Source organism: Lithobates pipiens, unplaced genomic scaffold (assembly GCF_037356315.1).
Source record: "Lithobates pipiens isolate NorthernLeopardFrog02 unplaced genomic scaffold, aLitPip1_a1.2 Scaffold_23, whole genome shotgun sequence".
NCBI classification, from domain to species: domain Eukaryota; kingdom Metazoa; phylum Chordata; class Amphibia; order Anura; family Ranidae; genus Lithobates; species Lithobates pipiens.
This window is the reverse complement of record NW_027507785.1, coordinates 199,221,890-199,510,247: the sequence shown is the minus strand read 5'-3', so window position 1 is coordinate 199,510,247 and position 288,358 is coordinate 199,221,890. Positions and strand designations below refer to the sequence as shown.

At 43.3% G+C, this 288,358-nt stretch overlaps 1 protein-coding gene across 2 annotated transcripts; it reads left to right on the top strand.

Moving 5' to 3' along the window:
* The first annotated feature begins 92,393 nt into the window (after positions 1 to 92,393).
* On the top strand, positions 92,394 to 264,175 carry CRB1 (crumbs cell polarity complex component 1). 2 transcript variants are annotated; one of them, XM_077452760.1, is made up of 12 exons: positions 92,394 to 92,651; positions 142,358 to 142,888; positions 172,862 to 173,057; positions 173,157 to 173,293; positions 185,452 to 185,613; positions 199,021 to 199,959; positions 202,339 to 202,965; positions 208,463 to 209,360; positions 209,503 to 209,547; positions 220,949 to 221,077; positions 237,116 to 237,242; positions 257,547 to 264,175. In XM_077452760.1, the coding sequence occupies exons 1-12, from the start codon at positions 92,579 to 92,581 to the stop codon at positions 257,760 to 257,762; spliced, it is 4,080 nt and encodes a 1,359-aa protein (XP_077308886.1). In that variant the 5' UTR covers positions 92,394 to 92,578; the 3' UTR covers positions 257,763 to 264,175. The 2 variants fall into 2 exon arrangements, with proteins under 2 accessions (XP_077308886.1, XP_077308887.1); XM_077452761.1 differs by lacking the exon at positions 209,503 to 209,547.
* The last annotated feature ends 24,183 nt before the right edge of the window (positions 264,176 to 288,358 follow it).

Genomic DNA, 288,358 nt, shown 5'->3' with positions numbered 1-288,358 from the left:
CCTTCTGTACCACAGAGGTGCTGAGAGGGGGAATTTTAGGAGGTGGAGTCATTACATAAATCATAAAGCTCATCCTGATACCTAGGTTAGGAAAAAAAGCTATTAATAAGTGTTTTTTCTGCCTTCATTAGCCCCTGTTGCCCTACGACCTACTGGTACTTGGTTGCCCCCAGGTCTTCGTACACAGTGTTATATTTCCTTACCATACAACATCAGGCCTGGGCAAGGATACTAGGAAAGGGTACCTGTAGTCTTTGAGGTGGGCTGGGCCCACAGCACTGCTGCAGCCTGGAGAGCGTCCTTGTGATAGTCCAAGATCAGGGTATGCTGTAGGAAAGCATGATCCAGTAAACCAGTTCTGAGATCGGGGAAGTACAGCAGGCAAGCATAATCCAGAAGATGGTTTCTAGCTCAGGGTGGGCAGCAGATGAGAGTTGTCCAGTAAACAGATCAAGGGCACAATCAGGTGACAACCTGAAGAGTAGCCAGTCATTTATGTAGGGGGGGTCAGATAAAAGGAATCCAAGGCAGATAGACAGGCCAGGGAGCTAAAGAAACATCACATCATTGCTCAGGTCATGTAAGACAAGTCAATATTGAACAAAAGCATGTGGTAGCTTGTTTGGAGCCCATATATACTCTCGGCTTTGCAGCCCTCTTTAGATTGGGGCGATCTTTGTTTCTAAATCACAGCCTGGTACACCCTTCTTGTTGTTTTGTTGTTTAGGTCAGGTCAGGGAATAGCAGGGCTACAGGCAAGGAGACAGGAAGCATTAACGCCATAACAGGCCCAGAGCCCTGGGCTTGTTTTGCCTAAATAAAGCTCCAAAAAAATGCAGCCAATTGGGGCAGGGCTGCCAGAGGCAAGGTGTGTGTGTGTTCACTAGCCAATGCAAGTGAGAGGAAGGCTAGGCAGATAGAGGGATCCCTGCCTAGCAAGGAGGATGCCCATGTCAGCCCTGCCACCACTAGCCAATCAGTGAAAAGTTGGTGCTGTATTTTTTTGCTCCACAGTGAGGACGTGAGCAACGCTGAGAGCAGCAGTGATGGAGGTAGGAATGTGAGAGTGACTTACTGTATGCTCCTAACAACAATAATGTAGTATTTGAAAGTAAACGAAAGTAATTTGCAAAGGAGAAGCTGCAAAGCTCACAGGGAATCCAGAAAGTTGTGGAAAGAGATGGGCAGCAGGCAGGCAGTACTCACAACTTAAAAGATTTTTCAAGTAAGCTTATACTGGATTGTCAAATAAAATGTATTGTTTGTGTAGCTATTACAATGCTTCTGTTCTAAAATAAAACCCATACTAAGTACATCGCTGAAATTCATTGCAGTGCATATTTCCCGATGCCTTATCACTTTAAAAAAAAAAACAATGCCCCATACACACGGTCGGAAATTCCGAAGGAAAAAGTCCGATCGGATTATGTTGTCAGAAAATCTGATCGTGTGTGGGCTCTATCAGACTTTTTCTGTCAGAATTTCTGACGGAAAAAGGTTGAGAGCTGGATCTAAAATTTTCTGACAACAAAATCTGATCGGACATTTTCCAATCGTGTGTAGAAAATTCCGATGCACAATGTGCCATGCATGCTCAGAAAAAAATTGGAGTCAAAAGCTATTGGCTACTGGCCTCTACGTAGTCCCGTTGTACGATTTATACGTCACCTCAATCCGAACAATCGGATTTTCTACCAACTTTGTGCGACCGTGTGTGTATGCAAAACAAGGTTTGACCAAAATCCGTCGGAAAAAATCTGCCCCCAATGTGTGTCACCCTGGGCAGACCGCCCGCCGTATCCCCTTGGTAGGCCACTGAGTGCAGCTTTCCCACAGAAAAACTGCGGTAATACTGCGGTGCACTGTTGGTGAGGGAAAACTGCACTGCATTCTAAACTAAAAGCTTACTATTTATTACTACTGACCTCTGAACTCTATTAATTTCTACTGACCCTGGAACTCTTCTTCACTTACTGCTAACCTCTGAGTTACGTCTGAGCTGTGCATTACTTACTACAGTGTTCAGGAGTCCAGTGTTAATTGAGGCAGAGTTCAGGGTCAGTAGTAGTAGTAGAGAAGTAAGCCAATCTCCTTTCTGTGTCTCCCCTGCACCTGTGCTCATCATAGGCAGCTATAGAGGAAACGCTGTTTGTTTACTCAGGGGAGGGGACAGGCACTAAAGGACAGCACAGGGAGGAGGGGGCTGGGCTATGATTGACTGTGATTGTCTTATAGCCCTGCCCCCATTACCACACTGCCCTTTAGCTCCTGCCCCTTCCCATACTTTCCTGTGTCTTCCAGGTGGCCCTTTAACTAGGTCTTTATGCTGGGAGGAGGAAAGGACTGCTTGATCACGTTATCACTGTAATTGGCTGTCACGGTGGTCACATGATTGGAAGCCTATCCTGCTGGCTCCCAATCATAAACAGGGACCTGGAGCTGTCAGTGACAGCTTGGTCACTACGGGAGCATGCATTGAGCACACTCTCAACAAAGAAACCTTGGCTGCCATAGACACATATATGAGGTGTGCGAGCATTTAGGCCCATCTTCCTTGCTGCTGCGTATATGCGCTCTTTGGTTGGCAAGAGATAATAATCTGAGATTTTAGTTTGTGTCTAGAAATAAAATGTTAGATCTTTTAAATAAGGAGACTGTGTTTACACTACATATTTTCTTGATAATTCTTTATTTTAAATAACATATCTGCACAGAATATCAAAGTGTGAAGCATAAAGAGAAAACATTACATACAACTTATACTTTATAGGTAACGTTGATCCAGGGAATATGCAATAGCCTCTTGGGGGATCTGAAAGGATTTTCCTGACGTCAACATGGCAGCGATACAGCTACGTCCCTATGGCCATCCATGGGGCCTGTGGGTGGATATAAATCTATAATAGGAAAACTAGAGCAACCTCCCCCATTCTCCTTTTTGTCTTCATGGTCTACACCCGCCAGATGATGATGCTGCAGATGGCCCCTGATGATGTCATTGTGACTAAATCAGTAGGGCGGACCCGAATACAGGCTACTGAGCATGTGCAAAGGAACAGCGGCCATCTTTGATGCTGGAAGTCCATGTTGCTGTACCATGTGATATGCTGTGTTACTTCTGGAGATTTGTAAGTGCTTAGACTTAATAAATTCCTTTTTATGGGTGGTTTTACGCTATGTGGAGTGACTCTTTTTATCATATGTGCATTGGTCCTGCTGAGCTAATTCCCAGTGGTGCAGCAGTTCCCTGTTGTGGATGTCGTGTGATGTCACCAATCAGTGCATGCTGGGTCGATGATGTCACATGGGGGAGATCTCACCAGGTGAAGTCATAAGGAGGCCCCATATTTATGAACTGTTAACCACTTCAGCCCCAGAAGAATATACCCCCTTCCTGACCAGAGCACTTTTTGCGATTCGGCCCTGCGTCGCTTTGAACAGCCGAGCAGGCAGTCGCAATTAGCCTTTGTCGTGGGTGGAGCTTTTTTTCTTTTCTTTTTTTCTTTTTTTTTTCCAAGCCAGCGGTGCAGCAGGCATCGTGATTGATGATGGATCTACATCGGAGGACATTGTTTTTTATTTTTTAATAAAAGAATTGTCAAAAAGTGTGTGTGTGTTGTTATTTCTTTTTGACACTTTTTTTTGGTGAATGAGTAGGGGTACAATGTACTAACTTATGCTTGGTGCGAACTGCTTGCCCAACACTATGAGAGAGTACCCCTCACTTCCTCTCTGGCAAAAGGTTATCAGCAGTATGGGAAGTAAGGGCAAATCTCTATAACAGAGCCCCAGACAACATTAAAATACCTAGCATGACCTCTAATCTTTCCCCACGCTATCCAAACCTAATAAAAAAAGATTTGGAAATGTATGCACTTGAAATTGGTAGGTTTTAAAAACATTTTTATTTTCTTCATCACACACGATAAGGTGCTTTAATTAAAAATCCATGAGCCTGGTAAATGATAGCATAAATGTTCTTTTCTACAATTCTGGTAAAAAAAATCTCCAAATAAATTGTCTTTAAATGAAGTAAAAAACAGGGACTATTCTAATATACAGTAGTGTATATTCTGATTCTATAAATCAGTGAGGCCATATTCACTTCTGTGTTTTCCAGGTATAGGAAATCAGGTCTGCTCTAAACATCCATTTACCTTAAAAAGCTCTGCATGAATTTCTCACACGGTTGTTACGCCTATTACTGAAAGAACAAAGAATTCCCGAAAACATCATAGAGAAAGACCTTAAGATAATTCAGAATTCAAGTGGCATAAGCACTGTAACATAAAGAGGGACATCTCTATGGTTACACTGCAGAGTCAAATTTTAATCCATTAATTCAAGACAAATCAGAAAGATATTGTACAGGGTATTAATATGTTATTCTGGTATTTTACACTTCTCTTTGTCTGCATCTGCTGAACCACAGACAGAAAATGTTCATTATTACTGCTAGAAAATGTATTATTGTTAGGAATTAAAAAATTAAAAAATTATTTGTTGCAGAACAAGGTGACTTCTTATTCAGCATGGTGTTGGTGGCAATAGTGCCAGAAGTGTGTATATAGGATAGAAAGATAGATAGATAGATCGATAGATCGATAGATAGAGAGATAGAGAGATCGATAGATAGAGAGATAGATAGATAGATAGATAGATAGATAGATAGATAGATAGATAGATAGATAGATAGATAGATAGATAGATAGATAGATAGATAGATAGATAGATAGATCACTCAATTTCATCATCACACATATTACAGTTGCCAATATTTTCAGGCAACATTACACCACGCTTCTTCAGGTCAACAAAATAAAGCAATCTTTTCACGAGGGCAAGTCCCAGATCTATATACACTTAACATCAGAAATGACATTGAAGCTATTTACTCATTAACCTTTCATTACCATTACACGCGCAACATATTATCCTAATCATCTATTACAATTAATTATCCAATGGTGCGACTGGAGTATGTTATATCACGCATTCTGGGAGACTTCAGTGTTTATTTGCCAAACATAAAAACAAATTACAAAATATATGAAATGCCTCACAAATAAATACATTATAATTATAATAATATTAAAATAACAAAATTAGATTAATAATACATTTAAATGCAGGTCAAAATTGACATTTAGCTCCATTAGATGGGCAGTATTTTATTTATAATAGAACAACAGCCCTTTTAAATGTATAGTTTCAAAATATCCATCACAAACATATAGTGCACTACCACAAAATACATTTCAATTTTGTAAACACCAGTGCAAAAAGTGATATGTGCAAACATAAATATAACTTGCAACTAAACGGCCAGAGTCCAGCATCAGCTGATATTGTATATGGTGCAGTATCAAGAAATGTGGTAAATAGTGCAGCCGGTCAGGGCTGGTGCAAGGATTTTTGACACCCTAGGCGAAACCTCATTTTGCCGCCCCCATTGGCTCCACACCTGACTCCACCCACTTTACCCTGCCCATGTGACAGGAGGCGGCGCTATACAGGAAGGACTCCGCTTCCTCTAGTGCTGGCTCCAGTGCTGGGCTGCATCTCTAATTACACTACCAGAAAGACGGGGCAGCTGCCTGAGACTGAGTTAGTTACATGCTGCAGCCTGCAGACCATGCAGACGTGGAGGGAAGTCAGCGGGCAGGCACCCCTAGGCAGCAGTATGCCCTAGGCAGCTGCCTAGTTTGCCTAGTGGTAGCACCGGCCCTGCAGCCGGTGACACTAGCAGCTGCGGGGGCTTCCCCCTCTTCCTTTCCTCTCACACACACACAGACACACAGAACTGTTTACTTTGTAGCCTCCCTATTGGAACAGACTGAGAGACAATCATCAGGGAACAGCAGCAAAGAACTGTGGAATATGAAGTCCCAGCACAAGGCAGCCTGACTGTGTGAGGGGGCACGACATCAAATCCCAGGCTGCACTGCAGGGAGTCAAGAAGATTGTGAGAGAGACTATAAAAAGCACAGGGCGCACCAGGCTGAGAGGCCTTGTTTCCTGGATCCCATCGGGAGAGCAACCCTCTGTTGCTGTGTTGAGGGGATTGCGGCCTACCAAGGGACACAAGGCCGCAGCTCAAGCCCAGAGGAACAGAACCTGCATGCTTCCAGGAGGAAGCTCCACAGCAGTCTGGAATGTCACAGAATCAGCCAATGGGTCAGAGACTGAAAGCCATCGGGACACATCTCCAGCCAAGAGAATCGGTTGATCACTCTTTGGAGGACCGCTGAATGCCTACAGGATTGGTGAGGGGGCTTTGCCCAGGAATCTTATTGCCTTCCATAAAACACCACACCTGAATACTGTGCACAAACACCTATTATCCGAATCATGTAGAGGAGTGCTATATCACAAAACCAGCTATTTTACATTCCTTCTCATTACCCTGTTACATTGAGGGACCCTTGTACACAGAGGTCCTACATGCCGGTGAAGACAACAAACGCAAAGCTTTGCTCCTAGAACATTATTGTTGCTCTTAAAGGGGACATCCCACTGGTGTTTGTATTATTATTGTGTGTGTATTGGAGATACTATAGGCCAGCCTGGAGTTCCCCTTTAGCCATAGTATTCTACATTAATCAATAGCTTGTTTGGGGAGTCCAATCTGTGTATGTTGTTATTATTCTTTTATTGTTCCATAGTGTTATTGACTGTTTTGAGAACTGTTTCAACAGGACTTGGCTGATATTATTTTAAACTTTTCTCTGGTCCAAGTAAACTTGAGAGCAGAACTGAGTTTGTGTGTTATTCCATTAATCACATTGCTAGGTGTGCCAGAGGGGCTATTCTTTGGGTTTGAGAGGCAGAGTAACGGACTGAACAAAGAAACAAAGAAAAGCAGCTCCTTCGGGGGTATCGCTATACGTATAAGGTAACAAATTACATTGACTGGAAGGAAAATTGGGGGAAAGAAAGAGGGTTCCCAATTAAACCATCACAATCCCCAGAAAGGGGAGTGGCTTGCTTCCTAAATGGCCTTGTCCAGATGTTTGGAACTATCTTTGGTGTTGTTGGACTGTGTGTTCCTGATGATGTCAAAGGTCATGAAATATATCAGCCGGAGCAAGCAATCTGATGTCACAGCGCACACATGCTGGGCAGCGCATACGTAGTTCCATAATTTATGCTTATGAATGTCTTTATTTGTATTATTTTATAAATACATGGAGGAATTCTCTTACTGTATTACACTATGTGAGCCTTTTCTTTTATTATGGTCATGATATAATGACTTTGACAATTCCATCTGAGTCCCAGTGGAGCTACTTGACAAGGAAACTTGAAGATTGAATCCCAGTTGGTTCTGGTCTACAAGAATGCAGATGCAACTGGTGATGTCTACTAAAGAATTCTAACACTGGAGTCTCATTCTCAACTGAAAGGTCCTTTTCCCATGCAGTGATGTGAATTACCAGAGTTCTGCTTTAAAATGGTGCATATTTAACCCTTACACTCTCTCCCATGATGTGGTGAGTAATCGGCTCCCTTTTTGCTTCACCTAAAAGTGATAAAGCAAGTGCCAAACCAAGCATAATGTTTTGGCCTATATGCTGTTTTCCTGGGGGTGATTCTCTTATGCTTGGTTTGACACTTGCTTGCAATCTGCATTGAGCACTGATGGGATGTTTTTCCATTTGCTTGTTTAGATCCATACACTTTTTTATGCAGCTGCAGTGCTCACCCCTGCCATCTTTGGAATAGCAGACATATGCTACCTATATTAGGTATGTTGTTATATGGATTAGGGTTTTGCTTTCATAGCAGGAGAATGGATGTGATGTATGACTGGATAAGATGACCTTATAGGCATTCTATATTTCTCCTTTTTTAGCATCCTAGTTACACTTTGCAGTGGTGTTGGGGCTGCCTTCTCTCCTTCCCCGTTTGGGGAGCTGGTAGCCACTCGGTGAGATATCCTGATCCATTAACCTCCAGTGTCCTGGTTCGCTTGGTGCCTGGACACATGAAATGAGACTCTTTGTTGTCATAATCTATCTCTGTAAGTGAATACCGTATGTTCAATATATGTGGTGAATAATCGAACAGTGATGATGAACATTTTTTTGTGAATATATATTATGTAGGCATATCCTTTCTTCTTTTGTAGTAACCCATCACTGCACCCCTTCAAGCCCTTGAATAAACCGGCAAAGGGGAAAAGCGCTGGGATGAGATACTCCCTCCTTCTATGATATAAAATATATACATGAAGCTATCAAAAGTTTCATTACATTGTTTATGTACATAAGGAGGGGTCTCTGTCTTCTGGCTGCTTTGGGTTCTGATATGTCAATACTATGTTTTTACCATTGACAAGGGGTACATGTATACCCTTAGTGTCATAGATTTTAACTATGTTGTATAATAAAGATTTTCTTTTTATCCAATGAACTTGTTTTAATATTTATACTGAGAGGATGTCAACACATTTAAAGTCCCATTAGTTCTTTATTCTTTTTCCGGATGCTACACATGATATCCATTTAGCCACCCTACATGTAATCAGTAATTGTTGAATACCCTCCCCCCTTTCTTGGTATAGGAAGAAAAGCCATATATTCTAACTGAATATACCAAATCAGTGCAATTAAGATCTAAAGCTCTATATGACTCTTTAGAGGGATTTTGCAGGCTGAACACTAGGTGATTCCATAGCACCCAAATATTATATTATCAAATCTTGAAGTGCAGTTAAATAAATAATATAATTAGTAAATCACTAATAGAAAGTTCATAAAAAGTCCTCAGCCAAAGAAAATCATCCAGCGGAGATGAGGGCCAAACTGTGAGTCAGAGAAGTGTCCTAATATGCATCCAAGTGCAAAACGGTGTACACTCCCACCACCAGATACAATCATGGCTTCTCACCTTAAAAACATGACCCCTGAGCTAACAGGACAGTCATTGCACACATTCCCCTATGGGGAGTCACACTTCAGATGAGACCGGCACTAATCGGAAATGAAAGATCCTCTGAGGTATTTTGCAAATATATAAAATTAAGAACGAGTCAAATAGTGCTCTCAGTTAAATAGTTTACAAAAAAAAGATTACAATTGTACTTACAAATAATGGCACTTATCGTAATTGCACCATAGAGTGCTCGATAATACAAACAGTTGGGTAATGATGTCAGAAGCATAGCTCTTTCTCCCGTATGTGTTAAGTCCTGGACAGGACTTTTCAGTGGAAACTGACCTCAAATTTGCACATCCACAACCATGAGGTGTCACCAGAATTAGCATTTTGGGTTGCTTCTGCTTGGCGCATCTGGATATATAATTATCACCACATACCACGCACCCTGGTGTCTGGCAGTGTCTTATCCCTCTCTATGCAACTGCTCTCAGGCTCTCCTCTCTCCCTCTGCTTCCTTTTCGGGACATAATGCATATGGGGGTAGGAAGGTAGGAGCCACACTTCTGAGATTACCCACAACTATCTTACCCATTAGTTTGTATTATTGAGCAATCTATGGGGCACTTGCAATAAGTGCCATATTTTGTAAGTGTGATTTTCATCTTTTTTTTAGTAAAGTATTTGGCAGAGAGCACTTTATTTGTCCTTTTATAATTAAAAGTTTTCTCATAATACCTCTGAGGGGCTTTCATTTCGGATCAGTGTCTCATCTGAAGTGTGACTTCCCCAAAGGGGGATGTGTGAAATTACTATCCTCTTAACACAGGGGTCATGTTTTTAAGGTGAGCAGCCACGATTGCGCAGTATATGGTGGGAGAGTACACTGTTTTGTGCTTGTATTTTAGGACACTTCTCTGACTCACTATTTGGCCCGCATCTCTGCTGGATGTTTTTTTTGGGCTGAGGACTTTTTTTATGCACTTTTTATTAGTAATATACTGTATACTAAATTAGCCCTTCTGAACATTAATTCCTTCACTTTCATCATGACACTATTTTAGACCAGGGCATTAACCTCTTTACTGCCTCCTCCCACTTGTGTTTTACCTGTACATTAAAAATTCTAGTGCACTATTACCAAGCACTGTATTTAACCCCATCAGTACCAGAATGTTTCTTCATTTCCAAATAATTGTGGCAACAAAAATTAGATCACCTTGGGGTGTCTATTTTCCCAAAAACTTGTCACTTCAGGGGTTGTTGTACTATTCTGGCACTTTTATTTTAACAGAAAATAAGTGAAACTGTTTTTTTTTCTTACTTTTTTGTGTTTATAGTAAAAAATTCAAAACCCAGTGGTTTTAAATACCACCAAAAGAAAGATATATCTGTCTCAAAAATTGTATAACATTGATTTGGGTACAGTGTTGCATGATGAAGACATTGTCAGCCAAACCACAGCACTAAAAACTGAAAAATGGCCTGGTAATGAAGGATATTACAGGCTGGTATACAAGTTGTTAAGGAGTAAAGCTAAATTTTAATTTGGCAATAGTATGTCTACATTCCCAATGGTAGTTCAAATATTTGGTCTCTCTACATCTGATGAATACCTCTTGATTTGCCACCCTCCCTCCTCCTTCTTGGGTCAAGCATGAAATACTGTATATAGTCATATATTTTAATTGAGCAACAGTGTGGTCACATTCTACAGTGTGTCTACCCAATGGCAGTTCAATCTTTTGGTCTTTGATTGACTATTTGTGGTGTTCAATTTTTAACCTTTTTTTTTTTAACAAACAGAATTGATCTTTATTGATCACATGAATGATACATAGACATCAGGTATCCCGATGATAGAACATAGCAGATAAAAGGGGAGAAGAGGCAAGTCTTCCCTTCAATTAAAACATAGCAGTGCATTATAAAGCAGTACAAAAGGATCACAAACTTACAATTCTCAGCGGAAAAGGGAAAATCACTAGAAGATCTTCCCATTCAGGGACAGACATTAGCCCTTCAGCCATGGTTTCCAAATGTTTTCGTAATTCCTATTAAGTCCTACAGTGCCCTGAAAATGTATTCATACCCCTTTACATATTCCACATTTTGTCATATTACAACCAAAAACGTAAATGTATTGTATTAGGATTTCATATGATAGACCAACACAAGGTGGCACATAATTGTGAAATAGAAGGTAAATGATAATGGGTTTTCAAAATATTTTCCAATAAATATCTGCAAAATGTGGCATGCATTTGTATTCAGCCCCCTTTACTCTGATAACCCTAATTAAAATCTAGTGGAACTAACTGCCTTCAGAAGTTACGTAATTAGTAAATAGAGTCCACCTCTGTGTAATTTAATTTCAGTATACGTCCAGCTGTTCTGTGAAGCTCTCAGAGGTTTGTTAGAGAACCTTATAATATACAAGTAAAGGCGCAACTCTCAAGACAATAAACAAAAAGAAACCACGGAATAAAGTCAATTGATTATAGGGCATGAAGCCACTACAATATTCAAAGTCCAATGTGAAAATAGGTTTCTTGATCATACATCACGGGACACAGGAGCTCATTACATAGTGGGTTATATAGTCACCTCTGGTGATTGGACACTGGTTAACCCCAATTAAGGAGAATTCCTCTCCTATATAACCCCTCCCATATGGGAGGCACCTCAGTTTTTTCGCCAGTGTCTATGGTGGTTGGTCAGGTAAAACATGTGCTATGAAGAAAGCCCTGTGCAGGTCCCTGTGGGGGCCTAAGGGCTACAACAAACCGGATCCATATCTCGGGCCGATATTTGACTCCCAAGATGGTATGGTACCCGGGCCTCGTCAGCCGAATAAAAAGAGGTTTGGCCTGTAAGTCCTCTCCTGTTGGAAGACTGGGCACTGGGAAAACCAGACTTGGTGTACTGTTTACACACAGCGCACGAAAGTTTCTGGCAGAGTCTTTTACAAGGTCCAGGTAGGAGGCTCTGCTGAGAAAGAGCCCCAGATAAACCAGAAGGTTGGCTAACACTGCCCGCTGTGATGGGTGAAGGCTGGAATTTGTCTGTTTCAGCAATTCCTGCGGCGAGGACAGGTAAGGGAAGTTAATCCTATATATAATTATATGATGGATTTCTTCATTTTGAGTAGTTGTATGTCTTACCTGGTTTCCACCACTAGAGGGAGTAAGAGCAGCCTGATGCATACTTACATGCCTTTCAGTACACACGCTCAGTGAAGCCTGGTTCTCCAGAGGTCTCACGTCTCCACTGCAGTCCCTGCCACAACAAGGTAATACAGGGGTCCCTCGTAGTCTGGGGGTCCCACACAGCTCTGATGAGACTCATTTTCCCCCCCTGGATTCCGGCGGTCCTCGTGCACACGCGCGGGTGCGTGCACACGCGCCGAGCGCGCTCCCGGGCTAATGGAGGAGGGGGTAGTGTGGTTGTGAGCTGTGCACATTGGTGTGCATGGCGCTGTACGGCGCAGGCGCCAGGCGGCAGTTTTAAAAGCCCAGAGCGTCAGGGGACTGTAAGTGAGAGACACAGGAGCTGTGGGCAGTAAGCATCCCAGGGGATTGGATCCAGGCAAACCTTAGACACCTACTCAGCATCAGGTTGTGCAGTATTAAGCATATATATGTTATTGTAAGACTTTTAGCTAAACAGTGATTGCACTTTGTACTAGTACCTCTGCTTTGTAGCTTAGGACTATGTCTCCTCGTAAGAGGGTCTCAGGGGGAGGTAACAAAGGCACTGATAAATCACCGCCTAGGTCCAGGGGTTCTAAAAATGCATGTAAGTTACCATCCCCCCTGCAAGACTGGAGCCAGCCTCACAGGACGAGTCAGTGCCCCTGTCAGGTTTTGCAGCCTCTCCTAATGTCCCAGTCCCGGTATATGTCACTGAGGACTCCCTTAGGGCTACATTGGAGGGTTTTGAAGGGAGAATCATGGATTTTATTTCTGCTTCCCTGAAAGATAGCAGGAAAAGGGGTAGATCCCCTCCCTCTGCTGAGATTCCTCTCTCAGATGATTCTTCTGACAATGAGGAGAGATCCCTATCTTGGGACAGGGATCTTGAGCAGTCGGAGGAATCAGAGGAAGAGGAGAGAGTCCCCTCCTCCCAGATGCTCAGAAAACAGGTGCAGTATTATACTGAATTGGTGCGTACCACATTCAGAATGCCTGCTGCTGAAGTCGCTATGTCCTCTGTTTCTTCCCTAGGAGTCAGGAAAATCCCACAGACTGCTTTTTCCTTCCCAATTCATCCCTTAATGGATAAATTGATGAATGAGGATTGGGGACATCCCGATAAACTGTTTACTCCTCCTAAAAGGTTTTCTATGCTTTATCCTCTGGAGGAAAGTTTCACCAAGAAATGGGGGGTCCCATCTGTCGATGCGGCTGTTTCTTGTGTGAATAAAAACCTGACCTGTCCGTTGGATAATGCTCAGGTATTTAAAGATCCAACTGATAAGAGGTTGGAAACATTATTAAAAGCCTCCTTTTCCATGACTGGCGCTGTAGTGCAACCTACAGTCGCAGCCGTGGGGTTGTGTCAGTTCCTCAAGGAACAGGTTAAGCGGATGCTTGGCCTCCTTCCCAGTGAGGAAGTGGAGAATTATGCAGAAATACCTCAAATTCTGTGTTTCATGATTGATGCGATTTTGGATTCTGTCCAACAAGCGTCTCGTTTATCTCTCCTGTTGGTACACATGCGAAGGGCCCTATGGCAAAAAAATTGGGCAGCTGAGCTATCGTGCAAGAAGCATTTAATTGGGTTCCCGTTTAAAGGGGAACGTCTGTTTGGAGAATTAGACAAATTCATCCAAAAAATTTCAGGGGGTAAATCTACTCTCCTTCCAGTCAAAAAGAGCAAACGTCCGTCATTTAGGCGTTCTCTCTCTCCCGGAGCATTGTACTGCAGGCTGCAGTTTAGGTCCTCCGGCCCATGGCGGTCTATAATTATGATCTGTGTCTCCCTTCCCTCAATCTGAGCATTGCTTTGGGACATCCCACTATGTAATGAGCTCCTGTGTCCCGTGATGTATGATCAAGAAAATAGGATTTTTATATACAGCTTACCTGTAAAATCCTTTTCTTGAGAGTACATCACGGGACACAGAGCTCATGCCCCTCTTGGGTTTTACGTGGTTTCCTATTGCTTTGCTACAAAACTGAGGTGCCTCCCATATGGGAGAGGTTATATAGGGGAGGAATTCTCCTTAATTGGGGTTAACCAGTGTCCAATCACCAGAGGTGACTATATAACCCACTATGTAATGAGCTCCTGTGTCCCGTGATGTATGATCAAGAAAATAGGATTTTTATATACAGCTTACCTGTAAAATCCTTTTCTTGAGAGTACATCACGGGACACAGAGCTCATGCCCCTCTTGGGTTTTACGTGGTTTCCTATTGCTTTGCTACAAAACTGAGGTGCCTCCCATATGGGAGAGGTTATATAGGGGAGGAATTCTCCTTAATTGGGGTTAACCAGTGTCCAATCACCAGAGGTGACTATATAACCCACTATGTAATGAGCTCCCTGTCCCGTGATGTACTCTCAAAAGGATTTTACAGGTAAGCTGTATATAAAAATCCTATTTTTGGATGGATAGATGCCACAGACAAGGCAGCCTCCACAAAGGAACTGAAAATGAAAGTTCCAAATGTCTACAATAAAAACACAAGGAGAAGGGCGCCTCTGGTGTAGATATATAATGCAGTTTTTATTAATACATTCTCTAGGCAACTCAAGCCATGTGATGAAAGTACACTGCTAGTTGTAAATAGGCCGGCCTATTTACAACTAGCGGTGTACTTTCATCACGTGGCCAGGCGTTCCCTGCATGACAGATCTGATGACTCCCTGATGGATTTCAACTCTATGCTCTTAATCTGCTACAAAATGTGAGTTGCCCATATAGAGAATGTATTAATAAAAACAGCATTTTATATGTACACCAGAGGCGCCCCTCTCCTTGTGTTGTTTTGTTAGAGAACCTTAGTGAACAACAAGCATCATGAAGGCCAAGGAACACACCAGAAAAGTCAGGAATAAAGTTGTGAAAAAGTTTAAAGCAGGGTAAGGTTATAAAAAAATATCCCAAGCTTTGAACATCTCACAAATCACTGTTCAATCCATCATATGAAAATGGAAAAAGCATGGCACACCTGCAAACCTACCAAGGCATGGCCGTCCACCTAAACTGAAAGGTCAGGCAAGGAAAGCATTAATCAGAGAAGCAGCCAACAGGGCCATGGTAACTCTGGAGGAGCTGCAGAGATTCACAGCTTAGGTGGGAGAATCTGTCTACAGGACAACTATTAGCCCTTGTACACACGGTCGGAGAATCCATCGGAATGTGTCCTATCGGACCGTGTTGTCGGATAATCCGACTGTGTGGTATGCATTGGACTGATTCCGTCTGAATATCCGTCTGACCCAATTTTCCAACATGTTGGAAATATTTCCCGACCAACTGGTTCGATCGGACATACTCCGATCATGTGTAGAGAATTTTGATCGGACCAAGTGCCACGCATGCTCAGATCAAATTCCTACATCAAAGCTATTGGCTACTAGCCTGAACGTAGTCCCATCGTAACGAAATTACGTCATCACGTTCTGAATGATCAGATTTTTCGACAACTTAGTCCGACCGTGTGTATGCAACAGTTTCGGACAAGATCCGACAGACAAAATCCGACAGATTTGGTTGTCGAAAATCTCCGACCGTGTGTACAAGGGCTTAGTCGTGCACTCCAAAAATCTGGTCTTTATGGAAGAGTGACAAGAAGAAAGCCATTGTTGAAAGAAAACCATAAGAAGTCCCATTTGCAATTTGCAAGAAGCCGTGTGGGGGAAAACAGCAAACATGTGGAGTAAGGTGCTCTGGTCAGATGAGACCAAAATTGAACTTTGTGGCCTAAAAGTAAAACCTTATGTGTGGCAGAAAATTAACACTGCACACCATCCCCACCACAAAACATGGTGGTGGCAGCATCATGTTCTGAGGATCCATTTCTTCAGCAGGGACGGGGAAGCTGGTCAGAGTTGATGGGAAGATGGATGAAGTCAAATGCAGGGCAATCTTAGAAGAAAACCTGTAAGCCCTTGTACACATGGTCGGACATTCCGACGTAAAATGTCCGATCGGACTGTGCTGTCGGATAATCCGACCATGTGTGGGCTTCATCTGACTTTTTCCGTCGGAATGTCCAACCAACAAAGTTTGAGAGCTGGATATAAAAATTTTCCGACAACATGATCCAATCGGACTTTGTCCGATCGTTTGTAGAGAATTCCGATCGGACAAAGTGCCATGCATGCTCAGATCAAATTACTAGACCAAAGCTATTGGCTACTAGCCTGAACGTAGTCCCGTCGTAACTAAATATGTCATCACGTTACGAACGATCGGATTTTCCGACAACTTTGTCCGACCGTGTGTAGAGAGGTTTGTATGCAACACCAGTTTCGGACAAAATCCGTTGGACAAAATCCAATGGATTTTGTTGTCGGAATGTCCGACCGTGTGTACAAGGGCTTAGAGTCTGCAAAAGACTTTGGACTGGGGCGGAGGTTCCCCTTCCAGCAGGACAATGACCTTAAACCTACAACCAGAGCTACAATGGAACGGTTTAGATCAAAGCATATTCATGTGTTAGAATGGCCCATTTAAAGCCCAGACCTAAATCCAAATGAGAATCTGTGGAAAGACTTTAAATTTGCTGTTCACAGATGTTCTCCATCCAATCTGACAGAGCTTGAGTGATTTTGCAAAGAATGGACAAAAATTTCAATCTCTAAATGTGTAAAGCTGGTAGAGACATACCCAAAAAGACTTGCAGCTGTAATTTCAGCGAAAGATGGTTATACAAAGTATTGACTCAGGGGGCCTGAAAACAAATGCATGCCACACTTTTCAAATATTTATTACATTTATCATTTTCCTTCCACTTCACAATTATGTGCCACTTTGTGTTGGTCTATTACATAAAATCCCATTAAAATAACATTTACCATTTTTTTTGTAACATGACAAAATTAGAAAAATTTCAAGGGGTATGAATACTTTTTCAAAGCACTGTATATGTCAATTTATACATAGGCAATACACCATTTATTGTAGATTCCCATGAGGATAACGTGGGAGGTGAAGGGGAAGAGGAAGCCCACTTCCAAAGTATTTATTTTTTGGCATAATATAATAAGTAGCTTAGCATACCTAGGTCTCTGCTCATCATCCTGTATGCCCAAAGGGGCCCATTCTGGATTACAAGGGATAGACAATGATAAATGGGTGTTAATGAGATCAAAGACATCTGTCCAAAACTGCAAACCTTAGGGGAGGTCCAATACATGTCGAAATATGTACCATCAGCCGTAGAACATCTAGTGCCAGTCAGAGGACCGCTGTGGATAGATTCTGTGCAATCTCTGTGGCGTAAAGTATGCTCTATATAAAAACTTTGCTTGAATCAGTTTATCTTTGGAAGCTATTACCAGTTTGGAATTATCCTCAAAGCAATCCTCCTAGTCTGCCCTGTCCAGCGCAGGCATATCTGCATGGCACTGTTCCCACAACCGTTCCATATTTAGATACTCAACACTAAGGAGCACTACATACAGTATAACATGAATAGAGGCTTATATAGTTACACCTGGGCCAAAAGCTCCTCAATTGGATCAGTCTCAAACATGGGTGAATCAGGAAAATGCGAATGCACAGCATGCTGCAATTGATAGTATCTAAAGTACATCCAACGGAGCAGATCAAATCTGGCAAAACTTTCCCTAAAGGGCAGAAGTGTCCCAGCAGGCATGATATCCCACAACCTCTGGATTCCAAATCTGGCCCAAACCTGCAAGTCAGGAATCATCCTAATGTGGGGCAAAGATGAGTTGCCCCACAAGGGATGATATGGACAAACAATCAGGTTTCTTGAACTGTACCCTGGCAGTTATCCATACTTTAACTACGTCCTGCCCCCCTACTGTCAAATGATGGCAGAATGGTGTGGCTCTCGTTCTGGGACAACGACATATGATGGCGGACACTTACCCGCCCAGTGCGCCCGCGATGTCGGCACCCGAAGCCGATCTCTTGATCGGCTCTCAGGTGCTGCCGCCACCATCTTGAGTATGGGAATCAGGAAGTGAAGCCTTGCGGCTTCACTTCCCGGTTCCCTACTGCACATGCGCGAGTCATGCTGCGCAATAAGGATGGTCCCCGCTGTCTCTGGGATCCGTGTGTTTCCCAGCAGACAGCGGGGGACCCGCAGGAAGTGTTGTAAATACCCGCAGATTCTGTGGATATCTATGCCGGAAGTGGGTGCAAATACCTGTACTATGCAGGTATCTGCACCCCCTCCCCCCTGAAAGGTGCCAATTGTGGCACCAGAGGGGGGGAGGGTTCCAATGAGCGGAAGTTCCACTTTAGGGTGGAGCTCCGCTTTAAATACCACCAAAAGAAAGCTCTATTTGTGTGAAGAAAATTATAAAAAAATGTATTTGGGTACAGTGTTGCACGACCGCGCAATTGTCATTCAAAGTGTTACAGCACTGGAAGCTGAAAATTGGCCTGGGCAAGAAGGGGGTAAAGGTGCCCTGTATTGAAGTGGTTAAAGTAACCCTAGTTTTGAGTGGGAGAGATGGGTATGCTGCCAAAATTCTATATACCAGATTCCCAAACTCCGTGAGGGACCCCAGCAGGGCTGCTTCTAGGCAGACCACTGCATTCACTCTAGACGCCTTAAACCACCAGCGAACTGTAAGGAGTATGGCAACCCAATAATAAACCAAGTAATTTGGAAGACTCAGCCCACCACACCGAACCGGCAGCTGAAGAGTAGACCTTGCCAAAACGCGGGGCAGCACCCACCATAAAAATTAGCTCACACAGCGGTCAAGCTCTCTAAAGAAAAAGTCTTTCAGCCATATGGGACAGTTGCAGAATACATATAGAAATGTAGCGAGCAAAAACATTTGTGTATTGATGCGACCCAGGATATTCAAAGGCAAGTTTGCCCAGGAGGAACATCTCTCCCTCAGCTGCAGCAGCACAGAGTGTTCATTAAGGCTGTAGAACCTATTCAAATCCTTCAAGATCCGTATGCCTAAGTGTTTGAAGTCTTCATCCCAAAGGAGGGGGTGGGAGTGGCGGAATCCATTGGGAAAAGATCGACTTGGTCCAACTACCCATATACTAGAATAGTGCCCGAACTCATCAAGGATAGCCAAGGCGGCCCGCAGGGAGGAGTCTGTGTCAATTAAATAAAGCAGGGTGTCAGCTGCATATAACTTTTCTCCTCCAAGGGGCCAACCCGCCAACCACAAACAACCTGGGAGTCCCGCCCGAGAATAGTCAGAGGCTTGAGTGCCAAGGCAAATAGACTCGGGGACAAGTGGCACCCTTTTAGGGTACCTCTGCCCAAGGGAAACAACTCTGAAATCCTATAATTAGTGCAAAATTGCACCTTCTGAGTTTTGTATAGCATAGCCAACCATTGGAGAAATCTTGGTCTGAATGCAAACCTGCGTAGCACACCCCAGAGAAAAGTCCACTCGACAGAGCCTTCTCCACATCTAACGAGGCCAAGATTGAGGAAAAGGTGGCAAATATTTATATTGGTGTGCTTACCCGGCATGAAGCTAGTCTGATCCACATGTATTAGGTTCTTAATTACTGTAGCAAGTCGTAGCGCCAGAATTTTAGCTAGCAGTTTGGCATCTGCGTTGATTAGTGGGATAGGCCTATATGAGGCACAATCATCAGGATCCTTACCAGGCTTGGGCACTAATACAATAAGGGCCTCAGACATGGAGTCTGGTAGAGAGGCTAAAGAGATGAACTTGTCAAGAAGGGTCGTCAGTAGAGGTGCCAAATATTCCTGATAACAGGAGTAGAATTAGACGGGAATGCCATCTGGGCCAGATGCTTTACCAGGCTGTATGTATGCAAAGGCAATCTGAACCTCTTCCAGCATTATATTTCCATCTAATCTATCTCTATCTTTGTCTTCTAGGGCAGGGAACAGGATCCGGTCTAGGTAGCTATCCAGAGCGGAGGCTCCGTAGGTCACCTTGGATGTATACCGGGCCTAATAAAAAGCGTGAGTTAATGGAGTCTGGAGAAGTCAGCAACTCTCCGTCAGTAGTCTTAATTCTACCAATATGTGGAGCTGTATATTGTCCTCTAGCCAACCATGCTACAGTCTTCCGTTCTTGTCACCATGCTCAAATGCTCAAATGTTCATTGGGCTATAGTAAAGGCTTTTAGGTTCTATCAACCCGAAAGACCGATAGCTTGCGTAAGGCATGTTGCCATGCAGAATACCTATCACCATCAGGGTTTGCAACAGAGGCTGCCTCCTGTTGCCGGACATCACACTCTAATTGCTCCAGAGTATGCACAGAATCCCTTTAAATAACAGTAATATGTGTCATATATTCTCTTCTCAGCCATGCCTTAAAGGCATACCAAACAACCAGGGTATTAACAGAGTCGGCATTAGTAAGCCAGTACTGATATAATGCTTTTCGGGATTTCTTCCTGGATCTTAGGGTCCATGATCCAGAACCTGGACAGCCTCCGCATCCCCCTGCCTATTGATGCTGACAACTGAAGCATAACCAAAAGTGGGGTGTGGTCCAAGACACCTCTGGAAAGGATATCCATAGACAACACCCGCCCCAGGGCCTCCGACGAAACAAATACTAAGTCAATGCGTGAAAAGGATCTATATGTGGCGGAATGACAGGTGTATTTTTTATCTGACAGGTGGAAGTGGTGCCATATATCCATCAGCCCAAATGTCATCCACTAAGAAAGGCAAGGGGTCCACGTAGAGTAGGGGTGGAGTCTATCTAGGACTGGAGGCAAAACCAGGTTGCAGTCCCCCAAGAGCAATACATTAGAGATACCAAAGGAGGTAACCAAATGCATGATGCTATAAAGCAGAGCTGCATCACCTGGGGGTGGTAAATATAGACCAACAATTATAAATGGTAAACCAATAATAAATGCATGTATTAACACATACGGCTCCCCAGGGTCCCCAGGGATCTGTGTACAAGGATACTAACCTCCTTGGCATAGTTTGAGTATGTGGTGTGATAGTGAGCATTAACCCAGGCTTTTTTCAGACTCATTATATGGGAGCCTTGCAGAATACAGAGATGAGGTGACAATCTTTGTAAGACGTTAGACTAAGGAACATTTCACAGCAGAATTTACCCCACGAACATTCCAGGAAATTAATTATATTAATCTTGGGAAGAGTAGTCCCCGTCCAAGATACCTGCAGTGTACCTTAAATACAGTACCAAAGTAAAATGAGCATTTCATCAAATCCATAAAGAGCAATAACATAACAGAATTAAACATAAAAACAAGAGAACAGTGTAAACCGGAGAGGCAACTGCATGCCAATGTATCGTCACATATTGCAATCCATCACATTTGGCTACCCGCTGGAGTGCGCATACGTGATGCCGCCATATGCGTTCCAACATTTTTACGACAAAACAGCACACTAAATCCATCAGCTAGTGTGACGGAACTGACGTTGAACTGCGATTGTGCAGTTATTATGTGGCTCCGCCCCTTGAAGCCCCACCATCTAAGTAGACATAGAGCTAGAATATAATTATGCCGAGCGAAGCGAGCCCGGAGGGGCCCTGTTGCAAAGTGGTGTCTTACAATCAATAATTATACAGAAGAAGAGCTTGTCTGTAATGTCACTTCCATGACATTATCTGACGGTTTCACTGCTCCGTATTGTCGTAAAAACTTTTGGAACGCATATGGGTAAGTTACGCATGCGCAGTGCGTAATTTCTCAGTGGAACATCACTTCCATAGCAAAATGTGATGGGTAGCCGAATGTGATGTGACACCCCCTCTCCCACAACCCCATAACACCTAGATCTCTGAGCAGTGCATAAGTCCCCAAACTGTTGTACCCCAATGGAGTAGTCAACTTATAAGAGAGATATGTACCCAAGGACCGGGCACCACATAAGTATAAAATGTGGGAGATGTCAGAGAATGGTGTAGGACATCTCAGTAGGCATTTCCATTCATAGAGATGCTGTGGCAGGGGCACAAAATTTAACTTGTGGGCTTCCATACGGAATAGGAACACCATGGTGTCATCATAAGTCCAGCGTGCAGGCAGCCCATCCCTTCAACAAGGAGGCAGTTAAACAGGGCCAGTGTAACTGGTAGTAAGATGGAAGGGGTTCCAATGTAGAGTACAGAAACCATGTATGAAAATAACAGGCAGCCGTGAATAACAGTGTGAAGTAATTGAAGAAATCGGCAGCATTAGTTGCAGCAATCACCTGATCAAGGCCAGGGGTATAAACGTAATCACGTGAATTTCCATAAAGAACACATGTATAGTATTAACATCAAGGCATCCAATTTAGTTGTTTCCCCCTAACAATAAAGGAGGTAAAAAGGAGGGGATGGTGAAACAATTAACAAAATGGCTGAAGACTCGCTGCACGGCACTGCAGCTCTATAGGGCAGTGCCAGTTAACAACCATCAGTGTAGAAAATTATTCAAGCCACATGCAGGTAAAGCAACATCCTCCTCTCAGAGGTAGAGATTTTATTCAGGCCGAGGCATCCTTTGGAGTGGTGAAAAAAAACAGACCGTCTCTCTATCCATAACCTTGAGTTTAGCTGGGAAAAGGATACTGTAGGAGAGACCTTTGCCCCTCATGGCCACCTTAACAGAGTCGAAGGACCTGCACAGCTTTTGTGTTTCCTCAGTGTACTCAGGGAAAATTAGAAATTTAGAATTCTGATATGCTAAGGGACCCAGAGCTCTTGCCACCCGCAGATCTCATCCCAGTCACAGAAATGAAGTAGGTGCAATATGAGCGTGCGGGGAGGAGAGCCCTCCGGCCCCCACCTTGGGGGTAGCCGATGAGTCTGCTCAACAGTAAAGTATGGGGAGTATTGAGCCGTGGGCATCAGTGACCTAGTAACTCTTCCATGAACACCATTGGGTTCTTACCCTCTGCTCCCTCCACCAGGCCCATTATCCAGAGATTATTACATCTGCTTCGGTTCTCAGCATCTTTAGCTCTATATTCCAGCTTGCAAATCCTTGTTTGAAGAGTGCGGAGAGAGGTAGAATACTCGGTGATGGTGTCCTCCACGTGGCTGACCTGCTGCTTCGCCCAGGAGAGCCGACATTGGATCTTTTCAAGATCCTGACGAATCAGGCTGACATCCACCCGCATCGTTTACATTTTGGCAGTTTGGCACATGGTAATTGCAGCCATGACATCTCAAAATGCTGGGTCATGAAGGAGAGGGAGACCCTTCTGAGTCCATCTGGGAGGCCATGTTAGAGACTTGTGCTGGCGTCACAGACAAGAAGGGAGCAGGAAATAAGTCAGAGTTCTGAGCAGCGCTGGGGGGAAACCTTACAGGCTTAGTATTGATAGGAGGCACGCATCCGCTCAGTCCACCATCTTGGCTGCGTCCTACTTTTTAACCTTCTTACCCATGCAGCAGAGGAGATGAGAGCACTTGATAGGATAATATACACAATGCATGAACTCTGACATGAAAGTCGATGCTCAGTAGTTTTAGGATATCCCATGATCAGATAAATGGACTGGGATTTGGCCCAAGCAGAGATTGTATTTTTTTGTTCTTAATCAGGATTTATACTGATTATATAGACAAGTCATGGTACAGACTATATGGCACTAATTTTTTTTACATTTACTAGGAGAGATGGCTGTACTGCCTTATTGCTTCTTTCGTGGTTCCCCCTGTGATCCATTCATGTATCTGTGCCCCCACTCCCCTTCTGTCCAGGCCCCTTGTGTGCCCCCCCTGCAGTGCTGCCAGCTTCCCTCCTCTCACCCCAACAGCTGCTGTGGGCACACAGGGGGATTGGTTTCAGGATGGATATCAGGGGTAGGGGCCAGTAAATGGTAAACAAGTATATGTCCTATTTGCCAGCCCTTCCTTTCCTGAACGAACACAGTGAGCAATTACCAATTACTCCTGTGCCCATTCATTACTGAAGCATAGCAAACAGTTCAGCCTGTGGGCTGAACAAAAAAAATAATTTTTTCATTCACATTGATCGATGAAGAAAAGAAGTAAAAAAGGATATCCCGAAGCAGAGGAGCAACTGACTGACCACCCGAGGCCCCTCATGCTTGGGCATACATGTTTTTTTTTAAATAACTGCAGACGAGAAATCTCCTCCTGCAGTGCTGCAGGCACTGACATATGTATTCTCAGAGAAGCACCCTACTGCTGTCAGAATAATTAGATCAGTGCTGTAGCTGATTGGTGTTCCTGCAACAATGGCTAACAATAAAACGCAGTAATAATATAACATTAACTCAATAAAAAAACAACTATTTTTTTACTTTTTTATTTATTTTTTAACTTTTTTTAACTTGTCAGAACTGTAACCGTAAACTTTCCAGCCTTTGAGCTTAGGGTCTCCCATAATATAAAAAACGGTTTCCTGACTATATAACATCTTTTGAGACCCTTGTGTGTGAATTGTGTGCCTTAGCCCTTGTACACACGGTCGGAGATTCCGACGGAATGTGTCCTATCGGACCGTTTTGTCGGATATTCCAACTGTGTGTGGTCTCCATCAGACTGTTTCCATCAGAGTATCCGACGGACCAAGTTTTCCAACTTGCCGGTAAAATTTTCTGACAAAATGCTCCAATCGGACATACTCCGATCATGTGTAGCCTACTCCGACGGACAAGGTGCCACGCATGCTCACAATCAAATTCGGACACGGAAGCGCTCGCTCAGGTAAAACTACTGCTCATAATCGATATAGCACATTCATCACGCTGCAATGTTAAAAATTCTTTCATGAAGCGCATTCTCTTGTTCTTTACAATGCTGCAAGAATTAACTTCTTTTGATGCTCATAGTCACACACACACTTCTCCCGAATGTATTTTTTAGAGTCTTTTTTACTCATTTCAGCAATACAATATTTTAAATTGTCTACACAATTTTTTTTTTGGGGAATTTTGTGGTTGGTTTTTTCATCAACATCTCCTTTTTTGTCAGTTTGCTCATCTTTGCATTTTTTGGGGTGTGTTTTGGGTTTCAACTTACCACAACACCATTATTATCTTTTTTGTATTTTGTTTTTCTTTTTTAATCTACAGGAGGTTGTTTGGTGTTGGTGCCCCTTGTTATTCATTTCACTTTGTATGTTTGAAATGTACCTGCCTGCTCACAAATAAACTCTCCTTTTTGAAGTAAAACACATGCGCAAGTATTTCTTCAAACAAAAAAAACCTTTATTTAGGTGTCAAACAACTAAAAAGAGGGAGGCAGCGCCGGAGAAACCTGTCAATTTTGCAAAGCCTTTGGCCCCCAGGGCAGACATGAACTAATTAGAAAAAGAAAAATTGGTGGCCTGAGGAGTACATATCTCAGGGAGAGAAGTCTGGTCCAGAAGTCCTAGAGATCATGAAGAGCAGATGCCATCTATGTCCCCAAGATGTGGTTCTTCAAGAGGCTGCATCTTCTGTCAGACCAGACTGAACCCAGGCCATCACTCTCTCGTCTTCCTTAGGCACTTCCCGCCAGGCATCCTTTGAGGCTGTGGCTGGGCTCCTGTAGTTGTGGCAGGAGGAGGAGGAGGGCGATGGTCGACCTCCTGGCTGCCACTTGCCACAGCCTCCCCCCAGCTGAGGTCTTCCTGTGTATGAAAATGGGACATAGTTTTAGTTTTTTGCTCATAAATCACACAATTTGGTGCTCATGACTGTTGCAAATTGAATGTTACCAAATAGAACAGACTATCATTCTGAGCCCAGCATTTTTCATTCTCGTCCCAAACATTTTTGCTCACTACTGTCTATTGAGATGTAAACCACTTTGTAAAATCACAACTTAGGCCGCGTACACACGGGCGGATTGTCTGTCCAACTTAGTCCGCTGAACCGTGTTTCAGCGGACAATCCGCTCGTGTGTGGGCTTCAGCTGACTTTTTCAGCAGACTGTCTGACGAACAAAGTCTTACGGAACTTCCGTAATACAGTCTGTTCAAACTTGGTTTTGTCCGTCCAAACTTGGTTTCAGCGGACAGTCCGCTCGTGTGTAGGCAAGTTGGACGAACTAAGTATGGCGCATGCTCAGAAAGGACTTACACGGCCGAAGGTTGCATTGCAGTGTATAGGACGTCGTTTTTCTAGTCCCGTCGTACGTGCTGTACACGTCATCACGCACGCTTTCAGCGGACTGTCTGCTCATCGTGTGTGGTCAAGTCCATTCATTCAAAATTTGGACGGACTGTGTGTCGGATTGTCTGACGAACTTAGTTGGCCAGACAATCCACCCGTGTGTACGCGGCCTTACTGATCAATAATAAAATCTAGTTAACATCATTAAATGTATGACAAGAAATATGTTCAACAATGCAATACCTGTCTCAAGCTGGGCCCCTCCACATGTTGCTGCCTGGAAGGCCCAGGTTGGACATTGGAAGCCTCAGCTGGGGGTGAAGGAAGCCTTGAAGGAAGACGGTCGATTGGTGGCCTGGGTACCCCCTGGTCTACCAGAAAATGCAGCCTCTCGAAGTACACCATCCTGGGTTAATAAATGGCATCTGGATCTCCTGATCTCAGGGACTCCAGGTGCTTCTTTCTCTCCCTGAGATATGTACTCTTCGTGGCACCAATTTTCAACTTCACATAGGTCATGTCTGCCGTGGGGACCATGATCCGCACCAAAGCAAGAAGTTTCTCCAGCGCTGCCTTCCTCTTTCTTCGGTCATGATAAAATGGGTTGTTGATCTGCCACAGGCAGGGCAGCTCCCTGAACAGTTGAATGAATAGCCCCCTAAAATTGGCGTTTTCGAAGGGATCCATCTTGTCTGCAAGACACAACACAAGACAAACCCTAAAATACTAATAATGCCATGATAAACCCTCCTAATCTTGTCGTAACATAGGCCTAGATAGAAGCAGTGTAGTCTAGTGATGTACCAAGTTAAAATGTTACCTTCGTTTGCATGATCGTCGCGTCAGCTCCTCACTCTGTTGACAGATCGTACGTACGACACACGCGTGTTGCGTTTTATATACAGTGCGCATGCGTGAAACTTCTCCCTCCCCTGACGTTCTTTCTAGACTATTCTCCGCCCCTTCTCTTTCGGTGCAGTGGGGAGAGCAGATGGCGGAGAGAACGCAGGTGCGCAATCAGAGTTCCACTAACGAGGAAGAGGGCGAGGAAAGCCCGGAGCCTGAAACGTCCCGATCCTGGAAGAGAAGATTTAAGGCCTCAAATATGTCTTTTGTAGAGATGTTGGACATATTGAAGAGGACCGACTATTATGGGAAGGATGGACCTTACCCAAACCCAAATATCAGAAAGGCCAAGATCATGACTAAAGTTGTGAAGAGTCTTCAGAAGAATTTTGGGGTCAACTGAGAAAACGCTGGTCAGACCTGAAAATGAGGGAGCACGATCAGTACAGAAGGATCAAGCGTGTTTTTCAAAAAAGTAAGTAGTTGTCGTGTGTTCATATGATTATTCTTACTTGCATACTGCTCCATGTGCTTTGATTTCATGTTGTACAGTTTAAAATGGCCACTTTCAAGTTCATGGGTTCAATCGTTCGTAAGAAACATCATTCTGCAAGTAAGTATTCCAGCTTAACAAAGTGTCCACAATAATGTTCTCACCTTTGAACTCGGCCAAAAAGCACAATTGTACCACACTTCCAAGCAATGTTTCATATTCCTATTTCTGCCCTCTGTGTGCTAAGTATTCCTTTTTTACATTCTCATAGGGGAGAGAAGACTCGGGAAGTCTGAGGACACCAGGGACCCCACACCTCCAAGGTGAAATTCCAACACCAGAAGCAGAGGAGCAGAAGGAGGAGGAAGGAGAGATCGTTGAAGTTGGACATATTGTCACCACAACAGGTGAGTGTCGGAGACCACAGCTTCCGGTAAGCGAATCAATGTATGTCAGCATATTTATAATACATGGTGTGTTTTTTTGCTTTTTTTGTAGGTGATGTGGAAGAAGAATCACATTTTACCAGTGAAAGTGCCCAGATCCTGATTGGGGAGATAATGGGGTGCAATCGGGATTTAGAAAATGTACAGAAAAACAACAATGATATTCAAAATAAAATGAAGAACATCATTGATGTTTTGGGGAGCGTCTGAAACACCCCAAACTAGCTATGGTTTTATTTTTGTGTTTTGAAACAGCAACTTTTGTATTTTACGAAAATCCAAATTTGGAAGATGCACACAGTATGTCAACATGCCCTATCTCCCATCATGGGGGATCAATGTACGTGTTTTGTGGAAAGTGGCTGAGATGAAGGGGTTGCAGCCCCAAAACATGTACATTGTTCCCTAATGATGGGAGATAGCACATGTTGACACACTGTGTGCATCTTTCAAATTTGGCTTTTCCAGGGGTGACACCCCATGTGTTGAAGGCAATATCAGCCCAGTTTGTACATACTCATGTCCGATATTGTCTTCACTTTTCAAAGTTGAACTTTGTAAGTTCCTGTGTTCTGTATGTTACGCTTTGATACATGCCTGTTTACACAAAAACACCAAGTTACAAAAAATAACCTTAAATAATGTCTTTGATACACCCGATATGTTGGTTTGTTGTAAACCCTTTTCTGTTCTTTCACAAATGTGTGGCTTCCTTTTTCAATGCGCAAAAGCAGTATTTGGAGTAAAATTGTTGTTTTCGGTGACAATAGGTGTTATTTACTAAAGGCAACTCCACTTTGCACTCCAAGTGCAGTTTCAGGTGTACTTTTGCAGTGCACTTGTAGTGCATAGTGGATGTGCCTTTAGTAAATAACACCCACAGTGATGTGTTAATTTTCACAATCATGCCATTTTCCTGACCCCGCATATTTCTGCCATGGTGCTGAAAATGAGCAAGATTTTTGTCAGTAATGCACTACATACATTAGTTAACAAAAACAAGGTGTGTGTGTACCAGACCTACAACATAATAAGATTATCTGAAGAAGAGACTGTCACCTCATCTCGCTTAGAACTTGGGTTTGCACTGTTGTATAAAAAGGCACAACAACAAAAATCAAAAATTTACCTAGGAGACACCTAAAACCAAGCCAAGCAGTAAATGAAAACAAAGATTATTGTAGTTTCAAAGAAAAATGTATTACAAAAATGCCTCTCAGACATTGTCTGGCATATCAATGGCCCCCCTACCCACAAAGTACTCCATGTATTGGGTTCGAACCTCACGGGCGCTTTGGGGGGGGGGGGGGCAAGCCAGGACGAGCAGCTTCAAGGGCCGTGAGGTTATCATTTTCAGGCAAGTCTGCATCTTGGCCAACTGAGACCACATAGTTAGCTGAATGTCTTTTTAAGAAATTGTGCAGAACACAGCAGGCAAGCACTATGTGATTGATTTTATATTCAGCCATGTGGATAGGCCTTAAAGAAAGGCGGAACCGGCTGGCCTTTATTCCAAAAGTGTTCTCCACCACTCTTCTGGCTCTGGCCAGCCGGAAATTAAAGATACTCTGATCCGGGGTGAGGGTCCTCATTGGGAAAGGCCGCATCAGATGGTTTGCCAGGGCAAACGCCTCATCCGCGACGAAGACAAACGGGAGTCCTTCCTGATTCTCCTCTGAGGGTGGCAAGCCCAGACTGCCACTTTGGAGACGCCAGTAGAATTTCGTCCGTGAGAACACTCCACCATCCGACATCCGGCCATTTTTCCCCACATCCACATACAGGAAGTCATAGGTCACTGACACCACCACCAACATCACGATACTATTAAACCCCTTGTAATTATAATAGTACGACCCCAAGTTGGGGGGTGGGACGATGCGGACGTGTTTCCCATCAATTGCACCTCCACAATTGGGAAAGTCCCAACGACTGGCAAAGTGGGAGGCCACAGTCTGCCATTCCTGTGGCGTTGAAGGAAACTGTGGAGTGAAACAAGACAAAAAATTTGTAATTTTGCTAATCAACATTGCAAGCAGATTAGACACCAACATTTTTGGCCAAGATCAGTATAGTATTTTGGGAAATGAGTATTTAAAGCCTAAAGTATAAGGTCCCCTTATCAGAGTCATCACCCCCCCATCCCCCCCATCTGATGGGCCCTTTCAAAAAATGGGGGGGGGGGATGTTTTGGACAGGTAACCCTCTCCACTTGATTAATAGCTGAATGCCTAAATAATGTTTAATACTTTGGGAAGCCCCTCCTTACTTACACTATTGGCAGCCCACCGGACAGGTAAGAAGTGTCATAATACCAAAACTAAAACAAAATGGAAGCACATTTTGACATTCTGCTATTACCTATCAAGATAATAATAGGGTAAAAAAATAAAAAATATAGCATTTGAAAGTATTGAGGCAGGCCCTTGCACTACATGCTTTGGTGAATTCGTCCATAAATGTGACCATAAAAAAGGTAGGTAGAGTGTGTATATTCGGGAAGAACACACTGCTACAAAGAGCTGGGAGGGTGCTGCTCACCCCTATCAAATCGAAAAATGGAACAAGTTCCCCCACCAACGGGGTTTTTAGGCAGCAAAAAACGATGATGATAGCATGTCAAAATAATATGAAAAATATTTTAATGTATGGTAAAAACATGAGCTCCACCTGAACATTTAAAAAACAAGCTCTTATATACAGAATACAATAATATCAATGGGCATACACTGAACAGACTTAGCTATAAATACACTGTATGAAATAATAACAGTAAAAATATAGTTCTAATGCGTTTCAACCACTCAGGGTCTTCTTCAGAGATGGTCTGTTAATAAAAACAAAATTACACTAAATGAATCTATCAAGTATTATTTGTATTGGGATTATCTTATATTTGTTAATATGGTTTACCCAATAGTGTACTTCCAAAGGAATAACGTAAGTTGTAATGCTTAGTGGTGGAGTTCTCCCATAGGGTCATGTTTCAGTATCCTTCACATATCGGGAATGTTACTCGGTCCATACGTTCCGCCAAGATGCCAAGAAGAGGGAGTAGGATCGAAGACCCAAAGGCGTGGCTCGCGGGAAGTCACACGAATACCATACGCCCCATAAAAATAGGAAGTAGGTGCAGGTATAGGCGGCCGGCCCGTGTGGTAAGCTACATCTGTGATAGAAATCCCAACATGAATAGAATTAAACACATATATTTGATATATGGGCACAGGGTGTATATATGGTATGAAAATATTATCATACACATAATCTATATGTATAGAAAAAACATCCCCAAATGTCTCACTACATATCTGGGATGCTAGAAGGAAGAGAACAAAGGGAAAGACATCCTACCCGGATACGGTTTCTAGGAAAAAAAAAAAACCCCACACACAACAACACGAGAAAATGGTTAACAAAAATGGCAAATAATAAAGACAAAAAATGTGAAAGTTAAAAATGAATAGTAAGAACTACATGCTGAAAAGAAAAAAACATCAACAAGAAAGAGGAAACTATGAAAATGTGAGAAGTGTGTGTTGAATCAACATCAAAGTGTTGATAACTGGAATAAATAAATGAGGTACATACGTGTAAAGGTGAAAATTACATGTGGAGAGGTATGTGTGTATATATGCCTAAAAAGGTTAAGGTGTGAGTGCATAAATATAATAATAAAGTGCACGTGAGTGATTTGCAAAAATAATATAACGGAAGAGAAAAAGGGGGGGAGGGGGGGGGGGTAAACCGAACGGATATGCTAACCTGATTTCATGAACAATATTTGTGGTAAAAATAAAGGCTGTTACCTGAATTAGTGGGCTTGATAGAAAATTCCCCAAATGGGGAAGAGAGGGACTGCTACTGGAAACCTATCCCGGGAAAAGTACCAGACACGGTCACTGACTCATATTCTATGAGGTCACCCAATCTGAAATTAGGTAAAACAATCAGAAAGCTCCTTTACTGGTTTCAAGATATTACTTGGATACAATAAAGCCATGATTGCCAAACCAGTAGGGAATAGCCAAACTTACCATCCAGCAAGTGAAGGTTAACAGAGTCCTTGTTCATAAAGTAGAAGTAGCCTTCCTACAGGATATACTGTTTATATAGCACCCCTGGGTTTCATCACAGATGTAAGCCGCCCACCCATTGGCCGGTGTTCACCCATTACCGCATGGTCGCCTAATTAGGTCGACCGCGTGTGGCCGCCCCGGCGTCCCTTCCTTTGTTCACATTTTCATAGTTTCCTCTTTCTTGTTGATGTTTTTTTCTTTTCAGCATGTAGTTCTTACTATTCATTTTTAACTTTCACATTTTTTGTCTTTATTATTTGCCATTTTTGTTAACCATTTTCTCGTGTTGTTGTGTGTGGGTTTTTTTTTTTTTTTCCTAGAAACCGTATCCGGGTAGGATGTCTTTCCCTTTTTTCTCTTCCTTCTAGCATCCCAGATATGTAGTGAGACATTTGGGGATGTTTTTTCTATACATATAGATTATGTGTATGATAATATTTTCATACCATATATACACCCTGTGCCCATATATCAAATATATGTGTTTAATTCTATTCATGTTGGGATTTCTATCACAGATGTAGCTTACCACACGGGCCGGCCGCCTATACCTGCACCTACTTCCTATTTTTATGGGGCGTATGGTATTCGTGTGACTTCCCGCGAGCCACGCCTTTGGGTCTTCGATCCTACTCCCTCTTCTTGGCATCTTGGTGGAACGTATGGACCGAGTAACATTCCCGATATGTGAAGGATACTGAAACATGACCCTATGGGAGAACTCCACCACTAAGAATTACAACTTACGTTATTCCTTTGGAAGTACACTATTGGGTAAACCATATTAACAAATATAAGATAATCCCAATACAAATAATACTTGATAGATTCATTTAGTGTAATTTTGTTTTTATTAACAGACCATCTCTGAAGAAGACCCTGAGTGGTTGAAACGCGTTAGAACTATATTTTTACTGTTATTATTTCATACAGTGTATTTATAGCTAAGTCTGTTCAGTGTATGCCCATTGATATTATTGTATTCTGTATATAAGAGCTTGTTTTTTTAAATGTTCAGGTGGAGCTCATGTTTTTACCATACATTAAAATATTTTTCATATTATTTTGACATGCTATCATCATCGTTTTTTGCTGCCTAAAAACCCTGTTGGTGGGGGAACTTGTTCCATTTTTCGGTAGAGTGTGTATTGGGTTTGGTAAAGTCAGCAGATAGAGGATTGCTATCAGCTGACCTAGCAGTTGGGGGGAGGGGGGTTCCTAAGGAATTTGGCCCAACCAAAAAAAAATAAAAAAATTTCACTCTGCATGAATTGAAGCACACACATAACATTTGTAGACATTTTAGGGGGTATTTAGGGGAAAGCAATACTATGGAGCTGACAAAAGACATTGCTAAGTGACCAGACTATAGTTTTATGGGCCCAGAAGAGCATGGTGGGGAAGTTAGTGAAGGCAAATATGCATGAAGGACAAAAAAGGAACTTGAAAAGCTTCCAGCATGCATGAGGACAAAGGGGCACAGCATATCAATTAGAGCATATTGCAATCATGGTAATTAGGGAAGGAGGAAAGAAATCCAATACATTAGCAATCATTAAATACATAGAATGTGATGTTAAAGGAGAAAACTTACCTTCATATAGTCCTTCTGCAGGACCTGAATGATGGCAGAACAGGTCTCTGGAATAATGATCCCCAGAGCCTGGGGGGAGATGCCTGTGGAGAACTTGAGGTCCTGAAGGCTTCTCCCTGTCGCCAAGTAGCGCAACGTGGCGATGAGCCTCTGCTCCGGAGTGATGGCTTGCCACATGCAGGTATCCTGCCTGGTGATATAAGGGGACAGCAAAGCCAGCAGACGGTGAAAAACAGGGTCCGTCATCCAGGGATAATTCCTGAAATCATCAGGATTATTCTCCCGGATCTCACAGAGCAAAGGCATGTGCGAGAACTGGTCACGCTGGCGCAACCAATTCTTGGTCCACAAACGCCTCCTCGCCCTGTTCATGGACCGGGCTTGTGTGAAAGCTAAAAGCCCAACACCAAGCCCCTGCACAGCACAAACTCTACGACGAGTACGTACACAAAACATGGTTTGAAAACGGGCAGCTGGTCAGAACGGACAACAGAAAGCACCGATAAACAGCAATGCCTGAAAGAACGACCTGAAAAGCAGAAGCAAGCAGACAATAAGCAATGCAAATCAAAGCGTACTATACCAAGATATAGTCCACAATGAGAAACAAATGCTTACTGACTACATGCACTGATAATCAGATACGCAAAGACAAGCAGAAACTGAAGAGCAGTACCGAACTGAAGCACAAATCTGAAAAGAGCAAATTGTCTCTCACCAAACTTCTACTAACACGCGATAAACACGAGATGAAAAGAAGGAGCCCCAAGGGTGCCAGATGTGGTGCTGAACTTCCTTTTTCTAGTGCCGCTGTACGCGGCTTACGTCACGCGTTCTTGGCAACCGGAAATTCCGACAACTTAGTCCGGCCGTGTGTATGCAACATCACTTCCGGACCTCTTCCGGAATTAATCCGTCTGAATTTATCCGACGGATTTGGTTGTCGAGGAGGAGAACAGGGGGGGAGGGGTGGGACTTTATATGAAGTCAAAGGTAGCGATAGAGTTAATTGGTGAAAATATAGGAATTTAATTGGTTATGACAGTAATACATACATAAAATGCAGGTACAAAGATATAACATTGATATCAAAAGATCAATATTGTGCTTATTAATAACATCAATTTCTCATAATAAATTAGCAATCAAATTCCAAAGTTCACCAGAAGAAGGTTGAATAAAATGTTTAGCACGATAAAACCTGCAGGACCTATTGCCTCCCTGGGTCAATAAATGGAGATAATACAGTAGTAATTTGAGACTCAAATAAATGGTGGTAGAAACACGGCAGTTTGTAGCTCTACGCGTTTCGCGATATGAGAAAGAAGAGACAGGGGGAAACCCTGACTGTGTGTGAACCCTTGTGCAGAGAACCTCGAATGCCAGACACTGCTCAGGATAACACCTGCACGTGCGTCACCAGGGACAACCCACCAACGTCACGACGCATGGCAAGAGACAGGGAGGAGGGGTCAGCAGCCGGGCTAAGTATGTCACCGGCCGAATGGCTCCACACCCTCAATTTGCCCGCGAGTGTAGACTCCATGTGCAAGGACGCGGCGGCGGCAGACTGACGTTGCGCGTTCAGCGTGGGACCGTGACGTCGACACGTAATGGGGAACCTCCACCCCCCCAGGCATAAGATGACGCAGGGGGTGGGGGGAGGTCCGCAGAGCACGTCGCAACTCCCGGAAAAGAGGACAGAACCGGGCGGTGCGCCAGCCCGATCACACCATACACCAACGGTGTCAACTGACCAAGATTACATGTCTAAAAAGGACTTAACTGTGTAAAAAAGATTGTGTAAATTATAATGTAGATTATGCAAATTTAAAAGGTTACTTTAAATAAAATAATATAATTAAATAGAGGCAGGGAAGGCTAAACCGAAGGTCAATAGATTGCAAGAATATATTAGGAATGAGCAAATAAAGCGTAACCAAATACTTCCATCCCTAATTAATTTAGTGACAAAATTTAGGGTTTTTAGGGACTTTAACGAAGCCATGTTCTGGTAAGGTCATGTAATTCCATCCCTAGGGACTTTAAGTCCTTTTTAGACATGTAATCTTGGTCTTGGCCAATTATGAATTCCTATACCTGGACGTAGGGATAAATGGCCGTATGTCTGATGGAGGAGTGATCGCCCAGATGGAGTTTTACCAGCGTCTCCAAAATGGCACCTTGGGGTTGCCACCTCCAGAGGATAATGTGGGCCTCAAGTTCGTGTTTGTGGTAGATGAGGCCTTTGCTTTGGGGGAACATCTGATGAGGCCATTCCCCATGAGAACCCTGACCCCAGAGCAGAGGGTTTTTAATTACCAGCTGGCCTGTGCCAGAAGAGTGGTTGAGAATGCCAGTTCAGGCTTTTCCTTACAGCTATCAATATGGCTGAATACAGACTGAATCACATTGTCTTTGAGCTGCTGCATTCTGCACAATTACCTTCGCAAGAATGCAGCCAACTATCTGGCCTCAGCTGCGAATGAGGCCGACTTTTCAGCTGAACAAACATCATTGATGGCGTCAAAGTGCCCGCGAAGTCTGGCAAAACTATGTTGAGTACTTCGTGGGTAGGGGGGCAATTGATTTACAAGCAAATCTTGAAGCTGTCTAATAAATGTTTTTGGAAAAACAAAATTCATATGTAGCACTGACCCCCGAAGGAGTTGCTAATATTTGATTGGGCCTGAACTCTGCTATTACACCCCTTGTTAACTTGGCTCAATCCCCTTGACACAGCTGTGGTGCAGTGTTGGTGTGAAGCTAACAACAGAGGATGACCCCACAATGTACAATACAACAATAGTGTACCTTTACCTGGGTATCTGTTGCTCCACTCGTAGGAAAAAGAACAATACTGCACATCAAATGTAATTAACCAGAATGTGTTTTTACTGAAACTGGTATAAAACAATAATTACAATAACTACACCATCACACAAACGTAATGTGACAGTACAGTGGGTATTCAGAACCATTTTAACATGTAAAGAATTCTTAGATAACCCTTGCACGAGTGTCTCTAAGTGTGACCAATGCTCAGAGTAACAATGCCTTAACTCCGGGCACCTTCCCACTTCCAGCACGCTGTGATAAATACAGAAATGCAAAGCTATCAACACTATGCAATACAACTGCTAGGGAGCTCCCCTGCTTTATAATGCAGTCCTTTCCTATAGTAATCAAATGCAAGGCCTTGCAATAAAAGATGTAGTCTTTGGTCTTCTGTCTTCTGCTAGCTATTGTGTTGAAGTAATTGTAATCCACAGGGTTTAACCAACAAGAATAGTGTAGAATGAATATTGAAACTGTTCTTGTGATGTAGCACACTATAACTACCTCTGGTGTAGTTGTCTCCAAATTACACAGTGTCAGTTCTCAGTGGAGTACAGGCTTGAGGCCTGCTTTAACTCAGTCTAAGTGTTTTAGAGTCCGTTAAGAATTATGGGCGGCAGCCCTCTCACCAAACCAGGTCTGGAAGAATAGGAAACCTCCGCTCCGGATGTCTCAGTCCTGCTTCATGCCAGCTAGCGCCGTCACAATGCTCCGCTCTGCAAGATTACCGGGACTCTCAGATGGCTCCGTCAGGTGTCTCTGGATCCTTCTCCGATCTGGTCACACTGTCTCTCCAGCACACAGGTGTAGGGTAGAAGTGCTGGTTGTTCTGCTCCGTGATTGCAAGAGGCCGCGATCTCTGGAACACCTCCTCTGTGATTCGTGTAGGTAGGCCACACATCCAGAAGAGAAAGAAAATGGCTGTGCTGGCCCTTTTATATCCTACCCAGCATGCATTTTAGTACTGAGTGTTCATGGGTAGGTCTCTTGGCATTGTGGGTAGGTAGGTCACTTGTATAATGTAAACAAACAGTAACTTCCTGTTACATTTCTCCATTTTCTTGAAAAGGAAAATAAATGAAGTCCATTTCATGTTAAGGCCACTAGATGGTGCCCAATACCAATTTATAATACTGCCATAGATTAACATTAGCAGGCAAAAATACAAGCACTACACATATTTCATTTGAATTAGGCCGCGTACACACGCGGGGACTGTTCGCCCAACTTTGTCCGCTGAACAGTGTTTCGGCAAACAGTCCGCTCGTGTGTGGGCTTTCAGCGGACAGTTTCAGCGAACAGTCCGCTGAACAAGGTTTTTCGGAAATTCCGAAAAACTGTCCGCTGAAACTTTGTTTCAGCGAACAGTCCCCTCGTGTGTAGGCTTGTTCGTCAAACTAAGTTCCGCGCATGCTCAGAAAGGATTTACATGCCGAAAGTTATAATGCAGTGTATAGGACGTCGTATTTTTCGTCCCGTCGTACGTGCCGTTCACGTCATCGCGCACGGTTTCAGCAAACTGTTCGTCCGTCGTGTGTGGCCATGTCCGTCCATGCTAATTTTGAGCGGACTGTTTGCCGAAACTGTTTGACGGACAAAGTTGGGCGAACAGTCCCCGCGTGTGTACGCGGCCTTACTGTTTGTGTTTCTTATGCCGCGTACACACGGGCGGACTGTATGGCATACTTAGTTCGTCATACAATCCGACGGACAGTCCGTCGTACTTTCGAGTGAACGGACTTGACCACACTTGGATGCACAAACAGTCAGTCGAAAGCTTGCGCGATGACGTGTACAGCACGTACGACGGGACTAGAAATAGGAAGTCCAATACACAGCAAAGCACCCTTCCGCCGTGTAAATCCTTTCTGGGCATGCGCCATTCTTAGTCCATCGAACTAGCATACTGACGAGCGGATTGTCCGCTGAAACCAAAGTACGACGGACAGAATTTCGAAAAATCCGAAATTCTTAGTACGCCGGACTGCACGCTGAAAAAGTCAGCTGAAGCCCACACACGAGCGGACTGTCCGCTGAAATGTGTTTCGACGGACTAAGTACGCCATACAGTCCGCCCGTGTGTACGCGGCATTATCTGTCTCCTAGGTTATTTTTCTTCAATAGTGCAAACGTGACTTATTTGATACATGGGGTGACAATCTCTTTTTCAGCTAACTATTATGTTGTGCTGTGGGTCTGCTACACACACACATTGTGATTATTGTTAATGTATGTAATGCATTAATGATACAAATAATCATCCTTTTCAACTCTATTAACTAATTTCTTGGAGTCCCTAAAATTGCCTGATTTTGGCAAATTTTACAGCACAGTGGGGGTTATTTACTAAAGGCAAATCCACTTTGCACTACAAGTGAATTGCGAGTGCAATTGTAGTGAAAAGTGAATTTGCCTTTAGTAAATAACCCCCATTGTCACTGTAACTACACCAACTTAAAAAATAAACTGTTATTGAGCATTGAAATAAGAAGCCACACATTGTTGAGTATTAAAATGTTTACTCCAAGCACATTTACACGTGCGTTATAAATGGTTTTGTAACAAACCAACATCTTGGTGTATAACATGTGTGTAATTTGCCTTTTTTGGGGGCTAAACAGGCATGTTTAACCACCTCAGTACAGTGCAGTTACACCCCCTTCCTGACCAGACCAATTTTCAGCTTTCAGCACTCTCACAGTTTGAATGACAATTACTCGGTCATCCAACACTGTATCCATATGAAACTTGCGTCCTTTTTTCCACACAAATAGAGCTTTCTTTTAGTGGTATTTAATCACTAGTGGGTTTTTTATTTTTTGTGCTATAAATAAAATAAAACGTAAATTTTGTGAAAAAAATGCCCTTTTCTTTGTTTCTGTCATAAATTTTTGCTAATTAGTAATTTTTCTTCATAAATTTTGGCCAAAATTTATACTGCTACATATATTTGGTAAAAATAACCCACATTAGTGTATATTATTTGGTCTTTGTGAAAGTTATAGAGTCTACAATCTATGGTGCCAATCACTGAAAATTGATCACATCTGATCAGGCCTTCAGTACATCAGGTGTATCTCATTTCTTGAGACACTAACAAGTCAGGAAAGTACAAATACCCCCAAATGACCCCTTTTTACAAAGTAGACATTCCAAGGTATTAAGTAAGTAGCATGGTGAGTTTTTTTAAGTTGTAATTTTTTCCCACAATTCTTTGCAATATGAAGATTTTTTTTTTTTATAATTTTTTTTTTTTTTACAAAATTGTCATATTATCAGGTTATTTCTCACACACAGCATATGCATACAACAAATTACACCCCAAAATACATTCTGCTACTCTTCCCGAGTACGGCGATACCACATGTGTGAGACTTTTACACAGCCTGGCCACATACAGAGCACCAACATTGATGTAGTACCTTCAGACGTTCTACGAGCAAAAATGACGCATCTCATTTCTCAACCACCTATTACACTTTTGAAGGCCCTGGAGTACCAGGAAAATTGAATTTCCCATAAGATGACCCCATTTTGGAAAGCAAACACCCCAACGTATAATCTGTGAGGCATAATGAGTCTTTTGAATGGTTAATTTTTTTCCAGAAGTTTTTGGAATATGTGGAAAAAAATTAAAACGCATTTTTTTTTACACAAAATTGTCAATTTATAAGATATTTCTAACACATAGCATGTATATAGCAAAAATTACACCCCAAAATACATTCTGCTACTCCTCCCAAGTATGGCGATACCACATGTGTAGGACTTTTACACAACCTGGTCACATAGAGAGGCCGAACACTGAAGTAGTATGTTCAGGTGTTCTAGGAGCATAAATGACACATCTCATTTCATTCCTACCCATCACACTTTTGAAGGTCCTGGACCACCAGGACAGTGCAATTACCCACAAAATGACCCCATTTTGGAAAGCAAACACCCCAACGTATATTCTATGAGACATGGGCTGCAAATAGGTACTCTGGTACTCTGATGGCCTGGTGACAGGTACTGTGGTACTCTGATGGCCTGGTGACAGGTACTCGGGTACTCTGATGGCCTGGTGACAGGTACTCGGGTACTCTGATGGCCTGGTGACAGGTACTCGGGTACTCTGATGGCCTGGTGACAGGTACTCTGATGGCTTGGTGACTGGTATTTGGGTACTCTGAAGGGCGGTGACAGGTACTCATATGGACTGTGACAGGTACTCGGGTACTAAGATGAACTGTGACAGGTACTCGGGTACTCAGATGAACTGTGACAAGTACTCGGGTACTCAGATGGATTGGGACAGGTACTCGGGTACTCAGCTGGACTGGGACAGGTACTCGGGTACTCAGATGGGCTGTGACAGGTATTCGGGTACTCAGATGGGCTGTGACAGGTACTCGGGTACTCAGATGGGCTGTGACAGGTACTCGGGTACTCAGATGGGCTGTGACAGGTACTCGGGTACTTTGATGGGCTGTGACAGGTACTCGGGTACTCAGATGGGCTGTGACAGGTACTCGGGTACTCTGATGGACTGTGACAGGTACTCGGGTACTCTGATGGACTGTGACAGATACTCGGATACTCTGATGGACCGTGACAGATACTCGGATACTCTGATGGACCGTGACAGATACTCGGGTACCCTGATGGACTGTGACAGGTACTCGGTACCCTAATGGACTGTGACAGGTACTCGGGTACCCTGATGGACCGCGACAGGTACTCGGGTACCCTGATGGACCGTGACAGGGGGGCAATCAGTGTGTGTTGGTGTACACTGTAGGCGGTAACGAGATGTTACCGCAATCTCCTCCTCACACACGATCGGTGTGTGAGGAGGAGAACCCGGTAACATCTCGTTACCGTGGTTTGTTTACATTTTAGTGATCGGCTGTGAAAGGACCACAGCCGATCACGTGGGTAAACAGCCGGCCAATGGCTGTTTACCAGCGTCGGTGACGAGCAGTGTTCACGGGGAACACGCCGCCACCGACATGCACACGCAGCGCGCTCACGATCGCGCGCATGCACCGTGCACAGTGAGGGTGTGACCATCTGTGATCGGCCGTGACTTCATCACGGCCGATCACGTGGTAAACAGCCATAACCAATGGCAGTTCACCCCCTTCGGTGGCGAGCGGTGTCTCCGTGACACGCCGCCACCGAAGAAACAGGGATGCGCGCGCACGATCGCGCCCATTCCCTGTTTAAACGGGAGGCCGTCATATGACGGCCCCCCGCCGCGATAGGTGCGCCGTCTGGCCGTCATTTGACAGCCGGCGGTCAGCATCAAGTTAAAAACATAACATACACATCCCCAACTCAGGAACTTGCAAAGTTCAAATTTGCTAAAGTGAAGGCCATATGAGACATTAGTAAGTCAAAACTGTGTTGATCATCAGATGGGGTGATCTCACCCCTCTAAAAGACACATTTTGAAGATGCGCACAAATTGTGACTCAAAATTTGAATTTCCCTCATGATCCCATTCCTAAAATGTGTGTATTTTTCCTACATCTATTTTGCTAAAGCCACAAAACACACAGTGTATCAACATGTGCTATCTGCCATCATGAGATGTCAATGTAGCGTTTTGTGGGTGAAACCCCTTCCTCCAAACTAAAGTAGGTGAGAGGAAGGGGTTGCACCCCTGAAAAACATCCATTGATCCCTCATTATGGGAGCTAGCACATGTTGACACACTGGGGTTTATTTCAGAAAGGACAATCCACTTTGCCCTACAAGTGAACTTGCATTGCACTTGTAGTACAAAGTGGTTTTGCCTTTTTGAAATAAGCCCCAGTATGTCAACATGTGGTAGCTCCCATCATGGGGGTTCAATGGATATATTTTGGGGGTGCAAACTCTTCCTCTCACCTACTTTAGTTTGGAGGAAGGGGTTGCACCCACAAAATGCGTACTTTGACATCCCATGATGGCAAATAACACATGTTGACACACTGTGTGCATCTTCAAAATTTGGCCTTGCAATTAATCAAAAAAACACACCATGGATTATAAATATGCAGGCATCCATCTATTACCTGAAGCTGTGGTCTCAGACACTGACCCTTTGTCGACACCACTTCGACCACTTCACCTAGCACTTCCTGAACCTCTGCATCCGTATCCTCATGTTGTGTGGTGAGTTGCCTTTCTTCATTCAGTGTGGGGTTACTGGTGTCCTCAAATGTCCCTATTTTTTTCTCGCCTATGTGAATACAAAAAAGGTATAGTTAGCAGACAGATATGTTAGGCTAGAAATAGTAATATGAAACATTGCTTGGAAGTATTGTCCAATTGTCTGTTTTGGCAGAGTTCCAAGCTGAATGCATGTTTTTTTTCACATTCAAAAGCTAAAAACACTTACCTGTTTTGTGCAAGTTTCACACATGGTGAGGCCCCTAGTATCCACTGGAGCACCTGCGTGAGAAACCAGATGTCGAAACAGCTGCTGAGTGTCCTCTCCTTTCACTGAATCAAGTTGTCATTTCATTATAGTTTCAAACACATCTAGACAACAATGTAATAAACATATTTTAATCAAAATAGGCATGAACAAATGTAGTTGGGCTGCATCTGCCAAAAACGTATTAGTGGTCAAACAAACGATGTTTAATATGAACGATTCCTGTGTCCATGAACCTTAACCACTTGAGACCCGCACTATAGCCGAATGATGGCTACAGCGCGGATCTCCTTTGCCGGGACTATGTCTATTGACGTCGGCCCGTGCACGAGCGCCCTGCGCGCCCCCTGAGGGGCGCGCGCGGCGCGCTCTGTGATCGGCGAGTCTATGAGACTCGCCTGATCACCGATCCGAGCAAGGGATCGATCCCGACCCCTTATCACGTGATCAGCTGTCAGCCAATGACAGCTGATCATGTGATACAACGGAGCCGGTAATCAGCTATTATTCCTCCTCGCGCTGACAGCGCGAGGAAAAAAAAAAAGAGCCGATCACCGGCGGCCGTGATCGGGACATCAGTCCCGATCACGGCCAGCCCTGCCAGTGCCCACCTGCCCCCTGCCAGTGTCCACCTGCCCCCTGCCAGTGCCACATCAATAAAAAATGTGTCCCCCCCGTCAGTGCCACCCAGCAGTGCCCATAGTGCCACCCAGCAGTGCCCACAGTGCCACCCAGCAGTGCCTACAGTGCCACCCAGCAGTGCCCACAATCTGCCTCAACAAAGGTGCTGCACCCCAGTGCCACATATCTGTGCCCATCAGTGTCATCTACCAGTGCCCATCAGTGCCCAGCAGTGCCGCCCATCAGTGCCCAGCAGTGCCACCTATCAGAGCCACCTATCAGTGCCACCTATCAGTGCCCATCTATCAGTGGTACCTATCAGTGCCCCTTAGTGCCACCCATCCGTGCCACCCATCCGTGCCACCCATCTGCGCCACCCATCTGCGCCACCCATCCATGCCATCTTATCTGTGCCCATCTTTGCCCATCAGTGCCGCCTTATCTGTGCCCATCGGTGCCACCTTATCTGTGCCTATTAGTGCCGCCTTAACTATGCCTATCAGTGCAGCCTATCAGTGCCGCCTATCAGTGCCCACCAATGCAGCCTATCAGTGCCCACCAGTGCAGCCTATCAGTGCCGCCTCATCAGCGCACTTCAATGAAGGAGAAAAATGACCTGTTTGCAAAATTTTATAACAAACTATTAAACATGATTTTTTTTTGCATCTTTTTTTGTTTGTTTAGCAAAAAATAAAACTCCCAGCTGTAAGTAAATACCACCAAAAGAAAGCTCTATTTGTGGGAAAAAAATGATAAAAATTTCATTTGGGTACAGTGTTGTATGCCCGCGCAATTGTCATTCAAAGTGCATCAGCGCTGAAAGCTGAAAATTGGTCTGGGCATGAGGGGGGTTTAAGTGCCCAGTAAGCAAGTGGTTAAACTTGGCATTTTAAACTGTACAACAGTAAAGAAAAGCACATGGACCAGCACGAAAGTAATAATAAGAATAGGAACACACGACAAATACCTACTTTTTTGCAGCACTTCCCTGATCTTTCTATACTGATCTTGCTCCCTCAATTTCAGGTTGACCAGCATTTTCTCCATTGCTCCTTGGATCGTCGTACCCCAAAAGTCCTGTGCAGACCTGTCCAGAATCTCCATCCATCTCTTCAAAGGACATATTTGAGGCCTTATATCTCCTCCTGGATCTGGAACTGCCTTGCTCCAGGCTTTCTTCATTGCTGCTCTCAGTACACACCTGCTGTGCCTCCACCATGTGCTCTCCCACTGCCCCAAAAGAGAAGAGGCAGGGAATACACTAGAAAGAAGGAGAGGGACAGAGTTTCACGCATGCGCAGCGTATATAAAGCATAACATGCGGGCGACATACATACAGTCTGTGAGTGGAGGACGGAGGATCGTTAGCGCCAATCATTCAAACAAAGGTACAATTGTAACTTGGGGCATCAGTGGTTAGTGGCCTATATTGCTTATAGATTGAGGTCTATATTGGGACAAGATTAAGAGAGTTTAGCCTGACATTAGTGTTTGTCTTGTGTTGTGTCTTGCAGATAAAATGGTTGACAAATTCACAGCCCTTGATTTCCTACCCAACATTATTGACAAATACAGGGAGCTGCCATGTCTCTGTCTCTGGCAAGTCCAATGCAGGGACTATTCTAACAAGCTAAAGAGGAAGACAGCGCTGGAGAAACTGTTGGAATCAGTGAAGCCTGTGTATCCCACGGCAGACATCACCTATTTGAAGGCCAAAATTGGTAGACTGAGGAGCACATATAATAGGGAGAGCAAGAAGGTCCAGAATTCCCTGAGATCCGGAGCAGCAGCAGATAACATATATGTCTCCAGGCTATGGTACTACAACAGCCTGCGTTTTTTTTGTCTGACCAGATGGAACCCAGGCCAACACTATCAACACTTCCTTCCACATCAGCTGAGGCTCCTGAGGTCCAACCTGGACCTTCCACCCAGGAAGAAGATGTGGATGAGCCCAGCTTGACCCAGGTATAGCATTGTTGAAGATTTTTCTTGTCAAAAATGGAATAATGTTAACTAGATGTTATTGATCACAAATTTATTATTTAACAAAGTGATTTACATATCAATTGACAATAGTGGCCAAAAAAGATTGGGCAAGATTGGGGTTTTTTATGTGTTTTTTATGTGTTAACATTCAATTTGCAACAGTCAGGATCTTGTGTGTGATTGATGGCCAAAAACCTAAAACTATGTTCCAATTTCATACACAGGAAAGTCTCAGCCAGGGGGAGGCCATGGCAAGCAGCCTGACCGAATCACAGGTTCCTCCCCTCTGCCCTCCAACAAAAAGGACCAGGAAGGCAAGGAACCTGAAGGCGTCTGCGGCTGCTTTCCTAAAACATGCTACTGTGGCAATTAGCACGGCCCCTGGTGGCCATGAGGTGTTTGGATGCATCACTGCCAGTAAATTAGAACAGATGGAGGAGGCCCAACACACTATATGCACTATATGCGAAGAGATTATTCTGCAGGCCCTAAATAAGGGGACGAGGGGCAAACTCACACCTCAAGCACACCTCTGTGAGTTGGATCATATTCCTCCACCACCTCCACCTACACCACCAACATCACAGCCACCCCACCCACCACAGCAGCATGGAAGGAAGTGTTGAGAGTGATGGCCTTAGTTTGGTGTGGTCTGGCAAAAAACGCAGACTGTTGTAAGACCACAGACTCGGGACATATATGTCATCTGCTGCTGCTCCTGATCTCTTGGAATCCTGGACCATATTGTGCTCCCTATTAAATAGACTCCTCAGGTTACCAATTTTGACAGTCAAATAATTGATGTCTGCCCTGGGGTACAGAGGCTTCACCAATTCCAACTGTTTCTCCATCGTTGCCTTCCTCTTTATTTTGTTAGGGCCATGTGCTCCCTAGTAAATTATACATTTTGGTTTTGATAAATACAGTACTTAGCTATGTGTTTTACTTCAAAAAGGATAGTTTGTTTGTGAGTGGCAGGTACATTTCAAAAATACAATGTCAAATTAACTAGGGACACCAACATAGTTGTATCGTTAAAAAATACAAGATAATAATGGTGTTGTGGTAGCTTGACACACAAAACAAAAAAATAAATATTCTGGAGATCACTAGAAAAAAAACAAAATAAAGAAATATTATGTTGATCACTAGAAAAAAAAAAAATATATATATATATATATATATATATATATATATATATATATATATATATATATATATATATATATATATTATTCTGGAGATCGCTAGAAAAAAAACACAAAAAAAAATATTATGGAGATCACTAGAAAAAAAAAAATATTATTCTGGAGATCGCTAGAGATAATAAAAAATAAGTTTGTCAGAACTCTGTGAATATCAGCAGCAAAGCTACTTCATTATTATACCATTATAAAGAAGAAGAGAATGTGCTGCATTGAGAGATTTCATAATTTGCCACGTCATGAATGTGATATGTCCATTACGAACGCTAGTTTTTCAAGACCAAGTGCCACCGGCTCGTACTTGATTCCAAGCATGTGTGGACTTTTGTGCGACTGACTTGTGTATAAGCAATCAGAAAGTTTGAGAACCTGCTAGCCAACATTTGTTGGCGGAAAGTCCGACAACAAATGTCTGATGGAGCATACACATGGTCGGACTTACCGCCAACAACCTCACATCCAACATTTCCCATCAGAAAATCTGATCGTGTGTATGCGGCATAATGCTTGGATGCCAAGTGTATCATATTAAGTCATAGGTTTATCAAGCAGAAAATATCTGTCCATTGTCTTGGAGTGATTATTTGATTGAGATGCAACAAGTGGAGATAGAGAAGACATATTAAAGAATTTTACAAGTGCTGTGCTGTCACCTCAAAAGAGACTTCTTTCTGAAGAGAAAACATTAGAATGTACTACAGTGACACATTGAGAAAAATGCCAGTGTAATGTGTTTGGAAATATATCAATCTCTTGAGAAAGCAGGTTCTTAGAGAAAGCCTCAAGAATTTATTGCACAATAAATGGTTGCCAATAGTCAGAGTATAGGTAATGCAAACACCTAGAAAATCTTTAAAAATAAACAGTGGACCAGGCAGCATTAGCAATATTACCTCTTCTTGCTCTGCAGCAAAAAGCAAAAAATGACTGGGAAATAGCAGTGCCCATTTACACAGACCCTTTAATCATTTAGTATCGGGTAATGACAACCTTCAGGGGCATATGAATCCATAAGTTGCTGGGGCTCACTTATGGACAAACCAAATAGCGTCATGCTCTATTGTAATAAATAACTGTACTAAAGACAAATTGCCCATATTGAAGGTTACTATACAACTGGAGCAGGTTATTATGCTGTGGTTAGGGAGTTTTATTTAGGGATGAAGGTCAGATTTTCAACAAACTTGTGTTAATAGTGAATTATGCTGTTTAGAAATGTGTAGTCCTGGTGAGTTTTTGTCTAAATTGTCTGGAACTATTTTTTTTTTAAATCATAATGCTTTGCATTGCATTTGAACCATGGCTAGCAGGCTTAGATGGGTCAATAAGGGGTGCTCTGAGCACCCGTAGCAGTTGATTTACTAAAATTGGAGTGTGTAAAATCTGGTGAAGCTCTGCATAGAAACCAAGCTTCCAGATTTTTTGTCAAAGATTAATTTAACAAGCTGAAGTAAGAAGCTGATTGGCAACCATGTACATCTGCAACAGATTTTGCAGTCTCCAGTTTTAGTAAATGAATCGTGTCAGGGTATTGGAAGCTGCTGTAGGAATGGGATAGCGAGAGCTGACAAAATGCAAAGGGTGAGATTATGGTTAGTAAACTGTGCTTTACTGAATTGCAGTGGTGGGGTTTCATTTGTCTTCCATGTTCACAGTTCTTCATTTAACCCAACGGGTTCTTAGGGGGCTACTCTCTTTGTTAGAAACAGGTTTGATTTCTAGCTCTTTGGGAAATCACTCCCCTTTGCTGACTTTTTCTTTCTTTCTATTATTGGCAGCTTTTTGTTTTTAATTTTAGTTTGTGATTGATTTGAGCTAATGGGCAGTGAAAAAAGAACAGGCTTCTGGGAACCAGCCATACAGCACAGGAAGCCTGTGGGACAGTGGAATAGTAACTAAGTAAATCACTTTATTCATCATCCCCCCCATACAAAATCTGCATTTAACCCATGCAGTATTGGTGCATGCCCACTACATTGGTACATTTTACACTAGCCCAGAGTGGGGCTTTACATTCCTTTTCCCAGGTCTCTGCAATCATGTTTCCATTCTTATATCAGAATATAAGTGAGAGATATTCAAGCTTAAAAAGCATAGGGTCTATTAATGTATAATGGAGGGATATCAAAGGTGATAAAGCAATCTATTAAGTGGCATGAATTGAAGGTGGTTTAAGGTAGTGGAGACTGATGCTGCTCCTTGAGAGTGTCCTGTTTAATTTAAGTGTGGACTAATTATATACAATGAACAGAAACATACTGTATATGTATATATATGTCTGTGGAATATATTATAATGTTGGCTTGTATCTATTTAACATACAGTTACTTGCTTTTGAGGTGGTGGCAGTGTGTACATTAATTAACTCTTCCTAAGCACTTGCCCCTTCTTGCAGATATGACCAGTGATAGGTGCCAAGTACACCCCCATCCCCCTAGCTGAAGCTGATCCTGTTTGCAAGCCCACATATACAATAGCTGATCCAATGCAGCATGCAGAAATAACAGCCACTGTCTGTTGACCACAGGGGTTTTTCCTCATTCCATGGAAAATCAGATTAGAGGGGTGAGTTTTATGACTTTGTAAACTGGTGTGATTGGAGCTTGGTAAAACAGAGCTAGAAGGCGCATTTACGTGTGATTTTTCCCTTTATGATTGTCATGGTTATGCAGTGATCTTCCTCTGTTTGCTTACCTCCCCTCATGTCTTTTGACTAAGAGGCCAGCCACTTCCACCTGGTGGTTTTTATAACCTCTTCTCTAAGCATGGCTCCACCCCAGGCCCTATCAGGGAACCCTATATTAACCTGTGCACCGCAAGCCAGCGGTGCTGATCAACCATTGTGTATCATTGTGTGTTTGGCTTCCTGGTTTCTGCTTGCCGTGTGCTCTACGTTTGACCCTGTTACCGACCTTGGCGTGTTCTCAACGATTCCTGTCTGCTTGTGACCTTGACCTTTTGCATGTCCCTGTCCATCCCTGTCTGCCTGTGACCCTGAACCTTTGGCGTGTACTCTATTGATCCTGTCTGCTAGTTGCCATGACCTCTGCCATATCCCCTTACTATCCTTGTCGTTCCAGCCTGCTGCTTCCTTCTCCTGTAGTCTACTGTGAGCATGAGCTGTGAGACCCTAGGGGCCGTGACCTGGAGCCAGACTGCAGCGATGTCCATCCTCACCACTGGAGGCTCTGGCGAACACCAGCTGGCTCTTAGACTCCACGCCCTGGGGAATCTATGCTCCAGCTCCCATTGGGATCTGTGTTAGTGATCCTGTAGACCTGTGTCCTGAATCTCCCTGGGTACAATCCGCAGCAGTCAGTCTTAAGGTCCACTACCTAGCGGTGCACTTCCGACTCCTACGGAGTGCATCTGTCACCTAGTCTCAGGTGACCTGACAGTTTGATCAGCCATGGACCCAGCTGATGCGCCGCTATCCGCAGATGATCCATTGCAGAGCTTAGTTCGCAGACTTGAGACCCAAGAATCGCATCAGACCCAGGTGATGCGATTCCTTCAGGATTTGGCATCCCGTGTTGAACAGGTTCAGGCCTCATTAGGACCCCCGGTTCAACAACCTCAACCGCTATCTGCCGCTGCACCTATCGCATGAGTCGCAGCCACACATTCATTACAACTACCAGCTCCGGCCCATTTCTCTAGGGACTCCAAGGCTTGCAGGGGGTTCCTTAGCCAGTGCACAATTCATTTTGAACTTCAGCCCCAAAACTTCCTGTCCGATCGGGTGAAAGTAGCATATATTATATCCCTCCAGGCCAGCGAGGCGCTAGCTTGGGCTGCCCCTCTGTGGGTACTGAATAATCCAGTGTTTTCTAGCCTGTCTGATTTCTTGAGGTTTTTTCTGAATATCTTCGAGGAACCGGGTCGTGTCTCCTCAGCAGCTAGCGCTGTTTTACGTCTCCATCAAGAGTCTGCTTCTGTGGGACAGTATGCTCTTCAGTTCCGTATCCTCACAGCTGAATTGAGCTGGAATAATGAGGCCCTAGTTGCAACCTTTTTACATGGCCTCTCTGATAGAGTGAAGGATGAATTAGCAGGAAGATCCCTTCCTGCTGATCTGGACAGTGTCATCACCTTGTGTAACCAGATCGATATTTGCTTTCAGGAGAGGGCCCTGGAAAAAAAGACGCCAGCACTCCCCGTTCTTTAGGCAGCCTGAGCTCCCAGTCCCTTCTCTTCGATCCGAGGAGCACCCCCTGCCTGCTGAGGAACCTATGCAGTTGGGCTGGACAAAGTTATCTCCCGAAGAATGCGCTAGGTGCAAAACTCTGGGCCTATGCCTCTATTTTGGGGCCAAAGGTCATTTTCGTGACACTTGTTCTCTTCGTCCGGAAAAACGCTCAGGGCTAATACATCTGGAAGGTGGAGTAATAGACCCTGAAATATCACCTTCACCTTCTCGTCTTCTCCTTTCTGTGTTGCTTCATGTCGGTGCTTCCTCTCGTTCAGTCTCAGCACATCTGGATTCCGGAGCTGCTGCCAATTTCATGGATTAGGAAACTGCATCCTTTATGAGACTTACCCTTTTGCCCCTTACAACGCCATTGGTGGTCTTGGCAATTGATGGCACTGTTCTCCCAGGGGGCCCTAACCGCTTCCAGACCCTTCCTGTTAAGATGTCAGTAGGGACACTCCACCAGGAGTGGATATGCTTCCTTGTCTTACCTAAGGCTTTATCTCCTATCATATTAGGTCTTCCTTGGTTACGGCTCCATTCTCCACACGTTGACTGGTCTGCTGGACAGATCCTGGCTTGGGGTTCCTCCTGTTCCTCTTCTTGCCTACTCAAGGGCACCCCAAAAGAGAAACTTCCTGTTGCCACCATCCCAGTATCTTCTGCTCTTCCCGCTGTATATAGCGATCTCTGGGATGTGTCCTGCAATAGTCGGACTGGTACACTCTCTGGGTCATGAGGTACTCTGGATGAGGGGCCCACCTGTGAACCTGAGTCGATCATTCACTCCAGTTTGCATGGCCATTTACCTTTGCCTGTCCCTAATCTCCCTTGGACGCACAGCCAGGCTAACTTGTCTGCAAGTTCCAGAGTCGCTATGTGCTGTGATGTGATTGAGATGGTCACTACACCTGACAATACTATTCAGTCGGCCTCTGCACCAGTTATGCCAGTCCAGCCCATGCCCAATGAGTTTCCTGCTTCTTGTTCAGGACCTTCTGTAACCTGGCCTCACCCTACTGCTACTATGTCCGTTCAAACCCATTTAAGAGGCTCAATCCATCCTTTGGATAGACTGCCTCATTCGGCCAGGTGGGGTTTTCAATCTTTTTCTCAGGGCCCTCTGCATTCTGTTTGTGTTTTAGCTATCCAGCTTGACTCTTGTGACATGTCACCTTCTAACCAACCAGACTTCAGGGATCCACTGACCTCTGCCCAGTCCGGTGGTCCTGTGCTGGATGTCCAGCTCCTCTTTAAGGGTCTGGGAGACCCTGCTCAGACTCCTGATCTTCTCATGCCCTTACCCATTCCTAAAAAGCCTTTAGTCCTCAAGTCCTCTCGTCCTCTTGTCCTCTCCCTACCTCTCTGAGGATAATCTAAAATATGAGGTTAGTCAAGTTTTGGATTCCCGGCTCCGTAAAGGCATTCTTCAGTACCTCGTACATTGGAAAGGGTTTGGCCCTGAGGAGAGGTCTTGGATCACTGCATCTGAGGTCTTTGCTCCTCGTCTGTTGAGGAGGCTCCATCTGGAGTTTCCCTTTAAGCCTGGACCCAGGCGGGGGAGGGGGAGGCCTCGTAAAAGGGAGGGTACTGTCATGGTTATGCAGTGATCTTCCTCTGTTTGCTTACCTCCCCTCATGTGTTCTGACTAAGAGGCCAGCCACTTCCACCTGGTGGTTATTATAACCTCTCCTGTAAGCATGGCTCCACCCCAGGCCCTATCAGGGAACCCTAAAAATTTAAAGTAAAGTAAATTAATAACAAAATGTAGGCATTTTGTTTAAACGTGTCTATACTATTTATTGTGGTGCTAAAATGAAGAAACAAAATGGACAAAAAAGCTTATATAGGAACAGTAAAAAAACAGCAAAAAATACTGTTGATATTCATTTTTTAAAGGGTAATTTTTAAAATGTTATTTATTATAATTTTCTTAGCTATACAAACAGGCAAAGGCATAAATACACAGAATCATGTGCATGGTAAATGGAGAGATTAAGGCTTGGTTCAAGGCGATCAAGGAAGTCACATGATGAGTGACAAAACTCATTGGGGCAGAGTCAATGACATCCTCACGTCATACCGGAAGTGAGGTTGAGATGCATGATTAGAAGGTGATGCCAATTTTCTGATGCTTCTTAAGGGGGCAGCACACTGTGTACCTACAAGCCATACGTCCGTGTGCATAGCTTAAAGTGCACTGATCCATGTGAGTGTATTATTTGGGTTTTAATAAAAATTTAGTAAAGCGTGATGATGGCCCATCTTGGATTCTATTTGAGCTGTGAATGTCGGAAGATCCAATTCATTGGAGCAGAAGGAACTGGTGCATCTTTGGATTTCTCACACTAGTGGATTTAAACACCAGTTGGGGAAAGCATGCAGTGACCTAGTTTTAGGTCCAAAATAAAGGTGAGCTCATAATACTGCTGGGGATAGATATCACGTTGTGCAGTTGCTTTGGAATACATATTGTTTTTTACAAGCAACATACTATCAAGTGGATTGATTGACACGGACTTTCATTTATATATATTTTATGCACTGGACTCTATTATTAATATAAGGAGGTTTCCACCACGACTAACCATATGCACTTTATGTTTATGAGTTATTTGAATAGTGCTATTTTCATTTATCACGTTTCATTATTTTTCATTTTGTACTACTTTAGGGTTTAATGTCCATTTAAAAGGTATATATCACATAATACTTAATGGGACTGATTTACTAAAGGCAAATAGAATATGCACTTTGCAAACTGCTGTTGCACTCTGCAAGTGCAGTTACCCCAGAGCTTAGTAAAGATTCCCTTTGTGAAGAATACCCAATCATGTGCAAGGAAAATAAAAAAAAATTGCATTTTTGCTTGCACATGATTGGATGATGGAAGTCCGCTCATTTACCAAGCTCTGGAGCAAGTGCTCTTGCAGAGTGCAAAGTCTATTTGCCTTTAATAAATCAACTCCAATGAGTTTCACCATAACACTCAGTGGGGGTTATTTATGAAAGGCAAATCCACTTTGTACTGCAAGTGCACTTGCAAGTGCACTTTTGCACTTGCAAGTGCAGTCGCTCTAAATCTAAGGGGTAGATCTGAAATCAGGGGAAGCTCTGCTGATTGTATAATCCAATCATGTGCAAGCTAAAATGTTGTTTTTTATTTTCCTTGTATGCCCCCCTTGGATCTACAGCAACTTTACTTCCAAGTGCACTTGCAGTGCAAAGTTGATTTTCCTGTAGTAAATAACCCCCAGTTTATTCTGTGGTAATACTTGTCACTGTGGTATTTACATAGGAAGTTTCCACTATTATTCACATTTTGCATAGGAGGTTTTCACCACTACTACAATTTATGATTAAATAGTGGGCAGTGCTACACTTTTTAGTATTATAATTTGGTGTGGGAACACACATCAGTGTTTAGCAGCAGGCCCAATAATATTTAGTAAATTAGCACTTCTTTGGGTTTATATTATACTGCATTTGTTACTATTTTAGTTGTAGCAGTGTGGTGGTAAGGGATGGCCGAACTGTTCGCCTGGCGGTCGGTTCGCAGCAAATTTTGCGTGTTCGCGATTCGCCCGATCGGCGGACCATTGCCGCTGTTCGCCCGGTGGACATATGTGTTTACAGTGTGAAAGAACTTTGACCCATGATGACACATCCATCATGGGGTACAGGACAGTCAATTGAGACATTTCAGCACATGGACAATTGGACATTCCCCCTACCTTATAAATAGACCTGATCTGGAGGCCATTTTACATTCTGTCTTATGTCAGTTTAGGGACAGGATGCTGTGTGGAGCAGGGAGAGACTGTAGTGACACAAATCGCTAGCTATTAGCTCCACAAAAGTCCTTTTAAGGACTGGTATAGGTGTAGTACAGTATAAAGGGTTCAGTGCACTGCTGTGCTGGTGATTGCAGCAGCCTGTCTTTTGTCAGTGTAGGGAGGGACAGGACGCTGTGTGCAGCAGGGACAGTCAGTTTAATCACTAGCTAGCTATTACTATTAGGTCAACAAAGGTCCTTTTAAGGACTAGTATAGGTGTACAGTATATAGGGTTCTGGTGCACTGCTGTGCTGGTGATTGCTGAGTGCACTGCTGACTGATTCTGCAGCTGTCTTTTATCAGTGTAGAGACATGATGCTGTGTGGAGCAGGGACAGTCAGATTAATCACTAGCTATTACTATTAGGTCCACAAAGGTCATTTTAAGGACTGGTATAGGTGTACAGTATATAGGGTTGTATACGTATAATACACTTTCTTCCAAATATAGAAAGAATATTATACTTGACTGCTACCCGATTCTGCAGCTGTCTTTTATCAGTGTTGGGACTAGTCTGCAAATCACTACCTACTAAGTCCACAAAGGTCCTTGTAAGAACTGGTATAGGTGTACAATATATAGGGTGCTGGTGCAGGGCTGTGCTGCAGATTACTGCTGGTTTCTGCAGCAGTCTTTTATCAGTGTAGGGACTGAGGTACAGTCTGCAAATCACTAGCTACTAGGTCCACAAAGGTCCTTGTAAGGACTGGTATAGGTGTACAATATATAGGGTGCTGGTGCAGGGCTCTGCTGCAGATTACTGCCCTATTCTGCAGCAGTCCTTTATCAGTGTAGTGACTGAGTTACAGTCTGCAAATCCCTAGCTACTAGGTCAACAAAGGTCCTTGTAAGGACTGGTATAGGTGCACAATATATAGGGTTGTGGTGCACTGCTGCTAACTGCTGCCCTATTCTGCAGCAGTCTTTTATCAGTGTAGAGACTGAGGGACAGTCTGCAAATTACTAGCTACTAGGTCCACAAAGGTACTTGTAAGGACTGGTATATGTGTATAATATATATGGTTGTGGTGCACTGCTGTGCTGCAGATTACTGCTCGTTTCTGCAGCTGTCTTTTATCAGTGTAGGGACTGAGGGACAGTCTGCAAATCACTAGCTACTAGACATGTGCAGAGTAAAATATTTCGTTTCGGAATTTCGTTTTCGTCCGAAAACTTAATTTATTTAGTTACTCCCAAAATTCATTTTTATTTATTTCGTTTTTCGTTCAAAAATTGCATTCGTCCGAAAATCCACATGAATTACGGTCGAATCTGTCTTTGAAGGCTTATGGTGTCTGTCGAATGTATAAAGAAGATTCGACGGAGCTAGTATATAGCATACTTTAGAACCCTATTAAAGTCTATGGGACTCCAACGTTCAAAATCTAAAGTGCTAATTTTAAAGGCTAATTTGCAAGTTACTGTCCTAAAAAGTGTTTGGGGACCCGGGTCCTGCCCCAGGGTACATGTATCAAGGCAAAAAAAAGTTTTAAAAACGGCCGTTTTTTCAGGAGCAGTGATTTTAATAATGATTAAAGTGAAACAATAAAAGTGTAATATTCCTTTAAATTTCGTAGGGGGGGTTGTCTATAGTATGCCTGTGAAGGGGCTCATGTTTCTGGTGCTTAGAACTGTCCCTGCACAAAGTGTCATTTATGCAGGAAAAAAAGTCCTTTAAAATCACTCGCAGCTATTATGAATTGTCGGCTCCCATAATACAGAGAACACTCATTGAAAGTCATTGATAAAAAAATAAATAAATAAATAAATAAAAAAGCGTGGGGGTCCCCCAAATTCAATTACCAGGCCCTTCAGGTCTGGTATGGATATTAAGGGGAACCCTGCCTCAAATTTAAGAAAAAATTTGACGTGGGGTTCTCCCTAAATATCCATAACCAGACCCTTCAGGTCTGGTATGGATATTAAGGGGAACCCCGCGTCAAATTTAAAAAAAAATTGACGTGGGGTTCCCCCTAAAAATCCATACCAGACCCTTTATCTGAGCACACAACCTGGCAGGCCGCAGGAAAAGAGGGGGGGACGAGAGAGCGGCCCCCCCTCCCTCCTGAACCGTACCAGGCCACATGCCCTCAACATTGGGAAGATGCTTTGGGGGTCTGTGACCCCTCAAAGCACCTTGTCCCCATGTTGATGAGGACAAGGGCCTCATCCCCACAACTGTGGCCGGTGGTTGTGGAGGTCTGCGGGCGGGGGGCTTATCAGAATCTGGAAGCCCCCTTTAACAAGGGGACCCCCAGATCCCGGCCGCCCCCTGTTTGAAATGGTAAGGGAGTACAAAAGTACCCCTACCATTTCACAAAGAAAGTGTAAAAAATGGTTAAATAAAACAAACACACTTTTGAAAAATTCGGTTATTAAAAATAAAAAAATAAAAAAAAGATTCCAGCGGCGGCAATCCACTCTTGCTATCCAGCGACGGACGGTCATCTCTCCAGCGATGTCTCATCTCATCCAGCGCAGCGAATACATCCTTCTTCTGTCTCCGTGGTTGTGGGGATGAGGCCCTTGTCCTCATCAACATGGGGACAAGGTGCTTTGAGGGGTCTCAGACCCCCAAAGCATCCTCCCAATGTTGAGGGCATGTGGCCTGGTACGGTTCAGGAGGGAGGGGGGGCGCTCTCGTCCCCCCCTCTTTTCCTGCGGCCTGCCAGGATGCGTGCTCGGATAAAGGGTCTGGTATGGATTTTTAGGGGGAACCCCACGTCAATTTTTTTTCCATTTGACGCGGGGTTCCCCTTAATATCCATACCAGACCTGAAGGGTCTGGTTATGGATATTTAGGGGGAACCCCACGTCAAATTTTTTCTTAAATTTGAGGCAGGGTTCCCCTTAATATCCATACCAGACCTGAAGGGCCTGGTAATTGAATTTGGGGGACCCCCACGCTTTTTTATTTATTTATTTATCAATGACTTTCAATGAGTGTTCTCTGTATTACGGGAGCCGACAATTCATAATAGCTGCGAGTGATTTTAAAGGACTTTTTTTCCTGCATAAATGACACTTTGTGCAGGGACAGTACTAAGCACCAGAAACATGAGCCCCTTCACAGGCATACTATAGACAACCCCCCTACGAAATTTAAAGGGATATTACACTTTTATTGTTTCACTTTAATCATTATTAAAATCACTGCTCCCGAAAAAACGGCCGTTTTTAAAACTTTTTTTTGCATTGATACATGTCCCCTGGGGCAGGACCCGGGTCCCCAAACACTTTTTAGGACAGTAACTTGCAGAATCTTTTCTCTCTGTCAAATCTTTTTTCTCTGTCGAATATTTTCTCTATATAATCTTGGACTAATAGAGGTAAGGTTAGGCACATTCGACCACAGGTTCTATAGACAGATTGTTATTGTCAGAGTCATGTCGAATCTCCTATTCTATATCGAACTGTTGTAACAATGAAAACGAAAATAAAGCATTTATTTATGTCAGATCTTTCCTTTTTCGGATTTTGTGCTTTCGTTATCGTTTGTCAAAACGAAAACGAAAATAGCTGAAATTTGGACGAAAATGCATTCAGACGAAAACGAATGCACATGTCTACTAGCTACTAGGTTCACAAAGGTCCTTTTAAGGACTGGTATAGGTGTACAATATATAGGGTGCTTTTGCAGGGCTGTGCTGCAGATTACTGCTGGTTTCTGCAGCAGTCTTTTATCAGTGTAGGGACTGAGGTACAGTCTGCAAATCACTAGCTACTAGGTCCACAAAGGTCCTTGTAAGGACTGGTATAGGTGTACAATATATAGGCTTGTGGTGCACTGCTGCTGACTGCTGCCCTATTCTGCAGCAGTCTTTTATCAGTGTAGGGACTGAGGGACAGTCTGCAAATCACTAGCTACTAGGTCCACAAAGGTCCTTGTAAGCACTGGTATAGGTGTACAATATATAGGGTGCTGGTGCAGGGCTGTGCTGCAGATTACTGCACTATTCTGCAGCAGTCCTTTATCAGTGTAGTGACTGAGGGACAGTCTGCAAATCACTAGCTACTAGGTCCACAAAGGTCCTTGTAAGGACTGGTATAGATGTACAATATATAGGGTTGTGGTGCACTGCTGCTAACTGCTGCCCTATTCTGCAGCAGTCTTTTATCAGTGTAGGGACTTAGAGACAGTCTGCAAATCACTAGCTACTAGGTCCACAAAGGTCCTTGTAAGGACTGGTATAGGTGTACAATATATAGGGTGCTGGTGCAGGGCTGTGCTGCAGATTACTGCCCTATTATGCAGCAATCCTTTATCAGTGTAGTGACTGAGGGACAGTCTGCAAATCACTAGCTACTAGGTCCACAAAGGTCCTTTTAAGGACTGGTATAGGTGTATTATTTGGTGTGCAGTATATAGGTGTGTAATACACGTATAAAATACTTGCACATATAGAAAGCATAGTATAGTGCGTTTCCACAGTGCAGCATTGTGACTGCTGAGCGGTTCTGCTGCGATACTACAAAGAGTGACAAACGCAATAAAAAAAAGTATTATAACTGGTATGATAGACCAATGGCCCCCAAAAACGACAGATTTAAGTGGGGTGTTATATACCTTCTTACACATACATACTTCAGTTCTCTAGATACTTTTGTCACAGGGTCATTTAAAAAATGACAGGCAGAGGAAGAGGCAGGCCCTTCCGCAGGGGTGGTAGGGGTAGGGCAGGAGCAACAGGCTTGAGCCAAAGTGGCAATTTGCAGAAGGTGCGTGCGATTACGTCAAAGGACACACCAGACTTGGTTGAGTGGCTCACTCAGCCTTACTCTTCTGCACCCTCCTCATCCTCTCGATCTGCACCCTCTTCTTCACTCTCTGTTGTGTGCACCCCCAAAGACACTACCACCAACACCACCACCACCACCATATACCTTCCTCTTGAATCACAAGAATTATTTTCCGATCCATATCAAGACATTTCCAATGCGCAGCCACTCTTGGCATTGGATCAGGAAGAGGAGGTAGCAACAACCGCCGCTCAGCAGTCTGACGACAGTACCCAGATCAGCCCAAGGAGGAGGTTGGTCCCCGCTGTTGCTGCCTACTCCGAGATCTCTAATTATAGCGGTGGGGAAGGTGACGTCGATGATAATGTGTCTAGTGATGTCACGTGGTTGCCCACAAGAGAGGAAGAGGAGGGGATTTCAGAGGGAGATATGGACCAGCAGATAGGGAGGGGAAGCAGGAAGAACTTACATTGCACAGGAGGGACAAAGCAGACTGCGAATGTATCAGGAGCGAGGCATCAACCATGTACGGTCACATCTGGCGCTCCCAGGACGCCGGCACATGGCTTCGCAGTGTGGGCTTTTTTTAACGTGTCCGCTGCTGACAATAGTGTTGCCATCTGCAATCTTTGCAGTCAACGCATAAGTCACAGTAAACACAAAACTCACCTAGGGACGACCGCCTTAAGAAGGCACATGAGCTGCCATCACCGAGCCCAGTGGGAGCAACGGAACACACAAAGCCACACTCCAGGCTCTCACCGTCCAGCCTCGTCTTCTACTTCTCCTCTCTCCTCACAATTGTCCTCCACTCCACCTTCCATCACGCCATCCTCACGTTTTTCTGCAAAAAGGCAGGCTTCCATGGGCCAAGTGTTCGAGCGTAAAAAAATGATGACGCCGGATAACCCTCTTGCCCAACGGTTGACGGCTGGCTTGTCAGAACTGATAGCCTGCCAACTACTGCCATATAAACTGGTGGATTCGGAGGCCTTTAGAAAATTTGTGGCCATTGGAACACCACAATGGAAGGTCCCAGGAAGGAAGTATTTCTCATAGAAGGGCATCCCAGAGCTATATGGCCATGTTCAGCGGCAAGTGAATATATCTCTGGCACACAGTGCCGGTGCCAAGATACATCTGACCACAGACACGTGGTCTAGCAAACACAGGCAGGGAAGGTATACCACTTTTACTGCCCACTGGGTGAACCTTCTGACGGCCGTCAAGCATGTAACCTGTGGCACCCGTGTAGATTTGGTTTTACCGCCATGGATTGCATGCAGTCCTGGCTCTTCTTCTCCTCCTCCTACTCCATCCTCCTCCCTCTCCTCCTCGGCTGACTCCTCCTTTTCCGCTACTAGCGTCTCTTCCGCTGCACACTGGCCCTGCACTCCTTTCAGCTTTGCGTTCACAGGCAGATCAGTGGCTAACACTGCTTAATTTGACAGTTAGTAAAGTGGTGTGTGACAATGGTGCCAATCTGCTTAGCACATTGAAACAGGGCAAAATTACGTACGTACCATGCATGGCACACGTCTTAAACTTGGTCGTGCAGCGATTCGTTGTCAAATACCCTGGGGTCCAGGACATCTTGTGGCAGGCAAGGAAATCTCGGCCCATTTCAGAAGATCTTACATGGCCATGGCTCACCTTGCTGACATTCAGCGGCGACACAATCTGCCAGTCAGACGTCTTATTTGTGATTGCCTGGCGTGATGGAACTCAACCTTCTATATGCTTGATAGGCTGCTCCAGCAGAAACATGCAGTTAACGTCTACCTGTACGAACTCTGCGGCAGAACAGATTCTGGGGAACTGGGGTTTTTTTCTCCGCGCCAGTGGCTGCTCATGCGCGATGCATGCAGACTTCTGCGGCCATTTGATGAGATCACCAAACTGGTCAGTCGCAGCCATGGCGCCATCAGTGACATGGTACCTTATGCCTTCTATATGGAGTGTGCATTGCGTCGTGTCATTGATCAAGCCTTGGAGGAGCAGGAGCGGGAAGAGGAGGAAGTCGCAATGCTGGATGAATTCCCAGGGGGGCTACTCTATCTGAGACAAGTCAACAACAGGAGTCTGAAGAGGAGTCAGAGGAGGCTGGTGCCGGGGTGGATGAGGAGGAGCAAGAAGAGCATGCTTTAAACCTTTCTGAGATCCCTGTTGCTGTGCGTGGATGGGGAGAGGAGAACGAGGAGGACGACATTATCCTGGATGATGAGCAGGAGCCAGGCCACCACACTGCTTCCAGTTTAGTGCAAATGGGGGCCTTCATGTTCCAGTGTTTTAACAGGAACCCCCATATAAAAAGAATAAGGGTCAAGGACCAGTACTGGGTGGCAACGTACTTAGACCCCCGGTACAAACACAAAATGGCGGTAAAGTTACCACCGTCACAGAGGGCTGTCAGAATGGAGCACTTCCAGGCCTTGCTTTGAGAAATGCTGCATTCTGCTTTTGCGTGCGCTGGCAGAGGAGGAATTCCCACTCCCAGAGAAAGAGTTGCGGGTACCAATCCAACAGCGCCTGCAAGGAGAGGCCAGTTTGAAGATGTGTTGGTGACTTCTGATATGAGTTCATTCTTTCAGCCGACCCATCAACAGTGTCATCTGGATCCAGCATCAGGGAACGCCTAGACCGTCAAGTTCGCAAACTTTTGCCCGCGTTCGCAGTTCGCGTTCACGAAACGTCCCGTTGGAAGTTCGTCCATCTCTAGTGGCGGTATCTGCATATACCATCTTCAAGCATGGCAATCCAAACTACTCACATCACTGCATTGACCTAATTGCTGTAATGAGGTCATAAACATTTATATTCCCCCATGGGATAATGGTGTTGATTTACCCTCCTTCACACTTTTCCCGATGGCAGACATCTTATCTATGAGTCCTATCAACTCATGTGGTATATACAAAGAGAAAACCTTTCATGATGCTCACTGATGTTTTTTTTGTTAAAAACCAAGATTAAAAACATTAACATAAGGAAAATGCTTAGCACATGCTCAATAAAGAAGATACAAATGTACCAAACATCAGTACAGTTAAATATTCATAACTTACTAACAAAAAATCAAAAAAGATTATAAAGACTTACATATTATGTATAATACCAATTACACAAATATAAAAAAAATTGACCAGTAGTAAAATACATATTCTACACATCTATACAAAAGGTCAATCTTAAAAAATATATGTAAAATAAAATACAAACTAAGCATCACTAATAAAGCAATTGAGATCAAAGTCTACATTGAGACCCCTGTTTTTTTTGTGTATTTAAAATTAATTTGAAGCATAGACATGGACAAGCATTCAACATACCTTGCCTAACAGCACATTCAACACTCTCCTTTGAATTGGCTAGTATGGCTACTACTGAAGAGGTTACAAAACTTTTCTCAGATGCCCACCTAACCAATTGTCCCTTGGATCCTGTTCCCTCACAACTACTAAGGTCACTCTCTTATTCTATCCTATGCTCCCTCACTCACATCTTCAATCTCTTCCTCTCTAGTGGCAACTTAACCCCCCACAGCTTCCAAAACCACTTATACTGGACACGTGACCCTTGAAAAAGTCACGTGTCCAGTGAAGCAACTAGTCATGAGGAGGAGCCTGTGGCATTACCAGCAGTGTTTTGTGTGCACTGTCTGTGTATGAGGAGATCCCAGTGTTATGCTGTATGCAACTGATCATTTCATATGCGATCTATCCTGCAAGGAAGCGTGAGTGAGGTTCACCCTAACTAAATAGGGATCACTTTGTTATACTATCTGCGCAATGGTCTTCTTTGTTCTTTGTTTTTCTTGTTATGGAAACCTGCAGAAAGTTGGAAGTTCATCCATGGGAATTAGTAGTGAAATCTCTGAATGAACCGTCTGTTACTCAGAAGACTCATTAAGGCTTGATTATCTAGTCCCACATATGTGAATTTATTGGCAAAGACTTTGGTTTGTACACAGTGGAATGTGATATTCTTTTACCTGTGGTAAAAGTGTGCTCTATTGTTACCATTACATAGAAGGAATTTGATATATTTTATATATTTCTTATATTTTTTATGGTTCAGTATATGTTCATAATTATTCACTTAATTTGGTGGTACACTGTGCAATATTAGTAGGTTAATATTAGTGCAATTATTCATTTAAAACAATTTATTTTTTGTGTATCAGTTCACATATATAATTGCAGCTATATTATTTAGTTATCTTTTAATATTTATTTCTCACATATTTTAATATTTATTCACATCAGCACTTTAGTATATTTTTACACATCCTTTTTAAAATGCAGTTCTTGCTTTTCTTGTAAAGCCAATGTCAGATCAGGGTGTAAACGATCCAAACATGTTTTTAGACTATGGTTCATTAGAAGCTCTGCTAGGCTACAACCAGTGTTTGAGCATGGTGTCACATGTTGTTGCAGAAGGATGGCGGAACTCGAGAAGAAGTTTGCAAGTCTCTGATTCCAATCTCCTTGAACAATTCTCTTCAATGAGTCTTTGGTGGTCTGAACCTAACGTTCAGCTTGACCATTTGATGAAGGGTGGAATGGTGCAATCGTAACATGTCGAATAAGATTGCTTGCCATAAAGGTTTTGAATTCTGAGTAGGTAAATTGCGTTCCATTATCAGACATGATTGTATCTGGCAACCCATGTGTAGCAAACAGCCTCCTAAAAACTCATATGACAGTGGCTGAGGTGGGGGAAGTAACTGATACAACTTCCAGCCATTTTGAGAAGGAATCGACTACTAAAAAAAATCTGTCCTTGAAAAGGCCCTGCAAAATCTATATGCAACCGTGACCAAGGTGACTTAGTCACTTCCCAGAGATGTACTGAGGCTTTAGGTGGAGCATGACTGGTGGATTGGCATGGTACACAGTTCTGTACCCACTTTACAATAACTTCATACATTTTAGGCCACCAAACATAACTTCTGGCTAATGCTTTCATGTGGACTATTATAGGATGTCCTTTGTAGAGAGCATTCAGTACTTGAGCTTGTCCTGCCTTTGGAATTACCACTCTGTTTCCCCATAATAGGCAACATTTATAGTCAGACAGTCCATGTTGGGGTAATAAAAATGGTTTGAACTTCTCTTCAACTTTTGATTTGGGCCATTCTCTCTACACCTAGTTGAGCACATGGGCCAGCACAGGATGGACTCCAACATGAGAACCTCAGGCACAGGAGGGACAAGGAAATCAGGAGATAACAAAGGCAATCAGCTCAACCCATCAGCATGAGTGATATTCTTTCCAGGACGATATTCAAAATCAGTCATAGGAATTCAGCATGAGTGACCATCTGAGCATTCGCAAGGGAAAGAATTTGAGGAGTGGGGGTACTTCAGGTGACCAGACCCAGCAAAGGTTTATGGTCTGTTACAGTGGTAAACCTCCACCCATACAAATAGCCATGAAACTTTTTTTACCACTGACACAATAGCTAAAGCCTCCTTGTCAATTTTGAGCATAAGTCCTCTCAGTCATAGACAAGGTCAATAGGAGCAATAGAAAGCAATAGGAGCCTCAAACACACTTTCCAAAACATGACTCAAAACAGTTCCAATGCCATATGGAGAAGCATCACAGGTAAGAGTGAGTAGTTTTTGTAAATCATAGTGTACACTGTCAGAAGATAACAGCTTTTTTGCAGCATTGAAAGCTGTAGAATGAACGGCAGTCCACTTCCATGGAGCATCTTTATATAATAAACCATGCAGGGGTTTAGCAACAGTGGCTTTGCAAGGCAGAAAAGAATGGTAAAAATGAAGTAACCCTAGGAAAGTAAGCTCCATCACTGTACCCCCTGCTTTTCTGTCCTACCACTGAACCTCCTTCTCATCCTTCCCACCACTGTACCTCCTGCACATCTGCCCCACCACTGTAACCCCCCTGCTCATCTGCCCCATCAATGTACCCCCTTTTCTCATATGCCGCACCACTGTACCTCCCTGCACAATTGCTCCACCGCCATATCCCCTTGCTCATCTGCCCCACCACTGTAACTCGCTTTCTCATCTGCCCCACCAATCTACCTCCTTCTCATCTGTCCCACCAATACACCTCCTTTCATATCTACCCCACTGTTCTAGCCCCTGCTTTTCTGTCCCACCACTGAACCTCCTTCTCATCTGCCCCAACACTAAACCCCCCTGTTCATCTGGCCCAACACTGAACCCCCCTGCTCAACTGGCCCAACATGAGGCACATCTACCTGTCCTGGCACATTCATCCTGCTACCTCTCGCATCCAGCGGACGTGCCTGTATGTGATGTCACATACAAGCATCTGGAATGGATTCACAGTGATGAGCTCAGGTCAGGGGAATTTTCTGAAAGCAGTGGGCCTGTGTGCAGGATCATAAGTTGGGCCCCTGCAACTGAGGAAAAGTGGTTGGGTGTGAATTTCATTGCGCTGAATACTGGCTGTGGTTTAAAGGGATACAGAGTGCAGGGGTTCAGTAGTAAGTGACTCAAAGGTTCAGGAATAATTTAAACAAAGTTCCCAGAAGCGCAACAATTATTCCACAAATTGTCACCTGATTGTGGTTTTCGCTGTGAAATCCCTTCTTTTAGAGTTTGATAGTGGCAACCAAGCGGGTCATCTTCCTCCAGATGGTGGACAGGGCTGGCAGGACTGTGATTGGCTTTAGCAGTGGCCAATGACAGTCATCCTCTTCCTGGAAGTAGGGATCACCCCCCCCCCCCCCCATCAGAACTGCACCCAATCTCTTCGCCATCACAAAAGCTGATGATCACAGCTACAGCAAAATTAGAGAACCAAACAATGTTTCCCACCTTTTACAATGTGTGGGGGCACAGTACCTCCCACTCAGTGCAGGTTGCGGTGTGGGGAATTCTGAAATTGGAATGCATTATTGTCTCACTCACAATTCCCTGCACTGCTCTGCTGATGGGGAGGGAGTTAAGTGGCAGCAAAAGATGCTTTGTGTGGCGTAGGTTGCCTACCCCTGATGTAGAGTAACTGGAGATACATTATGAACTCCCGATAATAAAACTTCCAAGGGGTTCAAACCACTCTCTACCCAGCAAACTTGCTCTTTGCCCCTTAGTAATTATTAAGCTTAAGCATCCTCTGAAATTTCCATATTTCACTGGGACAAAGCAAGCACCCTTAACTTCCACAACTTGTTTGTTGTAGTCTACCAACTGGATATCACAGGGTGCTATTGGAGGAGCATTGTGGGGCCATGATGTGGTAAAGGTTTCCTCTGAAATCAAGGCATATGCACACTCTGAATCTTCTTTTTCTATTTTGCATGGAACATCTTGTAACACAATCTCGGTGTAAATCTTCTCTCATCTAAACACCTGTAAAAGTTTCATCATTCGGAACAACAATTGGCACATTAATGGAGTGTATATTGGACAAAGGTACTAGTGCGCACAAACCTAACCAGCTAGCTACTAATCACTCAAATGCAGGAAGCCGCCAACATAGACAAAGTAATCTCTACACCTTTAGGATGAATAGTAAAAAAAGGGGAGTAATGTGGCGCTACCTAAAGAAATATAAAGTCAATACTAAATATACCAAGAAAAAATATAGCAATCAAAATCAGCTATTAATAAATGAACCAATACATGTGCAACAAATTAATATAAATACAATAAATCTCCACAGAATCAATGTACAAATAGCAATAGTGCAAAGGATGAAAGTGCAAAAATGAGGTCAAATAAATACAATAACCATAAGATGACCTTAATAATAGCTAATAGTGCAATAATACAATAAAGTGCAAAGTGCAAAGAATATATCCATCTAAGGAATAATATAAATGATGTGCAATTGAGTCCCAAATTGAGTCCCAAAGTTCAAATAGTATCCATGCAGTGCAACACGAAATAAAATCAATTGACACTCCACCGATGATCACACTTCAGTGCTCCAAGTGCACCCCTTATTTCCCCCAGCCTCTCACCTCTATGATAGGTCATAAAGGACCATATGACACTATGTATACAATCAGCTGCAGTCTCACATCTCCTTCAGTCCATATGTTTCAAGCTGCCAGAATTGTATGCATCATCACATAAGATAGCCCATAAAGGAGAGGAAAGAAGAGGGGGGCTCCAATGTGTAGTATTCAATTAAAAACGATTTTATTAAAAATATCCACACTTACATTTAAATTACGAAAATCGCGGGTACATCAACCAATACTTCCGGTCTCGGCCGCAACCGGAAGTGACGATAGACACCTGGCTTCTCCCTGACGCGTTGCATCACATAACACGTGACTTTTTCAAAGGGTCAAAGAGTCAGGTGTCCACTGGTGCTTATATATAGTCCGTTCCGCCGTCGCAGTAATGACACAGCGACGGTACTCACATACCAAGTACAAGTATCTTTATGCAGACATCCATCTTCTACATCGGCATAATAATCAATATAAAAACAATTATACTAATAATGTATTATTTCAATTAATAATAATAATAATGATGATAATAATCTGTCCTTATTTAACTGATTCATTTACTACAGAGACCTCTAGTGGCTATACAGGTAATTAGTCCATTTTATATATATCTCCCACTATGTCTCACTATGAGTAATCACTCATTATGGCCATCTTGTGGACAAAAAACTGAATGACCGAACTAGCACTATATATGACTAAAATCCCAGCTAAAAGTGTATAAAATTGATTAGAGCCATCTAGTGGGCAATTACAATAGTGATCAAATAATTGATCTTATACACATTAAGATATCGCAATCAATGACTATACAACTCTTCTATACCTAAAATTAAAACATCAAAAATAATGTCTGTCCCTCATAAAATATACATATACTTAAAATAATAAAAAAAAAAAGTCAAATGTATTAAATAAGACCAACCATCAGAAAGACTACGAAAAATCTATAAAATAGAATTAAAATAAAAACCATCAGATACAATTAATAGAGCCTAATCGTTAGAAATAAAACAATTTAGGTCAAACTCCACATTATGTCCTGAAGGTGCTAAAGTACGTAATTCATGAATCCAACGAGATTCAGCTAGACTTATCCTAATAATTTTATTATCACCCTTCCAGTGTGGTTTATATTTCTGAACCCCACAAATCACTAATGAGGAGGGGTCTTTTTTATAGAGAACACGTCCAAAATACGTCCAAAATATTAAAAAAGGTTTTGACAAACATAGTTTGTCAAGACATTATGCAAAATTTCATAAAAAAGACCCCTCCTCATTAGAGATTTGTGGGATTCAGAAATTTAAACCACACTGGAGGGGTGATAATAAAATTATTAGGATAAGTCTGGCTGAATCTCGTTGGATTCATGAATTACAGTGCCTTGCGAAATTATTCGCCCCCCTTGAACTTTTCAAGCTTTTGCCACATTTCAGGTTTCAAACATAAAGATATAAAATTTAAATTTTTTTGTGAAGAATCACCAACAAGTGGGACACAATTTTGAAGTTAAACGAAATCTATTGGATATTTTAAACTTTTTTAGCAAATAAAAAACTGAAAAGTGGTGCATGCAAAATTATTCGGCCCCTTTACTTTCAGTGCAGCAAACTCACTCCAGAAGTTCAGCGAGGATCTCTGAATGATCCAATGTTGTCTTAAATGACTGATGGTGATAAATAGAATCCACCTGTGTGTAATCAAGTCTCTGTATAAATGCACCTGCTCTGTGATAGTCTCAGGGTTCTGTTGAAAGCGCAGAGAGCATCATGAAGACCAAGGAACACACCAGGCAGGTCCGTAATACTGTTGTGGAGAAGTTTAAAGCCGGATTTGGATACAAAAAGATTTCCCAAGCTTTAAACATCCCAAGGAGCACTGTGCAAGCGATCATTTTGAAATGGAAGGAGTATCAGACCACTGCAAATCTACCAAGACCTGGCCGTCCCTCTAAACTTTCAGCTCAGACAAGGAGAAGACTGATCAGAGATGCAGCCAAGAGGCCCATGATCACTCTGGATGAACCGCAGAGAACTACAGCTGAGGTGGGAGAGTCTGTCCATAGGACAACAATCAGTCATACACTGCACAAATCTGGCCTTTATGGAAGAGTGGCAAGAAGAAAGCCATTTCTCAAAGATATCCATAAAAAGTCTTGTCTAAAGTTTGCCACAAGCCACCTGGGAGACACACCAAACATGTGGAAGAAGGTGCTCTGGTCAGATGAAACCAAAATCGAACTTTTGGCCCACAATGCAAAACGATATGTTTGGCGTAAAAGCAACACAGCTCATCACCCTCAACACACCATCCCCACTGTCAAACATGGTGGTGGCAGCATCATGGTTTGGGCCTGCTTTTCTTCAGCAGAGACAGGGAAGATGGTTAAAATTAAGGGGAAGATGGATGCAGCCAAATACAGGACCATTCTGGATGAAAACCTGTTGGAGTCTGCAAAAGACCTGAAACTGGGTCGGAAGATTTATCTTCCAACAAGACAATGATCCCAAACATACAGCAAAATCTACAAAGGAATGGTACACAAATAAACGTATCCAGGTGTTAGAATGGCCAAGTCAAAGTCCAGACCTGAATCCAATCGAGAATCTGTGGAAAGAGCTGAAAACTGCTGTTCATGAACGCTCTCCATCCAACCTCACTGAGCTCGAGCTGTTTTGCAAGGAAGAATGGGCAAGAATTTCAGTCTCTCAATGTGCAAAACTGATAGAGACATACCCCAAGCGACTTGCAGCTGTAATCGCAGCAAAAGGTGGCTCTACAAAGTATTAACGTAAGGGGGCCGAATAATTTTGCACGCCCCACTTTTAATTTTTTTATTAGTTAAAAAAGTTTCAAAAATCCAATAGATTTCGTTCCACTTCACAATTGTGTCCCACTTGTTGGTGATTCTTCACAAAAAATAAAAATGTTATATCTTTATGTTTGAAGCCTGAAATGTGGCAAAAGGTTGAAAAGTTCAAGGGGGCCGAATCCATTCGCAAGGCACTGTACCTACTTTAGCACCTTCGGGACATAATGTGGAGTTTGACCTAAATTGTTTTATTTCTAACAATTAGGCTCTATTAATTGTATCTGATGGTTTTTATTTTAATTTTATTTTATAGATTTTTCTTAGTCTTTCTGATGGTTGGTCTTATTTAATACATTTGACTTTTTTTTTTTTTATTATTTTAAGTATATATATATTTTATGAGGGACAGACATTATTTTTGATGTTCTAATTTTAGGTATAGAAGAGTTGTATAGTCATTGATTGCAATATCTTAAAGCGGGGTTCCACCCTAAAGTGGAACTTCCGCTGATCGGAACTCTCCCCCCCTCCGGTGTCACAATTGGCACCTTTCAGGGGGGAGGGGGATGGAGATACCTGTCAAAGACAGGTATTTACACCCACTTCCGGGCATAGACTCCCGTGGGAGTCTATGCCATTTCCTGTCCTGCCGCGCTGTCTGCTGGGACACACACGGGTCTCAGAGACAGCGCGGACGATTCCTATTGCGCTGCGCGACTCGCGCATGCGCAGTAGGAAACCGGAAAGTGAAGCTGATTCGCTTCACTTCCTGATTCCCTCACCTAGAATGGTGGCGGCAGCAGCCGAGAGCCGAGCGATCGATCGGCCTCGGCTGCCGGCATCGCTGGAACCCGGGACAGGTGAGTGTCCATTTATTAAAAGTCAGCAGCTGTAGTATTTATAGCTGCTGGCTTTTAATATTTTTTTTGTAGGTGGAATCCCTCTTTAATGTGTATAAGATCAATTATTTGATCACTATTGTAATTGCCCACTAGATGGCTCTAATCAATTTTATACACTTTTAGCTGGGATTTTAGTCATATGTAATGCTAGTTCGGTCATTCTGTTTTTTGTCCACAAGATGGCCATAATAAGTGATTACTCATAGTGAGACATACAGTATGGTGTGAACAAGGCCTTAGACCAGGGGTCTCAAACTGGTGGCCCTCCAGTTGTTGTGAAACTACAAGTCCCATGAGGCATTGCAAGGCTGACAGTTACAAGCATGATTCCCACAGGCAGAGGCATGATGGGACTTGCAGTTTTGCAACAGCTGGAGGGCTGCCAGTTTGAAACCCCTGCCTTAGACTAAGGGAGACAAATGCTAAATGTTTTATATACTGTAGAGCACCCCCATAGGAGCTGCAAAATGATTGCACCCTCCAAGTATGATCTAGGGCCAAAACGCTCAATATATCCTGTGTTGGCCACTTAGACACACCACTGACAAGGAAATAACGACACCAATTTAAGTTAAGCTGTGATTTATGAAACAAAAGGCGCAGGTTTGAGGCAAATATGGACTTTCATGGTACGATAAAGACTCACATAGGCAGATATATAAAAAATGTAAATTTATTAAGACAAAAGCATGATTAAATTGTTCCTATAGAGAGAATATACAATACACATAAACTTGGATCTCTGAAAAAGAACTGAGTAAGTAGACATATATCCATCCGTGAGAGAGGGATCAAATAATTGTCCTTGGTCAGTTCAACCTCTACAGGTTTCGCTGTTAGACTGCCTCTTCTGGAGTATGCTACTGAGAGTATTGTGTGTAGATATCTCTATAGAGAATAAACATATATACATAATCAAGCTTCAAGACAATAAAGTTGAATATATACACAATAAGTAGTTGCATAAATTTGGACAAACATGGATCTCAACTCAGTCTGCCACAGAGGTGAGCCAATCCAAAATCAAGCAATCTAAATATGTAACATATAACATACAATTCAATCCCATAACTGTATCCCCAAATAGAGTGGACATATGGAGCTTACCAACGCAGGACTGACCCACATCAATAGGACATCTTGGGCCCCTAGGGGCAATTTCCTGGGCGAGTGTGGAAGCCAGGTCATGGTACAGAGAATAGAATACTGTTAAAGATAAAATTTAAAAGGTGTATAACTAATACAGCAAAGAAAGTATTGCTGATACAGTGTGCCTACAGATCACATAGTCACCATGCAAAGTAAGCCACGCTAAACTAGGATATATATAGTAATAATGTACATCTGTGCATAATGTACAATAATACACACCCATTAGATGCCTATTGTGAGATAAGATAAATGGCGACGAGGCCTGGGGGAGCAGAAATCTCAGAAGATGGAACTCAGGAGCTTGAAGCTGGGGACAGATGGCTATACAAAATATATAACAACAAATAATTATTCTAACAGCTGTGCATTCAATTAACCACTAGTCTACTGGGCACTTAAACACCCCTCCTGCCCAGACCAATTTTCAGCTTTCGGTGCTCTCACACTTTGAATGTCCTTTTTTTCCCACAAATAGAGCTTTCTTTTGGTGGTATTTGATCACCTCTGGGTTTTTTATGTTTTGCGCTATAAATGAAAAAAATAACGAAAATTTTGAAAAAAAAAAACGTATTTTTCTTTGTTTCTGTGATAAAATTTTGCAAATTATTAATTTTTCTTCATAAATTTTGGCCACAATTTATACTGCTACATATCTTTGGTAAAATAACCCAAATTAGTGGATATTATTTGGTCATTGTGAAAGTTATAGAGTCTACAAGCTGTGGTGCGAATCATAAAAAATTTATCACATCTGATGTACTGGTGGCCGATCTCATTTCTTGCGACTCGAACAAGCCAGGAAAGTACAAATACCCCCCCAAATGACCCCTTTTTGGAAAGTAGACATTCCAAGGTATTTAGTAAGAGGAATGGTGAGCTTTTTAATGTTGTCATTTTTTCCCACAATTCTTTGCAAAATGAAGATTTTTTTATTTTATTTTAATTTTTTCCACAAAATTGTCATTGTAATAGGTTATTTCTCTCATGTGGCATGTGTATACCACAAATAATGCCCCAAAATAAATACTGCTACTTTTCCTGAGTATTACGATACCACATGTGTGGGACTTTTCCACAGCCTGACCACTTAGAGAGGCTCAACACGCAGGGAGCACCATCAGGTGTTCTAGGAGCATAAATTACACATCTAACTTGTTGACTACCTATTACACTTTTGAAGGCCCTGGAGCACCAGGACAATGATACGTGACACCGAAGTGGCACTGATGATAGATGGCACTGATACGTAGCACTGATGACAGATGCCACTAATACGTGGCACTGATGACACGTGACACTGACAGATGGCACTAATATGTGGCACTGATGACAGATGGCACTTATACGTGGCACTGATGACACATGGTACTAATACGTGGCACTGATGACAGATGGCACTAATACGTGGCACTGATGACACGTGACACTGATGACAGATGGCACTGATACCTGGCATTTATGACACGTGACACTGATAACAGATGTCATGTGACACTGACAGGTGGCACTGATGACAGATGGCACTGATACGTGGCACTGATGACAGATGGCACTAATATGTTGCACTGATGACACGTGACACTGATATGGCACTGATGACAGATGGCACTATGTGGCACTGATGACACGTGGCACTGATGTGGCACTAATGTGGCACTGATGACAGATGGCACTATGTGGCACTGATGACACGTGGCATTGATGTGGCACTGATGACAGGTGGCACTGATGACAAATGCCACTTATACGTGGCACTGGGAACAGATGGCACTGGGGACAGGTGGCACTGATGACAGATGGCACTGATGACAGATGGCACTGGGGACAGATGGCACTGATGACAGGTGGCAGTGGGGGCAGATGGCAGTGGGGGCAGTGGGGACAGGTGACAGTGGGGACAGATGGGCACTTTATTTTCATTTTATTTATTTATTTTTTTACACTAACTGTAACGATATCACGTCCGGGACAAGAGATGTAACTAGTTGCCATTTTGTGTGGAACGCAGCCATGAAAGCTTGGCTACCTTGTAAACTTATAGAAGAATCTGAACTTACCCTTCCCTGTCTTAGGAATTCCAAAGCTTTTAAAATCTTCAAAAGGAAAGAAAGGTTATCTCAGCAAAGGAAGCAGAACCAGGCTAGGTCAATAAACAAGGCTCATGTCGCCTGGCAAGATATTCCGGCCTGTCGTAAAACTGTCACTTTCTCCATTCAGAGAACCAACAGATACCTGTCGTAAATTCCTCATACTACATAGACTGCAGACAGATTAGTAAAGTTTTGAAACTTCAACATTTTTTATAACTTTCAAAGCAATCATAGCACAGCCATAATATGGATATATTTGGTTTCCTCAGATAATTTCTAACATTTCAAGTCTAGACACCCCTATGTCAGGTCATATGGGAAGCCACTGGGACCCCTTACTCCTCCTAGGTAACCCTGAAATGGGAAACCTGTCATGTGTGGACTTGTTTTGAAGCAAATATCATACTGATCACTAAAATGGATATCTGCAGTCTATAAACAGTAGAGAGGCAGAGATATGAATATGTATCACAAAGTGTACCTGGGACAGGGTCATGAGTGTAGACACCTCCCAGCAACCAACCCCTAAACAAGATGACCAGACGATTGGTCACTGGTCGCTGTCAACACCCCCTTTGATTTGACAGAAAAGAGGAGAGGCCAAGGCAATGGTCAGTTCTCCTTTTACCATCCAAGCAGGAAGATCTGCCAAGTTTGAGAACCGATTACCTTTGCTCATCGATCGAACTCTGATCAACCCTCAGACATTAATTGCAAGTATTCTTCCTTCTCAATTCTACCTTATTTCTTTGTGGCTGTATATTGTCTTTATTTTTTGAAACATCCTTTTTCTGTAAATGTTTTATTCGCACCAACCTTGACCTTTTCATAATAAACCCTTATGTTGAAAAGTGTAAACCTTGTCTTTAAAGCTCTTGATGCAAACTATAAACGAACCTGTCTCTTAAAAGGGTGCTACTGTGGTAGAGTAAGGCACTGAGCAGACCTGTCTGTGGTGGCAGTGTGTTTTGCAGGCGCTTATTCTAAACTTATAATTGGTATTGCTAAAATTACGAGTCCCCCCGGCTCTGTCTTTTAAATGGGGGTGGTGGCAGTTAAAGGGTTAATTGTGTAATTAGCCCAGTAACAATCGCTCTCAGGCTGCCCGCACCTAGATTGTGGTCCCGCAAGCTGGAAAATCTTTGTGCTGGGTGCAGCTGAGTGTAGCATTGTTACGTAAGTGACAGCGGGGTGTGAGGTTGGCCGGTCCTTTGTCGCCAGATAGCGAGGAGGGCAGGGATCTGACACCCGCGTTCGTCACACTAACCACTGCATCTCTGCAGTGGTTCATCTCTCCCTCCTCACAAGCTGTCTGTGTGAGGTGGGAAAGCCGGCGATGAGAGATGATCTCATATGTTTACATGCGTCACGGGAAATGCCGTGTAAACAGCATTTCTCCATTCTGCCTAGCAACTAGTGACGCTGATCTCTGCTCCATGTGATTGGAGCAGAGATCAGTGTTCACTAAATGAAAGCCCAGCCCCCCCAAAGTTAGTAACACACCCCTAGGAACACTTAACCCCTACACTGCCACCCACTGGTTAACCCCTTCACTGCCAGTGTCATTTATACAGGAATCACTGCATTTATATAGCAATGATTACTGTATAAATGACAATGGTCCCAAAAATGTGTCAAAAATGTCCGATGTGTCCGCCATAATGTCACAGTCACAATAAAAATCGTTGATCGCCGCCATTACTAGTAAAAAAAAAAATAATAAAAAATTATTAATAAAAATGCTATAAAACTATCCCTATTTTGTAAACGCTATAACTTTTGTGCAAACCAATCAATAATCGCTTATTGTGATTTTTTTTACCAAAAATATGTAGAAGAATACGTATCGGCCTAAACTGAGGGAAAAAAATGTTTTTTATATATTTTTGGGGGATATTTATTATAACAAAAAGTAAAAAATAATGTGTTTTTTTCAAAATTGACGCTCTATTTTTGTTTATAGCGCAAAAAATAAAAACCGCAGGGGTGATCAAATACCACCAAAAGAAAGCTCTATTTGTGGGAAAAAAAGGACGTCAATTTTGTTTGGAAGCCACGTCGCACGACCACGCAATTGTCAGTTAAAGTGACGCAGTGCCGAATCGCAAAAAGTGGTCTGGTCTTTGACCAGCAAAATGGTCCGGTCTGTAAGTGGTTAAGGGTGTGGGGGACCCTGCTCAGACTCCTGATCTTCTCATCCCCTTACCCATTCCTAAAAAGCCTTTAGTCCTCAAGTCCTCTCGTCCTCTTCCTACCTCGGTTTCGGTCTCTGAGGATAATCTAAAATACGAGGTTAGTCAAGTTTTGGATTCTCGGCTCCGTAAAGGCATTCTTCAGTACCTCGTACTTTGGAAAGGGTTGGGTCCTGAGGAGAGGTCTTGGATCACTGCATCTGAGGTCTTTGCTCCTTGTCTGTTGAGGAGGTTCCATCTGGAGTTTCCCTTTAAGCCTGGACCCAGGGGAGGGGGAGGCCTCGTAAGAGGGAGGGCACTGTCATGGTTATGCAGTGATCTTCCTGTTTGCTTACCTCCCCTCATGTGTTCAGACTAAGAGGCCAGCCACTTCCACCTGGTGGTTTTTATAACCTCTCCTCTAAGCATGGCTCCACCCCAGGCCCTATCAGGGAACCTTATATTAACCTGTGCACTGCAAGCCAACAGGGCTGATCAACCTTTGTGTGTTAGCTTCCTGTTACCTGCTGTGTGCTCTTCTATTGTTTTCCGTTACAGACTTTGGCGTGTCCCCGACTTTTCCTGTCTGCTTGTGGCCCCGACCTTGGCTTTGTCCCTCACCATCCCTATCCTCCTGTTTGCCTACTGTGGGTGTGAGCTGGGGGACCCTGGGGGTCGCGACCTGGAGCCAGTTGCAGCCAAGTCCATCCTCACCACTCGAGGCTCTGGTGAACACCTGCTAGCTCTTAGACTCCGCGCCCCAGGGAATCTTACGCTCTAACCCACAACCTTGCGGTGCACTCTGATCCACTACGGTGTGCATCTGTCACCTCTGCTCAAGGTGACCTGACACGGCCGCTGTGGGGAAGTTAAAGGGAGGACGTCCAGGGATGGCCTCCCGGCAGATAGCGTCCGCGCTGCAGCCGTCTTTTGGCTATAGCGCGGGCGTGAAGTGGTTAAGTAGACACAACTGATACTCCCTTTATAAGCATAAAACCAGAGATGGTCAATGAAAAACCACTCACCCAGTTAACATGGTTAAGATGTAAATAGATATTTCATAATTTAAACCAGAAATCCGGTCAAGAACGGGTATGGTAGATTAAAACTCAAAAGCTGAACGATAGCCAAAGAGTCCCTACAAGTTGACAACAAGTAAGGGGTCAGATATAAAAATTCAAATGGTACATTGCCACTAATTGTCAATTATCCATACCTCTCATAAAGCTTAGCTCAAAGCCAGCTCCAGAGAGATTATACCGCTGCTGTCAGCACCTACATGCAGCCAAACAATGGGAGATAACTCCCATTATATAGGCCTGGCTTCTATCTGGATGTCGTCACAGCCCAGCAATGGCCGATGACATCACCGAATACGATCTTGGACTGCGCATAAGCAGTACCACGCAGACGGCACATAGACCCAGGGAGACATCTCTTCCTAGGCTTTCATTCACCTGTCCCAAAAATGGCTTGACGTCCAACACCGTAATACAGTCGTCCAGAATACAGGAGACACCCAGCGGCAGGAGACAGTACGGCAGGAAAAAAACACGTTCCAAACCATGAGGATACAACACAAAAAGAATGGAATAAACAAAACCAATAAATAGCTGTATAAACACATAGATTGTGATTGTGAATGATTTAAATTTAACTTTTTTTTTAGTAAACTAGTGCCAACAACTCTTTTTTTATTTTCTTATGGAAGCAAAAAAGCGTATAGTGATTATCCAATCACGGGAAGGATTACAAGCAACCAATCAACAGCCAGGAGAACATTCCATAGCAGCAGCAAACATAGTTTCAATATAGGGCAAAGACCAAGAAAAGCAAAGGACAAGATGAAATAGAACCCCAAGATAAAGGGTTTGTATGAATTAAGCTCATTAATTTCAGGATAGTGGGTAGCTGACAATCTCTCTATCTGAAGTGTTTTTGCTCTCAAAATCATGTTATCCCAATCACCTCCTCTGGGATTGGGAGAAATAACTTCATGTACAAAGAAAGAAACTAGGCTATTATTGAATCTATGATGCAAACTGATATGTCTTGAAACTGAAGCGACAATTTTGCCTGACCCTGAGCATTAAATATGATCTCTGATTCTCTGGCCAAATTCATGGATGGTCTTGCCAATATAAAAAGCATGGTATTTGCATGTCATTAAATAAATGACGCTTTAAGTAGAACAATCAGCATAGCATTGACATTGGTGCCATTGTCCATTGGGCAAATGGATGCCTCGGCCCTCCGCAACCCAAGGACAACGGCAACATTTACCGCATCTGTAAGTTCCCCTGATGGATCTAGGGGAACGATCTGAGGTATTTGAATAATGGCTAGATGTTAAAGTGTCTCGTAAAGAAGTTGCTCATCTAAACATCAGTTCAAGAATTGAACGTGCATATTTAGAGAGGGTTTGGTCTTCAGCAAAAAAAAAAGCCAAAAGATGCCAATGGTGAGAAATAGATGCCCGTAGGCATGACTCATGAGCAGAAAAACTTGTAACAAATTTAACCGTATGGACAGAAATCTTGGGGGAAGGTTTATACAAAAGATCAAGCCTAGATCTGTTAAACGCCTTCCTTAGGAGTGATCTAGAATAGCCCCTGGCCAATAGTCTGTTCCTTAGGTGATCAGCCTGATTAATGAATTCATCGTCTGTTGAATAATTTCTATGTAAGCGTAGGTATTGGGCATAGGGTATGCTACATCGGATGTGAACTAGAGGCATGTAAGGCTATATAGATCAGTTACTAAATCGCCCTTATCATTGATCATGATAGTAAGATCAAGGAAAGATATTTGACTTGAGCTAAAACTGTGGGGAAATTTCAAATTGAATTTGTTGATATTCAGAACATCCAAAAGGACAACAATTCATCCTTGGATCCTGTCCAAATAATAAGCAGGTCATCAATGTAACAAAACCAATAGAGTACCTTAGTTAACCACCAGTCAAATTGCTCGTCAGAAAAGATCCATCTCTCCCAACCTCCCAAATATAGATTTGTGCAAGATGGGGCACAGCAAGTGGCCATCACAACTCTTTGTTTTTGTAGATATATCCGATCCATAAAGGTAAAGTTATTACGTATTAGAATAAATCTAAGCAGATCCAAGACAAAGCGATTATGCGGCCAGGTGGTCCTGTCCTGCTTGATCATTCCCTATACGACAGTACCAGTCACTATTCCTGAGAATATTCAAGCACATCCTCTGATATTGAGGGTAGGACATGATGAAAATGTGCCCACCCATATCAGAGAGCTTGATTACAATATCATTGCGGGACCGAAGTGACTTCAAAGCCTCCAGTTTCTCAGGGGTCAAGTTCATGTCAGGTCTAGACCATTGTCGTGATTTGAGGTCCCTGATGGTAAGTTGAAGGCATGTCCAAACATTAGGGCACGTTAATAGGTCAGGAAAATGACGGGACTTTGGTTTAAAACAGGTATCGTAGCAATGCATGTCGCATCCTGGGTGGCAGTCTCAAGAGAGGGAACAGGGGCATCATCAGAGCTTTCTTCATATAGGAGCATGAGGTCCCTAAGCGCTCTGAATTCGTCCATGGGAAAGTGTTTAATTTGTTCCGTAAGGTCTTTATCAAGCTTTTCTGATTACGCTCTGAATCAAAAATAAATTTGTAGGTTAGTCAACGTGCAAATAAATATAGATCTTTAATAGTTTCAGATACACTAATAGACTGCGCAGGACAAAACCCCAATCCAAGCTGTAATACAGATATTTGTATAGAGCTAAATTTGTAAGTGGTTAAATTTACAATATTTAACTTGGAATGACTTGTGGAGTCTGAGGATTCCCTGGACGAAGGATAAAAGCACTCGGATTCCCCTGTTTGTTGGCCTCCAAGAGGGCCAAAGCTGGATCTAAAAAAATTCCACATGTACACCTGGTTGGTTAGAGCCCCCCGTATTAGAGGTGCCCTTGGAAAGGATAGTCTGTAATGCTGGTCTTAAATTACCAGTCATAGCCTGCTCCTTCAATTGAGAGGACGTTTTTTGTTTTTAGGGTCAGAGGGTGAGTACCCACCACCATGCCATGTGCACTTGACCAGACGTGATGCCTGTGCTCCCGAAGGGCGATTGTGCACCTGCGAAAGAGAAAACATAGATAATGATGAATCTGACTCAGTGGTTTAGTCCGTTTGAGGTTGTACATATGTGGTCTGTTTCCTCCCTTGGCCTCTTCCTCTACCCCTATTTAACCACTTATAGGCGTAGCCCTGTGAGAAGGCTAATTTATTCAAATGTAATTTCTTTTGTTTTTTGGTCACAATATCTTTGTTCATAACTTCCAAACTTTCCTTAATCTCTTTTCATTTGTTACTGAAACTAGATATTTCGAAAACATGTTGATACTGCTCATTCAAAGATTTGATTTGTTTGTCAAGGAGATTCATGAGTTTTTTAATACTGGTTGTCAAAACTTCCTCCCAAGATTTTTTGAAATATTTGGTAGGATTTTTAATGGTCGGAAAAGTGTGAAGGCGAAGCCCTTGAGGATTAAAGTGGTTGTAAACCCTTACAACACACTTTAACCTACAGGTAAGCCTAGATTAAGGCTTACCTGTAGGTCCAAGAAACCGTCATGGTTTAGGAGATATTTTCTGAAAGACAGGTACCACTGTCTACAGCGCATGCGCTGTAGACAGCGGCACGCAGGCGCACTGAGCGTGCCGCGGTCCACAGAGATATGCCGCGAGTGGTGGCTCCTGTGCGCATGCGCGGGAGTGACGTCATTGCGGCTTTGCCGAATGACAGCGTCGGAGCGGCGAGACCCACTGAGAAGATGGATGCGACGGACTACAGGGGACAGCGGTGACTTCGCTGGCTCCTGTGTCAGGTAAGTGACACATAATGGACTACTATGCTAGTCCATTATGCTTTACCTTTGCAGAGAATGAAAGAGGAAGTAAACCCATCATTAATATCTTCCGCACTATATTTCTGAAAAGAATCTATATGACAGTAAAGTAATAAAATAGGGGGTCTCTCGGTATATCCATAATAGGGGGTCTCAGTATATATCCAATAATAGGAGGTCTCTCACTCTCAGTATATCCCATAATAAGGTGTCTCTCAGAGGTATATACACATAGTATATAGATGGGGAGATGTGAGATGTAGAGTCTCCAGTGCAGTGTGTAGTCCCCAGTCACTAGTTGCAGACTCAGTAGTAGCAGGCAGTGCTCAGTAGGATGATGGTGTGGGGCTCCTCTCCTCTCCCCCTTTGCCTCTCTCCTCCTCTCTGTCTGTCTCACTGTCTCTCTCTCAGTGCCGCATGGTGTGCGGGATTCCCCAGGCAGAGAATCCCGCATATGCCCTGGTTTAGTCACTCAGCGGTTGCCACGATGATACAGATCTTCTTCAAATTCAGTGTGCAGGTGATGGTGGCTTCGGGGGCTGGTGGGGCCCCAGGAGTGGGGGAACCAATGGGAGCCATTCGTACAATGTGCCCGGGGTCAGCTCATACCAGCAGCAGTGAGTGCGGACTGTGTGCTGTGCATGCCATGCCATCCCTACATACATCTTCTATGGGGTGCAACTGCACTGGGGGAAGATTTCCACCCCCTGGTGCAGGGAGCAAATTAGGGAACTCAATAGGCGAGCCAGGTCGGTATTTCGGCCCACCCTAATGAGCTCCAATTAAACACAATGGGGGACTGGCAGGCAGCCAGTAAGCGTGGAGAAACTTAGTGTTCTAAATTACAGTTGTAAATGTTTTTTCAGACAAACGGTCTGTTGCTAGGCAGATTAGGGGGAAAAAAGTCTAATGATGATTAGAGGTTTTTTTCTAATCAACCTAACATCAGTGGATAGAGAAAAATAACAGTCAGGCAAGGAAACTGCAGGTGCAGGACTAGCAAAGGCACAGAACACATTTTGTTACACAGAGACATATTAGGGTGTAGGTTTACACAAAGTTAAAAACTGAACAAAAAAAATAATTATATCGTTTATTTTTATTTATTTATTTATTTATTTATTATTGCAACAAAAATTGGTGGGGCTCTGCCCCAGGAGCCCCTCTGGATGAGCCTCCACTGGTTATGGGGTGTTTCTCTGCAGCAGGGACAGGAGCACTTGTCAGGATAGAAGAAAAATGGATGGGGCAAAATACCATCATATTCTTGAGGAAAATCTGCTGCCGTCTCTCAGAAAGTTGTCAATGGGAAGAAGGTTTAGCTTCCAACATGACAATGACCCAAAGCACACAGCAAAAATCACCATATAGTGGTTGTAGAATAAAAAGGTGAATGTCCTTGCATGGCTTTAGTCAGAGCCCAAACTTAAACCCAATTGAAAATCTATGGAATGACTCGAAGCCTGCAGTCACAAACGGGTCACCATCAAATTTAACTGATTTTGAGCAGCTCTGCAAAGAAGAGTAGGAAATATTGCAAAGTCTTGATACGCAAAGTTATTAGAGACCACTCAACAGATTAAAGGCTATAATTAAAGCAAAATGCAGTCCGAGAAAATACTGACATAAGGGGGTGATCCTTTTTCAAACTCAGTGTTTCTGTTTTTTATTTTTTTCTGACATGGTGTTATATCTTTCACTTGAATGTTATAAGTTGCACTGGTAAATACAGCTGGATAAAACAAAAAGTGTGTCTGCCTTAAAGCGGGAGTCCACCGGGAGTTCCGCCGTTTTTTTTTTAAAAGCCAGCAGCTACAAATACTGCAGCTGCTGACTTTTAAAATAAGGACGCTTACCCGCCCAGCGCGCCCGCAATGTCGGCACCCGAAGCCAATCTCTCGATCGTCTCTCGGGTGCTGCCACCGCCATCTTGGGTATGGGAATCAGGAAGTGGAGCCTTTCAGCTTCATTTCCCGGTTCCCTACTGCGCATGCGCGAGTCGCGCTGAGAAATAAGGATGGACCCGCTGCCTCTGGTATCTGTGTGTTTCCCAGCAGGCAGCGGGGGACTTTCAGAAAGGGGCGTAATCTACGCCCCTTTCCGCAGAGAGCTATCCCGGAAGTGGGTGCAGATACCTGTACTGTACAGGTACCTGCACCCCCCTCCCCCCTGAAAGGTGCCAATTGTGGCGCCGGAGGGGGGGGAGGATTCCAATGAGTGGAAGGTCCACTTTAGGGTGGACCTCCGCTTTAAAGGGGTTGTAAAGATAAACATTTTTTCACCTTAATGCATTCTATGCATTAAGGTGAAAAAACATCTGACAGTGCCGCCCCCCCAGCCCCCCGTTTTACTTACCTGACCCCTCGAAAGTCCCGCGCTCGCCTCCGACATTCCCTTCGCTGCTCAGCCTGGCCGTTGATTGGCTAGAGTGGATGGATTGAAAGCAGCGCAGCCATTGGCTCACACTGATGTCAATCACATCCATTGACGCGCTATTGCCGGGGGGGGCGGGGCCGAGTGATACAGTGTGCGGCTATAGCCGCCGGCTGTATCACAGGAGCGTGCCCGCAAGCACTTCTCACCATGCGAGGGAGCTCGCGTGAGATGTACTTGTGGGGGGAAGCCGAGACACCCGCTGAGGGACCCCAGAAGACCAGGTTCAGGGCCACTCTGTGCAAAACGAGCTGCACAGTGGAGGTAAGTATAACATGTTTGTTATTTTTAAAAAAAAATCCCTTTACAATCCCTTTCATTTCAGGCTGCAAAGCAACAAAATTTGATTATTTGAAAGGGGGGTGAATGTTTTCTATACCCACTGTATATTTTCCTACTTATCATTCTGCAGTTCGGGTGCTATATATATAAAATATTGTGGTAGATGTACGGTATTACTATCACTGCTCTACAACAGGACTTTAAAAACTGTAGTTTTGTACCCTTGACTTACAGCACTAATAACAGTGACACTAAACTCTGTCTGAAAAACAATATATTCACATATGTTCTTAACTCGAAAAGGTGCCTTATATTGCTCTCAGCCTCCCTCAAATCCTCAAATCCCCAATTTTTTTTTTGGTGTTATCTGACTTCCTGTTAGAGGGTGGCTATGTTTGCTCTTCATGGCCCCACTGTATGTAGGAACGTAGCCAACCTCTCTTTATTGCTCCCAAGATAATCTTTGTAGTGGGCATAGGGCAGTGTACATGATTAAAACTAACATGCACTGCTAATTGCAAAGTGAGGTGAAAACAAGAGGTTCAGAAGCCCACAGAGGATGCTACAAGAAGGCAGAGAAACAAAGTAAGAAATTGTTTCATGAAAAATAGATTACAAGCTCATCAAATCGTGGATGGGTATGGCTTATTTTTGGAGAATAAGGATATTGTTTAGTGCCACTTTAAAGATATAGGCGGGTGGTCAGCAGTGCAAAGGTGATCCTGCTGCTCTCTTTTACCTTGTCCACATGACACTGCCGCAGACACAAATGTTCAGCTTGGCTAATGCCTAGTACGCATGATCAGAAAATCTGGTAAAAATACTGCTTTCAAATCGATCGTATCATAATCTGATGGTTGGTACACAGCTTTCGAGAGCTGATCACAACAGTTCATGTGAAATTATTCGAAGGGACGAACACAAAAATGTTTCTGGGATGATACAAGAATTAACAATTTTCATTTAATCAGTATAGTATTTGTCCGAAAGAAATCAGAAGACCAAACCCACGCATGCTTGGAAATTGAAGAATACATTACAATACAATAAATCACTTCTGAAGTTGTATTCTGTCATACAAGAATTTTCTTAAATTTAGTAACCTCCTCATTTTCCATATGAGACTAGCATGCACAAAAAAAAAAAAAAAAAAGCGAGAGAGCGATCATTCGTCCAATATTCTCATTGTGTGTACAAGGCTTAAAGTGTTAAACTAAACCCAGGACTAGGGATGAGCCAAACACCCCCCGGTTCGGTTCGCACCAGAACTTTCGAACGGACCCCAAATTTGTACGAACTTTAGAACCCCATTGAAGTCTATGGGACTCAAACGTTCGAAATTAAAAGTGCTAATTTTAACGGCTAATATGCAAGATGCTGTCCTAAAAAGGGTTTTGGGACCTGGCTCCTGTCCCAGGGGACATGGGTCAATGCCTAAAATGTTTTTAAAAATGGCCGTTTTGGCGGGAGCACTGATTTTAATGACGATTAAAGTGAAAAAAAAAAGTGAAATATTTCTTTAAATATCATGCCTGGGGGGTGTCTGTAGTATGCCTGTGAAGTGCCACGTGTTTCCCGTGTTTAGAACAGTCCCTGCACAAAATGACATTAAACGGAAATAACATCATTTAAAACTGCTTGCGGTTTTAATGTTATATCTGGTTCCTGCAATATGGTTGAAAATCATTGAGAAAAATGGCATGGGTAGCCCTCCCTGCCCATTACCAGCCCCTTTGGGTCTTGTACGCATATTAAGGGGAACCCCATACCCATATTAAAAAAAGGAAATGCGTGTGGCCCCCAGGCCCTATATACTCAGAACAGCAGTATACAGGCGGTGCAAACAAGACAGGGACTGTGTAGGTTTGTTATGTTAAGTTGAATCTGTTTGTAATTTTCAACTGGTACATTTTTAAAGTGTAGCTCCAGTCAAAAAAACTATTTTTAAGCTTTTTGGAAAACATAGGGAAGGGTTATCGCCCCTGTATAATTAGTTTTGTCGTGCATCTTTTTTCATCTCACTTGCTGTTGTCTCCTTTCGTTTGCAAGTAGGAGATGTTTGTAAGTTGGATGTTTGAAAGTAGGGGCCTGCCCTATATGCTCTGCAGAAATGGCGGAACAAGGTGTTGGTTTTGCCACAACATTGTAAGCCCTCAAAGTGACTCTTGGTGGGCGCTGGAGCGCCCTGCTGTGAACGATTATATCAAGAATTGTAATTACATGCCATTGTTGAACAGTGGTAGAAAAATTGACCTTTGGTGGTTGTGGTGCTGGTGCCACAACACCATAAGTCCTCACAGTTACTCTGGGTGGGCACAGGAACGGGCCCTCCTGTGAAATATTATATCAAGAATTGTAATTACATGTCCCTGTTAAACAGGGGCAGAAGAATTGGGCCTTAGGCACTGGTGCTGGTGCCACGACACTAGAACCTCTCCCATATACTCTAGTCTTATTGCAGGAATTAGCCCTGCTGCAAAGCATTGCATCAAAAATTGTAATTAAATGCCCCTGTTAAACAGGGGCAGAAAAATTGGGCCTTAGGCACCGGTGCTGGTGCCACGACACTGCAACCTCTCCCATATACTCTAGTTTTATTGCAGGAATTAGCCCTGCTGCAAAGCATTGCATCAAAAATTGTAATTAAACGCCCCTGGTAAACAGGGGCAGAAAAATTGGGCTGATGGCACTGGTGCTGGTGCCATCACACTGCAACCTCTCCCATATACTCTAGTTTTATTGCAGGAATTAGCCCTGCTGCAAAGCATTGCATCAAAAACTGTAATTAAATGCCCCTGTTAAACAGGGGCAGAAAAATTGGGCTGATGGCATCACCCAGAACCAGAAATGTTCTTCCAATATATCAGCGGAGGAGGAAGAGGATAGACAATCAACATAACAGGACAGTCACTCAGCATCAGCATAGGCAGTCTTGAAGGGATGTGATATTTAAAAAAAAAATATTCGGTTACATCAGTTTCAGGTGCTTGGTAGCTGTGGGTTATCCAAGACTGATTCATCTGGATGAAGGTCAGTCGATCAACTGATTCGGTGGACAGGCGCACCCTGTGATCGGTAACAAAGCCACCAGCAGCACTGAAGGTGCATTCCGAAAGAACACTGGATGCAGGACAGGCCAGTAGCTCAATTGCATACTGTGCAAGCTCTGGCCAGTGATCCATCCTCAAGACCCAGTAAGCCAGAGGATTTTCAGTGGGAAAGGTGTCCAAGTCTGACCTTGCCCCTAGGTATTCCTGCACCATGTAAATCAGACGCTGGCGATGGTTGCTGGAACCGATCATACCTTGGGGCTGCGGACTAAAAAATTGTCTGAAAGCGTCAGTCAGACGGCCACCTTCTCCACCGCTCCTTCTGACCGATGCCTCAGCAACACGTTGTCCAGGACCAGGAGTTTGTAACCTCCCAGTCTCTGGGAACACGTTGCACAGACCTTTCTGCAAGGCCTCCCGGAGATGTCTCATCCTCTGCTCCCTCTGCGATGGCAAGATAAGGTCGGCAACCTTACCCTTGTAACGTGGATCAAGGAGAGTGGCCAGCCAGTAATGGTCCCTCTCCTTGATCCGAAGAATACGAGGATCCTTCCACAGGCTTTGCAGGATCAGGGAGGCCATGCAGCGTAGGTTAGCTGAGGCATTCGGTCCGGAGTCCTCTGGGTCACTAAGGACAACATGATCCGCAGCTACCTCCTCCCAGCCACGTACACGTCCGCGGGTTTCTTGGGACTGTAAATCATCCCTACAAGACTGCTGCTGATGCTGAGTGCCAGCCTCCACCTCCATGCTGACACAATCATCCTCCTCCTCCTCCTCTTCCTCCTCCTCATCCTCTTCCTGTGATGGGTGGCACAGCAGGAACACTGTCTGGATAAAGGGGGCCTTGAGAGGCAAGGAAGTCCTCCTCTTCCTGCCTCTGTTCTGCCTCAAGTGCCCTGTCCATTATTCCATGCAGCGTATGCTCCAAGAGGTGGACAAGAGGTACCGTGTCACTGATGCATGCACTATCACTGCTCACCATCCTTGTGGCCTTCTCAAACGGTGACAGGACAGTGCATGCATCCCTGATCATGCCCCACTGGCGTGGTGAGAAAAAAACCAAGCTCCCCTGACCCTGTCCTGGTGCCGTAGTCGCACAGGTACTCATTGATGGCCCTCTGCTGCGTGTGCAGCCGCTGCAGCATGGCCAACGTTGAGTTCCACCTGGTGGGCATGTCACATATAAGGCGGTTCTTGGGCAGGTTCAACTCCTTTTGGAGCTCAGCCAGCCGAGCACAGGCATTAAATGATCGGCGGAAATGCACACAGACTTTCCTGGCCTGCTTCAGGACATCCTGTAAGCCCGGGTACCTGCCCAAGAACCGCTGCACCACCAGGTTAAGGACGTGAGCTACACAGGGCACATGGGTCAGTTGTCCCTGTTGGAGGGCGGAGGGGAGGTTGGTGCCATTGTCGCAAACCACCATTCCTGGCTTAAGCTGGCGTGGCGTCAACCACCTCTCGGCCTGCCCCTGCAGAGCTGACAAAACATCCGCCCCAGTGTGGCTCCTGTCCCCCAAACAAACCAGCGCAAGCACGGCATGGCATCGTTTTGCCTGCGTACTTGCGTAGCCCATGGAACGCCTACGGAGCACCGCTGGTTCTGAGGCCAGAGCACTGGAAGAGGCCATGGAGGAAGAAGAAGAGGAGGGGGTGGAGGAGAGAGGTGTGTCACAACCAATAGTAGCATTTTGGAGGCGTGGTGGTGGAACAACCTCCAACACTACTGCACCTTGTCCTGCATCCTTCCCAGCAGCCAGAAGAGTTACCCAATGGGCCGTGAAAGACAGGTAACGTCCCTGTCCATGCCTGCTGGACCATGAGTCAGCGGTAATATGCACCTTACCGCTGACCGCCCTGTCCAGCGAGGCAAGGACATTGCCTTCCACATGCCGGTAGAGAGCCGGAATCGCCTTCCGTGAGAAAAAGGGACCTGCCTTCCGTGGCGTTTGGGGACCTGCCACTGAGGAACCGCACATTGTACAAACTCACGGAAGGGGGCAGAGTCTACCAACTGAAAAGGCAGCAGTTGAAGTGCTAGCAATTTAGCCAAGCTAGCATTCAACCGCTGGGCATGTGGATGGCTGGGAGTGAACTTCTTTCGCCGGTCCAGCAACTGGGGCAGGGACATTTGCCTGCTATAATCGGACGTGGGTGTACTGCTAGCAGAGTGCCCGGAAGCACTTGGCTGTGACACACCTAATTCTACACCTTCCTTCCTCTCAGAGCAGGTTTCAGAGAGGACTGAAGGTCTAGTGGGGTTGGAGATGCCAGCTAATGAGGAGCAAGGAGAGGTCCGCTTTGTTCTTTGGTGTGGGTCTTTGAGGTACGCTTGCCAACGAGCTGCATGGCAGGTCAACATATGTCTGGTCAAGCATGTGGTGCCCAAGCGGCTGATGTTTTGGCCACGCGAGATACGCTTGAGACATATGTTGCAAATAGCAGCGGTGCGATCTGATGCACTCGTCTCAAAAAAGGCCCACACCAAAGAACTTTTAGAATAACGCGCAGAGGCAGCGCCCTGCACAGGCGGAGCTCTGCGGTGTGATTCAGTCGGTGTGCTGCCCCTAAGCTGGCCCCCGGAGGGCATCCTGCCTCGTTGGACATGTGCCTCCTCCTCCTCCTCCTCTCTCATACCAGGCACCCACATGGAGTCAGTGCCCTCATCATCCCCTCCCTCTTCATCACTGGAGCAAACCTGGCAGTATGCTGCAGCTTGTGGAACATGACTGCCAGATTGCTGTCCTTCTTGAGCATCCCCTCTCTCTGCATTCACGCTACTGCCTTCCTCTAGCTGAGTATCATCATCAGAGCCTACAAAACACTGGGCATCCTCCTGGAGCATGTACCCAACACTGTGCTCAAAGAGTTCAGGAGACTCCTCAGGAGGACGTGGTGGGTCTAGGGAAGGAGTCACTGATGATGACATTGAGAGGAGGGAAGACGATGCCTTGGCAGCTGCTTTGCTAGTACCCTGAGACTGGGTGAGAGAGGATGAGGAGGATAAAGAGGGCTTGGTCATCCACTCTACCAAGTCGTTGGCATGTTGCGGCTCAACGTGTCCAGCTGCCGAAAAGAAGGACAAGCGTGTCCCATGGCCACGTGCTGATGATGACGATGCACCGCGTCCACGACCAGCACTGTTGTCTCTAGACACAGAGCCGGCTTGCCCTCTCTTATCGGCTCGCGCCTGTCTGCCTCTCCTTGCTGGCCTTCCAGACATGGTAATGGCCTGAAGGGAGTTGGGTAAAACAGCAATTAGGTAGTGTATATTGTGCTGGAGGCACACAACACCCACTAACTCCTGCAGATGCCTTTATTATAGAACACCAGCAATAAAGGGTAGATAAAGGGGTATACTGTACTGGAGGCACACAACACCCACTAAGCCCTGCAGATGGCTCTATTAGAGAACAGCAATAAAGGGTAGATACAGGTGTATATTATGCTGGAGGCACACAACACCCACTAACTCCTGCAGATGCCTTTATTATAGAACACTAGCAATAAAGGGTAGATAAAGGGGTATACTGTACTGGAGGCACACAACACCCACTAAGCCCTGCAGATGGCTCTATTAGAGAACAGCAATAAAGGGTAGATACAGGTGTATATTGTGCTGGAGGCACACAACACCCACTAACTCCTGCATGCTTGGCCAATCATGAGCCAGCAATGCATTGCGCCATCACAGTGCATTGTGGGCCATGAGCGACACAAGAATTTGGCGCGAACGGCCCATAACGTTCGGAATTCGCCGAACGGGCGAACAGCCGATGTTCGAGTTGAACGTACGTTTGACTCGAACGCGAAGCTCATCCCTACCCAGGACACTGCATTCACTATATCTGGTCTCCCACAGTACACAGAACATGGAAATGCAATTATTTTGGTAAATATAAACTGCTAAATACCTTTTCTCATCAGCAGTTAAAGCAGTCTTGTGTCTTATATTAGTGTCTGGTTAAAGCTTGTAGGAGGAGTTTTCATTCACCACTGATTTCCCTTTGGGGTTGCAAAACCCTCTGTCTGGACAGTGCTGATTGGTCCTGTGCTGATCACTCGCTCTCTGCCAAGAAAAAAAAATCTCTAGCAATACACACCAAACTGAGCATGTGCAGCTTGCCCCCCAAGGCTCTGTTCTATCAGCAGATAGGTTGGGAACTGTGAAAGAAGAGGAGAATGAGGCCGCGTACACACGGGCGGACTGTTCGCCCAACTTTGTCCGCTGAACAGTGTTTCAGCGGACAGTCCGCTCGTGTGTGGGCTTCAGCGGACAGTTTCAGCGGACAGTCTGGCGAACAAAGTTTTTCGGAATTCCCGTAAGACAGTCCGCTGAAACTTGGTTTGAGCGGACAGTCCGCTCGTGTGTAGGCTTGTTCGACAAACTAAGTCTCGCGCATGCTCAGAAAGAATTTACACGGCGAAGGTTGCATTGCAGTGTATAGGACGTCGTTTTTCTAGTCCCGTCGTACGTGCCGTTCACGTCATCGCGCACGCTTTCAGCGGACTGTTCGTTCATCGTGTGTGGTCAAGTCCGTTCATGCAAATTTTGAGCGGACTGTTTGTCGTACTGTTTGACGAACAAAGTTGGGCGAACAGTCCGCCCGTGTGTACGCGGCCTCAGAGAAGACAGGATTAAACAGTTTTTTTACACAATGCAGAGGAATAAACCTTTCCACAGTGAATATAACAAGCATGCTTCACTGCATGTACAGGCTGATTTTACTGTTGTGTGTTTAGTAACACTTTAAGTGTTTATGCCAACACAGCGCAGAGAGGTGGGGGAAGTAAGAACATACTGCTAGCACCTTTTATTTTGGGGAAGGGGGGATTAGCAATTATAATGATTCATTTTTTAAACTATAAAGTGTAGGTTATTTTGCAAGATCAGTTTAAAGGTGACCATCTGTCTACACTTATCCTCATGAGATGAGAATTTGCCCTGTCTGGCCAAGAGAGGCTAGCTGGGGCACGGATTGAAATGTATGCAAAAGAAGATGCGCTGTTGTGTATACATTATGAGCCTTAAATAATTGCTTATTAAGGCAAGTGCTTCCTGTAATCATGAATCTTTTGTCAGGAATACTGCTCTGAATACCTGTTATAAATAGCAAGACCTAGAAGAGAAAAGAGGACCTCAAGGCAGATTACAGGCAGGATGGTCATGATTGTTAAGCATATTGTCTGTGATCTCACATCTTCCCTCCCTTTAATCCACTCCATGCATCTGCAATCATCTACACCAGATTTTGCACACTACCCAGACCACTTGTACCAGCATCCCAGCTGCTGTGTCAATGAGAGCAGGGTGCATGGTGTGTCTGTGCCGCTGTGTGCACGCTGAGGGACAGATGCTTTACCCATATGTACAAGGCATGGTTTGCTGTGTATATCATCTGCAAGGAATAATGTGGACACAACTATAGAGCAGCACTGGATGATGGAACAGCACAACATCCCTTTGATTTGCTGTCTCAATTTGGCTGTCTTGATGCTTCTTCAAGTCCCCTGTAAGTTGTATTGATTTCATAGATTTCTGACAAAATAGATCACTTTAATTGCTTAAATTGTAAACTTGCTATAGTGTTTTGGTTGTGTGCATGTCACATCAAACTTTATTGTAGAATAATATTCAACAGTCACTTTACTACTTTATCTGTTGTCAATTTTATTGTATATTTGCAAACCAGAAATGTTACTGTGCATAAGAAAAATGTTATTTCATTGTACGTTAAGCTCCATTAATAAGGTTCTGATAAAAATATAATTTACATCATTTCAAATAGAATTCTAGGAATTTGACAAAATCTACTTTTGCAGTAATCCTCCATCCTCTTTCTCCCCCTGCACTTCAAGAGTTAAATGCTCATTTAGGGTGCAGGGGATAAAGTGTAATACTTACCATACTTTATTCGTGGCTCATTCTCTCACCCTCCATCCATGCAACCAGTTCAGTAGGGATGAGCCAGATGTTCGAGTCAAACGTAAGTTAGATTCTAACATTGGGTGTTCGCCTGTTCGATGAACAGTGAACATTATGCGCCGTTTGTGGCAAATTAAAAAAGCCGCAGAGCATCATTAAAGTGGTTGTTAAGCCACTTGTATAAAATGCTCCCATCCCTTCTGTATTAGAACAATAAGTTCCCCTATGCCTGTCTGTACTGATAACACACCTTCTTTCTAAGATCATTTGCCTTTTCTCTCCTCTTCTCTGCCAGCTGAGAGTTCCAGGGTGGGGGGTGGGCAAGCACTGCCACTGATGTCGGCTGGGGGGGCCTACTTCAAAGAATAGCTTCAGGAGTATATAATGTACTGAGAGTGCAGTCATCAGGAGTATGTCCAGTGACACCCAGCCTTCAAAGTGCAGTAGTCAGGAATATAAAATGTATAACATAGTGTATATTGTACAGGGTATATTGTGCAGGGCTCAGAAGTGCATAATACACAAAGTCTAAGGATCAGGAGTGGTTGTCGCACAGTGCAGGGTCCAGGAGTGCGTAATGCACAGAGTGCAGGGTCCAGGAGTGCATAATGCACAGAGTGCAGGGTCCAGGAGTGCATAATGCACAGAGTGCAGGGTCCAGGAGTGCATAATGCACAGAGTGCAGGATCCAGGAGTGCGTAATGCAAATCACTCACCATCTGCAAATCTTTCACCGGTTCTTGCACATGCAAATTTCATCACAATTTTACATATTAATTAGCTGTGGTCACAGTTTAAAAGGGACGAGCCTTCGCAGAGAGCGGCCCTTGTACACAGGTCAGTGAGAGTAAAGTGGAAATGCAGGACACAATCAGTGACACAATCAGTGACTGTTGGGAGCTATGCCATATTATTAGACTGAATATGCAATCCCTATATCAGGCTGAAACTAAGAGAGAAATAAAGATAGAATTAACATGGCTAGCTATTATGGACTGTTTCATTTTCCACGGTGATCTTTGCCTAATAATGAAGTCCAGAGAGTTGCTCATTTAGGGAGGGTAAAAATTTTATGCATGGATGTTGTTAGGGCTCAATAAAGTCCCTGGGCATACCAAGGGTGAAAAGTTGCCTCGTCAGTGTACGGGGCTTGTATCCTTTTTTTGTTCTCCCTCTCTCGTCCGGTTTCCCTCTCTTAGGCTGCATTCACACCAATGTGTTTTTTCATGTTTTTTTTCTTTACAGGACATTATATTTAACATGGGTTTCTATGAAACGCATTCACATCAATGCATTTTGTGCCTCTGCATTTTTGGAAAGGGTCAGGGATTTTTTTTTAAATGAGAAGTGGTGCTTTTTTTGGTGCAGAAGAAGCTGCAAAAAAGCATATAGTCCTTTTTTACCACGACTTTCCTACAATTTGCGTTTTTTAATCTGCCCAACAACAAATTTGCAACAAAAAAAAGCATAAAAAACACAAATTGTGGCAAACACACTGTAAAATCACAGCAAAATCGTGGTAAAAAACCTTCAAACAGCACTGCAGAAACATTTAAAAGCAACATGCATAGGTGTGATTGGAGCCTTAGGCTCCTGCCCACAAATGCCCCTTGACTGTGTGTTCAGTTCCTCCATATGAAAGAAAAAAAAAGCCCTTGAAGATTCTCTTGGGATGTATAACTTGATTTTGGCCAAGGCCAGGAACCAGGAAGCAACTAAAGAAATAAAAAATAAATAAAATAAAGTGTACAATAAGTAAATACAATATTCTTTCCTATCTATTTACTAAGGCTAGTAGGGCATTTTGTTCCCCTATAAGTATTCATAATACCTGCAGTGATTGTTTGATAAATGTTACATCAACTTTTACAACTTTGGAAAACAGGAAAGGGAGCCTGTTCCTAAAAGTTGCCAGCACAAAACCTCTGTGGCACAATGGACTCACAGAAGTTGGTACTGCCCTTCTTAAAACAGCGACAAGAGGCAGTACAATAAGTAGAAGCATAGCAAAGGCTCACAGTTATGTGTGTAATCTCAGTTCTGGGCTCGGAGGGAGTATTAGAATTTGTTGTTTTGAGGATTATTCTTTGTTACTGCTGGATTATTATAAGTGATTGTGTCCTAGTAGGGATTAATATAGTCTATTGCTGCTTGGGTGGAGGATAATTTACTTCTACCTGTGTGTACATTTTTGTAATTGAATGCTACATTTAGGTGGGGAATTATATTTTAAAGCTGAAGTTTAATCACTTATATTATACCTTTACTGGTCCCCCCCCCCCCCCCATTCCATGAAGTGTTCTGCCTCTCCAGTGTAAGTACTGAAAGTGTATATAACTTATCAACTTGTGGTGAGATAGCAACAACTCGCAATCTCAGCAGTGTTAGCATACGGTGATTCGATCCATCTTGGAGACTGTAGAAAAGTTTAATACAAAACTTGTGCAGACCCTAACCACTTCAGCCCCGGAAGAATTGGCCCTTTAAAGTGATTGTAAAGGCTTGCTTTTTTTTAAACAACAAACATGTTATACTGACCTCCTCTGTGCAGTTGGTTTTGCACAGAGCAGCCCAGATCCTCCTCTTAGGTCCCTCTTTGCTGCTCCTGGCCCCTCCCTCCTTTGAGTGCCCCTCAGCCAGCAGCTTGCTACAGGTGGTCACCCAAGCCGAGTCAGAGCTCCGTATATCCATTCAGACATGGAGCCCCGACCTGGCCTCACCCCCTATCTTCCCTGATTGGCTGACTGACTTTGATTGACAGTCCCGCAAGCCAATAGCGCCGCTACTCTGTCTCAGCCAATCAGGAGGAGTGTACTAGATGGCTGAGGGGATCGTGGACATTGCTGAATAGAGAAGGAGCTCAAGTAGTTAATTGGGGGGTGCTGGGGAGGCTGCTACACACAGAAGGTTTTTTTTATCTTAATGCATAGAATGCATTAAGATAAAAAAACCTTCTGCCTTTACAACTCCTTTAATGACCAGAGCACTTTTTACAATTTGGTACTGCGCTACTTTAACTGATAATTGCGCGGTCATGCAACGCTGTACCCGAACAAAATTTGCATCCTTTTTTTCCCCACAAATAGAAATTTCTTTTGATGGTATTTGATTGCCTCTGCGATTTTTATTTTTTGTAATATAAACAGAAAAAGACCGAACATTTTGGAAAAAAAGGATATTTTCTCATTTTTGTTATATAAAAAATCCAATAAACTCAATTTTAGTCATACATTTAGGCCAAAATATATTCAGCCACATATCTTTGGTAAAAATGTCAATAAGCGTAAATGTATTGGTTTGCACAAAAGTTATAGCATCTACAAACTAGGGTACATTTTCTGGAATTTACGCAGCTTTTAGTTTATGACTGCCTATCTCATTTCTTGAGGTGCTTTGGCAGGGCAGTACAACCCTCTCCCCCCATGACCCCATTTTGGAAAGTAGACACCCCAATTGCTGAGAGGCATGTTGAGCCCATTGAATATTTTATCTTTTTGTCACAAGTGATTGAAAAATGACAAAAAAAATAATAAGTTGTCACTAAATGATATATTGCTCACACATGCCATGGTTATATGTGGAATTATACCTCAAATACCTTTTGCTGCATCTCCTGAGTATGGGGATACCACATGTGTGAGACTTTTTGGGAGCCTGGGGGCGTACAGGACCCTGAAAACCAAGCAACCCCTTCAGGATTTCTAAGAGCATACATTTTTAATTTCACTCCTCACTACCCATCACAGTTTCGGAGGCCCTGAAATGTCAAGATAGCAAAAAAATATATATAATTACCCCATTTTAGAAAGAAGACACTTCAAGCTATTTGCTGAGAGACATGTTGAGTCCATGAAATATTTTATATTTTGCCACAAGTTTCGGAAATATATATATTTTTTGTTTTACACAAAGTTGTAACTAAATTATATGTTGTTTAAACATGGCAGGGGTATATATGGAATTACACCCCAAAATACATTCTGCTGCTTCTCCTGAGTACGGGGATACCACATGTGTAGAACGTTTTGGCAGTCTAACTGTGTACAGGACCCCGAAAACCAATCCAAGGGGCTGAATTTTGGAGAGCCGATCAAATCCAGGGTCCCCCCGGGGTCGACAGAGTTCATTGTCATTGAAGTGCATAAAGATATAGAGAGACACTCACAAAGGTGATTCTCCAGGCACCCCTTTTCAGTGAAGACTGTTCCTCTGTAACATCTCTCCTGGTGAAGAGGAATAACGAATGACCTTGAAACGCGTTGATTATTACTCTGTCCATTTATACATGAGTGATGTAAAAGTGTTTTTTTTATCTCATTGTGAACAACATGTTATATCAACTGTAATTTTGTAAATGGTCAATACAGCAAAAGTTGTGGCTATTTTTAGATTTTGCATTATTACATTTTGAACTTTTTACCTACCTATTTTTGTATAAGTTTTTTCTGATGTCATTGCCCTTTAAAGTCCTGCCAGAGGGTTTTCTGTTGTTTTCTGTGTCTTATATTAGGGATGTGGGCAATGCCTCCTACACCCCACTAGAATTGAACTAATTTATCTACCTAGTGATTGGGGGAAATACAGGCGCTGCAGAAGTGGTGGGCTCCCAATTCGGATTGGCAAATGCAGTGGGAAGGGCACTATGGGCTCGACGGGCCTGTGTTTGTCTTCTTGGTGGATGTGGGACACTATTTGTACTAGCCACTGCACTTATGCGACTTGCCACACCACCAAGTGTTACTGCAGTGCTGGATGTATGACCAGGATGTACTAGACTTCTGGTGCTTGTCAGTTCATCAGAAGGATGAGCGATGCTACTACTGGCTCTCTGCTCCATATGAGAGCCCTGCGGTTCTTGCACCTCAACAACAGCAGAAGAACGGGGTTGGGTACGCCTGACCTTGGCAGGGACCACTACTCCGTCATCAGAGCTATCTGTCAGGGTGCTGCTGCTGTCTACCGGTTCGCATTCTGAGCCTGAATCTGACAGATGGATGACTTCCTCTTCACTCTCATCTGTCATGCTCAGGAACGTGTAGGCCTCTTCACTACTGTACCTTTGATTGGACATTGTGGTCTCTAAATTTACTGGTACAACTAGTGAAACTCACAGGAAAAAAGAGAACCTGATTGTCAACGACTGCTTCAAATGATACCATAAAAACTGTTAGTATTCGCTAACAGTTTTATTATTATTAAAATTTATATAGCGCCAACAGTTTATGCACCACTTTACAATGTAGAGGGGGGACAGCAAAATTACAGTACAGTTCAATACAGAAGGGACAGGAGGGCCCTGCTCATAGAGCTTACACTCTAAAGGGAGGAGAGAGTTAAGGAGAGAGTTGCAGTAGTCAAGGCGGGAAATAATCAAGGAATGAATAAGTCGAATTCTGGAGATGTTGCGGAGGTTAAGGTGGAAAGATTTAGCCAGCGATTTGATGTGGGGGCTGAAGAAGAGGTCAGAGTCAAGGATTACACCCAGCACCCTGGCCAGGCCTGGATCAGACCTTACTCTGCAAATGCTGCAGTTATTTGTATTGTCTTTTGTAAGTGACAGTGATTGATTGATTGATACTGCACTTGGGTGGGCTGGGCTGGGCTGGGCAGAGGGGCTAAATGCAGGTGCTAGCAGGTATCTGGGTGGATTCCGCTAACGCTGTGTTTTTGGGAACACTAAACTACTGGGGACGCTAATATAGTTCTGAAATATATTGATCCGTTCAGACACTATACTACTAAGGGAGGTGTATGGTGTGTGTGTCGGTGTTAGCGTTACTGGCAATAATCTGACACTGCCTGAGGCGACGTGGACCCTAATCACTACTACTGATGTCACCCGATGGGTGATCAGGGGGTTAAACCTTTATCCAGCAATATATGGCGGGTGCCCTAACACTATAAAAACCTGACGGTGACAGTAACTAGCTAACAGGCTAAGTACACACTGACAGGAGGTGATCAAGGGGTTAAACATTTATTGGGGGGTCCCTAGACCTATCTGGGCCTACTACTAAGTACCCTAATGCTGATTGTTTTCACAAATTACACCAGTACGGTGATCAAAGAAAAATATGAAAACTGCACTTGGTGACAGGGAGTGAAGGGGTTAACCGGGGGGGGGGGGGGGATGTGTGCCTATGTGTACTGTGTCAGTGCAGTGTTGGTGCAGGGAGATGACATCACTTCCCCTGCCTGTGTTTACACTTGCAGGCCGGGGACAGTTTCCCATTCGCCAAAACCAATCACAAAGTCCGGGCCAGAAATCATTGGCTTGGGCCTGAAGACTGATCGGTTCTGAAGCAAATTCGATCGCCGTGTGTGCGCCAAGAGGGCGCGCACCCCCTAGGTGGCCGCGCACCTGACGTACAGCTACGACACCTCGCCCAGGAGATCCAACCTCTGCGGCGGGTGGTCCGGAACCAGTTAAAGTAGAACTATAGGCAAAACTTTTTTTTTTTCATTTTGGATGGAGCAAGGGAGGGTCATAACCCCTGTCAGATGTTTTTTTACCATCTGTGCCTGACTTCCCAGTTCTGTGTAAAGGATGATTTTACACACAGAGCTGTCACAGATCTCACAGACTGCAGCCATCTCCACACATAGTACACCAAGCACCACTGTCCCTGTTCCATGAACATCTGTACCAGTGCACAAAACATCTGCAATAGTGCTCCATTGTGACGCTCAACATCTGTCATAAATTACAAGTGCACAATAACATCTGTCAGTGTACCAGTGTCCCACCAATAAATAAATGTAAAACAATTAAGTCCCCCCCCCGTGCTCGTGTGCAAAGACGAATGCACACGTTGGTCCCGTACGCATGTAAACCGCGATCACACCACACGTGAGGTATTGCCGTGAACGTCACAGCGAGAACAATAATTCTAGAACCAGACCTCCTGTGTAATGCCGCGTACACACGACCGGACTTTTCAACATCAAAAGTCAGCCAGAATGATTCCGGCAGACCATTCGATTGTGTGTGGGCTGCAGCGGACTTTTGATTTGCAAAAGTCTGACAGACTTTAGAAATGGAACATGTTTCAAATTTTTCCGACAGAACTCCGCCGGACCCAGTTCCTACCGAGAAATCCGCTCGTGTGTATGCTAGTCCGATGGACAAAAACCGACGCGAGGGCAGCTATTGGCTACTGGCTATGAACTTCCTTATTCTAGTCCAGTCGTACGTCATCACGTTGGAATTCGTCGGACTTTGGTGTGATTGTGTGTGGCTAGGTCCGTTCATTCGGAAAGTCCGTCAGAACTCTGTCAGAACTCCGTCGAAAGTCTGTCGGACCTAGTCCCTCGAAAAGTCCGGTCGTGTGTACGCGGCATTACTCTAAACTGGTAACCAATGAAGACTTATAAAGCATTGCCTATGGAGATTTTTAAATACCGAAGTTTGGTGCCATTTCACAAGCGTGCGCAATTTTAAACCATGATATGTTTGGTATCTATTTACCCAGTGCAACACCATATTTTATATTTTACCAAAAATGTTGGTATTATATTGTCTCTGTGTGCATTGAAATTCATTAAAATATATATATGTATTAGGCCGCGTACACACGCGGGGACTGTTCGCCCAACTTTGTCCGTCAAACAGTTTCAGCAAACAGTCCGCTCAAAATTAGCATGGACGGACATGGCCACACACGACGAACGAACAGTTTGCTAAAACCGTGCGCGATGACGTGAACGGCACGTACGACGGGACGAAAAATACGACGTCCTATACACTGCATTATAACTTTCGGCGTGTAAATCCTTTCTGAGCATGCGCGGAACTTAGTTTGACGAACAAGCCTACACACGAGGGGACTGTTCGCTGAAACAAAGTTTCAGCGGACAGTTTTTCGGAATTTCCGAAAAACCTTGTTCAGCGGACTGTTCGCTGAAACTGTCCGCTGAAAGCCCACACACGAGCGGACTGTCCGCCGAAACACTGTTCAGCGGACAAAGTTGGGCGAACAGTCCCCGCGTGTGTACGCGGCCTTAGTGTGTAAAATTGCATTAGAAAAACTGCTACACAAATACCATGTGACATAAAAATTAGCATTTTATTCTCCAGGGCCTCTGCTACAAAATGATATAATGTTTGGGGGTTCTATGTATTCACTAGCAAAAATGCAGATTTTTACTGTAAACAAAACGTGTCAGAATAAGGTCTGGTCTAAAAGTAGATAATAGCTGAAGGTGCTCCTTGGATGTTGCATTAAGGCTGTGAAAAAGTCTCACACATTGTATCACCATACTCAGGAAGAGTAGCATAATGTGTTTTGGGGTGTATTTACAAGTATGCCTATGTCGTATGTGAGAAATAACTTTGTGTGAAGAAAAAATTTATTTCTTAACCAGTTGCCGACCGCCGCACGACGATGTACGTCGACAGCATGGCACGGGCAGGCATATTGGCGTACATGTACGTCCCTTGCCTCCCGCGGGTCGGGGGCCCGATCGGGCCCCCGCCCGGTGCCTGCGGCGGTCGGTTTTCGTCCGGGAGCGATCCGGGACGAGGGGGCGGCCATTCATTCATGGCCACCCCCTCGCGATCGCTCCCGACGAATAGGAATCCCCCGTGACATCACTTCCTCTCCTGTAATGTAAACACAGGAGAGGAAGTGATGTATTCTCTCCTCCGTGTCGGTATTTTTCGTTCCGACACGGAGGAGAGCGGATCGGTGAGTTGCACCAACACTCTACACACACAGTAGAACATGCCAGGCACACTCACACCCCCCCTTTACCCCCCGATCACCCCCCCAATTACCCCTGCCCCCCAGTCACAGTGACACCAATGTCATTTTTTTTTTTTTTTTTTTTTTTTTTTGCATTGGTGTCATTTGTGACTGTAATAACTGTTAGGGCAGTTAGAGTTAGCCCCCTTTAGTTCTAATGTACCCCCCTAACCCCCCCAATAAAGGTTTAACCCCGTGATCACCCCCCGTCGCCAGTGTCACTAAGGCTGGGTTCACATTGCAGCGGTTTATGAGAACGAATGTGATTCGCACCGCACTGCAGTGCAAATCACATCCGATCTCTGTGCGATTCGAGTTCAGCCATTCGCCGCACCCGCCACACCCGCCGCACCCACCGCAAATTCGCACGGGACCCTTTTTTTGGCCCGCAGCAGAATCGGATCGCATGGGTGTTCACACCATGCGATCCGAGTTTGCAGATCGCACTGCGATATGCGAACTGATCTGGGGGTGTCAGTAACATTTCACTGACACTCCCAGCAGTTCGCATAGGGCAGTGTGAACTGCCGCCGGGAGGCATGCGATGCGGGAACCCGCCGCGGATTTGCGGCGTTTCCGCATCGCTCCAGTGTGAACCCAGCCTAATAAGCGATCATTTTTCTGATCGCCGTATTAGTGTCACAGGTGACGCTAGTTAGGCAGGTAGGTATTTAGGTTTGCCGCAGCTTTTTATAGCGCCAGGGACCCCCATATACTACCGCATAAAGCCCCCTGATTGCCCCCTAGTTAACCCTTTCACCAGTGATCACCATATAACTGTTACAGGTGACGCTGGTTGGTTAGTTATTTTTTATAGTTTCAGGGCACCCGCCATTTATTACCTAATAAAGGTTTAACCCCCTGATCACCCGGCGGGTGTCATTTGTGACTAATAACTGTTAGGGCAGTTAGGGTTAGCCCCCTTTAGTTCTAAGGTACCCCCCTAACCCCCCCAATAAAGGTTTAACCCCGTGATCACCCCCCGTCGCCAGTGTCACTAAGGCTGGGTTCACATTGCAGCGGTTTATGAGAACGGATGTGATTCGCACCGCACTGCAGTGCAAATCACATCCGATCTCTGTGCGATTCGAGTTCAGCCATTCGCCGCACCCGCCGCACCCGCCACACCCGCCGCACCCGCCGCAAATTCGCACGGGACCCTTTTTTTGGCCCACAGCAGAATCGGATCGCATGGGTGTTCACACCATGCGATCCGAGTTTGCAGATCGCACTGCGATATGCGAACTGATCTGGGGGTGTCAGTAACATTTCACTGACACTCCCAGCAGTTCGCATAGGGCAGTGTGAACTGCCGCCGGGAGGCATGCGATGCGGGAACCCGCCGCGCATTCGTGGCGTTCCCGCATCGCTCCAGTGTGAACCCAGCCTAATAAGCGATCGTTTTTCTGATCGCTGTATTAGTGTCACAGGTGACGCTAGTTAGGCAGGTAGGTATTTAGGTTCGCCGCAGCTTTTTATAGCGCCAGGGACCCCCATATACTACCGCATAAAGCCCCCTGATTGCCCCCTAGTTAACCCTTTCACCAGTGATCACCATATAACTGTTACAGGTGACGCTGGTTGGTTAGTTATTTTTTTATAGTTTCAGGGCACCCGCCATTTATTACCTAGTCTCACTAGTGTACCCCTAAATTTAGGGGTGTCTACTTTCCAAAATGGGGTCATTTGGGGGGGGTTTGTGCCATCTTGGCATTTTATGGCCTTCAAAACTGTAACGCCCTTAGAAAGCCTGAAGGCGGTGCTTGGTTTTCGGGGCCCCGTACGCGGCTAGGCTCCCAAAAAGTCCCACATATGTGGTATCCCCGTACTCAGGAGAAGCAGCAGAATTTATTTTGGGGTGTCATTTCACATATGCCCATGGCATGCGTGAGCAATATATCATTTAGTGACAACTTTGTGAAAAAAAAAAAAAAAAAAAGTTTGTAATTTTCCCGCAACTTGTGGCAAAATATAAAATATTCCATGGACTCAACATGCCTCTCAGCAAATAGCTTGGGGTGTCTACTTTCTAAAATGGGGTCATTTGTGGGGGTTTTGTGCCATCTTGGCATTTTATGGCCTTCAAAACTGTAATAGGTAGTGAGAAGTGAACTCAAAAATTTACGCCCTTAGAAAGCCTGAAGGCGGTGCTTGGTTTCGGGGCCCCGTACGCGGCTAGGCGCCCAAAAAGTCCCACATATGTGGTATCCCCGTACTCAGGAGAAGCAGCAGAATTTATTTTGGGGTGTCATTTCACATATGCCCATGGCATGCATGAGCAATATATCATTTAGTGACAACTTTGTGAAAAAAAAAAAAAAAAAAAAAGTTTGTAATTTTCCCGCAACTTGTGGCAAAATATAAAATATTCCATGAACTCAACATGCCTCTCAGCAAATAGCTTGGGGTGTCTACTTTCTAAAATGGGGTCATTTGTGGGGGTTTTGTGCCATCTTGGCATTTTATGGCCTTCAAAACTGTAATAGGTAGTGAGAAGTGAACTCAAAAATTTACACCCTTAGAAAGCCTGAAGGCGGTGCTTGGTTTTCGGGGCCCCGTACGCGGCTAGGCTCCCAAAAAGTCCCACATATGTGGTATCCCCGTACTCAGGAGAAGCAGCAGAATTTATTTTGGGGTGTTATTTCACATACGCCCATAGCATGTGTGAGCAATATATCATTTAGTGACAACTTTGTGTAAAAAAAAAAAAAAATTTTTTTTTTGTCATTATTCAATCGCTTGAGGCAAAAAAATAAAATATTCAATGGGCTCAACATGCCTCTTATCAATTTCCTTAGGGGGTCTACTTTCCAAAATGGGGTCATTTGGGGGGGTTTTGTACTGCCCTGCCATTTTAGCACCTCAAGAAATGAGATAGGCAGTCGTAAACTAAAAGCTGCGTAAATTGCAGAAAACGTACCTTAGTTTGTAGATGTGACAACTTTTGCGCAAACCAATAAATATACAATTATTGACTTTTTTTTTACCAAAGACATGTGGCTGAATACATTTTGGCCTAAATGTATGACTAAAATTGAGTTTATTGGATTTTTCTAATAACAAAAAGTAGAAAATATAATTTTTTTTCAAAATTTAGTTTATATCGCAAAAAATAAAAATCGCAGAGGCAATCAAATACCATCAAAAGAAAGCTCTATTTGTGGGAAGAAAAGGACGCAAATTTTGTTTGGGTACAACATTGCATGACCGCGCAATTACCAGTTAAAGCAGCGCAGTGCCAAAGTGTAAAAAGACCTCTGGTCATTTACCAGCAAAATGGTCCGGTCTGAAAGTGGTTAATTTTCAAAAGAATTGTGGGAAAAAAGTATCACTTAAAAAAACTTGCCATGCCTCTTACTAAATACCTTGGACTGTCTTCTTTCCAAAAAGGGGTCATATGGAGAATATATGCACTGTCTTGGCTTTTTAGGGCCTCAAGAAATGAGATAGGCCGTCAGTAAATCAGGTGTGATCAATTTTCAATGATTGGTACCATAGCTTGTACACTCTATAACTTTCACACAGACCAAATATTATACACTGATTTGGGCTATTTTTATCAAAAAAATGTAGCAGTATAAATTTTGGTCAAAATGTCTGAAGAAAAATTATTTATTTGCAAAATTTTATAACAGGAACTAAGAAAAATGCATTTTGTTTTTCAAAATTGTTAGTCTTTTTTCATTTATAGCACAAAAAATAAAAGAAACAGTGGTGATTAACCATTTCAGCTCTGGAAGGTTTTACCCACTTCCTGACCAGGCCATTTTTGTGAATAGCGTTTTTTGTCAACTGCACTGATTTAACTGACAATCGCATGGTCGTGCGATGCTGTACCCAAATTCTCATTCAAAGTGTGACAGCAATGAAAGCTGAAAATTGGCCTTGGCAGGAAGGGGTGAAAGTGCCCATTATCGAGGTGGTTACTGGGGGAACAGACAGCAATAAAAAACTTACAGGGGTTCTAATCCCTCTCCACTCTATCCCCAAAACTAAAAAAAAAAAAAAAGTTTTGCCTTTAGTTATACTTTAGCAGATGAACATCAGATAGGTCAAACAATCATAATATGACCAGCTCCAGCAGTACACATGAGATCAGGATGGAAACTAAAGCATGGTGAAGAAGGGTGAATCTAACTATACAGAGCACCCCTTTTCTATGGAGTGAGGTAGTGAGAAAATTATTTCAAGGCAAAGAAACACACAATGCATGTGTAACATGAAACTCCCCATTAAAATCTATGATTTCAAATATTAAACAAACTAGAACTTGAGTCCAAACATTTACAAATGAAGGCTTTCGCCCCTTCCTGCCCAGGACAATTTTCAGCTTTCAGCTTTCAGCTCTGTCGCACCTTGAATGACAATTGCGCGGTCATGCTACACTGTACCCAAACATCAAATATCATTTTGCTCCCATAAATAGAATTTTCTTTTGATGGTATTTGATCACCTCTGCGGTTTTTATTTTTTGCTAAGCATACTAAAAAAGAACAACATTTTTGATAAAAAATAGTTTTTCTTTGTTTCGGTTATAAAATTTTGTTTTCTCCTTCACTGACAGGCACTTATGAGGCGGCACTGATGGGCACTGAGTTGGCATTGATATATGGCACTGATGGGCACTGATATGTAGAATTGATGGGCACTGATATGCAGCAATGATGGGCACCAATAGGCGGCACAGATGGGCACTGATAGGCAGCACTGATGGGCACTGACTGGCAGCTGTGATGGGCACAGACAGGTTGCTGTGATGGGCACTGACAGGCGGCTGTGATGGGCACTGATAGGCAGCACTGATTGGCAGATAGGCGCTACTGATTGGCACTGACAGGTGGTATTGACAAGTTTTACTGCTGGGCACTGAGATGGGCACTGACTGGCACTGTGGTGGGCACTGATATGGGCACTGATTGGCACTTTGATGGGCACTGTGAGCTATGTTTTTATGGGGCACTGACTGACAGCTTATGGGCACATTTTAAAAGGTGTTGTGGCACATCTGAGGGGGCTGTGCCGATCGGCAGCTCTCCCTGTCAGCGCGAACCGAGAAATGCCATTTACCAGCACTTCCTGGTTCACGTGATTGTCAGCTGTGGTTGGTCACAGCTGATCATGTGGTAAGAAGCCTCTGACAGAGGCTTCTTATCACGATCGGAGATGCAAGGTGTCAGACTGACATGCTGCACTCGTGATAGCCTCTCTGATGTTTTGGAGAAGTTTAAAGCAGGGTTAGGTTATAAAGCATCGCATGGAGCACAGTTCAATCCATCATCCAAAAATGGCACAACTTCAAACCTACCAAGACATGGCCGTTCACATAAACTGACAGGCAGGGCAAGGAGAACATTAATCAGAGAGCAGCCAAGAGGCCATGGTAACGCTGGAGAAGCTGCAGAGATCCAGGTGGGGCATTGTGTCCATATTGAAGAGTTACAAAAAGAAAGCCATTGCTGAAATAAAGCTATAAGAAGTTCTTTTTGCAGTTTGTGAGAAGCCATGTGGGGGACACAGCAAACATGTGGAAGAAGGTTCTATGGTCAGATGAGACCAAAATTTAACACACATTCCCCACCATGAAACATGGTGGTGGCAGCATCATGTTGTGGGCATACTTTTCTTCAGCAGGGACAAGGAAGCTGGTCAGAGTTGATGGGAAAATGGATGGAGCCAAATACAGGGCAATCTAAGAAGAAAACCTATTAGAGTCTACAAAAGACTTGAGACTGGGGTGGAGGTTCATTATCCAACAGGACAACGAGCCTATACATACAGCCAGAGGTACAATGGAATGGTTTAGATCAAAGCATATTCTTGTGTTAGAATGGCCCAGTCAAAGTCCCGACCTAAATCCAGGAGTAATGCTGCAGCGGCTGCACAGACAGCAGAGGGCCATCAATGAGTATCTGTGCGAGTATGGCAACAGGACAGGGTCAGGGGAGCTTGGTTTCTTTTTGCCACACCAGTGGCTACTGATCAAGGATGCATGCACTGTCCTGTCACCATTCGAGGAGGCCACAAGGATGGTGAGCAGTGATAATGCATGCATCAGGGACACTGTCCCTCTAGTCTTCCTGTTGGAGCACATGCATCATGGAATCATGGACAGGGCACTTTAGGCAGAACAGCGGGAGGAAGAGGAGGACTTCCTTACTTCTCAAGGCCTCCTTTATCCAGATGACATTCCTGTGGGCCCACCAAACACACAGGAAGAAGAAGAGGAGGAGGAGGATTGTGTCAGCATGGATGTAGAGGATAACACTCAACAGCTGTCTTCAAGGAATGGTTTTCAGTCCCCAGAAACCCAAGAAGTTGTACGTGGCTGGGAGGAGGTGGTTACAGATCATGTGACCCTTAGTGACCCAGAAGACTCAGAATCGAATGCCTCTGCAAAGTTACACTGCATGGCCTCCCTAATTCTGCAAAGCCTGCGAAAGGCCCCTAGGATTTGTGGTATCAAGGAGAGGGATCATTACCGGCTGGCAACCCTTCTTGATCCATGTTACAAGAGTAAGGTTGCAGAACTCATCCTGCCCTCACAGAGGATGAAACATCTTCAGGAGGCCTTAAAGAAAGGCTTGTGCAATGCATTTCCAGACCCCAGGAGGTTACAATTTCCTGGTGCTGGACACGTGTTGCTGAGTCTTTGTTCAGAGGAAGAGCGGTGGAGAAGGTGGCCAACTGACCAATGCCTTTAAACAATTTCTCAGTCCTCAGCAAGAAGGTCTGATTGGTTCAAGCAACCATTGCCAGCGTCTGCATTACATGGTGCAAGAATACCTGGGGGCAAGAGCAGGCTTGGAGACCTTTCCAACAGAGCATCCACTGAGTTACTGGGTCTTGAGGATGGACCACTGGCCAGAGCTAGCTTAATATGCAATTGAGCTACTGAAAATGAATCAGTCTTGTATCAGCAGCTATCAAGCACCTGTTGCTGATGTAACTGATTGAATTTGCTATGGATGTGGGATCCTTTGAAGACTGCCTATGCTGACTATCCTATTCCTCCTCAGTCTTAATGATGCTAGCTTCCAACAATATTTTTGGTTTAGGGCACCACCACCACCACCACCCAAGGCCCAATTTTTCTTCCCTTGTTTAACAGGTTTAACAGATTTTTGATCTAATATTTTATAGCGGGGTCTGTTTCTGCACCCAACAAGAGTATCTGTGGGGGGTTACAGTGTTGTAGCACCACCACCAGCATCCAAGGCCCAATTTTTCTGCCCCTGTTTAACAAGGGCATGTAATTAAAATGTTGATCTAATATTTCACAGCAGGGCCCATTTCTGCACCCAACAAGAGTATCTGTGAGGGTTTACAGTGTCGTGGCACCACCACCACTAAAGGCCCAATTTTTCTGCCCCTGTTCAACAGGGGCATGTAATTACAATTCTTGATATAATATTTACAGCAGGGCCTTTCCTGCACCCACCCACGAGTAACTGTGAAGGCTTACAGTGTTCTGGTACCACTAACACCTAAAGCCCAATTTTCTGCAGCTTTTATAGTGCCTGAGGGCCTGGGGGACCCCTGCGCCATTTCTTTTTTAAAATTTGATTGAAATTTGAGTTCTCCTTAATATCCATACCAGACCCAAAGGGCCTAGTAATGGACTGGGGGGAACCCATGACATTTTTTCAATGATTTTCATCTATATTGCCAGGACTTGACAATATATTACAGCCGCGAGTAGTTTAAAATGACATCTTTTCCTTTTAGAAATGTAATTTTTCTGTGGTATTATTCTAAACACAGGAAAAATGTGCCACTTTACAGGCATACTAAGGACACCCCCCAGGTACCATATTTAAAGGACTATTTCATTTTTATTGTTCCACTTTAAGCATTATTAAAATCACTGCTCCGGAAATTTAAAAAAACAAAAAACTTTTTTTGCATTGATACATGTCCCCTGGGGGCAGGATCCGGGTCCCCAAACACTTTTTGTGGCAATAACTTCCATATAAGCCTTTAAAATTGCCACTTTTGATTTTTCACGTCCCATAGGCTTTAACAGTGTTTGCATGTTCAAACTGATTTTTTTGCCTGATCACATGTTCTGCTGCGACCCAAACCGGGGGTGTTCGTCTCATCCCTACTAGGAGAATCTGGGTGAATGAGAGATGAGATGACTAGGCAAGTTCAGGGGACTGACGGAATCTGAAAGTCTCAGATGTGTGAGAGAGCCTAGGAACTCAGGAAAACCCCTACAGAGAGACCAGGGAGTGGGCCCAGGCAACAGGGTGCTACAACTAAATTGGCTGGGATATCCAGCAGTGCTAAGAGAGCCAAGAAAGATGAGAGTGGGCTACAACTGAAAACACAAAGGTACTGTGTAATGAGGTCTAAGGAACCAGAAGCCAAGAGCCAAGATTAACACCTAAGCAGTTGCACTGCTGCAGTGAGAGCCAGATGACTTTTTCCGTTACCTGTTTCAATGGTGAAAATCCCATGTGTGGGCAACTGTGTGTTGAACTTTAATTGTGTTTAAAAAAAAAAGTGGTCTGGCAAGCCTTTAAAACCACAGTATATATATTATATACAGTGTGTGTGTGTGTGTGTGTGTATATATATATATATATATATATATATATATATAGTATCTCACAAAAAACTGAGTACACCCCTCACATTTTTGTAAATATTTTATCATATCTTTTTATGTGACAACACTGAAGAAATTACACTTTGCTACAATGTAGTGAGTGTACAGTTTGTATAATAGTGTAAATTTGCTGTCCCCTCAACACATAGCCAATCATGTCTAAACCGCTGACAACAAAAGCGAGTGCACCCCTAAGTGAAAATTGTCCAAATTGGGCCCAATTTATCAATTTTCCCTCCCTGGTGTCATGTAACTACAGTATTAGTATCAATTTGGTGTTATTGCTCTCACTCTCTCATACTGGCCACTAGAAGTTCAACATGGCACCTCATTGCAAAGGACTCTCTGAAGATATTAAAAAAAGAATTGTTGCTCTACATAAAGATGGCCTAGGCTATAAGAAGACTGCCAAGACTCTGAGCTGCAGCACGGTGACCAAGACCATTCAGCTATTTAACAGGGCATTCTCCACTCAGAACAGGCCTCGCTATGGTCGACCAAAAAAGTTGAGTGCACATGCTCAGCATCATAGCCAGAGGTTGTCTTTGGGAGATAGAGGTATAAGTGCTGCCAGCATTGCTGTCGAAGGTTGAAGGGGTGGGGGGTCAGCCTGTCAGTGCTCAGACCATACGCCGCACACTGCATAAAATTGGTCTGCATGGCTGTTGTCACAGAAGGAAGCCTCTTCTAAAGATGATGCACAAGAAAGCCCACAGTTTGCTGGAGATAAGCAGACTAAGGATATGGATTATTGGAACCATGTCCTGTGGTCTAATGAGACCAAGATAAAAGTATTTGGTTCAGATGGTGTCAAGCGTGCGTGGCAGCAACCAGGAGAGGAGTACAAAGACAAGTGTGTCTTGCCTACAGTCAAGTATGGTGGTTAGAGTGTCATGGTCTGGGGCTGCATGAGTGCTGCCGGCATTGGGGGGCTACAGTTCATATAGGAAACCATGAATGCCAACATGTACTGTGACATACTGAAGTAGAGCATGATCTTCTCCCTTTGGAGATTGGGCAACAGGGCAGTATTCCAACATAACAACCCCAAACACACCTCCAAGACGACCACTGCCTTTCTAAAGAAGCTGAGGGTAAATGTGATGGACTGGCCAAGCATGTCTCCAAACCTAAACCCTATTGAGCATCTGTGGGGCATCCTCAAACAGAAGGTGGAGGAGTGCAAGGTCTCTAACATCCACCAGCTTTGTGATGTAGTCATGATCATGGAGGAGTGGAAGAGGACTCCAGTGGCAACCTGTGAAGTTCTGATGTACTCCATACCCAAGAGGGTTAAGGCAGTGCTAGAAAATAATGGTGGCCACACAAAATATTGACACTTTGGGCCCAATTTGGACATTTTCACTTAGGGGTGTACTCTTTTTTGTTGCCAGCGGTTTAGACATTAATGACTGTGTGTTGAGTTATTTTGAGGGAACATCAAATTTACACTGTTATACAAGCTGTACACTCACTACTTTACATTGTAGCAAATTATCATTTCTTCAGTGTTGTCACATGAAAAGATATAATAAAATATTTACAAAAATATGAGGAGTGTACTCACTTTTGTGAGATACAGTATATATCTTTTTTTTTTGGCAGGAGGGAGAAGGAGCACCTATAAAAAAAAATAAGAAAAGGGGAGTGAAGGTCTGCTTTAAGCGCTTTTTTAAATGATGATGAAACGTATTATCTTTTGTTAGGTGTACTGATCTTCAATCATTAAATGCACATGTCATTTCTTTAAAAGGGTATTAAAAATAGACATGTGTTAATCTAACGGTCCAGATACAAAAGTCCAGGATCCACCTGTGTATATGTGATAACACGTTCTGTATTGAAGGAAAATACATGGATGCTCAGGCAGACAAAGGGTTAAGAACATAACAAAGAAGCACTGAAAGGGGCTCTGATAATCTAGGTCACCGTCTGTCAGTCTTTCAAAGCTACAGACTTAGATTTTATGAGAGGCCCAAATAATAGTGGAAGCAATTAATAAATATACAAAGGAGATGAGCTCTGAATAAATCTGTTATAACAATATTCAAATGTTATTATTATTTTATTACTGCATATTATAGATTAATCTATCTCATATATTTTAAAAACAAAGGTAACAAGCCTATGTCGCAAAAAAGTACTATGTAAAAGTGATAAGAAAGAGCTCAGACTCTGATCAACTTTATACAGCCTGAATACCAGGCTTAGTGGTGAACACTGCCATGAGTTCTGCCAAGTGCCCAGTATAAATCCTTGTTGTGTATGGATTGCGTGTAAAACAACAAAGAAAAAAGGAAGGGATAGTACAGTTACTGCAATCAACAGAAATTATGCATTAAAATATTAAATAAAAATTGAGGGCAGAGATCTGTTAAGAATTTCTGCAATACAAACAGCAACAATATAATACATATATTTTTTTTTCTACCAATACCCTCAGTGATAAATAGATTTCACAGGCTTTTCATCTTCAGAAAACTTTAATTTTTCTTTTAACCACCTCAGCTCCTAAAGATTTACCTCCCTCCCCTTCATGACCAGGCCATTTTTTGCGATACTGCACTGTTACTTTAACTGAATAAATTAAATGTATGCCCTTTTTTTTCCCCACAAATAGAGCTTTCTTTTGGTGGTATTTGCTTATCTCTGTGTTTTTTATTTTTGCGCTATAAACAAAAAAGACCTTACTGTCTGCTATAAAACATACCCGATAAAAAAAAATCGAATTTCTTCATCAATTTAGCACAATATGTAGTATGATACATATTTTTGGTAAGAAAAAAAAATCCTAATAAGCGAATATTGATTGGTCTGTGCAAAAGATATAGCGTCTACAAACTATGGGATATTTTTATTTATTTTGTTACATTTCTTTTTTTTTTACTAGTAATGGTGGGGATCAGCGACTTATAGCGGGACTGCACTATAGCAGCAGAAAAATCGGACACCTAACTGACACTTTTTGGGGACCAGTGACACTAATACAATGATCAGTGCTAAGAAAATGTGCACTGTCACTGCATGTCAATCTAATGACACTGGCTGGGAAGGGGTTAAACTCAGGGGCAATCAAAGGGTTAAATGTGTTCCTAGCCAGGCCTGGGTACCGTGGGGGAGGTGCTTGTACTAGGGGAAGGCATTGATCCCTGTCCCTGCTTTACAGGAACACAGGACCAATGCCTTCTCTACTGACAGAACGGTGACATGCCTTGTTTACAAAATCACAGTTCTGGCTCTGTGCTGAACAATCGGCTGATGCCAGCGGACATCGAGCCTGTGGTACCTACCGCTGGGCTCCCTCTGTGTGTGATCACAGTGGGAGCGGGTCTCCGTGGCATGTGTGCATGCCGCAGACCCAAATGTGTGAGATTGCATACTAGGTATGTGATCTGGCACAGAGTGGCCTCCCTGCTGCAGTATATGTACGATTAGTTCAATATCTCTAACTTAAACATGCAGTCTAAGAGATTTTATAGTTTATATGAACCCAATAAATAATATTCCATATAAAATTTTGTAAATTTTGAGTTTTCTTTTTCATAAATAATACCTGGTGATTGCACCATAAGACTGCTTTCACACAGGGGCGGCGGGTCCGTTAGTGGTAAAGCACCACTAGTTTTTTGTCTGCTAGCGGGATGCTTTTAACCCCCAAGAAGGTTTTAATAAGGGCTTAAAATCACCCATGTTGCGGCGCTTCCGAAACGCTTTTCAGGCGCTTCGGAATCGCTCACTATTCATTTCAATGCTCCTACACCACCCCAAAGATGCTGCTTGCAGGATTTTTTTTCCAGTCCCTCAAGCACACCACCCCATTGTAAAAGCAGTCGGGTTTTCACACTGGAGAGGCATGAGAGGCAGTTTTCGGGCGCTTTATATGCGCTATTTATAGCGTTAAATGCATAAAAAATGTCTCAGTGTGAAAGTAGCCTAAAGGTGCTTGTTCTGATTATGTAGTGATATTGCTCTGTCCCTCTCTGTTACATGTTTTCTGTTTTTTGTGGTTGAACTGGATGGACTTGTGTCTTTTTTCAACCTAACCATGTAACTATGTGGTTTCAGGGCTTTAACCAGTTGTTGTCACATTCCCAAACTGCAAATTCTCTTCCATCCTTGAAGATGGGGTGCAATTTCAAGCAATGGGTCCTAGTGGCAGCATTTTTGGGCTGCAGGTTGTCATTCTTGCCACTGGACCTTCTTCACTGGTTCTTCTTCGCTGGATGTTGTGACTGATGATGAATTTATATTGTGGGACTTCATTTACATTTTTTTCATGCTTTTATGAAAGAGCTTTGTCATGTGAGTGACTGTGCTTATAAACATTTAACTCTTTGTGGAGATGGGTAAGGAGTACTAATGTACCCATGTACTCATTTCCTTTGCGGAGTAGGGGTGCGAATATCTGAGGGTCCCCTTTTTATCCAGGCCACCCTTACAGCCCCTTAGTAAGCCCATCCTGCCTTGCTAGGCACATTGTCCCCCACCTACCGGAATAAGTATATTGGTACATATTTCCACAAAAAAAGTTAAATGTAAATGCAAACATACATGTGACAAAGCCCCTAAAAAATGCACGGAAAAAAAAAATGTCCCTTGATGTAAATTCAGCATCAATTACAATGACCCACCACCTTACAATGCTTATCTGCCGACACAATGCCCCACTGCCAATAATGCTGTCCCTTCACACTCCCATAACAAAATGATAAATCTCTAATGTCTGTAATTAAGCAGGCTGAAGATCCTGGGTGATGATGACAATGACCAAATATGATCACGATCATATCTGGTCAATGACGTCACCCAGGAACCCTAAATGGTTGGTTTACAAACACCAGCTGGCTGGGAATCTGTCATTTTGCAAAGGTAGCATGGTGAGGTGACTTCGCCAGGCAGCAGGTCATTGTGGCAATACTTTGGGACACCTTAGCAGTGGATTAGAGCATCACGGAGTGTACAAAGGGCAAGAAACTGCTGCAAATATTCTGTCCTGTAAAGACAATTGTTATTTTCAAATCATGAGAAATGTACAGCTTTGAACAGCTAAAGATGGAAAACATCAGGTTAAAGTTTTGGCTCAAGTTTAAAGAGTTCCCCAACCTGAAACAGTTCAATCTAGTAGCCACTGGAGGGCCAGATTCCACGCTGAGTTCTTCTATCTCTCAGGAACTCCAGAAGTATAATATGTGCAAAAAAGGGAGAAAGACTGGTGCCATGGAAGTTGGTTAAAACATTGTTTTATTAATGCAGGTGAACAATTGTCAAAAAAACAACGCATTTCATCCATGAGGCCTTAATCATGGCTGAGCTGATGTTTTAGCCAACTTCCATGGCACCAGCCTCCCTTTTTTTTTGCACAGATTGAACATGGGGGTTTGCGGAGTGCTGTGTTCTTGAGGCTGACCAGGCATTACACAGGAGGTAGTAGCTCGGATGCACCTGTTCCAGAAGTCCAATATGCAGTACAGTTCCCAACTCTACCTCCATCCGAAATGGAGTCTCACTTGTATCAACCACCTCATACTGGCCATAGTTTACCTGGGAACTCAAGCACAGAGACCTGAGGTCAGTGTCCCTAAGGGATAAAAAATACAGTTGTTACTGATTTAGACCATTGGAATTTACAAAAGTCAGTTTTAGGGTGTACCAACCCAGTTAATTCAAACATACTGTATATTGAAGAAGGGCTCAAGTCATAACCAAATAAGTCATTCTAAGTGGAGTAATCTACCTCATTAGAAATGTAGTTTAGAATTTATCTGCATTTGTTTTGTAGTTCGTTATTTATTTATTGGAAACATTTTAACAAGCTGTGGGCACCGGGCATGCTACAATGCCCATTAAACTTCACTGAATACACAGGGAATGTGTAGTACGTTTTCTGCTCCTTCCCCCCCATATTTGCTAGAAGTTCCCAAATGTCAAAATGACAGCCGGAAGTTACTATATAAATAAATATAACTGTAGAAGCTGCTGCCATCAAAATATATTTATAATGATATCAGTTAATGCAACCTACAGCATTTTTTAAATTAAATGTGTTCTTACGTAACCCCTTATTAACTTTTAGTTTACCCTAATCAGTTCTAATAAACGCCTCATTAACTATAATTCTAACTATAATTTAACTTATAATTTTTGTTGATGATTTTTTTTTTTGTTTACTTATATATTTATTAACCATCTTTTTGTTCCCTTTAATTTTGCTTGTTAAAGAAGGCTTCATTTGGTTTGTAAATAACTTTGCAACGCTTTACTCCAAAATCATAATCTTAGTGTATTTTTAAACAGAAACAAATATAAAATAAAATGCATAGTTACCTGAAACATATTTTGTTTAGCTTATCAAAGTAAGAAAGAACAAAAATTCTCTGTTCCATGGGGATGTACAGGTGTGAGAGTTGTTGTACTGGTTAAGTAATATTGGGGGAGAGTTACTAAAACTGGAGAGTGCAAAATCTGGTGCAGCTGTGCACAGAAAACAAATCAGCTTCCAGGTTTTATTTTAAAGCTTAATGCCGGCAATACACGGTTCGAATTTTGAAATCATTTTTTTTCTAAAATCGTATCTAAGAATTTTTGTTTGAATTTCGCACCATTTTTTGAAAAACAAACTATTTTCTAATCAATGATGGGAGAATCGTGCGAGAAATGTAATAAGAAAAGAAAATTTATGGAGAGAAAAGAAGATTCCCTGGCCACAAAATGTATTTTCTGTAGCAACATGAGGTGAATCTGAATGCTTGGTCAGCAGATTTTCGAAAATCAATGGTGGCATCATCGGATCACAAAAAAAAAAACTTTCTGATTTTGAAAAGAAAATTTGTTCTAAATTCGACCATCTATGGCCTGCATAACAGAACAAGCTGAAGTTAGAAGCTGATTGGCTACCATGCACACCTGTACCAGATTCAGATTTTGCAGTCTCCAGTTTTAGTAAATCTCCACCAAAATGTCTTAACTAGTTCAGCTCTCAGCTCTACATGCCCATAGACCAGATATTTTTTTTTCTTCCTTACTTTGATCAGTTATTTAAAAAAAATGTTTTTTAATCAGGTAAATAATGAGTTCTTGATCTACTTTATATGTTTAGAGGCAAAAATTGTTTGATGAAAACAGCCCTTTGCTCACAGAGAACTATACCCTGTTTCCCCTAAAATAAGACCTAGTGTGATTGTCGGTGATAGCTGCAATAAAAGCCCGACCCCCCCAAATAAGCCCTAGTTAAAGTCCCTGTAGGTCTTCTTTTCAGGGTAGGGCTTATTTTTGAGGAAACAGAGTAGGGCTTTTTTGGGTGGTATGGCTTATATTGCAGCCAACACCGACAATCACGCTAGGTCTTATTTTAGGGGAAACAGGGTAGCTCAAGTTACAATTAACATACAACAATAATGGTTCATCACAGTGACCCTGATTGGAGGGCTCCCATTGAAGGTTCGATGGGACAAATTGTCCCTTTGGGCAGCCAGCTAATGCTGTGCTGTCTCTTCCATCCAGCTAATCCATAGTACTCTGTCTTATGGGACCTTTCACATTTTTGCGTTGCATTCACATTTTATCCTATATTACGGCAATTTACATAACTTGCATACTGTGATGTTTTGTGGTGCAATTTGTTTTCAACACACCCGCACTGCAGTGCACCACACCGGACGTACCATGTGTTGTGGTGTGCTGTGTTAGAGTCAAGATAAGTCATGTGCCATTTTGTCTGCATTGTGATGCATTGGTAGCCCTTTCAAAATAACTGATTGTAGCAATAAAGTGTGAATAGACCCTAAATGGAAGCTCCAATAGGTACAGAAGTTTAGAACTCTGGCATCTCTAGCTGTTATAATAATTACCACTATTGCATCTGGGCACATATATTTTTGTACAGATCACGCAGTCTGTATACAGTGGTGTGAAAAAGTGTTTGCCCCCTTCCTCATTTCCTGTTCCTTTGCATGTTTGTCACACTTAAGTGTTTCGGAACATCAAACCAATTTAAACAATAGTCAAGGACAACACAAGTAAACACAAAATGCAATTTGTAAATGAAGGTGTTTATTATTAAAGGTGAAAAAAAATCCAAACCATCATGGCCCTGTGTGAAAAAGTGATTGCCCCCCTTGTTAAAACATACTATAACTGTGGTTGTCCACACCTGAGTTCAATTTCTCTAGCCACACCCAGGCCTGATTATTGCCACACCTGTTCACAATCAAGGCATCACTTAAATAGGAGCTGCTTGAGACAGTAAGGTCCACCAGAAGATCCTTAAAAGCTACACATCATGCCGAGACCCAAAGAAATTCAGGAACAATTGAGAAAGCAAGTAATTGAGATCTATCAGTCTGGAAAGGGTTATAAAGCCATTTCCAAAGCTTTGGGAATCCAGCGAACCACAGTGAGAGCCATTATCCACAAATGGCGAAGACATGGAACAGTGGTGAACCTTCCCAGGAGTGGCCGGCCGCCCAAAATTACCCCAAGAGCGCAGCGACGACTCATCCAAGAGGTCACAAAAGACCCCACAACAACGTCCAAGGAACTGCAGGCCTCACTTGCCTCAGTTAAGGTCAGCGTTCATGCCTCCACCATCAGGAAAAGACAAGGGCAAAAATGGCCTGCATGGCAGAGTTCCAAGGAGAAAACCACTGCTGAGCAAAAAGAACATCAAAGCTCATCTCAATTTCTCCACAACACATCTTGATGATCCCCAAGACTTTTGGGACAACATTCTGTGGACCGATGAGACAAAAGTGGAACTCTTTGGAAGGTGTGTGTCCAAGTACATCTGGCGTAGAAGGAACACTGCATTTCATAAAAAGAACATTATACCAACAGTAAAATATGGTGGTGGTAGTGTGATGGTCTGGGGCTGTTTTGCTGCTTCAGGACCTGGAAGACTTGCCGTGATAAAAGGAACTATGAATTCTGCTGTCTACCAAGAGATCCTGAAGGAGAATGTCCGACCATCTGTTCGTGTACTCAAGCTGAAACGAACTTGGGTTCTGCAGCAGGACAATGATCCTAAACACACCAGCAAGTCCACCACCGAATGGCTGAAGAAAAACAAAATGAAGACTTTGGAGTGGCCTAGCCAAAGTCCTGACCTGAATCCTATTGAGATGTTGTGGTATGACCTTAAAAAGGCCGTTCATGCTCGAAAACCCTCTAATGTAACTGAATTAGGACAATTCTGCAAAGAGGAGTGGGCCAAAATTCCTCCAGGACGCTGTAAAAGCCTCATTGCACGTTATCGCAAACGCTTGGTTGCAGTTGTTGCTGCTAAGGGTGGCCCAACCAGTTATTAGGTTTAGGGGGCAATCACTTTTTCACACAAGGCCATGATGGTTTGGATTTTTTTTCACCTTTAATAATAAACACCTTCATTTACAAATTGCATTTTGTGTTTACTTGTGTTGTCCTTGACTATTGTTTAAATTGGTTTGATGTTCCGAAACACTTAAGTGTGACAAACATGCAAAGGAACAGGAAATGAGGAAGGGGGCAAACACTTTTTCCCACCACTGTATACTGCATATATATATATATATATATATATATATATATATATATATATATATATATATATATATATATATATATATATATATATATATATATGCTGCTATTTATGCATTGTCACTGTCTGAGCACATTGATATTGCATTATTATTTTTTTGCAGTATTCACCATTTTATCATATTATCACTGTTTGAGTACATTGATATATTGTTTGCAATAATTAGCGCTACAGTTTTTTTTGCTCCTGATATAATATTGACTAATAAGTCTTTATATATTTAAAGGGTAACTCCACTTTCGTGGGAAAAAAAATAGAAAGAAAAAATATATATAGCATACTGTATTAGCAATTTCGACTCCAGTCATATTGTAATTGAATGTTATATATAAAAAAAATTCTTTCCTTTTCAATCTGCAGCTCTGTAATGTTGGGTAAAATGCAATGCACTATGGCTATCTGGAGATGTTCTGTATACAGAATGTGTACTGACTACCCCCAGAAACATAATTTCCTGCTTGTGCGATTGGCTCTCTAATTTTCCCAGATGTCTGCACAAGATACAAGTCAGATTTCAGGCATCCCCTGCAACAAAAATCTCTTTTTGGTGAGATACTCCCAACAGGAAACCACATCAAAAGGGATGCAGCCTCTTGAATTTACCTCATTAGAGCCCTGCAAGTGCAGCAGCTGATTGATAATTATGAAATCACTCCCAAACAGATTCACTTACCACATGGACACAGACAAACATACAGGGATTTCTTCAGAATAACAAAAGGTAGGAATCTGCTACAAAGTTTGTTAAAATCCTAAGACAGGAAGTGAGAAGAAAATCTGCAAATTAAGTGTGCCCCTTGGAGCTTACTTACATGTTCAACGATAATGGTAAACAGGGCAAATAGAGAGGGTCATGAGATTGTAGGACACACCTCCCCCAAAACCCACAACCTTAGAATACCTTAACTAAATAAAAGAACAAGACTATCTTTTAATTTTGGCAAAACTTGGCCGCGGCACCTTTATTGGTTTTCAACAGTGTATTTATCATTACCATTTATTAAATCACGTAACCATAAATTCAACCAAACAGAATTCTATCTGCTCAGTTCTCAGAACTCGAGCATTAGCACAATTTTAAATATAAATAACAGCCCCCCCCAGAATCCGGGGTGACCCTACCACATATAGGTGCTCGCGACTGGGGCGGGAGGGAGGGAGCTCCAATCTTCTTGGTGGTCCACAGGTAAAGAGGAAAACCCCTTTACCTGTTAACCTTATATAGCCTCAAAAAAGCTTCCAGCAAATTCCCTTAAACCTGATTGGTCCTTCCCTAATCTCTTGCTTTCACCTTCTTAAAGGGGCCTCACCCAGATATCCTAATCTTTGCTGCCCTGCTAGCTGCACTAATCTATAATAGCTGACGGGGGGGGGGGGGGGGGTTGGGGAGTCCACAATCTCAAGAAAGTGGACCCATAATGTGTCCCCTTTTTTCAATCTCTGTAACGGTGGCATGGACAGCAAAACCCGACGGGGGTTCTAACTCTTTTCGCACTCTATCCAAAGCTAAAAATGTTTTTAGACTTTAGGCAAAAGTATTTGCTTTATTACAAAAATTCAATAATGGTAATGCAGTGTGTAAACAGAAGTTGTTTAACTACATGTATGCTTGATGACTTCAATTAAAGACTTCATTTACTTTAATTTCTGCTAATTTGTTTTGCTTCTTAAATTCTGCTTGAGCAACTGAATTTTCTGCCATGTCAATTCACATTGTGATTGCTTGTCTGTAAGGTCTGGCATCTCCTGCTGTGTGGTAGAAATTCACAGGATGCCAAAAATTAATCCCTAAACTTGTTCTTTCCATGTCACGGCTCTGGAACATTAGTGATCAAACAGTGCCAATTTATCCTTGTTATCGAAATACAGTACCTGTCCTTGTATTATCACAAAACACTTCTAAATATACATTATACCGATTGTATTATTGACACAAATAGATGGGATTACATCTTCATAATACATATAATTATTTATATTACCACTAAACCCTTCACTGAATGTCATTAACAAAGCAATTCCAAATCATTAATCCATGTAAGACACCAGCTTTTGGTGTGTTCATCTTGCAGGACATAGAAAATTGGTACCCTATAATAAGATTCATCTTTTGTTTCTCTAGTTACCATGGCAATGCTTTTGATGGGTATCAACTGGTTTCCATAGCGACTAATTGAATAGCTGCTAACAACATTGCTGTCCTGATGCAGAGTAAGACAGATTTGCCGTTTATATGCAAGTCTGAAGGTGTATGTAAAACTGGTTTGTGTCGGTTAATAATTTAAATCTCATAGCTATTCTATTCATACATATATTATATTTTTAGTTTTCATTTTTCTATAGTTTACCATCCAGAGAAAGAACGGAATTATCTCCAGAATTTCCGAACTTTTTCCGTTGGAAAAATAGAGAACCTGCTCTCAATCTTTTGCTGGTGGAAACTCTGAAGGAGCATACACACGGTCTGAATTTACGACCAAAAGCTCTCATCGAACTTTTGCTGGCGGGATTTCCGATTGTGTGTACGGGGCTTCAGATGCAATGGTTTAATTTGTTTTCTTTTTGTAGACTTTTTTGTCCCCTTTATTTTCACCTGGTGATCTAGCCAGCAAATTTGTTACCTTTCACCTCCCCTAAACAGACCAAGCTGTCTAGCAGAAGTAGCAGTTAGAGTAACGGTTGTTATGCTTTTTTGAGTCACGGACCCCTTTAAGAATCTAATTAAAGCTGTGAACCCCCTCCCCAAAAATATTCACACAAGCAAAACTTTGAATATAATACATATACTGTATGTACTTTATTTTATTGAAATGTGATTGGCTCCTGCATATGTGACATATACAAAATTTGAATAAAGTAAACAATCTTAACCCGCATGCCGACCAGCCGCCGCAGTTGTAAACATGGCTCGGCTGCGCAAATCGCCGATATGCTACATCGGTAGCATAAACGGCCACTTGGGGGCCCGGCTCGATTCCCCAAGCAGATGCGAGTGCCCGGCGGTCGCGATCGCTGCCGGGTTCCCGCGATCACTCGGGGCACACGGAGAACCAGCAGATGTGTGTGTAAACACGCAGTTTCCGCTTCTCTGAGCAGGAAACTGACAGATCGTCTGTCCATACGGAGTATGGACAGCAATCTGTTAGTTTCCCTGCCCAGTCCCATCCCCCCTTCAGTTAGAACACAAAATAGGATGCATATTATCCCCTCCCCTGCCCCCTAGTGTTAACCCCTTCACTGCCAGTGACATTTTTACAGTAATCAATGCAATTTTAATTGCACTGATCGCTCTATTAATGCCAATGGTCCCAAAAATGTGTCAAAATTGTCCGACGTGTCTGCCATAATGTCGCAGTCATAATAAAAATCGCTGATCGCCGCCATTGCTAGTACATAAAAAAAAATAATAAAAATGCCATAAAACTATCCCCTATTTTGTAGATGCTATAACTTTTGCGCAAACCAATCAATATACGCTTATTGCAATTTATTTTTTTTTTTTTTAAATCAGTTTTTATTAGAAAAGGAGGTACATACAATACATACATCAAAAACATATGGATAAGCAATTTCCAGTACACAATAATTACACAGCTGGGCTCGCACATCAATTGCTATTGCAACAGGAGTGCGAATGCCAACAATTCCAAAATTGCGTAAGAAATGCATGTCCCCCTTCCAGTTTTTCAACAGGTGGTATAAAGAAAAGAGCAAAGAAGCAGAAAAGAAAATACGGGGGAGAGCAAAAAAAAAAAAGAAAAAGGAGGGGGGAGGGGGGGGGTGCGGTTTGGGAGGTGGGGGCAAGGGTTTAGGTATATCCGCCTCATATCATGAAAATATGCAGTGCTCCACTTTTACTCATTGTCTCAAGAATAAAACAGAAAAACATCAAACATTAAGCGTAAATTACCTAAACAGGTTGGGCCATAATTTCCGCATATGCGGAGGTATATTTAAAGGCAAACCAGCCGGACCATATCTTTTTAGCAAGATCTGCTTTGTCCCTAAGGGAGAGTGTCATATCTTCCATATGATAAATATTGTATACTAATAAAAGCCACCGGCGTAATGTCGGTATGGTTTTGGTCTTCCAATAACATGGAATAAGGGTTTTGGCCGCATTAAGGAGATGTGGCGTTGCAGATCGCTTGTATGGTCCCACTGATTTACCCGTGCAATGAAACAAAACACACCAAGGGTCATTAGGAACAACACAACCTTGAATCTCCTTAATCCAATAGATAATTGCAAGCCAAAAAGGGCGTAACCTTGGGCAGTACCACCAGATGTGGGCATGGGTAGCTAGTTCTCAACAATCCCTCCAACATAGCGGGGATTTGTGAGGAAAAAACTTATGGAGTAAAACTGAGGTATAGTGCCATCTGGTGATGAGTTTGTAATTCATCTCCGCCACTTTAGAGGCTCCCGACGAAGTGTGGGTCAAGGTGAGAATACTGGTTACTTGATCTGAGTCCAACTCTTGATGGAGGTCCTGTTCCCAATTGCGGATAAATGTGGGGGAAGTGGATGACACCATCGAGATCAGGGCATGATAAAAATACGATATGGGTTTTTCCACTGGTTGCATTTCGGAGAAGGCAACTTCCACAGGCGTTAAGTCTGACAGAGATCTCAAGGGTTTTGGCAGTGAGTTAACAAAGGCAGATAGTTGTCGGTGTCTCTACTGATCCATAAATGAAATAGGACGGTCTGACACCAAGGAAGACAGGGGCAGAACTCCTGCTGGACTCAGGACCTGGTGCAGGAGAGTTTTGGACCCCAAGTTCCAAAGGTGGGGGTTAGAGTCCATGTTCCCGGGCGGAAAATAGTTATGACCAGTAAGGGGCAGTAAAGGTGAGTTATGCAGCCAACCATAAGTCTTGCACAGCTGATCCCAAATCATCAGAGAAGAGAGGGTAAGCGGTGAGGTATCAGGTGATAGACTCCGGTATTTCTTTGGTATCCACATTTGCGTCGAAGGGTCAGACCCACAAAGGGTCATTTCCAGCTCAACCCAAAGCTTAGTGTGTTTGCAAAATGTCCAGTCGGAGAGCCTGGCCAGCACTATTGAGCGGAAGTAAGTCTTAAGGTCTGGCAAGGCCAGGCCGCCATCACGCTTGGACCTAATAAGTAACGACCTGGGTAGTCTAGGTTTTTTCCTTCTCCACACATATTTAGTAATTAAGGAGTTAATAATTGTGAAGAAACCGGGGGGGATTCTAAAAGGTAACATCTGAAACATGAATAGTACCCTAGGCAGCAGGTTCATCTTAACCACCCCAATCATTGCGATTTTTTTTTTTACCAAAAATATGTAGAAGAATACATATCAGCCTAAACTGAGAAAAATAATGATTTTTTTTTATATTTTTTGGGGATATTTATTATAGCAAAAAGTTAAAAAATAATGCGTTTTTTTCAAAATTGACGCTTTTTTTGTTTATAGCGCAAAAAATAAAAACCGCAGAGGTGATCAAATACCACCAAAAGAAAGCTCTATTTGTGGGAAAAAAAGGACGTCAATTTTGTTTGGGAGACATGTTCCATGACCGCGCAATCGGCAGTTAAATCAACGCAGTGCCGAATTGCAAAAAGTGGTCTGGTCTTTGGTCAGCCAAATGATCCGGGGCTTAAATGGTTAATATTTTTATTTTTTTACTTCTTTTCATGCAAAAAGTAGCGGCCACTCATTACAAAAAATGAAATACAATAAACAAAACAATTTTTATTCTGCTCAAATCTGCTACTACTAATACTACTACTAGAAAATGAGAATTAGCATTTGGCACAAGATGCTGGTTGTGCAAAGAATAATGATACAAATTTCAATGGTAAACATGGGCCAACAGCAAGTCAAGAGATGCTTTGCAGTTGGAGCTATAAGCAATGGCAAGGTGTGTTTTCTTTCTTTTTGTTCAGTGGGAAACCATTGTTAGGACAAGGTCAGCACACAGGTGTTAGGACAAAGCTTGTTTGGCCATACTTCTCATGTGGGTCACAGTGCACTTACTTTTGCAGTCCTGTGACCCAGAATCATTCGACAGCAGCCTAAAGTCCACTGTCGGCTGATGACACAGACCCACTGCGGCGAGAGGATCCCAGAAATCATGTCAGGATCCACCAAGATTTCTGACCAGCAGCTGGCTCAGCCTCTCAGCACACTGCTCCCACCCCTCTCCTGCCTGGCAGTCCAGTGAACCCTGGAGGAGCAGAACAGAGAGCTGTGATTGACCATTACTACTCTCTGTGCACAGCGGACTGAGAACTGAGATGATTGATCAGGTGATCTCTCAGTTCTCGGGCTTAGAGGTGGTGGGTAGAGATGGGCCGAATGACCCCCTGTTCGGTTTGCAGCAGAACTCCTGAACAGGGGAAAAGTTTTAACCCAAACATCGAACCCCACTGAAGTCTATGGGAGCTGAACAGGAAAAAATCAAAAGTGCCCATTTTGAAGGCTTATATGCAAGTATATACTGTATAAGTAGTTACAAACAAACCCAAGGATAAACCGAGAAAAAACCAAGCTTTACTTACCACCAGCCCACAGACAACCAAATAACCTGTCTAACAGTATGCGCTAAAAACGGGTTTAGTCTGCACACATTTGCAAATGCATGCGTAAGCCACAGAGACGTGCCAAGGCACCCCAATATCTGTGGTACCTAACACTAACTTATAAGTGTCCCCACAGTGGAGACACATGCATTCTGATGGATAGGTGAAAGCAGGTGGACTGAAGGGGAGCCACCCCTTCTTAAAGGTACAGGAGCACACTGAACACCCAGCACAATGGCAACACAGGTGTCAGTGAGATGCCTGACCAAAAAACAAAACCTGTGACACAAAAAGACGCCACCCGCTCACACCTATAGCTGGCTATCACAGTAAGAAGCTTGGAAGGCTAAGTAGTAACTCCCGCGCTGTCAACACTGCGGCAAACACCTATTTGACTGATCCTAGGCAGAAAACATTTGAATATATACGTGATGGCGTTGCGCTGTGTGTGATATACAAATGTGTACCAAAGTAAAAAACTAAGGTCTATAAGAAATTAACGTGATAAGTGAACAATTAAAAACTATATAACAAATGTGACATGAATAAACAAATAATAGAACAACAATATAATAAAGTCCAATATGCACAACTGTGTATTGAAAAACAATGATGATCCAATAAGTAAAGGTGATGAAAAAAAATTATTAAATTCCACTATAACAGTCGGGGGCCCCTTTCACACGGGACGGCTCAGTAATGATCCTCCCCGTGATGATCCGCTTGCTCAGCGGGGATCGCTCCGTTGTCCCCGCTGAGTCGGCAGTGGACAGGGCGGTCTCTGCACACTGTGCAGGGACCGCCCTGTCAGCTCTCCGCTCTCCTCTATGGGGATCGGATGAGCACGGACCGTCTGTCCGTGTTCATCCGATCCGCTCTGCAGACGGATAGAAAAATAGGATTTTCCTCCGTCTGCAGAATCGGACAATTGCGGAGGCGGACAATAGCGGGCGTCTGCGGATGTTCATCCACAGACACCCGCTATCCCATAAGAATGCATGTATGTCCGTATTTCATCCGCAAATGGATGGATGGATTAAATACGGACATACTGTCTGCATGTGTGAAAGGGGCCTAAACAATGTTCCACACAGATAATCAATCCCTCCACCGTGAACAGCAAATAAACCGGTGCCTAGCCAATCTTCTATAAGTGGCACCTCTGTGTGCACAAGCCTCTCACCTTACTGCCGTAAGGTATACAGCATAAAAGAAAATCCTGATGATAATCTTCAAACGTCTCTTTGGTCAGATTGTATGAACTAAGCGATCGTAATCTCAATGTATGGGGTTATGATAAAAAAAGAGAAAACAGCCCATAGCGTAATCCTGTATGAGAGGGTTGGTTGTAACAAACAAAATATATGAACTCACTTATAATATAAAATAACTGGCAACAATCCATGAGCGCCAAGCTCGTATCCTTTAGGAAATCTTGCATGCCCAGACTTAGATGATCTTGTTTGATATTTCAATCCCTCCACTAGTGTCCGCTAATATCCTCGATATAAGGGAGTTTAAGTACGAAAGAGAAAGATGCCCATACTGTGATCCCATTGGGAATAATTTATTATCACAAGCAGAGTTAAAAGGAAAACACTCACGTTTTTAAAAGCAGCAAACAGCGGTAATACACGAGCGCCGAGCTTGTATGTTACAAATAATTCCTGGTAAACCTATTGCTCCAATCCCGACGCGTATCGTCATATCACGTGACTTCCACAGGGGATAATAATAGGTACTAGTTCCTATCTTTAAATAGTGTGTCTAATTGAATGACCGGCAGCCATTTTCGGGAAGACTGCTATTGAAATGGATAACGTCCTTGCCTTGGTCTCCCATAGGAAAGCATAGGGCGGCCATTTTCCATTAGTTCCTGCATGTATTAGCAAGCTGAGCATACAAACAGTATCGGCAGACCTACAAATACACAAGGATGGTAGTTGTCCACTGTGGTCTGGACAAATGGATTAACAGACCAAATATTTAAAAAATGGGGGAAATAAATGATGCAGACTTGCAAAACATGAAAATAGTGATTAATATAAGATCCACTGTCATCTCAAAAAACGGATGATGAAAAACCAGATCATTAAAACATATTAAATTAAATTCAAAAACAACATTTTATTTTAATTGGTCATAGACATAAAAATAGACAATTATATTATCCTGACAGAAAAAATATACAATAAACAATCCAATCCATTGCAAGGATATGGATGGAACGCTACATGAAGCCCACAAAAAATGAATATTCTAATAATGTAAATTAGAAAAAAAGGAATTAAAAAGAAAACGATAAAAATAGCAGGAGCATCAGGGTTACCAGGAGCGACTGCAAAATATATTTAAAATATAAAAATAAAATGCATAGGAGAAACTAAATAATTACAACAAGGAGAACCAAGCCTATTACACGAATGAGGAATGTGAAGGAAGCCAGACCAGTGATGAATGATACAGGGATGAGTATCTCCTCCTAGAATATTGGGGGGAGAGGGGTGCAATGTGTGTAAATAAACAACTAGAAATCACTAATAAAACAATTTAAATCAAATTCGATATTAAGTCCATTAGGTGCAAAAGTATCCATCTGAAAGATCCATTTAGATTTGAGTTGGCTGAGGGTTCTCACCTTGTGACCCCCTCGCCAGGGTCTGGTATAAGGTGCAATCCCCCATCATTTTAAATGGATGGGATTTTTCTTGTGGCATTGAGCAAAGTGTCTAGACATACTGTGTTTATTGTAAAAATTTAAGATATTTTGTATGTTCTTTTAGGCGTATTCTCAGCAGTCTTTTAGTGCAGCCATCATAATGTAGGCCGCAATTACATTCTAGAGCATACACAGCCCCTTCAGTATTACACCCTATAAATTAATTTATGTCATAGGTGGTACAATTGCTGATGGATTGAAATTGTAGCTTCTTTTCATTAGGACATTTCATTTGTGTGCATGCATAACACCTTTTACAAGGGTAAAAGCCTTTATCCATAAAAAATGTGAAACTCTTTTTTGGAGGATCACTCACACTTTTGACCAATTGGTGGGAAAGAGTGGGGGCCCTTCTATAAACAAACTTCAGTCTCTTTGAAAGTACATCTGCAAGAAGTTTGTCGGACTTCAAAATGTGCCAATGGCGCTGTATTATTTTTTCAATTTTATTGTGCTGGATATTATAGTCCAATACTATAGGTGTAAGGGTCTGGTTGACACTCAGTTGTTCTATCTTTAATTAGGTCTCCCCTATGCATACGTGTTACTCCTGTGATCTGTTCTTTGATGAATTCCTTGCCATATCCTTTTTGTACAACTCTGTCACCAATCATATTGCCTGTGTGAGAAAGTCTCCTATTTTGGTGAAATTGTGCCTAAGTCGCATAATCTATCCTTTTGGAATGTTAAATAGCCAATTTTTATGGTGACAACTTTTAAATCGGTAAATAGCTATTACAATCTGCGTTCTTGAAATGAGTTTTAGTGACAAATTTGTCATTGATTCTTGATATTTCCAAATCTAGTTAAGAAATTTTTGTTTTCATTGATTTGCCAAGATAGTTTAATGTTTCTATCATTATTATTGAGCATATTGAAGAAATTGTGTAACTGGTCACGATCACCTTTCCATAGGACAAACACGTCATCAATATATCTTCTGTAAAAAATGAGTTCAGCAGGTGGATTTCTGAAAACGCATTCTTACTGCCATTGTGACATGAAAAGTCCTGCCACACTGGGACCAAATTTGGCTCCCATGGCCACCCCAGTTTTTTGTTGATAGTATTGGTGGCAGTTCCAGAAATAACTATGCTTGAGGAAAAAATAGGATTTTTAAAACAGCTTACCTGTAAAATCCTTTTCTTGGGAGTACATCACAGGACACAGCGCTTTTGATAATTACTAAGTGGGTTAGATAGTCACCATTAGGTGATTGAACACTAATTACAAGGTGAGCTCCTCCCCTATATAACCCCTCCCATATGGAGAATACCTCAGTTTTTTAGCAAAGCAATAAGTATCCCAACATATAATCCCGAAGAGGGGTGGGAGCTCTGTGTCCTGTGATGTACTCCCAAGAAAGGGATTTTACAGGTTGTTTTAGAAATACAATTTTTTTGTTCATACATCACAGGACACAGAGCCTTTGATAATTACTAAGTGGGATGGCCCAGAGCAATGCCCAAATTTGAGGGGAGGGAGACACAGATCAGAAACACAGACCGCCATCGGACCTATACTGCGCATCCTAATGCCCTCTTACATCCACCTGATAGAATCTAGTGAATGTATGGACCGAAGACCAAGTTGCAGCCTTGCAGATCTGAGCCATGGAGGCCTGGTGATGCACTACCCAAGAAGCATTAACTGCTCTAGTCGAGTGTGCTTTAACCTGAAAAGGAGGACGTTTATTTTTCAAACCATAAGCCAGAATAATAACCTGTCGAATCCATCTATAGATAGTGGACTTCGACGCTGCCTGGCCCTTTTTGGGGCCTTCTTGCAGTATAAATAGACAATCAGTCTTTCATATGTGAGCTGTTGCCTGCAGATAGATTTTGACTGCTTTTACAACATCTAAAGAGTGTAACAACTTCTCCTCCGCAGACTGCGGATTTGGAAAAAAGAACGGTAGGACCATATCTTGATTCAGATAGAATCCTGAAACCACTTTAGGCAAAAAGGTCAGGTGAGGACACAACACCCCCCTGTCTTCGTGAAAAATAAAATATGGCTTCTTACATGAAAGGACTGCAAATTCTGATACCCTCCTAGCTGAGGATATGGCTACAAGAAAAAACAATTTCTTTGTCAAAAAACCAAAGGAACATGGTGCAATGGTTCAAAAGGTTGTTTCTGTAAAACGGGCAAAACCAAATTTAAATCCCACGGGCACACGAGAAGCTTAACCAGCGGATTCAAGCGCAGTGCCCCTTGAACAAAGGCCCATATCAGGGAATGAGAGGCGGTCTTTGAAAAAATACTGACAAGGCCGAGATCTGGCCCTTGATAGTGCTCAAGGCCTGTCTCATTTATACGCCTAATTGAAAAAAGGCAAGAATCCTGCTAATGGCATACCTTCTAGGATTCCACCCCCTGGATTCACACCAGGAAACATATGTCTTCCAGATTCTGTAATAGATGAGCCTGAAGGCCGGCTACCTAGCATTAACCAGAGTGAATAGGACTGGACCCGAGAGCCCACGGCTCTTCAGGATGTGGGTCTCAACAGCCAAACTGTCAAATTCTGAGTTCATAAGGCAGGATGGAATATTGGGCCCTGTGAGAGTAGATCTGGGTGCAGCGGAAGAAGCCAAGGTCTTCCCTCTGCCGTCTTTACAATCTCTGCATACCAAAGTCACATGGGCCAAGCCAGGGCCACCAGAATTACCAGCTTCCCTTCCCTTTTGACCCTCTGAAGGAATCGTGGCAGAAGCGGAACTGGAGGGAATGCATAGATCAGAAAGTACTGATCCCATGGAATTGCTAAGGTATCTATCTGACCCTTGTGCCAGCGGATCCCATGTTCCTGACACAAAGTTGACCAGTTTCTTGTTGAACCCTGAAGCCAACAGGTCTACATCCGGGGTAACTCATTTCTGACATAAGGCCCAAAATATGTTGGGTTGTAGAGACCATTCTCCTGGAAACAGCTGCTGGCGGCTCAGGAAATCTGCCTGCTAATTTTCTACCCCTGGAATGAAGACCGCAGAAAGGCAGGGAACATGGCTTTCTGACCAAGCAAAAATGTGATTAGCCTCCTTCTGGGCATCCAGACTCCTGGTGCCCCCTTGGTGATTGATATAGGCCACTGCTGTAGCGTTATTTGACTGTATCTGGACAGGACAGCCTTGCAACCTGTAAGTCCAGGCCCTGAGGGCCAGACAAATTGCTTGAATCTCCAGAATGTTGATGGGCAAGAGCCCTTCAGCTCTGGACCATCTTCCCTGGGAAGAGACTTCTTTCAGAACTGATCCCCAGCCTACAAGGCTGGCATCTGTGGTTACGACCTTGCAAGTAACTGGAACAAAGTATTTTCCTTTCAGTAGAATCTCTGTTAGTAACCACAAATTGAGCTCTAGCGTACCCATGGTGACAGGCACATTGGAAGATCCAAGGCTTGAACTCTCTTGTCCCAGGCAGATAGGATGCTGCTCTGTAAAGGTCTTAAGTGAAACTGGGCGTAAGGAACAGCTTCGAATGAGGCTACAATTTTCCCTAATAACCTCATACATAGTCGAATGGAAGGATTTTTCCTTGTTTTGACTACTCAGACCAAATCCTTTATGGCTTCAGATTTTGACTTGAGTAAGAATACTCTGCTTTGGACTGTGTCTATGACCATGCCCAAATGTTCCATCCTTTTTAGGGGCTGTGAGGAGGATTTTTTTAGATTGAGGACCCAGCCTAGGTACTCTAAATACTTCACTGTGCTGAGCACATTGTGGTCTAAGAATGCTATGGACTGTTCTATGAGTAGCAAATCGTCCAGATTACTGCTATTACTGCTATTACTGTTACTGCTATGCCCGAAAGGTAGGGCCACAAACTGGAAGTGGCGCTGCTCCACCGCAAACCTTAAAAAAAATTGGCACTTGTAAATATTCTCCTCCCTGTAGGGTGGAAACCACTGAGTGGATTGACTCCATGCAGAGAGAACGAATGTTTAGGAACTGATTCTGGTCTTTTAGATCTAGAATAGGTCTGACATCCCGTTTGGTTTTGGAACTATAAAGAAGTTTGAGTAGAACCCTGAGCCTTGCTCTTCTGGGGCTACTTCTATAATCACCCCTTGGGATAACAGGCATTCTAAGGAGAGAAGCAAGGGCCTCCTTTTTTCTGGATCTTTGGAGACTCTTGACCTTAGAAATCGGGATGGCGAAAGCTCCCGAAACTCCAGCTTGTAGCCCAGAGACACTGTGAAAGTTACCCATTTGTCCTGAACCTCTTCCCGCCAGGCGTCTGAAAACCGCAGCAGCCTTCCCCCCACTTGGCCGAGCGGGAGCGCCTCTTCATAAGGAGGCTTTGGGGTTCTGCTTAACAGATCTTGGACCCAACACTTTTTCTGCCCTTGGGCCTGGCCTTGGACCTTTGCCCTAGTATTGGACTGGGGAGGCTGTCACCACTGCCTGGAGGTCGAGGCTCCAGGGGCTGGGGAAAGAGAGAGTCTAAATGAGGGACGTTTACTCCTTTTCTTAACTGGCAACAAAGTGGTCTTGCCCCCGGTAATCCTCTGGATATATTTGTCCAAATCATCCCCAAACAAGCTTTCCCCATGAAACGGGAACCCAGTCAAAAATCTTTTGCATGAAGCTTCAGCTGCCCAATGCTTAAGCCAAAGGGACCTGCGCATGTGTGCCAGCAGGAGAGTAATGTGGGATGCTTGCTGAACAGAATCCATAATAGCATCAACTGCAAAACATAAGGCCTTAGTAAGGTCTGCATAAACCTTGGCCTGTTCAGTGGAGAGGAGGTTAACCACCTGCTTCATTTGTTCCTTTACGAATTGGCACATGCCAACTGCTGCGACTGCAGGTTGGACCATAACGCCAGCCATAGAAAAGGAGGCTTTAAATAAAGATTCCAGCTTTTTGTCAGTTGGATCTATGAACCCCTGAGAATTGTCCACAGGGTAGGTCAGGCTTTTATTCACACAGGAAACAGCTGCATCAATTGCTGACACACCCCATTTCTTGGTGAATTTTTCCTCTACCGGATAAAGAAGGGAAAACTTCTTAGAAGGAGAAAATAGCTGATCTGGGTGAACCCAGTCCTCATACAATTTCTCCAGCGAGGGATGAATTGGGAAGGTATATGGAGCCTGTGGGGATTTCTGGGATCCCAGGGAGGAAACAGAGGCTATGGCAACCTCAGCAGAGGGCAATTTGTATGTGGCACGCACAAACTCAGTATAATATTGCACCTGCACCTTGAGGGCCTGAAAGGAAGAAGAGAGCTTCTCCCCATCCCCTGAATCATCTGACTGCTCCTGATCCCCATGCCCGGATAGGGATACTTCATCATTATCAGATTGCTCATCCGATAAAGAACCTAGAGCAGTTGCAGGGGATCTATCCCATTTTCTGCTACTCTTTAAGGAAGTAAGTTATTAAAGTAGCAATCCTTCCTTCTAAACCATCCAATGCAGCTTTCATAGTGTCTTCAGTGACATACACAACATTGGGAGAGGCTGAAAAGCCTGACAGAGGCAATGACTCAGCCTGTGAGGCTGCCTCCAGTCTCTCGGGGGGATGTATCCTGCAGGCATGTCCAGAACCCCAAAATCTAGGTGGTGACTTCTTAGTGCCTCTTTTACCTGCCCCTGAAGCCCTCTTATGGGGAGACATAGTCCTAAGTTGCAAAAGCAGAGGTACTAGTATAGATGCAATCATTGTTGTGCCTTTGCTTGCAATATAATCATTAGCTTAGTCTGCACAACCTGGTGCCGAGTAGGTGTCCTAGGTATGCCTGGATCCGAATCCAGTGAGATGCTTACTGCTCACAGCTCTGTGTCCCACCACTTACAAATAGATCAAACCATAGCTAGATTAAAAGAACAGTCTGAGGCACACAAGGAAGTGGCAGACTTTGTGATATTAACCACGCAATTGAATAAAGACCTCACAAAGAAAGATTCAGATGTCCAACAGAGAAAAAGTAAAAAATATTCTCGGGATATTAATGATTTAAAAAATAATTTAGTGTTTAAATGACAGAACCATATAGGTCAGAATGACCCTATATCCGGATACTCTACTCCAGAAAAGATGGTTAGGATTCAATCATATCACACTGATGTGTCACCCATACATAAGTTACTGCATCCAAATGACCGTTATAGTGAACCATCTGACCATACATCTAGGAATGATTCTCCCAAAAAAAAAAAAAACGGAGAAACGAAAGACAGAGGGGATATAGTAATAATACTCTATATAACACACGGAGGAAACCTCCATATTCAGAACATACCCCACAACAAGGATGGAAAAAACCTAACCATTGGAAAAATAACAATAGGAAACCTCATAATAACTATTACAATAGACACAAAATGGACCAAGGGATATGAGGGGCCCCCCACATGAACCCTATAGACAATATGACAGAAGCCCAGCTCACTGGAGAGCTAATCAGGGAACCAGAGAAAATAGAGGGGCCATATGAAACGCAAAGGCCATATGAAAGGAGTCCTGGCCTCATGCAGTACTATGGATATAGAGAAGGTAGAGGTCCACCTGCTGAGCCCTATAGACGACACGAGAGGACCCCTATTCATACTTATAATTATTACGCCCCTCTTAGGGACCATTGAGAGTAGGATAGGTGCGAGAGATATCAACAGGGTAACTACACTGAGGTCATAACAGATCTTTTTTTTAGAAGAGAGGGATAGAACACCATCCCCCGAGAAGAACGGAAGAAACAAGAGAGGAGAAGTCGTCGAATAAGAAAAGAGAATGCTGAGCAGGGAAAATAAAACAAATGCAAAAGAGAGTAGTGGGAGAGGGGATTTTCAACCTTACCGATGTGCCACTGAGACAGGATGAATTATTGGTACTCGACAAAAGTTTAAAATATGCGCCAGTAAAAAATCTAGACAAGTTCCAGACCTATATTGGAGTTCAAAAATATGTGAGAAAATTGAACATTAAAAAGTACCTGTTGGGTAATCCAATAAATGTCAGATTATAGTCGGAAGAAGATAATGTGGTACCTAGCAATTTAAGAAATAAATCGATTTTTAATCTGAAACCCAATGACAAACATATTGAAGTTTTCAGAACCTCAGTAACGGAAGAAATTAAGAATTTAAAAGTTATGAAAAGAGAAGAACCATGATCCATAAAGACTGGCATAAAAAAAACTAGTAAAAAGGAAAAACCTTGTTATTAGACCTTCAGACAAAGGTGGTGGGATTGTTGTTCAATCAGTGGAACAGTACCGCACAGGCATGCTTAAATTGTTGGATGATGCAGATATATATTGTACGCTACCAAGCAATCCCATATTTAAATGGATTAAAGAATTAGAACAGGTCGTTCATCTAGGATTAAAGAAAAGCATTCTTAATAAAAAAGAAGCAAAGAATGCTTGATACCCGAAGCATGCATGATTCCAATAAATTATGCATTGCCAAAGATTCATAAAGATAAAGTAGACCCTCCTCGGAGGCCTATTATGAATGGTATTGATTCTTTAACGGCCAGATTAGGCCAATATATAGATTGATATCTTGAACCAGCAGTACAGAAGACCAGAGTGTATCTTACAGACACCAAGCAAATACTTCAGTTACTAGAAGAAAGAACGGATATTGGACCCTTGATGATGGCGACAGCAGATGTTTCGTCTCTTTATACTATTGTCCTCCACTATTAAGCATGCTAAGCCACAAAATGGGGACTTAAGAAATTTACAAATCTCTCCTGTATGCAAAGGAAATTCCTTGTCAAAAGCCTTGATGTTTGCCTCAATCATAGTTATTTCTGGTACTGTCACCAATATTATCAACAAAAAACTGGGGTGACCATGGGAGCCATGTTTGCCCCTAGTGTGGTAGGACTTTTCATGGCACAACGGGAGGAAGAAAGTGTTTTCAGAAATCCACCTGCTGAACTCATTTTTTACAGAAGATATATCGATGACGTGTTCGTCCTATGGAAAGGTGATCGTGACCAGTTACACAATTTCTTCAATATGCTCAATAATAATGATAGAAACATTAACCTAACTTGGCAAATCGATGAAAACAACATCTCTTTCCTAGATTTGGAAATATCAAGAATCAATTACAAATTTGCCACTAAAACCCATTTCAAAAAAAGTCAATCGTAACAGCTATTTACCGATTCAAAGTTGTCACCATAAAAATTGTCTGTTTAACCTTCCAAAATGACAGATTATGTGACTTTGGCTCAGTTGCACTGATATGGGAGACTTTCTCATGCAGGCCAATATGATTGGTGACAGATTTGTACAAAAAGGATATGGCAAGGAATTCATCAAAGAACAGATCACAGGAGTAACACATATGCATAGGGGAGATCTAATCAAAGATAAAAAACTGAGTGTCAACCAGACCTTGTACTGGATATAGTATTGGACTATAATATCCAACACAAGAAAATCAAAATAGGCACATTTTGAAGTCCGACAAACTTCTTGAAGATGTACTTCCGAGGAAACCTAAGTTTGTTTATAGAGGGGGCCCCCACTCTTCATGACCAATTGGTCAAAAGTGTGATTGATCCTATAAAAAAGAGTTGCACATTCTTTACGGGTAAAGGCTTTTATCCTTGTAAAAGGTGATATGCATGCACGCAAACGTTTCGTCCTAATGAAAAGAAGCAACAAATTCAATCCATCAGCAATGGTACCACCTATGACATAAATTAATTTATAGGGTGTAATACTGAAGGAGCTGTGTATGCTCTAGAATGTAGTTGCTGCCTACAGTATATTGGCCGCACTAAAAGATTGCTGAGAATACACCTAAAAGAACACGTACAAAATATCTTAAACGGTTACAATAAACACAGTGTGTCTAGACACTTTGCTCAATGCCACAAGAAAAATCCCATCCATTTAAAATGATGGGGGATTGTACCTTATACCAGACCCTGGCGAGGGGGTCACAAGGTGAGAACCATCAGCCAACTCAAATCTAAATGGATCTTTCAGATGGATACTTTCCTACCTAATGGACTTAATATCGAATTTGATTTAAATTGTTTTATTAGTGATTTCTAGTTGTTTATTTACACACATTGCACCCCTCTCCCCCCAATATTCTAGGAGGAGATACTCATCCCTGTATAATTCATCCCTGGTCTGGCTTCCTTCACACTCCTCATTCGTGTAATAGGCTTGGTTCTCCTTGTTGTAATTATTTAGGTTCTCATATGTATTTTATTTTTACATTTTATATACATTTTGTAATCGCTCCTGGTAACCCTGAGGCTCCTGCTATTTTTATTATTTTCTTTTTAATTCCTTTTTGTGGGCCTCATCTAGCGTTCCATCCATACCCTTGCAATGGATTGAATTGTTCCATATTTTTTCCTGTCAGGATATCATAATTGTATGTTTTTATGTCTATGACCAATTGAATTGAATTTAATTTAATTCAACATGTTTTAATGATCCGGTTTTTCATCATCTGTTTTTTGGGATGACAGTGGATCTTAAATTAATCACTATTTTCATGTATTGCAAGTGTGCAACATTTATTTCCCCCATTCTTTAAATATTTGATATGTTCATCCATTTGTCCAGACCACAGCAGTCAACTACCGTCTTTTTGTGGTCTGTTGACAGTGTTTCTATGCTCAGCATGCAAATACATGCAGGAATGAATGAAAAATGGCCACCCTATGCTTTCCTATAGGAGACCAAGGCAAAATGGCTGATGTTGTCTATTTCAATAGTGGTCTTCCCAAAAATAGCCGCCAGTCATTCAATTAGACACACTATTTAAAGACAGGAACTAGTACCCATTGCTATCCCCTGATGAAGTCACGTGATATGATGATACGCATCGGGATTGGAGCAATAGGTTTACCAGGAATTGATTGTAACATAGGAGCTCGGCGCTCATGGATTACCGCTGTTTGTTGCTTTAAAAAACGCGAGTGTTTACTTTTTAACGCTGCTCGTGAAAATAAATTATTCCCAATGGGATCACACTATGGGCATCTTTCTCTTTTGTGCCTAAACTCCCTTATGTCGAGGATTTTAGTGGACACTAGAGGAGGGATTGAAATATCAAACAAGATCATCTAAGTCTGGGCATACAAGATCTCCTAAAGGAATACGAGCTCGGCGCTCGTGGATTGTTGGCAGTTATTTTATAAAATATATTTCACATATTTTCTTTGTTACGACCAACCCTCTCATACGGGATTACGCTATGGGCTGTTTTCTCTTTTTTTTTATCCAAACCCCATACATTGAAATTACGATCGCTTAGTTCATACAATTTGACCAAAGGGACGTTTGAAGATTATCATCAGGATTTTCTTTTATGCTGTATACCTTACGGCAGTAAGGTGAGAGGCTTGTGCACACAGAGGTGCCACTTATAGAAGATTGGCTAGGCATCGGTTGATTTGCTGTTCACGGTGGAGGGATTGATTATCTGTGTGGAACATTGTTTAGACTGTCATAGTGGAATTTAATAATTTTTTTCATCACCTTTACTTATTGGATCATCATTGTTTTTCAATACACACTTAGTTGTGCATACTGGACTTTATTATACTATTGTTCTTTTATTTGTTTTTTCATGTCACATTTGTTATATCATTTTTAATTGTTCACTTATCACATATTAATTTCTTATACACCTTAGTTGTTTATTTTGGTACACATTTGTATATCACACACAGCACAAGGCCATCACGTATATACTTATATGCAAGTAATTGCAGAAAAAATTAAATTTCTAAAGAAATAAAACCAAATACAATCACATTTAAAATGACTTGCAGTTGCAATTGCTGGCACCCAGCTATTAAAAAATCGGGTATGGTATGGATTTTAAGGGGAACCCCACGCCATTTTTTTTTTAAAAAACAGCCTGGGGTCCCCCCCAAACTCCCTACCAGACCCTTATGCTGGCATGCAGGTCAGGAAAGCTTCCCCCTTTGATCATACCAGGTCACATGCCCTCAACATGGAGGTGCTTAAGAAAAAAATGGCATGGGGTACCCTCTGTATAAATTTTAAGGGGAACCCCATGCCAAAATTTAAAAAAAGGATGAGGGTTCCCCCCCAAAATCCATACCAGATCCTTATCCGGCATGCAGCCTGGCAGGTCAGGAAAGATGCTTGTCCCCCCCGAACCATACCACTTGCCCTCAACATGGGGGAGTGCTTTAGGTTGCTTTAGGTTGGGGTGGCTCTGCCCTCCCACCCCAAAGCACCTTGTCCACATGTTTATGGGGACAAGGGTCTTTTCCCGACAACCCTGGGCTGTGGTTGTCTGGGTCTGTGGGCAGGGGCCTTTTTGGAATCTGGAAGCCTCTTTTAACAAGGAGGCCCTCAGATTCTACTCCCCCCATGTGAATGGGTTTGGGGTATAGTACCCCTACCCATTCACCAAAAAAGTGGCCAAAAAAATAAAAAAAGGAGACAAGTTTTTGACAAATCCTTTATCAAAAAATAAAAAACAAAGGGTCTCTTGATGTAAGTCCATCATCAAGCATGACACCTGCCGCACCGCCGACCCGAAAAAGAAAATAAAAAACCAACGCTCCACCTTCTAGGACAGCCACCTGCTGAATACCTCCTCTGAGCTTTGACTGTTCTTATACAGATAAGGGCCGAGCCAACTGGCAACGTCACCTGGTGGCCCTGCCCCTTGTGACATCACTGGCCTGACATGCACCAGTCTATGATGTCACAAGGGTGGCGGGGCTACCAGGTGATGTTGCCAGATGGCCCCGTCCTTACCTATATAAGAACTGTCAAAGTGCGGAGGAGGCATTCGGCGAGCAACCATCCTAGAACTAGAAGGAGGAGCATTGTTTTTTTTTCTTTTCAGAACGGCGGTGCGGCAGGCAGTGTGAATGATGATGGATTTACATAGAGGGATACTTTTTTTATTCTTTAATAAAGGATTTGTCAAAAACGGTCTCTGTGTTTTTATTTTTTTGTACACTTTTTTGGTGAACGGGTAGAGTTACTATGTACCCCTACCCATTCACATGGGGGGATCAGGATAAGCCCCCACCAAAGACACCGACAACCACAGGCCAGGGTTGTCAGAGAGAGACCCTTGTCCCCATCGACATGGGGACAAGGCATTTTGGGGTTGGGCGCAGGGCACCCCCCATGTTGGCATGTGGCCTGATATAATTCAGGAGGGGGGGGGCGCTCTCTCGCACCCTCCTTTCCTGACCTGCCAGGCTGCATGACAGGATAAGGGGCTGGTATGGAGTTTGGGAGGGACCCCACACGGTTTAAAAAAAATTAGCGTGGGGTTCCCCTTAAAATCTATACCAGACCTAATTTTTTTTTAATAGCCGGGTGCTGGCAATTTCAACCCTGAGTCAATTTAAATGTGACTTGACTCATTTTTATTTCTTTAGAAATTAAATTTTTACTGCAGCATTTTATAAATGCTATAGATGTTCCACTTTACAGACAGACTAAGAGGACCCCCCAGGCACTATATTTATTTTAACCAGCACTTTTTTTTTTAAATTCAGCTGTCAGTGGGGAAACCCATTGACAGCTGATGACTTATCGGTTGTTAAGGACACTGCGGCCAGCTTCCAGGTCCCACTCCTTAGCAACCAGGTTGCACTGCTCCCTAATTGGGCAACGCTTTGCCCAATCAGGGCACAGAATGCACTGTGCAGAACACAGTGCATTACAGGGTGTTTGGCGGAGAAAACACCCTGAAAATTCGGGTGTTCAGCAAACAGTCGAACAGGCAAATGTTCGACCTGAACTCATTCGCCCAACACTGGAGGTGGGGGACAGCTGTAGCATTGAACTGATGCAGCATTAATTAGGCATGTATTTTTTCTTTTTTTATATGGCTGCACTTTTTTTTAATACGAATGCTAATACCTGAAATATTAATATCTTGAAATGCGCATGAAACGTTTGGTTTCAAGAGAGCTCAGTGGAGTTCTTATTTCCTGAAGTTATTGGTGATCCATCTTTGGTGAATGTCATGAGCACCAGATATGAGCTCTCAACTTCAAGCATTTCTGTAGCATCATCCCTTGAACTGTGCAGTAAGGTATCATATTATTTTTACAGATGTATTAAATGTATTTTTTTTATTTCCTAGGTACTGTCTGTGAAGAAAGCCTAACACCCTGTTCTTCTGCTGCATGTAAATATGACGACCCCTGCACATCTGTTGTCGGCTGTGCAGACTCTGATCCCTGCCTCTCAAATCCTTGCCCAAAGAATGCCACGTGCCAGGTTACTCTTGATACAGGAACCTATGAATGCCACTGTCAAGCAGGATTTAAAGGAAAAAATTGTGACATTCGAATGCGGAGATGCCACAGGAATCTTTGCAGACATGGAGGACAGTGCTATGTGGCAGAAAGAGGTTCTACCTGCTTTTGTGCTATAGGTTATAAGGGGACATTCTGTGAAACTCCAGAAGATGAGTGCCTTTGGAACCCCTGCCAGAATGGGGCTGTGTGCAGGGAAAGGGGAAATGGACAAGCATGTTACTGTGTTCCTGGTTTTCAAGGAGCATTATGTAACATTGAAGTGGATGAATGTATTTCTAATCCCTGCCAGCATGGAGGTACATGCCTCAATCAAATTGGAAGATATACTTGCGTTTGTCCATTAGAGTTTACAGGTAAATATATCTACATTCTGTAATAATGTGAGAATAACTTATTTGTGCAGCAACAGGACATGGAATACAATGTAAAAGTCATTGCACAGAGTCTTTAAAATCCAGATGATTGCCACCAGCTATCCTCCAACAGCACACTGTAAGGCACAGAACCTGAAAAACAAAAGGGAACGGCAAGAGCATTGATCTGCTGCAATAAAACACTTATTTAAAATAGAAGCAAAGGCAAATGTGTTTGCTGCATTCAAATATTCCTTGGGAGCAGAGGACTATGTGCACAGCCAGATTGGTGAAGGGGAGCACTGGCACTGGGGTCAGCTGTGAATGTATGACAAAAAAATTTCCTGAGACTATTTCCAGGTAGCTGTCAGGCTGAGGAAAGATGGCACAATCCTGCAACTGAACAGCTACTGCAGACTGATTGGAAGCATGTACAACCTACTGCCTTTTGGGAATTGTAACCTTGGTCCCCTTTTCTTAAGCCTGACAGTACCCAGGGATGAAACATCCTAATATTGGAGCAATCATGTTTTGGGATTGTCCTATAATATTTATTAAGTGTGTATATATATATATATATATATATATATATATATATATATATATATATATATATATATATATATATATATATATATATATATATATATATAATTTTTTTTATTATTATTATTTTTTTAGCTAATTTTATATATTTTTTGCCTTATCAAGTGAAGATTTTTATAAAATTGGCTAAGTTGCCTTAGAAGTCTAAGCAGGGACTTTTTATATGGATTTATAATAACTAAGGATCATGGCAGCCTCTGTCCACACAGAAAACCGCTCTTTATTTTAAATATTGGAGCTGGTAATTCTGTGCCCCAGCATATTAACACCTGACATGTAACAATAAAGATAGGGTACCAAAGGGTACAGAAAATGAAATGTAATTCATGAAACACTTATAAAGCTTTTTAACTACAAATTATTAAGTATGATTAATTAAATATATAATATTTTGTAAGTCGATGTATCTCATAAGATAGGAAAATAAGAACAAAAAAAATGTTTCTAAAAGAGTGTACATATAAAAAATAAGAAATGGAACTTCACTAGTTCTGGGTTTCATTACAACCCCAGAGTAATGCAAAAAACACACAATCAATTGTTGTAATCATTATGAATGAAACATGAATTACCTTCTCTTACCTACAGTATAATGGGGACTAACAAATAATGGAGATTTATAATACAGATCATAGATAGCGACAAGTTACTGGATATGCTATGATCCTAGTCATGAAGGAGGAGAAATACTTTGTATATAATTGTTTCTAATTGTTACTAGTTATTTTTCTACACTTTACAAATTAGAGCTTATCTCAAGTTCTTTATTCAAACCTCTCAGGGACATGCTAATCAACACAAAGATTTTATTTTTAGTTTACCTTTGACAAAATGTTGAGAAGTATTCTTATTCCTAGATATGTGATGCCGCGTACACACGATCAAACAATCCGGTGGAAAAGTCCGGCAAACTCAAGTCCGCCAAACAATCCCCCCGTGTGTAGCCTCCGGCATACTTTTTTGACCCGAAAGTACGGCGGACTTAGAATGCCGTGTTGCACATCAATCTGCCCGCCGTACTCGCATTTCGGCGGACAATCCGGCCGTGTGTATGCCAGTCCGCCGTACTTTTGAAATGAGCGGACTTTTCCCGCCCGGAGAAAAGTCCGCTCATTTCGAGCGGGTCTCCAGGTAGGCGGGGCCCGCGAGGGAGACGTCGCTGGCCCCGCCGCCTGGTATGGACTTAAAGGGGACCCCAATGCCGAAAAAAATCGGCGTGGGGGTCCCCCAAAGTCCACAACAGACCCTTGTCCGAGCACGCTACCCGGCCGGCCAGGAAAGGGGGGGCGAGCGCCCCCCCTGAGCCGTACCAGGCCGCGTGCCCTCAACATGGGGGGGTGCCTTGGGGAAGGGGGGCCGCGCGGGGGTCTTCGGGGGTCTTCTCGCCGGACTCCTCCGCTATCTTCTTGTAGCTCTTTTGCTAGCGGAGGAGTCCGGCTTTCTTCCTCGCCGCCGGCCTCTTCTCCCGACTTCGGGGGTCTTGTCCCCCTCTTCGGTTCTTCTGCCGGGCCACCGCGCCTTCTTATAGCTCTTTTACAGGCGGTGGCCCGGTCTTCTGTCGCCGCCGCCTTCCATTCTTCTTCTTCTTCTTCTCCTTCTTCTCCTGGAGATGTTGACTTGACGCTCTCTCCGGCCACAATGCCAGGGACACGCTGCGCGGCCACTTATATAGGGACAAGGGGCGGTGTCACATGGCTTTATGTCACATGGGTTGGTGTCACATGGTGACCCCGCCCCCTTACGATGTCACAGTCCCCATGTGACATCAACCCATGTGACCAACCCATGTGACATAAAGCCATGTGACACCGCCCCTTGTCCCTATATAAGTGGCAGCGCAGGGCGTCCCTGGCATTGCGGCCGGAGAGATCGTCGAGTCAACATCTCCTGGAGAAGAAGAAGAAGAACGGAAGGCGGCAGCGGCGACAGAAGACCGGGCCACCGCCTGTAAAAGAGCTATAAGAAGGCACGGTGGCCCGGCAGAAGAACCGAAGAGGGGGACAAGACCCCCGAAGTCGGGAGAAAAGGCCGGCGGCGAGGAAGAAAGCCGGACTCCTCCACTAGCAAAAGAGCTACAAGAAGATAGCGGAGGAGTCCGGCGAGAAGACCCCCGAAGACGGAAGACCACCGGAGCTGTGCAATAAAGTATTTTATCTCGTGTGTTGTGTTTTTTTCTGTACTTTTATTTTACAGGTGAATGGGTAGGGGTACATTGTACTCCATACTCATTCACATAGGGTGGGGGGCCGGTATCCGGGGGCCCCCTTATTAAAGGGGGCTCCCGGATTCCAATAAGCCCCCAACGGCCAGGGTTGTCGGGAAGAGGCCCTTGTCCTCATCAACATGGGGACAAGGTGCTTTGGGGTGGGGGGGCCTCGCGGCCCCCCTTCCCCAAGGCACCCCCCATGTTGAGGGCACGCGGCCTGGTACGGCTCAGGAGGGGAGGCGCTTGCTCGCCCCCCTTTCCTGGCCGGCCGGGTAGCGTGCTCGGACAAGGGTATGTTGTGGACTTGGGGGGGACCCCATGCCGATTTTTTTCGGCGTTGGGGTCCCCTTTAAGTCCATACCAGGCGGCGGGGCCAGCGACGTCTCCCTCGCGGGCCCCGCCTACCTGGAGACCCGCTCGAAATGAGCGGACTTTTCTCCGGGCGGGAAAAGTCCGCTCATTTCAAAAGTATGGCGGACTGGCATACACACGGCCGGATTGTCCGCCGAAAATGCGAGTACGGCTTTCCTCCGCGTGTGTGGGCGAGTCCGTTCATTTCGAAAGTACGGCGGACTTAGTACGGCGGGCTTAGTACGCCGTATTAGTCCGCTGAAAAAGTGCTGTGTGTGGGCAAGTAGCCCGTTCGAAAATTCCGACGGACAGTCTGGCGGACGTCCGCCAGACTAAGTACGTCGGACAGACGGCTACGTGTGTACGCGGCTTAAGAATGACCTCAATGCCTAACAAACTTTACTATTAGGCCTCTTGCACACGGTACTGATGTTTGAGCTTCTGCTTTTTTGGACGTAATTTCAGGCGTTTGTTTTGCGTGAATTTGTGTGTATTTATGCATGTATAGTCGCACGCACAATACCTTCCTAAGGCAAATCCATTCACATTTTTGCTCGTATGTGCATATTTGTGTACACTCAACAATGACTGGGAACACGGATTTTCTTTTTATACGCAAGAATAAATAATGGGTGGCATTTTATATAAATAAAAATAACGCTGTACTGAGCTTTTTCCAGCTGCAGTGTGCAAGAGGCCTAATCCAGACTAACATTTTCAATCAATTCTCTGCTCTCTTAACCTAGTGCAAGTGGGCCTGATTGTACACCTTTCATATATTAGCCCTTGTACACACAGTCGGACATTCCGACAACCAAATCCGTCGGATAAATTCGGAACTAAGTTGTCGGAATTTCCGGTTGCCAGTAAGCCGTGTACGATGGGACTAGAAAAGGGAAGTTCAGCACCACGTCCGGCACCCTTTGGGCTCCTTCTGCTGATCTCGTGTTTATCCGTGTTAGTAGAAGTTTGGTTAGAGACGATTCGCGCTTTTCAGATTTGTGCTTCAGATCGTTACTGCTCTTCAGTTTGTGCTTGTCGGTGCGTATCTGCTTATATCAGTGCATGTAGTCAGTTAAAATTTGTTGGTCATTGTGGACTATATCTTGGTATATAGTACACTTTGATTTTCATTGCTTATTGTCTGCTCGTTTCTGGTTTTCAGTTCATTCTTTCAGGCCTTGCTGTTTATCTGTGCTTTCTGTTGTCCACCGTTTTCAAGCCATTTTTTCAAGCCATTTTCGACCGTTTTCAAGCCATGTTTTGTGTACGTACTCGTCGTAGAGTTCGTGATGTGCAGGGGCTTGGTGTTGGGCTTTTAGCTTTGACACAAGCATGAACAGGGTGAGGAGGAGTTCGTGGACCAAGAATTGGTTGCTCCAGCGTGACCAGTTCTCGCACATGCCTTTGCTTCGTGAGATCCGGGAGAATAATCCTGATGATTTCAGGAATTATCTCCGGATTAGGGACCCCGTTTTTTTCACCGTCTGCTGGCTTTGCTGTCCCCGTATAACAGCAGGCAGTATACCTGCATGTGGCAAGCCATCACTCCGGAGCAGAGGCTCATTGCCACGTTGCGCTACTTGGCAACAGGGAGAAGTCTTCAGGACCTCAAGTTCTCGACAGGCATCTCCCACCAGGCTCTGGGGATCATTATTCCAGAGACCTGTTCTGCCATAATTCAAGTCCTGCAGAAGGAATATATGAAGGTAAGTTTTCTCCTTTAACATCACATTCTATGTATTTAATGTTTGCTAATGTGTTGTATTTCTTTCCTCATTCCCTAATTACCATGATTGCAATATGCTCTAATTAATATGCTATGTCCATTTGTCCTCATGCATGCTGGAAGCTTTTCAAGTTCCTTTTTTTTCCTTCATGCATATTTGCCTTCTCTAAGTTCCCCAGCATGCTCTTTTGGGGCCATAAACCTATAGCCTAGTCACTTAGCAATGTATTTTGTCAGCTCCATAGTATTGCTTTCCCCTAAACATCCCCTAAAATGTGTACAAATGTTATGTGTGTGCTTAAATTCATGCAGAGTGCCAAAAAATTTTTTTGGGTTGGGCCAAACTCATAAGGACCCCCCCCACTACTAGGTCAGCTGATAGCAATCCTCTATCTGCTGACTTTGCCAAACCCAATACACACTATACCTACCTTTTTTATGGTCAGATTTATGGATGAATTCACCAAAGCGTGTAGTGCAAGGGCCTGCCTCAATACTTTCAAATGCTACAGTTTTAAGTTTTTTTCTCTCCTATTATTATCTTGATAGGTAATAGCAGAATGTCAAAATGTGCTTCCATTTGTTCCTTTTTTTTTTATATTATGACACTTCTTACCTGTCCGGTGGGCTGCCAATAGTGTAAGTAAGGAGGGGCTGGCCAAAGTATCACACATTATTTCTGCATTCAGCTCTCAATGAAGTGGAGAGGGTTCCCTGTCCAAAACACCCCCCCTCATTTTTTGCAATGGGCCATCAGATGGTGGGGAGGGGGGGATCTGATAAGGGGACCTTATACTTTAGGCTTTAAATACTAATTTCCAAAAATGTTATAGTGATATTGGCCAAACTGCTTGGCTTTGTTTTAGGTGTCTCCTAGGTTTTTTTGCTTTTTTTTTTGGCCCTTTTTCTACAAAAGTGCAAACCCAAGTTCTGAGCAAGATGAGGTGACAGTGTCTTCTTCAGATAATCTTATTATGTTGTGGGTCTGCTACACACACATCCTGTTTTTGTTGATAATGTATGTAGTGCATTACTGACAAAAATATTGCTCATTTTCAGCACCATGGCAGAAATATGTGGGGTCATGAAAATGGCGTGATTGGGGAAATTGAAACATCACTGTGGGTGTTATTTACTAAAGGCAAATCCACTATGCACTACAAGTCCCCTGCAGAAGTGCACCTGAAACTGCACTTGGAGTGCAAAGTGGATTTGCCTTTAGTAAATACCACCCATTGCCACAGAAAACAACAACTTTACTACAAATAAAACTTTTTACTCAAAGCACATTCACATGTGCGTTTAGAAAAGGGTTTTACAACAAACCAACATATTTGGTGTATAGAAAACATTATTTTGGGTAACATTTTTATAACTTGTTTTTGTGTAAACAGGCATGTATCAAAGCATAACATACAGGACACAGGAACTTACAAAGTTCAACTTTGAAAAGTGAAGACAACATCAGACATGAGTATGTACAAACTGTGCTGATATTGCCTTCATCGGATGGGGTGTCACCCCTGGAAAAGCCAAATTTGCACGCAAATTGTGAATCAAAAAGTGGCCCGTTTCCTCCTGTTCCCATGCCTAATGTCAACATGTGCTATCTCCCATCATGGGGGATCAATGTACGTGTTTTGGGGGTGCAACCCCTTCATCTCAGCCATTTTAGTAGCAAGGAAGGGGTTGCACCCACAAGACACGTACATCGTGTTAAATCGATGCTAGCAAGTTTGGGGTGTTTCAGACTCTCCCCAAAATATCAATGATGTTCTTAATTTTTTGTTGAACATCATTGAGGTTTTTCTGTATATTCTCTAAATCACGATTGCACCCCATTATCTCCCCAAAAAACAACAAAAAAAAAACACACCATGTATTATAAATATGCAGGCATACATTGATTAGCTTCCTCCTCCTCCTCTGCTTCTGTTGTTGGTATTTCCCCTTCTTTGAGAGGTGTGGGGTCCCTGGTGTCCTCAGCCGTCCCAGGTCTTCTCTCCCCTATGAGAATGTAAAAAAGGAATACTTAGCATACAGAGGGCAGAAGTAGGAATATGAAACATTTCTTTGAAGTGTCGTACAATTGTGTTTTTTGGCAGAGTTCAAAGGTGAAAACATTATTTTTGACACTTTCTAAAGCTGGAATACTTACCTGTTGTGTGAACAAATGTAGTCAAGTGCAAGTTGGCAAAACATAGTTTTTGGAGTGGGCTAACGAACGATGTTTATTACGAACGATTGAACCAATGAACATGAAAGTGGCCATTTTAATCAAAGCACATGGAGCAGTATGCAAGCAATAATAATAATATGAACACACAACAACTACTTACTTTTGAAGAACTCGCTTGATCCTTCTGTACTGATCGTGTTCCATCAGTTTCAGGTCTGACCAGCGTTTTCTCAGTTGATCCTTGGATCGTCGTACCCCAAAATTCTTCTGAAGATTCTTCACAACTTTAGTCATGATCTTGGCCTTTCTGATATTTGGGTTTGGGTAAGGTCCATACTTCCCATCATAGTTGTTCCTCTTCAATATGTCCACCATCTCCAACATCTCTCCAAAAGACATATTTGAGGCCTTAAATCTTCTCCTCCAGGATCGGAACGTTTCTGGCTCCGGGCTTTCCTCGTCCTCCTCCTCGTTAGTGGAATTATTAGTGCACACCTGCTGTGTCTCCGCCATGTGCTCTCCCTACTGCACCGAAAGAGAAGGGGCAGGGAATAGTCTAGAAAGAACGTCAGGGGTGGGCGGAGTTTCACGCATGCGCACTGTATATAAAACGCAACACGCGTGTGTCGTACGTACGATCTGTGAGCAGAGTGAGGAGCTGATGCGCCAATCGTTCACACGAAGGTAAAATTTGAACTTGGAACATCACTAGCCTATACTGCTTCTATATAGGCCTATGTTGGGACAAGATTAGGAGAGTTTAGCATGACATTATTATTAGGGTTTGTCTTGTGTTGTGTCTTGCAGACAAGATGGATCCCTTCCAGAAATCTCATTTTATGGGGCTATTCATTGATCTGCTCAGGGAGCTGCCCTGCCTGTGGCAGATGAACAACCCCTTTTATAAGGACCTAAGAAAGAGGAAGGCAGCGCTGGAGAAACTGCTTGGTTTTGTAAAGACCACGGTCCCCACGGCAGACGTGACCTACGTGAAGGCCAAAGTTGGTGCCCTGAGGAGTACATATCTGAGGGAGCGCAAGAAGTTCCAGAATTCCCTGAGATTAGGAGATCCAGATGCCATTATATCCCCAGGATGGTGTACTATGTGAGGCTGCATTTTCTGGCAGACCAGGGGGAACCCAGGCCACCACTCTACAGTCTTCCTTCAAGGCTTCCTTCACCCCCAGCTGAGGCTTCCAATGTCCATCCTGGGCCTTCCAGGCAGCAACATGTGGAGGGGCCCAGCTTGAGACAGGTATAGCATTGTTGAACATATTTCTTGTCATACATTTAATGATGTTAACTAGATGTTATTATTGATCAGTAAGTTGTGATTTAACAAAGTGGTTTACATATCAATAGACAGTAGTGACCAAAAATGATTGGGAAAAGAATGAAAAATGATGGGCTCAGAATGATAGTCTGTTCTATTTGTTAACATTCAATTTGCAAAAGTCAGCACAAAATTGTGTAATTGATGACCAAAAAACGAACACTATGTCCCATTTTCATACACAGGAAGACCTCAGCCTGGAAGGAAGCCTGGAGGGAAGTGCCTAAGGAAGACCAGAGAGTGATGGCCTGGGTTCAGTCTGGTCTGACAGAAGATTCAGCCTCTTGTAGGACCACAGCCTGGGGACATAGATGGCATCTGCTCTTCCTGATCTCTTGGACTTCTGGACCAGACTGCTCTCCCTGAGATATGTATTTCTCAGGCCACCAATTTAGCATTTTCAAATTAGTTCATGTCTGCCCTGGGGGCCAAAGGCTTCGCAAAATTGACCAGTTTCTCCAGCGTTGCCTTCCTGTTTATTTGTTTGACACCTAAATAAAGGTTTTTTTTGGTTGAAGAAATACTTGCCTATGTATTTTACTTCAAAAAGGACAGTTTATTTGTCAAATTAATAACAAGGGGCACCAACACCAAACAACCTCCTCTAGATTAAAAAAGAAAACAATAAAATAAAAAGATAATAATGGTGTTGTGGTAAGTTGACACACAAAACACGCCAAAAAAATTGCGAAGATGAGCAAACTGTCAAAAAAGGAGATCTTGATTAAAAAAACCAACCACCAAATTTAAAACCAAAAAAAAAATGATTGGGGAGATGTGACGAATTAAAATATTATATTCATGAAATTAGGAAAAAGAATAAAGAAATAGGTTTGGGAGAAGTGTGTGTGAATATGAGCAGTAAAACCACTTCATTCTTGTAGCATTGTAAAGAAAAAGAGAATGCGCTGCATTAAAGAATTTTTAACATTGCAGCGTGATGAATGTGCTATATTGATTACGAGCGGTAGTTTTACCTGACTGAGTGCTTCCGTCTCAGAATTTATTCTGAGCATGCGTGGCCCCTTGTCCGTTGGACTAGGCTACACACGCATCGGATCATGCTGTCGGAAAATTGTATAGCCAAGCTCTCAAACTTGGTCCGTCGGATATTCCAAAGGAAACAGTCCAATGGAGCCCACACACTTTCGGATTATTCGACAACATGGTCCGATCCGACATTTTCCATCCGAATATCCGACCGTGTGTACAAGGGCTTAGACCACATGGGCACCTCAGGCCATATATATCATTTGTTGTGTGAAACTATTAATACATTGTTGAATATTTTAATTTTTACCCTCAGTCTCCAGGAAACAATTTTGCCAATGGAAAATAAAATGACAAACTAAGTACTTCCTTTTCTTTCAACAATATGTGCCTGGTGTATATTCAGAAAGGTTGCTATTGTCAGGTCATCTGAGACCAGGTGACAGATGCACGCCGTTGGGGTTAGGAGTGCACTGCTAAGGTAGTGGACCTTACGGCTGACTGCAGTGGATGGAGCTCTGGGTGGTTCAGTAAAGAAGATCCTCTGGAGCACCGACATGGATCACACTGGAAGCTAGAGCATGAGATTCCCCAGGGCACAGAGTCTAAGAGCCAGCAGGTGTTCACCAGAGCACCTAGTGGTGGGGATGAACATAGCTGCAACTGGCTCCAGGTCGCGGCCCCTAAGGTATCCCAGCTCATGCTCACAGTAGGCTACTGTATGATAGAGAGGAAGCAGCAGTCCAGGACAACAATGAATAGTCAGGAGATAAGCCAAAGGTCAGGGAAACTAGCAGACAAGGATAGACAAAGAACACGCAGTGCACGGGTTAATATAGTGTTCCCAGTTAGAGGCTGGGGAAGAGCCATGCTAGAGGGAAGATTACTTAAGCAGACAGGTGTGAGAGTGCAGGCCCTAAGGTTGATACACAACCAGTGGTAAGCAGACAGGGCATGAAAGTATTTCTGCAGATTCGTGACAGGGATATCTCTAATCAATGTTCTAAACCCTTTTAATTTACTTGGGGAAAGAGATTCCTAATATTCCTGGCTCTCCTATTTTTGTTTTGTTTGTTTGCTTGTTTTTTGATCATAATACTTATTGATAAAAGTGATTTTATCTCAGACTCTTACTCATTAATTTTTTTGGGAGGTTCAGATATTTTTCAAATGCTTCATAAATATAATCTTCTTTAAATCCTTTTTCCAAAAAATCCTGCCCTTTAGCGCAATTTCTAGTCTGAAACTGACTAAATAATGGAAAATGTTTCGTATCAAATACTTACTGTAATTTTCCTTTCCTTATGGACTCCATGGCAGCAAACATATGGGTTTAGCCCTGCCCCCTCATACCTCATAGGACCCCACTCCCATAAATCTCTGTTCCGAGCCAGAGGCCGTGTTCCGTAAGCCTCTACTCCAGTCCAGTCAATGGAAGTATTTGATAGGATAATTTCTGTTTTTCTGACAGACTCCATGGCAGCAAACACATGGGAAATAATAAGCCATGCACAACCAGGTGGGCAAATGCTGGACAAAAGAAAAAAGGTTTAATTGGCACCATCAACAGACAGGATATGTAAACCAAAATTAACAAAAGGAAAAGAATTAACAGATTGTCATACTGACGAAAAAGGAGCTGTGGCTTCTAAATACTGTTTTAGAACTTCTCCCACATCTAGTGGATGAACGCTGGCACCTTCAGCAGACCTGAATGGTCTGGTTCTCATGAAAAAACAGATGCTACTTTGGGGTTTGAACCCAGCATAGGAATTAGTACTACCCAAGCAGGGAATAATGTTAGAAATTGCTCCTTGCATTCCAGAGAGCTAATTTCAGAGACCCTTTTGGCTGATGTGATGCCACTAAGAAGGCAACTTTTAGGGGGAGTTCCTTGATAGAGAACCTGTCATGGTTGTCCCAGTGATCCAATGGCATATAGGAGACCTGCCCGCAAAATCCCCATGTTAAGAACTTGTCGGTATCCTTGGGTGCACGTTAGCGCGAACGGACGCACGCGGGTGCGCGCTGGTACGAACGGGCACACGCGGGTGCGCGATGGTGCGAACGGACGCACGCGGGTGCGTGGGGTCACGAACGGGTGCACGGTTACTCGCGGGGGCGTGCAGACACGCAGTGCGACCATTTTTGGTGCCCAAAGGGCTACTTAAGGAATCTGCCACTGTGCCTCCTTGCTGTCCAGTCTACAGCGTGTCCGGTCATTCTGCTATCTGCTACCTGATTGTCTCTGATTCCTGTTACCCGGCCTGTTCCTGACAACGTTTGCTTGCTGCCTGCCACCGACCTTCGGCCTGTCTGACTACGCTTCTGCCTCTTCCTGTGTACCGTTGTTGCCCGCCTGTTACCGACCCGGCTTGTACTTTGACCTTACTTCTGCCACCTGCTGTTCCTGCCTGACTGCCTGTGCCTGTTGCCGTCTGCTGTCTGCCACCTGCTGTTCCTGCCTGACCGCCTGTGCCTGCTGCTGTCTGCCACCTGCTGTTCCTGCCTGACCGCTTGTGCCTGCTGCCGTCTGCTGTCTGCCGGGTGTCTACTATCCAGCGCTCCTGTGGATCCTCCGCTCCTTAAGGTCCGGACCAGTCCTGCACCAGTTTGGCACTTGTGCCCTCTGAACTCCTGAATTCCTGTTCCCATTCCCAGGGGTTCTCGAGCCAGAGGCTTACGAGAGGCCGCTCCCTGCATTCTGGGCTCCTATACCAGGTACGTGACAGTACTGGACAGCCATGTCCGAGCCCACGCAGGGAGCCTCCCCTATGGACGAGCTTTGCCGCCACTTAGCTGGACTTACCCAGGCGGTGAAGAGCCTGCAGGAAGGCTACGGCTGACTGGAAGAACGCGTCCAGGCCCTATCTGCTTCTACGCCAGCCGTTCCCGGATCTTCTGCCCCACCTTCGGTGGTGATGATGCCGCCCGAACCCAGGGTCCCTACTCCGGAAAGATTCTCCGGCAACCGGAGTAAATTCAGGGCTTTTCACAACTCTTGTGAACTCTTCTTTGCCTTACAACCGAGGACCTTCTCTCTCGAGGCTACCAAAATGGGGTTTGTCAACTCTCTGCTGGCAGACGAACCCCAGGCCTGGGCCCACCGTCTCCTGGAACGGAAAGATCCATCTCTGGATACTCTGAATGCCTTCTTTTAAGCTATGTCCCGGTTGTACGAGGACCCTCAGCTAACTGCCACCGCAGAGGCAGCTTTGCATGCACTACAACAAGGCCGCAGACCCGTGGAGGACTATGTGTCGGAATTTAGACGCTGGAGCTCCGACACGGACTGGAATAATTCTGCCTTACGTTACCAGTTCCGCATGGGTCTTTCAGAGCCTTTGAAAGATGAACTGGCCCGAGTGGGCACCCCTGAGACTCTGGAAGCCCTCATAGATCTATCCATTCAGATAGACAGACGCCTAAGAGAGCGTCGCCTGGAACATTCTTCCACAAACTCTCGTCCCGTTTGGATGTTACTACGAGTGCCAAGTTCCACCCATTCAGCCCCTTCTGCTCCTGCCGCGGCTGCCCTGGACTCTCCAGAACCCATGCAGCTGGGTTTGCTCCGACCCTCTTTGACACCTGAGGAGCGCCAACGTCGTCGGGCTGGCAACCTTTGCCTCTACTGCGGAGAACCAGGACATTATGTTCGCACTTGCCCTGCTAAACTTCGTAAGTGCTTTTCCATCTCTCCTGCTTCTCCTCCCGTTTTGCCGAACAATATTTCTCATTTGGCTGTACCTATTCTTTTGCAGCTCCCAGGAGGGAATATCCAAACCAGCGCAATAACTGACTCTGGGGCTTGTAGTGGCTTTATGGATTTGTCCTTCGCCTTAAAGAATAACATTCCCCTTCGGCCTAGGGCGAAAGGACTTTCGGTGTATCTGGCTGACGGCTCTACTCTGAAATCTGGACCAGTGACTCAGGAGACTTTACCGCTGCTTGCTACCATTGCCGGGACTCACCAGGAGCTATTGTGCCTAGATGTTATCAAGTCTCCTCTGTTTCCTATCATACTAGGCATGCCCTGGTTGATAGCTCACAACCCACGTATCAATTGGATCTCAGGAAGAATCGAGTTTCTTTCATCTTACTGCCTTCAGCATTGTTTTCCGATCGTCAATGAAGCCTCTTCTTCCCTACTCTGCTTGGAAGCTGACGCTGAGGTCCGACAAGCTGTACCCAAAGCCTATCACAGCTTCTTGGATGTGTTTAGTAAGAAGGGCACTGAAACCCTACCTCCACATAGGCCGTATGACTGTCCGATAGAATTGCTTCCCAAAGTCACCATCAAGAACCGTTATCCCCTGCCTTTAGTGCCCAAATTGTTTCAAAGACTGGGATCAGCTGAAGTATTTTCCAAGTTGGATCTTCGGGGTGCCTACAACCTCGTCCGCATTCGGAAGGGTGATGAATGGAAGACTGCCTTCCGTACACGCTTCGTGCACTTCGAATATTTAGTAATGCCTTTTGGTCTGTGCAACGCTCCTGCCACGTTTCAACACTTTGTAAATGATATTTTCAGAGACTACCTTGATCTATTTGTAATTATCTATCTGGATGATATTCTGATCTTTTCCTCCTCTCTAGCTGATCATCGGGAACATGTAAGAAACGTCTTATCTCGACTCCGACTTCACGGTCTGTATGCCAATCCTGAAAAGTGTGTCTTAGAGCAACGAAGTATCCAGTTCCTCGGTCTGATCATCTCAGTGGAAGGTATTAAGGTGGACCCCCAGAAAATTTCTGCCATCCTGGACTGGCCCGCTCCTACTGACAGGAAGGGGATCCAACAGTTTGTGGGTTTCGCTAATTTTTATAGGAAATTCATTAAGGGGTTTTCCTCCATCATTTCCCCCATCACCGGACTGACCAAACAGGGTCTAAAGTTCCAATGGACTGAAGCGCAAGAGGCCTTTAAAACCCTGAAAGACTTGTTTATCTCAGCCTCAGTCCTAAAGCACCCTGACTCGACTCTGCCATATATCCTAGAAGTGGATGTCTCAGAAATAGTGGCCAGGGCAGTGCTTTCTCAGAGACAAGGGCCTAAATCCCTTCTGCACCCAGTCGCATTCTTCTCTCGCAAGTTATCCGAGGCGGAAAGAAATTACGACGTTGGAGATCGTGAGCTACTGGCGATTAAGGCGGCACTCGAAGAATGGCGCTATCTTCTAGAGGGTGCTACCCATCCAATCCTTGTATATACTGACCATAAAAATCTGGAATATTTAAAGACTGCTAAAAGACTGAGACCACGACAGGCCAGGTGGGCACTTTTCTTCACCAGATTTTTGTTCCACATCACCTATCGCCCTGGATCTAAGAACACCAAACCCGACGCCTTGTCCCACATGTATAGCGAACCAGAAATTCCTTCATCCCCAGACACCATCCTATCTTCAGGGAACTTCCTCTTGCTCCAGGAGGGGTTTCTGTCCCAAATCAAGCAGGCTTCTATGAGTACTGTTCCCCCGCCTGACACCCCTCTACTGTCCAGGGATGACCTCCTTTGGTACAAGGATAAGATCTACGTCCCTCAGGAAGTGCAAGTCTTGATTCTGAGTTCCTGTCATGACTATTTGCTGGCTGGCCATTTTGGGGTACATAAGACCGTTGAACTACTTCAACGTACGTTCTGGTGGCCACAGTTGAAGAAGGATTGCAAGGAGTATGTGGAGGCATGTGTCACCTGCATTCAGAACAAGGGCAACAAGTCGAGAGCATGGGGCCTGTTGAAGCCGTTACCTGTCCCGGACAGACCATGGAGGATGATCTCGATGGACTTCATTGTTGAGTTGGCACTTTCGGAGAATTATTACACAATCTTTGTGGTGGTGGATAGACTTTCTAAAATGGCCCACTTTTTGCCAATGAAGGGCACTCCCTCTGCCGTGGAGATGGCCAAGACTTTCATCAGGGAGATTGTGAGGCTCCATGGCATCCCCGCAAATATCACGTCAGATAGGGGGGTGCAATTCACCTCCAAGTTCTGGAAAGTGCTTTGTGGGACTCTGAAGATTGAACTCTGCTTCTCCTCTGCCTATCACCCCAAGACCAATGGCCAAACTGAGAGGACGAATCAGACGCTGGAGCAGTATTTGCGCTGCTTTTCTTCGTTCTCTCAAGATGACTGGGCTTCGCTTCTACCCCTGGCTGAATTTGCATATAACAACTCTGTTCATTCTGCCACGAAGCAATCCCCGTTCTTTGCAAATTACGGCTTTCATGCACTGTTCCTATCCAACAACCTCCCTGAATGCCCGTTACCAGCTGTGCAAGAAAACCTTAACTTCTTCAAGGCAAACAATAAGCTTCTGCAGGAGACCATGACTAAGACACAGAACAATAAGGAGGTGTTTGATAGGAAGAGAAGGGGGGAACTTGATCTCAAGGTCGGGGATCTGGTCTGGTTATCCACCTTGAACTTAAAACTGGCTTGCCCGTCCAAGAAACTGGGTCCAAAGTTTGTGGGTCCTTTTCCGATTGTAAGGAAGGTGAATAGCGTGGCATATGAGCTGAAGCTACCAGAATCATTTCGGATTCATCCAGTTTTTCATGTGGCCCTACTCAAACCTGCAGTTCCGGATTCCTTTGCCAACCGAAATGTCGGTCCCCCGGAACCTGTGATTGTCGATGGAGAAATCGAATATGAGGTCGAATCCATTTTGGACTGCAGGAGAAGACGTAATCAGATTCAATTTCTGGTGAAATGGAAGGGGTATGGGCCTGAGGGAAATTCCTGGGAACCGGAATCTAATATCCATGCTAGAAGATTGATCCTTGCCTTTAAAAGGTCCCATCCAGGTAAGATGGCACAGTTGGGAATCCGGACTTGGATCAAATCCTTTGGTAGACCTTGTTGGTAACCGCTCTTCTGGCATTCATTAACGTGGAGATGGCTCTAATTGGACAACCTAGGGCCTCCAGCCTTCCCCTCTTAAGAACCAAGGCATCAGGTGGAGATGGGCCGGGTAGGGATGTAGAGCTGCCCCTTGAGACAGGAGATCCGGTCTGGAGGGCAGAGGGACTGGGTGCCAAAAGATGAGTTGCACCAACAGGGGAAATCATGGCCTGTTCGGCCAGTATGGAATTATTGCAACTATCTCTGCTTCTTCTATCCTGAGTCTCAGAAGGAACCAGAGGATGACAGGAACCCGAGGCAAGGGGTAAGCCTTACGAATCCTCCACTGGTACATCAGGGCATCTCCCCGAAGGCCTGGGGATAACAACACCTTGAGTAATACCTCCCAGCTTGAAATTTTATGGGGAGGCAAACAGGGCTACCTTTGGGGTGACTCCCAGAGACAGGACCCACATGAAGACTTCGATGTGGAGAGCACATTCATTGTTGTCTAGACGTACCCTTGAGGGTTCGCCTGAGCCCAGGCATGATAGGCTCTACTTCCTTCAGCAGGGAGAGACGGCGGGTACCTCCCTGCCTCTTTATGTATGAGACTGCTGTTGTGTTGTCTAGTCTTTGGAGAACTGAGGCTCCCGTCATTAAGTAGTGAAAGGCTTGCATAGCGTAGAACGCTGCCCGAAGTTCCAAAACATTCGAGGCTATTCCATGGGATGGAGAATCCATTTGCCTTGGGTTACTTCTGTCAGGCAATACATGTCCCAGCTCCTGTTTCTGGCATCTGTTATGATCGTAATGCCGGAGATGGGTGCAATGGAAAGACAGTTGAGGAGTTTTATCTGTTGTTGCCATCAAGGGAGGCTCTCCAGCATGGACGAGGTTACCCGGATAGAATGATCTTGGATCCCTGGGTTTCATTGCTGGAGGAAGCCTTTCTGGAAGGGCTGCATTTTCCACTGTGCCCATTTCACCATAGGCATTGTGGCCACCATGATGCCAATGATCTTCAGACACTGTGAGGCCCGGAGATGAGAGGAGAACATTGCCTGACGTAATCTGTTCCTAATCACCGGGATTATCTCCAGAGGCAAGGAGATGGTGCTCCTGAGCGTATTGAATTGCACCCCGAGGAATATCAGAGACTGTCTAGACTCTAGGTGACTCTTCCCCATGTTCAATAGACAGCCGAACTCGAGAAGAGTGGAGATGACCTGAGTTCTGTGGACTAACAGCTGCTCCCTGTCCCGAGATAGCAACAGCAGATCGTCTAAATAATGGTCAAAAAAGCAAGATGAAGCGATCAAACTAAAGATACCACATCCCAAATATACGCAATAAGACAAAAAGAGTCTTAGATTAATGTCTTAATGTCTTAGATTAATACAATCTGAGTGTCGCTCTCTGCAAGCATTATCAATGCGGCTTTCTGGGCTTTTGGGCTTTCTCCAATTATCAATATTTTAATATACTTACCTTCACTTTTGGAATTCAAACATATGTGGTGAGACCTGTTTTCCTACGTTTGATCATTTGTTTTCTATGCCCTTGAAATTTTGACATTTTGTTACTGCTTCTTGAATTTTTGCTTGGTCCTTGATACAGTCACTAAGCCTAATATATATATATATATATATATATATATATATATATATATATATATATATATATATATGTGTGTGTGTGTACTTTGATGCATTTATGCTATATGCACTTAAAAGGATGTTTCTTATTTATGCTTTGTTATTGCAGCATACTAAAGAGTTATACCATCAATCTCCTGAAGTAACTCTAACGAGTGAAGCATGTCGAGAGTGGTAGCGCTTTATTTTTATATATATATATATATATATATATATATATATATATATATATATATATATATATATAATGTCTGAATAACTTATATATCCTTTTGTATGGCTGTATTATTGCTTTCCTTTTTTTCATGTTTTTATCATTTTGTAATTTAATAAAAATTAACTTTTTTACATTTTTACTTCTGGTATTTTGATCCATGCACCTGATACCGTTAAGGTCCCAAGGGTTGTTACCTCTCAGCCCCCCTCTTTTTGTCTTATTGTCTAAATAATGGTGTAGACGAATACCTCTGATCCCGCTCAGCACCACGACAGCCAATAAGAGTTCTCAAAAGACATGAGGCAATGTTGTGAGCCCAAACAAGAGACAGGTAAATTGAAGGTGGACTTGGTCTACAGTGAAGCAAAGACATTTCTGGAAATCATCTGCTATCGGGACATGGAAGTAAGCATCCTTCAGATCTATGGACACTATCCAGTCGCCTGGCTGAACTGCCTGATGGATTGTAACTAGTGTCTCCATTTTGAATTTCTCTTTCTTTATGAAGCATTTCAAGTCGGATCTATGACTGGTTTCCAGGAGTCATTCTTTTTCAAAACCATGAAGAGGGGTGAGTAAACACCTTGAAACCTTTTGCCGACTGGAACTGGCACGGCGGTGCCCTGAGCCACCAGAGAATCCACTTAGGACAGAAGAGCTTGCTTTTTCTCTTCTGAGTGTGGAAAGGATGTGGGTACAAACCGGAGTGTGGGCAGGCTTCTGAATATCCAGGAGTAACCTGAGGAGACCATTTTGACGGTCCAATAATCCTTGATCGAGGCTGCCCAGACATGCTGAAAGTGGGCAGGCCTAATATCAAAAGGACTTTCTCATCCACCGGAAAGGCGCTCCCTTTGAAAATTTTTGGCCTGATGGCTGATTTCTCTTTCAAGTCTTCCTGAACTCACGGCCATGTCTATAGCGCCGTGTATCCCTCACACAATCCGAACCCTGCCTGGCTGTGAGCTCTTTTTTAACCTAGCAGGTGACAATCCTGGGGCCGGAATCCTGACTTGCCACCCATGGCACTGGTGATGGCACTATCTAATTTATTGCCAAAGAGAGAGGAACCCTCAAAGGGAAAGCCTTTGGCTCGGAACAAATATTTATGGGAGTGGGGTCCTATGAGGTATGAGGGGATGGGTCTAAACCCATACATATGCTGCCATGGAGTCTGTCAGGAAAGAATTGTTTTTGTCTGCTGTGGGTGATGATAACTTTTTGATACAAATAAGAGTTGCCAGCTGTTCTATTAATGATAAAGGATATGATATTCCCACAACATCAGAGGATAATCCCAAATTCAAAAAGGAATGAAGATCTGCTACATGTGCAAAAAAGATTTTGTATGGATTATTGTTACAATACTGTACAAAGGTGTTTATTTTTTCTGACTTCCCAGAATTCCATAAATAAATTAGCATACCTGAGCGAAAAATCAGCTATGCCAATTTTTTGCAAATAGTAGGCATCTAAAAACTGAAAATTATTGTGATTAAAGGTAAAATAGGTGCAATAATATATTAATTAAATTTGTAGGGGGTTCATATTGGCATTTATTGACAGTGAATAATCAAATAATGCAAGAGCAGCTTCATGAGAAATGGAAGTATAAAGAGAACTAACAACAAGAGATAGCCAGATGTATCCAGCAGCCCAACTGTAAGGTTGTAAAATGTCTAGTAAATGGGAGGAATCCTTAAAGCGTAAGTACACATTTGTTGAGAAAAAAGATCCCCTCTGGCTGATCTATGTACATTGCAAAGATTATAACAAACTTTGTTGCAGATTCCTACCTTTTTTTATTCTGAAGAAATCCATGAATGTTAGTCTGTGCCTCTGTTCTGAGTGGGTCTAATGGGAGTGGTTTCATAATTATCAGTCAGGTATGGAACTGCACAACACTAATGAGGAATCTGCTGGGCCTGCATCCCTTTAGACGGGTTCCTATTGAAAGTATCTCTCCAAAAATGAATTTTTTTGTTGCAGGGGATGCCTGCAATCTGATTTGTATCTTAGGCTGACTTCTGGGAAAATTGGTGAGCCAATCGCACAAGCATTGTCCATTTATGAAGCAGTGAAATCTATTCACTGCTTTATTCTCCGGCATTCACAGAGGAGATCTTTCCATAATCTTGTTTATGTTTATGGAGTAGATCGCTTCACCTTCGGAGGAGTGAAGAGATCTACAAATGCTTTCAACACTGGAGAATGGCCCCTAATACTGGAATCTCATGAGACCTTACGAGATTACAGTACTAGAAAATCATGGAAACACTGAGATGTCAGTTTATTAAGCAGTGATAAATTATCACTGCTCAATACACTGACAGACGGTGTGGTTAATGCTAGTAAAATAAAGAGTCCCCCTACATTATATACCGTATATACTCGAGTATAGGCCGACCCGAGTATAAGCCGAGGCCCCCAATTTACCCCCAAAAAACTGGGAAACTTATTGACTCGTGTATAAGCCGAGGGTGAGACATCCCTGTGTCCCGTCCATCCCTGTGTCCATTCCTGTGTCCCGTCCGTCCCTGTGTCCCGTCCGTCCCTGTGTCCCTGTGTCCATCCCTGTGTCCCTGTGTCCATCCCTGTGTCCCTCCCTGTGTCCCTGTGTCCATCCCTGTGTCCCTGTGTCCGTCCCTGTGTCCATCCCTGTGTCCCGTCCGTCGCTGTGTCCCGTCCGTCGCTGTGTCCCTGTGTCCCGTCCGTCGCTGTGTCCCGTCCGTCGCTGTGTCCCTGTGTCCCGTCCGTCGCTGTGCTGTGCTGTCCGTCCATCCCGGCCTACCTGCTCCAATCTGCAGCCTCTCTGTGTGCCACGCTCTCCTCCTGGCAGACGGCGGCCATTCCTCTGTTCAAAAGCCGCGCCTCCCTCTCTGTGATAGGCGGAACACTCAATTTCCCAGCAGTCAGTGTTCCGCCTATCACGGACATCCTCTCATCCTCGTCCATAGTATGAGAATGAGCGGATGTCCGTGATAGGCAGAACACTGACTGCTGGGAAATTGAGTGTTCCGCCTATCACAGAGAGGGAGGCGCGGCTTTTGAATAGTAGAATGGCCGCCGTCTGTCTGCTCGATACGCTGATCGGGCAGGCAGACGGCGATGACTCGAGTATAAGCCGAGGGGGGCACTTTCAGCCTCAAAAAAGAGGCTGAAAATCTCGGCTTATACTCGAGTATATACGGTATATGTATACACACACACACATACATTATATACACATGTATATACACACACATTATTTATATATATATATATATATATATATATATATATATATATATATATATATTTATATATAAATATACATATTATATAGATATATATATGTATACACATAAAGGGGGATGTGGTTACAGTTTTGGGGGTCTGAACGAGGCATAAGGAATTTAAAAATCTTCCTCTTTCCTCCTTAGATCCCCCCAGATTCTCTCTTCACTCCCCAATTCTCCACCTCTGAGTTGGTGAATCGGGGAGTGTGAATTCTGACACAGATCGCCAGTGAAGCGCTCAGATCGCAGCTTCATAAACTGGCCATTACTGTGTCAGTCTATGAGAATTCTCAGTGTGCGGAGATAATCGGCAGGAGAACATATTCAAACACTTCTCCCCTGATTATCTCTGGTTCATAAACTGTTTATGTGCTGTGATCAGCGGTGATCCTCTGGATCACCGCTGATTACTGCTTCATAAACGGACACCTCTGTACAGAACAACTCCAGGGTGCCATATTGCAATGCATTCTGAGAAAATTACAATGGCTGCAGATTGAAAAGGAAAGGTAATCTTTAATAACATTCAATTACAATATGATTAGTGTCACAATTATATGCCCAACATTATTTTTTCTTTATTTTCAATTTTTTCCCATGAAAGTGGAGTTACCCTTTAACCACTTCCCGACCACCTCACGCTGATATACTTCGGCAGAAGGGCACATACAGACAAAATCAAGTACCTGTACGTTGCCCTTTAAGAGGTGGCGGGGGCATGCACGCGCCCACGGGAAGCTCCGTGAGTCCAGTCGCGGGTCCCGCGGACTCGATCACTGCGGGGATACCCGTGATCACCTCACGGAGAGGAAGAACAGGGAGATGTTAAAGTAAACAAGCATCTCCCTGTTCTGCCTAGCTACAGTGACACTGATCTCTGCTTCCTGTGATTGGAGCAGAGATCAGTGATCTGTAAAACACAGCCACGCCCCCCATAGTTAGCAACACGCCCCTAGGACACACTTAACCCCTACACGGCCACCTAGTGGTTAACCCCTTCACTGCCACTGTCATTTACATAGGAATCAGTGCATTTGTATAGCACTAATTGCTGTATAAATTACAGTGGTCCCAAAAATATGTCAAAAATGCCCGATGTGTCCGCCATAATGTCGCAGTCACGATAAAAATTGATGTTGGACGCCATTTAAATATATATATATATATATATATATATATATATATATATATATATATATATTAATAAAAATGCCATAATACTATCCCCTATTTTGTAAACGCTATAACTTTTGCGCAAACCAATCAATAATCGCTTATTGCGATTTTTTTCTTAACCAAAAATATGCAGAAGAATACGTATTGGCTTAAACTGAGGAAAAAAAATTTTTTATATATATTTTTGGGGGATATTTATTATAGCAAAAAGTAAAAGGTTATGTGTTTTTTTTCAAAATGTACGCTCTTTTTTTGTTTATAGCGCAAAAAATAACTGCAGGGGTGATCAAATACCATCAAAAGAAAGCTCTATTTGTGGGAAAAAAAGGACGTCAATTTTGTTTGGGAGCCACGTGGCATGACCGTGCAATTGTCAGTTAAAACAACGCAATGCCGAATCGCAAAAAGTGCTCTGGTCAGGAAGGGGGTAAATTCTTCTGGAGCTGAAGTGGTTAAAGGAGAAGTATAACCAAAGCTATTTTGGCTTTACTTCTCCTATGGATCACAGGAGTGTTCTGCACTCCTGAGATCGGTTTTCAGCTGAAGCCCAAAAAAGCTCTGAAAAGATCCAGATCATATGGCGATCTGCTAAAAGCCTGAGCCTGCCCCTTCCACAGCTCAGCGCTCCAGTTTGTTGGGGTGGGGTGGCAGAGCAGGGAGCCAGAGGCAGACAGTCCCCGATTCTCTGCTAACAGAATGTGGAGAACTGAACGATCAATGGTCTTTGATCGTTCAGTTCTCAGTGCAGATCAAGCTGGGACAGATGCAGCAATTTTCTTTCCTAAATCCGATACTTCTTTTTAATATAAGCAGGTACTGAAGTCACTAGTGGCTGCAAAAAAGAAATCCATGCACTGTGAAATTATATTCATTAAACCATCTATGTTTTCAATAATGAGTTGTCCCCATGAGCATTTTGGAATTTTATGACATTTTGTAATATGATCAAAATAAGGTGTATTGTAATAGTCCTTCATAACGGTGGTTCACTCTGCCTTGTTTATAAAACTCAATTTATATGCATTTTCAATCAAAGTATGTAATTCATGTTTTTATAGTGGTATGGGTTTCCTTTCTTCATTTCCATATATATTGGTATCTGATAATACCCTTAGCACTTCTGCAACATAGTCCTTATTGTCTTGAATGACTATACCCCCACTCTTGTCAGTTGAGAACTGCCTTTTATGCTTTAATTGCTTTGTACACCTTCTTGGTAGTATTCTTGCCATGAGTGTTTTTATTGCTGTTATTTTTTTGTTTGAAATCTGCATAACCCATACTTTAACACATTTTTATAATATCACTTTTAACACGTAGTGAGTAAAAAAAACTGATTGCGGACAGAAGGGTGTGCAGTATGCATGCATTAAATATTCATGTGCATTACCAATAAATCAAATCCTTTTTCCAGAAGTGCAATGAGAGCTTCTAATGCTATCTGGTCATTGTTGCCCTCAAATGATATCTCAACATCCCTATTAATTCTTTCTTACAATCAACATTTCTTCTTTCTTCTTCAATGCAAAATAATGTTTTGATTGCCAGGATGCTAAAGAATTTCTGCAGATCCTAAAAAAGTTCTATGAAGTTTATCTCCATACAAGGGGTAAAATTAAAACCATTCTGATGAAGGGATTTACATTGTATTTTGGCCATTGTGATGCCAAACTTATAGTAGATTTTTGAAATCCTGTTTTAACTCTTTTTTTTAGATTTTCCTTTTCCTTCTCTTGTTCTTGCTCTCAGAATCTATTTTTTTTCCCTTGGAGGAAGGTCAGCCTTTAAAAATGCATATTGAGAGACTGAACTATAAATGCTGCAACAGATGTGGAAGATGGTTGGTTTTCTCCAATTGATCTGTTCCCAATTAGACATGTGCAATTCGTTTAGTTCCGAATTTCTTTTTCAATTAATTTCGACAAATTTGTTAGATATAAATTATCCGAATGAATGAAAACCCATTTAACAAATTTTTCCAAATATTCATAAATTTGAATCTTGGAAAATTAGTGAATTTGTAAGTTTGCAAACTTTTTATTATTATTATTATTATTTATTATTAATTTGTTTCGGTCCATTCATTTAGATGCGGCATTCGTTATTTTGGTTAATTCTTAATGTCAGATAAATTCGTATTCATTACATTTACTTACAGACAAATTTGAAAGGAAATTCGAATACCTATAATTTAATAGTTAGTTATTATTAGTTAGTTATTCTTTCTTATTTTCAAATTTTCTTTCTTATTTTCAAATTTACTAATTGCGATCATAATGAATTACCCGTAAAACCTAAAAAAAAAAAAAATGAAACAAAAACTAACAAATTTTTCGGTAGTGCACATGACCTTTCCCAATACTCTGGTGGAATTCATAACTGGGGAGCTGGCAAGGTTACTATTTCCATGCACCAGAGACAGTAGGCGGTATATGCCCCTGGCTGTTCTGCAGTAGCTTTCAGGAATGGAATACACCATTTTCCCCCAGCCTGACAGCTACCCAGAAGTGTCTTAGGAGGATTATTTGTCATCATCATTACACCGCTGGCCCTGGTGCCAGTGCTCTTCTTCACCAAAGTGGCTGTGTGCATAGCACTCTGCTCCCCAGGAATGTGTAGGTGCCACAAAATGAGTTATATTATACTAGATTGGGGGTCAGCAAGCAGTTGATTGCAATATGTAGTAACAATGCATCTAGGATAGCCTGTTGGCCAACTTTGTAGGAGTGACCCTTGTAGCCCTGTGGGTGTGATATTTGTCCTGTCCATGTGTGCTGCCATGTGTTGCCATGCTCCTGGCAAAGCATGCAGTGATGGGTAGAATTTGACTGTGATGGGTGATATTAGGCAAGGATGCTGAAGCTGAAATGATTGAACGGTAACAATACCATGTGACCACATTACTTTACTGTGTCTCATTGTAGTCCAATATAACACGTCAGATGCTAACTGTAGCAACAGGGGACTGGGGGAGGAGGCAGAAGCAAAGAAAAAGGTGGATTTGGATGTGATTTTGACTGGTAAATTGATACATTTTTACACTTTTCAGTTCATGTTAGGCGAACAGGGAAAATATTACCTGGTGCATTTATTATTAACAGTTATTTAATTTTGATGAGTTCTAAATTTAAAAAAAATTTAAATAATACAATTTTAAAAACTTCCCTGTTCTTAAAAATACTTTTGAGCTTAGAGATAAATTTGCTTATTGCACCCAATACACTGAATAATTCCAGCCACGGCAAAAACAAACATACTTTGAGTTACAACAGAGCTGTAGGGGGGCCCCTATTATATAATTACATATCAGGTCTGCACCACACGTGGAAAAAATGCACCAGGGTCGCTGGTTTGAAGACACATGGTCCAAAATAGAGACCTGTCAACATCAGTGAGCTTGCCAGTCCTCCTTCTCTTGATCACCTTTAGTCATCTGATCGAGTCAGCTTCCAGGTTCACACTCCACAGGTAATGACTGTGCCTTTCTGTTTCCAAGAGACCAGACTGACCAGTCCAGTATGTTGAAAGGCGACTGTACTGGTATGTAATGTAGTCTTCATTGAATACATCAACAAGGCATTTCTTTGTTTTGTGTTTTTTGCTGAACAATTGGATGGTTAGTAGAGTAAACTGCACTTGGCTTTTGCATAACAGTCTCAAAAACATTTTAAAATCTATAGCGTAACATTTAAATATTTCCTACTACTTTGTCACTGACAGATGCCTCACAATGCTGTGCATAATAAATTGCTGCAATCTACTTGTGCCCTTCTCTGCTTTATGCTACAGAACCCATCAGCTTAGTGGGAGAAACAACATTGCAGTTTTCACACTTTAGTGCGCTACCTGCCATCGCCCTAAAAAGAAGCAAAACATAGTGTATACATTATACTGTACTTCCTAATAAATCTGTCTCTTAAAGGATCACTTAGAATGGACTTAGCATTAAATGCATTGTTTTGAGAAAAGAGCAACGTGCTCTTGCCTTAGTTATACAAAATCTCTGCTCCTTAACGCCCACATGTGACATGAAGCCTGGGCAGTCTAAATCAGCGCGTCTTGCTACATCTGCATTTCATATTATACATGCAACAGCTCAGCATTCTGCATTGTAACTTCATATCACGATGCCTATTTTGCTCACCCCCACAGTTTTTGCAATACACATATATGACACCTTTCATCAGTGGCCTGAGTCTGGCAGCACTGGATATCTTGAGCTCTGAAGCAGAGTATCATGAGCTAATACAGCTGACCCCCTGTACATATGTATTTAGAGACCACACATAGAAACAAGGTTTACATATTATCCATGCACATTGAAAAATAATCTGTTAAACCTAAATTTATCTAAGAAATATTAAAAAGCCTATAGAAACTGACAGTGGTGCCTCATAGATTACTCCAGGACAGAAACACTGTTATCACTTCTGTTACTATAAATGGACTAGTATCATTTTGGAAAACAGATCCCACTCTCCTGTACCACGACAGCGGCTACTGTATAAAGGAAACTTGCAATTGTTTTTTTTTTTCAAATTTAACCCGTTAACCTTTTGTGATCATTGCATTCATATGTTGTTTGTACATGTTGTTCACTTTCGTAGCACTGAATTTAAAAAAAATACAGTTTTTTTAAAGGCCTAAAATATATTTTTTAAATATCATCAACATGCATTGCAATTCAAACATATGCCAAAGTTCTTGCATCTACAATATTTTACTGATTACTGTGAGACAAGTGACAGTCTCAAAGATGCACATAATCTTCAAAACAGGAAATCATTAAAAAAAGAAAAAAACTTCCATTTGCTTTTCCGTGCACAGAAGAAAAAAACTATCACTTTTTCTGAGCCTATCCTAAATAACTTTATCAAAACAGTTAGAAACGATATCCAGCTCAGCTCCTAGAGGTTTTACCCCCTTCATGACTATTTTTGTGCTATTTTAAACTGCAATACTTAAACTTGTAATTGCGCGGTAATGCACCTCTATACCCAAACGAAATTTGTATAATTTTTTTCACAGAAATAGAGCTTTCTTTTTGGTGGTATTTGATCACCGCTGTTTTTGTTTTTTATTTTTTTTTATTATAAAAATGAAACAAGACTGGAAATGTTGAAAATATTTTTTACTTTCTGCTATAAAACATATTCAATAAAAAAAATCCAATTTCTTCATACATTTAGGGCAAAATGTATTCTGCCACATGTCTTTAGTAAAAAAAATCCCAATAAGTGTATATTGATTGGTTTATGTGAAAGTTATAGCTTCTACAAGCTATATGTTATACAGCATATACTGGATTTTTTTTATTACACTAATACTTTGAAATGGTACTGTTATAGTGAGGCAGCCAATCTGACACTAACTGATACTGCATTCGAACTGAGTGTCGCTGTACTAATGACACTGGCTGGGAAGGGGTTAACATCTCAGGTAATCAATGTGTAATGTGTGCTGATTCTTACTAAAGATCTTTATATTTTGTTTATATTCTTATCTTGCTTTGCTAGGAACAGAGAGATCATTCCCTCTGCACAGCGTCCTGTGTTGATTGTCAGCACAGGGCTCTGGGCTGTGATTGGATACAGCCGATCAGCAGGTCCAGGCCATGAATCATTGGTCGGGACCTGTTGGCAGACTCCAGCTATGTACAATTACAGTGGGTGTCGGCAGAGGGGGAAGGTGCGCGCATATGCGCGTAGTAAGCCCAGGAACAGGCAGTGACGTACATCCCCATTTATTGCTTGTCAGTTGGAAGGAAAATGCCAAACTGCTATGATCAGTGGAAGAAAGAAATGTCCAGCATCAGTAAGGGGAATGAATGCCTGACATCGGTGGTTAGTGGGGTAAAAATACCCAAAATCAGTGGTCAGTGGGGGTACTGAATGCCCAGCATCGGGGGGTCAATGGGGGGGGGGGAGAAATTCCCAGCTTAGGTGGTCAGTAAGAGTAATAATTGTCACCCACAGGCATAAATTCTGAACAGAAGATGCCTTGGACTCTGGAACACTTCTTTATTGCTTGGCAGCCTTTTACATTTTAATTGTAGTTAGCCTGTCCCTACACTGAATGTCACTCTTATGTCTTCTTAATCCAGCTCCGGCCTCCTCTTAATTTAACTTATTTACAAATGATGGCCATTTCATAGACCTGCAAAGCTCTGATATCGCTGACAGCCATTGTTTACATTCTTATGGGGTGAAGGAAGGAGGTTAGGGTTACAGTATGGCTGTGCATGTGGCATCAGCAGCAGAGACAGTGGGGGGTGGAGCAGGTGCTTCACAAAGCATTTCCTACCTCCTCATAATAGCTGGGACGTTAGAGAGTGACCTTGACTGAGGCCATGTGTCAACAAGCTGTCAGGGAAGATTTTAATGGTCACTTGCTCCCATCCCATAGACAGTAACAAGGGGGAGAAAAATTTTTTTTACAAACTGTTTGTAATTTATTGGGCAGTTGGCCACCCAGTAGGGACTCTACTTTTTAACCAGGGACACAATTGAGGACAATTTTTTTATCTGGAAACTGCTTGTTGAAAGTGGGGACTGCCATCAGAAACCAGGAATGCCTGGTCACCTAGTTATAAAAGAGCATCTAGTAACTCTACTATATGGGGCTACACCAGAAGTGATTTGGATTATTTAAAAACCAACTCCACCCAAATCTTTTTGTTTGAAAATAGCGAGGAAGTGTTAAAACCTATTTAAAACTGTATATATTGTTTGTGTGACTAATGGGGAGATTTCTCTTGACTTTCTGTTCTGTCCGACACCCAACAATCAGACAAGATGTGATTCAAAAAATCTCCTTAAAGCGTAACTAAAGGCAAACCTTTTTTTCTAAGTTGTAAATAGAGTGGAGAGGGATTAGAACACCTGTTAGATTTTATTGCTGTCCGTGCCTCCGTTATGGAGATTCCCCCATCCTATTTGTCCTGTTTACCATTATCATTGAAAGTGAAAGTAATGTAAAATCCCAAATTGAGTTGACATCGGGACAGTAATGGAGGGAAAACCTTCCAATGGAGACACTTGTTCTGGTAACCCTGGTGACACTCAGGGATTCCCTTACTTTGGAGGGCTTTCCTCTCACTTCCTGTTTTGGGGATGGGACAGGAAGTGAAGGAAAATCACCCTTATGGGACACAGCTGGTGAAAAAAAAAACTGACAGGGGTTATATCCTCCCTTACTCTATCCAAAATGAAAAAAAAGTTTTGCCTTTTAGTTACACTTTATTGCGGACACAGACAACAAGTAAATGCTGACCAGGGTTCTAACCCTGCCCTGTCTCAAATGAAAAAATATTTTGGTTGGTGTTAGATTGTAAGTGCTTTAATAGAAAAAAAAAAATTAAATTTCCCCTCATCTACACTAAATGCATCTTGTTTTTTTTTAAGGCAGAGATTGTGAGGTGGAGTTTAATGAGTGTTCATCAGGCCCCTGTCTGAATGGAGCTACCTGCCATGACCTGCTGGGATCTTTTTCATGTACATGCCCTCCTGGCTTCTCTGGAGATCTCTGTGACATTAGTATAAATGAGTGTGAGAGTTCTCCTTGCCCTAATAGTGGACTGTGTGTTGATAAGAATAACGGGTGAGTAATGTCTTTTATTACATATTCAATGTACAAAACATCTTAGCCCTGAAGAATTGACAGCATGTGTCTAGTTTATTATTGTTTGGCATTTTATAGGTATCAATGTAACTGCACGGTAGGATACACTGGTACGAAATGTGAAGTCTCTGCATCCCTGTGCTCATCACTGCCCTGTCAAAATAATGCCACATGTATAGAGGATTCTGTGAGCTTCAAATGTCTCTGCTGGCCAGGTAACATTCGCTGACCCTTACTTATTTTTCAGTCTTTTCTTATCCTCAGCTTTAAGTAGTATTAAATAGAATACTGTGCCTGGGGATCCAGTATAATATATTTGAATAATACATTTGCATGCAAAAGGAATGACAGGAAAAGGGAGAGGGCAGTTTCTTGCCCCCCCTTTTCCTCATGGGAGAGCGGCTGGATCAGCTGTTTCAAGTTCCCCTGCAGAGCCTGTGGCCAGCGGGGAAACAGCTGTTAGTCACATGTTTTTGAGGAGGGGTACAGGTGACCCCTCTTCATGACATGTAAAAAGCCTGGGAAGAACTGGTTTAAACCAGTTTTCTTGGGGCTATATAAAGGAGGTTCTGCTGAGGGGGCTCATTCGCCTCAGAAGAAGAGCTGTGGTGTTCTCTCTGGGTTCTGCCCTGAACAAACAGTCTCTTCTGAGGCCAGAAGATGAGAGGGGAGGGAAGCCTGGATTCGCCAATGCCTAGACCTACCCGCCCGTCGTGTCAAGAGGCTCCGGTGGGAGCTACACCGCCTGTCAGCCATCCTGGTCCGGAGGAAAGAAGAGGAGAGTGGTCAGCGGTGGAAGCCCGGGAGCCGTCGCTGCGTCAGGAAGAAGCGGATCCTGAAGATGTGGAGGAGGAGCCAGCGCGTCAGCAAGGAAGCGCCGCCCCCGGTTCGGTCGGATGGGGCGGCGAAAAAGAAGCGCAACCCCCGCCGGAGCTATTCGCCTACCCGCCGCGCCCTGCTATTCAGAAGAGCTGGTCCTTCTCAGGACCGTACCAGAGGGCAGGTGGGCGGGGGAAGGCTTGGAGCGGGCAGGCAGAGCGGCCAGCTGAGCGGAAGAGCATCCACGTCTGAAGCGGTGGGTGGGGCCAGAGGTGGTACGGAAGGCGGAGCAACCTCTCTGAGGGAGTGGTCTCCCCCTCCACAGCGTCAGGCATCACCTAGGCAACCGACTATGCTGCCTTTCACTGAAGCAGGGCTTGATAGTGGGCCTGCTTTACATCAAGGGAGTGCAGGTATGTATGAACCGTCTGTTAATGAATTATTAAATGGTACTATTATCTAAAGTGTCTAAAGAATTAGCTATTCAGAAATCGTTTTGTCAGCCAGCTATAAGTAATGTTTTAGCCTCTGACCTTTCAGCTATGGAAGTTTGGTCGCCACCTAGTGGCGTCTCTGCTAATGGCACTCCAGCTTTGCCAATTCATTTAGAACAGAATATCAATGTGTATTATAGTAATGCTAAATCACAAAACTTGCTGGAAATTTGTTTAAAGGAGTCCATGCCCTGTGATATTTTCCGTTGGTATTTCATTTGTGTCAGGTTGTTAAGGAAAATTTGGCGGGGGGAAATATCACACACCAGTGATATTAGCAAACATGCTCCCATGGCTTCAGGCGTTTCCAAACAAGTTGAAGGCCCATCTTCTCATTGTAGGTTTTAGGGATGGTTTTTTATTGCCTATATTTCAAGGTCAGGGTTGTACCATAGTTAATAATTCAAATCAGTATCTGAATTTCCTCAAGTAGTTTTAGATAAGGTTAATTTTGAAATTTCAGAAGGAAGGGTTGCAACTTTTCTTTCCCTCCGTTTTCAAATTCCCCTTTTCTTTCCCTCCGTTTTCAAATTTCAGGATTTCTCCTTTAGGTGTAGTTCCAAAAAAAAAAGAAAAAAAAAAAAGGAAAATAATTATTTTAGATTAATTCATCACTTATCTTTTCCCAAAGGCAATTCCCTTAATGACCAAATTGATGAGAGTATGTCATCAGTTTCATATGCTTCTTTTGGAGGTGCTCTAGTAAAGTAAAGAATGTTGGGGAAGGGAGCTATTTTAGCAAAGGCGGATGTCAAGTCAGCTTTTCGCTTACTTCTCATTAATCCTTTATCTTTTAATTCCCTTGGGTTTTTTCTTTACTGATGATTTTTATTTTGATAAATGTTTACCTATGGGTTGTTCCTTGTCTTGCTTTTATTTTGAGTCTTTCTCTTCATTTTAGAGTGGGTAGTTTTTGCCATTTCCGGTTCACAATTTTTAATTCATTATCTAGATGATTTTGTTTTTAGGCCCTCCCGATTCTTTCCTTTGTATTAATTTATTACAGAAAATTTTTGAGGTTTGCGACCATTTTGGTATCCCATTGGCTCAGTAGAGGACTATTTGGCCTTCAACTTGTCTGGAATTTCTAGGTATCGTTATTGATACTGGTTAATGGAGTTTAGGTTATCAGAAGAAAAAATTAAGAAAATAGCCTCTTTATTGTTCAAGTTAAAAAAAAAAAAAAAAAAGCAGTGATATGAAGGAGTATTTGCTGGTTTGGTTGCAATTTCTTTCACATTTAACAATGGTAGGGCCTTATGGCAGGGGGATTTCATTCTAGATTCGGATTTGCTTCTCTTCACTGATGAAGCAGGGTCACATGGCTTTGCCGCAATTTGGCAGAAGCATTGGTGCGCTGAACATTGGCATGTTTTTTGATTAGTAAAGTGTTACATTAAAAACATAGTCTTATTGGAATTATTTCCTATCATTGTTGCATTTGAGCTTTGTTCTTTCTTCCAAAATAAAATAATTTTGATACGTACAGATAATAAAGGAGTAATGTACGCTATTAATTGTCTAACATCCAAGTCTCCGCCAGTCATTGTCCTTATAAGATACCTGATTTTTAAATGCTTACGTTTCAACATATTGGTTAAAGGCTTTACATGTACCAGGTAAGGACAATGATTTGGCAGATGAGTTGTCTCCTTCACAGGTGGAGCGTTTTTTTCAAGCTACTTCTGGAGGCGGATCGTGTGGGACACTCCTGTCCAATCAATTTATGGGACCTGGTTTAAGGCCTATTTCTATTTATATTATCAATTCTGCCTGGTTTCTGTATAAAAAATAAATAAAAATAATAATAATAATCATTTTGAATATGATAGGTGAACCGGTGGGTTCCTTGTCTGAGTTGTTGTTGCTGCCTGAACTGTGGTGGTTGGGCTTGCTTTAAGTTTATTTGTTGTTGCTGCCTGAGCCGTGGTGGCTGGGCTAGCTTTAAGTTTATTTGTTGTTGCTGCCTGAGCCGTGGTGGCTGGGCTAGCTTTAATTTTGTTACTGTTTATTAAAGTTTCTTGGTTCTGCTTTGCTTCATGACAGCTACAATTTTTATTTTTATTTTCCTTATTTTGAATATTATCAATTCTTTGGCACCTTCTACTTGGGCAGGATATCAATCTTCTTGGTTTATGTATCAAGAATTTTTAAACATATTAGGTGAACCGTTGGGTTCCGTGTCTGAATTGCTGTTATTGAAGTTTGTTGGTTCTTTGTTTGAGCAGAATTATTTCTTGGTCGTACATACATAAAACCCTGTCGGGAATTTATTTTTTCTTGAAATTAAATAACATGCCATCTTGCATGCAGTATTTTTCTATAAAACAAGCTTTAAAAGTTTACAAAAGGATTAATTTTAGGCCTGATTTAAGGAAGCCCATCACTCCTCTAGTACTGGGTGAGCTTTGCTCCGTGACGGATAAAAAAAAAAAAAAAAAAAAAAAAAATTCTCATTTTGAATCGGTTCTTTTTTGGGCGTTTTTTTCAGTTATGTTTTTTGCGGCGCTTAGGGTATCTGAGCTGGTTCAAATACACATGTCTGAAGTTGTTATTTTTGAAAGTTCATTAAAAATTTTAATTAGCAGACCAAAACGGATCAGGTAGGTAAAGGTAATTGGTTAACATTAGATATGTGTATGAGTACTAGCATTTGCCCGGTGACTCTGATACGTCAATATTCATCAATAAGGCCTTTGGGGTTTTCTACGTTTTTTCATTCATGAATCAGGGTTACCCCTTACTAAATACCAGTTCTTATGTGTTTTCAGGAGATGTTTGAAGGCCTTAAATTTAGATCAGGAACATTTATCGATGCATTCTTCTCGGATTGGAGCAGCAACAGAGGCCGCTAGATTGGGTTTTGATGTTAGATCTATTAAACAGTTTGATAGATGGAAGTCGGATAGGTATTTGCTTTATATTCGTCCTAACGCAATACTATGATTTATTTCAGGTAACACTCGCATTGTGTGGATGATTGGACACTCCTTCATCTATTGGGTGAATTTGAGAGCTCAGCAATGAGTTTATACTAGCAATTTAGGATTGGATGCTTCTAAATTTAAGATTTTTTGGTGTGGAAAGAGGGGAATGTTATGGTCAGACCTAATTTCTTTTATTTCACAGCTTCTTCTTCATTTTCCCTCTCTGGATATCTTAATTATTCATATAAGTGGTAATGATATTGGTTACCATAAAACTTTGGACCTTAATTTTCGGATTAGGGATGATCTACAGAAGATACAGTTATCATTTCCCAATTCAGTAGTGTTTTTTTTTTTCAGAAATTGTGCAGAGGATAGGTTGGCTTTCCTATCCTTCTGTACGTCCTTTTGAAAAAATCAGAAAGAGAGTGAACAGGGCAGTATCCAAGTTGCTATCAAGATTGGGAATGCTATCCTTTAGGCACACGGAGCTGGAAGGGGGTATTCCCGGCCTTTTCAGGCAGGATGGCATCCATCTGTCTGATATTGGCTTGGATATTTTCAATGTAGGTTTAAGTTACTGTGTTGAGATGGCCGCGGGTTGGGGTTCTGTGGGCAGTTGGCCTTAGGTCCTCCTGCCCTTTTGGGTATTTTGTGTTGCTGCCTGAGCCGTAGTGACTGGGCTAGCTTTAAGTTTATTGGATGAGTTTTGATGAGTTATGTACAACATTTTGAAACCAATAATAAACAACCGCGGCCATTATTATCCAAACACCTGTCTGCTTGTCTTATTTCAAAAGTTATTGAATACAAATTCCAGCCTGCTGTCCCATGACAGGAAAAGGGAGAGGGCAGTTTCTTGCCCCCCCTTTTCCTCATGGGAGAGCGGCTGGATCAGCTGTTTCAAGTTCCCCTGCAGAGCCTGTGGCCAGCGGGGAAACAGCTGTTAGTCACATGTTTTTGAGGAGGGGTACAGGTGACCCCTCTTCATGACATGTAAAAAGCCTGGGAAGAACTGGTTTAAACCAGTTTTCTTGGGGCTATATAAAGGAGGTTCTGCTGAGGGGGCTCATTCGCCTCAGAAGAAGAGCTGTGGTGTTCTCTCCCCTCCCTCCCTCCCTAAAAAATAAAAAATTTGTATTTAAATGTATTTTAATTCTGTATGGTTATGTTCATTTATTTTGTCGCGGTTGTTGTTATGTGGTAAGTCACCTTTGCAAAGAATAAAATAAAAAATAATACAGAATTGTAACAGCAAAGGGGGACAAGTTATTATGGCTTTTTACTTATAGTGTTTCAAGTGTTGGGTATTTTGTGTTGCTGCCTGAGCCGTAGTGACTGGGCTAGCTTTAAGTTTATTGGATGAGTTTTGATGAGTTATGTACAACATTTTGAAACCAATAATAAACAACCGCGGCCATTATTATCCAAACACCTGTCTGCTTGTCTTATTTCAAAAGTTATTGAATAAAAATTCCAGCCTGCTGTCCCATGTAGAATATAACAATTCTAATATCTCTGAAATGTTATCTTAAAAAAAAATATATGTTTTACTTAGATGTCTTTGTTGCTTATCAGAAAGGGTCTGTCTATCTATAACTAGGAATAATTGAATTTGCCCAGGTAAAGTTTGCAAACATTTTCACAAATCTTGCTTAGAATTTGAAGTTTGCAAACTGTGTGGCAAACTTCATTGAATCCTATTTCTTGCCAATGCTAGCCATTTGTAGAGCTAAAAAGCAAACTTTTGTCATAAAAGAACTGTTATGCCGCGTACACAGGACCGTTTTTTCCGTCAGAATAAACTCGGTTTTTCCGACAGAGTTCCGCTGAAACGGACTTGCCTACACACGATCACACCAAAGTCCGATCATTTAGAACGAGGTGACGTACAACATGTACGACAGGACTAGAAAAAGGAAGTTCAATAGCCAGTAGCCAATAGCTGCCCTTGCGTCGTTTTTGGTCTGTCGGAATAGAATACAGACAAACGTTTTTCCCAATAGAAATTGATTCATTCGGAAAGATTTAAAACATGTTCTATTTTTAGTCCGTCAGAATTTTCGAAAAAAAAAAAGTCAGCTGAAGCCCACACACGATCGGAATATCCCATGAAATGATTCCGTCTGACTTTTTCTGCCGCGAAGTCCAACCATGTGTACACACCATTAGTGTTGAAAAAGTTAACAGGGAATGTGAGCGGGCAGTATGTACAATTAAGGAAAGGATATGACAGCGGGAAATACGCGTCAAAAAGATGAGTTCAGGATATGACGGTGGGAAGCATGTACAATGGAGGAGTTCAGAGGGTATAACAGTGGGCAGTATGTGCAATGGAGGAGTTTAGAGGGTATGGCAGGGGACCATACATACAGAAAAGGAATCCAGAGAGCATGAGAGGAGTAATATGTACAGCAGGAGAGAACTATTATATGATAGTCAAGTTTGAGAAAATTTGCCACGCATCTCTAGGGAAAATGGTAAAATGTAGACAGCAGGCACTGTGCAGTGTATGGTGCAGGTTAGAGCCAGTGATATGTGGTACACTGTACATGAATCTATCATTGGGAAAAAGGGGTGGATTGAAAAATCAGACAGGGATGCCTATTAGGAGGTGAGGCAACAGGGCAATACAGTACTGTGCAAACGTTTTAGGCAGGTGTGAGGAAATGCTGTTAAGTAAGAATGCTTTCAAAAATATATATTTGAATTGTTTTTTTGTTTTTTTTCAATTTAGAAAATGCAAAGTGGGTGAACAGAAGAAAAATCTAAATCAAATTGATATTTAGCGTCACTACCCTTTGACTTCAAACCAGCATCAATTCTTATGCCGTGTACACACGACCGGAATGCGTTGTCAGAAATTCTGAGCGTGTGTACACAATTCCGATGCACAAAATTCCACACATGCTCTGAATCGAGTACGAGATGGAAGCGCTCGGTCTGGTAAAACTAGCATTCACAATGGAGATAGCACATTCGTCACGCTGCAAATTTTGAAATCTTTCAATGCAGCGCATTCTCTTCTTCTTTATAATGCTAAAATTATGAAGCTGTTTTGCAGCTGATATTCACACATAGTTCTGACAAACTGATTTCTTTATTATTTCTTGTGATCTCATGATTTATTTTTTTCCACCAGATCTCCAGAATAATGTTTTTAATTTTTCTTTATAGTAATCTTTTTTTTTTTTTAATCAAGATCTCCTGTTTTTTATTTTTTTTCTAGTGATCTCCATAATATTTTTTTTTTCGTTTTGTTTTCCTTTTTTCTAGTCACACTTTGTGTGTCAAGTTACCACAACACCATTATTATCTTGTTTTTTCAACCTCAAGGAGATTGGTTGGTGTTGGTGTCCCTTGTTAATTTTACATTGTATTTTTGTATTTTTTTTTGTATTTTTGTATGTACCTGCCTACTCACAAACAAACTGTCCTTTTTTTCATTTTAACACATAGCCAATGATTTTAGACAAAAATATACATTTATTAGGAGTCATAACAAATAAAGAGGAAGGCAACGCTGGATAAACTGGTGAAATTAGCGAAGTCTTTGTACCCCAGGGCACACATCAACTATTTGACAGGCAAAATTGGGAGCCTGAGCAGTCCATTTAATAGGGAGCACAATCCGGTCCAGGACCAGATCAGGAACAGCAGCAGATGACATATATGTCCCCAGGCTGTGGGCTTACAACAGCCTGCACCTTTTGCCAGACCAGACTGAACCCAGACAATCACACTCTTGTCTTCCTTCCACGCTTGCTTTCAGGCTGTGGCTCTGGTGTTGGAGTTGTGGCAGGAGGTGGAGGAGGATGGTCCAACTCACACAGGTGGGTTTTGCTTATGAGCTCGCCCCTCAACCCCTTATTTAGGGCCATATATATCACTTCCTCACAAAAGAGGCATTGGACAACCTCCATTAACTGCATTTTGTTGGCAGCCATGCAGGCACAGGCCTCAAGAAGACTGGGGGGTTCTGAGGGCCGCAGAAGCCTGCCGAATTAACCCAAGTGCTGTCTCCTCCATGTTCCTCCCCTTCCTGGGCCTTTTTTGTTGAAGGCAGAGGGGAGGGACCTGGGATTCAGTCAGGCCACTAGGCCCGGCCACCTCCTGGCTGCCACTTACCCCCGCCACCTCCTGGCTGCCACTTAGCCCCGCCACCTCCTGGCTGCCACTTAGCCCCGCCACCTCCTGGCTGCCACTTAGCCCCGCCACCTCCTGACTGCCACTTTCCCCTGCCACCTTCTGGCTGCCACTTTCCCCTGCCACCTCCTGGCTGCCACTTTCTACAGCCTTCTCCTGGCTGAGGCTTTCCTTTGTATGAAAAAGGGACATAGTTTTAGTTCATTGTTCATCAATCACACACAATTTTGAGAAATATGTTGAACAATGCTATACCTGACTCAAGCTGGGCTCCTTCACATCTTCTTCCTGGGTGGAAGGCCCAAGTTGTATGTTGGAAGCCTCAGCTGTGGGGGAAGGAAGAGTGGAAGAAAGGGTTGAGAGTGATGGCCTGAGTTGCTTTATAATTTGCATCAATCAGGCCTATATCGTCACTCCAAAAAAATAATTCAGGGTGCTGAAAATGATGAATATTATTATCATTAATGCATTACATACATTAGCAACAAAAAGAAGGTGTGTGTGTACCAGACCCACAACATAATAGTTAGCTGAAGAAGAGATTGTCACCTCATGTATCAAAGAAATTACATGTGATGTTAAAGGATAAATCTTACCCAAATATAGTCCTTCTGCAGGACCTGAAGGATGGCAGAACAGGTCTCTGGGATAATAATCCCCAGAGCCTGGGGGCAGATGCCTGTTGAGAACTTGATGTCCTGCAGACTTCACCCCGTCGCCAAGTACCGAAAGGTGGCAACTAGCCTCTGTTCAGGAGTGATGGCTTGCCACATGCAGGTGTCCTGCTTCAAGGGGAGAGCAAAGCCAACAGACGATGAAAAACGGGGTCTAGCAGAAGAATTTTTTGAAGTATAGCCTCAATAAGAGATAATTGTTAATATACAGTGTACCATCATCCAGTAGTAATTCGAGAAGAGGGAAGGTAATTTGGAAGTTGTGGGAATGGGAAGGGAGCTGTACACATAAATCTCCTTATACCAATACCCAAACCAAAATATCAAAAGGAAATGTTGGACTATACCGGTACTAAATTGGATACATAAAGATCAGAAAATATATAGTAGAATTTCATATAAATTTTAATACAAAAATTAATGCAAATTTACATAACACGAAGAAGAAAAAATTATTACATAAAGACATATCATATTAAAAAGCTCGTACACCCCAGATTGGTATGTACAGTTACTCATGGTGGAGTTCCATTCTAGGGGTACAAGTGAGGAGTTCCTCGACTAGTTTCGCTGAATTTTCCGCTTCATCTGGAGGAGATCTAAAAATTGGATATACATTAGACAATGCTTACCTATTAGTAGTTAATATAGTTATACAATCGTATGAATATATATAAAAAAAATAACCAAAAATAAATATAAACAAGGATATACAATTGTGTTTACAGAAAAGGGATTGTAGGAGAAATTTATTACCTAAGAGAAAAAAAAAAACAAAGGAATAAGGGGGGGGGGGGAAGGGAAAAGGGGGGCAAGCATACCAAACATAAAACCAGGGAAGAGTCCACTCCAAAAATTTCCCCCACCGGGGGACATGGGGGATATAGTGCATATGATGGAGAGGTATAGAGGTATAGGTATAGAATATGAAGGTCGAAAAAGAAAGAAGTAACATAATTTGGTATAAATGTTACCTGCTAGAGACCGTGCATCAGGTAGGTGACATTGGCTAATGTGTGTTTGAGGGTTTTTGACCCGAAGGGTTAAATATGTGTTTTAGCTAACCACGCTAGCTGTAAAACAGAAAGGGGGGGGGGAGAAAAACGGGGTCTGTCATCCGGAAATAATTTCTGAAATCATCAGGATTATTCTCACGGATCTCCCGCAACAAAAGCATGTGAGAGAATTGGTTAAGCTGGAGCAAACAATTCTTCGTCCATGAACTCCTCCTCACCTTGTTCATGGACTGGCTTGGGTCAAAGTAAAAACCCCAACACCAAGCCCTTGCACAGCAGGAACTCTACGATGAGTACTTACCCGCAACATGGCTTAAAAACGGTTGGCTGGTCAGAACGAACTAACAGAACACACTGAAAATCTGAAAGGCCTGAGAAGAGCGAGCTGAAATTCAGAAACGAACTGACTACACGCACTGAAAACCAGATACAAACCCACAAGCACAAACTGAAGAGCAGTAACGAACTGAAAAGCACAAGGCTGAAAATCGCGAATTGTCGCTCACCAAAATTCTACTAACACGAGTTAAACACGAGATTAGCAGAAGAAGCCCAAAGGGTGGAGCACTGGCTATCGAACTTCCTCTTTATAGTGCCGTCGTATGTGTTGTAAGTCAGCACGTTCTTGACAATAGGAATTTCCGACAACATTTATGCGACCGTGTGTATACAAGACAAGTTTGAGCCAACATCTATCGGAAAAAATCCCAGGATTTCGTGGTTGGAAATGTCCGATTGTGTGTACACAGCATTACACTTTCACAATTTGTACACTTGCCCAAAGTCAAGGATTTTGTAGGGTTAGAGTCAGGTGTATAATTAATCAATTATACCAAGTGGGTTGTAATGATCCTCAATTTCATATGTAGGTTGAAACACCGTCATTAACCACTTCAGCCCAGGAAGGTTTTACCCCCTTCCTGACCAGAGCACTTTTTACAATTTGGCACTGTGTCGCTTTAACTGGTAATTGCGCAGTCATGCAATGCTGTACCCAAATGAAATTCACGTCTTTTCAAATAGAGCTTTCTTTTGGTACTATTTGATCACCACTGTGGTGTTTATTTTTTGCGCTATACGCAAAAAAAGAGCAACAATTTTGAAAAAAATTATATATATTTTTTACTTTTTGCTATAATAAATATCCCTAAAAATGTTTTTAAAAAACAAATCTCTTCATCACTTTAGGCCAATATATATTCTTATACATATTTTTGGTTAAAAAAATCACATAAGCGTATATTGATTGGTTTGCGCAAAAGTTTCCTCAGTGTGTTCTAATTGTATGGGGCTAGGACTGAGTAGGAGAGGAGACATATCGCTGTTTCTCCATCGTAGGAACAAACATCATGTCTCCTCTCCTCTGACAGCACAGGAATTTGTGTCCCCATGCTGGCACTCGTGCACGCGATCGTGCGTGGCCGGCAGGGATCACAACCGCCGGCCACACGAACTGTGTCCTCCGTCCTGCAGCGGGTGTGTGTATGTGCACTCTGATGTTTGAAGGAACGCCGTGCCTGTACGGGGTTTCGCGCAGGGGAGCCATTCTGCCCCTATATATATATATATATATATATATATATATATATATATATATATATATATATATATATATATATAGGCGTGAGCCAGTTGGGAACCAGTTAACTGAAACAGAAACGGCTGTGTAGGAGACTTAAGACAGTGAAAAGGAAGAGTCAAACTCTGTTACTAAGGTGAGGTTGTGGAAGAGAGTTCATGTCACAGGTCATACACCATGGCAAGACAGAGCACAGCAATAAGACACAAGGTAGTTATACTGCATCAGCAAGGTCTCTCCCGGGCAAAGATTTCAAAGCAGACTGGGGTTTAAAAATGTGCTGTGAAAGCTCTTTTGAAGACGCACAAAAGAAACAAGTTAAAAGAGTACGGATCACCAGTACATCCTTTTAATTAGTCACTGTAGCCCAAAAAAGGGGCACCATTAAGAGCATTGTGACTAATGTATATTGTAAGCTCAAATTAATGCAGTAAGTGCTGGTGTTCCACATTTTTTTTCTAGGTCTTCTTTATAAACTCACTCATTGTGTCTCTCTACTGTAAGCTTCAGATGGTCAGAAAAAAGTCTCCTTTTCTCCCAGGCACCTGGTATCACAGCGACTCTAAATCTAGAGGTGCTCAGGACTGAGTGTTTACCCGTGTGTGAATTTTATAGTTATTTCAGCAATTCTCAGAAACTGAACTAGAAAAGATATCATATTTTTAGTATATTTCAGTGCCTATACACAACTAATCCTAAAATAAAATGAATGTTACAGGATACACAGGTTCTTTGTGTGAGACAGTTATTCACATGTGCAAAAGCCAGCCTTGCAAATTTGGAATGGAGTGTGTGGAGTTGCCAGAGTTCAATGGATCTGTTACCACAGAGGAAGAACAGTTTCCTGGTTATATGTGCAAGTGTGGAAGGGGATTATCTGGTATGTATTATTACAGAAAAACAAAGTAATGTATAATGTGCATGTTTTTTTCAGTTTCCTACTGGTGCTCCAGTTTCTACCCGCAATCTTAAAATGTTGTAAAGTTAATTGTCTCTCACCCATATTGGTCATACTGCGTGCATGCTACTGATATGGACTTAACACTGAAAACTCCTTGAGGGTAAAGAGTTATGAAAAATTGACCTTTTCTAGGAAGCATTCGGGGGGAAGGGGGCAGTAGATGTTGATTGCTAGTCTTAATATGCAAACAACCACTTGGAATTTGTGATTTTATATATGTATTATTGCAAAAAATAGGATTTTTAAAACAGCTTACCTGTAAAATCCTTTTCTTTGATGTACACCAGGGGACACAGAGCCATAGTAATTACTATGTGGGTTATATCGGACCAACAGGTGCTGGACACTGGCACGCAGTAAGGTATGCACTTCCCCGATATAACCCCCCTCCCATTACTGAGAGTCCCCAGTTTTGTAGCCAAGCAATACAAGTGTATAAGAAGAAGCGAGGGACCTCTGTGTCCCCTGATGTACATCAAAGAAAAGGATTTTACAGGTAAGCTGTTTTAAAAATCCTATTTTCTTTTCTTACATCAGGGGACACAGAGCCATAGTAATTACTATGTGGGATGTCCCATAGCAATGGCAACTGAAGGGGGGGGGGGGAACAGAACAAATAACAGGAGGCCAGAGGACTCATACTGCAGCCTGCAGTATATGCTGTGCCCAAAGGCAATATTCTCATTACCTTTAATATAGATTTGATAAAAGCGTATAAACGTATGAACCGAAGACCAAGTCGCAGTCTTACAGATCTGAGCCATAGAGGCCTGATGATGCACCACCCAAGAGGCATTAATCGCCCTGGATGAATTTTCTTCTTTAAGCTGAAGCGTGAAAAATCACTTGACAAATCCATTTGGAAAATAGTGGATCTTGACGCTGCCTGTCCACATCTTGGACCCTCTGGCAGTACAAACAAAACCTGTGCTTTGCGAACCTGAGCAGTCATCTTTAAATAGACTCTGATCACTCTTACTACATCAAGAGAATGCAGTGCTTTCTCTTCCCCAGATTAAGGCTCTGGGGAAAAAGAAGGAAGAATAATATCTTGGTTTAAATGAAAACCTGTTACCACTTTTGGTAGGAATTCAGGATGAGGACATAAAACCACCTCATCCTTATGCATGATGAAATATGGCTCTTACAAGACAGAGCCGTTATTTTCGATACTCTTCTAGTAGAAGAAATGGTAAGCAGAAAAGATTATCTTTCTTGTCAAAGGAACCAAGGGAATTACTCGTAAGGTTCAAACGGCTGATTCAGCAAAGCCGATAAGACCAATCTTAAATCCCATGGATTTAGAGGTGCCTTGATAGGGGGAATAAACGGTTTACCCCCTGAATAAGCTACGCAGCTACGAGTGGGAAGCAAGATGCCATAGGAAAAACTCTGACAAGGCTGGGATCTGGCTCTTGATAGAAGTCAAGACCAGCTTCATTTCAGATCCCATATACAGGACATCAGGAATCCTGCCTATGACATACTTCCTGGGATGCCAACCCATGGATCCACACCAAGAAACATATGCCTTCCAGACTCTATAGTAAGTGATTCTGGAAGCCGGATTCCTGGCATTAATCAAAGTAGACACTACCAAAGTAGATCACCCACAATCTTTTATAGAGTGGGATTCAACAGTCAGACCTGTTAAATTTTTCGTCCATAAGGTAGGATGAAATACTGGACCTTGTGCAAGAAGGTCTGGCTATAATGTCAGAGTCCGAAGGACTCCTACTGCCATCTTTATGATCTCAGTAAATATTCTGGGACCACCAGAATCACCTCCTTTTGTTCCTGCTTAATCCTGCGTTGAAGGCGCGGAAGTAGCAGAACTGGAGAAAATGCATAGATCAGTCAAAACTGATCCCATGGAAAGACTAATGCATCTGTTCCGCCTGCTAGTGAACCTCTTGTTCTCGACATAAAATTGTCAACTTTGTTAATGAATCTGGACACAAATAGGTCCATGTCCGGAATACCCCATCTTCTGACATATCGCAAGGAAGATGACGAGGTGAAGAGATCATTCTCCTGGAACTAACTGTTGGTGTCTCAAGTAGTACGCCTAAAAAATTAGAATTGCTGATAGGCAAGGAGTGTTGTGTTCTCCCAAAGTTAGAACATTATTCACCACTTTTTGGGCTGCATGACTACTCGAGCCTTGTCCCTATATAAGTCGCCGCACAACGTGTCCCTGCCATTGTGGCCAGAGAGAGCGTCATGTCAACATCGCAAGGAAGAAGAGAAGGTGGCGGCGACAGAAGACCGAGCCAACACTAGTAAAAGAGCTATAAGAAGATAGCGGAGGCCCGGCAAGAAGAACCGAAGAGCAGGACAAGATCCCCGAAGAGCGGGACAAGACCCCGAAGTTGGAAGAAGACCCCCAGACGGCGGTGACAACGAAGAAGAAAGCCGGGCTCCTCCGCAAGTAAAAGAGATAGCAAAAGAGCAGAAGATAGTGGAGGAGTCTGGTGAGAAGACCCCCCAAGACGGAAGAAGACCACCGGAGCTGTCTAATAAATTATTTTAAAAACTTGTGTTGTGTTTTTTTATTTACACTTTTTTCACCAGGTGAATGGGTAGGGTTACATCGTACCCCATACTCATTCACATAGGGTGGGGAGCCAGTATCTGGGGCCCCCTTATTAAAGGGGGCTCCCTGATTCCGATAAGCCCCCCGCCCACAGACCCCGACAACCAACGGCCAGGGTTGTCGGGAAAAGGCCCTTGTCCTCATCAACATGGGGACAAGGTGCTTTGGGGTTGGGGGGCCACAGGGCCCTCCTTCCCCAAACCCCCACCATGTTGAGGGCACCCAGCCTGGTACGGCTCAGGAGAGGAGGGGTGCTCGCTCGTCTCCACCCCCTTTCCTGACCATCCGGGCTGCATGCTCAGATAAGGGTCTGCTATGGACTTTGGGGGGACCCCCACGCTGTTTTTTCGGCATAGGGGTTTCCCTTTAAGTCGATACCAGGTGACGGGGCTAGCAAGGTGTCAATCTCGCCAATGGAGGTGGCGACATTCACTTCCTTCGCTAGTCCCGTCTACTTGGAGCCGCATTCAAAATTAATGGACTTTACTCCGTGTGTGGGCAAGTCTGTTCATATCAAAAGTCCTGCTGACTAGCACACAGACGGGCGGATTGTCCGCCGGACTACCGAGTCCGGCGGACAATTTTGAGTCAAAACTTCTTTCTAAGTCCGCCGGACTATTGGGAACAAAAAGTCAGCCGGAGCCCACACATGGGCGGATTGTCCGGCGGAATTCGATCGTGTGCACACGGCATAAGGGAACCTCTGATATCACCGACTGGTATAACAGCTGATCCAGAGCCAGAGAGACTTTTTTTTCTTCTTCTTTTTTTGGATCCTTAGCAACATTCTCTGAGGACACAGAAAGCATAAAAACTGCTGCATCAGCAGCCCAAGGACCTCACAGGCAGCACACAAACAGGGACCTGAACCCCGGACCCTCAGCTCAAAGCTGACTGAGCCATCCAGGCTCCTGGAAGTCTAGTCATAACCTAGAGAAAAAAATTGCAAAAATCCCTCTGATATTGTTCCTGCCAGACTTTAAGAATTGCAGGACCTTTCCCCTCACCCAGACGAGTGGGGGTGCTCCCTCATGACTAGGCTTTAGCATTCTGTTTTATGGGCTTTCTGCCCCCAAGATCCTGGTGCTGCCCTTTGGGACTTTCCCCTGACCTGACGATTGAGACCGTCGAGACTGCCTAAAGGCAGATGCCCCAGGCATAGGAGAGGCAGCACGATTAAAGGAGAAATGTTTGAACCTCCTTTTACTGGTAAAGAGAGCTTTACCCTTTTGGATGTACTTATCCAATCTAAATAACCATACCCCAGGAAGGGACACAAACTGGCTAAGAGTTTTCACATGGTGCTTCGGCTGATCAATATTTCAGCCACGGAACTCTGTGAGAATGCACTAGTCCAAGTATAAGCCATAAGGCTTAAACGATAGAGTCTTTCATAGCATCTGTGACACACAATGCGTCAGATACACCAGCCGATTACCGGGCCTGCTGATCAGGCAGAATTTCAGGTATCTCACAAACTGTTCCTTAACCCTTAGAAGTCCACATTTTTCAATGAATTAGCGTGACTTAAAATGTGCTCAAAGGGTGTTAAAGGGTTAATGGACTGAGATACACCAATTGCAGCAAGAACTGCAAAAGACATCTGACTTGTCTTTAAAAGGAAGTTCCAACCTTAATTAGCTGGATCCTTTAACATAAGTGCATTTTCCACTGGACACGTGAGACTCTGCTCACTGAGGTGATTGCAGCATCAATTGCTGGAATCCCCCATTTTTTCATAGAAATGTTCCCATTCAGAATACATAAGCTATGCATGAATAGGAAAAACCATCCCCAGGTGGGGGAGGTTCAAATTAACCTTATTAGAGGTAAATACCTCAAGAGCCTGTGCTGTAGGCAACAAAGGGGTTAAGTAAGGGAGTAGACAAACACCTGACTTGTGAGGCTACTCCCTCCCTGTTAGGATCCCCTGAAGAGGAAAAGTAAGTATCTTCCAATATTTGGGAAGATCTACCTGATCCCCAGCCTCCTGCACCTCAACAAAAGGGCCCTGAGGACTACATGGGAATCTGCTATGTTTAGTCCTACTATGGATAGACATCATAGCAATAATCTTAAAAAAAAAAATGTTTTTTTCTTTTAAATGGCAGAAGAAAAAAACTGTTTGTATGATATATACAGGGACTGAAGTGTTCTACCCTTACAGCTCATCTGACTAGCCCTATACTTCTCAGGGGAGGATGACATTCTTTTGGAAAGGGTTTTCAGCTTGTTGTATACCCTTGACCCCTTAGAACCCTTAGAGGAGTTCCTGATCCCTTTGCCACTCATAACTTACAGCACAAAGCAGAGGCACTACCAGCAAAAGAATGCAAACTGGCTATAGTACAGTACAATAACTGCTATTAATCCTAGCCTTTTAAAGTACAATGTTGTCAATGGGAAATGCCTGTGTCACCAAACCTAACCAGCCAACCTCTCAGCTCTGTCCCTCCACCGTCAGGCAGCAGCTTCCTTCACAGTGCTTTAAACACTTCCTGGATGTGTGGCTGGCGTCTGATGTTAGCCACACCTCCCCACGCGGAATACGCCCCCTCTTTATTTTTCAAAGGAGCTGATTTTTCCGCGAGAGCGGCGTCCTGCAGCATGGCGGGGGGTAAATCCTCTGCTCTTTCGAGGGGCCGCGGTCTGCTCTCATTTTTTTTAAATGTATTTATTTATTTTTCAAAAGAACAAGGCAGCTGGACTGGCATGCAAATGAGAAAAAATGCCAATCTGGGGGCACAGGAAGATCAGACCCCCATTTTCTTACCAGAGGTTCTGTGCCGGTTGAAGGAGAGGAGAGTGAAGGCTTCTGCTGTTTCCAGCGTCAGAATGGTGGGTGCTCAATAGTGTTGATACATAAACATGACAACACAATACATAGTAGGAAAAATTCCTGAGAAAATCTCCCTTACCTTATCCTCGCAGCAGGGTTTTTATCAGAGATAAAAAAACAATCTTCAAGCTTCACGGTAGGCTCCGAGACCTTAAAGGAAACCTTCAGGAACAGGGGAACTCTCAGGTTAACCCACAATCCTGGACCTGCGACAGGACCCTTCCAGTAAAACTTTATGGCCTTACTACCAAAAAGTACTGGATCCCAGGGCCCAGCTCTCAAAGAGAAGCATTTGCAAGCAAAACCTTGTTTCTTTGGATTACGAGGCCCGGGTACCATTCATTTAGCCCATTACAAGACATCAGAATGGATCCGGTCAGCATGGCTGGCTCTCATCAAAGGATTACTGCCCGTGTAGCTAAGCACAGCACATCTTTACTCGTGCCCAACACCTTAGACACTGGTGAAAAAACTGAGGACTCCCAGTAATGGGAGGGGTTATATGGGGGAAGTACACGCCTTAGGGGCGTGTCAGTGTCCAGCACCTATCGGTCTGATATAACCCACATAGTAATTACTATGGCTCTGTGTTCCCTGATGTAAGAAAATAAAATAAAATGTACACTTTTATAATATTTTTGAATCTATTTGTGTCCACTGGAGGGGTTTATAAAGTCCCACAGTTTATATTGTTAAGATACATGGGTAGTTAAATGTAGCTTTATCTTGCCAATAATTTATCCAACACTACTCACTGGAATATCCAGCCACTCAGCGTTCTAGGGCATCATTTTCTGCTTTTCTGTAAAAAACCTTATGTGTACTATAGCGCTTACTCCTGTAGGAGCCACTGGAAATTTGTCCTTGTTCTTCCCCAGTAGATTGCCTCACAGCCAAGCACACCAGCATAGCCATCTGTTTACTCAATAACCAGCGGCACAGTGGTGTAGTGGTTAGCACTCTCACCTAGCAGTAAAAGGGTCGCTGGTTCAAATCCCAACCACGACACTCCCTGCCTGGAGTTTGCATGTTCTCCCTGTGCCTGCGTGGGTTTCCTCCGGGTACTCCGGTTTCCTCCCACACTCCAAAGACATGCAGGTAGGTTAATTGGCCTTAGTATATGAATGGGGACCTTAGATTGTGGGCTCCTTGAGGGTAGGGACCAATGTGAGTGTGCAATGTACAGGGATAGGGGTAGACACTCACTCAGGTTGAACTGGATGGACTGGTGTCTTTATTCAACCTTACTAACTATGAAACTATGAAACTATGAAACCAGTCTAGGGGCGTTTTTATTTTTGGAGAACTTGGATAGAGTTGAGGAAATTGAGTGGGATACTCCAAAAAAAGCAGAACTCAACTTGAGGACAATTAACTCCTTTCTAAAAAAGCTGAAGCAGAAGTCCTTGCTTATAGCAAACTGTGGACTTGACGTTGTAGTGAAAAAATTTAAATGCAAACTCCTTTCTTTAGAGCCACAAGAGCAGAGTCCCTTCACAAGGAATCAGATAGACTGAGCTATTCAGGACATCAACCAATATCCCCTTTAGACAAACAAACAGCTGACTTTCTAGCACATGAGTGGTGGCAGCAACCCAAAAGTCTCTAAGATCTCTCATAGCAGTCTATACTGACAAAATGTCCAGGGACAGTTGGTTGTCTCCTTCCAACTTCCAAGCTACACCTTTCTCCAGTGATATCAAACTAGATCTTCAGCAGACAGCCCCTCAGTTAGCTCTCTGTAACTTCAGCATCTAGGCCCTCAGGTCAGGCACCTGAGGACTCAGAAACGGCAAGCACATGGCAGCATTGCCCTGGAGGGCAGTAGCCCTCCCGACTGGCTGATACTTTGCAGGAAAAGACCCAGAAGCTCAGTGTCTGAGATAATTTATACAGACTCCCAGCAGCCTTCAGGGCCATCCTCCCTGGGATTGGCCAAGGCTGCATAATTATTAATACTGCTATCTGCATAGCTCCACACCTATGTTCCAGAGAATTCTCAGAGCTTTCTAAAAAGAAGAGGAAGCTATCAGACTGGCAGCATCTGAGAACACTGAACTGACCTAATTAATGAGCTGCACTGGTTACAGTGAGCAGAAATAAAATTGCCAGACAGAATAATCACAGCCACACTGATTACAGTGGGCCCATCCTTCAACCCCTCTGGAAATATGATAGCCGTGTCCCTTTAATTTTTCTAGTAGTTGCAACTTACAATGTTGCTAACACATCAGGAAGTAGTTCATTTTCACTGGTAGATACTGCATGGTTATTAGTGTTATTCTGGGCTTCATTCACAAAGCGGTATTTTACCACGTCCAAGTATGCAGTAAGATGCGGCACAGCATTTTTCAAAAAGTCTTTTTAGCATTCACTAAAAATGCTACAAAATTACCACATTAGGTATTTTATGAAGTCATGCAGTATTTTTGTAATGAAAGCCTGAGGTAATTTACCGCCGGCCGTAACTGACGTCCTTACTGGCTGTCAATAGCTGGTTGCTATGGTTGTTCTTTAACTGTTTCCCGACCTCCACAGAATGGCATGGGTGTGCAAAAGGGCGTACCCGTACGTCCTTTCATAATCCTGGGCTAGCGGGCGTATGTCGGCCTTGGGAGCATGCCCACGGGTCCCATGGACTTGATTTCCACCGGTGGCCGTGTTTGCGACGAGGAGTAAACAAGGCATTTCCCTGTTCTGCCTAGTGACATGACAGGATTTACTGCTCCCTGTCATCTGAAGCAGTGATTTCTGTCATGTCCTAGGGAGCCCATCCCCCTACAGTTAGAACATGCTGAGGGAACACATTTAACCCCTTGATCGCTCCCTAAAGTTTAACCCCTTCCCTGCCAGTGACATTTACACAGTAATCAGTGGCTATTTTTAGCTCTGATCGCTGTCAATGGTGCCAAAATAGTGTCAAAAGTGTCCGATCTGTCACACTTTCAATAAAAATGGCACATCACTGCCATTACTAATAAAAAAAAAAATAATAATAAAAATGCCATAAATCTATCCCCTATTTTGTAGACGCCATAACTTTTGCACAAACCAATCAATATACACTTATTATGATTTTTTTTACCAAAAATATGTAGAAGACTACATATTGATCTAAACCGAGAAAGAAATTTGTTTTTTTTATATATTTTTTGGGAATATTTTTTATAGCAAAAAGTAAAACATAGATTTTTTTCAAAATGTACACTTTTTTTTGTTTATAGCACAAAGTATAAACTGCAGAGGTGATCAAATACCACCAAAAGAAATTTCTGTTTGCGGGGAAAAAAAGGACGTCAATTTTGTTTGGGAACAACAACGCACGGCCGCGCAATTTTAAGTTAAAGCGACACAGTGCCCTATTGCAAAAAATGCTCTGGTCAGGAAGGGGGTAAAATCTTCCGGGGCTGAAGTGGTTAACAACCAGGTTGTTTACTGGTTGTTATGGATGCTGGCGACTGCCGGTTCCTTAAATAGTGCATGCCAGGACCACTGCTTATTTACCGCATGCATTTTTTTTTCTTTTTCTAAATTGACTTTTACTCTTGTTTTACCTTGTTAAATACTTCAAAAAGCAATAGTGGATTGACATTTTCAAGATTGCATGCTGTATTTGGGAAAATGCCTAAAAAATGCATGCGATTTGGTTCTGTGAATGAAGCCCACTGTCTTTTTGTGGAGACAATGTTTTTTCTGTAGTGGGGTAACAAAATGTTGTTCTTTTTTGTTATTTCTGCTGAGGTCAGTAGTTATGTTGTTAATAGCTTTAGCCCTTGTACACATGGTCGGAGATTCCGACGGAATGTGTCCTATCGGACCGTTTTGTCAGATAATCCGACTGTGTGTGGTCTCCATCGGACTGTTTCCGTCGGAGTATCCGACGGACCAAGTTTTCCAACTTGTCCGTAAAATTTTCAGACAAAATGCTCCGATCGGACATACTCCAATCATGTGTAGCCTACTCCGACGGACAAAGTGCCACGCATGCTCAGATCAAATTCCTAGACCAAAGCTATTGGCTACTAGCCTGAACGTAGTCCTGTTGTAACGAAATAACATCATCACGTTATGTACAATCTGATTTTCCGACAACTTTGTCCGACCGTGTGTATGCAACAGTTTCAGACAAAATCCGTCGGACAAAATCCAACGGATTTGGTTGTCAGAATGTCCGACCGTGTATACAAGGGCTTGGAGAACTTTTAAAGTAGCCTTAGGATCAGTTACTGAATAGGTTTCAAAAGAAGTTCTGATAATGACTAAACAAATAAAAGCAGACACCTAGAGGTATGGTTATGTGACCTTATTTATGATAAAGTAATGCTGCAGACCATTAGACTTTGCATAATGCAATGTATACAGCTTGGTGTGAGATTACTGCCATCTTGTGGCGAGAGAATTTTTAGACAACTGTCTGTGAAGCCCAGCAAGGATTTGGAAACCATACAATATATTATTTAACTGCACTTTTAAAATAATAGTTTTGTTTTCTCACCATTCAACAATGAACAGTTACTGACTGATAGATTTTCGTGTGGATCAGAAACAATGGTGGGATCTGGTATGAGAAAAGCAAGATGATATATAATTGTAGTTGCAGTGGATTGTATACACACATTGCATAATATGGCTTAGCATGGTTATCCCATTCATCTCAATGGAGCTTCTAGTCATGCCTACACACTGGAGTACAGGCACCAGAGGAAAATTGAATATAAACACTCCCAAGAGCAGCAGAAAACTGGACAGTGTACAGAAGGCCTGTTTTTTGGTATACTAAGAGAGAATCGGGTAGAACATATGCCGGGTTTTCTTTTATACAAAGGTACATTTGTACTTTAGGATAATCAAAAATTGTCATATTAAAAAGGTGCTGTTTGGCTGTGAAAAAAAATAAATAAAGGCTTTGTAAACCAGTTCTAGACCTTGGCTATACTGCCTAAAGGCTACATCCTGGTTCTACTCTTCTGTAGTTTTCTTCCAAATGTCATTCTGAGAACGCAGTGGGAACTGGCTGTCATATTTCCTGATGACTATTCTTTTTCTGCAGATTTCTAATTTTTTTTTTTACATTTCATATTAAAGTTTTTTAGTTTTAAATATTTTTTTGTAGTGAACAAAAATTTATTGAAAAAGAAAAATGTGACAGTGTGACAATGTGCCACTCTGAGGTTGGGGACCCTGCAAGGCCCTGAAACATTGGCTTATCAACTAATGTGAATGTACGTGTTCACAGTAAATTGCTACAACATTTTCTTTGGAGTGCTGGTAACTTTCAGCTCCATGATCTTGGTTTTGCATGGCACCATCTATTGCGATCACTTCAAGCACCCTCCAGGTAACAATAATAGCATTGATCTAGCACTGTACAGATTGTACAGCTCTGAATATAACTTGTACTAATATTTAAACTGACACTTTACATGAAACGATAGAGCCCTTGTTAACATTACTAAGTTGCATTTTTTTTTTGTAAAAAAGTACCTTTTTTTATTGAAACTCTGGCTAATGGTATCCCATAAATAGATTGCATGTTTTTTGCTTTTGCGGACCACTTTGGGTATTTTACATCATACCAGACTGCATAGAGTTCATTGTCATCAGTCGGATTATGGTAATCCATAATCCGGCTGATGACATTTGTTATGACCTGATGACCATTTGTTATGGTAAGTGTCATGGTTATGCAATAGAGTTTGTCTACTTACCTGTCTCCATGTGTTCATCTCTAGAGACCAGCCGACCCTCACCTGACTGCTTTTGTAATCCATCCTCTGGCATGGCTCCACCCTAGCTCCTATCAGAGAACTCTATATTAACCAGTGCACTGCAGGCCAACCCTGCTGATCAACCTTTGTGTGTTTGGCTTCCTGTTACCTGCCGTGTGCTCTTCTGTTGTTCTGTTACTGACTTTGGCGTGTCCTTGACTATCCATGTTTGCCTGTGATCCTGACCTTTTGGCGTGTCCCTAACTATTCCTGTATGCTTGTGGTCCCGACCTTGGCTTTATCCCTCACTATCCCTATCCTCCTGTTGCCTATTGTGGGTGTGAGCTGGGGGACCCTGGGGGTCACAACCTGGAGCCAGTGGCAGCCCAGTCCATCCTCACCACTAGAGGCTCTGGTGAACACCTGCTGGCTCTTAGACTCCACGCCCCAGGGAATCTTACGCTCTAACCCTGGTGGGATCCGTCTTGGTGTCCTGGTGGCCCTGCCTTCCTTATCACCTTGACTCCCATCCGCAGCAGTCAGCCGTAGGGTCCACAACCTTGCCGTGCACTCCTGATCCCTATGGTGTGAATCTGTCACCTGGCCTCAAGGTGACCTGACAGTAAGGTAGGAGGACAAGTAAGTTGTGGCACTTGTGTAGTATTACTAAGAGAGGAACCACACAACTCTGCAAAAAAAGACTGAAGTATAGAATTGCCATGTTTTTTACATTCACTGTTTTATTCAAGTAGCCAGTTGCGCCTCACAATCTTTAATGGAGAGTTTTGTTTGTTCTCTGGTTATGTATTTGCCCGACATTCTAGTACTTTGATTTCATTACTTATCATCTTTAAGCATTTGAGTGAATCCAAGGGCTGAGACTGTCACACAGACAAATCCAGAACTCCTCCCAGGAGTCTTTGAGGGGTGGATCACATGGTATATAATAATATGCACATTGACTTGCTATAACACCATGGGGTTGATTTACTAAAGGCAAATCCACTTTGAACTACAAGTGCACTTGGAAGGTCAGTTGCTGTAGATTTGAGGGGAATATCTGAAATGAGGAGAAGCTCTGCTGATTTTACCATCCAATCATGTTCAAGCAAAAATTGTGTTTTTTATATTCCTTGCATGCCCCCCTCAGATCTACAGCGACTGCACTTTCAAGTGCACTTCCAAGTGCCTTTGCAGTGCAAAGTGGATTTGCCTTTAGTAAATAAACCCCCGTAACTCATTTGTTGCTGTCTGTGTTCCCCCTCACAACTTGTTGCAGTAACAGAGGAAAGGAAATTATGGAAAATTTCAACAGGTATGGTTATAAATATATATGATCAAAACTAAAAAAAAAAAAAAGGTTTTCTATTGAAGTTGGGCTTTAAACCATCATGTTTACTTATAGTATGTTAGAATCATACAATCTAATTGTCACTCGTACTGACAACATGTAAAGACATTTATGTTCCTGCTTCCCTTTGTAGCCTAGATTCTAGAGTATCCCCTCCAGCCTTAGAATCCTCAGAAAACCCTTTTACATCAGAAAGCCTGCCAGTGACAGCATCTAGCACACTTATCCAACAGCATCACTGAGATCATCTGAGAAGTTTAACCACTTTGTTGCTTTTGGTACACAGTTATCCATACTAACACTTTGAATTTTTGTATAAGATTTCAAGTAAAAAAAAAAAAAGAAAAAAATAATAGGAGGATTTTATCTGTGTTGATTATTGATTTCTAGTCTACATAATGCTTAATGTGTCCCCACTATTCAGATCTTTTGTGCTGCTCATTGAATAAACACTGGTAACAGAATTAGACTAAGCTGTTCTTATGAGATTTAAAAAGCAGTCTGTGCAGAGGAGTAATCCAGTGACGGAATACAGGTAATAGGAAGCACATAGATACAGTTAATCTGTTCCCTGAGAATGCTTTGTCCAGCTATATGGGTATATCTCTCCTCACTTCTCATATATTTAGGTAAGCCATTATAAATATATAAAGTCTGTTCTTATCAAGGACTTTGCCACCATTACAAGGTTGTCATACAAGCCTGATATGGACCACTGTTTTATATATATATATATATATATATATATATATATATACATATATTTATTATATAGGGATGAAGTTGTTGTTGTTACTTAGAGAACATTTTTTTTTCTTTTTATTCAATACAGGTGTTCGTTGCGATCAAGATATTAATGAGTGTCAGTCAAATCCTTGTCAGAATGGAGGCACATGTGAAAATCTTCATGGCACCTACACTTGTCATTGTCCTACAATAAAGGATCCAAAAGGATATTATTATGGAGGATCAGATTGCACAGAGATGCTCCGCGGTTGTGAAAAACAGAGATGCCACAATGGTGGTTCATGTGTACCATATATAATGAATGGCAAACACTACCGCACCTGCCTTTGTCCTGCAGGATTTGTAGGCCCTGACTGTCAGGCACAGACAACTTTCTCCTTTGATGGCAGAACAATTCTTCCTATTAGGAATATTACTATTCAGCCCCAAAGGGGTTCGCTTTCCACTATATCGCTGAGCTTCTCCACAGTCCAGACAAATGCTGTTATTTTTAACTTTGGAACCAAGCCAGCTTCCCTGTCAATGTATATAGAAAATAGCTTTTTATTCTTGGATTTTCTCAATAATACTCAATGGAGCACACTTCTACATTTGTCTCGCAATATCAGTGATAATCTTTGGCACACTATTGAAATTATAATCTCAGACAATGTTCAATTTAGGCTGCTTGACCCCTCTTGTGATGTTACATGTGTAACCCAGTCCAGCTATGATGGTCCAACCAACATTGAGTTCCAGGGAATGTCAATAGGAGGTATACAACCAGTGAAGAAGACCAAAGAGGAACATCGTAGTAACATAGTCGAAACACAGCCCTGGCTTGTAGGCTGCTTAAGGGATATCAAAGTAGGTTCCACTGTTATTACAGAAGAAGTTGGAAAATTGGTGGGTGTTGAAGTTGGCTGCAAGCGACGAGATCACTGCGAGAACCAACCTTGTGAAAACAGGGGGAAATGCATTAATCTATGGATCAACTACTACTGTGATTGCTATAGGCCTTACAGAGGGATTAACTGCTCCTCAGGTAAGAATAGAAATTGCTTAAAATTATTACAATTGCTACTATAAATCTTATTGTTAGACAAAATATTAAATAAATAGTGAAACAGTTTTAAAATATATAGGCATTCCACATATACAGGAACAGGCACAGGGAAGATGGGAAAAGAGGCTGATAATTGTCATCTTTCACTTTTTTTTTCCAGCATGAAAAAAGATAATTCACTATTTAAATATAGATGCTGAGAGATTCTTTCAGCTTTTCATTTGATTTTGTATGTGAAAAGGACAGGACTATATCTGAACAATTAAATAAGTCCATGTGGAAAGTCAAATGTATTGAAATTCCTGAGTATTGGAGTTTTCTGAAAAAGGGATGTTATTTAGAGCACCCTGCCTCTATACATTAAAGTGACTCTGTCGTGACATGGTCACTTATAAAAAGAAAGGCGATGTGTAGATCACCTGTACTTTTCATCTTCTCATCTAAACCATTCCTTTTCGGTGGCTTATGTCCTTAAACCTCACTTTTCTACTCCCCGGCCACTGCAGGTGAGTCAAATACCTGCTCCCCCTACCACATGCAGTGGTTCCTCTCAACCAGCTCATATATCCTATGGTGACTTTCAAGTTAGAGGAAAAGCAGTGTGTGTGGTAGATGAAGCCAGTATCGAATATCTTGGAGTGGTGCTGTAAGTGCTGAGATCCCTGCTCTGGTGATCCTAAACTCATGCAGGAGCTGGCATCCGGAAAACTCAGAAGTCATGTGTATAGACAATATGGAGATGCCGCACACTGAGTAGCCTGAAAAAAACGACCCTAGCCTAGGCTCCTCCCAGGCCACGCCCCTGAGGCATTTTGCCCTGCTCTCTGGGCTTAGTCAGTCACTATGACTAAACCCCAAGGGTTGAGTGAAACACATCAGAAGGCGTGGCCTGGAAGGAGCTAGGCTGAGGCTGCTTTTCATTCCTATTTAAAATTGGGCTACTCGGTGTACAGCATCTCCATGTTGTCTATACAGATGAAGAAAGTATTCACGCATCTGAAGTACAAAAGACCTGCAGTGGCAAGACATGGGCAGCCGGATAGGAGATAATATCTTTAACAGATCTTCCTTTTTTTTTTTTTTTTTTTATAAATAACTTTGTAATGGCAGAGTCACTTTAATATGAAAATCATGACTTTCACTCCCCATGTTCTAATTAGCATCCATTTTTTTAATTAAGTCAATACACAGCTGCCTCAAGTAGGGTTGAAAAATAACCATTCTTACCCCTAATTTCTTGTTTTCAGTAAACTTTCCATTCCATTTCCAATTAAAACACAAGTCTTACTCTTATAGAACATGAAATTATTTCATTTTTCTCTTTTGTTAGGAGCCTGAGACCCATCAAATGGCAAAGTTCATATAACATATTCAAATCCCTAATTGTAAATACCAATACATATTTAAGATGTACATTTATTTTATTTTCAGTGGCAAATAATGCAATTCAATCTTCTTTGTGTGTGTAGGTTAAACTCCAACCTAGACCTTTATTTTAATTTTAGGAAAGAGTGTGGAAGGATGTAAATCTTAGTCATGTTTTTATTGCTGTCTGGGTCCCACATTGCTGTTAACGTTCTGGTTAGACATAATCCCTCCAATGGGGACATGGACAATAATATAAGATCTTTTTTTAGTAGAATACAAAGAATTTGAACATTTAAGTTTATATTACAGCTTGCTGATTTACTGATTGAAGCGAAAATGTTCCCTCTATCCTGCAATGGTCAGGGAAGGAATTAAGAAAAAATATTCCAAGCGTTGGTCTTTAGTGACTTTGTGTAACTTTGTATCATTATACACCAATGTATTATGAATATACTGAATAAGCCCCAACAAGAGTAACAAACTCATAAACATGAAACTCAAAAAAGTGGACAATAAAAAGTCCCTCGTTAAATAAACACTTTTAAAACCAGGAAGAACACCTCCTGTTTGTCAGAACAAATTTCACATTAGATGGTATTTCAGAATATCTTTTTTTAAAGGTTTCCACCCTGAAACAACAGATGTTCTTATGCTGTTTGAGCAGATTAAGTCGTATATCAATGTAAGCACATAAAATATATCACATCTGATTTTCTCAAGAATTATTTTATAAAAATGTTTCCGCTACTAACCATCTAGAACTGTGTTCATCAGACTGACTCCCAATATACTGTGGATTTGTATTCTTTTGAAAGATTCTTAGCACTGAGTTAGCATCAGGAGCTGCATATCTTCTTTTTTTTTTAATCACAATACTGGAAATCCCCTTCTGATGGGCACAAACTGCTTACGGTTATGAATATATGTAATGCAATATTTAGTATCTCCTTTAGAATTTTGTATTTGTTAAATCTGTTTTGCTGCTTTCAGAATATGAAGCTGCGGAGTTTGGGCATGGAAAGGTATCCTCATATGCCATTTTTCACTCTCTGAATACACATATGGATGACATCATCTTATCAGCATTTGTGAGAGCAGAACACGATTCCGGTTTGTTGTTTGCTTTTGGAAATTCCACATCTTATGACATCACAGTGTTTATTGAAGATGGTAATTTAAAAGCAAAAGCTGGAAGTGGCATTATTTCGAAAGGTGAAATTCATATTAAAGACTTCCATTTTCACTTGGTTTCTTTGAAACTAACAAAAGACAATCTTGAAGTGTATACTTCATCAACATCACTATCTCAAATATCTATAAACATTAAGAGACAACAGGCCATAAGTACACTTTGTGTGGGAGGACTGGTGGACCCTCTTGAAACTGTTCTAAATGGAGGCTACTTTAAAGGCTGTATTCAAGATCTGAGGATTGATGACAAACTTCTGGAGTTCTTCCCTAGTTCTGAGTCATATGAAGGCCCATTTCTGAACAATGTGACAAAGGGGTGTAAAAACAATTGCACTGCAGCAAGAGAAAGATGTGAGCAGGATTACTGCCAGCTCACCGAGTGTCCTCTTGGATCTGTGTGTCAGCCTGTGCCCACTGGATATGAGTGTAAGCAGGCAATATCACTGCCATGTATTTTTATGTGGTCATGAAACTTCTATACCTACCAGATATTTCCTAAAACCTTTTCCTTGCTTAGTGATGTCCTTGAGCATCCTTGTGTTCACATCACATTAAAAGGTGACAGTTAAAGCATTACTAAACCCCAAACCAAAAATGCCATATATTGCAACTTAACAGTCCTTAGATGTAGTGGATGTATTGTTTTTTAGTTTAGACGTTTCTTTTGTAATTGATACCCAGAAATCCTGTAAATAACATACTTCCTGTACCTTCATCTTTTATCGCCACATTTTTTATGGATGGAGCCAAGGTTGTAACACAGACATTCAAATATGTCTGCCTTTGTTCATCTCCATTAGGTAGTGGATTGATGGGACTAGATGTTTACACAGTAAATATAAGGTTCTTTGTACTTTCTTCTAAACTCATGGGAAGTCACAAATCGATTGCATTTTTGACAAAAACAACTCTCGATTTTTGAACTTGCTGAAAATGTTCTTTGCTTAAAAGACAAAAAATAATGCAGCAACTACTTCTAAGAAAAGGTCATCTGCAATATAATATTTTTTTGGTTTTAGATCTAGATAAACTTAAAGCAACAGAACCATAGTGGCAGGACTAGCAGTTGCTTTCAAGTAGGCTCAGCTGATTCATGTTGGGGGATGTTATCATTTGGGTTGCCAGGGATGCAGTTGTTAGCATATGGGTTTTGCAGGGCTAGTTCTGAGCCAGTTGATTGACCTAATGTACTGCCAATTGTATACTAAAAGGTCAGACCGAGCCATAGCATATTATTTCTGTCATATTCCTAATGCACAAAATAATAAATTGATTGCTGACATTCAGAATCAGAAATCAGTTATCTGTATGACTTGATAGAAAATGGTATCCACCTGTTGAAGACTAGGCGGATTTAAAAAATACCAATTAATGCTGGTACATATTCGACAAAAAATATTTTGTAACTAGTGTAAGTCCCTGGATCTCCCTTAATATCATTCTCCTGTATATACTTGCACAGCACTAAAGGTGAGTACATACATATCAAAATTTGGCAGGTTCATCAGGAACCAGCTGAAGTTTGGTCCATGTGCATCCCTCTCTATCAAATGGACCTCCTGGAAAACCAGCATGCGATCAGCCATTGCAGCCAATGGCTGCAGTGCTGATCTGTGTATTCTGATGTTTGTTTCTAAGCTGCTAAACAGGGTCTAAAATATTTATTTAAAGTGCATCTAAACCAAAAAGCAAACATTTATTATATTGCAGCTTATCAGCCCTTAAATGTGGTAGCTGTATTCATTTTCTTTTTTTAGTCTTGTTTCCTTTATTTTCACCTGGTGATCCTGTTATTTTTCACTTTCATTTTTAATAGATTGTTTTTGAAATTTTGTAAGATACATATCATAACCTGTACAAGTGTATAAAAGTAACCAACATGTGAAAGAATTCTAGAGTGCATCCATAAGTCGCAAGAGACATTAAAAAAATTAAAATAAAGGTCAATGAGTAATGCAAAATGCATACTAGCTCTACAGTAAAACAAGAAGAAGAAAAAGGGGGAGGTCAAACATGCATTAACCAATAAGCTGGGTGACACTTGTAGATTGAATGCAAGGAATGGGGGGGGTTGGCATAAAGAAAAAGGAAAGTGAAGAAAGTTGAACAGGATAGAAAAGGGAAGAGGAAAACAAGAGGGGGGCATCGGGGAGACTCCGACCAGCAGCCTAGGACTTAAATGTCTATAGCAGTGTATAGCTAGCTGGAAAGGGTGGGCGTATTGTATCCATGGGACCCAGGTTTTCAGGAATTTCTTATGTGTATCCAGGAGGAACTTAATAAGCTTTTTGTGTGGCGATGGACTTGTGTGAAGAAAACAAACTGTTGTTTCCAAGTTTTGCAATAGTTTGTTTAGCTTCTAATAAAACACATGTTGCCATATTGAATTGGAATCTCATGAGACCTAGAGGCTTCAAATGTAATAGAACGTGCCAAGGGTTCCTAAGGGAGGGTCAGGTTGGCAACATTTGTAATAGTTTAAGGACCTTCATCCAAAATGCAGAAAGCATGGAGAACGACCACTACATATGAAGTACATCCCCTGGGAAGGAGCAGCTCCAAAAATAAGTACTACAGGAATTTGGACAAAGCTGCGTCATGCAAGTTAAGACCATATACCGCCTGGAGACAGATTTAAAACCCGATTCGAGTGTGAATGTATTGATAGAGCAAAAAGCTATCATGGCCCAGATATGTATCCTTACTTCCCTGTTTCTAGTGCTTTTAAAGTCATTGTCACACTTAGAAGCGTAAGCATGAACTCCAGGTTTTTTAAGATCATTCAGCTGTGAATGGATAGTAGAAATAAGTTTGGGAGAAAGAGGCGTGCAGTGGCTACTATGTTAGAACAAGGAAAGAAGAGTTTAAAGATCTTTGTTGGTAAGTATTGTAGCTAACCAGTGCTTAATGTAGGAACCGAAAGAGCTCAGTGGGTTGGGCTTGATACTTGTCTCTGATTTCTGCCCAGGTGTATACAGGGTGACCATTAAAGTGGTTGTATACTCAAATTTTTAACTTTTACCTACAGGAAAGCCTATAATAAGGCTTACCTGTAGGTAAAAAAAACATCTCCTAAACCTGTACGGTTTAGGAGATATTCCCCTCGGTATGCGCCGCTGACTGCAGCGGTGCATGCGCACAAGGGGATTCTCGGCCTGAAAATCCGGCAGTGGCCGACCGGCCGGAATGAAATCTCCCGCGCGCATGCGCGGGAGTGACGATATCGCGGCTCCGGCCACTCACAGCGCCGGAGCCGCGATACCCGGAAGAAACGCCGAGGGAGCATGTCAGCTCCCTCGGCGTGGATCGGGCCAGATGTCGGGGCCTCGTTCTAAGGTAAGTATTTCATAATGAGCTAGTATGCGGTGCATACTAGCTCATTATGCCTTTTGCTTTGCAGGTTTAAAAAAAAAATAATAATTTGCGGGTTTACTACCGCTTTAATGAAAGTAGAAGCAATGAAAGTTGTGGGAAATCAGTAAGTCTGTAATTTTTCAACTTCTGTCAACCACTTGCCGCCAGACGATGTACTAGTATGTCATGGCTGTTTGAGGGGAAACATTGGGGCCTTGAGCTGCAGCTATGACCCTGGTATCTTTTTTTTTTTAGAGCCGGAAATGCTCTACAATGTAAAAGCAATTCCAGCAGCTAATTAACCGCTGGATCGCTTTTACAGGCAATGAGAAGGTGGGCAAACTCCAGTGCCTCTCCCGGCTCTCCTCTCCTATTCAGATGCCCAGGACTGAAGCCGTCAGCTCCTCGGCTATTCAAAGAGCAGACTGGGGACATGAACATCCCGGATCATCTCTATGATCTAAGAGACAGGAAGCGACAATATTTTTGGTTTTGGCAGAATGTAAATCTATTTTTGGATTGGGGAGGTATCTGTTCAAACTGATCTTGGTTTGATCAGATGCATTTAGGAGAAGATTAGAGATCTTGGGTCTAATAGACTACAGTTGTTTCAGTTAAGAGGACCTGTCAAATAATGTAAAAATAGTGTAAAAATCAAAAATTTGAATAAAATAAATAACAATAAAATACATTTAACATGCCATCATCGCACTGTGATTGCACAAAGGCAAAAGCACATGACGGTCCCACTCCTCCATACAGTGGAGACACCCTAAGGCAGGAAGTGTGTTACTGACTTGTTCACCGGGTGAAAAAAAAAAAAAAATACAGCCATTTAAGGACTGGTAAATTGCATTTATTTATTTTTGCTTGTTAAGAATAGTCAAATGATATAATGTCTGGGCATAGGTAAATTTGAATCCTTTTGCTGTAGTGGGACTTATTGTGTTTTCAAATGGAAAAATAAAATTTTTAATGACACATGGTATACAAAAGTAGCAAAGAAACCAAACATTTCAGGGCAGCCTTTGTCAACAGTATGTTAGTAGCAGTAGTAGTACTCTGTTCTGCTTAACATGTTTGTTTTTTTTTGCTATTTTTTACTGTTATTTTTACACTGCCTTTTTCATAAAACAAGGATTAATGCTTCTGTTAATGCAGTTGGCAAAATCAGGTTTTCAAATTATCACATGCACTAATGAAATGCTTTCTTCCAGACCTTAAAATGGAAGATTATCCAAAAGGGGAACTCTGCTTTAAGTCCTTCTAGTCCTTCTCCTGCCTAGATTTGACATATAATCACTCCAATTTCTGCTTGGCTCGCCTAGATGAGCCAAGTGGAAGTTCTTCTAACCCCCCCCATAGTCTTCTAGGACATATCACAGGTCCAAGAAGAGTGTTGGACCATTCATAAAATGCAGCGGGGCTTTCTCATGCGCAGTGGGCAGCTGGCTGTGAGGCCTAAAGCAGCATAGCTGGCTGCCCACAGTTAGGATGCCGGTGTCTGGAACCTGAAGGCTAGTAAACAATTATCCTGGGTAAGGACAGTGCTGGATCGCTGAACAGGTAAGTTCCTTTTATTAAAAGTCAGCAGCTATAGTATTTGTAGCTGCTGAATTTTATTTTTTCTCCCAGACTGAACAACTATTTAAAATTTTAGTAAACACCCCTTAAGTTATATAAAAAAAAAAAAATGTTAAATAGTTAAGATCGACGATGATGTACATCCCAAGATAATAGGAAATATCTCTCAGGAATGGAACAGTTATGCTAAACTATATTGCAAAACATAGATCCAGTATTATCTAGGGAAAAAAATCCACTATAGGAAAGAAAACTAAAAGACTTGTGCAGACAGAGTTTGTGAAAGTGTCCCAAATGCATTCTAAAAAGTGGTGCAGTGTGCACCAAATTTATGTACCTGTCTAGAACTTGTACATGAATTTGATACACGATGTACCACTTTTAGAACCCACATGAGATACTTTCACAAAATCTGTCTGCACCAGGGTCTTTTTGTATTCCAAAAGAGAATTGGTTTTATTTAGCTCACCTTTCATAAGATATGAACTGTTGGTATTTTATTTTGAATTTGCACCACAATGTTAAAGTGGTGCATTTTAGAACTACCTGAATTTGGCACAAGTCGCTGTCATAATCAAAATAACGCATATGCTCCATTAATTTCTTAGCATTATCTTTTTTGCTTTATTTTCTACTGTTTCAAGAGGTCATATAAGGGACATTATCCACTGGGATTACTCCCTTAAGGACCTAGTGCGTGCTCTATCAGGGGATGGCATGCATTTCCAGATTGCTGCTGCCCCAGGGTAGGAAAAGGTGCCTGTTAGAAAGACTTAGACAAATTGTTGATTTCCCTACTGTATGCTAAAAAGTGAGATTCAGGGACAAATAATAAATCTGGCTTCCTGCCTGCCTGACTTTCAAAATCAGTGCAGGAATCCTTAAATGCAAATGTCAATGACTAGACCAACCTTTGTTGATCTTTATGGCTTATGAAACTGTTATGTGGTATGATTAGTCCATTTAATTTTATGTTTTATAATAGGCATTTCCAGTGCATTTCTCAGTGGGGAAGGCAATGGCATCATATTTAGGAGTAATGGGAAGATTACAAGGGACCTCACCAACCTGACAATTGGTTTCCGCACTCTGAAGTCTGACTCTGTGCTGCTGCATGCAAACAGAGAGCCGGAAATAATCACAATTAGTATCCAGGACAGAAAGCTGCATTTCTACCTACAAAGCGGAAATGGTCTTAGTGCAGTAAGTTTGATGAGTGTGGGATCAGTGAGCGACAGCCAGTGGCACAGTGTTTCCTTGTCAATGGTTGCTCCCAGATTACAGTCCTCCATATGGCAGATGGAAATAGATGGAAAGCCAGAGACGATCAGTTCACATGCCACAGGAAATCTAAACTTTCTAAAGGAGGGCACAGAGATTTACATGGGTGTCATCAACAATGACTCAAACAGGAATTTTGCTGGATGTCTGGGCACAGTATTATTAGAAGGAATACATTTGCCATACTTTGCAGATTCAGATTACTTGGTAATTAAACCACAAAAGGAACAGTTTGTGAAAATCTCCCCTGAGGGTGTTGTCATAGGATGCCTACAGTCTGACCCCTGTGCCTCTCAACCCTGCATGTATGGAGGCAGCTGTATTGATGTCTTCACCCATCCAGTATGCACTTGTCCTATATGGAAGACCGGAGAATTCTGTGAAGCAAACATCACTGAGTGCCTGTCAAACCCTTGTGTGCATGGCAACTGCAGTGTTGTCCACAATAGCTATAAGTGTGAGTGTGAGGATGGTTACTCCGGAACTAACTGTGACATCAATAGCTGCCATAACCATCTGTGTAGAAGTGGTGCCACCTGCATTCCAAGAACAGCAGGATACTTTTGCCTCTGCCCAGCAAACTTTACAGGATCAAACTGCAGGTGAGAAACATATATGGGGACCTCTGACACTTTGTTTAGAATCATGAAATAACCTCAATGTGGTCTTTCTTACCTTTACAGTATTTTGAAAATGCCATTTCACCTGTATATATTAACACATCTGTACCTTCACTCTTCACAGTATGTTCTCACAATTTGAAACATCCGCTCTCAGTTGGGTAAGAATGTATGTATCATCCTAAAAAGTCAGATGTGTGTATATTGTGCAATTTAGCTGCATTAGATACTTCACTGCCATTGCTTGCATTTGTAGCTGGCTTGGCTTGCTGTAAGTCCTAATAATTGGGTAGAGCATCACTTTGCATAAGTCTACCTCTCCAACAATGGACTACAAAAGGTTACTAAAGTGTTACTAAACCCAAGACCCTGCATTCACTATATCTGATCTCCCACAGTACACAGAACAAAGGCATGAAATTATTTTAGTAAATATAAACTGCGTAATACCTTTTCTCAGCAGCAGTATTTTTTTAGTTATCAGAAGCAGATCACTATATTATGATAAAAGGATGTTTTAAAAAAAAACAGTAATATCAATCAAACAGTAATACTGTACCATTAGAAACTCATGTATCAATCTAATTATTAACAGAATGTATCTCTTTGTATTTGTTGATTTTTGTTTTTCTATAGAATTATGGTTTTCTTAAATTTGTTCAGATAGGGGAGCAGAGACTACCTCCATGGTCATTTCTCACAACATTACTGTAAATAACCTCTGCATTGGGTAAAATAGTCTTGGTAATGTTATTTTTTTATTAGTACATACCTGCATTAGCTGCAAACAAATAACCAGCTCTCAAGCAAAACCCCTGGCGTAGCGTTACGCATTCTATTCAGCATTAGATGTGTTGTTTTTTTTCATGTTTAGTGCTTGCATGCTAAGTAATGTGTAAATGTAACACTTTCAGGTAAGAATTATCTCTCGCAGAGATCACAGTACTGCCCCTGATAATCACTTTATTTGCTGTTCTGTCCAAAAGGACAGCCCAATCTTTGTTCAAACATCATACAGGGTCAGCATCTACTTTCTGAACTGAAATACTAACTCAAAGCTTCTTGACGGTGTTAACATAAGGTTACTGCAGCCCTCTCCCTTGTGACTTCTGCTAAAAATTTGCAATGTGCAGTATGATCACTGGAGGAGAGGAGATTGGGAAACATGCCTCCTCCTGTCTGCAATAAACTGATGCAATTTAGCCTAGGCAAAGTCACCGACAGGAGCTCAAGATCATATTTAATGATGAAGATTTCCTGAACATGTACATTGTTGCATATCAGGAATTTATTTAGGAAGACTCGTAAGTTTACTGGGGCTCTTTATTTCAGTTCTGCAATGGGGCCCTTTCACATATTCTGCAGTGGACCCCCTTCCTGCCAGCTTGGGGCTCCCTGTGGTGGCGACCCTAGTAGTTCTGCCACTGGTTTCAGTAGGGCTGTGAATTGCATCAGTCAGTAGAGGCGTGGATGGTCCCAAAATGGCAGTGGACTTTGTCAGTAATACTGTGGACGTAAAAAATATATATATACGGAAAAAGATGACAGTTTCTCAAGGAATCCACCAAAAGTTTTTTTTTTAAACAGTCCAAAAGCAGGTGTTTACATGCCAACCATTGCAGTATTCACGAGGTGATGAGAAAGACAGTCCATCTCCAAGTCAAAGACACCAGTGCGCAGTAACTTCACACACAGTGGCACCCCTTATGGTAAAACACTTACCAGAACTTAAAGGGTTACAGGCACATCACAAAACACATTGGTTCCTCAGATTCCTTATATCAAACCAAATGCCAATACGGTTGTCAGCAATAGTAGTTAAAGATTCCTTTGATTTCTTTATAACTATATCTTTGATTCAATAGTACTCCGTTCAGCATAGATTCACATGTAGGGAAAATAAAAAACATATTCCATAGTGCAAACCATTTTATTTTTTTTAAATTCTCATGTGCTTAATGAAACATACGTACACAATATACAATCATCAAGTCATTAATCATACACAGAGCGATCAGGCTTGTCTCACCGCAGTCCTGAGATCCAGGGATAGTAAACGATCTCAGCGTCCACGGCGGGTCCCGGGTAAAGTTTCAAACCTTCTCCCCTGCGATGACGTACAGCTGCTTGGTCCCGCCCATACGCGTTTCGTCACTATGTCTTCATCTGTGGGCGTGACCAAGCGGCGCAGCTCATACGTTTATATACAGAGAGGGCGGCGAACTGACAGAGAGAACTGACACAGAGACACTCCTCTGTCCCACCTCCCCTCTGCCCAGCACCGCCTCCCTCAATACCATACTCGAAGCGGGAATGACAGGACACGTCGTTACCATAACAATGTGCCTCACAGCGCATTAACCAACGTCAGACAACCTGACCGTCAGTGTATTGCTGGATCATTCAGTGCAATCAATAGATAGATTCCAGGTTCTTCCATTGTAAAGCAGTCACACATCTGTGAACCCTTTAACTCTCCCGCTCACAGAGTATCGGTTGATAAGGCAACCTACCTAAAATGCACAAAGTATCAGTAGCTAATCAGAACATAAAAGCTACCAACAGCATATATCAGATACTTCCGAATATTACATCAACTATATATATGTTTATTAAAAACATCTCCAATAGAAAATGACAAGAATCTCGCATTTTCATTACATGAAGAATTTACAGAAGATTGCAATTAATGCAATAATTAAAAATTAACATACAAACATTGCAAATAAAACAGTGAAGAAAAAGATAAAAAAGGGGGAGGAAATATATTCCTACTCTCTTATACATCACAAACCTCTCAAAATTGTTTGCTGAAAACTAGTAATAGTTGTTCTCCACACATATCACTGCAAGTAATATTGTGTATAGCACCAAAAAATTAGTAACCATCATACCTCAGTAATTACTAAATTAAATCACTCATATTAAAAAATTCGCTATAAAAATAGAGTTATTGAAAAAATAATAAATAATAATAATAATGAATGAAAATAAATAAATAAAAAAATGAAATAAATGAAAAAAACAAATAAGGAAAAAAACATAAAAATAAATAAGAATAAAAAATATATAAAAATAGAAATAAAAATAAATAAAATTAAAATAAACAGAAATGAATAAAAATGAAAAATAAACAAATAAACAATAAAAATAACAATAACAATAAAATTATAAATAGATATGGAGCTCCCCTCTTAACACAAATAACCCTAAAATTCCCTAAAAGAGGGCTGGACACTACCATTAGTAATCCCTAAAATTACCTAAAAGAGGGCTAGACACTAGCCTCAGTAATCACTGATGAAGCAATTCACGTCCACCTCTATATTTAAGCCTTGGGGACTCAACGTATTAGCACGAAAAATCCATTCAGTTTCTCGTTTTGATATTTCCCTAACCAAATTACTTCCCCTCCATACTGGAAAAACCCTATCTATGCCCCAAAACTTTAAACCTGTGGGATCCCTATTGTGCTTAAGTCTGAAATGTAAAGAAACACTGTGGTCTCTATACCCAATAGAGATACTATAAATATGTTCTGCCACACGCTTGCATAACTTTCTTTTCGTTCGCCCTATGTACATGAGGCCACATGGGCACTGAAGCACATACACCACATGCGTAGTTATACATGTGATGAAATGTTCCACTTTAAAATTGTGTCTATTTCCGGTAGAAGTAAATTGGTCAACACCCCTCAAATGGGTACTGACCGATTTACAGGCCTTACACCTACGGCAGGCAAATCCCAGAACATATGTGGCCTGGACGGTGGGTCCAAAACTTTTTTAACAATTTTATCACCAAAGGAAGGGCTACGCCTATATATAAATCTAAGTTTTTCTGGAATAGCCTCTTTAAGGGTACGGTCCAATTTAAGGATGTTCCAGTGTTTCCGGACAATATCCTCAACCTCCTTATATTGTCCGTGTAAAGTACTAATAAAGCCCCATTCATGATTCGTTCCCAAAGATCTTTCTTTTGGTTGGAGGCAAGTCTCTTGAGATATCTGCAAGACTTGATCTAACTCCCGATCCAGAATATCAGAGGCATATCCTTTCTCTAGAAACGTATCTCTTACAAGAGATGCCTCCGTAAGATAGTCATCCTCAGAGGTGCAGTTTCTACGAATACGGAGAAACTGTCCCTTAGGTATACCCCGCAGCCAAAGCGGATGGTGACCACTCTGAATCGGAATATAGCTATTCCTGTCTGTTGGCTTGAAAAAAACGTTTGTAGATAAATGAGTACGCTTCCTCATTACCGTAACATCCAAAAAGTGGATTGATTCCTTACTCCACTTAAAATCCAATTTGATATTATTATTATTAATATTCAAACCATCAGCGAATACTTTCAAACTTTCTTCGGTACCCTGCCAAATGAAGAATAAATCGTCTATATACCTCTGGTAGAAAAGTAATTCCTGTCTCCTGGTCGCAAAAATACGTATGTCCTCCCACTGACTCATAAATAAGTTCGCCAGACTCGGCGCAAACTTAGAACTCATCGCTACCCCTTTCTTTTGGTTGTAAAATTTACCATCATACCAGAAGTAGTTGTGCGAGAGGCAGAACTCTAAAGCCATTCGTAAAAACTTTTTTTGAATGAAAGGAAGGCCATCTCTCTGAGAGAATGCCCAGTTGAGTGCCAACAGGGAATCCTCATGTTGTATAATTGTATAGAGAGAGACGGCAGGCTGTTGTAAATATATCGGGTCATGGCACAAATAAGTTGTAAATATATGAGTGATAACTAATAATTATTATTGTATATATTAGTGTTACTATGGAAACAGGAGTGTATACAATGCACACTCCTCCATTTCAAATTAATCTCTGCACCAACTTTGTTCTCCAGAGAGAAAGCATTTATTGGATTACAGAACAGATGACAAAGTCCACAGATTACTTATAAATAATACAATGAACAGAATCCTTCAAAATACTTGGCCCTTTCCTGCCATAGCAAGCACCGAGGAGGCACTCCATCCATCCAGCATATATGCCCAATCTATTGTATGCATCTAAGTAGCTTCTATGCATGCAATAATGTATGGTATATTCTAGACCTGTGCTTCTATAACAATGACTCCTAGATCATGAGCCTTCTCCTAACAACTAAAGGCCCCCCAACCCCCCAAAGGAATACTGTTATTGACCCTGGTGGGGTCTCTGATTTTCTGACCAAACAATTTTTTTTCCTAATCTTGTTGTTAATCAAGATCAAGAAACCATTTAAGGCCAGCTGTAGTGCTTACAACCTTCATTACCCAGGACAGTAAACAAGTGGTCAGTTAGCATTTTTCTCATTGCAGTTACACTGTTAAAGTTTGAAAAGGGATGGGAAGAGAGGTGCCAAGCCGCCAATAGTGTAGCAAGTTTTAGTAGTAGAAAACAATAACATTATGTACTCACTGACATTGCTGGTGTTAAGCTTTGAAACAAGCTCCATGTAAAATTCATTTGTTTTTAATCCAGTCCACACCAGAGCCATTGACAGGAGCACTGTGAAGCAGGGGCAAAAATCCAAGCAAGCCACCGGGGAGCCATCCCGCGAGACTCGATCTGTCAAGGAGCTGTCAGGATGCTGTCAACCAACTAGGGTGCTATGACCAATCAGAATGCATTTTGGAGACCAAACCTTGCCTCCTTCAACCAGTAGGCTGATGAAGATCCTGCGTTACTTTCGCACTCTGCCTATACAGGTCCCCGACATTATCTACGCTTAGTGCAGAACAGGATCCTATGCTTTATATAGGCTAATAAGCAATCTAGAATTCCCAGAGCTACTCTTTTCATGCACAGATTATAAGGCGGGTTGGGTGTTCCGAATATCACCAAATATAATTTAGCTGCCCAGATCTCTCAGCTGTCTCTGCCTAATGCTTCAGCTGACATACTCCTGTGGGCACTTCTGGAGCTTCCTTATTGCTCACCCACTCTTAACCCTCTCATGCAATTTAGCCTGAAAATGTGGGATTCTGTCAGATATTCGGGCAACCTCATGTCTTCCTTCTTGCCTTTTCGGCCTATCCTTCACAACCCTCTATTTCCCCCGGGTATGGGTCAGCCTCAGGCGTTCCCCTTGGTGGACCTTTCATGGTTTCACGCAAGTTCAACATTTCCTGTTCTCTCTGTCTTTTGCGACATAGGCCTCTCCCCGAGAAACACATGAGGTCCCACAATCAGAATTTTTCCGCTACCTTCAACTCCAACATCGCAATTTTAACCACTTAAGGACCGGGCCTATTTTCCAAACTTGTTTACAAGTTAAAATAATTTTTTTTGTTATAAAATTACTTAGAACCCCCAAATATTATATATTTTTTTCTAATACCCTAGAGAATAAAGTGGTAGTTGTTGCAATACTTTCTGTCACACCGTATTTGCGCAGCAATCTTGTGCACTTGTTTTGGAAAAAATACACTTTTTTTAATTAAAAAATAAGACAACAGTAAAGTTAGCCCAATTTTTATATTGTGAAAGATGATGTTATGCCAAGTAAATTGATACCCAACATGTCACACTTCAAAATTGTGCCCGTTTGTGGAATGGCGTCAAACTTTTACCCTTAAAAATCTCCATAGGCGACGTTTAAAAAATTCCACAGGTTGCATGTTTTGAGTTACAGAGGAGGTCTAGGGCTCTAACGATTGCGGTGATACCTCACATGTGTGGTTTGAACACTGTTTTCATATGCAGGCGCTACTCACGTATGTGTTCACTTCTGCACGTGAGCTTATTTTTTATTTATTTTTATTTTTACACTGTTCTTTTAAAAGAAAATGGTGTCACCTTTATTCCTATTAAAAGGAATGTAAACATCCCTTGTAATAGAAAAAAAAGCATTACAGGACCTCTTAAATATGAGATCTGGTGTCAAAAAGACCTCAGATCTCATATTTACACTAAAATTCAATTAAAAAACTAACAATGTTGTTTGAAAAAAAAAAGGGGTAGGGCATCTTCCCGTCACTCAGCTCCATGTCAAGTAGGGGAAAGGACAGATCGCCTCTGCCACTGCCGGCGGCTCCGTTAAGCGGCGGAGGTCACCAGAGTCCGGAGGGAGGAGGGCCTCACCCGCCACTGATAAAAGTGATAAAAGAGACCATTTTTATCTGAAAGCGGACCTCCCGCTGAAGAAGTGGATTCCCAGAGTTGTGGCAGTTAGCTGCTGCCATAACCACGATATTCCACTTCAACGAGCCATCGTATAATGACGGCGGGCGGTCCGTAAGTGGTTAAAGTGTGAAATGTTAGTTATCTACTTACTCGGCGTAACATCATCTTTCACATTATACAAAAAACATCAGGCTAACGTTAGTGTTGTTTGTTTTTTTTATCCATGAAATAGTTTTTTTCCCCCAAAAAAAGTTTAAAAAAATTGCTGCTAAAATAATGTGTGACATAAAAAGTTGCAACGATCACCATTTTATTCCATAGGGTGTGTGCTAAAACAATATATATAATGTTTGGGAGTTCTGAGTAATTTTCTAGCAAAAAAAATATGATTTTTACATGTAGGAGAGAAGTCTCAGAATTGGCCTGGGTGGCAAGGGGTTAATTACCCCTTGGGTCTGGTATGGATTTTTAGGGGGAACCCCACGTCAATTTTTTTTAAAAATTTGACGCAGGGTTCCCCTTAATATCCATACCAGACCTGAAGGGCGTGGTAATTGAAAGTCATTGATAAAATAAATAAATACATTTTTAAAAAAAAGCGTGGGGATCCCCCCAAATTCAATGAGTGTTCTCTGTATTACAGAGCCAACAATTCATAATAGCTGCGAGTGATTTTAAAGGACTTTTTTCCTGCATAAATGACACTTTGTGCAGGGACAGTTCTAAGCACCAGAAACATGCGCCCCTTCACAGGCATACTATAGACACCCCCACCCCCCGTACGAAATTTAAAGGAATATTACACTTTTATTGTTTCACTTTAATCATTATTAAAATCACTGCTCCCGAAAAAACGTCAGTTTATAAAACTTTTTTTTGCATTGATACATGTCCTCTGGGGCAGGACCCGGGTCCCCAAAGACTTTTTAGGACAGTAACTTGCAGAATCTTTTCTCTCTGTCAAATCTTTTTTCTCTGTCGAATATTTTCTCTATATAATCTTGGACTAATAGAGGTAAGGTTAGGCACATTCGACCACAGGTTCTATAGACACAGATTGTTATTGTCAGAGTCGTCGAATCTCCTATTCTATATCGAACTGTTGTAACAATGAAAACAAAAATAAAGCATTTATTTATGTCGGATCTTTCGTTTTTCAGATTCTGTGCTTTGGTTTTTGTCAAAACGAAAACGAAAATAGCTGAAATTCAGACGAAAATGCATTTGGACGAAAACAAATGCACATGTCTAGTATATAGGGGTGTAATACACCTATAAAATACTTGCAAATATAGAAACCATAGTATAGTGCATTTCCACTGTGCAGCATTGTGACTGCTGAGCGGTTCTGCAGCGATACTAGAAAGAGTGACAAACGCAATTAGAAAAAAGTATTATAACTGGTGTGATAGACCAGTGGCCCCCCAAAACGACAGATTGAAGCGGGGTGTTATATACCTTCTTCCACATACATACTGCACGTCTATAGAGACTTTTGTCACAGGGTCATTTAAAAAATGACAGGCAGAGGAAGAGGCAGGCCCTTCCGCCGGGGTGGTAGGGGTAGGGCAGGAGCAACAGGCTTGAGCCAAAGTGACAAATTGCAGAAGGTGCGTTCGATTACGTCAAAGGATGCACCAGACTTGGTTGAGCGGCTCACTCAGCCTTACTCTTCTGCACCCTCTTCACTCTTTGCTGTGTGCACCCCCAAAGACAGTGCTCTCTATCTCGGTGCTGGTGTCAGTGCTCTCTATCACAGTGCTGGTGTCAGTGCTCTCTATCATGGTGCTGGTGTCAGTGCTCTCTATCACGGTGCTGATGTCAGTACTCTCTATCTCGTTGCTGGTGTGGTCAGTGCTCAGTCTCTATCTCGTTGCTGGTGTGGCCTCAGTGCTCTCTATCTCGGTGCTGGTGTGGTCACAGTGCTCTCTATCTCGGTGCTGGTGTGGTCTCAGTGCTCTCTATCTCGGTGCTGGTGTGGTGTCAGTGCTCTCTATCTCGCTGCTGGTGTCAGTGCTCTCTCTCTGTCTTGGTGCTGGTGTGGTGTCAGTGCTCTCTATCTCTGTGCTGGTGTCAGTGCTCTCTATCTCGGTGCTGGTGTCAGTGCTCTCTATCTCAGTGCTTTTGTCAGTACTCTCTATCATGGTGCTGGTGTCAGTGCTCTCTATCATGGTGCTGGTGTCAGTGCTCTCTATCACGGTGCTGGTGTCAGTGCTCTCTATCTTGGTGCTGGTGTCAGTGCTCAGTCTCTATCACGGTGCTGGTGTCAGTGCTCAGTCTCTATCGCGGTGCTGGTTTCAGACAGTGAGCGAGATAGCAGCGGAGAAGCCAATCAGCAGGCAGTGCCAGCAACATAGCTGAGGATCAGCACTGGACTGGCACCTCTGGACCACCGCAGTGGAGCCCTGCATAGGTGGGGGTAAGGGCCGGGCAGAGGGAGGGGCTCAAGCACAGGTTGGCACACTGGGACACTGGCACAGGACTACGCTGCCCTGACTGTGGCACTGCTCATCTCCTGCACCCCTTCATAGCCTGCCCTGACCTTACCTCTCCTCCATGGCCTTCATGCGCTCCTGAATTGTCAAAATTTCACAGATAAAAAAACAATGCTTGTTGTTGTCGATCCCAGATTCACTTAATACTTTTGTTATGTCAGTGTCTATGTTGTGGGACTATGTGTGCACAGTTAGTAAGTATTTTGTGGCTGAAAATATGACCTGGAGGTTTTAAAGATTCGCCTGCCATTAAAGTCAATGGGGTCCGCCACGAACTTTGCGGTTCGCAAACTTTTGGCCGCTTTTGCGAAACGTCCCATCGGAAGTTTGTCCATCACTAGTCTACAGTACGTTGCTGTGTGGGCAGACTGGATGCTTTATTGTTATTCCCTTAAATTAAATAAAAGTAATTGTACCAGAAAGAAGATACAGTAAAACCTTGGATTGCAAGTAACTTGGTCTGTGAGTATTTTAGAAGGTGACGAAAATGTATTTATACATGTTCACTTGATAAATGAGAGATGTCTTGCAATACGAGTAGCAACTGAGTATAAAAGAGAAGAGAGGCACCTCTAAGTGTAGCAATATGGTTACATTTACTGAATGTACAACATTTAGAAACTCACATGGCTGATGATTAAAAAAGGCACATCTAAGTATCCATGCATTCAGGATAAAGCTGTCCACATAAACCATCCTCCACGCCGCCGGCTCTCACAGCTGTCAGTCTGCAATCGTGACTAGATAGACTACCCTGCAGTAGAGCGATCTGAAAGCAAGAGATTGTGGAGCGCAGCGTGGAAGGAACAATATGGATGGTGGTGGCAATGCGGAGGAAGGTCTATGTGGACAGCTTTACACCGGATGCCTGCATAATTAGGCCGCGTAAACACGCGGGGACTGTTCGCTCAACTTTGTCCGCTGAACAGTGTTTCGGCGGACAGTCCGCTCGTGTGTGGGCTTTCAGCGGACAGTTTCAGCGGACAGTCTGACGAACAAAGTTTTTCGGAAATTCCGAAAAACTGTCCGCTGAAACTTGGTTTGAGCGGACAGTCCGCCCGTGTGTAGGCTTGTTCGTCAAACTAAGTCTCGCGCATGCTCAGAAAGAATTTACACGCCGAAGGTTGCATTGCAGTGTATAGGACGTCGTTTTCTAGTCCCGTCGTACGTGCCGTTCACGTCATCGCGCACGGTTTCAGCGGACTGTTCGTTCGTCGTGTGTGGGCAAGTCCGTCCATGCTAATTTTGAGCGGACTGTCCGCTGAAACTGTTTGACGGACAAAGTTGAGCGAACAGTCCCCGCGTGTGTACGCGGCCTTAGATGTGCCTGTTTTAATCATCAACCATGCGAGTTTCTAAATGTTGTATTGTCATTAAATGTAACCATATTGCTACACTTAGAGGTGCCTCTCTTCTTTTTTATACTCTGTAGCTCTTGCTGGATTCATCAATCATTTTTCTATGAATAAATGGTTGTTGAACAAATCATCTGCGCTTCCATTATTTCTTATGGGGAAATTCACTTTGATATACGAGTGCTTTGGAATTACAAGCATGTTTCTGGAATGAATTATGCTCACAATCCAAGGTTTTACTGTATGTTGAAAAAATTGCAACTTTTATTGAAATTGCAATCCTAATTCGTATTAATGTAACGAATATCTGTAAACTTATTTGTACTAAATCAAGGGCAAATGCTTTTTCAGGTATTTATAAATTTTCTGTATAAAAACTATCAAAGAAAAATCATTGTACTAAAAAGTTACTGGCAGGTGCACCCAAACAGTCTAATCAGGACCCCCCAAAAAAAACAGAGACTTTAAACCTATGTTTATACAGCAGATAGACTACCGCTTTTGGGCAGCAGCAATGTGCAAAATTTATTATTTTTGGTATCAGCAGCTAAGTTCACAATGTCCGTGCTTCATAGTCTCTGTTGTTTTAATTGCAGATTAAACAGAATGCCATCAATTTTTTGTGGAGATGAGAAGAAAAATATCACCTGCTATAACTACAGTAACTGCACTGAGGTGAATGGGGTGCTCGGATGCTCCTGTCTACCAGGATTTGTGGGAGAAAGGTTAGTTACATTATGTGTCTCATGTAACCTTAGCATAGTGCTTATGTTTAAAGCTGAAGTTTCTTCTGTTCTTGTGGGGTCAGCAGGGTGCTGTACAAAGCATATCAGTACTCCTTTCAAAAGCCCTCTGCCCTGATGCAAACAATGGGCCTTTTTTTGAGGAGGAGTTATGGAAATATAAAAATTCCCTAATGAGTGGATGTCAGTCTGTGGAAGTAAGCATTCCTAGGCAGGTGGTATTTGCATGCAGATTGCCCCAGGTAGAGCCCACATCCATTTAAAAGTCAGCAGCTACAAAAACTTTTAATAATCTGACACTTACCTGTCCAGCGATTCGGGCGAATGAAGCCTCACTCCTCTCCCCCTCCTCTCTGCAGCACTGGCATTGTAACTGTGGGCGCCCAGCTCTGGCTTCATAGCCGAGCACGCACTACACATGTGTGAGCTGTGCTGCGCGCTGTGAATGGCCGGGCAAACTTCTGGGACCTGTGACATGGCTCCCATTTTGACTGTAACACCATTTGAATGGGTGGCCATGACTCCAGCATAAGCAATCAAAAACATACTTTATTAGGGTGGCTGTTGTTTATAGTGATCAATAATTCCAAGTGTTTTTAAAAGCCTTAACTACTTTAACTACTTCCCGACCGACCCACGCCGATGTACGTCGGCAGAATGGCACGGACAGGCAAATGGGCGTACCAGTACGTCCCTTTAAATTGGCTACCGTGGTCGGGACCTCCGTGAGTTGGATCGCGGGTCCCCACGAACTCGATCTCTGTGGGGACACCTGCAATCATGTCACGGGGAGGAAGAACTGGGAGATGCTAATGTAAACAAGCATCTCCCCGTTCTGCCTAGTGACAGTGTCACTGATCTCTGCTCCCTTTCATCAGGAGCAGAGATCAGTGACATCTCACACACAGCCACCCCCCCCCCACAGTTAGAAACACGCCCCAGGACACACTTAACCCCTACACTGCCACCTAGTGGTTAACCCCTTCACTGCCAGTGTCATTTACACAGGAATCACTGCATTTGTATGCTTGCTGTATAAATGACAATGGTCCCAAAAATGTGACAAAAATGTCTGATGTGTCCGCCATAATGTCGCAGTCACTATAAAAATCGCTGATCGCCGCCATTACTAGTAAAAAAAAAATTATTAATAAAAATGCCATAAAACTATCCCCTTTTTTGTACTCTATAACTTTTGTGCAAACCAGTCAATAATCGCTTATTGCGATTTTTTTTTTTTAAACAAAAATATGTAGAAGAATACGTATCGGCCTAAACTGAGGAAAAAAATGTTTTTATATATTTTTGGGGGATATTTCTTATAGCAAAATGTAAAAAATAATGCGCCTTTTTTCAAAATTTACGCTTTTTTTTGTTTATAGTGCCAAAAATAAAAACCACAGGGGTGATCAAATACCACCAAAAGAAAGCTCTATTTGTGGGAAAAAAGGACATTAATTTTGTTTGGGAGCCACGCCACACGACTGTGCAATTGTCAGTTAAAGTGACGCAGTGCCGAATTGCAAAATGTGGTCTGGTCTTTGGCCAGCAAAATGGTCCAGCGGCTTAAGTGGTTAATAAACATCGTTCTACTGAACTTGCTGGGTTTCTGGTCGGTGAGCCAGTTTATTTCTAGACCAGTTTATTTCCTGTTGCTTTTCTAGTCTTCTAACTCAAACATATTTGTTGTAATGATTTTTTTTTATTTTATGCCTTAGTACACGCTCAGAAACACTACAAAGCATTATATATATATATAAAGCCAGGGACAGTTACATAACTATTTTGAAGCAGAATCTGTCTAACATTTCTATTTTTTTGATAGGTTTTTTGAAAATAAAATGGTTTATTCAGTTGAACAGAATAATTCTTTGATAGGTTCTTTTTGTGTTCAGTCTTTCTTTCAAACAATACTCCAGATACGTCTTTCAGTTTTACGTCAACAGTATGATGAAGAGCCTTATTTTTAAGCCACCTTTCCACACACATCTCTATTCAGAAATCATTTTTTCATCAGAAACCTTCTGCTGTCCATCTGTTACATCTGCTTTGAACAGCATGACCACTTTGCCCGGGACATTTGCAAAAAAGGAGATCCTGCCCATCACAGGGCAAATTAGCCTTTAAAAAACAGCATTAAAAAAAAAAAAAGAAGCCCTATAGACATGATATTCTTAACCACTTACAGACCGGACCATTTTGCTGGTCAAAGACCAGACCACTTTTTGCGATTCGGCACTGCGTTGCTTTAACTGACAATTGCGCGGTCGTGCGACGTGGCTCCCAAACAAAATTGACGTCCTTTTTTTTCCCACAAATAGAGCTTTCTTTTGGTGGTATTTGATCACCTCTGCGTTTTTTATTTTTTGCGATATAAACAAAAATAAAGCGACAATTTTGAAAAAAAACATTATTTTTTACTTTTTGTTATAATAAATATCCCCCAAAAATATATAAAAAAACATTTTTTCCCTTAGTTTAGGCCGATACGTATTCTTCTACATATTTTTGGTAAAAAAATCGCAATAAGCGATTATTGATTGGTTTTCGCAAAAGTTATAGCGTTTACAAAATAGGGATAGTTTTATGGCATTTTTATTAATAATTTTTTTTTTATTTTTTTTTTTTTTTACTAGTAATGGTGGCGATCAGCGATTTTTATTGGGACTGCGACATTGTGGCAGACACATCGGACATTTTTGACACATTTTTGGGACCATTGTCATTTATACAATAATCCAGTGTTTCTCAATTCCAGTCCTCATGGCCCACTAACAGGTCATGTTTTCAGGATTTCCCTCAGATGAAACAGCTGGGGTAATTACTAAGGCAGTGAAACTGATCAAATCACCTGTGCAAAATAATGGAAAGCCTGAAAACATGACCTGTTAGGCCCCTTTCACATGGGGCGGATCAGTAAAGATCCGCCCCGTGATGATCCGCTCGCTCAGCGGGGATCGCTCCGTTGTCCCCGCTGAGCCGGCTGCGGACAGGGCGGTCTCCGCACACTGTGCGGGGACCGCCCTGTCAGCTCTCCGCTCTCCTCTATGGGGATCGGACGAGCACGGACCGTGTGTCCGTGTTCATCCGATCCGCTCTGCAGACGGACAGAAAAATAGGATTTTCCTCCGTCTGCAGAATCGGACATTTGCGGAGGCAGACAATAGCGGGTGTCTGCGGATGCTCATCCGCAGACACCCGCTATCCCATAGGGATGAATGGATGTCCGTATTTCATCCGCAAACGGATGGATGAAATACGGACATATCATCCGCATGTGTGAAAGGGGCCTTAGTGGGCCATGAGGACTGGAATTGAGAAACACTGCAATAATCACTGCTATATAAATGCAGTGATTCCTGTGTAAATGACACTGGCAGTGAAAGGGTTAACCAGTGGGTGGCAGTGTAGGGGTTAAGTGTTCCTAGGGGTGTGTTACTAACTGTGGGGGGGTTGGGCTTTCATTTAGTGAACACTGATCTCTGCTCCAATCACATGGAGCAGAGATCAGCGTCACTAGTTGCTAGGCAGAATGGAGAAATGCTGTTTACACGGCATTTCCTCCATTCAGCCGTCCTGTGAGATGATCGCGGGTATGCCCGCGGCGATCGAGTCCGCAGGACCCGCGACCGGACTCACGGGGGTCCTGACCGAGGCACGCTCGCGATGGCAGGGCAGCATTGAAGATTGGACGTACCTGTACGCCAATATGTGCCATTCTGCCGACGTACATCGGCGTGCGCTGGTCGGGAACCGGTTAAAACAGACATACAAATAAATGATAAATTCATAACATTTACATGTTTGGCTCAACTAGAAGTCCTATTAAAAATGATATTAAAGGCAAAATAATAAACGTCATACTTTTCTGCTCTGTGCCATAGTTTTGCAGTGGTTGCAGAGAAGCCCCCATCCTCCTCTTCTCGGGTGCCCCGCTGGCACTCCTGGCCCCTCCCCCCTCCCTTCTGCCAAGTGCCCCCATAGCAAACAGCCTACTATGGGGGCACCCAAGCATGTTTGCTCCCAAACCGCTGCTCTGTGTGTCCATTTACACATGGAGTGCAGCTCAGCCCCTGCTCGCTCCTCATTGGCACATTGGCTGTGCTTGACAGTAGCGGGAGCCAATGGCTCTCGCTACTGTCTCAGCCAATGAGGAGGAAGAGCTCTGATCTTCCCAAACATCTCCACGAGTGTAAATAACACAGAGCTGTGTTCAGTGATGGGGATCTGGTTGCTTTTTAATTTTCTGCTAAGCAGGAAATTAAAGCAACTAGATCCCTAGTAAAAGCAGCACACAGCACACACACAAACACTTGTTAGGCACATATTTAACCCCTTGGCCGCATAGATGTTAACTCCCTCCTGCCCAGTGTAATTAGTACAGTGAGGAAAATTATTATTTGATCCCCTGTAAGGTTGCCTACTTACAAAGAAATAAAGGGTCTATAATTTTTATTATAGGTGTATTTTAAACTATAGAGACAGAATATTAACCAAAAATCCAGAAACAAATACATGATACAAATGTTATAAATTGAGTTGCAGTTCCGTGAGTAAAATAAGTATTTGATCCCCTACCAATCAACAGTAATTCTGGCTTCCACAGACTGGCTACAGTATGTGCTCATGTGGTACAAAGATTTGTCCTGTCAGTTTAAAAAGGTTCTCCTAAGGACAATTCGTTAAGTGTATAAAAGACAACCATCCATAGATTCTCTTTCTTCCATTCAAACCCCACGATCATGGGCAAGACCAAAGAGCTGTCAAAGGACGTCGGGGACAGGATTGTAGACCTGCACACAGCTGGAATGGGCTATAAGACCATCAGCAAGAAGCTTGAAAAGGAAACAACTGTAGGAGCGATTATAAGCAAATGAAAGAAATTCAAAATAACCATCAATCGCTCTCGGTCTGGAGCTCCATGCAAGATTTCATCTAATGGGGTAAGAATGATCATGAGTAAAGTGAGGGATCAGCCCAGGACATACAACCTGAGGAGCTTGTGAATGATCTCAAGGCAGTTGGGATCACAGTCACCAAACTGTTGGTAACACAATATAGAGCCATGGATTGAAATCCTGCAGCTCCCCGAAAGGTCCCCCTCCTCAAAAATACACATGTACAGGCCCGTCTCAAGTTTGCCAATGAACAACTAAATGATTCAGAGGAAGATTGGGAGAATGTGCTGTGGTCAGATTGAGCTTTTTGGCATTACATCAACTTGCGGTGTTTGGAGAAAGAAAAGTGCTGACTATGACCCTATGAACACCATCCCTACAGTCAAGCAGGGAGGTTGGAAACATTATGCTTTGGGGCTGTTTTTCTCCTAAAGGCACAGGCCGACTTTGCTGCATGATGGGGTTATGTATTGTAGACTCTTGAATGAAGATGGGTCATGGATGGATCTTCCAGCATGACAATGACCCAAAACATACAACCAAGGCAACAAAGGAGTGCCTTAAGGATAAACACAGTATGGTCATGGGGTTGTGTAGCCAGTCTCCAGACCTAATCCTATAGAAAATTTATGGAGGGAAACTAAGAATTAAAAGAAAATCTGTAAAGAAGAGAGGACCAAAATCCCTTCTGACGTGTGCAAACCTGGTAACCAACTGCAAGAAACATCTTCCCTCTGTGATTGCCAGCAAGGCTTTCTCCACCAAGAACTAAGTCATGTTTTTCTTGGGGATCAAATACTTATTTTACTCACTGAACTGCAACTAAATTTATAGCATTTGGATCATGCTTTTTCTGGATTGATATTCTGTCTCTATCATTTAAAATACACCTATGATAAAAAAAAAGTGGGCAAACTTACAAAATCTGCAGGGGTTCAAATAATTATTTTCCCCACTGTACAGTGACAGTGCATATTATTAGCAAATTATGTCAGTAGCAGTTAGTTAGCTCCCTACAGCGTCAGTTCGTGTCAGCTTTCCCACCACACCACACCACAGCCCTGTTATAATCCCTGCCATTACTAGTATAAAAAATTCCAGTATATATATATATCCCATAGTTTGTAGATGCTATAATCTTCATGCAAACCACTCAATATACCCTTAATGTAATTTCTTTTTACCAAAGACATATAGCAGAATACACTTCGGACAAAATGTATTAAGTGATTGTATTTGTTTTATTTTTTTTATGGGATAGGTTTTACAGCATAGAGTAAAACAGGTTTTTTTTTTTTTTTTTTTTATTGTTGGTCTTTTTTTGTTTATATAATAAAAAATACATTGGTGAGCAAATACCATCAAAAGAAAGCTCTATTTGTATGAAAACAAATGTAATTAATTATTTTTAGGTACAGCATTGCATGACTGTGCAATTGTCAGTTAAAGTAGCTCAGTGCCTTATTGCAAAGAATGGCCTGGTCATTAAGGGGGTAAAACCTTCCAACGCGGAAGTGAAAAGAACTTAATTAACATAGCTTCTGAATACTGAGCAAGCAATTATTGTTGTATAATATAGCATGAAAAATGCAATATTCAAGAATATGAAACACACAATGTAGGGGCAGCACAGTGGCTAAGTGGTTAGCACATCCACCTAGGGTCACTGGTTTAAATCCCAACCATGACACTACTTGCCTGGAGTTAGCATTCTCTCCCTGTGTCTGCATTGGTTTCCTCCCATACTCCAAAGACATACTGATAGGTTGATTAGATACAGCTAAATTGGCCCTAGTATGTGAATTAAGGACCTTAGATTGTAAGCTCCTTGAGGAAAAGGATTGATGTGAATGTGCAATATATATATATATATATATATATATATATATATATATATATATATATATATATATATATATATATATATATATATATATGGAGCACTGAGTAAATCGACAGTGCTATATCAGTACCTGTAATAATAGTGTATATAGATCAGGAGTGTGTAATACACAGAGTGCAGGGGTTAGTATATATATATATCCCCTTAGTACAGCCCTTAGGAAGAGATAAGAAATTCTCCCTTTGCTGTAAACTGGCGCTACCTGTGTCAGTCTTGATAGGCTGTGGGAATGGAGACTGCCGTGGTTGACAGCAATGGCACCAGGGGCGGATCCAGGGGGGGGCAACGGGTCAATTGCCCCCTCCGAGAATACCGCCAGCTGATGACAGCACGGCCGGTTCCGCGGGTCCAATCGCGGCCGGTTCCGCGGGTACCCGCGGGCCGGTTCCGTGAGTCCAATCGCGGCTGGTTCCGCGGGTACCCGCGGCCGGTTCCGCGGGTCCAATCGCGGCCGGTTCCGCGGGTCCAATCGCGGCCGGTTCCGCGGGTACCCGCGGGCCGGTTCCGCGGGTCCAATCGCGGCCGGTTCCGCGGGTCCAATCGCGGCCGGTTCCGCGGGTACCCGCGGCCGGTTCCGCGGGTCCAATCGCGGTCGGTTCCGCGGGTACCCGCGCTGAGTGGACGGGTGAGGGGGGGGGGGGGGGCAGCTGGTCGGCTTAGGAGGGCTGCTGGCCAATCAGGAAGCCAGCAGGCAGGGGAGCAGGGAGATGACATCATCTCTCACTGCCCTGCATCCCTCCAGTTCAGCCTTCACTGTGTAGGAAGCTGTGTGCAGCAGAGAGATTGCATCATCTCTCTGCTGCCTATCTTCACTCTGGGACCCAACAAAAGACCACCAGTAGGTGACAATCCGCAATGTGTGGCAGGCTACGTGGCAAGTGGCAATCCGCAATGTGTGGCAGACTACGTGGCAAGTGGCAATCCACAATGTGTGGTAGGTGACGTGGCAAGTGACAATCCGCAATGTGTAGCAGGTGACGTGGCAAGTGACAATCCGCAATGTGTGGCAGGTGACGTGGCAAGTGACAATCCGCAATGTGTGGCAGGCTACGTGGCAAGTGGCAATCCGCAATGTGTGGCAGACTACGTGGCAAGTGGCAATCCACAATGTGTGGCAGGTGACGTGGCAAGTGACAATCCGCAATGTGTGGCAGGCTACGTGGCAAGTGACAGTCCGCAATGTGTGGCAGGTGACGTGGCAAGTGGCAATCCGCAATGTGTGGCAGGCAACGTGGCAAGTGACAATCCGCAATGTGTGGCAGGTGGCGTGGCAAGTGACAATCCGCAATGTGTGGCAGGCTACGTGGCAAGTGACAATCCGCAATGTGTGGCAGGTGACGTGGCAAGTGACAATCCCCAATGTGTGGCAGGTGACGTGGCAAGTGGCAATCCGCAATGTGTGGCAGGCTACGTGGCAATCCGCATCTGGTGGCAGGCGACGTGGCAAGTGACAATCCGCAATGTGTGGCAGGTGACGTGGCAAGTCACAATCCGCAATGTGTGGCAGGTGACGTGGCAAGTGACAATCCGCAATGTGTGGCAGGTGACGTGGCAAGTAACAATCCGCATTTGGTGACAAGTGACAATCCACATTTGGTGGCAGGCGACATGGCAAGTGACATCCTCAGGGCTCCCACTGATTCTGCAATATGGTGAGTTGAACCATTTAATTTTATATTACAATGTATTAATAGAAATAATGCGCTTCAATCATCCTGACACCATAACAACCATGGTGCCGTAATGATTGAAGCGCCAATACCAGCCATTTCCCATATAAATTGCCCCCCAAAAACATATTTTATAGCAGTGCCCCTCCCGAGATTAGACTCTGGATCCGCCCCTGAATGGCACGCAGCAGCTGCAACATAGATTGATGCTCAGTGGGGAAGATTTGGACCCCCTTATACCTCTCTGACCATTCAACGCACGACCTTCCTTGTTTTCCCATTGGTCAACTTGGTCACATGCCAGCACGTGCCCAATCAGAATCGCTCGGATCCATCCTGGAAGCCCTAAGGAAAGATGGGGAAGAGGAGTGGGGCTTTGAAATCCCCAGACCACTGCACCGGCTGTGTGGGCAGTAACAGCTAATTACACAGGAAGGCAAGTGCAGCAGGAACCAGGGATTGGGGGGGGGGGGGGGGGTTGGCGGTAGTGTGTTTATTCGCTATGCGACAGGCAAGTAGCACTTCTCTTTTTTTATATGGAAATCTTATTTCTACATCATTTTATTTATTTTTAAAGATATGTTTATTGAATTCTCAAAGTTTTATCCACAATGAAGTCACTCCCACACGTGCATAGAAGCTACAGCCGTGGCATAGAGCTCTGAAGGAATGGCATGCCATCTCTTCAGGGTGCGGTGCACATACACTGGTGATGTCTCCAGCTGCAGAAGTAATGAATATTTGCTGATATTTTTCTGATATTAATTGTACCCACAGGTAATATTTATTATAAGCTTAATTGTAGGTACAAGTGAGCAAGCTGTTTACTACCACTTTATGGCATTATAATCCTTCCTACCTGCACCTTGTGTATTTGTGCACTGATCATGTACTTTTATGGTGTTATTTGTTGTCCCCAACACACACCCTATAGTAAATCTTTACATCCCTGTGTCAGGAATTTCTGTTTGTGTTCAAGAATGAGATGCATGGCATGGCACTGCACATACAGGTGATAATCCAAAAATTTGAATATCGTGCAAAAGTTAATTTCACTAATGCAACTCATGCCACGTACACACGGTCGGAATTCCGGCCAGAAAAAGACAGATGAGAGCTTTTCATCAGAAAATGCGACCGTGTGTATGCTCCATCGGAATTTAGCTGTCCGAGTTTCTGCCAACCAAAAATTAATAGCATGTTCTCAATTTTCCCGGCAGAAAAACGTTCTATCGGTAATTCCGATCGTGTGTATGCAATTCCGACATGCCAAAACTCACGCATGCTCAGATTCAACTACAAGACGGAAGCTATTGGCTACTGGCTATTAAACTTCCCTTTTCTAGTCCCGTAGTACGTGGTGGACGTCACCGCGTTCTTGGCGGTCGGAATTTGGTGTGACCGTGTGTAGGCAAGACAGCTTGAGCGGAATTCCGTCGGAAAAACCATCAGAGCTTCTTCCGACGAGAATTCCGATCGTGTGTACGTGGCATTAAAGGGTGAAACTATTACATGAGATAGACTCATTACATGCAAAGCAAGATAGTTCAAACCGTGATTTGTCATAATTGTGATGATTATGGCTTACAGCTCATGAAAACACCAAATCCACAATCTCAGAAAATTAGAATATTGTGAAAAGGCGCAATATTCTAGGCTCAAAGTGTCCCACTCTAATCAGCTAATTAAGCCTTAACATCTGCAAAGGGTTTCTGAGCCTTTAAATGGTCTCTCGGTCTGGTTCAGTAGGAATCACAATCACGGGAAAGACTGCTGACCTGACAGTTGTGCAGAAAACCATCATTGACACCCTCCATAAAGCACATTTATAGAAAGTTATGTGGAAGGGAAAAGTATGAAAGAAAAAGGTGCACAAGCAGCAGGGATGACCTCAGCCTGGAGAGGATTGTCAGGAAAAGGCCATTCAAAAGTGTTGGGGACTTTCACAAGGAGTGGACTGAGGCTGGAGTCAGTGCATCAAGAGCCACCCACCATACACAGATGGATCCTGGACATGGGCTTCAAATGTCGTATTCCTCTTGTCAAGCCACTCCTGAACAACAAACAATGTCAGAAGCGTCTTACCTGGGCTAAAGGAAAACAGACCTGGTCTGTTGCTGCTCGGTGGTCCAAAGTCCTCTTTTCTGATGAGAGCAAATTTTGCATCTCATTTGGAAACCAAGGACCCAGAGTATGGAGGAAGAATGGAGAGGCACACACTGCAAGATGCTTGAAGTCCAGTGTGAAGTTTCCACAGCCTGTGTTGATTTGGAGAGCCATGTCATCTGCTGGAGTTGGTCCACTCTGCTTCATTAAGTCCAGGGACAACGCAGCTGTCTACTGGGAAATTTTTTTCATGCTTCCTTCTGCAGACGAGCTCTATGGAGATGCTCACTTCATTTTCCAGCAGGACTTGGCACCTGCCACACTGCCAAAAGCACCAAAACCTGGTTCAATTATGGGATTGCTGTGCTTGATTGGCCAGCAAACTCGCCTGACCTGAACCCCATAGAGAATCTATGGGGCATTGCCAAGAGAAAGATGAGAGACATGAGACTGAACAATGCAGAAGAGCTGAAGGCCGCTATTGAAGCATCCTGGTTTTCCATAACACCTCAGCAGTGCCACAGGCTGATCACAATTCTCATCACAATTATGACAAATCACGGCATCTTGTCGACATTCAAATTTTTTGAGTATCACCTGTGTATTAATTTGTGCTACCCTTTGCTGAAAAAAGTGTGTTCAACGTGTTGCTATAGCTGCATGTGTAACAAAATACACAAGATATAAAAAGTAAACCGATAAAGCCTGCCCACTCAAACACATGAACAAATCAAAACACTATCTTTACATTGTAACAAAAATGTGTCCAAAAAAAAGTCAAAACAAAGTTAGGTCATGCTTGCATTAATTCCAAGCAATATAAATTAAAGTAGCATTCAAATAAAGCATATAAATAATAATTGCCAAAATGCCATAAAATGTACTAATAACAATGATCTGTGCCATACAGAAAATGATCTTGAGTTGAACACTATACCTCCAGTGGGATAGAATACTGACATAGAGATCTTTGCAGGAGTGATCAGGAGAGCTCCAGCTGTTATCTTGTAGCTTTTATGAAATTTTAGTGTATTTGTGATTATTATCAATTTTTTTAGCTTACAGTTCCACTTCCAGCCTAATGATCTGGCTGCTGTAGTTGTGGTTATCTGAGGCCTACTGTGCATACAGCAGAGCAGCACCGATATGAATGCAGGTATTGCCAGGTTTTAAAGGGATTGTAAAGTGAAATTTTTTTTTATTTTTTTTTTTAAATAACAAACATGTCATACTTGCCTCCACTGTGCAGCTCGTTTTGCACAGAGTGGCCCCGAACCTGCTCTTCTGGGATCCCTCGGCGGCTGTCTCGGCTTCCTCCCGCAGGTACTTCTCACGTTTATGCGAGCTCCCTCGCATGGTGAGAAGCACCTGCGGGCGCGCTTCCGTGATACAGCCGGCGGCTATAACCGCTCGCTGTATCACACGGCCCCGCCCCCCGGCGCTCCGCTTCAGTGGATGTGATTGACAGCAGGGGTGCGGTAAGTAAAACGGGGGGGCTGGGGGTGCAGGCAGTGTCAGATGTTTTTTCACCTTAATGCATAGAATGCATTAAGGTGAAAAGGCATTTACCTTTACAACCCCTTTAATGGATATTGATATGACCTATAAGTAGTATATAGTCTATGTTTTATGGCAATTTGGCAGTTATTATTTTTAGACTTTAGTTTAATGATGCTAACATTTATTTTTTTGGAATTACCACAAGTTCAATCTAATTTTGTTTTAATATATTTGTGGCTGCTCTTTGGCGGATCAGAGCCTTTAGGTGATCTCCTGCATACATTTATTTTGTACTTCCTTTTGTGCTGCGGGATTTACTGTGTTTCCAAAAAATGTCCCAACAATATAATCTGCAAACATGAAGTAATTTTCGGTTTATTTCCTGTATTTTCTATGTTTCAAAGAAATCCCTATTTGCATGTCCGTGGTGTAAAGCCTGTTGTTCCCATAGGGCCTACTAAAGCGTACACCCATGACCGGCTTTGTTTACCAGCACGGGGATGCACAGATGTTCCTCGTGCAGGCAGTCCCCTTGATGTCAATTGTGAAGATGCGGTTGTATGGACACCGCCGCTGCTTCCAATTTGACATCTGTGTGGGTGCATGCACCGTGTGAATTTGGGGACATGCACCTACACCCACATGGATGTCAAATTGGGAGCACAACAAAAACACCCTAATGTGAACCTAGCCTAACAGGTTATTGCATGACCTCGATACCTAACTCAAACCTAACACAACTGACATTGGTGTCCCCGCTGGGGAGATTCACCTTTTCTGTTAATCCGGCTGAACATTGTCTCTGGCTAAAAAAAGTCTTAGCCCTTGTACACACGGTCGGACATTCCGACAACAAAATCCATCGAGTTGTCGGAAAATCCGATCGTTTGGAATGCGGTCCGATCGGACATTTTCCGTCGGAATGTCCGACCGTGTGTACAAGAGCTTAGGCAATCACGAATTTTAAAAAGTTTTCAATGAAAAGGGAGGTGAGATTAATCATCCAATGGGGCGATTTTCCAGTAAGAATTGTCACTGTACTAAACCATCTCATGAGAATGGAGGAATTAATTGCCATGACTAATGATAACTTTGCTTCTTTTTACGACCTATGGTATGCATAGATGGAATTTTCAATTTAACCTAAAATTTTGTCCTTTCAAGGCCTTTCAGTGCCTTGAAAAAGTATTCACACCCCTTGAAGTTTTCCACATTTTGTCATGTTACAACTAAAAAATGTAAATGTATTTTACTGGGATTTTATGTGGTAGACCAACACAAAGAGGCACATAATTGTGAAGTGGAAGGAAAATGATAAATGGTTTTCAAATTATTTTATAAATATCTCAAAAGTGTGCCGTGCATTTGTATTCAGTCAATACTTTGTAGAACCACCTTTTGCTGCAATTACAGCTGCAAGTCTTTTTGGGCATGTCTCTGCCACCTAAGCTGTGGATCTCTGCAACTCCTCCAGAGCTACCATGGGCCTCTTGGCTGCTTCTCTGATTAATGCTCTCCTTGTCTGGCCAGTCAGTTTAGTTGGATGGCCATTTCTTGTTTGTGTGGTTGTTTGCACTTGTGTCTTACTCTTTCCATTTTTGAATGATGGATTGAACAGTGCTCCTTGAGATGTTCAAAGCTTGGGATTTTTATTTTTTTTAAAACCTAACCCTGCATTAATCTTCTCCACAACGTTATCCTTGATCTGTCTGCTGTGTTCCTTGGCCTTCATGATGCTGTTTGTTCATCAAGGTTCTCTAAAAAAACTCTTATTATGTGCCACTTTGTGTTGGTCTATCACATAAAATCCCCCCAAAAAATGTTTTAATAAAGTTTTTATTAAAATTGACAATAGGTATAACCAGTACAAAAAGTTACATGTCTTAGGATAATGAACAGGATAGAATCGATCCACAAAACAAAAAAAATATTTACATTCTGCATAAGAATACATGTTGGAGACTAATACAACAAATGTATTAAAGTAGGCCCAGGCAGGTGATAGGAAGCACCCCATAGAAGGTCACCCCAGAGTCCCATCTGACCCTTCACCATCGTTAACACAGGCACGACAGGGCAGATGTGGACAGATCATGGGGAAAGCATCTCAACACCCACCTGAGATGCATTTCAGTGGACATTATACAAGCATTGAGTTATACATCATGGATAGTGATAGAAATTATGTTTTAGGTTGTAACATGACAAAATGTGGAAAATTTCAAGGGATATGAATACTTTTTATAGGCACTGTAATTCTAGTTCTTTCCTCCCTGCCTTACATCCTTTCCTCTTCTTTCTTTTTTTCATTTTCATTCTCTTTTCTTTCCCCCCTTTCTTTTCTATCTTATGTCTTTTTTTTTCAATATTCAAATATAGGTTGTACTTCATTTGCTTTTCCCAGTTACCCTACTGAACATATTTTTTTTTCCTTTTACATAATATTTTTTTATATATCCAATATATCCCCTTTTATTTAATTTTATATACTTATTTATTTTTCTGTTCTTTTTTTTTCATTGGTACACATTATTAATGCATTATTATGTAGGGATAAATGATCGTTCATTTACCATTTCATATGTATTATTAAAATGTTGTATTTGTTATACAATACAAGTTTAAGTAATATTTTGTCATAGGTATTTGTCGGTACTTGTATCTTACATTGTCACAGGATACTGTATTAATATTTATTAATACTGTCCTATTGACCTATCACGCATGTCTTTATTAATCTGTATGTTTACAACCTTAAAGTGGAGGTAAATGCTCTCCAATACCAAGTGAAGTGAACAGCCTCAGATGATACACAGAGATTAAACAAATCTCCCTACATACGTTTTACATGTATATCTGCTGTCTTCAGCTTTTTGCATTCTTTAGAAAGTGAACATCATGTTAGAATTTCTTCTTTTACTTCAGCAGTGGGTGGGGAGTCTTGGTATGCACTGTGTGGGAGCTGATTGGAGAAAAGGCACACATCCCCCTCTAAAATAGGTAGAGGAAGAAAGAAACTTGCAGAGCTGTGCTGTGAATAGACCAGCTCTCTGCTAATCTATTTATAGCAACCTCCCCGATACAAATTTTCAGCTGCTTTTATCTCCCATGTTGGAGAACTTGCCAGAAGTTATCATGCTGATATCAGAGGAATGAAGCAGCAGAAAGACACGGGACTTAGGGCTTTGGAGAGAAATAAGTAAACACTACAGATACTGTATATGTGCCCAGGTCAAATTTCATGAATCAGTTTTACATCCACTTTAATAAAAGGTTTAATTTGATAAATTAAATACTTGGGGAGATTTACACTCTTCCTGTTAAAACTTATGTGTTTTTTTATTTTTTTTTTAGAATCATACTTACCTAGTTCCAATGCTGTACCTGTCTCCTGGTGGCACTAACACTGAGAACCAAGCGGTCAAACACTGCCGATCACTCCATTTCACAGCTGCCGGGGGCAAGAGAGCTGGTGACTGTCAGTCAGAAGCTCTCTGCTCTGCCCTCCACGCTCACTGGAGAGCTGGGCTGAGAAGGGGGCAGGAGCGGCTGGCTCAGGCTCTCAGCAACTGGCTGTAAGTCTGAGCCGGGTGCTGGTCCAGGCATGTGGGTGGACACCGACTCTATTGTTGTGGTCTTGCCCCAGCCTGAACTGGCTCTGCCGACAGCGAGCTGAAGCAGTGGTGTTTGACAGGAGGTGAGAAGATGATATGTTGCCTTTTCACCACCTGTTGTAACAATATAAATTGTGCACAAATGCGCTGAAGCTGCTTACAGTACACATGATGGTTGGAATGGCCCCATTCTCTTCAATGGGTTGCATTCAGCAGCAGTAAAGTACAGATTATTGACTTTTATACAATTCATTTTAAGTGAGCTACAATCAGTGACAGATTTGTCCTAAACGGAACCTTTTTTGACTGTTTCTTATGTGGATTCACAGGTGTGAGATTGACTATGATGAGTGCAAGTCGAATCCCTGTCTCAATGGAGGACTCTGTCAGAACCTGCTCAATGAATTCCACTGCATCTGCGACATGAATTATGCTGGGAAGCACTGCGAGATCGATGTAAGCGACCTGTCATTCTACGTGTCCATGCTGCTGTGGCAGAACCTTTTCCAACTGCTTTCTTACCTAATACTGCATATGGACGATGAGCCAGCAGTAGAGTGGGGGGATCAGGAGTATGATGATCAGTAACCCTTTCCTGGTTAGATCAGCCAGGACCTACACAATCCAATTCCCATACTCAAACAGCCAGGCAATGGGATTGTTTATGTGTAGCACTGCCTTTATTAGCACATTTTGTTTATGTTTGTGATTCCCCAAGATTAGGCTAGCTGCTTTAGCCCCTTCATTTTTAGGGGTGTTGTGAGTGTGGTCTTTTGTTTCCATTTTGTTTTGTCTATAATGAGACTGTTTATAAATGGAGGAAAAGCAGGCATCTTTGTTGGACTAAACAGCTATCTTTTTTCTAGTATTCTCAGGAAAAATATCAGACAGAATCCTTTTAGTTCCTCTCACTGCCGTTTGGTGGCTATGGGTGGCAGGAGCAGTTAACGTCCTTTTTGTTTAAATAAATAAGCCTCATTCTATCAACAAGTACATTTCTATTGAAATGCTTTCAGAATAAGTAGTACAGTGGGCTTATGAGCTACTGCCCCCAAAGGCTGGACAGAACCCATATGTGTACTGTTTGCATAGCTGCAGGCCACAACCAATGTGCCTAGTACCAGCAGATTACTATACAGACTTCTTATTATTATTAGTATTATTATTGGTGCACAGTGTAAGCTATAACAAGCAGGGCCCCCTAATTCCTCCAGCATCGAATTGTATTGTAACTGTGCTGTCTGCCCTTATGTTGTAAAGCACTACGCAAACTTTTGGCACTATATAAATCCTGTATAATAATAATAATGATAATTAGGGATGCACCGATACCAGTATTTTAAGACCGAGTACCGATACATTTCCTCAAGTACTTGCCGATACCAATTACTGATACCTATTTTGAATTTTTTGTTATTTGATTATTTCATTTTTTTTTTTAACACCGTACCTGTAACTTTTTTTATTGCTATTACAAAGGATGAACTTTTTTAACAACTTTATTGCTATTACAAAGGATGAACAACATCCCTTGTAGCAGCATGGGCCTTTATAGAGAGATCTGGAGTCTATTAGACCCCAAATATGTCCTCTGGCCTCCAATGCAGCCGATCAGACACAGATTGGTCTGATTGGTTGCTTCACTCACTACTAACGGCCAGGTAAACAAAGAGCCAAAACAGGAAGTGACTAATTCCTTGCCGCTTCCTGTTTCTGACATCATACAGTTGGAGGAACATCATCAGTTCCTCTCACTGTCTGCCGCCGGTCGCATCCCTACCAGGCTTTCGGATCACATGGGAGAGCCCGGTAGAGTCGGTGGTGGCAGGGGGGTGGGACCCCCTTTCGCCACCTGTAAAAGTAATCCCATGGCTTGCTAGATGCCTGGATTACTTTTATCTAGTGCAGAATTGCTGGGGCTAAAGAATGATATTTCGGTCATTGCTGCAGCTACAGGACATCCATAAACGTGCGGCGGACAGGAAGCGGTTAAATGCAGGACACCTTGTTGGATCAAAGAACTGTCTCTCTCTAAAGGCCCATACACATGATCAGACTTTTTGACAACAAACATGCAAATGAGCTGTTTTAAGGCAACATCCGACCTTGCGTACACTCCATCGGACAAACTTTTTCAGTTTTCATCGTGTTTTGTTGGCGGTGCAAATGGACAAACTTTCCGGCAAAAAAAGTCAGATGGAGCAAAGTCTGATCGTGTGTACAGAAAACCATAGGACTTTTGTATAAAGTACAAACACGCATGCTCAGAACCAATGCAAACGATCAGACAACAATACAGAAGTTGACCAAAGGTGGTGGTAAAGAGCAGAAAAAACACGTGATTTGGTGAAAGTTGGCTGAAAAAGTCCTGCCGTGTGTATGCAATACAAGTTCACGGCCGACGCCCTTTCTACAAAAAACCACGGGAACGTTTGTACAAAGTCCAATCGTGTGTATGAGGCTTTACAATGTGAGTGATACTGAACAGAGGATAACAAAAGGTAAAGTAAAGGCAATGTCTGATCTCTGATGCCTTCACTTTATCTTCTGTTATCCTATGTTCAGTATCACTCACATTGTAAGAGAGAGAGACACCGTGACCAAAGCACCCTCTTATCACAAATGAACTGACAAAGCAGCACTCACTTTTTATGCAGTCCATGGTGCCTGTGCCTGCAGTGACACTACAAAAATAAGGCTTCACCTTCCCAGTGTTACTCAGCTGTATTGTACCTTGTGATGTTCCATCAAGATTGCTTGTGGCTAGGAGTTTCCAGGCTGTCACAGCTTCCATAGTATCTCTTGATTACTCAGTCCAAGATGCCAAGATAGTCAATGGACATACCAAGGCTACCGTTGGTTCAGTTAATTTCCTTCCATCCTGCAGTGACACCTATCCTGACAAGTGGAACATGGGATCTCCTCTCCAGCTCCTCCCCTTCATGGCCAACTGAACTAGTATCCACCTTCCCGGCCATGCAATAAAGGGCGGCTGGCCACGGAGAGGGGCGCAGGCTCAAGAAGCAGTCCAGCCGACGTAGCTGCCTTGGACATGCGGGTGGTGGGTGTCACCTGGGTGCCGACCACCACTCTCCGCCCCCCCCCCCCCCCCCTAAGCTGACACCACTTCCAGTATCGGTTCCACGTATTGGAGGCATTTGCAGGAGTACCGATACTCCTGCAAATGCCTAGTATTGGCAACCCTAATAATACAGCCATGTAGACATGCTAATCTGTGCTAAAAGAAACCCAGAGTCTGGCATTGCTGAAAATGCCAGTTTCCTGGATATAATGCTGATTCTCTGGCTTCAACACATTCTAATGCCCCGCACCCATGCAGATTTTCCATCGGAAAAAACATGTTTTCAGACTGAATTCCGTTCAAGCTTGGCTTGCATACACACGGTCACACAAAAGTTCTTGGAACTTTCGACTGCCAAGAACACTGTGACGTACAACACTACGATGAGCCGAGAAAATAAAGTTCCAAGCATGCGTCAAATTGTTTCCGAGCATGCGTAGGAATTTTGCGCATCGGAATTTGTACAGACGATCGGAACATTTTCCGACCGAAAAATAGAGAACCTGCTCTCAATCTTTTGCTGGCTGGAATTCTGCCAGAAAAAGTCAGATGGAGCGTACACACGGTCAGAATTTCTGACCAAAAGCTCCCATTTGACTTTTGCTGGCAGAATTTCTGATTGTGTGTATGGGGTTTAAGCCACTGACCTGGAATAAGAAAACCACAAATAAGTGAGACTGAAGTCAGAACTCCTGATCTGCCTGACTGTGAAAGACCTCTAGGTTTCACTTAAGTATTGTAACAATCCAGAACAAAAAAGGACACCCTGTACATATGTTTATACACTGCAGATATAGGTACTTAGGATAATTTCTGTGTAATAGCTTTCTTGGGATATTTAATTACCTGTACCTAGGTATGTAAATACAACGCAGGAGATCACACACAAATTCCATGAATACTTGCTCTATAACATCACTTGTACATGAGTGGTATTGATGCATCGCTGTAGGTGTAGCTTTCTGTTCTGTGCCATAATAGATGAAATACAGTGATAGATACAAATATCCGGGTGTCTATAGCTTGCATTTACCTGAATGTTAAATGCGGGCAGTAATATATACAATGGTCTTAATGCAGCGCAATGGACCATGTAGATAAACAGATCACATCATTCTTCTCTGTGACCAGAAGTACTTTAGGACCTATTCAAGCACATTCTTGCAGTGACCCCCTCGCTAGTGTTACAGAGGAATGATCTTTTAAAAAAAAGGGAGGAATTCTTAACTTTCCAGCAGGTGACTGCCATTGCTATCTGACACTTCTGGATGTGTCAATTTTTACACTGTTGCACGCTATGCTTCATTCTGCCACATCACTACAGGAAAGAGTAGTAACATAGGGGTAGGTGGAAGAAACTGTGGGGGACATGCTATCTGACATCACAGCGCACAGCTACAGCTAAAACATTTTTATTACATTTTAAAACATTTACATTTTAAAACATTTTATACTGCTGTCCACTGATCAGAACTTCTGTATGTCTGCACTTGGGCGATTTTCCAGCTATATGTGTCTTGGTCACTATTGTCACTGAGACAGAAAGGGATGGGAATTCCAAAATGTAATAGCTGTCACTAGAACAGGAGAAGAGAATTTTTTCAATGGAATTTAGCCTTGCATTGGAGAGATTTCCTCTCATTTGGCCATATTAGGTCAACAATATCATGAGCATCCTCACCCCTTTATGTAAATGCGTCTTGCAGGGCAGGGAATGCAATCCAATCCCAAGCTTGTCCCTAATTTTTAATAACAAAAAAACTGCCATGTAAAGTTTCCATTATTACTGTAGTATACTGTTGTTTATACTATTCTCTTTTCACTTTGTACTGCTTGTATTGTACGTGTGTTTTATGTATTTCTTCTGTCTTCATTAAAATGTATACATTTTCATCTTGAATGTTTGTTGGTCCTTGTTCTTTCTAATATTATTATCATCATCATCATCATCCTCATAATAACCAATGTTTTCCGTATTCACCTTTACCACTGTCGTCATCACCATCATTGTCCTCATACTCCCTATCAGTATTGTTGTTAAAGCGGAGGTTCACACAAAAATTGAACCTCCGCTTTTCGGAACCCTTCCCCCCTCCAGTGTCACATTTGGCACCTTTCAAGGGGGAGGGGGGTGCAGATACCTGTCTAAGATACCGGTCAGGTATTTACACCCACTTCCGGGCATACGCCTCTTCCCGTCCCACCGCGCTGTCTGTTGGGGCTCGCATGGGTCCCAGAGACAGCAGGGACCATTCTGATTGTGCATGCGCAGTAGGGAACCGGGAAGTGCAGCCGCAAGGCTTCATTTTCTGATTCCCTTACCAAAGATGGCGGTGGCAGCATCCGAGGACCGAGGGACGGTTCGGCCTTGGGTGCCAACATCATGGGCACCCATGGACAGGCAAGTGTCCTTATTTTAAAAGTCAGCAGCTGCAGTATTTGTAGCTGCTGACTTTTAAATAAAAATAAAAAAATTGTGGGACTTCCGCTTTAAAGTGTTACTAAACCCACAATAGTAAAAATAAGTCTGCATATGCAGCAAAGCATGCTTGTTATACCCACTGTGGAATGAAATAAAGAAAAAGAAAAAAAACAAAAACACTATATTGGACTTTAAAGGCAAGTTGGACTACAGAATTTATACAAAAGTATCAAATCAAGAAACATACAGTGCCTTGAAAAAGTTCTCATACCCCTTGAAATTTTCCTCATTTTGTCATGTTACAACCAAAAACGTAAATGTATTTTATTGGGATTTTATGTGATAGACCAACATAAAGTGGCATATATTTGTGACATGGAAGGAAAATGATAAATGGTTTTAATTTTTTTTTTTTCAAATAAAAAATGTGAAAAATGTGGCATGCATTTGTATTCAGCCCCCCTGAGTCAATACTTTGTAAAACCACCTTTCACTGCAATTACAGTTGCAAGTCTTTTTGGGTATGTCTCTACCAGGTTTGCCCACCTAGGGTGTGACATTTTTGCCCATTCTTCTTTGCAAAATAGCTCAAGCTCTGTCAGATTGGATGGAGAGCGTCTGTGAACAGCAATTTTCTTTCGACAAGGCTTTCTTCTTGCCACTCTTCCATAAAGGCCAGATTTGTGGAGTGCAGAACTAATAGTTGTCCTGTGGTCAGATTATCCCTTCCAAGCTGTGGCTCACTGCAGCTTCTCCAGAGTTACAATGGGCCTCTTGGCTGCTTCTTTGATTAATGCTCTTCTTGCACAGCCTGTCTGTTTAGGTGGATGGCCATGTCTTGGTAGGTTTGCAGCTGTGCTATACCCTTTCCATTTTTGAATGATGGATTGAACAGTGCTCCATGAGATGTTCAAAGTTTGGGATATTTTCTAATCCTGCTTTAAACTTCTCCACAACTTTATCCCTGACCTGTCTGGTGTGTTCCTTGGCCTTCATGATGCTGTTTGTTCACTAAGGTTCTCTAAAGCCGCGTACACACGTAGCGGTATGTCCGACGTACTTAGTCTGGCGGACTTCCCGCCAGACTGTCCGTCGGACTTTCCGAACGGGGTACTTGCCCACACACGGCACTTTTTGAGCGGACTAATACGGCGTACTAAGTCCGCTGTACTATCTGCCCTACTTTTGAAATGAACGGACTCGCCCACACACGCAGAGGAAAGTCCGCTCATTTCGTGTGCGTCTCCAGGTAGGCGGGGCCCGCGAAGGTATGGACTTAAAGGGGAACCCCAATGCCGAAAAAAATCGGCGTGGGGTCCCCTCCAAGTCCACAACAGACCCTTGTTCGAGCACGCTACCCGGCCAGCCAGGAAAGCCAGCGAGCGCCCCCCCTCCTGAGCCGTACCAGGCCGCGTGCCCTCAACATGGGGGGTGTGAAAAAGTACAAAAAAAACACAACACACGAGATAAAATACTTTATTGCACAGCTCCGGGGGTCTTCCGTCTTTGGGGGGTCTTCTCGCCGGACTCCTCCGCTATCTTCTTGTAGCTCTTTTGCTAGCGGAGGAGTCCGGCTTTCTTCCTCGCTGCCGGCCTCTTCTTCCGACTTCGGGGGTCTTGTCCCCCTTTTCGGTTCTTCTGCCGGGCCACCGCGCCTTCTTATAGCTCTTTTACAGGCGGTGGCCCGGTCTTCTTTCGCCGCTGCCTCCTTCCGTTCTTCTTCTTCTTCTTCTTCTTCTTCTCCAGGACATGTTGACTCGACGATCTCTCCGGCCGCAATGCCAGGGACGCGCTGCGCTGCCACTTATATAGGGACAAGGGGCGGTGTCACATAGGTTTATGTCACATGGGTTGGTCACATGGGTTGATGTCACATGGCGACAGTCCCAGCATCCTCCGGGACTGTGACATCGTAAGGGGGCGGGGTCACCATGTGACACCAACCCACGTGACATAAACCCATGTGACACCGCCCCTTGTCCCTATATAAGTCACAGCGCAGCGCGTCCCTGGCATTGCGGCCGGAGAGATCGTCGAGTCAACATGTCCTGGAGAAGAAGAAGAAGAAGAAGAACGGAAGGCGGCGGCGGCGACAGAAGACCGGGCCACCGCCTGTAAAAGAGCTATAAGAAGGCGCGGTGGCGCGGCAGAAGAACCGAAGAGGGGGACAAGACCCCCGAAGTCGGAAGAAGAGGCCGGCGGCGAGGAAGAAAGCCGGACTCCTTCGCTAGCAAAAGAGCTACAAGAAGATAGCGGAGGAGTCCGGCGAGAAGACCCCCGAAGACGGAAGACCCCCGGAGCTGTGCAATAAAGTATTTTATCTCGTGTGTTGTGTTTTTTTTGTACTTTTATTTTACAGGTGAATGGGTAGGGGTACATTGTACCCCATACTCATTCACATAGGGTGGGGGGCCGGTATCCGGGGGCCCCCTTATTAAAGGGGGCTCCTGGATTCCGATAAGCCCCCCGCCCGCAGACCCCGACAACCAACGGCCAGGGTTGTCTGGAAGAGGCCCTTGTCCTCATCAACATGGGGACAAGGTGCTTTGGGGTGGGGGGGCCGTGCGGCCCCCCCTTCCCCAAGGCACCCCCCATGTTGAGGGCACGCGGCCTGGTACGGCTCAGGAGGGGGGGAGCTCGCTCGCCCCCCCCTTTCCTGGCCGGCCGGGTAGCGTGCTCAGACAAGGGTCTGTTGTGGACTTGGGGGGGACCCCCACGCCGATTTTTTTCGGCGTTGGGGTTCCCCTTTAAGTCTATACCAGGCGGCGGGGCCAGCGACGTCTCCTTCGCGGGCCCCGCCTACCTGGAGACCCGCTCAAAATGAGCGGACTTTTCTCCGGGCGGGAAAAGTCTGCTCATTTCAAAAGTACGGCGGACTGGCATACACACGGCCGGATTGTCCGCCGAAATGCGAGTCCGGCGGGAAGATTGGAGTGCAACACGGCATTCTAAGTCCGCCGTACTTTCGGGTCAAAAAAGTATGCCGGAGGCTACACACGGGGGGATTGTTTGGCGGACTTGAGTTTGCCGGACTTTTCCACCGGATTGTTTGATCGTGTGTACGTGGCATAACAAACCTTCACAGAACTTCTGTATTTATACTGAGATTAAATTACAAACAGGTGGACTATTTACTAATTTGTTGACTTCTGAAGGCAATTGGTTCCACTAGATTTTATCTAAGGGTATCGGAGTAAAGGGGGCTGAATAAAAATGCACACCACACTTTTCAGATATTTATTTGTAAAAAAATTTGAAAACCATATATCATTTTCCTCCCACGTCACAATTATGTGCCACTTTTTGTTGGTTTATCACATTAAACCCCACAAAAATAAAATTACGTTTTTAGTTATAACATGACAAAATGTGGACAATGTTAAGGGGTATGAATACTCTTTCAAGCCACTGTACATAGAAAAATATCAGCTAAAAACATGTGTATACAAACAAGTGGACCTTTCAGTCTGCAAGAATAAGCTCCTGAAATATTACTATATACAGCAACAGTACCGTATATATATTTTAAAAATATTTATTTTATAAATAAAGGGTTTAACATAGCCAAAACATTTTATATTCTGGGGAAGGAACAGTGCTTATTGCTGTTTTTGTCCCTGCAATCTAGTTTTTCTCCATCGTGTTCTGGTGACAATTTTTTAAGAAAGGAATTTTCCTAACTTTGTAAAGATTCTTTTTCACTTCTTGTTGCATCCCTGGGACAGGAAGTGAAGGGAAATCTCCAGAATAAGATACATACAGAATAAACTTTGAGGGTTTCACCCTTTCCTACTCCATGCCAAAAAATGTTTGTGCCATTTACACACATTAAAAAAGTGGTACCTACTTTTCAAGCAGGTGACTTTGCCCAGGTTAAGAGTATGTCATCAGTCTGCTGTAGGCAGGAGGAAGCATGGCTCCATTCTCCTGTGCCCCAGGGACCAGAGGAACATAGTATTCAACAAGAGGCTGGTCTGTGTAAGATGTTTATAAAAACTGCCAGGAAATGCACAGGGGTCAGGATTCACATGGCAGTTTATTTTCTCAACTAGCATCTCAGTTTATGCTGGCTGTGAATAGCACCTGAACAAAAGTGACTGCATTCTTCCGAAAAGAAAAGCAGATGAAGGCATTGCTAGGGTTAGTACTGTCTCTATGACAGGTAAAAAAAAAAGCACGTTAGTGCTACGCCTACACATTACTTGGCATGCATGGAATTAACATGAAAAGTGCCTATACCTGTACTACTAAAGATGTATATCATTCTACTTTTATAATCTCACTTTCTTGCGTGGTGGAAAATATAAATTGCTCATTGCTGACCTCTAGTGTTAGAATACAAGATAACAACTGATGGCAACCTTACAGAAGTTAAAGTCCATGATACAGTGCCTGAATATTGTATGTAGGGAGTCTATTAAAACTAAAATGCAAGATGTAACCATGTTGATGCATTATAATAATAATTAGAATCCAGATTTCACACCAAAAATTGTTTAAATAATTTTTGCTAGAGAAGGGAAATGTTAAAACTCCTATCAGAGATTTAAATCCTTCTCACGCCATGCGATATATATAAACCATGTTTTGGCTTTAGATATATTTTAAAGCAAACCTGTAATTTGCCTAGACAAGTGGAAAAGGACAGGATATGGTGATCACTATAAGGTGACTGTGCTTACCTTCCCTGAACTACTCTGTCTTCCCAATCTGCTACTGGATCCTAGAGAAAAACACATTACTGCCAAGTATGGGGCAGACATTGATACTACTCTTATGCTGCGATTACGTGCGTGTGGTTGCAATTAGCTGTGGGAGCTGTCAGTCTCATATTGCTTTCAATGGGGCTGCCGCTCGTAGCCAGGGGCGGACTTATAACTCATGGGGCCCCCGGGCAATAGGAGATTATGGGGCCTCCAGGCAATCAAATATTATGGGGCCACACGGTATACACAAACACACACACACACACACAGTCTACACAGACATGTTTCTATTGGCTGAAAAGGTACTGGAGAGGTGGGGCAGCTATAATCTGGGGATTTTTAGACCAAAAGGATGTCGATAAGGGACATTTCAAAGACAGATGTAAAAAATAACAAATTTTTACATACTGTCCCTGGTTTTACTGAGGCTGCCAACCCTGATGGGGCCCCCTAGTGGCATGGGGCCCTCGGGCTGTGCCCGAGTGGCCCAATGGTCAGTCCGCCCCTGCTCGTAGCTATATGCAGAGAACAATTGCTGGGTCTACTACATGTAATCACTAATGACTCAACTTGCAAGTTTGAATGGGGCCTTAAAGTGAAACTAAACCCTCCTATGCTTTACAGCAGGGGTAGGCCCTCCAGCTGTTTTAAAACTACAAGTCCCATGAGACATTGCAAGATTCTGACAATCACAGGCATGGCTCCTAGAGGCAGAGGCATAATGGCATTTGTAGTTTCATCACAGCTGGAGGGCCATGATTACCTACACAGCCAAAGAAGCTACCATCCTGGCCTCTGATCTGCATTTGCCATAGTGCTGTATACGTGTCCATCTCTGACACCAACCGCCTGATGACTTGACAGTTCCGTTGAGAACTGACCCTGCAAGTACAGAAAAATACCCGTCGATCCAGTAGAAATGCACTTATCTTTTATGTCCTGTTGTTAGTAACACACAGCATTATCGTAGACTAAATTCTGTCTATTCAATTATGTGTTCTTAACTCAAAAAAGTGCCTACAGTTGCCTCCAAGCCCCATCCCAAATTCCTTTTTTGGTTTCTTGGATCAAACTTCAAGTTAAAGGGACAACAACCAAAAATGTTACAAGGAGACCGAAAGACACAGCAAGACATTATTTAATGAAAAAAAGATTACAGTGACATTACCCATTTGCTGCCAAGAGGATGTCCATGGGCTTCCTCAGGTTGCAGTTGTTATACCGGGATGATACCTGCAGGCATCATCCTGGTACAAACATTTTCAACCTGGAGATTCTCTTTCCAGCAGAAGCGATTTGAGTGGCTGAATAGCCACTCAATCACTTCTGTAGGTGGCGGATCCCACCTCCATCCTACCGCCCGCCTTTCCTTGGTTCTGCCATCTGATCACGGAGCCCAGGAGTGATGCGACTGGCAGGGATGACTGCCCACAACAGAGAGAGAGGAAATTACGTTGTTCTTTTTCTCTGTGACCCGGAAACAGGAAGAGACAAGTATCTTGTCACTTCTGGTTTGGCCTTTGTTTACCTGGGTGTTAGTGGCCAGGAAAGCAGCTGATCAGACCGACCTGTGCCTGATCAGCTGCATTGGAGGCCAGAGGAGAGATTTGAGGTCTAATAGACCCCAGATCTCTCAATAAAGAGGACCTGTCATGGCCCATGCTGTCACGGGACACGCCTGATGACCGATCTGAGTACCGGCTTACTGCCGGTACCATGTGACCACCATGACCAATTACAGCAGGTCACATGACAGTTGTAAACAATGAATGGCTTCCTATCATGCCATCCATTGAATACAACTATGTTGCTAGCTGTGATTGGTCAGTATGAGCATATGGTAAAGACAGGGCCAATCACAGCCAATGTAATGCATTGCTATATGCAAACATAATGTGCAGAAAAAAAAAATCCCAATCACTTCCCCAGAGTAGTACAATGTTACATAACATTATATTGTTCTGGTCGCAGTGTGTTAAAAAAAATGTAATGAAAAAAAATGATTTTTTTTTTTGTACTGCCACCAGTCAGTGTCCCTGATTATTGCCACACCTTTTATATCAGGGGTAGGCAACCTCAGCCCTCCAGCTGTTTTTAAATCAACAAATATCCCTACATAAGTTGTACCTGTTTATCTGCAGTCTTCTCTTCCTATCCATTCAGTCTAGAATTTATACAGCTTGTCTGGGCTGCCAGACAAAGGAGTATGTGTGCTGGGAAATCTTTTCTTTCTAGTAGAGGAACAAAGCAGCAGAAAACAAATTACACTTAGTGCTCTTAATTGCACACTATAGAGGGATACGCTTTTGTTCATATTTAATGTCAAAGGTTTACAACCACTATAAATAGTGGATGTGTATGGATTCTTTTTGGAAGAACCCAGGCTGGTTCTTCACCAGTCTTTGGCTCCTGGTGTCAGCATTTTTTTTAACAATCAGGAGTGCTTTATTAAGAGTAATAATACAGTATAAAAATACATACCATACATTTGTGGAGTAGATGACATACATTACAATAATTTGTTATGACACATGCCACACGTTCAATTTCCATCAGCAGAGCACACATTAGATGAATACATATGAGTACGCATCAAGAAAGTCATATTTAGGAATCAGTTCCCAGTATGTAATAAAGGACGTGGGGGGGAGTAAAATGGGGAGCAGAAAGAGGAAGGGGGGGTTAGGTGAGGTAGGGAGGGGGGAAAGAAGGAGAGGGAGGGGGGACCATATACAGCTGTATCCAGGTGACTAAAAAGTTGTCCATGGCAACCATACTTTATCAAATTTCCAGGGGCAACCATGACTGATATACGTCAGTTTATATAATGATAGAGAGCGGCATTCATTTTGTCTTCCCAGATGGATAGAGCGGGGGGGGGGGGCGAGAAGAGGTCCACTTACATAAGATTTATTTTTTGGCATAGAAGAGTAAATATGAGATTAGCAGTTTACTATGGTGGGATCTTTGTTCGTGAATACCAAGTAACGCAAGTTCGGGTGTCATAGGAACTGAGAGCTCAAGTCGGATATTTAATTGTTCAAAAACCCCGGACCAGAAGGCCACCAGTGCGGGACAGGTCCAGGACATATGTGTATATGTGCCTGGATGTATCCTACACCTGGGGCATTGGGGAAATTTATCAGGGTGTATTCTGGACATACGCACCAGGGTAAAGTACGCTCTGTGCAGAAATTTAGTTTGTATGAGCCTATGCCCTGCAGAGATGACCAGTTTGGGACCACTCTCCAAACAACCTTCCCAGTCCTCCCTCTCCAGGGTTGGGATATCTGCCCTCCACATTTCCCAAAGCCTATCCAATTTTTGTGAGTCAATTCGAAGCAGGCTACTATATAATGCAGAGAGAGGCTTCATCAGGTCATCACTGGACAGGAGGTCCTCCACCAGGTCCAATTGAAGAATCAGAGGTGTGGGAAACTGAGCCCTAGCCGCGTGACGAAGTTGGGCATACCGAAAATACATCCAGCCTGGAGGTCATAAGTCCTAGTTAATTGGGGTAGGGTCAGTAAGGTGCCCGCAACCATATTTTTTTATGTTTTTATTCCAAACTGCGCCCAGACCTGGGGATCCAGCATTGAACTAAAGTGAGGCAGATTAGGATTACCTCATAGTGGCTGGACCGGGGACCAGCATTCTGCCTGGAAAGACCTGAGTCGGGCCATATTCCACACTTTAACCGTCAGCTTCGTTGGTGCAGAGAGATCCTCATATGCCCTCATCCCCCCCTATAGGCCAAATTTTGTAGTGCTTGCAGCAAGCCCAACTGGGCCGCCTCTACACAAACCACAGCGCTCAAGTGTTTTGCCTCAAACCACCAGTACACTGTAACCAGCATAGCTGCCCAGCAATAAACCCTAAAGTTGGGAAGGGCCAAACCCCCCAGATGTGCCGGTAGGCTCAACGTGGATTTCATTTCACCAGTTGTTGGACGGATCCATTCCATATAAAGGAATTGACACACCTATCCACCTCTCGAAATAAACATTCCTTTATCCATATCGGGCTGTTCCAAAAAAGATAGATGACCTTTGGTAAAATAATCATCTTTGAGATGTTTATATGGCCTATTAGGTTCAGTGGGAGTCCTGACCAGGCTTGACATCTCTCCCTCAGGAGGCGGAGAAGGGGAAATATATTAAGAGCATAGTACTGGGCAGTGTCTAGTCATCTTGACACCAAGGTATTTGAACTCTGTGTCTAGAGGAAAAAGGACTGATTTGGTCCAATTGATCTGTATACCTGACAGGGAACCAAATTTGTCAAATATCTCTGGGGCAGCAGACAGGGATGCTCCTGCATCATTTAGATACAGTAAGGCATCATCCGCATAGAGGGATATCTTTTCCTCCAGATTGCCAATCTGCATCCCCCGGACCTCCAAATTCTCCCTGACTAAGACTGCGAGGGGCTCTAGTGCCAGGGCAAACAGACTGGGGAATAGGGGACAGGGGTACCCTGGGGAATAGGGTACCATGGCGGGTAACTCTGCAGTGGGAAGGATTCAGATATCCAGTCATTAGTGCGCATCCTAGCCTTTGGTGCTCTGTAGACCAAAACCAAAAGTCCCATGAGTTGTACGCCAAAACCTTGGGCAAAAGCCACATTGTTGCAGCACCCCCCACAGGTATCCTCACTCCACTGAATCAAATGCCCTTTCGGCATCAAGGGAGGCAATAACCCGTGATCCAGCATTATCGTGAGTCAGGGACAAGTTTAGGAAGAGATGCCTAATGTTTATGCCTTGCATAAACCCAGTCTGGTCAACATGTATTAGTGTTGATATTACTGAGGATAGTCGGGTAGCTAGTATCTTTGTCAATATTTTTGCATCAACGTTGAGCAGTGATATGGGTCAGTAAGGCGCACATTCCTGTAAGTCTTTACCGGCATTAGGACAATGATAGCCTCCTCCATAGACTCCAGAAGCACATTTGCCTACGTAAGTCCAGAGAGGAGGGTTTTTAACCTAGGCGCAGGGATATCTGCATGCTTGGAGTAAAACTCTGTAGGCAGGCCACCGGGGTCTTTCTGCTCTGTAGACCCCCATTTGCCGTTTGAACCTCCTCCAGGGAAATATCCTCATGAGGTTGATTCTTTTGATCTTCTGACAACATGGGAAAGGCAATAGTTCCCAGGTAGTCCTGCAGTTCAGATGGGGAGAGATGGGTCCTAGACGTGTATACTTCCCTTAAAAAATTTAAGAAATCTGATGTTGACGTCCTTGGGAAAGGCCACCAGCTGCCCACGGCATCCCAAATACTTGCTATGTGTGTGGATGCCATCTGACCCCTTGCCAGCCAACTAAAAGTCTTCCATTTTTATTACCATATTCAAATATTCTATGCTTAGAATACAGCATAGATTTTAGGATTTGCTCTGTATCATGTAGGGAAAGAGCCCGAAGGGCCCTCCGCCATGTGTAATGATTTGTGTCAGTGGGGTATTGAACATATTGTGCCTCACATCTTACCACCTCACCTTCTAGAGCTTCCAGGGACCCAGAAGCCTCCTTCTGCAGAGATATACTCTCCCCTTATCTGGGCTTTGAATGTATCCCAGAGAGTTGCAGCATTGGCAGACTCCCCACTGAGGACCCAAAAATTACAAATAGCTTCCATCATTGATTCTTTTAATCCGTTCATTTATTGCCCAGAACCTGGGCAGATGCCACCATTTCAACCCAGGGGATTTAGCTAAAGAAATGTTAATATGGATAGGGCATGATCCAAGATCCCCCAGGGTAAGTGTTTTGCCTCTCTAGTACAGCCTAGAGCCCCAGAAGAGAGGCCAGATCGATACGGGATAGAGCCCGATAGGAGGTGGAGTGTCATGTATACTTCCTGTCCCTAGGATGGAAGTGCCACCATATATCAGTAAGAGCAAAAGTATCTGCCCAATTCTGTAAATCTGAGGAAGGGCAGGTTCCTGCGTGCAGTCTGTCCATGTCCTGTGAAGGCACCATGTTGAAATCACCAATAATGAAGACCTCCTGATTATTGAACCCCATTACAATTTGCATAATGTCTTATAGAAGTTGCATAGTTGCCAGAGGGGGAATATACAGGACAACCAGGACCACTTGCTTAGTATATACTACTGCATGTATAATCACAAATCTACCCCCAGGGTCTGTTCAGATATTCAGTATTTGGAATGGAAGGGATCTATGGACCAATATGCTTACCCCCCTAGCATACTTAGAGAAGGTGGAGTGATAGTGAGCTCCCACCCATGCCCTCCTGAGACCAAAGATCCTAATACCAATCAACTGGGTTTCTTGGAGGACACATATGTGTGGGTTATACCTCTGTAGATATATGAAAACCAACAATCTTTTAGTGGCTGAATTTAGGCCCCAGAGATTCCAAGATATGATAGACTAGCCATTAGCTATTGATTATAGATAAAATGCCATAATCCAGATATTACCCTGTCCCCATAATTAGGTTCTGTGGTGTAAAGTCAGACCAGTGTGCACTACTCACTGTTTGCAATGTCAGGTTGTTTGTTAGCACAGTATAACCAGATTGTACATGTAATATATCACAAATCCAGTGGTAGCAAAGCAGCTCCAAACTTAAAACTGTAACAATAAAAACCGCTAGTATCTGCAACGGCAGAAAACATCCCCTCCCTCCCCACATTCCCAGCCGACACTGGTAATGTATCATATCCCCCACAATAACGATATTCTATAGAGGGCATGCACTCAGTGCAAGAGGTGTTACCTAACAGGGCAACAGAGATGCTGGTATGGAGTTACATAGACATTCTCCTGGGTGGTCTCAGGTGTGCAAAACTTGACTACCTTTGAACCAATGAACATTGGCCCAATCACTTGAGTCTCAGAATATGGTAAAAGAAATGAGAAAGAAAGTTATATATTCATAACCTGCTGCAGAGATTGCTCACCGCTGTGTTTCACTAACTACCCCACACAGCTCAGTCTATTCTCCCAAGGCTGGTTTCAGGAACCTGGGTCTGATTAATTAAGCCATGCCTGGGAGAAAGCCAGTCATCCAGTAATAGGGACAATTCCGTGTGTATCCAGTCTATTGTCTCTAGTTTTAAAAGAGAATTAGCTGTTCCCATTAGCTTGCATCAATAGGGAGGGAGACCCGTAGGTGTCCTTCACCGGCACTTGAAGCCTAGAGGACATGATGCCACTTGCACGCGGGTGAGGAAGAAGAAAAGTATTGCAACAAGATCCTGGGCCTTTGCTGTATAGTGCCATCATGTACACCATTTCTGCCCTGTCAGTAGTGCATAGGTGGTACCATTCCTGTATCAATATGAGAGGCTAAATTATCGGTATGGCATCCCCAGAGGCAGCAATCCATCTAGCCCCAAGCAATCAGGCAGAATATATTTGAGGAAGCTAATGCAGACCCCTAGCCTGCAGTGGGAAGCCTGAGTATAAGGGTAAGTTCCAATTTAGCCCCCATAGTTACCAAGGCACTGGGGATGCAGTTGGGATATCTGTCTTGTGTGGCTGAGATGATGCACCAATCCTTATCTTGCAGCAGGTTTAACAATTAACAAAGAGGACAGAAATAACAGTGTGACTGATTCATAACAGGCCTGTAGCCGGCCACTAGCGATGGGGAGGCAGCGACTCCAGCCAGGCCACAGCGCCACAAGGTGTTGTAAAAAAATTTGACAGTCTCTCCATCTTGGACCCTCAATCTTGCAGGGAAAATTACACTATATTTTATATTTCACGCCCGAAGCCCCACTTTCACCAGGTCAAATGACCTACGTAGCTTTTGGGTCTCAAGAGAGTAGTCTAGAAAGAAAAGTAAGCTGGCGTTTTGGTATTTTAACTTACGTGCCTTACGAGCTGCCTGAAGGATCTCATCCCAATCTCTAAAGTTGAACATCCTGAAAATTAGGGTACGAGGATTGGCTCCAGGTGGTCCGGGTACCGGGGGGATCCGGTGGGCACGTTCCACTGTGAAATAGGGTGAGAACTGTGCTGCCGGCAGAAGGCATGCCCTCCACAATCACCGTGGGGTTTTTCCTCTCCACACCCTCAGGCATGCCGACAATTCGGAGATTATTCCTCCTGTTTCTGTTTTTGGCATCATCCACCTTGTATTCCAGTGCCTTAATCTTCGTTTGAAGAGTGCGGAGCAATGCTGTGTGTTCCACAACAGTGTCTTCCATCTGACCCGCTCGGTGCTCCACCTCCAATACCCTCGAGCGCAGTTTATCTAGGTCCAGCTGGATAAGCCCGACATTTAGCTGCATGGCTTCTATTTTATCAGTGAGGGCGGCCTGACAAGTTGCAATTGCCGCCATCACCTCTTGGAAGCCTAGCCTCGCCTCTGCTGTCTGCTCTTCCATATCCATTTGTGACGCCATATTGTGTGCGCGCTTGGGGGAGACTGCCACGTGTGGGGCCGCTCTCAGGTTGTATCCTCCACACACAATGGAAAACAAAGTCTCTTCCCCCGGCTGTGACTCCTTACGACTTCACAGCTGGGATCCCACTTTGTAAATGGTCCCACAGGCTCCTGTGACCTATGATGTGTCCCAGAAGGTTTTGGACAATGGGGGAAGAACTTCCGGTGGAATAGCTTGGCAATCTGGCCAGAAGTGGGAGCTGGGAACCAGGTGCCCCCCCAAACAAAAAAAAGTTCCAAAAGAAGAAAAGGAGGGTGGAGGAGGGCATAAACTGAACGTCCCCTTTCGGGTGGAGTTCTGTTTAAAGAACTGGGAGGGCTAATTAGCTTCACTGAGAGAACACATGAAGTGCACACAGAAAATAGGACAGCTTTGAGTATGTGACATGAAAAACTGTTTTGCATTTGTCAAACTGATTTAAGAAACTATTTATTGGTGTATTTAAGTTTATCTATGGTCAAAATGTGTGGAAAGAATCCCACACATTTATTCCTTGAATTCTGCAACAGGTATTCACTATGCCATGTGCGTAAGCATGACTGTGTCACAGAATTTACAGAGCCTGCCTTCTGAACTACAAAGGCAAATAAAATTATTCCTCTCGTGCCTCCCCAACCGTGCCTGATTCAAAATAATTATCCTAACATGATGTGTTTGCAAATATATTTTTATATACATACATACATATATATATATATATAGTTGCTTTCATGCATGACATTTATGTTTTTATGCATTCTTTGTATGGTTTGCACATATTATGCATTTTATAATGATTGTGAACACATCATATTAGGATAATTATTTAGAATCATGCATGTTTGGGGAGGTGTCGACAGGAATCATTTTATTTATTCATCTCTGTATGTGGAACACATTATACTGTCTGCAGCCACCCGCATATCAATAAGGTTTCTTAGTAGCTGGTAGCACTGGTTATAAAACTGCTTTCACTTCAATTGAACTACAGGGATGCTGAGATGAGGAGTTTTAGGAGGCAGAGTCAATATAGGAATCACTGCTTGCAGACAGCAAGGTACCATGGGATATGTAGTCCTTAGTAATTGAGAGTAAACAGCATAAGGGACGATGCAACACACACAGAGAATCCAGGAAGTTGTGGAGAGAGATGACTGGTAGACAGGCAGCACTCAACATTTAAGGAGAAGTAAGGTTATATTGGATTGTCAAATATAACTATTGTTTATATTGTTACTGCAATGCTGATGTTATAAAAGTGTATGCTGTGATTTCAGATTTCCTTTAACAGACCAAAACTGAGGAAATAAGAATATTTTTGTTAGGGTTTACACACATTTTTTTAAGTGGTTGTAAAGCCAATATGTGTACTTTAAAGGTTTCCCTCTGTTCAATGATGTTATGTGCCCCAGTGTATTTTCTACAAAAAAAAATATGTTGCTGTATACCTTATTTCAGAGCGCCTCTCAGCGCTCATGTGACTGCGTGCCACTCTCCTCGCCAGATCTGAGAAGTACAGTGGGAGGGGCTGAGAATACCTCACTGACATCAGCCAGGAGGAGGGGAGGAGAATGGAGGAGAGCGGCGGGCAGTCATGTGAGCACTGAGCGGCGCACTGAAATAAAGTATACAGCAACATATTTTTTTATTATGAACATACAGTACACTGGGGCACATAACATCATTGAACAGAGCGGACTCTATAAAGTACACAAAGTTACTTTGGCAGCAGGAGGGGAAAGGCGGGCACTGACACTAGCTGACAGGCAGGGAGGGGGAGAGAGAAGAGACAGTGGGTGACGGAGACACGTAAACTGACCACGGTATCAGGGGCTCAGAAGCCATGTTAAATGTGGTCAGTTTACAGAGGGAAGGTCAGCACCAGGCAGGATCAACCAGGTATTTTAGAGGACACAAAGAGCCAAATTACACAACACAAGCACTGTGCTGTTATTCATGCTTTAAAGGAACAGTATCCATTTTTTTTTTAGGGTTACAACAACTTTAAGTTTATTTACTACTACCACAGCCTGGTCACAGATACACTTTGAAAAGACCCCATCGTAACCTGGCTTAGGCAGGAATATAAATGTTTCAACATCTAGAATAAAAACGTGACTTACCTGTTTGTGTTTCTCCCCCAGTTGTCAGATTTCCTGCCTCCAGGAGTTTTTACTGCTGTGGCATCTGTGGTTCTAGCACTCTTTTTCACTGTGTGTGCTGGTCTGTGCATATTCATTGCTGTGGCTAGCATGAGATCAAATCAAGGAACCTACAGCCCCAGCAGACAGGAGAAAGAAGGATCACGAGTAGAGATGTGGAACATTGTTCAGCCGCCTCCCCTGGAAAGACTCATCTGATAAAGACTCACTTTTCCAGCATCCTCACTGCAGCTCTAGAAGCACCACCGACGCAACTGCAGAATACTCCAGAAAAAGATATTACTGAGACTCTCTACTATGGCTGTGGACATCATCCTACCATCAAATATTGCACTCCTAAATCAGCTGTAAAACAAAAGGACTATTGATTCAAGTATTGCTAAATCCATTCTTTTATGGGCAACTTTTAAGCCTCTTGTCTGTAAAATAAGTATACCAAGATATAGGCAGCACTGAAAGGCTTGAGATGCCCATAAACATTAGGTAAAAGTCTCCTCATGTAGTGGTTAGATAATTAAATGTTTAAGTAGCCGCAGCAAGAAACCACCTGGGAGAATATGATCAGAGAGTATATAAAATATTCCCCAAGAATCAGCATTGGGACTGTCTGAACCTGCCTTTTTCTCATAACATTCCTCCATTGCCTAAACAGGAGAGCTTATGTTACCAAACTGGTGCTCGTTAGAACAGAAGTGGGCACAGAAGACATCTAAAGGTGGCCATATTTTGTATACAGATCCAACTATACAGTAACCAGTGTGGCCCAATGTGTAATGTAAACCCTGTTGTTTTGAAAGATATAGCTGCAGACAGAATGGCAAGTGAACACTGCTTCATTTACATTTTTTTTCCCTCTGTTGCCATTGAGGGACACCGCTTAATGATTTTCACTAAGGGTAATACTGTTGCATACAGGAAAAACTGACACTACACAAAAGAAACTGAAAGACAAAATCTTAGAGGTTCTAACCTCTCCCACTTAACACCTGCCCAGTTACTCTTAGTGTCTATAGAATAATTATATATTTTTTGCTTGCATTGGGGGGATTTTCTACTATCAACAGCTGCTGGTGGGTTAATTCTGTATACTGGTGTTCCCTCTGTAACAGTCCATCAGTGGGCAGTGATATCCTGTCTGTGTTCCAGTTGGTGCTAACTCCACTATTCAGGTCCAGCCAGTCATCTGGGGACTCTTTGCTGAGTATCCAAACCAGAGCTGTGGCCTTACCATGTCTCTAAAGACTCCATTTTGCGAGTGAAATCAACTATTACTGTGCTGGGGATTCTTCACATGATTGTACCAATGGATGCAGCTAGTGAGACACTGCCTTCCCTATTGTCTAAACTGGCTGGGATTTGTTTAGACTTTTGGGGGGTATTGACTTTTACTGGGTGGCTTAGCAGTGTTTCAGCCCGGATTTTACATCTCCTGCCTTTTGTCCTGTGGCTGGGACCTGATAATGCAGTTACTGTTACTGTGTATGCATACATCATCTGCTTACTTTCCATGCTTGGCTATTCTGTGGTGTTATTGAGGCAGTCCCTGAAGCAACACAGAAGATCACTTCCCTGCCCTCTTTGCAATTCTCCATCTTGCCACTCCCAGTTGTGGAGATTGGTAGCTATTTTCTTAAATGTTCAGCCTTTTTGTGCTTGGTCCAACACAAACTCAAAGAAACGATTCCTCTGCTCCTGACCTTCATTTTAATGTGCACAAGGCAGAGATTGCCATAGTAAGATTGTGTTTTTTCTTTTATCATGCAGGATTTTTTGTCTAGTATGTTACTACTGGAAAGAACAACAAAAGAAAGGGTGCACCAATCTAACCATTTTTATTTTGAAAGATAAAACGTATTCTACTTACAAATGCATAGCAACCATAGGCATGTAAAAGGGTGCTGTGATACCATCTCAAGATCCACAGTGCTCAGCCAGTGGTGTGGGAAGCCTTCATAGCATCCAAAGTCCTACGCGCTTTAAGAGTCAAGGGTCAAACAGAAGAGGGCTACTTCTGTTTTGCAGGGGATTCTGACACAGGGTTCCTTAAACTTTTTGAGTATGTTGGAGATCCCTTAGGGCATTCTATTGGATACTGATTCTCTCCCTTCCCCGGAGGAGGAGGAGACCTCCCTAGCTGAATTTCAATCAGTAAAAAAAGAAGAAAATGGTTTAATAACAGCACAGTGCTTGTGTTGTGTAAATAATCGAAATCCTCCATATACACAATCCTATACCCACAGTTTAATTCCTTGACCTTAATTGTTTCCAGATGCTTGATCCCTTTGCTGAGAATTATATCACAAAGTAGACTACTCCTCCCGAGTCGACTGACCTTAACAAGTCTGTGACCAGTTACTTGTTAGTGGGATCGGCTCTTCAACCCCTCCCAATCTCCCAAACATTAGCTGACTGGACTAAATCACTAAGTAAGAGATCATTCACCTGCTGGTGTTATTTTCTTACTTTATTGATTATGTTGACCAAATGACTGCTGCATCAAATTTTATGAGCACTGCTGGATGCCAGCCATGTTTTGTCTTGGGCATCCCTTTCTTCAGTTCCAATTTGCAGACCTGATCTGGTTTAAGTGCTAGTTAATCGAGCAATAGTAAAAATGCCTATGTCTGTGCTTGGGAAAGCTGGATGTCGATTGACTAGCATCTTGGTTCAACCAAAAGCTAGACAGATTTGTCTCCTAAACAAGGAATCCAACAGTGGGTGTTGTGGATGACATAGTAGTACCATGGCATCAGTATGCCATGATCTATGCTTTTTCCCTGCTGAAGCTATTATTATTAGGTTATTCCAGTCATTCTTATAACTCTAAATTGGCCTTGCAGAGTGTGGTACACCAACCTTGTTCGTCTGGTAGCCAACACTCTGTGGGTGGCCTATATCAGATAGACCAGACTTGTTATGCTGAGGACTGAACTTCTACTCTGCATCTCAGTTGCTGACCTTGATGGCTTGTCTGTTGGAACCCAGTTTCTGAGAGACAAAGGCACTGCAGGTTCAGTTATCATGACCATGCTTAAATCTGGCAAATCTACTTTCTGCAAGATTTATCATTGTATGTGGAAGTCTTGTTTTTGCTGGTTTTTGGAGGTTTCCATATGTCCCTTTTCGATGGGCTAAACCCCTTTTTCATAAAGTTAGAGGTAGAACAATGTTTAACCATTAAGTCCATCAAGGGACAGGTGTCTGGCCTGTTTGTTCCGTCATTGTACGCTTGCTACTTATCAATATCTTCAGCACCCACTGTAACTGTGGAATTTAAACCCAGTATTGTTGGTGTTACAAAGATACCAATTTGAACTGATTTGGGAAATTTTTAGGACATCATCTGAGGTAGCCTTTCTTGTGGTCATCACTTCTCCTAGAAGAGCCTCTGAGTTATCAGAATTGTGCTATAAGGTTAATTTTGTTTTACACAAACACATATGCTATCTTTCCTCTTTGGCGTGCTTGTTACAACTGAGAAGGTGTGAGGTGAGAGAGGTTAGAGCTTCTAGAGGGCTGACTCTCAGTTTATGTCTATTTCCCTTGTGGGTGGCAGTATAACCTTTGGTTCTTTAGTATCCATAACTGAGTCTTTTAATGGACTCCAAGAAAATGATTTACCAGTAATTTTTTCTTATACTTGTACATATGTCATTTTTTTTTTCTTCCGTGTGACCTCACTGGGGAGATTTTCCTTCAACTGTGAACCCCATATAAGAAATGGGGGGATGTAGTTATCTCCGGGCCTGAAGGGCAGGGCGGTTAAACAAAGATTGTCAGTAGTTTGGGTCCCCATTAAAGTGATTTCTGCACACTTTCTGTACTGTAAGGAGCTGAGGGGAAATTTTTCCACCAGGGGCACACATGACAACCCTGACAGATGTTCTACCCCTGCCCTGCTTTACATAAAACTCTTGGCTGAAGTTGTTTAAAGTGGACCTATACTTCAGATTTTGAACAGTTGGGCATGGATTTATTAGCACAATTTAATGTGTCAAAGCAATAAATTACAAAAAAGTGTATCTTTAACATGTTATTGTTATTCCTTATTAGAAGCAGCACTTCCATAAATGTAACAGTGCCTAGGCACCCTCCATTCTGCTAACCTCACAGGTGCCTATAATCAGTGGTAAGTAAGTGGATCATGACAAGGTCAGTTCTAAGAACAATAAAATTGCCCAGTGATAACATGTGTCTCTCATAATATGGTGACAGCATTGCAGCCATGCAGAGTAGATGTGACAAAGAGGGCCTAAGCAGCTGCAAAATGCTTACTGCCAGTGAAATATGATTCATAGCTGACTAGTTTTACACAAACTGCATCTAAAATATAAGCTTGCCTTATTATAAGTTCACTTTTACCTATACACGACTATTGGTGCCTTTACTGCAAAATCAGACGATTTCTTTATATGATTGTTATATGTAAATTGTTTATGTGTATAGGTACATGGAAAGAAATCTGAAAAACATTTTGCAGAAGTTTTTTTGTAAGATATTTCAAGATGTGTGTTATATTTCCCTAATAAGGAACACGCTATAAATGTATTACTGTATACCCTTCCAATCTTAGGTTGGCAATACATTACTTGACTATAATAAGCCACACAATCAAAGGTGTAGCTATAGCCTGCCTAGAGATGTATTTAAACCTGTCAAGAGAGAAAAAAGGGGAGATGCCACCTCTCCTTACGAAAAGTCTACTTGCCTGGCTTCACCCACTAAATCACAGACCTGACAAGCATGCAGGTTTAAAAGTCAAAGGAAGTCCATATCTGAATACTTGCGTCAGGTCAGTGATTGAAACTATTGAATTCAGGGATGACTTCATTCTGCAATCTTTATTGCACAAACAGAATGTCTTGCATTCCTCCACTTGAAGGACTGCTCCTTTAACACATTTCACTGTTAAGCCTAGTACACACTACTACTTATTTCTGTTCAACCGAGCATGGCTCAACAAAAAAAACCTTACGGCTCAGGAGGAGCCACTGTACTAACTATGTGATATTAGTACAGTGATCTCCCGTGCTTGCTACCCCCAGCTTTGTTTTCTATGAAGAAAGGTGTAATGCATTGAAGGGTCAGTGCTTCAGGGGAAGGTGTGCAAGATGTACCCACCGCCAGAGCACTCCGTTCAGTGTACCTTTTTCGGTCATGCCCCTTCGACAGAAGCTGAAGTGAAGGTGCTTAAGATGTACAGTTTGTGCAATAAAGCTAGCAGAAGGAAGTGATCGTGGCCCTTTGTTCCCCATATAGTGAGTGTTAACAGGCTCCAGGGACCAGCAAACATCGTGTTCACAACAGAAGGAGAAGTAGAGAGCTTTTAGAAGCCTGGAAGTAGAGAGATTTCAGATATGAATAACTATTAATGCCAGAGGTTTACAATGACAGCCAGACAACTCACATTTTTATAAGTAGTTGTCAGCAATAGATGCCTTCGTGATTCTCTTATGACAGCTTTTCTTATTAGAAATAATAAGTATTATGTAATTTAGTATTTAAGGATTACTAAAACTCATAGGTCCACGGTACCTGAGGTGATTGTAGTCGTATTAGTGCACTTGCAACAAAAACAACTGTCCTTGATACTTTTTTTTATTTGCACGAACATCCAAATTTTCAGGGTGAGCTTTCAGGGTACACCCCCTTCTTCAACGTCCAAGCAGTTCATGCTACTGACATTTATGGCCAAAATAGCTCATGATTTTTATTTTGTACTTCATGAATTGCCAATAATATGTAATTTAATCATTTACCAAAGACTGAACAATGATTCAGATGTTTCTAGATAAAGTGCTTAGCTGTGTTTTTTTTAATATGTCATTTTACAACAGTAACTACCGATTTCTGTCATTAAAGTGTATCTATGCCCAAAACATAATTTTTTTGTTAAATTGAGAAAAAAAAATCAGGAACCAGTTAAAGGAAGTTCAGACGCAAACTTTAAAATGGAAATAACAGAACAAGCCAATGCCTGACAATCAAAGAGCAGTAAGTCACAAGTCATATGTAACTATTATTTAGGGGAAGTTTCCAGAAAAACATTTTTTTCATTTATGTACAGAATGGGGAAAGGTTAGTTTTAGGCCTAGTTCACACCTATGCAGGTTGCAGTTTGCATATTCCGGGTGCATTTAGCATTTTTCAATACACGATTTTGATCCATTGAAGTCTATGGAACCAAAAACCCCCAAAAAAGTCCCTGGCCCTCCATAAAATGCACAGACGTGAACTACATCCTTGGAAACCATGTTAAATGGACTGTAGTGTGTTTCTGCAAAACTGAAAATGCACTAAGAAATGCAAAGGTGGGAACCAGGCCTTACCGCTATCCAGGGTTCTGATCTTCCAATGGCAGCGAAACCTGACAGAAAGTCTATTTCTTCATTCTATCCAAAAGGTCAAATAAAAAAAAGTTTTGGCTATAAAGACACTTCGATATTTGCAAAGCATCTACTTTCTTATATTCTTCGTACCTATTATGTGCCAATATGTTGTATGTGTTTTTTACTATAAGCAACAAGACATAATTCTGTAGATGATTTAGTGAATTAAAAAAATTAAACTGCATATATATTCCTTGTCTGTTTCATAAATACAAAAATAAAGCTGACTTGACTTGTATGCACAATGTAAATGGATTGGTTTAGAAAATACCTGTGATTGTAGACCACCATATACACGAGTAGCTTCGCTTAACATTATATCGCAGCAAAGGCCACAGTTCTGTCAGGAGCATCTAGTGCTCCTGCTCCTCATTCTAGTATCCGGGGTTTTGGCTATGGCACTCTCCTTGTTTGTCTGTCCACCTGCAAGTTGATTAATGTGATCAGTCTCTGGGTGCAAAACGAACCTGTTATAAGCCAGCCAAACCCTCACTCACATCCTTGTGATACGTGTGTTATTCCTGATAAAGCCCCCTGTCTGTCTGTCCTGCACTGCTAGATTGGATTTCACTGTGTATGACCTTGGACCAGATTTTGGACTATTCCCTGAACTCAGCCTGCCTTTAACCTGGACTGTCATAGAACCACGCTACCTGTCTGCCCAACCATAAGTACCTGTTTGCTTTGCTCAGTTTGCGCCTGCTCTGGCACCTTAAGGTTGAATCGGCCAAGATTTATTCCATTGGTGGCCCCATTGGCACTGCTCTATTTGAAAAAAGTTGATTTTTCATTAGACTTTTCTCAAAGGATCTGGGTAGAAAATCCTGGGCATTGTTCAGATATTCTGACAGCCATCGGTGCTGGCTGCCTGAATACAAAGGCCAACACTGCAAATTCTTCTATTTACGCTATTTGGAATCAAGCGATTAAAAGATATATATATATATATATATATATATATATATATATATATATATATCTCATTGCCTCCCATTGAAGGAAGATTATATAGCAACAAGCTGAATGTATGCCGAAGGCTGCTAGACAACATGGCCAATGTATGTGGCAACTCAGACACGTAACATATATTACAAACGTCTGGACGCCAGATGAACTATGCACATGTGGCCATGCCACAGCACATCGCCATATAGTCAGTGAAAATTAAAGGTTATATATTGCTTGATCACCTGTGCAGAGGTCCCTGGGTGCTCGAGCCACTGGAGGGTAAGGATGCAGGGTGGGTGGAAAAGGAATGGGGAGAGAAGGGCTAGATGGACAGTTACTGAAGCTGCATATATAAGTGGAAGAAGGGAGACCAGTAGGGCGTACAGAAGAAATATGTTCACATACTAGAGGATAGTTTACATCCACTGGAGAATACGTGTTGCGATACTGTGGTGCACGATTGTTGTGCATATAAGGCAATCTATAAAGGATCTCCAAAGTAACTCTCCCAACAGTAAGTTATGTTTAATAAAAAGTAATGACACAGGGAAAAATTGTTGAACACGTGAAGAAAGAGAGGTGAAAAAATGCATGAAAGACCAAGACATCAGCTGAAATCTATCAGTAATTAGAAAGTGATCCTGCCCCTTGTCAGTACAAATAAATATCAGCTTATTCAGTCTCAACTGATGGCCTATAAAAAGGTGTCTCATTACCAAGGTGTCACACAAAAAACATCTCATGATGGGTGAAATACTGGGAAAATATGGCGTGGTCAGATGAGACCAAAATTGAACTCTTTGGATGCCATAATACATACCACGTTTGGAGGTCAAATGCCACTGCACATCACCCAAAAACACCATACCAACAGTGAAGTTTGGAGTTTGGAAGTGGGAACATCATGTTTTGGGGCTGTTTTTCAGCATACGGTACTGGCAAACTTCATATCATTGTAGGAAGGATGAATGTAAAAATGTAATAGGACATTCTAGATAAAAATCTGCTGCCATCTGCAAGGAAGAGGAAGATGAAACAAGGGTGTACATTTCATCAAGAGAATGATCCCAAACACAAAGCCAAGGAAACTCTCAATTGGTTTCAAAGAAAGAAAATAAAGCTGCTAGAATGGTCCATCAATCAACTGACTTGAATCCAATAGAAAATCTATAGAAAGAACTAAAGATCAGAGCTCCTGGAAGAGGGCTATGGAACCTTCATGATTTGTGAAAGAATGGGCAAAAATCACACCTGAGTAATGCATGCGACCAGTTTCTCCACAGGAGGCTGCTTGAAGCTGTCATTACCAACATAGTATTTTGCAGGAAGTATTAAATATATTTCAGTTAGCATGTACTTTTTCCCTGTGTTATTCCATTGAATTTATATGTTTTGGTTTCTTTGTATATATGGAGTGCTTGGGTTGTTACTGGCATGTGGTGAAAATTTCATGTCAATAGCATCTTTAGAAATATATTTACCTAGAAAAATAATGATGTGTTCAATACTTATTTTACCCACTGTTTATGCTGTCAGTAATGGATTCAGATAACTTACATGGAGTATCATCAAAGTTACACTATGGTATGGTATTGGCATGGGACTTTTAAGGCACAGCATTCATTTACTGTTAAAAAATATATTTTATTATGAAGTGCACTACTCCCTTGGGAGCTGTTAATAGTTCATACAGTACGGCTAGTCTAACCCCCGCTTCTTGCACCCCTGCTGTGTTAAAGCACAGACACATTTAGAACAATTAAAAACGTCAGCTTTATTCCAGATTCTGGCAGGTACTATCACCTCAGTGGTGCACAGAATACGAGTTGCCTCTGGATTGAGATGTGTGATAGTCCCTCTCCTTTAATGAGCTGACATGCATGCCCCTCTGAAAGACATGTGGTATTTTCGAAATGCTAGCAGTCCCTTTTCTTCCCAGGCCAGCTCAGGAAAGGTCCAGGCCAACCCTGGTTCACTCCGGTCGGTTTGCAGCTACTTCTTGCTTGGTGGAGACCTTGCAGCTCTGAAATCCCCGATCCTCCATCGCCTTCCGGCGAAGATCCAACGCTTTCCAGCACTGGGGTAAAGGCACCCCCAGGCTTTCCAGCCCTGGGCCTTAACGTCACATTTTTCTGCCTGTGTGAATTAGTTATCTTCCCATCTCCAACTCCCCAGGGAACATGTGACCTCAGTGTATATGTATGGACCCCGCCCGTGACCAAGCAAATTAACGATTGGACATGGGCCCATACACACTGCCTGTCCTTCAGAGCTTGACCTGCCTCCTTTCCAGAAGATTCCTCTGGAGAGCAAGGGAGTGATTTCCCAGGGTGACGAACAGGTGGTCACACCCCTCTCTAACCTATGACTCCACCCTAACCCAAACAAACCTCCAGGCCTGTACAAAATACAGTAAGGCACTGGCAATTTAACGAAACTTCTAAACTAATAGCACCCAAATAAAGTGGGGGAGCGCTACATACACCCCCCTCTGAAATCACAACTGTCCCCAGTTGTGGAAAATGAATCCACGCACCAGGAACAGCACAACCCTACCTCCTAACAATGAGGCATCTCATATTCTGAGGAAGTATAGGTGCATACTTGTACAACAAATGTTTCAAACTGTAACACAAATTCCTAACTATCATCCCTGAACTTTAAGAGAGAAATTCAAGGGGAACCAAAGCATTACCCTCAAGAGGATAATACTTCCGTTACCCCAAAGTCTTCTGGTGTTTCTTCAGACAGCCGTCCTGCACCTGTAAAAGAGAACATCCTCTCCATCTAACTAGACAATTCAACACATCACAATGGCATGGCATGGCATGTGTGGTCCTGTCAAGACCTCCATCCCCTCAAAGGAAGTCTGCCTGACTCCTGCAGGATGCAACTTAAACAGACACGCCAAATGATATACAACAAAGAAGCCAGAAATCTTTCTGAGTAGCTTCTAAGGAAGTCCAGAACTTTTTAGCACAGCAAAGGGAATAGACAGGGACAGCAGGGAGGAGTGTCCATAGCTAGCCAGCCAGGGACTGATTCTGTTGCCCTGTGTAGGAAGTACTTGGAATAGCCCACCCTAATCCATCTGCACACTTGCAGTCCTAGGCAAGTCCAGCATACCTGTAGATCACTTTACAGGTAATACCGGGGGTCTGGCAACCTTCGGCGTGTGTAACCTTCCCCTCTGCCCGAGATAGAGTATGACTTGGTGTGCTGTCCAGGTTTCTGCACAATCACTCTGTCCTTGTAAATGGCCCTTCCCTGCCGCAATTCTTTGTAAATGTCTTGAAACCTCACCCACATCTCATGGTCAGGGGTTCTTTGGGGTTTAGGGACATGTAGAATGTCCCAAACAAGGTCCTGCTCCTATCCCTCCCGGGAAGCCTCAACAATATCCATCACCTTGTCTGGTACATAAGTGTAGTCTAGTCCCCATTCCTGGGTAACCCTCTTCTGCACATCCTATTGGAAGCGAGACAGTCTAGATAGTTCCTTGGGCGTTACCCACCCAGGCAGAGCTATAGAGTCAGAGGTAGTTATTGACGAACTTCCCACGGGACGTTTCGAGAATGCGAACCGCGAACATGGCCAAAAGTTTGCGAACCGCAAGGTTCGCGGTGGACCCCATTCACTTTAATGGCAGGCGAACCTTAAAAACCTCCAGGTCATATTTTCAGCCACAAAATACTTACTAGCTGTGAACACATAGTCCCACAACATGGACACTGACATAACAAAAGTATTAAGTGAATCTGGGATCGACAACGACAAGCATTCTTTTTTTATCTGTGACATTTTGACAATTCAGGAGCGCATGAAGGCCATGGAGGAGAGGCAAGGTCAGGCCAGGCTATGAAGGGGGTGCAGGAGATGAGCAGTGCCACAGTCAGGGCAGCGCAGTCCTGTGCCAGTGTCCCAGTGTGACAACCTGTGCTTGAGCCCCTCCCTCTGCCCGGCCCTTAGCCCCACCTATGCAGGGCTCCATTGCGGTGGTCCGGAGGTGCCAGTCCAGTGCTGGTCCTCAGCCATGGTGCTGGCACTGCCTGCTGATTGGCTTCTCCGCTGCTATCTTCCTCACTGTCTGAAACCAGCACCACGATAGAGACTGAGCACTGACACCAGCACTGTGATAGCGAGCACTGACACCAGCACCGAGATAGAGAGCACTGACACCAGCACCATGATAGAGAGCACTGACACCAGCATCGTGATAGAGTGCACTGACACCAGCACCGAGATAGAGAGCACTGACACCAGCACCGTGATAGAGTGCACTGACACAAGCACCGTGAGAGCACTGACACCAGCACCGTGATAGAGTGCACTGATACCAGCACCGTAAGAGCACTGACACCAGCACCATGATAGAGAGCACTGACACCAGCACTGTGAGAGCACTGACACCAGCACCGTTATAGAGTGTACTGACACCAGCACCGAGATAGAGAGCACTGACACCAGCACCGTGATAGAGTGCACTGACACAAGCACCGTGAGAGCACTGACACCAGCACCGTGATATAGTGCACTGACACCAGCACCGTGAGAGCACTGACACCAGCACCATGATATAGAGCACTGACATCAGCACTGATACCAGCAACTCACTGCTGGGCCCCAAAAATATGACACCGCTCAACCTCTTCAAACAGGAGGGTACGGGCATATAGTACGGTGTGCTTTTTTTGTACAAGGAAGTGAGCCAAATGTAGAAGAAAGGTCTGTGTGCTCGATTAAAGAAATTGTTTATAGAGATATACATGGTCTACTGGTCCCATGTGTTGAAGTCCTCCGAGATCCATGCCTCATTCATTTTTATAAATGTTAGGTAGTCAACAATCCCCCCTGCTGCGCTGAACGTCCTTTCGGACAGGACACTGGACGAGGGGCAAGCCAACAGTTCCATTGCAAATTGGGCAACCTCTGGCCAGAGGTCAAGCCTGCCCACCCAGTAGTCCAGGGGTTCATCACTCCTCAGAGCGTCCACATCGGCCGTTAACCCGATGTAGTCGGACACCTGTCCGGATCCGGATGAGACCTGTCGATGGGTCGGCTGAAAGAATGACCTCATATCAGAAGTCACCAATACATCTTCAAACTGGCCTCTTCTTGCAGGTGCTGTTGGATTGGTACCCGCAACTCTTTCTCTGGGAGTGGGAATTCCTCCTCTGCCAGCGCACGCAAAAGCAGAATGCAGCATTTCTCAAAGCAAGGCCTGGAAGTGCTTCATTCTGACAGCCCTCTGTGACGGTGGTAACATTTCCGCCATTTTGTGTTTGTACCGGGGGTCTAAGTACGTTGCCACCCAGTACTGGTCCTTGACCCTTATGCTTTTTATACGGGGGTCCCTGTTAAAACACTGGAGCATGAAGGCCCCCATTTGCACTAAACTAGAAGCAGTGTGGTGGCCTGGCTCCTGCTCATCATCCAGGATAATGTTGTCCTCCTCGTTCTCCTCTCCCCATCCACGCACAACAACAGGGATCCCAGTAAGGTTTAAAGCTTCTTGCTCCTCCTCATCCGCCCCAGCACCATCCTCCTCTGACTCCTCTTCAGACTCCTGTTGTTGACTTGTCTCAGATAGAGTAGTCCCCCCCAGGGAATTTATCCAGCATTGCGACTTCCGCATCTTCCTGCTCCTGCTCCTGCTCCTCCACAGCTTGATCAATGACACGACACAATGCATGCTCCATACAGAAGGCATTAGGTACCATGTCACTGATGGCGCCATGGCTGCAACTGACCAGTTTGGTGATCTCATCAAATGGCCGCAGAAGTCTGCATGCGTGGCGCATGAGCAGCCACTGGCACGGTGAAAAAAAAGCAAGCTCCCAGAACCTGTTCTGCCACAGATTTCGTACAGGTAGATGTTAACTGCACGTTTCTGCTGGAGCAGCTTATCAATCATATAGAAGGTTGAGTTCCATCACGTTGGGCAATTGCAAATAAAACGTCTGACCGGCAGATTGTGTTGCCGCTGAATGTCAGCAAGGCGAGCCATGGCCGTGTAAGATCTTCTGAAATGGGCCGAGATTTTCCTTGCCTGCCGCAAGATGTCCTGGACCCCAGGGTATTTGACAACAAATCGCTGCCACGATCGCTGCCAAGTTTAAGACGTGTGCCATGCATGGCATGTGCGTAATTTTGCCCTGTTTCAATGCGCTAAGCAGATTGGCACCGTTGTCACACACCACTGTACCAACTGTCAAATTGAGCGGTGTTAGCCACTGATCTGCCTGTGAACGCAAAGCTGAAAGGAGTGCAGGGCCAGTGTGGCTCTTGGCTTCCAAGCACAACAGATGCAGAAAAGCATGGCAACGTCTCACCTGGCATGTCGAATAGGTTCTGGGGAGCTTGGGTGGCGCAGTGGAAGAGACACTAGCAGCGGAAAAGGAGGAGTCAGCTGAAGAGGAGAGGGAGGAGGATGGAGTAGGAGGAGGAGAAGAAGAGCCAGGCCTGCATGCAATCCGTGGCAGTAAAACCAAATCTACATGGGTGCCACGGGTTTCATGCTTGACGGACGTCAGAAGGTTCACCCAGTGGGCAGTAAAAGGGATATACCTTCCCTGCCCGTGTTTGCTAGACCATGTGTCTGTGGTCAGTATCTTGGCACCGACACTGTGTGCCAGAGATACATTCACTTGCCGCTGAACATGGCCATATAACTCTGGGATGCCCTTCTGTGAGAAATACTTCCTTCCTGGGACCTTCCATTGTGGTGTTCCAACGGCCACACATTTTCGAAAGGCCTCCGAGTCCACCAGTTTATATGGCAGTAGTTGGCAGGCTATCAGTTCTGACAAGCCAGCCGTCAACCGTTGGGCAAGAGGGTTATCCGGCGTCATAATTTTTTTTTTTACGCTCGAACACTTGGCCCACGGAAGCCAGCCTTTTTCCAGAAAAACGCGAGGATGGCGTGATGGAAGGTGGAGTGGAGGACAATTGTGAGGAGAGAGGAGAAGGAGAAGTAGAAGACGAGGCTGGACGGTGAGAGACTGGAGTGTGGCTTTGTGGGTTCCGTTGCTCCCACTGGGCTCGGTGATGGCAGCTCATGTGCCTTCTTAAGGTGGTCATCCCTAGGTGAATGTTGGGCTTACCGCGACTTATGCATTGACTGAAAAGATTGCAGATGGCAACACTATTGTCAGCAGCGGACACGTTAAAAAAAGCCCACACTGCGGAGCCATGTGGCGGCGTCCTGGGAGCGCCAGATGTGACCGTACATGGTTGATGCCTTGCTCCTGATACATTAGCAGTCTGCTTTGTCCCTCCTGTGCAATGTAAGTTCTTCCTGCTTCTCCTCCCTATCTGCTGGTCCATATCTCCCTCTGAACTCCCCTCCTCTTCCTCTCTTGTGGGCACCCATGTGACATCACTAGACACGTCATCATCGACGTCAACTTCCCCACCGCTATAATTAGAGATCTCGGAGTAGGCAGCAACAGCGGGGACCAACCTCCTCCTTGGACTGATCTGGGTACTGTCGTCAGACTGCTGAGTGGCGGTTGTTGCTACCTCCTCTTCCTGATCTAATGCCAAGAGTGACTGCACATCGGAAATGTCTTGATATGGATCGGAAAATAATTCCTGTGACTCAAGCGGAAGGTATATGGTGGTGGTGGTGTTGGTGGTAGTGTCTTTGGGGGTGCACACAGCAGAGAGTGAAGAAGAGGGTGCAGATCGAGAGGATGGGGAGGGTGCAGAAGAGTAAGGCTGAGTGAGCCACTCAACCAAGTCTGGTGCGCCCTTTGACGTAATCGAATGCACCTTCTGCAATTTGCCACTTTGGCTCAAGCCTGTTGCTCCTGCCCTACCCCTACCACCCCTGCGGAAGGACCTGCCTCTTCCTCTGCCTGTCATTTTTTAAATAACCCTGTGACAAAAGTCCCTAGAGAAGTTCAGTATGTATGTGGAAGAAGGTATATAACACCCCGATTCAATCTGTCATTTTTGGGGGCCACTGGTCTATCACACCAGTTATAATACTTTTTTTTATTGCGTTTGTCACTCTTTGTAGTATCGCTGCAGAACCGCTCAGCAGTCACAATGCTGCACAGTGCAAATGCACTATACTATGCTTTCTATATATGCAAGTATTTTATACGTGTATTACACACCTATATACTGCACACCAAATAGTACACCTATACCAGTCCTTAAAAGGACCTTTGTGGACCTGGTAGCTAGTGATTTGCAGACTGTCGCTCAGTCCCTACACTGATAAAAGACAGCTGCAGAAACGAGCAGTAATCTGCAGCACAGCCATGCACCAGCACCCTATATATTGTACACCTATACCAGTCCTTAAAAGGACCTTTGTGGACCTAGTAGTAATAGCTAGCTAGTGATTAAACTGACTGTCCCTGCTCCACACAGCGTCTTGTCCCTACACTGACAAAAGACAGCTGCAATCACCAGCACAGCAGTGCACTGAACCTTATATACTGTACTACACCTATATCAGTCCTTAAAAGGACCTTTGTGGACCAAGTAGTAATAGCTAGCTAGTGATTAAACTGACTGTCCCTGCTCCACACAGCGTCCTGTCCCTACACTGACAAAAGACAGCTGCAATCACCAGCACAGCAATGCTGATATCAGTGTTGAACATAAGTTTATTTTTTTCTGCAAACCAACTGTGCAAGAGTTATATAAATGACATTAGTGTCACTTACACTGTGCTAGTATTTCTTCCCAGTCAAAGGTACCCAAATTGGACCCCATTTGTATACTAAAATTTACTTCATGCAAACACACTCTATCGAGTGACAGACACTACTAGGGTAAGGCTGACCGCAGGTCAGCCTGTGTTTGTAGGAGGAGTCAGGCTGCATAAAGCCTGCCCTCCTCTGCCTCCTCCTCTCGTGGACGCCGGCCCTCGTGTCGGCTCGTCCGGCTCCACGAGAGGACATCTGCTGGTTTCTCCCCCTCCTGGCGTGCTGCCGGGGGAGGGGGAGGTTCGTCCGGGCGCTACGAGAGGGTTTTTCGTTTGCTTCCGGTGGTCTGCTTCTGCCGGGGGGGGTCGTCTGCTGGGGGACTGCGAAGAGCTCTCTGCTTCTCCTGCCTGCCCCCTTCTTCTGGTGTTCCGCCGGGGGGAGGGGGAGGACGCGCTAGCCTGCCGAGGGGGGGGGGTTTGTCTGCAGGGGGGCCGCCTCTCCCTCCTGCCCCCTTCTCCCGGGAGGAGGGGGGAGTATGCTTCGCCTGCCAAGGTGGGGTTTGTCTGCGGGGGCGCCGCTTCTCCCACCTGCCCCCTTCTCCCGGTGTTCCACCGGGGGGAGGGGGGGAGTATGCTTTGCCTGCCGAGGGGGGGTTGTCTGCGGGTGGATGCGAGGGAGCCGTCTGAAGGGGTTAAGGATGATTCGCCTATTTAACTGTTTCCATGCTAAACTAGTGTTGGCATTGTTTAGTTTACTAATCATTTGCTCCAGGACAGAAGGATGAGCAAGATGGCAACTGTGCCCCCAGCTCCTCCGGTGAGTCTTCCCCTCCCCCCCTCCTGAGCTCCACGTGGTGGGTCTTGCTCCATGTGGCGTGCCTCCCCCCCCTGCCTGAGCTCCACGTGGCGGGCCTCTCCCCGCCTGAGCGCCACGTGGCGGGACTCCCCGCCTGAGCGCCACGTGGCGGGCCTCCCCGCCTGAGCTCCACGTGGCGGGCCTCCCCCCGCCTGAGCTCCACGTACTGGGCCTCCCCCCGCCTGAGCTCCACGTACTATGTGCTATTTGCGTTCTTGGGCAATTTGCGTTCTTGTGCAAGTTGCGTTCTTGTGCAAATTGCATTCTTGTGCAATTTGCGTTCTTGTGCTATTAATATTCTCGTGCCTTTCATGTTCTCGTGCTATTCATGGTTTTCTCATGCATTTTACGTTCTTGTGCATTTTATGGTTGTCTCAGGCGATTTCGGTCTCAGGCGATTTCGGTCTCGGGCCATTCACGTTCTCAGAGCGATTACATTCTCAAAGTGATTACGTCTTCATGCATTTGCGTTTTCATGCATTTGCGTTTTCATGCAGTTGCGTTTTCAAGCAGTTGCGTTTTCAAGCAGTTGCGTTTTCAAGCAGTTGCGTTTCCATGCAGTTGTGTTTCCATGCAGTTGCGTTCTCATGCAGTTATGTTCTCGTTTCATTTTACGTTCTCATGCAGTTATGTTCTCGTTTCGTTTTACGTTCTCATGCAGTTATGTTCTCGTTTCGTTTCACGTTCCCATTCGATTTGATGTTCTCATGCTTTGTTTTCACGCACGTTCCTTACTCGTTTTTTACGGTTTCACATGCAATTGCCGTTTCTCATGCAATTCACAGTTTATGCAATTCACGGTTTTCATGCAGTTGCGGTTCTTACGCAATTTTGTTTTCATGCGATTTGGGTCTCTCATGCGATTTACTTTTCTTATGAAGTTGGTGTTTCTCATACAATTGACGATTTTCCATGCAATTTTACAGTTTCTCATACAAATTTTTTGCGTTTCGCAGGCAGTTGACGGTTTTAAACTATTTACAGTTCTTACTCATTTATGGTTCTCAGGTTTTTTTACGTTTCTCATGCAATTTACGTATCAGATGTAATGTACGTGTCTGTTGTAGTTACGTGTCTCATGCAACTTCTTGCGTTTCCCATGTTTCTGACGTTTCCCCATGTTTTTCTAGCGTTTTCTGACGTATTCCCATGGTTCTGACGTATTCACGGGTTTCCTGTGTTTCCTTATGTGTTTCCCATGTGCCACACGTTTCATGTCTTATGCCTTTCATGTCATTGCCCTTGTGTAATTTCATGGTTCTCAGGCATTTTACGTTCCTCATGGTTTTTACGTGTCTGATGCTATTTGTGTGTCTCATGCATCTTCTCGCGTTTCCCATGTTTCTTTTGTTTCTCGCGTTTTCTTGGCTTTTCTCGTGTTTCTTACGTTTTCCTATATGCCGCACGTTTGATGTCTTATGCTTTTCTTGTCGTTGCCCTTCGTTCGCTGCTTTTCTGTTAGCTGGTGTTTGCATCCAGGGTCTGTCCCGTTTTTACAGGTCCTTACGGGCTGAGGTTTCGTTATTGTTTGATTGTCGTCCCACAATCTTCTCGCCAGTAGTCCGTACGTCATACTTTACGTTCACCTTTACACCTCTTCTACTACCCACCATGGTCTGTGGGTACTTTAGCCCTGTGTGTTCATTTTAATTTCCTTTCTTAGCGCTGCAGGTTGCTCGGGTTTACTTCTGCATACACTAGGGTGGTGTCATTAGGGTCACATTCATGCGCCGTTGGTCCTGTCATTCAACACCCACGTCCTTATTTAGCTGATACCAGGGGGGCTGGTTATGTCATGAGTAGGTGGTCTATAATGTTCTCTGGTTGTTTTACACAGCTGGGCTGTCCATGCTCTTCCACCGCGGGTTTCCCATCACGTTATGGGTTTAACAGATTGAGGTGATCGTTTTAATTGGCTTGTTCGGTGGCAAGTCTCCTCATCTGTTCTTTCACCACTCACATTTATTTTTAACTCACATTTCTCATGCGGTTTGTTCTAGTGCAGGTAAGTTTTCATGCAAATTGTTTCTCGTGGAATATTATGGTTCTCGTGCTATGTTACATTTCTCTTGCTATGTTACGTTTCCCTCTCGTGTCCCCAGGTTTCCCTCTCGTGTCTCCAGTGTCCTTAGGTTTCTCGAATTTTTCCTAGGTTTCTCGTTGTTTCATCAATTCACGTTCTCATGCAAACTGCGTTTCTTATGCAGATGGTGTTTTCTTGCAGCCTCAGTTCTTTTTGCTGCTCTCTGTTGTATCAGCTCACACTACTCATGTTTCAAGTTCAGTCATGTTTCCTTCACGCAGGTTGCTTTTTTGTCACTGGTTAGGTTTGTCTCATGTTACTGCTTGGCATGTTTTCCGGTCTAGGTTTCCAGTCCTGATGGTTAATAGGGATGAGCTTCGTGTTCGAGTCGAACGCATGTTCGACTCGAACATCGGTCGTTCGTGCGTTCGCCGAATTCCGAACGTTTGGGCCGTTCGCGGCAAAATTCGTGTGGCCCACAATGCACTGCGATGGCGCAATGCATTGCTGTCTCACGATTGGCCAAGCATGCACTGTGACCCCGCATGCTTGGCCAATCGCAGCGCCAGTAGCGGGAAGAGCAATGGTTGGCCACAGGCATCCTGCCTGTGGCCAATCATAGCTCAGACTGTGTAGTGCACGCCCCACACTATATAAAGCTGCCTTTCAGGCGGCCTCGTGTAGTGTTTGTTAGCATCTGAAGCAGTGGGTGTTCTGTGTACCTTCAACACAGTTACACACCAATCGTTTTTGGCTGATTTACTATTTTGCTCTTGTGTAGTGGTTACTGTCTGTGCCCTGACCGCAGTATACACCACTATATTCACCTCACCTATATAGCTAGTGATCTAGCTTTAATAATAGAGCTTGCAGTCAGTAGTGTTAGTGCGTGCTGTCTGCGTGCTCTGTACCCAGTACATACCACTATATACACCTACATAGCTGTTCTCTATTTGAGCCCGATTGTCATTTGCTGGAGTTATTGGAAGTTGTGTGTGCCTCCAGCACAGCACAGTATACATCTGTATATACCCCTTTAACTCTGCTGTTTTCTTGTTATTGTCTGCGTGCCCTGACCGCAGTATACACCGTGATATTCACCTCACCTATATAGCTAGTGGTCCATCTTTAACAATAGAGCTTGCAGTCAGCAGTGTCACTCAGGAGATAGTGCGTGCTGTGTGCCTGCTCTGTACCCAGTACATACCGCTATTATCCACCTACATAGCTGTTCTCTATTTGGGCCCGATTGGCATCTGCTGGAGTTATTGGAAGTTGTGTGTGCTTCCAGCACAGCACAGTATACATCTGTATATACCCCTTTAACTCTGCTGTTTTCTGGTTATTGTCTGCGTGCCCTGACCGCAGTATACACCGTGATATTCACCTCACCTATATAGCTAGTGGTCCATCTTTAACAATAGAGCTTGCAGTCAGCAGTGTCACTCAGGAGATAGTGCGTGCTGTGTGCCTGCTCTGTACCCAGTACATACCGCTATTATCCACCTACATAGCTGTTCTCTATTTGGGCCCGATTGACATCTGCTGGAGTTATTGGAAGTTGTGTGTGCTTCCAGCACAGCACAGTATACATCTGTATATACCCCTTTAACTCTGCTGTTCTATAAAAAAGGCATCTGCAGGAGTTAGTGGGTGTTGTGTGCCTCCAGCACAATATAAACTACCCAACTACTGTTTTACCCAACTCCCTTCAGGCCATTACCATGTCTGGAAGGCCAGCAAGGAGAGGCAGACAGGCGCGAGCCGATAAAAGAGGGCAAGCAGGCTCTGTGTCTAGAGACAACAGTGCTGGTCGGGGACGCGGTGCATTGTCATCAGCACGTGGCCATGGGACATGCTTGTCCTTCTTATCTGCAGCTGGACATGTTGAACCGCAACATGCCAACGACTTGGTAGAGTGGATGACCAAGCCCTCTTCATCCTCCTCATCCTCTCTCACCCAGTCTCAGGGTAGTAGAAAAGCAGCTGCCAACACATCGTCGTCCCTCCTCTCAATGTCATCATCAGTGACTCCTTCCCTAGACCCACCACGTCCTCCTGAGGAGTCTCCTGAACTCTTTGAGCACAGTGTTGGGTACATGCTCCAGGAGGATGCCCAGTGTTTGGTGGGCTCTGATGATGACACTCAGCTAGAGGAAGGCAGTAGCGTGAGCACAGAGAGAGGGGATGCTCAAGAAGGACAGCAATCTGGCAGTCATGTTCCACAAGCTGCAGCATACTGCCAGGTTTGCTACAGCGATGAAGAGGGAGGGGATGATGAGGGCACTGACTCCACGTGGGTGCCTGGAAGGAGGGAGGAGGAGGAGGAGGAGGCACATGTCCAACGAGGCAGGATGCCCTCCGGGGGCCAGCTTAGGGGCAGCACACCGACTGAATCACACCGCAGAGCTCCGCCTGCGCAGAGCGCTTCCTCTGCGCAGAGCGCTTCCTCTGCGCGTTATTCTAAAAGTTCTTTGGTGTGGGCCTTTTTTGAGACGAGTGCATCAGATCGCACCGCTGCTATTTGCAACATATGTCTCAAGCGTATCTCACGTGGCCAAAACATCAGCCGCTTGGGCACCACATGCTTGACCAGACATATGTTGACCTGCCATGCAGCTCGTTGGCAAGCATACCTCAAAGACCCACACCAAAGAACAAAGCGGACCTCTCCTTGCTCCTCATCAGCTGGCATCTCCAACCCCACTAGACCTTCAGTCCTCTCTGAAACCTGCTCTGAGAGGAATGAAGGTGTAGAATTAGGTGTGTCACAGCCAAGTGCTTCCGGGAACTCTGCTAGTGGTACATCCACGTCCGATTATAGCAGACAAATGTCCCTGCCCCAGCTGCTGGACCGGCGGAAGAAATTTACTCCCAGCCATCCACATGCCCAGCGGTTGAATGCTAGCTTGGCTAAATTGCTAGCACTTCAACTGCTGCCTTTTCAGTTGGTAGACTCGGCCCCCTTCCGTGAGTTTGTACAATGTGCGGTTCCTCAGTGGCAGGTCCCCAAACGCCACTTTTTCTCACGGAAGGCAATTCCGGCTCTCTACCGGCATGTGGAAGGCAATGTCCTTGCCTCGCTGGACAGGGCGGTCAGCAGTAAGGTGCATATTACCGCTGACTCATGGTCCAGCAGGCATGGACAGGGACGTTACCTGTCTTTCACGGCCCATTGGGTCACTCTTCTGGCTGCTGGGAAGGATGCAGGACAAGGTGCAGTAGTATTGGAGGTTGTTCCGCCACCACGCCTCCAAAATGCTACTATTGGTTGTGACACACCTCTCTCCTCCACCCCTTCTTCTTCCTCCATGGCCTCTTCCAGTGCTCTGTCCTCAGAACCAGCGGTGCTCCGTAGGCGTTGCAGGGGCTACGCAAGTATGCAGGCAAAACGATGCCATGCCGTGCTTGCGCTGGTTTGTTTGGGGGACAGGAGCCACACTGGGGCGGATGTTTTGTCAGCTCTGCAGGGGCAGGCCGAGAGGTGGTTGACGCCACGCCAGCTTAAGCCAGGAATGGTGGTTTGCGACAATGGCACCAACCTCCTCTCCGCCCTCCGACAGGGCCAACTGACCCATGTGCCCTGTGTAGCTCACGTCCTTAACCTGGTGGTGCAGCGGTTCTTGGGCAGGTACCCCGGCTTACAGGATGTCCTGAAACAGGCCAGGAGAGTCTGTGTGCATTTCCGCCGATCATTTAATGCCTGTGCTCGGCTGGCTGAGCTCCAAAAGGAGTTGAACCTGCCCAAGAACCGCCTTATATGTGACATGCCCACCAGATGGAACTCAACATTGGCCATGCTGCAGCGGCTGCACACGCAGCAGAGGGCCATCAATGAGTACCTGTGCGACTACGGCACCAGGACAGGGTCAGGAGAGCTTGGTTTTTTCTCACCACGCCAGTGGGGCATGATCAGGGATGCATGCACTGTCCTGTCACCGTTTGAGGAGGCCACAAGGATGGTGAGCAGTGACAGTGCATGCATCAGTGACACTATACCTCTTGTCCACCTCTTGGAGCATACGCTGCGTGGAATAATGGACAGGGCACTTGAGGCAGAACAGAGGCAGGAAGAGGACTTCCTTGCCTCTCAAGGCCCCCTTTATCCAGACAGTGTTCCTGCTGTGCCACCCATCACACAGGAAGAGGGTGAGGAGGAGGAAGAGGAGGAGGAGGATGATTGTGTCAGCATGGAGGTGGAGGCTGGCACTCAGCATCAGCAGCAGCAGTCTTATAGGGATGATTTACAGTCCCAAGAAACACGTGGACTTGTACGTGGCTGGGAGGAGGTAGCTGCGGATCATGTTGTCCTTAGTGACCCAGAGGACTCCGGACCGAATGCCTCAGCTAACCTACGCTGCATGGCCTCCCTGATCCTGCAAAGCCTGCGGAAGGATCCTCGTATTCTTCGGATCAAGGAGAGGGACCATTACTGGCTGGCCACTCTCCTTGATCCACGGTACAAGGGTAAGGTTGCCGACCTTATCTTGCCATCGCAGAGGGAGCAGAGGATGAGACATCTCCGGGAGGCCTTGCAGAAAGCTCTGTGCAACGCGTTCCCAGAGACTGGGAGGTCACAAACTCCTGGTCCTGGACAACGTGTTGCTGAGGCATCAGTCAGAAGGAGCGGTGGAGAAGGTGGCCGTCTGACTGATGCTTTCAGACAATTTTTTAGTCCGCAGCCCCAAGGTATGATTGGTTCCAGCACCCATCGCCAGCGTCTAATTTACATGGTGCAGGAATACCTAGGGGCAAGGTCAGACTTGGACACCTTTCCCACTGAAAATCCTCTGGCTTACTGGGTCTTGAGGATGGATCACTGGCCAGAGCTTGCACAGTATGCAATTGAGCTACTGGCCTGTCCTGCATCCAGCGTTCTTTCGGAACGCACCTTCAGTGCTGCTGGTGGCTTCGTTACCGATCACAGGGTGCGCCTGTCCACCGAATCAGTTGATCGACTGACCTTCATCAAGATGAATCAGTCTTGGATCACCCACAGCTACCAAGCACCTGAAGCTGATGTAACCGAATAATTTTTTTTGAAATACCACATCCCTTCAAGACTGCCTATGCTGATGCTGAGTGACTGTCCTGTTATGTTGATTGTCTATCCTCTTCCTCCTCCGCTGATATGTTGGAAGAACATTTTTGGTTCTGGGTGATGCCAGCAGCCCAATTTTTCTGCCCCTGTTTAACAGGGGCGTTTAAGTAAAATTTTTGATGCAATGCTTTGCAGCAGGGCTAATTCCTGCAAAAAAACTAGAGTATATGGCAGAGGTTGCAGTGTGATGGCACCAGTGCCTAAGGCCCAATTTTTCTGCCCCTGTTTAACAGGGGCGTTTAAGTAAAATTTTTGATGCAATGCTTTGCAGCAGGGCTAATTCCTGCAAAAAAACTAGAGTATATGGCAGAGGTTGCAGTGTGATGGCACCAGTGCCTAAGGCCCAATTTTTCTGCCCCTGTTTAACAGGGGCGTTTAAGTACAATTTTTGATGCAATACTTTGCAGCAGGGCTAATTCCTGCAATAAAACTAGAGTGTATGGCAGAGGTTGCAGTGTGATGGCACCAGTGCCTAAGGCCCAATTTTTCTGCCCCTGTTTAACAGGGGCGTTTAAGTAAAATTTTTGATGCAATGCTTTGCAGCAGGGCTAATTCCTGCAAAAAAACTAGAGTGTATGGCAGAGGTTGCAGTGTGATGGCACCAGTGCCTAAGGCCCAATTTTTCTGCCCCTGTTTAACAGGGGCGTTTAAGTACAATTTTTGATGCAATGCTTTGCAGCAGGGCTAATTCCTGCAAAAAAACTAGAGTATATGGCAGAGGTTGCAGTGTGATGGCACCAGTGCCTAAGGCCCAATTTTTCTGCCCCTGTTTAACAGGGGCGTTTAAGTACAATTTTTGATGCAATACTTTGCAGCAGGGCTAATTCCTGCAATAAAACTAGAGTGTATGGCAGAGGTTGCAGTGTGATGGCACCAGTGCCTAAGGCCCAATTTTTCTGCCCCTGTTTAACAGGGGCATTTAAGTAAAATTTTTGATGCAATGCTTTGCAGCAGGGCTAATTCCTGCAAAAAAAACTAGAGTGTATGGCAGAGGTTGCAGTGTGATGGCACCAGTGCCTAAGGCCCAATTTTTCTGCCCCTGTTTAACAGGGGCGTTTAAGTAAAATTTTTGATGCAATGCTTTGCAGCAGGGCTAATTCCTGCAAAAAAACTAGAGTGTATGGCAGAGGTTGCAGTGTGATGGCACCAGTGCCTAAGGCCCAATTTTTCTGCCCCTGTTTAACAGGGACATGTAATTACAATTCTTGATATAATATTTCACAGGAGGGCCCCTTCCTGTGCCCACCCAGAGTAACTGTGAGGACTTATAGTGTTGTGGCACCAGCACCACAACCACCAAAGGTCAATTTTTCTACCACTGTTCAACAATGGCATGTAATTACAATTCTTGATATAATCGTTCACAGCAGGGCGCTCCAGCGGCCACCAAGAGTCACTTTGAGGGCTTACAATGTTGTTGCAAAACCAACACCTTGTTCCGCCATTTCTGCAGAGCATATAGGGCAGGCCCCTACTTTCAAACATCCAATTTACAAACATCTCCTACTTGCAAACGGAAGGAGACAACAGCAAGTGAGATGAAAAAAGATGGACGACAAAACAAATTATACAGGGGTGATAACCCTTCCCTATGTTTTCCAAAAAGCTTAAAGATATTTTTTTTGACTGGAGCTACACTTTAAAAATGTACCGGTTGAAAATGACAAACAGATTCAACTTAACACAACAAACCTACACAGTCCCTGTCTTGTTTGCACCGCCTGTATACTGCTGTTCTGAGTATATAGGGCCTGGGGGCCACACGCATTTCCTTTTTTTTAATATGGGTACAGGGTTCCCCTTAATGTGCGTACAAGACCCAAATAGGCTGGTAATGGGCAGGGAGGGCTACCCATGCCATTTTTCTGAATGATTTTCAACCATATTGCAGGAACCAGATATAACATTAAAACCGCAAGCAGTTTTAAATGGTGTTATTTCCGTTTAATGTCATTTTGTGCAGGGACTGTTCTAAACACGGGAAACACGTGGCACTTCACAGGCATACTATAGACACCCCCCAGGCACCATATTTAAAGGAATATTTCACTTTTTTTTTTCACTTTAATCGTCATTAAAATCAGTGCTCCCGCCAAAACGGTAGTTTTTAAAACTTTTTTTTGCAGTGACCCATGTCCCCTGAGGCAGGAGGCAGATCGCCAAACCCTTTTTAGCATACTATCTTGCATATTAGCCGTTAAAATTAGCACTTTCCAATTCGAACGTTCGAGTCCCATAGACTTCAATGGGGTTCTAACGTTCGTACCGAACGCGGGGGGTCGTTCGCAAGTTCTGGTGCGAACCGAACCGGGGGGTGTTCGGCTCATCCCTAATGGTTAACATCCAGTTCCTACTTGCTTTTCTGTTTCTTTTTGGCCTCTTCCAGCTCGTATCAGGCCACAGCACTTTCAGGTCAGATCGAGTTGAGTCTCACCATTTCAGGTTGGGTAACCGATCGGGTTGGTTTATTTTCGGCACTTCCGGTTGAAGCCATCTTCAGGGGATCCAGCAGAGTAGTCCCCCAACTGTGCTCAGTCGTCTTCCCATTGTGGATCTTATTTTCGTGACATATCTGTCATACTCTCAGGTCTCCTTGTGCGTTGGTTACCTGCCTGGTGCTCAAGGCAGGGCTATAGCTGTTTTGTTGTTCCTAGGGCCAGGGGGAGTGGTGCTTCTGGTCTCGCTTTCTTTAGTCAATCAACTGATTTGCACCCCAGCTTTCTGTTACATCTGTATGTTCGAGATTCAGCTTTCAGGGGTGGCTCTGTTTTCAGGTTCTTGGAGCCTAGTAAGGTGTGGTGCTCGGGTTGGTTTATACCAGCTTGTGTGTTACATTTGCCAAAACCTAGGATGGTCCTCTGCTGCCTTTCCTAGTGCTCCCCCTTTCTGCAGCTAGGTTCATACTTTCGTTGCCGCCACCCCAGGTTAAATGTCAATTCACAGTGTAATCTGGTTGTTAAAGCTTTCATCCTACTGTATTTTTTGCCCCCTTTTAGGCATACTGACCACGTGACCCCGGCAAACTTCAGGTCTATGTTCTTGGTTGCTCTTTGTTCCTTGCCATGCTATCCACAGATTGACTCCGAGTACAAGGGTAAGGCTGACCGCAGGTCAGCCTGTGTTTGTAGGAGGAGTCAGGCTGCATAAAGCCTGCCCTCCTCTGCCTCCTCCTCTCGTGGACGCCGGCTCTTGTGTCCCACCCACCCATTCCCCTTTTCATTTCATTCATTATATTTTATACTTGGGTATGCCCCCTTTTAGGCATACTGACCATGTGACCCCGGCACACTTCAGGTCTATGTTCTTGGTTGCTCTTTGTTCCTTGCCATACTATCCACAGATTGACTCCGAGTACAAATGCGTGTTCTTTCCAAGGCTATAAAGTCTAACTTTGTGGCTTTTTTTATTTTATTTATATTTATTTAGCAGTCAATGGAATAAACATCTGGCAGTGAACAAAACACCACAAGAACAAAGCCTTGCACATTTCCAAAACAATTTTATATTTTTAAGTCAAAAGATAGAACATATTTAGAAAAAAGTGCAGAGGAAAAACAAAGGGGGGGGGGGGTAGGAAGTGACGCCAGTCTCTAAAACCTAGTTTCCAATCCTGTGTTTCATTAGGCTGTGAGGCTAATAGTGTCTGGTCCCTATAATAAAAATAGGGATTCCAGATCTCCCTGTACCTGTGCTCCTGTTCTTTTAAAGTCATGGTAAGGTTTTCCATAACCTGAATATCTGTTATTCCGGTACGCCAATGAGCAACTCTAAGAGGGCATGTACTCTTCAACAAAGCTGGAATACATGGTTTGGCTACAGTAAGTAAATGTCTGCATAAAGAGATTTTACATTTTTTGTTAGAGGAGTATCATTTAGTAAAAAAGCCGCAGGATTTTTGTTGAGTGAAACACCTGTCAGTGTCCCAGAAGATATGTAAGAGGGTTCCCACAGATTCTCCACAGTGCCAGCACATCTCTGAAACCTGAGGATATATCCTATGTAGCTTAGCAGGGTTTCTGTACCACCGAGTGAGCTTATAACCTCCCTCCTGGTATCTGCTTGCCAGAGCAGGTTTATGTGTGAAAAGTATAATTTTGTCTTTCTGAGGTTGAGAAAAGTTTACTACCTGCAGATCTTTTTCCCATATTTGTAAAAAAAAAGTCAGTCATGTCAACCTGGTTGGTCAGCAGAGAATAGAAATGGGAGAGGGAGGGAGGGAGTTGAGACCCATCTACGCAAATCTGTTCAAGAGGGGTACGTTTCCATAGGCTTTGATGTTCCTTGAGTAACGTAGGTACTTACTCAATTGTGCCCTCCGTAAAAAGTCTAGATCAGTGTGGAAGTGGGCCTCTAGTTCTCGGTGGGATATAAGTTTATTAACTGCCGAGAAATGTAGTGGTCTGAAAACGTTCTGCCGATGCAACATCGCAAATTTCAAGTCTGTCGGGTCTGGCAAGAATACATAGGTCCCCAACACTGGGGCAAGGGGAATCAGGAAAGCAGATAAAGTAGGCATCATCTTAAACGGGTGGTTAGCCACCCCTAGAGTGGCCCCAATTTCAGGGTACAGAGTAATCCCCCTAGGACAAGTTTGCATAGTGGACCAAGGTATGCCAGCTAAAACAGAATCCACTGTCGCTTGTTCAAGGCCTACCCACAGTTTAGGTTTGGACAATACACACCACTCCATTATTCTGGTAAGGTGAGCAGCCTCATAGTATTGTATTGGATCAGGAAAGCCTATGCCCTGAACTTTTGAAAGGGACAGTATTGCTTTACAAAGCCTTGGTGGTCTGCCCGCCCAGACGAATCGGTTGAACATCGACTATAACTCTGTCAAACAATTCAGTGGGAGCCTAACTGGCAGCGTCTGAAAGAGATATATTAGTCTTGGCATTAGGTTAATTTTCAGAATATTCGAGTGCCCAAACCAAGTAAAAGTTTCCCTATCCTAGCGCTGGAGGTAAACTTTAAGGTTACGGAGTAAAGGCGAGAAATTGAGTTAGAAAACCCTATTGAGTTTGCATGGAATTTGTATTGTATTTGTTCCCAGATAGCGTATATGGGAGTCTGTACACTTAAAATTAAAAGCTTGACTCAATTGCTGTTGAATTAGGGCCGTTAGCTCAATACCTATTGTCTCCAACTTACTGTAATTGATTTTACAGTTGGAAAGCTGGCTAGATTTGCTCAGTTCTGCCAGGAGTTGTAGATGGAGACATTATGAAGAAAATTAAATGTCTGCATAAGCTGCTAATTTATTTTCACTGCCTCTAGTCTTGATACCCATATCAGGTGGGCTCTAACGGTTCTCAAGAATGGTTCCAGGGTGAGTATAAAGATTAATGGGGACAGAGGGCAGCCCTGACGTGTCTCATTTTGTATATGAAAGGTATCTGAGTAGACCTTGTTAACCTTCACCTTAGCAGAGGGTGTCGAATACAACGCATTCACCCAGCTTCGCATACCCGACCCAAGTCCAATGTGTTCCAGCGTGGCACTTAGAAACCGACAATCAACCCTATCAAATGTCTTTTCCACATCCGTGGAAAAGAGCACTAAGGGCAAATAAGAAGACTGTGTGAAATGAATTGCGTTCAAGACCCTTTATGTGTTATCTCGCACTTCCCTACAGAGGACAAACCCTGACTGAGCCATGTGGACTATCAAAATGAATATGCGGAAGCAATTTTGGTGAAAATTTTTAGGTCTACATTTAATAGTGAAATGGGCCTATAACTTGCACACTGTGCCGGATCTTTGCCCTCCTTAGGAAATACAGTCACATGGGCCAATAAGCCAGCCTCAGGGATGTTGTATCTATCTCTTAGGGAGTTGAATGCTGATACAAAACGTGGAGCCAAAGGCACTGCAAACATCTTATAATACGAAAGCGTAAAGCCATCAGGGCCTGACACTCTTTCCCTGTTTTCATGGACTTCAGCGCCGCAAGAAATTAATCCACTGAAATAGGTCAATCCAATTCTGTCGCTATATCCTTGGATAAGGTTGGCATACCAAAAGGACTCTAAGTATTGTCAGATCGTGTGTCACATCTGTTAACCTTTAAAATCTATACTTCTGATTTATTAATCACAAGATATGGGTTAAATGAGAATTCTAAGGACAAGGAGGAAAAGCTTTAAATATAATAACATTTATTAAAAATAGTTGAAAGTCTAGCTAACACACAAATCTCTATCTATGGTCTTACATCAAGGAAGAAAATACTAGGTTGAAATATAATATTTACATGCAGGAATACAAAGTATATTCTCTAAGACAGTCTACAAGCATATTTAGTTCTAAGCAACACCTTTCCCATAATTACCCATCTTTACAAACGTTCCACTCTGAGGGCTGGTTTCCCAAAAAGAGAGCTGTTACCTCCCCTTTGCTCTGAGTATATGCCTTCATGCTGATGCCCCACAGGCTGCCTTAACTTGGATCATGATTGGAGGGCTTACTGCAAAAGTCGGCCCCCTTTCATGCAAATCCTTGTGACTATTCTGGGCAGAAGATTTAATTGGATTTCCCCAGGAACTTAGGTATTGATTATGGTTGCCTCCCTTCATTGCATACCCCAGCATGGGGTCCTTTGAAGTGAGTAGGTGTAGAACAATTGAATTGGTTCTCCATGGTTGGTATATACAAGTCTCGGCCCCGCATTGTCTGCTCTTAACAAGCACCTGGGGGGGAGGCATTTTACCTGGCTTTCATAGATGCACGCCAAATGAGATATTTTCATAATTATAATATTTTACAGATAACTAATGAAGATTTCACATAAACTCATAAGGCAACACATCACTCGG

Coding starts and splice junctions, on each gene's coding strand:
- CRB1 (XM_077452760.1), top strand. CDS start 92,579: ATGATGGAACAGCACAACATCCCTTTGATTTGCTGTCTCAATTTGGCT. Junction 92,652..142,357: donor GATGCTTCTTCAAGTCCCCT/GTAAGTTGTATT, acceptor TTTATTTCCTAG/GTACTGTCTGTGAAGAAAGC. Junction 237,243..257,546: donor GGAAGCACTGCGAGATCGAT/GTAAGCGACCTG, acceptor TTTCTCCCCCAG/TTGTCAGATTTCCTGCCTCC.